This window comes from Bos taurus, chromosome 24, assembly GCF_002263795.3.
Source record: "Bos taurus isolate L1 Dominette 01449 registration number 42190680 breed Hereford chromosome 24, ARS-UCD2.0, whole genome shotgun sequence".
Classification (NCBI taxonomy): domain Eukaryota; kingdom Metazoa; phylum Chordata; class Mammalia; order Artiodactyla; family Bovidae; genus Bos; species Bos taurus.
The window spans coordinates 424,195-679,352 of record NC_037351.1 but is presented as its reverse complement, the minus strand read 5'-3'; the positions used below and the strand labels follow the sequence as shown (position 1 = coordinate 679,352).

The window sequence follows — 255,158 nt, the reverse complement described above, 5'->3', positions numbered from 1 at the left end:
GGGTGGAGGAAGGGGCACATGGCGGGGAGCGATCTGAAGGGCACTAGAAACACCTGAACCAGCTCGAGGAGCGTCCCCTCACCCCTGTCAGCATCGCCCTTCACTGTGCACCTGCTTCACCGTGAGGTCACGTGGGTGATGATGTCACACTTGCAATGACATCTCTGGAGGACGTCCCACTGGATGGGACCCATTACCTGCCCCTGAGACCCCAGTCCAGCCTCCCCCAGGGGGAGATGTGGCCTCAGCGTCTGAGTCATCAGGTCCCATTCCCATGAAGATCCCAGAGTCACCCCACCTCTCTGTCCTGCAGTCATGGCCTCCTCCCCTCTGGACATGGCAACCCAGGTGCCCAGGGCCCACCACTCTGGCCTGTTTCATTGAGAAATGACTCTTCTCTCCTTTTGTCCAAATGCGGAGCCTGCCCCTGGGTCTGCCCTGTAGATGTCCCTACAGGAGGGGCTGGGGCGATTACATGTCCCGGGGTCTGCAGCTGGCACACCAGCCCATCAGAGAACCCTCTCTGCATCCGACAGATCCCAGCTGGGTGCTCAGGGAGAAGGATGCATCCACAGAAGGACCCCCACCTCAGACTGGATGTGAACACACAGGAAGCTGTCACTCTCAGGGCTGTGCTTTATCCCAGAGAAAAGACACAGATGGCAGCCGGGGGAGCCCGTGGCAGAACTGGGGCCCCAACCTCAGGGACCCCGTGGTCCTGAGCACTTGGAGGGGCAGCCACACAGGGCATGTCCCAGGACATGCCCCGAGCCGACGCCTACATTCACCCGTGACTTGGGCACTGGGCATTCCTCTCAGGCTGGGTTCTTTTCTGTGGGTACACTGACTGTCCCCCAGCGGAGGGACCAGCCCAGACTGGGGGGCAGGGCCTCCACTGCACCCCAACACCATGGCCATGAGCATCACGCCCAGTGGTGTCCCTGCTGCAGCCCAGCACCAGTGGGCCTGGGTCCAGTGTGTCCACCGCCAGCTGAGGACATGCTCACTGCCTGTAAAGAAAACCATGCTTTGGTTTGGTTTTCCGTGGACTTTGCGTTTCCAGACCACAATTGCTCCCCTGAGACAGCAGGCCGGGTCGGGCCCCAGTCCTGCAGGAACCTGAACGTTTGCTCCACTGCTGAGCAGACTGGACACAGCCTCCCAAGGAGGGCGTCACAGTGCAGCCTTTCCGCTGTCTTCACCGAGCTTGCAGTTGCAGAGCAGGGTCACAGGTCACTGGGGCTTCTCCTGGGCCCTTGAGGGAAAAGGACCCTAGGTCAGGGGACCCACAGGAAGTGTGGCCCCTCAGGCGGCCTGGGGACCGGTGGGATGGCTGCGCGCAGCGGCCGGAACGCAGAGGCCTCATGCCCACTGCCAGCCTCGTAGGAGCCCTGGAAACACAGGGACAGTGGAGCAAGGCCGGGCCACCTGGTCCCTCCCGAGGCCCAGCCACGTCCAAGGAGCGTTTGAAGGACAGTGACGCATCCAACCCTGAATTTCCCGTCACCTTGGACACAGAGGAGCCTCCCTCGCATGTCTTGCTCCTCAGGGAGCTGTCGCCTTGTAACTGGGGCAGAGGCTGGGGGAGGCCGTGAACCTCGGCAGGAGCACAGGGCCGTCAGGAGGCATCAGGGAGCCTCGGAGCGATGCGGACGTGCGGAGCGAGGTGTGTGCGGAAAGTAGGCCAGAGCAATTCAGCAAAGCCGGGGCAAGAGTGGCCTGAGGGCAGGTGGAGGAGGCCTGCGGGGGCCTCGGCCTCTCACCCCTGCCCCCACCCAGTGAAAGGGAAGCCGGCCCTGCTTCCGCAGCCCTCCCGCCTTCCTGCAGGGGCTTGTGGCCTGGCCAGGTACCAGCTCACCAGGGGTCGGGGGCAGTGGCTGGCTTTCCCCACCTTGGAGGAGACACGCTGAGCCAAGACCAAGGAAGTGTGTGCCCGTGGCACACACCAAGGAAGTGTGTGCCAGTGACCTGAATGCCTGCACAGCCACACCTGTCTGCTCACACAGTCACACCTGTCTACTCACACAGCCACACCTGTCTACCTGCACAGCCACACCTGTTTACTCACACAGCCACACGTGTCTACTCGCACAGTCACACCTGTCTACTCACACAGTCATACCTGTCTACTCGCACAGCCGCACCTGTCTACTTGCGTCTACTCACACAGCCACACCTGTCTACTTGCGTCTACTCACACAGTCACACCTGTCTACTATCTGTCTACCTGCACAGCCACACCTGTCTACTCACACAGTCACACTTGTCTACTTACACAGCCACACCTGTCTACCTGAACAGCCACACCTTTTCACTCACACAGCCACATCTGTCTACTCACACAGTCATACCTGTCTACCTGCACAGTCACACCTGTCTACTCACACAGTCATAGTCACACCTGTCTACCTGCACAGCCACACTTGTCTACTCACACAGTCACACCTGTCTACCTGCACAGCCACACCTATCTACCTGAATAGCCACATCTGTTTACCTGCACAGCCACACCTGTCCACCTGCATAGCCACACCTGTCTACTCACACAGTCACACCTCTCTACCTGCATAGTCACACCTGTCTACTCACACAGTCACAACTGTCTACTCACACAGTCACACCTGTCTACTTACACAGTCACACCTGTCCACCTGCACAGCCACACCTGTCTACTCACACAGTCACACCTGTCTACTTACACAGTCACACCTGTCTACCTGCATAGTCATACCTGTCTACTCACATAGTCACACCTGTCTACTTACACAGTCACACCTGTCTACCTGCACAGCCACACCTGTCTACTCACACAGCCACACCTGTCTACTCACACAATCACACCTGTCTACTCACACAGTCACACCTGTCTACTCACATAGTCACACCTGTCTACCTGCACACCCACACATGTCTACTCACACAGCCACACCTGTCTACTCACATAGTCACATCTGTCTACCCGCACAGTCACACCTGTCTACCTGCACACCCACACCTGTCTACTCACACAGTCACACCTGTCTACCTGCAAAGCCACACCTGTCTACCTGCACAGTCACATCTGTTTACCTGTACAGTCACACACCTGTCTACTCACACAGCCTCGTCTGCCTACCTGCAATGTCACACCTATCTACTCACACAGTCATGCCTGTCTACCTGCACAGTCACACCTGTGTAATCACACAGCCACACCTGTCTACCTGCAATGTCATACCTCTCTACCTGCACATCACACCTATCTAGAGGTCCCCCAAGACACTGCCTGGTGGCGAGTTTCCCCCAAGAGGCCCAGTCGTAGCTCCTGGATGTGGCAGGTTCCCTGTGCCTCCCAGGCCTCAAGCTGACGCTCCCCACTTCACGTGCTGTCTCAGCCCTGGGCCCCACAGGGACTGAGAGTGGGGGCTTGGGGCGATTCATCCGCAGACACGCAGACGGGTATAGTGCTGGCCGCTACGGCTTATGAAAGATCTTAACGGAGCTGGAAATATTCAAGTTGGAGAAGGAAGAAGACGGCTGCCTTTGTCACCCAGAACACATCTATTTTTAGCTCCTGCAGTTCCCGTTCTTGAGGTTGGGGGCTTTGGAGGACCGCTGGGGGCCGTGGGCAGCTGGGCAAGTTCCCAGGGCGGCCCCTGATGTGGCGACACATCCTGCCCTGTTTTCTCCCGTGTCCGTCTTCGTTCCTCTCAGTCAGCCCTGAAACTAGGAAAACAAACCAAGCTTTGCGGTTCCTACTGCTCTAAGCTGTGTGAGACTTCAGTAACTTTTCCTCTCCTGTGGATGAAATGGGACCAGACAAGCTCTGAGATGAAATCCACGCGACTCACAGCCCATTCCGGCCCTGAACGCCATTTCCTTTCTTGGTTTAATGGAGAATTTGGGGTGTGGACACTGTTCACCACGACGTTGCTCACCTGGGGACACTTGGCCTTGGTTAAACCACTGGGGGGCCCTGGGATCTCGGGGGGGAGGAATGTGCTGAGCACTCTTGGGCACAGAGCCCCATGGAGAGCCTCCACAGACACTGAGGGAGCATGGCCTGGACTGCCTTCCCGTGATCCCAGCCTGATGTCCCAAGAGCATGTGCCTCTGGACACAGCAACCCATTTCAGGGCAGACACAGGGCCGGACCCCCCTGGGAGTGTTGCCAGGACCTTCTCTCCCCTCGGAGCCCTGAGTGGCCTCAGTCCAGGTGTAGTCCTGCCAAGAACAAGCGGAGGGGTGGGCCAGGGACGCAGGGCCCGACCGCACTGCACACAGCCTCAGCTCAGGCCCCTGGCTGTGAGAAGCAAGGTGTGGGTCTATGCCGGCCCACCTGCTAATGCAACAGCTGTGTCTGGGGAAGGGGCTGCCTGAGTAAATGAAACGTCAAGGCCTCAGTGTTTAACAGCGCTCTTCGGTCCAAGCCCATATTCTCTGATCAGATCTGAAGCTGGAAACGTGATCATAACTCCCCCAAAGGATTTGAGGTTGGAAATGCGACTTTCTAGAAATTCACACTGAAGGCCTGTCTGCTTCGAGAGGTAAGGAATGTAGCCTTTGTGATGAGCAGAGAGCTGGTTGACCACTTTTGAGTGGGAAACTGTGGCTGAAGAGCACCCAGCTCGACTCTCAGATGGGAAACTGGGAGCCAGGGCCTCCAGCCCCAGGGCCACAGCGGGAGCCAGTCCAGCCCGAGGGCATGCGGCCCTGCCTGTCCTTCACACGGGGCACGGGGGCTCCCCGACAGCAGGACTGTCCCTCAGGGAGGCAGGCAGGTCCTCCCCACAGAGCCCCCACTCCATGGAGAGAGGAAACCTGGAGGCTGAGCCCCTCACCAGCCCTTCAGCCACGGCCCTGCAGCCTCCACCCCTGTCCCCGCTCCCCCACCATGAGGCCCCCGGGCCCTGAGCCGGCCAGGCAGACACAGATTCTCCCCAGAAGCTGGGGAAACACATTGCCCATCAGCCTGGCCCTTCTCTGCTTTGGGGCTCACTGGGACCACCCTTCTGGAGGGTTCCTCCCATCCCAGCCGCTCCCAGACAGGCTGTCTGCCAGGCGCTCGCCCCCAGGGGCCGGCCCCAACCCACCCGCAACGGTGCACATCTCTGAATCTGGGAGGGGCCTCCCCTGGGACAGCAGAGTGGGGCAAGGAGGTGTGGGAGAGGGGGCAGCGGCCAGCTCAGGACGGAGGAGCCCCAGCCGTTCCCGCGGGAAGTGCTGTGTCTGTTCTCTGAATGCACATGCCAGTGCCTGCCACTCGAGGCGCACACACACACTCACATACCCACCTCACCCGTGCACAGGCACATGGATTGTCCCCAGGGCTCTGGGCCTGTCCTTGACACTCCTAGGAAGCTGGCCGGACTCCTGGCCCCCAGGAAGCATGGACTGTGCTTCCTGCTAGATGACTCGGTGCGTTTCGTCCCCAGGGAAGGCGCTGCGCCCCGGCCGTGTAACCACCGTGGGCGGCCTGTTCCCTGGTGGCAGATGCGAGCAGGACAGCCACAGATGGAAGTGTTGTCAGAACTGTGGGAACTCCTTGTAATTAGTATTGGGCCTTGTTATTCCTCAGCAAAGAAAAAGCCCAAAGCCAGCACGGAGCACAAACCTCGCATCCCCACCGGGGTCTTTGTGGAGGCCAGGAGCCACATCGCTGGTCGATAATTAAAGACCAGACAGGCTGAGGCACCCACCTCAGAGGCTGTGAGGATAAATGTATGCAAGGGAACCGACAGCAAGGGTGCGAAGCTGAACACTCATCCAGGGAAAAGTCCAACGGACAGGCACTTTTGCCTGAAATACAGCACCTCCTTACAAGCCATGATCATGCTGAGTGTTGGGGGCAATGGAGCAGAGATTTAAGAGGAAAATACAGGAAAACGGCCCACATGCAAGATGAATGGCAGTCAGTCCTCTGAAGGCAGGAGTGAGAGTCCAGGTGAGGCCACAGGCAGGTCTGATCTCAGCAGAAACAGCATCTGGGTGCCTGGCACCTGGGCACGTGGGTGGACTTGAGGAGACCAGCTTAGGCAGAGGTACTGTTAGCAGCAGCATTTATGCACAGACAAGGGTCACAGCACTGAAGGTGGCTGCACTTTCTGTATTTGCTTGCCTGGCTTTCAGTTCCGAAGCTCTAAGCACCATCCCGGTGAGGAGGCGGCCGGAGCAGCTGCGGAGGGTGTGGGGGCGGTTGCAGCCTGGGCTGATGGTGGCGGCCGCTGCCCTCCGAGGGTGAGGAAAGCACGGTCAAAGGCGGCTGGGAGGTCACTGCTCTGGCAACCATGTTTAGTTTTTTCTCATCCACCCTGCTGACCCTTCTCTGTGCCACTCCCATTACTTGCTGGAAATCTCTGTCTCTCCTGGCCGTTCTTGATTCATTCACTGTTATTTGGGAAGGAGGCCACTTTCACCCCAGGCTGAGGGCCACCTGCTGCCTGTTGCTAGTCCATCCAGAACAGCTCTTTGTTCTGATGTGTGTGCACGTATGTGTGTGCGTGTGTGTGCAAGCACATGTGGTGGGGCTCAGGGCAGACTGCAGCCTCCCTCTGTGTCTCTCTTTTCCTCACTGCTGTTCTATGACCTCAGCCACCACTGTTCTGTAGAGACTGGTGTGTGTGGTGGAGGGTGAGGGGGCCACAATGGTTTGTTTGTGTTTTGAGAGGAAGAATTTAAAGCTCATTTAAAAGCTGAGTCAAGACAGAAAAGCCCCAAGTGTCAATATTCAGGCTCTTCCCATCTCGGGCTCTGCTCTCTGAGACACCCCCAGCAGTGGCTACCGCAGAACGGGGTGTCCAGCCCGGCCGCAGGGCACAGGTGTGAACAAGGACTTGGAACTCGGGTGAGTGTGAGTGGCATGTCCATGCACAGGACTAGCCCAGGTCTTTGCCCTGTTCACTAAGGCGAGAGTCACTCATGCTCAATGGCTCAGGAGAAAGGCAAGTCCCATTCGGTCAGACCCTCACTCAGCATTCTGTACAGGGTTAAGCAATTCAAACCATTTAAAATGTTACTACATCCAATCTGAGGCTGCTTCCAAGAAGCATGACCTGGGTGAAATTAAATATTAAATTCACAAGCACAAAACTGACAGAGGCAGAAAGACGCCGGCACCATCATAGGTTTAAATTAAACGACGAGGGGCTCCTGAGGAGACCCCAAGGTGTCCTGGGGTCACAAGCTCTCATAGCGAGAGAATGCTGAGGAGTGTCATGAGAATCGCCCACTGAGAGCAGATTCAGAAGTTTACACACAAAACGCAGCCAAGCAGGGCCCACAGCCTGGACGACACACAGGTCAGGAGAGGAGGACCCAGGCCTCCAAGTGCCTGGCTCCTCAGATGCATGGAGTTAAGAGAATTCAAATATGTGGGCCCTACCCCCTAACCGATGTCCGATTCTTTGCGACCCCATGGACTGCAGCACGCCAGGGTTCCCTGTCCATCTCCAACTCCTGGAGCTTGCTCAAACTCATGTCCATCAAGTCAGTGATGCCATCCAACCATCTCATCCTCTGTCGTCCCCTTCTCCTCCTGCCCTCAATCTTTCCCAGCATCAGGGTCTTTTCCAATGACTCAGTTCTTCACATCAGGTGGCCAAAGTATCGGAGTTTCAGCTTCAGCATCAGTCTTTCCAATGAATATTCAGGACTGATTTCTTTTAGGATGGACTGGTTGGATCTCCTTGCAGTCCAAGGAACTCTCAAGAGTCTTCTCCAATACCACAGTTCAAAGGTATCAATTCTTCAACGCTCAGCCTTCTTTATAGTCCAACTCTCACATCCATACATGACTACTGGAAAAACCATAGCTTTGACTAGACAGACTTTTGTCGGCAAAGTAATGTCTCTACTTTTTAATATGCTGTCTAGGTTAGTTATACCTTTTCTTCCAAGGAGCAAATGTCTTTTAATTTCATGACTGCAGTCACCATCTGCAGTGATTTTGGAGCCCAAGAAAATAAAATCTTTCACGGTTTCCATTGTTTCCCCATCTATTTGTCCTGAAGTGATGGGACCAGATGCCATGATCTTTTTTTTTGAATGTTGAGTTTTAAACCAACTTTTTCACTCTCCTCTTTCACTTTCACCCAGAGGCTCTTTAATTCTTCTTCTCTTTCTGCCATAAGGGTGGTGTCATCTGCAGATCTGAAGTTATTGATATTTCTCCTGGCAATCTTGATTCCAACTTGTGCTTCATCAAGCCTGGCATTTCACATGATGTACTCTGCATATAAGTTAAATAAGCAGGGTGACAATACACAGCCTTGACGTACTCCTTTCCCAATTTGGAACCAGTTCGTTGTTCCATGTCTGGTTCTAATTGTTGCTTCTTGACCTGCATACAGATTTCTCAGGAGGCAGGTCAGGTGGTCTGGTATCCCCATCTCTTTAAGAGTTTTTCAGTTTATTGTGATCCACATTGGCAAAGGCTTCAATGTAGTCAATAAAGCAGAAGTAAATGTTTTTCTCGAACTCTCTTGCTTTTTCGATGATCCAGCAGATGTTGGCAATTTGATCTCTGGTTCCTCTGCCTTTTCTAAATCCAGCTTGAACATCTGGAAGTTCTCAGTTTAGGTACTATTGAAGCCTGGCTTGGAGAATTTTGAGCATTATTTTGCTAGCATGTGAGATGAGTGCAGTTGTACGGTGGTTTGAACATTCTTTGACATTGTCTTTCTTTATGATTGCAATGGAAACGGATCTTTCCCAGTCCTGTGACCACGGCTGAGTTTTCCAAATTTATTGGCAGATTGAGTGAAGCACTTTAACAGCATCATCTTTTAGGACTTGAAATAGCTCAGCTGGAATTCCATCACCTCCACTAGCTTTGTTCATAGTAATGCTTCCTAAGGCCCACCTGACTTTGCATTCCAGGTTGTCTGGCTCTAGGTGAGTGATCACACCAGTGCGGTTATCTGGTTCATGAAAATCTTTTTTGTATAGCTCTTCTGTGTATTCTTGCCACCTCTTCTTAATATCTTCTGCTTTTTTTAGGTCCATACTGCTTTGTCCTTTATTGTGCCCATCTTTGCATGAAATGTTCCCTTGGTATCTCTAATTTTCGAGCTGATTGACAAAACTGTATGGTGCACATGTTTCAGAAGGACCTCTGTTTCCTGGGTGAACCCCACCCTGTTTGTGAACAAGGTTCAAGGAGATTCAGGCCTTCCTGGATGAAGGGCTGAAGCAGACGGCGTCCCTTCGGCAGATGGAGCCCCTGCATGGAGCTCAAAGTGAGATGAGGAAACGGAAGAAGAGAAGCACAGAGCAGGGGCGGCAGGCGGGGGATGAGAGGGGTGAACAAGGGAGGAAGGCTGAGGCGGCTCAGAGGCCCGTCCTCCTGTGGTGGCGGCATCTGATCATCAAAGCGGAGACGAGCGGACACAGGAGCCAGACGGCCACCCGCAGCTGGGGGTGGGGAGGGGGAGCACAGATCAGGGCTGTCTGTGGGAACTGCAAAGTGAAGAGAACACATGCATTGCAGCAAGTGCTCTGGAGAAAGAGAAATCAGAGGCGAGAGAGGCGGGAAGAGAATGGCTTCCAAGTAACAGCCGAGTGAACCAGGGAAAGGCGACTCAGGCTGGGGAACCATGACGGCTAGAAGGCTGGCTCCCCTCCACGCTCAGGCGGGGAGCTGACACAGGCCAGAGATGGACATGGACAGGAAGAGAAAGTGAAAAAGAAAGCCAAGAACAGGAAGACAGAGAGTCAAGTGTCTGGAAGGCTGACAGGGTCCAGGAGCTCTGCTGAAGGCAGAGGGTACACGTGAACAGGTGGACAGATGGACACATGGACAGATGAACTGAAAGGGGGTCCATGTCACTAGGGGCCGGGATTCTTTAGGCGAAGATAGTCATGTTCTACCATCGGTTGTGACGTCTATATAATTCTGTGAACAACCTAAAGCCCACTGGATCACACACTTTACAGGGATAAATTGTGTGGTGTCTGAATTCTTCTCAATAAAGCTGTTACCAAAAAAAGCAGACTGATTGTGTCATCTTGTTTTGAAAAGGAGCCAATAAATGAAAATTCATGAAAGTTAAATATAAATAGCTAGAAGAAAATAACTAATTTGGAAAATATTGGTAAAGAAGGGAATTAGAGGTCTACGTTTTAACAGCTTTCATTCCCCTCGTCACTTCCACCCTCACAGGAAACACTTTCCAAACATATGTGGGTGCCAGGCCCCACCTGTGTGGAGGACAAGGAAGCAAGGATAAAAAGGCCCTGTGCAAGGGCCTTACTGCCTGCTGAGACAGAGACAAGGAAATGCATGTCAACTTTCTATTTCTTCAAAGAAACGATTTCAATTACATTCACACCAAGGGTTTTCCACTAATAACATACCAGTCAGTATTTACTAATATGCAGCTATAGTCAAAAAAGTGGGTTAAAATATATATGAAAGCCCTTTTGGCCAAAGTATTTTGTAACAGTAGAAAACTGGAGAAAACACAGAAATCACACAATAGAGTTTGAGTTACAGTATGGTACCAGCCACATGATAATCATTTAAAATTATGTTGGATCCTGAAAAACATTGAAGACGCTAATATCCTGTTAAATACAGTGAAAATCCAGGAGCTGTTATGATGCTATTTTTGTATAGAAACAAACAAAAACATTCTTACATTTAAAGGGTACAAAATGTTTTGGTACCAAAATAGGTCCTAAATAGTAACAGTGATTAAGCGTGGGTGATGGAGCTGAGAGGTGTAGAGATTTCTCGTTTTCTCTTTTGTGTTTTTCACAGAAGGTTACTCATTTTCTGCAACGGGCATGTATTACATTCCAAAAACATTTTGTAAATGTTTGCTCCTTTCCTAAAACAGAAGCCACACAAAAATGCAAATGCATCAACCAGCAATGAATTTAATATTATTTAAGAAAAGCAACGATGCACCATGTTCCGCAAGGAGGACATGGCAATCCACTCCAGTATTCTTACCTGGACAATCCCCATGGCCAGAGGAGCCTGACGGGCAACAGTCCATAGCGTCGCACAGCGGCAGACATGACTGAACAAACATGCAGGAAAGGTAATGCCGCACCATGTTTTTCAGCTTTGTCTCTGGTCCCGTCCTGGGGACCAGCAGGCACTTTATAAAACACCAGCAGAGCTGGATCCCCAGACACATGGCCGCTGGAGGGTCAAACACCCGTATCCTGCCCTGGGTTCACTGATCAGTGAGACACAGCAAGACAGTGTCCCAGAGAAAATAGAAAATGTGTGCTGCCGGAGCAGCCAGGGTTGGGTAGAGCGTCTCTGGCACTGTGATCAGGCAAGGTCATTGTGGGTGACACCAAACAGAGACAGGGTTCAGTAGAGCTTGCCTTCGAGCTCGCCTCTTTGGACAATGTTGAGTTACCTCTTTTCCACGAACTCAAGGTGCTGTTTAGTCACTAAGTCATGACCGGCTCTTTGCTGACCCCATAGACTGTAGGCTGCCGGTCTCCTCTGTCCATGGGATTTCCCAGGCAAGAATGCTGGAGTGGGTTGCCATGCCCTCCTCCAGGGGATCTTCCCGACCCAGGGATTGAACCTGCATCTCCTGTCTCGCAGACGGGTTTTTACCACTGAGCCACCAGGGAAGCTCAAGGTGAGGAAATAGCGAATGTGCTGTATGACGGGATGAAGCTTCTAAAACACCTGACAGGCTCACCAAAGAGGTTAGTAAAAGCTGACAAACAATTTAAAAGAAACAAATATACTGAACTTAGATTTTAAAGAACTGTGTAACTGAAAACATAGGTCAGAAACCAAGAACATCGGCACCAACAGACACTGGGGAGATGGAGATTTTCATGGACTAAAAACCCAGTGTTGGCTGAGAATATGACATGGTGCCAAGACAGGCTAGCTGGTGCTTAGGCTAGATGAACAGAGGCATGGTGTCTGAGGAGGGAGGGAACAGTTCATTTGACTCTGCTCCTCACAGCTACCCAGGGCCGGAAAAAGGCACAGGGTCTGAAGGGGCAGCCATGGGTCTGGAAATTTCCCCCCATGAAGGGCAAGGGTCTTAGAAATCATACATACCCACCCACACACACCTATATAACCCAGCTGCAGGGCACTCGCTGTGGCCGGACACGGCCCGAGACTTCCATGAGCTATCTTGTTTATTTACTTTTTAGTGTCCCGCAGGGTTGGAGGGGTCTCTGTTACAGGGATCCTCCATGGAGTTCTGCCTCAGCAGCTACAACATCCATTCCTGGTGGACAAATGCTGCCCCCTCCCCCAACAGATTCTGCTCAGCTGGGCAGACTCTGCTAACAGATGGAGCTGCCCCAAACATGGGACAGTCAGCCACCACTTCCTGCAGGAGAGGTGGCCTTTTGGGGTAGAGAGGTGGCCAGCCCTCTCTGGCTCTAAGAGGAGCCTGGCAGGCTACAGTCCACAGGGTCTCAAAGAGTCAGACACGACTGAAGGAGCTTAGCATGCAAGCACATGAAGAAAAAAATCCGTCCAAGGTCTCAGTGTCCAGGCTCAAGCCCGAGAGGAACACCCCCGTGTCCATGGTGAGAGCCCCTCACAGAGGCCGCGTCAGGATCAGGGTAACGCCGGCCCGGAGAGGAGGCTCTTCCAGTGACCGACCAAGAGTCTCCAGACCCCACAAGCGGCCTTTCTCCGGGCTCTGGCGACCACACCCACGTGGAGAGTCTGTCTCTTTACCCCAAGGGCCACTTCGGCGTGTGGTTACAGGGGGCGCCGTCTGTGCCTCTGGAGCCGCCACCGTGCTTGAGGGTGGGCGCGTGTGCCTATCGCGTCGGTGGGCGCAGTGCGCAGAGAGGGGTCCGCGCCTTCTATGCCCCCGAGAGTTCCTCCTGGGGGAACACGGCCCTGGGCTCCTGGCTCCCGGCCGGACAGACCGGGGGTCCGCTCGCCTTGGGGACCCGCGGCCGGGCGCGAGGGGGCGCCACGCCACCGCAGCCGGCGGATCGCCAGGGCCGGGCCGGGCCGGGGGCGGCGCGCGGGGCGGTGCCGGACTCCGCGGGCAGCGGGCTCTAGAGACGCCGCGCTCCGCCCGGAGGAGGCCGCCGGCCGGGCGAGCGGAGCGGTAGCCAGCCGAGTCGGGCCCCGAGGTGAAGTTGCGTGCGCGGTGGGGCCCTGAATCCGCACCCGAGGGTCCCGGGGCCGGGTTGGGGACGAGGGTGCAGGGTCCACACAGAGGATCCGATGCAAGAGCGGGGGCGGGAGGGCTCGGGGCTTCTACACGGGGTTCCGGGGCAGAGACCGGGACGCAGAGGGTCTACAGAGGAGGGTCCCGAGGGGAGAGGAGACAGGAGGCTGACGCGGCGGGAGAGAGAGGTCTACACTGGAGTCTCTCGGGGCCGCAGCGGGGACAAGGGGTCTACACCGTAAGATCCCGATGCAGGAGCTGGGGCTGGAGGAGCGCGGGCGTCTACCTTCGAGCGTCCGGGCCGGAGCAGGGCAAGGGGGCCACAGTCCGGCGCGCGGAGTCTCCACTCGGCTGCGCAGACGGGTGGGGGCAAAGAAGAGTCCGGGAGGGACATGTAAGCTCCCCTCCCCCTACCCGCGGCCCCCGGAGCCGAGGGTGGTGCCGGACTGGGTGCCGCCCCCAGCCCCCTGCTCGGCTCCGAGTCCCCAGCCGGGCTGGCGTCCGGCCCCAGGCGCGCACGGGCTCGGGCAGCTTAGTGCGCTTCCATGGAGGTCCGGGCGGCCGTGGCCGGGGTCTGGTTGCAGCTGCCGCCCCGTCTGTCCGTGTAGGATCTGCAAGAGCTCAGGTGAGAGGAGGGATGGGCGACAAAGCGAGCGAGATGACCGGGGATCCCCCAGGCGCCCGTGCTGGCTGGTTGTGGGCGCACCCGGTTCCGCGCAGAGGGCGCGGGATGCAGCCCTTGGCGCGTGGGTGCTCTTTCCTCGCCCCTTCCTGCCGCCCCTGCCCTGCAGAGGGGAACGTCGCCCCCGTATACACAGCGATGCGCGCAGATGTAGTCTTACACACACACACGTACACACACACACTCATGGCCTTGCCTTCTCCTGCCCGGCCAGGAGCCGGAGCCGGAGCCGGACGCAGACCTGAATCCCAGAGAGGGAGCCCCTCTCCGGCAGCCCTGAATTCTTTAATTAGGAGCCCAAGCGCCCCTGAGCCCTCCGGAGCCGAGCCAGGGAGCTCCCACACTCCCCCGCTGAGCCCAGGTTGGCGCCGGGGCTGGGAGCGCAGGGAGGCCCGGGTCCGCATAGAGGCGGTTGCCCAGGGGTCCTGGGCTTCAGCAGGGATGACGGTGGAGGGGGGCGGGGTGCGTCTAGAAGAGCGAGCCAGGGTTCTCTCAGTGCCTCGAATGCTCTCCCTAGCCTCCAGTCTCCCGGGACCCTGCAGTGTCCCGGGGCCTGGGGGGATTTGCCCTCACAAGGTTTCAGGTGACCCAGGGAGTCCCCTCCCAAGCCCCCCTTGCTCCAGTAGATTCAGTTTCAGGATAAGACTCTAATAATGGGTTTCTGGCTCTCAGGATAAGACTCTGATTGGGTTGTGGCCCCTCCTGTCACCTTTGTCCCCTCGTCCGAGATTCCAGCCCCGAGCTGAGTTTGTGCCCGGGGCAGACTCTCCTCACCTTTGGCTTTCCCTGTGGGCTGCCCCTTCTCCTTCTCTTCCTGGCCTGCAAAGACCTGGTTTCCTCAGCCCTGCACTCAAAGCCAAGGTTTGGAGCCCCTGGCTGTTGGAAGTGGGTTTTGACCCTGTTGGTGCGTGTGGCAGTGACCCCTCTGGGAGGTGGCCTCCAGGGGCGGCAGTGGCAGCTGGTTCACCCCTCTGCTCTGGGGCAGCTGCTAAGGGGGTCGGTTACGAGAACCCCCAAGGTCTTCCTCTCTTTCCTTGCTGAGAAATCCACGGTGGACCCCACAAGCCCAGATGGGTTCAAGCAGAAGAGGGTGTGCTCCTTGCCCCACCCCCACCTCTAGGTTTGTGCGGTGCACGCGACCTCCAAAGGCTCCCCTACACCTGTAGTCCCCAGGCAGTCAGCGGATAGACTTGCTCTGGGCTCTCTTACACTGGCCCGGGGGAGCGCTGTGGCCCACTGGGGGCTGGAGTCCACTTGCTCTGGATCCCTGTTGCTGACCAGCCACACATTCACCAAAGGTTACGCCGCCAATGGAGGTTGGGTGCACCTGTACTTCCCTGGGCACAGGCTGGGAGAACGACCCTTCCCAAGGCCAGCGCCCAGGTGTTCCGACCCTTTTAGACTTATAATTTGTGTACTTCCACTGTGCAAAAGTCTTTTTTTTTTTTAATACCTTGAGATTTCCATAATCTAAGAAAAAAAAAACATTGGATGTTTTTGTAGGCAGGGGGAAAAAGGAGGGAAGCAAGTTCTTGGCTGGCACCGAGGCCTGCGCAGGCCAGATGCTTAGAAAATATGTGCGGGTTGATTCATTGTTTGAGTTTAATTAAGAGTTTCTACCCAGGGTATGGCTGGGAGCTGCATTATCATAATTACAGGTGTATGTGCCATGATTAATAGGTCGTGCGGAACACATGGGTTGGGAGGAAGTGGTAAAATGCTGGGGTTTGCCCTGGCAAAAGCAGGCCCGGTCTGTGTCCCTGGAGGGTTTCGCATCTGGGGTGTGGGCAGCCCCCCTTCTGCCCCCTGCTCTTCCATCCAGGCACCAGGAGGGGGTTGGGCAGTTGGATTCTCAGCCTCTCCCTCAGCGGGGATGTGCGGGCGGGGGTGAAGGGGAGCAAGCGAGGCAGCTCAAGATGTGTGCGCACGGTGCCGGGGGGTGGGGGGGGTCACATGAGCCGGGAGGGACACTGGGGAGCCTGGCAGATGGGCTGGTGGGCTCTGTGGGGGTTCAAGGAGAGCGGTCACGTGTGCCTGATCATCTAAGCACCGTGTCCTCGTGGGCCATTCATGAGGAATAGGGACGTCTTAGGACAGAGCCACAGAGTCCCCACTGCCTGCAGGGTCCCTCAGGGTCAGGCTGAACGGGGTGTCCCCAGCTCAGGGCTGAGTGGAGGCGCCCCACGCCCACGGCTCCACGGAGGGCCCTGGCCCTGGGACCTGCATCCTCACTGTCGAGCTGGTCAGGGCACAGGCTCCAGTCCCGCCTGGCCCGGCAGTGGGTGACCGGTGTGCCCTTCACAGTGGAAAGGGGTCCTGCATGGGCATCGAAGAAACAGCTGTGTCTGTTTCACCACCCAGCAACTCTTCTGAGAGCTTCAGCCCTTGTCAGCTGAAGCAGACAAGACAGAGGCCGGCTCCCCACTCTGCGAGGCACCTGCGGGCACCTGCGAGGTATAGCCAGTACTTGGCGCCTCATGCCATTGATGCATGCAGGGAGGCGTGGGTGTGTGTGGCTGGGAGGGCAGGCGCGGGCGGACTGGGCCTCCTTGGCTCTGAGACGTGGGCAAATAGTTCAGCTGCTGCTGTTTTATATTTTCTGATTCCTCCCGTGTCAGACCAGAAGGCTGCTCTGAACTGTGCCAGCTCTCTGATTTTCAGAGGAGGAACCTGTGTCGTAAAGCAGAGTCAGTAATGCATTCACTCAAAATGAAACTCCCAATATTTTAATTTGATTGTCTGTTTAGAAAGAAGGCAAATTGAAATGTCATGTATAAATAGTACAGAAGACCTTTACGTTGCTTTTTAAATCCATGGAGCTAAGACAGTAAGAGCAAACTGGACATGGAGGGGCAGATGGTCCCCTGGCCCCAGATACCCACACCGCCCCCAAGGGGGCGGGGCCAGGTTGGGCCACTGCTCTGTGCCCCGCGCACTGGCCCTCGGCCTCTCGATGTAGCAGTCGGCCCCTCACTCCCCTCTGCACCTGCCCTCCCAGGCACACCCGCCCTGTCCCTGGCCCTGTCCTCAGCTCTGTGCCGCCTCCCTGGACAAGTCGGCTCAGGGAGGAAGCAGACAAGCTCCGGTGGCCAGAGCCCTGGGCTGCAGTTCCCGGAATTTAATGACCTTCCTGGATATTTTTAACCTTGTCAGATATTTAAACAATGAAGTTTAAATCTTAGATTAGACTCAGAGAGTGCTGGGCACATGAAAGCCGAGGCTGGGGTTCTGGGGCCCAGAGACCCTCAGGCTGCTCTGAGTGGCGCAGTGCTTCTGACTAAATTCTAGCTTGAAGAGGCAAATTTATTTTTGTAAAGGAATAGCCTTTTTCCGGTGGGCGAGGCTCTGATCTCCATGTTCCTGACTCAGTTCTCACGGACCTGGCCACCTAGCCCCAGCAGGACTTGGGGAGGGTATGTGGATGGAGGGCCTGCCTCTGGGTGGCGTGGCTTCCAGGGGCCTCCATGCCCCAGCCAGGGGTCTCCATGTGCCTTCACCCCTCCCACACCAGCAGGTGTCTGGGGGTTGGGGAGGTGCCTATCACTGGGACAGCGGAACTGCTGTGTGGACTGTGCTGGTGTGTTTGTAGCAGGAGGACAGAAAGTACCAGCTTCGCACATATTCCAGGTGCAGTTCTCTGTATTCTGGGTCATGATGCTAAACAGGTTCAAAATCATGGAAAGTCCTGCCCGTCCTGTGCGTCTGGAGGCCAGACCTCCTCCTATCTGAGCTCAGACAGGAGTGGCGGCTGGAGCCAGGCTCCCAGTGGAGCACCAGACTGTCTGCCGGGTGCAGAGGGCCTGGCCCGGCACAGGGGCTACACCGGCTCAGACCCTCCTGCTTGCTAAGTGCAGGCCTGCCAGCCTCACCCACCCCAGAGCCCCCCAGCTCTGTCGGGGCTCAGGGCAGAGTCACCGTGTGCCCGCAGGACAAGCAGATACACGTCATCTCCCTGAACAGGGTCAAACCTGGTTCTGGTGACAGCCAGGAAGAGGGTTCCCTTCCTTCTGGGGGGTCGAGGAGGCACGTAGCTTAACACGGGGAAAAGTGCATGACAAGTTTTAAACCCAAATGTTTTATTTAACATCACAGCAATTAATGCAATGGAGTGAAATGCTTTGGTAAAATAAAATGCATTAAAAATTTATGCACATTATGTAGATTAGCTATTTAGTCATTAGAAGGAATGGCCTTTCTCCGTAGCCTCTGATATTCGATTGTGAAGCGTTAAGGCCCCTTTCTGGAGCTGGTTCACAGTTACTTCAAGAAAATGACATTTCTGACTGTGAACAAATTTCCTTGATTTTTTTTCCCACCAAAAGAAGGAAAAAAAGACATTTTTCCATGAGGAAATTTAGGAAATATGTATCATTGTCTTCTTTAATACTTAACCAATTAGAAATAGAGGCTTCCCAGGTGACTCAGTGGTAAAGAATCTGCCTGCAATGCAAGAGACCCGTATTTGATCTCTGGGTGGGGAAGATCCCCTGGAGAAAGGAATGGCAACCTACTTCAGTATTCTTGCCTGGAGAATTGCATGGGCAGAGGAGCCTGGTGGGCTACAGTCCGTGGGGCCACAAAGAGTCAGGCACAACTGTCTCAAAATGCAGAGGTGAGCTGGGCAGCACACACAATGAACAAGGTGAATTTTTGTCTCTGGGAATTGTGATGTGTTGCTTTAACAAGAAACTTACATCTGGCGGGGGTGCTTGTCAAGTAAGAGGCTCTGAGGGGCTCCTCACTCCAGGAAACACCTGCCTGCCTGCCAGTGGCTGAGCCCAGGCCTGGTCCCGGGCGTAGAGGCGCCTGGTGTGTGCTCTGAGCAGGGCTGCCTGCAGACAGGCGGTCAGGAGGCGAGGGGCCCACTGTGCCCACCGGGTCAGTGTCCTTTCCTGGGAGATTATTTCGCACCAAAGGGAACATGACCAAAAAGAAGCCCTCTCTGCCCCGGAGGAACAGGTGGAAAGGTGAGGCCTCGTGTTTCCAGATACAGCAAACACATACAGATCAATGGGATAGAGTTGGGGAGAGATGAATCTCCAAATCTGGGGGAGATTGATTGTCAACAGCAGAGCCGAGGCCATTCAGTGGGGAAAGAATCAGTTCAGTTCAGTCGCTCAGTCGCGTCAGACTCTTTGCGACCCCCTGGACTGCAACACTTCAGGTCTCCCTCTCCATCACCAACTCTCGGAGTTTACTCAAACTTATGTCCATAGAGTCGGTGATACTATCCAACCATCTCATCCTCTGTCACCCCCTTCTCCTCCTGCCTTCAATCTTTCCCAGCATCAGGGGCTTTTCCAATGAGTCAGTTCTTCACATCAGGTGGCCAAAGTATTGGAGTTTCAGCTTCAGCACCAGTCCTTCCAATGAATATCCAGGACGGATTTCCTTTAGGATGGGCTGGTTGCGTCTCCTTGCAGTCCAAGGGACTCTCAAGAGTCTTCTCCAACACCGCAGTTCAAAACCATCAGTTCTTCGGTGCTCAGCTTTCTTTATAGTCCAACTCTCACATCCATACATAACTACTGTAAAAACCATAGCCTTGACTAGACGGACCTTTGTTGGCAAAGTAATGTCTCTACTTTTTAATATGCTGTCTAGTTTGGTCATAACTTTTCTTCCAAGGAGCAAGCATCTTTTAATTTAATAGCTGCAGTCACCATCTGCAGTGATTTTGGAGCCCCCCAAAATAAAGTCTGTCACTGTTTCCATTGTTTCCCCATCTATTTGCCATGAAGTGATGGGACCAGATGCCATGATCTTAGGGGAAAGAATAGTCTTTTCAACAAATGGAGCTGGAACAACTGGATTCAAGTTGCAAAAGTGTCTGATACCAAAAAAAAAAAAAAAAATCACTCATCATACCAAGAACAAGAAATATCAAAACCTGACTGAGAAAGACCATCAGTAAATGCTGAGATGATAATTATCTGACCAGTCTTTTAAAGCTGGCTTTGTAAAAATGCTTCACCAAGCAATTATGGGTTTTCCTGAAACAAACAACAACAAAAAAAGAAAATTTCAGCAAAGAAATTCAAGTTATAAAAAACACACAAATGAAGTTATGGAACTGGACAATGCATTGATTGAATGGAAAAAACCTTGCATCCCTGGTGGTATGTCTCCCAGTGCAGGGGGCTGGGTGTGACCCCTGGTCAGATAGCTGAGACCCCACGGCCACGCAGCCAAAGAAAACCCAACTAACCGAACAGAGCACGTGCTGCCCGGGGTCAATAACAGAGGGTAAAACCGGTGAATCTGAGATTAATCAGAACTGCCCAGTCTCAACAACAGAGAGAAAAGAAAGACTGGAAAAAAGAAAAGGAACAGATTCGTAGGCACCTGTGTGAAAAGAGCAGAAATGCCAACATTTGTACTATCAGGTCTCAGAGGAGAGAAAAAAGGGGGTGAGGCTGAGAAGATTTGAATAAAGAATGCCTGAAAACCTCTCGAAACAGCAAAAAATACAAACCTACAGATTCAAGGAGCAGAGCATAAAAGCAATTGTAAGTGCTTGGCAATTAAATAACACACATAGAAAATTAATATGTCAAAGAAGTCTCAAAGGAAATGTTAAAATATAGAGAACTGAAAGGAAAAGAAAAGAAAAGAAGTGGAATGAAGCCAAAGCAGTGTTGAGGAAAGTTCATGGCCCTGAAATGCTTACATGAGAAAAAAGGAAAGCTGTCTACATATGATATTATATCAGTAATATAACTTTGTAAATTGTATTAATTCTTTAAGAACTCCTTAAAAAAGAAATCTCCAGGTCCTGGGGGTTTCACTAGAAAATTCTACCAGACATTCCAAATCACTTTGAGATTAATATTACCTGAAGACTGCATTAGAAGAAAACTACAGATCCATATCATTCATGAACTTAGACAGAAAATCCTAAACAAAATATTAGCACATTGAATCTAGTGATGCATGAAGTTACTGGGCCAAGTGAGATCTAATCCGGGTATGCAAGTGTGGTTTAAAATTAAAAAATCAGTCAGTATAATTCACTGTATCAACAGACCAGATATAAAATCACAGCTTATTCCAGAATTCATATAGGAAGGCACAGGCTCTAACATAGCTGGAACAGTCGAGAAGGGCAGAGTGGATGAGGACTCTGCCCAGCTTTAATGCTGTCTGTGTGGCTGCAGTGATGAGACCCTGTGATGCGGGCAGAGGGCAGAAGATGGAGCTCAGAACCCAGTGGTGCCCTCGTGGGCACACCTAATTGCCTGTCAACAAAGATACAAAACCAGTTTACTGGAGGAAGCGTAGCCTTTTCAACAAGTGGCTGTTTAATCGCTCATCCTAGGAGAAAAGAAGAATTCATCTGTAACCTCACACCTTATATACAAATTAACTCAAACACATTGTAAATAGCTATACTTTTAATGAAATAAATGTTCAAAAAATTAACTCAGAAATGGACTACAGACTTTAATGTAAAACTGTAAGACTTTTAGAAAAAAAAAAAAAAACAGAATCATCTGGGTTTGGGATCCCCTAGAGTAGGATATGGAATCCACTCCAGTATTTTTGCCTGGAGAACTCCATGGACAGAGGAGCCTGGTGGGCTGCAGTCCAAGAGTTCACAAAGAGTAGGACATGACTGAGTGACTGAGCATACACATGCAAAGAGTTCATAGACTTGATGCCAAAAGCATGTTCCATAAAAGGTACACTTGATAGACTGAATCTCATCAGAATGAAAAATCGCTTTTTCAGAAACCCTTTTCAGAGCATTAAAGGAAAAGCTACAGAGTGGGACACAATATTTGCAAACCACACATCCAGTAAAGAACCCAAATCTGTAATATATGAAGAATTCTCAAAACTCAATTGCCAAAAACAACAACAGCAGCAACAGCAATAAAACCAAAAATATGCAATTAAAAATGAGCAAAATATATGAACAGATATTTCACCAAAGAGGATATACAGATGGTAAATAAGCACATGAAAAGATGTTCAACATCGTTAGCCATCAGAGAAATGCAAATCAAAAGCACAAAAAGATATCACTACACACTTATCAAAGTGATGAAAATAAAAAAGAGACACCAAGCGCCGACAGGGATGTGGAGAAGTGCTCTTATGTGCCGCTGATGGGGATGTAAAATGGAACAATCACTATGGAAATTAGTTTGGCAGTTTCTTATGAAATGAGCGATGCAATTGCAGTGTGACCCAATGCTTGTACTCCTGGGCATTTATCCCAGAGAAATGACAGTTTATGCTCACATAAAAACCTGTACATGACTGTTTATAGCAGTTCTGTTTACAACAGTCAAAAACTGGACACAACCCAGATTCTTTCTGTGGGTAAGTGGTTAACTGTGGTCCATCCATGCCATGAAGTACTACTTGCAATAAAAGAGGAGTGAGCTTTTGGTACACCCAGAACTTTGAATGGATCTCCAGGGCATTTGCTGAGTAAAAACACTTTTTACAATGAAAATTTATCTTTATGTTAGTAATATACTGTAAAATATATTTACATTGGGGGTAGGGAAGGCTTTCCAGAGAAAGTGACTTTAAAATGCAAAAGGGTGTTCTCTGCAGCATTCGTGCAAGTGTCTAACTGAATTAATGTTAGAATAGTGTCCGGTTGTGGGGAAGTGCTGAGGGATGCTCTTACGGGCAGCTCCACTGGCACCTAAGAGTAGCCAAGGTCATATTTCCACTGGATTCCCAGCACCAGCGAGAAAACCAGGATTTAGCGAAAACATGGGCATTTCCTTAAGGCCTTGGGGCCCAGTGACCCCACACAGCCAGCCGGACCTCTTTGTGTGAGACTTCTCAGACTTCTGTCGAATTCGCAGAGATGGAGAAGAGGGAACTAAGGAGACTCAGGACCCCTGAACTCGAGGGCTGCCCTGGGGACCTCCTTGCCCCCTGCTGTGGACGTTCGTCCTGCAGGTGTCCATCTGTCCTTCGCCCTCCCCACCCACCCCCTGGTGCCCCAGCTGGAGTATGAATTCAGCCAACCTGTTAGAATATGTAAAGGGGTGGGAAGCCCCCAGTCTGTGATGGTCGTCAGTGGTTGGTTGCATTAAAGGTTCTTCTATTCTATTATACTGTCAGATTTTCCACTTTTCCCATGGCTTAGTTTTAGAATCGGAACATTATTTTTCATGAAGATGAACCTCCAAGACTCATTTATGCAAATTGATGTAGAGAAGAATGAGAAACATCAACACATATCCTCTTATGACTCAGAGGGAAGTGTTGCGTCCATGTGGGAAGCCTCCTCCCACACCTTCACAACCACCTCCTCCGCATCGGCAGCTGGCCAGGGACACCTAGGCACTAGCAGAATGGACAGGGCACAGTGCTGGGAGCTGGACCTTAGCGGGATAACAGAGGGCCCTTTGGGGCTAAGTTGATCCTCTAGTCGCGTCAAAGCAGCTTGACCGCATGAGTGGGAGGAGTGAGAGAGCTGAGTGCGGACCATCGGGCGGAGCCAGGGCTTGGGGCGTGTCCTCTGGTGACCCAGGCTGCTGGCAACCACGTGCACTTACATCTTCCCGTGAAAACCTCCTTAGGACCCTGGGACACTCAGGGGGTCATGTACCCCAGGTGGGGTCTGGCACCATGAGTGCCCCTGGGGGTGGCTGAGGGCGCTCCCTGACCCCTGCCCTGCCTGCCCCCTCCTGCCACCCACAGCAGGCTGCTTGCCCCTTCTCGCCCCCGGGAAGACTTGGCCCTACTTGGCTGCCGGTCCAGGCAGGAACGTGAGTGGGTCCTCGTTCTCTTTCCCGCCCCGGGGCGCTTGGACCGCCCTCTGAAGGCACCGACAGAACCCGCGGGGCGGAACCTGCAGGAGAGGCCCCCAGGGGCACGGCTTCCCCGCCCTGGGCCTGGCCAACCCTCTCTGCTCCTCATCACACCCGGCCAGCTCTCCCACCCTCTGACAGCACGTTGTGCATTCGTAAGTTAGGAAACTATTTGACCTGAAGAGAAGTGTTCCTGAAGTAAGTGGCACAACTGTTTATTTTTGGAACTCTCACTGTTAACGTCAAGGTGTAGATAAATTAAATGACACCAATTCATCCCAACTCGATAGCCATGGCAGGCCCTCCCGGTCCACCGAGCCCCACACGAGCCCCGTGGACCTGGACCGGCTCGGATGCCTGTGCACCTCGGGCCCTGGCCCTGCCTCCAGCCCCGCGGCACGCACGTGTGTATTGTCATCATAGAAATGGTCACGTCTGGCCTGCACTCAGGTGACAGCCGTGCTCCACCCGCCACTGCACCAGCTCCTCTCCGTGATCCCATCTCTTTGGCCGTCTTGGCAGAGAAATGGGGAGGCGGCCAGCAGGCCGACGGGCGAACGTCACACGGCTCTTGGGGGCAGGCCTGGCCCTGGGCCACCGGCTTGAGGAGAAGCCCACAAGCCCCTCCTGGCGGGGTTTCTGGGCTGGGCAGCAGGTGCTAACGATGTGCGGGGCCCTGGGTACGGTCCCTGCAGAGCTGGAAAAACCCGGCTCAGGGAGCGGACAAGAGGCCTCCGGTTTCTGTGGTTCCTTTATTGTTTATCCTGAATAATTTCAAAAGAGTAGGGCATGTGTGGTCTTGTCACTGCTTAGATGTCAGGGACCGTGGAGAAGTGGCTGACGTGTCCATCGGTGGCTGATCCAGCAGGCTAAAGCTTGGTCCTGGGCAGGGGCCTGAGCCTGCCCGCCCACCATGCACCCCTGAGCTGGCCTCTCTGGGGCAGGACTGTGACCTGCGGAGGGGACGCAGCCGGGAGTGGAAGGAGGGGGTCACAGGGGCATGCCGAGGAGGGGGCCCGGGGCTGGAGCTGAGACCCTTGCAGGCCGGTCCTTGCAGAATCGCCTCCGTGACGCTCAGTCTGGGTCAGACTGCAGCCTGTCCTGCCTCCTCTGGGGAGAACCCAGAGCCGCCAGCCATGGCCTGAGGGAGCATCCCCGTGCCCCGGAGGCCGCACACTTGTGATGCCCCAGGAGGGCAGGCAGGGGGTGTGCAGCTGTCAGTTTCTGAGAAGCCACAGAGTCTCTGCTTCTGAACTCACAACACAAAACACAGCGGGTGTTTCCAGCAAGCCTAGTGCATGTCTAGTCTAGTGCGAGCTCTGCACGGTCTGCTCTGTACCCTCTCAATGGCTTTCTGAGAGGGACATTGTAGCCGAGAGGAAAGAACAGAAATGGGAGCCCTGAGGAGCCACTGCGTGTGCCGGGAGGAAAGTGCACCAGGCAGAGGCCGAGTTCCTTAAGGGACCCAAGTTTCCTGTTTCAGACATAAAAACAGTGCTTTCTTCGCGATCCCTGTAATCTGAAAATTGATCAGCAATAAGGTCTAAGCAGCTGCGTGGTTTTGGAGAGTTGTTGTTTTCTTTAATTGCAATAAACTATGCATAATATGTGGCTTCCCTAGTGGCTCAGTAGTAAAGAGCATGCCTGCCAACGCAGGAGACATTAAGAGGTGCAGGTTCGATCCTTGGGTCGGGAAGATCCCCCGGACAAGGGCAGGGCAACCCACTTCTGCATTCTTGCCTAGAGAACCCACAGACACAGGAGCCTGGTGGGCTACAGTCCATAGGGTCACAAAGAGTCGGACACGACTTAGCAAGTAAATCGACAATACATAACATAGAAGTTACCATTTTAACCATTTTTAAGTGTGCAGCTTAGTGGCATCAGAAGCATCTGAGTTCCTACCCACACCCCCATCCTCCGTCTCCAGAACTTTCTCATTTTCCTGCTGAAACTCTGTCCTGATGAGGCCCTCGCTCCCCTCCCCAACCCCGCCCACCCTGCTTCCTGTCTGTGAACTTGACTCCTCCAGGGACTTCACACGGCATGTGCCCTTTTGTGGCTGGCTTCTCTCACTCAGCTCGGTGTTCTCAAGGCGGACCCACGCTGCGGCGTGTGTCGGAACTTCTTCCCTTTCTATGACACATAACGTTCCCCGTGTCTTTCACACGTGTCGCTGACCCGCCCACTCTTCGGGGACACTCGGGTCGCTCCCACTTTCACTGGTGTGAGCGCGGGTGCTTTCAGTTCTGGGTGAACACACAGGCTGGAATCACTGGACCACACGGTGATTCTGTCCTTAATTTTTTGCGGGACCACCATACTGTTCTCCATAGTGACCGTACCATTCTATATTCCCACCTCCAAGGGAACAGAGGACGAGATGGTTGGATGGCATCACTGACTCATGGACGTGAGTTTGAGCAAACTCAGGGAGATGGTGAAGGACAGGGAAGCCTGGTGGGCTGCAGTCCATGGGGTCACAAAGAGTCGGGCACAACTTAGCGACTGAACAACAGCAACCACTGCCCAAGTGTTCAAATTTCTCTACATCTTCACCAATCCTCTTTTTCTGTTTGTTTTTCTTTATAATAGCCACCCTAATGGATGTGAAGTGGTATCTTATTGTGGTTTTGATTTTCATTTCTCTAATGACCAGTGTTATTAGAGCATCATTTCACGTGCTTAGATTTTTTTTTTTTTGAGAAATATCTATTCAAGCCCTTTGTCCATTTTTAAAATCGTTTTGTTGTTGTTGTTGTTTTTGAGTTTCAGGACTTCTCCATGTGTTCTAGATACCAATCCTTGATATGACTTGAAAATATTTTCTCCTTATATTCTGATCTGTGGGCTATCTTTCCACTCTGTGGATAGTGTTCTTTCATGAACACAATTATTTAATGTTGATAAAATCCAGTTAATCTACTTTTCCTTATTTTACTTCTGCTTTTGTAGCTCAGCTGGTTACGAATCCGCCTGCAGTGCAGGAGACCCCAGTTCGATTTCTGGGCCAGGAAGATCCCCTGGAGAAGGGATAGGCTACTCACTCCAGTATTCTTGGACTTCCCGAGTGGCTCAGATGGTAAAGAATCCGCCTGTAATATGGGAGGCCTGGGTTCAATACTTAGATTGGGAAAATCCCCTTGAGGTTACCACCCTGTGTGGTAACCCACTCCAGTATTCTTGCCTGGAGAATCCTCATGGACAGAGGATCCTGGTGGGCTACAGTCCATGGGGTTGCAAAGAGTCGGACATGACTGAGGGACTCAGCACATACTTGGTGTCATATCCAAGAAATCACTACCAAATCCAGTGTCATGAAACTTTGGTCCTATTTTTTCTTCTAAGAGTTTTGTGGCTTTAGCTCGTATGTTTAAGTCTTTGATCTGTTTTGAGTTAATTTTTTTTATATAGTGTAAGATATAGGATCTAAGCTTGTATCCTGTATCCTATGTAAGGGTAGAAGGATCCCGCTTCCTTTTTTGCATACAGATACGCAGTTTTCCCAACACCATCTGTTGAAAAGATGGTTTTCCACCTTGAATGGTCTTGGCACCATTTACCCATGTATTTGAGGGTTTATTTCCTGGCTCTCAGTTCCATTCCATTGGTCATAAAGCCATCTTTATGCCAGTGACACTTTTGTTTGCTACAGTTTTGTCTTCTTATTTCATTTTATTTTTCTGGCTGTGCTGTGTGGCTTGTGCAATCTCAGGTCCCCAACCAGGGATTGAACTGGGCCACAGCCTTGAGAGCGCCGAGTCCAAACCAGTAACTACGAGACGCCCACGGGACTCCCGTGGTGAGTGATGAAATCGGGAAGCGAGACACCTTGTCTGTGGGATCGTCTTTCATCAGCCCAGCTGGGCAGCAGGGACGACACCAGCAGCCCTTGCAGGCTCTGCCCCGCCACCGACCCCCCAGCTTCCCACCCGGGGCCTGCTGCCAAACCTCCCACTGCTTCTGCCTGGAGTCCTCCCGGCTTCACGGATGGAGCCCCTCCACTGCTGGTCCAGCCCTGCCCCAGCGAGCCTGTCCAGCGAGGCAGGACCGTGGCTGAGACACACCCTGCCTCTGAGGGACCAGCCTCCCGGAGGAGAGTGTAGCTGACACGGGTGCTTCCCAGGAAGGGTCTCCCGTCACTGACTCACGCCTGGTCCCTGCAGGAGCCGCACAGCTGTGCCCCTTTGAAGGGGGCCTCGGGGACTCACATGGCAGGGGGCCCTGAGACTCTGCAGGAGCAGGATGTGTTTTTACTTATTTTGACCTGTGGATAAAAGGAGAAGGGGAGAAGGCTTCCCGCCGACCAACAGGAAGCAGCATTGCTTCTAAAAATGCTGTTTGCTGAAGTCACAGCGCCCCCCCATCACTTAGGGGCTGCCAAGGCGTCTCCTCAGAGGTCGTAATTACGGAGCCTGTGGAGCTGCTGTCAGAGCAACTGCGGCGTCGCCCTGGAGACCTGCGGTGCTGGCCCAGCCCAGACCTGCAGGGGCCCCAGTGCCCCAGGCAGAACCTCGTCCTGGAGCCAGGGTGACCTGCCCCGGGTGGCAGAGCTGGGTGTCCGGCAGCCCGAGGTCTGACCAGGCTGCCAGGATCCCGGTGACCCTCAGTCCAGCCCCTCAGAGCCCAGGGTCTAGCCTGTTGCCTGGCTGGGCTAGCAGCTCGGTGAACACGTGTGTTGAATGAGAAATTGTTGGGTTTTCATTTGTTGTTTAGTTGCTTAGCCTCTTTGCTACCCCATGAACCATAACCCGCCAGGCTCCTCTGTCCATGGGATTCTCCAGGCAAGAATATTGGAGTGGGTTGCCATTTCCTTCTCTAGGGAATCTTCTTGACCCAAGGATCGAACCCAAGGTTCCTGCCGTGTCTCCTGCATTGCACGTGGATTCTTTTACTGCTGAGCCACTGGGGAAGCCAGAATGAAACTTGTTGTTCAGTTGCTAAGTTGTGTTCGACTCTTTGCCACCCCATGGTCTGTAGCCTGCCAGGCTCCTCTGTCCATGGGATTTCTCAGGCAAGAATACTGGACTGGGTTGCCATTTCCTCCTCCAGGGGATCTTCCCGACCCAGGGATAGAACCTGTGTCTCCTGCACTGGCAGACAGATGCTTTACCACTGAGTCACCAGGGAAGTCCAATGAAAAACTGAGGCGTCTGCAAATCAAGAGATGAGAGGAGAAAAATAAGAAGAGCCCAGAAGTCACAGTGCTGGCAGAGGAGAGGCATGGCTGGACCCCCTTGACTCCGAGGCCGGTGAGGGGGTGCGGCCACATGAGGAGGCCAGCAGAGAAGGCTGAATGCCCACAGGACAGCAAGCATCGGAGAAGCCTCTGGAGGGATGCTGGGCAGGACTGTGGTTTGATTGTGTTTCCCGAGACACCAGTGCTGTGGGGCATCTTTTCAGGTGCTTGTTGGCTGTTTGTCTTCTTTGGAGAAATGTCTATTCAAGTCTTTATCCCATTTTTAAGCTGAGTTGTTTCTCTTTTTATTTAGCTGTAGGAGGTCTTTGTATCTTCTTGATACTAAATTCTGATCAGGTATATGATTTGCAAATATTTCTTCCTGTTCTGTGGATTGTCTTTTCTATCTGTTGATAGTTTTTCAATGCACAGAAGTCTAATTTTAATCAAGTCCAATTGATCTATTTTTAAATTTTGTTGTGTATGTTTTTTGTGTCATACTGGTGGTTCAAACGGAGAAGGCAATGGTAAAGAATCTGCTTGCAATGCAGGAGATATGGGTTCGATCCCTGAGTCAGGAAGATCCCCTGGAGAAGGGAATGGCAACCCACTCTGGTATTCTTGCCTGGAGAATTGCATGGACAGAGGAACCTGGCAGGCTACAGTCCATAAAGTTGCAGAGTCAGACACGACTAAGCGATTAACACACACAGAGATAGAAGTGGTCTGAGCATGCCAGCAGCTTTTGCCTTTGACAAAATCCTAGAGCTAATATTTGGGGAGAGGGGTGTGAAGGCGTCACTGAAACTCATCAGATTCAGATCCAAGGTGTTTTTCGTTCCAGTGCCTCAGGGTTGAAATGGAAAAAGTTAAATATAAAGAAACTTTTTATTTGAACTATTTTAAACTTACGGAAAAGCTGCAAAATTAGCACAGACTTTTCCTGTATCTGCCCCCAGCTTCCCCTCATGTTAAGATCTTAACAGAAAGCTCCGTGAAATGAACCCTGTCCTGCAGGGGGACCAAGCTGCAGCCAGTCCAGCGGCTCCCCACCCCCAACCCCCTGACGCCCAGCCTCTCAGGCCCACGTCTGGGTCGTGTTTCTCCTCTGTCTCTGAGGTGGCACGTCTCTCCAGGCTTGCTTTGCCTCTCGAGTTGCTGACACTTCAGAAGGATGTTTTCAGCCTGTGAGAATTTGCCGACTTAACAGACTCCGCTCATATTTCAGTCAGTCAGTCAGTCAGTCAATCTGTCGCCCCACAGCCGTCAGAGCTGCTTCCCACGGCTTCTCAGGCTGGTTTGTCCTCTTCCAGCCCTTCCTGCTTTCCCTCCGACCTGGGTCTGGCCGTTGGCAGAGCTCGGGCAGGTCTCCTCCTCGTCCCTGGAGCCAGGGTCCCCCTAGTCCCTGTGTCCCCGTGGCAACAGCCGGCTGGGACCCGCAGTGCCACGGGGGTCGCATGGAAGCGGCTTATGTACATCACATTCTGCAGCAGACCGTGTGGGAATGATTCATCACTTGCTTAATAAAATTGATTTCAGAAAGAAATTACCAATTAAGAACTGTCCTGACTGTAAAGTAAAAATTCAGTGATCTGGAAACTGTCCGTTTCCTGCTCAGGGAGCTAAAGGAGTCCAGGCCACGAGGAGGCTGCTGCCCTCCCCAGGTCACGGGGGTCTCTTGGTCTTCACAGGGAGGCAGGGGGGCCTCAGGCCTCCTGGGGCCCAGCCCAGGGACCCGCACTTCAGGCCCCGGAGCACAGAGGGTCTGCGGGCGGGTCTCGGCCAGCCCTGTGCCCTCAGGCTGCAGCCCTTTGTCTCAGGAGGGGACACGCTGGTCCACACAACACCCGCCCCCACCGCCCCACCAGAGACGGCAGAGGGCGGGAGAGGTGGTGGCCGTGACTCCTTCCCCTTTCCGTTCGCTGAAGTGTCTGTCGCTCCGTCCCGTACCAAGGTCTGCTCCAAGGTCAGCATCCAGGGCCAGGCTGGACCAGAGCCTCGGCCTCTTAGCTCAGGAAGCCCCACGGGGCCCTGTCCAGAGGGGCGGGGGATGAGCTCTGGACGGTGGCTCTGTAACTTCTCCGTCTTTCTTAGGCATCAGAGAGCTTCTATTATGTAGGCTTAGAAGCTGACTGGGGGGACAAGATGACTGGGGGCCCAAGTGTGGGGCCCCTGACACATTGAGGGTCTGTCCCCTGTCCCCAAGAGACGCTCTGGGGGGATTTGCAAGATGCTGCAGAGGGACACACTCCAGTGGAAGCCCCCCAGTGATGCCTGTCCACACTGTTGGACAACAGTCCAACTGTCGGCCGTGAGCCGCCCCCAGCGGCGGGGTGGCCGCCCCCCAGGCCCTGGCAGCTCCGAAGCCTCTTGCAGAGCCCAGGCTCTGGGGCAGCCTCGCTCCTCTGGGTGCAGGAGCAGAAGCACCATGTGAACAGAGATTTCAGAGAAAACTGATGCAGCAGACGTTTGCATACAGATGTGCTAATTATAGTCCTCAACCTGTACATTGAAACAGACTTAGCAGTTAGGATCGTTCTGGAACATAATTGCTTTTTCTAACCCGTAGGTGCTCAGTCACCGGGAGACGTCCTTAAATCCAAGAGGAGGTTCATGCTCCAAGTCTAGGGACGCGAACTCGGCCGAGGGTGAGGGGGCTCAAGCCGCCTCGGAGACAATTGTTCTTGGAGGGGCTGCGGGGCTCACATGGCGTCAGCAGGGCCCTGAGCTGGGTGGGCAGTGGCCTAAGCCCCAGTAACTCCCGGGCTCTGGGGCAGCTCAGAGACATCCAGGAGTGGATCAGGCCTTTAGGGGAGCTGGTGGGGGAGCAGAGGAGCCCCAGGTGGGCCAGAGAGGGGAGGGCTCTGGAGGGACGTGCTATTGGTCCCCTGAGAGCCCCGTGAAGTGGATGGGGGATGGAGCACCGTGGAGACCTCGTCCAGGAGGGCGCCCTGTGAGGGGGCTGCGGGCACTGTGAAGACCCTCGTCCAGGAGGGCGCCCTGTGCGGGGTGGGGTGAGGGGGGGATGGAGCACCGTGGAGACCCTCGTTCAGGAGGGCGCCCTGTGCGGGGTGGGGTGAGGGGGGGATGGAGCACCGTGGAGACCCTCGTTCAGGAGGGCGCCCTGTGCGGGGTGGGGTGAGGGGGGATGGAGCACCGTGGAGACCCTCGTCCAGGAGGGCGCCCTGTGAGGGGGCCGCAGGCACTGTGAAGACCCTCGTCCCGGAGGGCGCCCTGTGCAGGGAGGTGGGGGGGACAATGGAGCACCGTGGAGACCCTTGTCCAGGAGGGAGGGCGAGGAGTGGGCTGTGCTGGGGGCTGCCTGGGGCTGGAGGGCGCGTCCATCCCTGACTTGCTCATTTGCTAATTACGAAGAACCCCCACAGCTGGGGCTGGGGGCTGGAATAGGGAATACTCTGGGAGGTGGGGTGAGGACACGGGACACAGATTGGCCTCCATGAAGAAAGAAATCTCCCCTGAAGCAGGGGAGATGTGGTCAGGGCCTCGCATTTGAGCCTAACGGTGACAGTTGTACGTTTATCGTGTGACACCATGGCTGTCTGTCTAGTTCACTGATGGAGACAGAGGAGCTGAGGCAAGGAGCAGGTTCCGAGAAGCTATTACGTTTCCACTCAAAACCCTGTCCTCAGAGCGTCCAGCACCGTGTAGACTGGAGTGAGAACAGTGTTTGAGGAAAATACAATGACCAAGTGGGTGCTTGGAGTAAACATAAACGTCCCCTGAAATACAGCTTCTTCCCAGGGGTCCTGTGACCACAGCCAACCTCAGAGTACTCAGGACCCCAGACCCACCATGTGTCTGTGAGGCGATGAGTCACGTGTCCTGGACTCTCCAAGAAGCCTGTGGCTGACCAGGGTCTAGACGCAGTGCCTGCAGGAGGGAGACTTGTCATCTCAGGGCCAGAGGAGCCCCAACATAGGCGGGGGACCCCCCCCACCAAGGATGAGCCCGACGCGGGGAAGCCAGCCGGAGGTGAGGGGTCCTGCATGCGGCCCCGCCTCCCACGGGGAAAACAGAGTTGTTGAATTAAACCATGGCCCAGGAAATCTCAACATGAGGGGGCCTGAGAAAACAACGATTTCCTCAGAGGTTCATGCCCAACGAGAGGCGGAGAGAGCTTTGGGGCAAGAACCGGCCAGATGGACTGGCCACTTGGACGCCTGTCCCCACAGGACAGCCCCCCTGGAGCGTGAGGCCTCGCTGGGGAGGAGGGCAGGAGAGACTGAGACAGACAGAGTGTGGGGAGAGAGAGAGACGGCCGTGAGGAGCTCTGGGGTGGGAGGGGACTTCTGGCAAGACGGTGAGCTTGGGCCCTGCAGAGCCTGTGGCGCTGTGCCCTCCCGTCCTGTGCCCTGGGTGTCAGGGTCCAGCCTCATCCTCCTCGGGACGTCTCACCCCAGGAGCACCAGGGTCACTGAGGAAACCTCAGGGAGGCCTTTATTCTTAAAGGCTGTGTCCCAGGACCCAGAATGAAGGGTCAGCCGGTGATCGAGAGTGCTAATTTTCCTAGCGGAACTGCGTCCACCTGCCCCTGGGTTTCCTGCCTGCCCCCAGGTGACCCCACCTGACCCGGGTGTCCCCCCCGCACCCAGGTGAACCCCCCTTTCCCTGGGTGTCCTCTCCTGACCCCGGGTGTCCCCTCCTTCCCCCGGGTGTCCCCCCATCCCCAACTGTGCCCCTATCCCCAGCTGTCCCCTCTGCCCAGGTCTCTTTTCTCTTCAGCTCTTGCTGCTTATTTCCTCCTCCATCCTCCTGCTCTCTCTGGCTTTTTTCCAAGAGACCAGGCCTTCTGTATTCTCCACTCTTACCTGCTATTTATGAACCTTGAGTCTGGAGGAGGCCTTAGGATCATCTTATCCACTCCCTTGATTCACCAGCTGGACCCTGAGATCTGGAGAGGTTTCAGCAGCTTTCAAGGAGCTGGCCGGAGCAGCAGTACCAAGGTTCCCAGCTTTGGCTCCATCCGAGACTTTCACACCTACATGTGGGAACCCAACCTCCACAGCGCCTGGCACAAGTCACGCACTGTTTTCAGAGAAACAGCGTCTTGGCCTCGTCCCCTCAGCACCACACATGCTGACCTGCCAAGATCTGGGACGTCCCCCTCACCTGCCTGCCTGCCGCCAGCCAGCACCTGCTGTCGGCGGGCAAGACAGAGGCCTCACTCCCCCTGCAGCGGCCGGGATGGGCTGTTCTGTGTCTCAGCCTCGCAGTGAACGGAGGCCCCCTTGCCGCTGGGCCTAAGTCTCTCCTGTGCAGCTGGATGTGATGTTACGGTCGCTAGGAACTTCCGTTGTGACTCTAGTTGTTTTCCTTTCGACGCCCACGTGTGAGTGATGTTTGCAAAGTGAGAAATTAGTAACTATAAGTTTTTAGAAGAAAAACCCAAATCTGGGACTGGTTCTTTAAAAGAAACAAACTTTCGCAGAACTCCCCACAGACGGCCCATTGCCAAGGGGGTCAAGGCACGCTGTGTACGTGCACAGACGGACCATTGCCAAGGGGGTCAAGGCATGCTGTGTACGTGAACGAACGACGTGCGTCACGTCGTGTGGTCCACGTGGTCACGACCAGTGTGCTGGGTCCGAGTGACCTCGTGACCAGGAAAAGCACAAAGGCAGATCAGAGTCCTCGGCCTGGGCTCCAGGGCCCGAGGCTGGGCCAGGCTCTGTCCTAGAGCCCAGGAAGGGAAGGTGGGGTGACCCTCTGCCCAGTCAGGATGTGAGCGACCTGCACAGAAACGCCAGGAGCAGCAGCACCAAGAAGCTAGCGTGGGCAGTGGGGGGCACCTTGTGTGGCCGAGGAGGCTAAGGGGGCGGCCGGGCTTGGCTGCCTAGTGGGCTTTTATCTTGACCACCTTCACGTACGACACCCACGTCTGGGGCTTTTATCTCAAAAAACCTTCATATACGACACCCATGTCTGGGAGGGCAGTTGGCTTCACTCTACAGATTAAATGTTAATCCCATTCAAAAACACCTTACTGGTAACACCCAGAAACATATTTGACAAATATCTGCGGCACCCATGACCCAGGCAAGTTGACACATAAAATTACCTGTCACACAACATAATCATTATTAGTAGGTCCATAAATAAAAACGGACGTCGTACATTATTTTACATCTTACTACGTAGGGAGGAAAGGAACATCACCAGAATTGTGTTTTGTTGGGTTGGGTGGTGGGGGCGCTGCTTCTTTGTCGCTCTTTTCAAGTAAAAATTTTCAAACATACATTAAAGTCCAAAGAGTAGTACAGTGAAAACCTAGCCATCTGTGTGGAAGTGTATATATAATATATATATGAGATTTTGTGTATATGTGTGTGTATCCATATATATGTGAGATGAATGAACCATGTGGAAGTAGTTTACAGAAGCCAAGACAGTTATCCCTGAGTAGTTGAGTGTGCATCTCCTAAAAATAAGGCCATTCTCTTCCATAACCAATTCCATTATAACACCTAAGAAAATTAGCAATAACGAATATTTCAGGTTTTCCCAGCTGTCCCCAAGCTGTGTTTTGCAGGCTTTCTGGTAGACTCTAACCAAGGTCTATGCATTTCGTGTGGTTACGTCTCGCAGCCTCTCACTCCACCTCCTGTGACGTCCCTCCCACCTGTTCCTTTCCTTGTCCTTGACTCTGAAGACCCCAGGCCTCCTGTTTTCTCTGGACGCAGGGACCTGGGTCTGGGCATCTGACTGGAGCTCGTCTTGCCCAGGGCAGAGCCAGATGCTGCTGAGACTGACCACTGCCCTCCATTGCCACCCGGGTGCCAGGTGTGACCACAGGGTCAAAGGCTGGACATGGTCCGCACCCGCTCACCGGACCCTGCGGACGTCTTGTTTCCCCGTGGTGGTGCGTGGTCTTTCTCTCCTCCCTCCTCTGTTGCCGTGTAGAGTGTATGCACCACAGACTCAGGGCTTGACTTAGGTTTCCAGTCCAGTCACTATGTACTCACACTTTCCAAGTCTGCCCGGGGGAGCCCGTCTTTGATGACCACCGACACATGTGCTCTCACACGGGAGCTCTGCTTTCTCTTGTCTGCTCACCTGGGGCCTGTCCTGCTTCCCATCAGAAGTGAGCTGCTCTGGGGAGAAGCGGTCCTGGGGGATGAGGTGCGATCACGTAGGAAGAGAGCTCGTCTGGCCTCAGGAACCTACGAGCTGCCCTGAGTGCTCACGTCCACTCTCTGAGCAGATCAGGCGTTTCTTTCCTCTTTATTCAGTACCACTATCGGAGCTTCACAAACGCTTACAGGTGGATTCGCTGCCATCGAGGCTTGTTGAATTCAAACTCCCGAAGGGCAGAGGTTGAACAGAGGGCTCCAGGTACCCACACCGGGTGTGCAGCAGCCTCTCAGCTGTGAGTATAGTACATCCCCAGGCTGCTGGACTCCCAGCTGGATGTGCCTACCATGGGTAGAATGTATGAAAATTCTGAGTCATCCTGGAGAGACTAGAAGCATTTTCAGTGGCTGCTATTCTAAGAATAATTTTAGAAACAGCATTTGTTTAGAAATCAGAGTCAATGGGTACCCAAAACATCTGACTGTTTACATGTTTATACTTGTACACAGTTTACAAAAAATGTGGAAGATACAGAGTATTGAGAACGTGAAGACGCATTAGACACTCAATATGTAAAAGGGGTAACATTTCTAGAGGAAAAAATTACATTGGTTTTATTTTGCTGTAGCTTGTTTCCAGAGCAAGCGGAATTTATCTAAAATGACTCTATTATAAATCACAAGATTAACAAACATTTTATGGCTTGCTTTCAAAATCTTTGCGGATGCCCACCTCCAAGAATGGGGTTGACATGCATTTCCTGTGAGGGTCACACCTTGTACAAAAATTATGTCAAAGTGCATCACAGACTTAAGTGTAAAATGTAAACTATTAACTTTGGGAAAACAACACTGGAATATCTTTGGGATGCTGGATCAAGCACATTATTCTTGATACCAAAAGCACAGTCAGGAAAAAAATGTAAATTAGACTTTATCAAAAAGTAAAAACTTTTGCTCCACTGGGCTTTTAACCACATGATGGGGAGACGTTTATGGAAATGTTTGTAACAGCTTTGCTCTTAATAGCCAAATCCTGGAAATGAGCCAGCTGCACCAGCCACAATCTGGCGAATCTTCAGAGTTACGCTGAGCGAAAAGACCCGGTCCTCACAGGCTACCTGCCAGCGTGGGTCCTCTCGTACACCCTGCTTGGGATGACGGGAGCACTGGGACATAGCACGGACCGCTGGGGCCACGTTAGGCCGGGGTGGGGCTGGGAGGGATGGAGGTGCTGGGGGCCTGGTGTGATGGACGCTCCGTGTCTGGACTGCGTCCGAGGTGGCACCCTGTAGGTTTGCGAGATGCCACCACTGCATGATTTGGGTAAAAGGATCTCTACAGTCTCAAAATTGAAAGTTTAATTTTTAAAAAACGTTGGGGCAATGATATGCAGTTCTGCTATATGCATCATGCTTTGTGGATAAGAGTTATTAGTTATCAAATTTCTATATGCCTTATAGATTTGGAGACCATATGAAGTTATCATAAATCATAACTGAAAAATAATCATCAATCTTTCTGTCAACAGCATGGCTAAAAATAGATCTAATTAGCGTGTTTTTGGTTCTGTTCATATATACACTTTAGAAGTGTAATTTGCAATTTGTGTAACTTTGACATATAGAAGAGAAATACATTCCAGGAAAAAAATGGTTGAACACATTGGAGGTTAACAATTGGACAGAAATTATAGGAATGATTCTAATAGTACTTTAAGACTGAAATTTCCTAACAATCATGTTTTATTTAAAATTAGTTCTTTACCTTTGGGTCTTTGTACTTAACACATGGATGATTTTTATCCTAATTCATGTGATGTTTGTCTCGATAGGACAATAAGAATTGAAAAACAATGCAGTGTCTCACCAAATATTAACCTGTGTCCTCCTTATTGTCAGGAGGTTGGACGCATTTTTAGTTTAAACTAGCTCAGCCACAGTCATGTGCTAGTTGATTGATTGGAGAAAAGCATTTCTCATTTAGATCACGTTTTTCGATTGTCACGTGGCTGGTCTCATGTGTTCGTTCTTGTTAACCGGTGTCAACTCAGAGGTGAAGCATTTCGGCTGTAATGAAAGTGAGCATCTGGAGGGGCACCAGGCCAGTTGAGGACCAGAGTGGCCTCGGTGGGGGGGTGAGCACGGCCCCCTCCCCGCAGACCTGGGGGCTGACAGCAGAAGCAGTGTGGGAAGGGGCTCTGCACTTCATCTCCTGAGTGCCCCCTGCTATGCTTCCCTGACTGAGCTTGACTCTCAAGCGAGGAGACAAAGCCCTCTCCAAGCCCACAGCGGTGGGCGGGCTGGAGGCGCTCTGCAGTGGCCCGTCTCTGGGGCGTGCTGTCCCCACTGAGAGCTCCCCTCTACCCTGTCCTGCTCTTCCTAGGGCAGGAGCCTCCCTCACCATTCACTCCTGCTTGGCCTGTGCTGGGCAGGCAGGTGGACCCCGGAGCCCGAGAACATCCCCACGAAAGGCGCAGGTGCTAACACCTGGGAGTCCATCAGTACATGCACCCACGGGAGGATGTGGGGCCCTGGGGGCTCAGCAGCGTGGCTCCCCGCCCAGGTACATTTCAGTTCAGTTCAGTCGCTCAGTCGTGTCTGACTCTTTGCGACCCCATGAATTGCAGCAGGCCAGGCCTCCCTGTCCATCACCAACTCCCGGAGTTCACTCAAACTCATGTCCATTAACTCGGTGATGCCATCCAGCCATCTCATCCTCTGTCGTCCCCATCTCCTCCTGCCCTCAATCCCTCCCAGCATCAGAGTCTTTCCCAATGAGTCAACTCATCGCATGAGGTGGCCAAAGTACTGGACTTTCAGCTTTAGCATCATTCCTTCCAAAGAACACCCAGGACTGATCTCCTTTACAATAGACTGGTTGGATCTCCTTGCAGTCCAAGGGACTCTCAAGAGTCTTCTCCAACACCACAGTTCAAAAGCATCAATTCTTCGGCGCTCAGCTTTCTTCACAGTCCAACTCTCACAGCCATACATGATCACTGGAAAAACCATAACCTTGACTAGATGGACCTTTGTTGGCAAAGTAATGTCTCTGCTTTTCAATATGCTATCTAGGTTGGTCATAACTTTCCTTCCAAGGAGTAAGCGTCTTTTAATTTCATGGTTGCAGTCACCATCTGCAGTGATTTTGGAGCCCAAAAAAATAAAGTCTGACACTGTTTCCACTGTTTCCCCATCTATTTCCCATGAATTGATGGGACCAGGTGCCATGATCTTCGTTTTCTGAATGTTGAGCTTTAAGCCAACTTTTTCACTCTCCTCTTTCACTTTCACCCAGAGGCTTTTGAGTTCCTCTTCACTTTCTGCCATAAAGGTGGTGTCATCTGCATATCTAAGGTTATTGATATTTCTCCCGGCAATCTTGATTCCAGCTTATGCTTCCTCCAGCCCAGCACTTCTCATGATGTACTCTGCATATAAGTTAAATAAGCACGGTGACAATATACAGCCTTCATGTACTCCTTTTCCTATTTAGAACCAGTCTGTTGTTCCATGTCCAGTTCTAACTGTTGCTTCCTGACTTGCATACAGATTTCTCAAGAGGCATGTTAGGTGGTCTGGTATTCTCATCTCTTTCAGAATTTTCCACAGTTTATTGTGATCCACACAGTCAAAGGCATTGGCATAGTCAATAAAGCAGAAATAGATGTTTTTCTGGAACTCTCTTGCTTTTTCCATGATCCAGCGGATGTTGGCAATTTGATCTCTGGTTCTTCTGCCTTTTCTAAAACCACCTTGAACATCTGGAAGTTCACAGTTCATGTATTGTTGAAGCCTGGCTTGGAGAATCTTGAGCATTACTTTGCTAGTGTGTGAGATGAGTGCAATTGTGTGGTAGTTTGAGCATTCTTTGGCATTGCCTTTCTTAGGGATTGGAATGAAAACTGACCTTTTCTAGTCCTGTGGCCACTGCTGAGTTTTCCAAATTTGCTCATTTTAAAGGTCACCTCCTCCAAATAGGAAGTTATCTGTTTTGCACAAGGAAAGACATTTTTCCTAGAGAGGAATACTTCAGTTCTCTTGTGAGATCCAAAGGTTTACCTCCACTAAACAGGTTTTAATCTGTTTCAGTTCATGTTTCTAAGCCTAAATAGAAATTGGTAAATTCAGCTACAGAATAAATATTTCTTCAACTGTGGGTTGGTCTTCTGGTATTTGAGACCCCTGTCTAATCTTGTGTGTTTTTCCCCTTTTTCATTTTCACACACACACACCCCTCTGATGCCCCCCTCACAGACCCCCCAGAGGCAGCATCCCTAACTGGCACCACCCCACCTGCAGCTCCCAGGATCCAGGAATGGGGTGACGTCTCACCCGAAGTACCGCAAAGTCAGGTCCTCTCGACTGAGGTCCCCAGGTCTCCCCGAAAAGTGCCCAGTGGGGGTGTTCGCCATCCTGTGGTCACTCCAAGCTGCGGCCGGATGCCACCTATCTTCCGTTGCCTTCCCTTGGGATTCCTACTAAACAGTATTGATAACTTCACTTTATCTTCCATATGTGTTCTTGTCTGTGCTGTCTGTCTTCTGTTGACTCCTTTTGGAGGGTTCCTGGGAGAGAACTTGACCCAGCCGACCTCAACCTGACCCCTACCTGACCCAACCTGACCTCAACCAGACCCAGCGTGCCTGACCTCAACCAGACCCAAGATGACCTCAACCTGACCAAACCTGACCCCAACCTGACCTCAACCAGACCCAAGCTGCCCTCAACCTGACCCCAGTGTGACCCCCCAACCTGGCCTCACCTGACTCAGCCTGAGCTCAACCTGACCCAGCCTGACCCCAAACTGACCATCTCTATTTTCAGTCTTATCTATTCACTTCTGGAAACTGGGTTTCATTATGAGATTCTCCTAGTCTTTTTAATAATGTCTTTCATCCTCTGGGGTTAATTCCTTCTTTGATGCATTGAATTATTTTTGATAATTTTACCACCGGAGCCCGACCCTATTACTCCTGTGCCTGCCGGTGTTTGCTTAGGTGGGATTCTGCCCTGTGTATTTTATAATTTCAGTTTGTAAGTCCATCTGTGAGGGCTTCCCCAGTGGGAGCCTCTAAGGCTTCAGTGGCAAGCCCGTCCCTGCAGACCCGCGGTGCTGTCGGCGTTGGGCTGGGTATCGTGCGCGTGCACTGTGTGGTCTCATGGCACGCTCGCCTTCTTCCCACCGGACGCCAGCGGGGAACTGTCGTATCTGGTCATGACACCCAAAATCATCCCAGGCCTCCCTGATGCCCCTGGGGGCAGAGTTGCCTCAGGTGATTCTGTGTGTGGTCTAACCAGAGTCTCTGGATGTGGTCAACATGAGACCTCCTCTCACAGGTGATCATTTCTTAGGTTTCTGTCATTGAGACAGAAGTTTCAACCTCATACCTACTGTGCAGGTAGGATTTTTAGACATGCATTCTCAAAGAACCAGGCAGAGAAATCTTTTAATCCTCTCCCCAGGGCAGATTTCTTTCACTAGGGTATAGGGACCCTTTCCCTAGTGTGGAGGGACAAACATCCCTGCTTCCTACAGGGTGAGTTCACACCTTCCACCTCCTGTCATGAGGGCTTACCAGTTACCACCTGTCAGAAGCGGATGCAATAAACTGTGTCCTCAACCTCTCCCACCCTACAACGCAATACCCGTGGCAACTTGAGATGTTTAATTTTGCTGTTAGGAATGAACTGGAACGTCTTTTCGTATATTTAAAGTCTATTTTTTCCACTTTACTATAAACTCGGTGATAGTTTGCCCATTTTTTTCTATTAAGTCATTTAAAAAAAAAAAAATCTACAGTGCTTAAATGCCTCCTATAACCCACACGGTGGATGGGGAAGCATTTCAGGGCTCTTGTTTCCTGAATAAATTATGCAAAGTCTGTATTTTTTGTCTTTGTCTTGCAGATGTCTCTGTTGCATTAGCTTAATGGTCAGAAAGTGATTGGACAGAGCATCTCAAATGCCTGGAACAGAAACAAAAACCAGTTTCTGCAGATTAGTTGTGTGTGTCCGGGCACTTCAACACCAGCAGGCTGTCCCTCACCGCACGCCCCCCACCTTCACGTCTTGCTGGTGCAGAGCCTGCAGGGGGGTACAGGGGAAGGTGGCGGCTTCTCAGGTCTTTCCAGAGCATGCCCACGGCCCCAGGCATGTGAGCCGCATTCTAGGTTTCCAGGAATTCCTCAGAGCTTTTCAAAGCATCTCGTTCCCCAGCCTCTTCTCCCTAGCCTTCTGGTTAGCCTGTTGTTTGCCGTGACACAAAGTTCATCCCTTGTCTCGGCAAACGTTTTCATGTAAGTGATTTCCACAAGCTGCTCGGGTGGCCACCTCTGCCCTGGGAGAGCCCTGAATCGGGGGAGGTACAGGCAGGCCCTCTGATGGGTCTTTCAGGGGCGCCACCAGAAAGGTCCCAACAGTTACGGTTCCCCCTGAATGGGGTGCACTCTCCCCCTCCCAGTGCCAGTCGTGGTGCCAGGAACGCAGGGTGTCACCTTCAAGGCTATCACGAAGCTAGGGGCAGGTTAAAATGCTGAGTTAACATTGTTACCGAGATTCAGGGGTTCTTTCTCAAGTGTTCCCCCGGCTGCTGCTACCCTTTGGTTAGTGTCTGGAGTTCCAAAAAAGTCAATTCTGATGGGGTTTTTTCCCCATCTTTGCTTTAACGGGAGGATATTTGGAGGTCCTTGCTATGCAGTTTTCCAGTCACTCTGAATTTTAAGTGGAGAGCCAGGAATATATATATTTTGCAGGTTCTCCTGATAATTTCAGTGCTGTCAGCCCTCAGTCCACACTCTGAGAACCATCCCTCTCCCCTCCAGAGGACTGCCCGGCCCATGTCCTCGCTCATACTCCCGGGTAAAGAGGCTCCGGGCTGGTACTTGCTTGTTTCCTGTGTTCCGTCCCTGTGGCCACAGTGCAGGGAAGCGCCTGGTGCCCGAGCGCCGCCCCATCATGTTAACAAGCACTGAGGGAGACCATCCTGGCAGGATTCGGGGAGGACTGGAACCTCCCTTCAGTAGTGTGGAAAAGAACCCACAGGAGTCCATGCAACTTCTGTGATGTGGTTCCTGACTCAGGGACTCTGTTTCCAAACAGATACGCAGATGTAAAGGGGGGGCCTCAGGTATGCAGCGCCGGAGCCGGGGGAGCCCTGGGTTCCGTTTGGTCCCAGGCCCCTGGGTCGCGCGCAGGCAGGGTGCCCCCAGCTCCATCCTGCCTGCGGCCTAACATGCTCTCCGTTCCTTTGCAGGCCCAGCCTCCCGACCCCGGCGCGGCGCATGGGGCCATGGCCCTGCTGCCCGGGCCCGCGGAGCGGCGGGGCGGTGGCGGCGGGGCCCGCGCCCGGCACGTCATCATCAACGTGGGCGGCTGCCGCGTGCGCCTGGCCTGGGCCGCGCTGGCTCGCTGTCCCCTCGCGCGCCTCGAGCGCCTGCGCACCTGCCGCGGCCACGACGAGCTGCTGCGCGTGTGCGACGACTACGACGTGAGCCGCGACGAGTTCTTCTTCGACCGCAGCCCCTGCGCCTTCCGCGCCATCGTGGCGCTGCTGCGCGCCGGGAAGCTGCGGCTGCTGCGCGGCCCGTGCGCCCTGGCCTTCCGCGACGAGCTGGCCTACTGGGGCATTGACGAGGCGCGCCTGGAGCGTTGCTGCCTGCGCCGCCTGCGCCGCCGCGAGGAGGAGGCGGCCGAGGCGCGCGCGGGGCCGGCGGAGCGCGGGGCACCAGGGAGCCCGGCCTGCACCCCGCGACCTGGCGGGCGGCTGGCGCGCGGCCGGCGGCGCCTGCGCGACGTGGTGGACGACCCGCGCTCGGGCCCGGCCGGCAAGCTCTTCGCCTGCGTGTCCGTGGCCTTCGTGGCCGTCACGGCGGTCGGCCTCTGCCTCAGCACCATGCCGGACATCCGCGCCGAAGAGGAGCGGGTAAGCGCGGGCCAGGGCAGCTGGCAGGGCACCCGGGTTGGACTGGGGCTGGGACAGGCGGCCGGGCTGGGCAGGGCTGGAGGTGGCGGAGACGGAACCGGCCGGGGTGGTGCGGGTCAGCGGGGACCTAGGGCTGGACTCGAGTTGCGGCCTGGAGGCAGCTGGGCCAGGGGATGGAGGGGCGCCCACGGCCTGGTGGCCTTAGGCACCCCTGCCCCGTTGGTTGAAACCATGGGCCCTGGAACCACCGCACCAGCTCCGGTTCGGGGGAGAGAGCCGCTGGCACCGCGGGGGCACCAGGCTGTCCACTGCTGGCAGAGGCTCCAAATTTCTGCCAGTTCTGAGAACTCAGTGAGTCCGCTGGTCCGCGGCCTTCTCACCCATCCTGTCTGCCGGCCGGGCCCAGAAGCTTGGACAATTCGGAGCTAAAATGCCTGCTCTAGAGAGTGCTGTGCTGTAAACTCAAGTCCCGTCATCCTGGACCAGAAGAAGGGGACCTGGGAATTCTTCCAGGCGCCCAGCTCCCGCACTGGCTCTGTGGAGGTGCTGGGGCTGGTGTCTGAGCAGTTGGTGGACTTCCTGCTCCCTTGTTGACCTGAGAGGTACAGGTGGAAGTGTCCCCACGGGTTAAGGTGTCACCCAGAGCTCACAGGTGTTTGTGTGCTGCACGCGCCCCGGAAGGTCTCAGGCACATTCTGGGAGGCCAGAGTGGATGGCGTCGGGGCTGGGGTCAGGAGGGAGGAGCTGCTGCGTGTCTGATGATGTGACTGTGTCACCCTGCACAGTGCCACCTGCGTTTCCTCATGGAGCGGCAGGGGGTTCGCTGCCTGCCTGCTCACCAGCTCCAGCTTCCAGGGGTGGGCATTGGACTTGAACACCCCCACCCCCGTCCAGGTGGAGCAGGTCAGAGCTCCCATAGCCCCTCCCCGAGAGCCCCTCGCTGTCCGGGGTCATGTCCAAGTTCACCTGATGTGGTCAGCTCATTATTCAGAGATGCAGAGTCTGGTCCTCTGGTAACAGCTGTGAGTGGGCTCCAATGGGAGCCTGGTGACCCTGACTGCAGATCAAATTTAAATGTAAATTTTAGGAAATTGGTTTCGCTTCCTTCATTGTTTGGGTGTCTGATTCCTGGGCTGTCATTTCCAGTTGTCTTAACTAGACCCAGGTTTTGGATTCTGCTTCTAAAGACGTGTTTGGACTTTCTAAGCAGCAATAACTCCATACAATCCGAGGAGGAAACCATTTACGCAAGAATCAGGGAACAGAAGTCAGGGCTGTGTCACCAGAGACTGAGCTGGCTTTGAGTCTCCTTGCTGGTCCCCATGTCAGCCACCATTCATATCCATCACCCACCTCTTCCTCATTTCCAGAAACATCACTTCCTGCCACCCGACACTGTCTCACCAAATGAGTCCTCAGGTTAGGAAGTAAGGACCCCAGTGGGGTGAGCACGTGCTGTGTCCATGTGTTGGTGAATCCATGGACTTACCTGTGTGCTGTGCCGGACTCCCGGCACACTGCACACAGTAGGTGCCAAGTCACAGTAGGTGGTGTCACTGCCACAGGAAGGAAAAGGTTTTATGTTTCATCAACACTGAGTGTGTGAGGCAAAATACACATGAAATTCACCAGCTGAGCTGTTTTTATGCGCAGTTCAGTGGCATTAACTACAGTCACACGTGCACCATCCGTTGCTAGAAATCTCTCATCTTCCCAGACTGAAACTCTTCCCATTAAACACTGACTCTGCAGCCCCCAGAACCTGCCTTGGACCTTCTGCCTCTGTGGATCTGACAACTTTAGGGACTCATTTAAGAGGAATCAGGCAGGCACTGCGTTCTTCAGGTTCACGGCGTTGTGGCAGGTGTCACACTCCTTCCTTCTTAGGGCTGAGTAGCGTCCCCTGGCATGTGTCTCCTCTCCTTACTCGCCCGATGTCCATCCGTGGCCCCTGGGCTGCTTCCCTCTCTTGCTGTTGTGACACGCGTTGCTGTGGACACATGTGCGTGTGTCTGGTGAGTCCTGCCCTCGGGTCTGGGGCTTGTCCCAGCAGTGGGCCAGCTGGCGTCTGTGATGATTCTGTGTTTATGTTTCTGGGGAGCTTCTGCTGTCTCCCCTGCTGCTGCAGCCTTGACTTACCAGGGAAGTTTCCAGGCACAAGGTGTTAGAGATGTAGGGCAGAGAAGAACATGAAACCCTTCATTATTTTCTTGATTGTTGGGTTTTTTCCCCAGTAGAATTTAGCCTGGGCTAAAATATTATCTGTATGTGATCTCTGATTTTAATTAAGTAGCTAAGTAATTTCTTTTTAAAATTTCAAGTCTTCTCTTGAAGGCTCCAGAAAGCATCCTCTGAGGGGCTCAGCACCGACTGTCCCTTGAGCCTGAGGTCCTGTCTTGCACTAGCAAGGATGCTTCCGCGGGGCACCCACACTCTAGTGGATGGTCCAGATCAATGCACTCAACTTCCTCCTGGAAAAGGATCTTGGGGAGCAGGAAGAGTCCTCAGGAATCAGACGTGGCTGGTGCGGCTCCGTTATCATCAGTCTGGGGATGTCGCTCGTCATCTCTGGCAGTGTTAGTGTTTGGTGGTTATTTTTATGTGTTGGTAAAGAAAAGCATGGAGGGAGAGGAAAGATTAGTATCCTCCATTATTCAGGGAATCATAGGAAAACAGTTCCGTGGTTCCTGCTGCAAGCCCATGAAATGCCCCCTTGAGTGAGTGAGACCCCCATGGGGCTGAAGGAAGCCCCCAGTGCACAGAGACCCCGGCTTTGGGGCAGCTGGGGCGTGGCTTTTGGGCACAGGGATGTCTTCTTCTGCCTTGGCCCTGGGCGGGTCTCACTGTTGGAGTCTCTCGTGTTGCTTCAGGGTGCCTTCCCTGCCCCAGGGAGGACTCTGCAGCCAGACTGCTCAGGGCGGCTGAGAGCAGTGGGCAGAGGCCCTGGTGCTGCCTGAGGCTGTGCAGGGCCTGTGTGCTTGTTGGGGGCTTCTGGGCAGTCTGCCCCACCAGAGTCCAGGCTGTGGTCATCCCCGAGTCTCCTCGATGCCCGGGAAGCCCCTGTGGCCAGTGGTGGCTCTGTCAGGAATCTGCTTTCACATGTCGTAACTGAATGAGAGCTGGTCTCTGCTTTTCGTTGTTTATAGGATGGATGATGGGAAAAGCATACTTGTGGGACGAACCTTGAGGACGCTGTGCTAAGGGAAACAAGCCAACTGTCAGGACAGAGCCTGTGTGACTCCACCCACCTGAGGCTTTTGGAGTCAGCAGACTCCTGGAGACAGAGGTGGACGGGCTGGGCGGGGCGGGCGGGGCGCAGACCACCAGGGGGAAGCAGCCAGGGTTCCACTGCATCCGGCGCCTCACAAGGTACCAAGGACCCTCAGCCCTCACGCTCAGCGAGAGAGCAGTGGGCCCCGGGCCGAGGGGGGCCCCAGGCTTAGAGGGGCACCAGGCCGAGGGGGGCCCCGGGCCGAGGGGCACGCAGCCCCAGCCCTTGCTGCTTCCTGCTCCGCCCATTGAGATGCAGGGGGTGGGGGGTCCCCAACTCCATGGTCCTCACCTCGTGGTCCAAGTCAGAGCAGGCGAAGGCCACGGGGCAGCTGAGGGCTGGGCTCCGCCTGGGTGCCCGCCCTGCGCGACCCCCAGACCCCTTCTCTGGCCCCCGCCATCTGAAGCTGGCTCAGCAAGCACTGAGGCCTGCTTCTTGGGGACTCGTTTGGGGTCGGGCCTTGATTCCAGCTCTGTCGTAGACCTGCGTGTGTCCCTGCTGCTGCGAAAGAAACCACCACCAATGGCCTCCTCAAACTGCCAGTCTGTGCCTCGTGGTCCTGCTGGGACCGGGCCTCCTGCAGAGCTGGTTCCTCCAGGGGACTCCCTCCCTCATTCTGGGGCCCCTCAGCTGGTTCTCCTCTCCTGCTGCGGTCCCCTCCCTGCGGCCAGGAGGCTCCAGCTCCAGGGCTGACCCCTGACCTCCTTCCTGCATGTCACCATAAGAGCCCCAAGCCAGAGGGAGGCGAGCCCCCCATTCTGCTGCCTTGGGGTCTACAGCGCCTCTGGCCTCACTCCTAGGGTGTTGGGGTCTCAGTGAAGGAGACAGAGCATGTTTCTAGCCACTCCCCCAACACCTTGCTGTCGGGTAACATGCAGACATCAGGTGCGCCCAGAGCACCCCGTCCCTGCTGGATACTCGGTTCTGTGAGAGGTGTGTTCAGCGTGGTTAGGCGACCCCGGGAACGGGCGTACACACTGGCGCCCACCCCGCTGGATGTCGCAGCGATCAGATGCTAAGGACAGGCCTTCGGAACCAGAGAGGCCTTTGTTCTGGCAGTTGGCTCTTGGATTCCTCCCTGTGGGGTGTTGCCTGGAGACGGTGCCGGGCCTGTGAGTAGTGAGGCCCGGGTGCACACGCCGGCCTGGGGAACAGCGCGTCCTCAGAGGCTGTGCTCAACCCATCACTTCCTTTTCACGGAGGCTGGTGTTTGGCTTGCAAGTCGATTTTTAACTCTAAGCTCATATGATTAAATCAAGACCCACATAATTAGTTATGGATTTCATGAGTGCGACTTCGAGCACCAAATTCACAAAGACACTTGGCAACGGCATCGGAAGCTGGCGACAGAGCTGCTGCTGTGTGTGGGCACAGACACGCTCGTCGAGCTTAACAGCCTGAGCCGGGCTGAGGGCTTCACTGCTCCAAGCTGTCAGTCAGGGCTCCCCAGCGCACAGACAGAACCGGTGCAGCGGGCTTGCAGCCTGCTCCGTGGGGCACAGGGCACGGCCTGCTGCGGTGTGAGAAAGCACGTCACCGTCTGTGCACAGGCTCAGGGGCTTTGCCTCTGATGACTCGACCTGGAGTCCTCCCAACCCCCGACTTGGACGACGTCAGGCCTTAGAGTTGATAGCGAAGTTTCTTAGACTTGGGGGGCTGCAGGATGGAATATAGGCGAGAAGGACATGAATTTGGGGTGCTGGGGGAAGAATGCTGCCATCTGAATGTCACGTTCCCAGAATTCGCAGGCTGAATCCCAAGCTCAGTATGTCAGGAGGGGGCTTCTGGGGGTGACAGAGTCATAAAAGTCGAGCCTCGTGATGGGATTAGTCTCCTACAACAGTGCCCACCCAGAGCTGCCCACCCATTCGTCTGGAGCGGACACAGTGAGAAGCAGGAGGCAGGGACCCACTAGACACCAAGTGTGTCAGTGCCCGGACCGCGGACGTCCAACTTGAGAGCCGCGAGCAATGAGCTGCTCTTTCAGCGCCGACAGCAGCAGGGCTCGAGCCAGTGGCCAAGGAGCCCCTGAGCACAGGGACCTGGGCTTCAGTCCAGCCCCTGATGGCTCGTTTCCTGTCCACGAGGGCTAAGAATGCTGTACTGGAGCCGCTGCAGCAGGACAGGACCTCAGGGCCCTCCCACGCGCGTCAGCCGGACTCCGGGCCCCGCATCCAGGAGGCTCCAGTCCCACCCAGCAGGGGCCGTCTGCGTCCCGTCATCACACCGTGCCAACGGGCTACGGTGCTCCCTGACGCGGTCAGGCCCAAGAAGCTGAAAGGAGGAAGGGAGGATGGACCCCAGCCAGCTGCCGGCGCAGCCACCAACTCCAGAGAGGGCCCTGCCCCCAAGTCCCAGGACCGAGCTGGGGACAGAGGCTCCCAGGGCCCTGGGCTGGACCATGGGTCTGGCTGGTTGGGTTTCTTATTTGCAAAGGTCTGATCCAGGAACCGACACGACCTGCTGGCAGATACTCCGCTGCAGGCGAAGCTGGGTCTGGTACAGGTCCAGCCCTGATCATCGTGCTCTTCTGTGAAATGACGGGGGGCCCCAGGATTTCGAGGAAGGTGAAGCGGCAGCCCCTCCCCATAGGGAGTCTCGTCTGCAGCCCACATTCTGGCCTGGAGCCCCTGCCAGCCCCCAAAACTGCAGGCCAAGCCCCAGCAGTCATCGGCCACTGCGTTGGAGGGAACACTGGCTGTTTTCACGGGGGACCCTCCTGCCAGACTCTGAAAGGCTCTGGAAACAGAGCCACACATGCCAGGGGATAAACATGGAGCTCGGGGCATTTTCCTCCACTTTCCACATAAATTTGGCAGAAAAAATAGGGGATTTCTGTTTTGGATTTGTGCTTTAGTCTGAGGGGAAAAAAAACTTATGCTCAAATGCCTAGAATAGAAACTACAAGGTTCTTTTTTTTTTTTTTAAGACAAGTTTTTCGAGCAGTTTTAAATTCACAGCAAAATTGAGAGGAAGGTGCAGAGAGTTCCTGTGCGCCCCCGCCCCACCCTTACACAGCATCGCCCATCATCAGCCTCCCTGAGAGTGACGAACCTCCGTTGGCAACTGCCCAAAGCCTACGGTTTACATTAGGGCTCCACCCCATTCTGTGGGTTTGGACACAAGTACGATGACCTGTATCCACCATAACAGTGTCGCTCAGAACCATTCTCCTGCCCTGAAAACCCTCTGTGCCTCCCCTGACCCCCTCCCCTTCCCCAGGCCCTGGCACCGCTGATCCTTTCACTTTATCTGTAGTTTTGCCTTTTTCAGAATGTCCTATAGTTGAAATCCTTTGCAGATTAACCTCTTTCAGTTAGTAATATGCATTTAAGTTTTATCCATTTTTTCATGACTTGATAGCTTGTTTCTTTTTGGCCTTTAATAATACCCCATTGTTTGGACGTTCTGGGGTTGGTTTACCCACCACTGACTGAAGGACCTCTTGGCTGCTTCAGGTTTGACAGTTATGAACAGAGCTGCTATAAGCACCTCTGTGCAGGTTTTCATGTGAACATGTTTTTTATTCCTTTGGGTAAATACCAAGGAGTGTGGCTGCTATATCACTAGGTAAAATATACTCAGTTTTTTACAAAAGCACCAAACTGCCTCCCAAAGTGCCTGCCCCGCCTTGCCTCCCCAGCGACACTGACTGAGAGCCCCGCTGCTCCCCTGCCGCCAGCATCTGTGCTGCTGGCGCTCTGGACGTGGGCCTTTCTGACAGGCGTGGCGTCTCCGTGTTGTTTTCCCTTGCATCTCCCTGATGACATATGAGTGGGGCGTCTTTTCATGTGCTGGTTGCCATCTGTGTATCTTCTTTTCTCCCATATTTACTGAGAACCTTGGCGGGCCCTGGCAGCAAATCTCCTAGTAAATCTCAACAGGTACCCTGGAGCTTACGACTCTCAGACTTATTCATTATTCACACTGAGCCTCCAGCAACTGAAAACCACAGTTCAGGTTTTCCTACCAGCGCTGGTTCCAGGCGGCTGTGAGTCTTGCCCCTGGAAGCCTGGCTCCCTGCGTTCACCCGTCTGTCACTCCAGTCTTGGGGGTAGTGGTTTGCCCTGTGCCCTCCCTTCTCTTACAGACGTGAGAAGAGTGTGTTTTTCAGTCTGTTCAGATTTTTAGTTGTTGTTCGGAGGGAGTGGCAGCTGCCAAGCCCCTGACGTGCAGAACTGGAGACCGGTCCCAAGACTCTGCCATGACCTAGCCAAGGCTGTGGGTTCACCTTCTCTGTCACACAAGAGGCAAACAGGTGCTGGTTAAGTTCTCAGACTTAAACGCAGACCAGGGCTCCCACCCCAGCCCCTGTACAGACTGTTGAAGACCCAAAAACACGTGGTCTCCTTTCTGAGCCTGTTTTCTCATCTATAAAATGAGGATACTTCAGAGTTGTTGAGATTAAATTGAATAATGCTTGTGAAACGGCTTTTGACAGTGCTTTGCACAGACAATTACCCTTTTGCACACAAGGTGCTGCAGCACACATGGGCCACAGGGCAGGTGGAGGTGAGGAGGCCGTGTCCAGGCGCCGGCTTCTGTGGGGGACACAGTGGGAGCTGCTGGTCCGCGGAGGGCAGGAGTCGGATGGGGGAAGCGTCCACAGGCGCAGCTGGAGAGGCAGCCGACCCGTGCTGCGTGGCTGTCCGCAGGCACCTCGCCGCACCCAGGGTACGAGCGGAGCCTGTGGCGAAGCCTCTGCCTCCCTGGTGGTGGAGGTGGCTGGCGGGGTGGCTGGGAGGCAGGGGCGGGGCAACCCCCTGGCCACCTCCCGCCCGCCCTCCTGCAGCCACGAGGAGTCCCCGCGGGGTTCCCTGCATCCAAGTCTGCGCTGACCCCCTCTGGCCACTGCCCTCGGCTTCAAGAACCTTCCCGTCTCAGCTGCCTCACTGGGGAGGCTAGGGTCCTGTTCTCCGTACAACTGCCTAAATCAGGAGGGACGGTCACTTGCTCCAGATTCAGGAGGGCGGGCAGGCGGGTGGACGCGGCCTGAGGAGGAGGCGGTGGGGCCTATGGGTCCCTGCAGCCGGCACCCACCCGGCCGGCCCCCAGGGTCCCCCAGGCAGCTGCACCCCGCCTCCTGGGTGGCCCTGATGTGTGGTGACGAGGACGTGCTGGGCAGCTGGGGCCTGAGGGGGAGGGCCAGGAGTCACCTTGTGTTGCAGGAGGACCTGGGGTCCCCTGCCCTGTGCTGGCAGCACGGGAGCCGCTGTGAGAACGCTGAGCGTGGAGCGGATGTGGCTGGGGTTCCCAGGGCCTCTCAGGTGCACCCGAGCCCTGACCTCCACTCTTCCCTCCCAGGCCTGCAGCGTTTTCTTTAAAAGCCACGCATTTAAGGCAGGGAGATTATATGGCGCCAGGCAGTGGCGGGAACAGACCTGAGCATTCAGGTGATGCTAGGCTCCACTGAAGCCCTAGATGGGGCTGCCCTGGTGACTCAGCTGGTAAAGGATCCACCTGCAATGCTGGAGACCTGGGTTCAATCCCCAGGTCGGGAAGATCACCTGGAGAAGGGAACGGCTACCCACTCCAGTATTCTGGCCTGGAAAATCCCTTGGACAGAGGAGCCTGGCAGGCTTCAGTCCATGGGATCACAGACTCAGACATGATCGAGTGACTTTTCAAGCCCTAGATGTTAATTATAACATGACTGTACATTTTTAATGAGAAGACACTGCCTGCTGTAATTCAGCAAATTGGCTGTTCCCAAACGAAGAGCTCGTGCTGTTTATTTTACCACAAATAGTAACTCACTGACACCCGTCAGAAGTTTGGTGAGGGTCAGGGTCTGGGTATGCGTGGGACACCCCCGCATTGGAAGTTCCTGGGGAGGGGGCGGCGCTCTGAGGAGCACGGTGAGGGGCGCCTGGAAGACTGGCTCTTCCTGATACAACCTAGAAGTGAGCATCTAGAGAAGTAAACCCAGCACGCCCGCGGGAACCACCCTTTGGGCACAGCTGGGTGCAGAGCGGGGAGAAACCAGCCACCAAAGCTCAGATCCTGCCTGGATGGTCAGCCAGGCCCCCCACCTGCCCGGATGGCCTGTCCCTCTGCTCCCCCAGCGGCCCAAAGAACATACCCCTCAGAGAGTGTCCTGGTTGTAAACACGATGCTTGCTCTTCGCGGAGGCTGGGCAGGTACAAAGCCATATGGAGAACAAAGTGAAAATAAACTGCGAGGTAATTACTGAAGCCTGAGTGCGCCTCACTGCCTCTGCTCCGGAGCCTCTCGTGAGACTGGAGGAGAAGTGCGCAGGCAGCGTCTTGGAGCCACTTGGTCCCCTAACAGTAGCAGCCAGGCAGTCCTGTTCTGTAGTTTTACGCGTCCCCTCCTGCTTCCAGCCCTTCCTGTCACCAGCCCTGCTGGGATGAACACTTTGCTCACCCAGCTTCCACCACTCAAACGCTCACCTGATTGGGTCCTCAGCTGTGCCCATCTCGGGGGCTGTACCCATCTGGGGCCTGCAAACCCACGCCCCACATGCTGCCCCGAGGAGGCCTTGCCATGCCTTTGTGAGCTCGAGTCCCCGGACCCTGGCCTACCAGTGCTGGGTGGCCTGGTAACAGTTTGCCTAGTTCTTTAAAAAAAAATTTACCTTCTGCTTTTTAAAATTCTGTTTGCTCACCCCTGGAAGCCGACACCTCACGTCTTCACCTCCATTTATACTTCCCACAGTCCCATCGTCTTCGTCTACCTGCCTGTGTGGTCTGTTCTCAGTTCCCTGTGAGCATCTCGGGATTTCTCAGTGGGAGACAAGCAGGCGGCCTCAGGGGGCCCCTCACCACATCCTCCCCATGCAGCCTTCCCTGCCCGCCTGTCCCTCCGTCCTTCGCCCCCAGGATGTCCGTTCAGTGCTGGCCACGGCCCCGGTCCCACCCGTGAGGAGCTGTGCCCTGCCCACGTGTCTCTACTCTTGGCCGCGGGGTGGATGTGCAGACACAGTCAGCGGGGAGGGCCGCCTTCCTGGAAAATATCGCCTCCCGATGAACCCAGTCGGCACTGGGCGCAGGAGCTGGGGCCCCTCCTGCCTGGGTCGTGGGAGCTGGGAAGCGTCGCAGGACCAACTGTCCAGCTTGGGCGTCTCTGCCCTCGTGGAGGAGCCATGTCTGAACCCAGGCAGCCAGGAAGGTGCGGTTAAGTCGATGCTACCAAAGGTTCTCAGGGAAACTCGTGCAGCTGTGCGTCGGGGGCGTGTGCACGGACGGGTGGGGCCAAACCCAGCACAGAAGAGAGGAGAAAGCGCATCTGTGCCCTTGGCAAGAGCACAGCCACTGCTGTGGATGCACCCCAGGACCAGGGACTAAGATTGGGGAACAAATGAGGAGCAGTGGCTTCAGATTTGTGTCCTTGTCTGTGACGCAGGAAGCATTCAGACTAGTGGTGGGGAACCGTTCTCCCCCGAGATGGACGCCCCGCTTGCTGATCCGTGGGCGGCGCTGCTGTCTGTCACCAGCTTGCTGTCTGTGTCCATCTCGGCTCACGCTGGTCACTTCCGCGGGGATGTTGGGGCCCTGGGGGTCTGCTCCTCAGGGCACCAAAGTGTGAGATGCTGGTGACTGCAGTTCTGTCTGATTCCAGAACCCCCGCTGGGTTCAGGCCGGCACATCACGCTCAGGAGGGTCCATGGAGGTCGAGAGGGCCAATTGGAAGATAAGCTCCTTCCATCCAGGGCAGGCAGAGGGTGGAGGACTTCACAGCAAGGTATCTTCCTTTCTTTCTGTGTTAGCCCATAAAACTAGTCCACAGGATGTTGATGTGAAAGTGAACTGACAGCTCTGCTTCAGTGCAGGTAATTTCAAGTGAGCGCATTCATGACTTATATGTAAATGACTGCTTGATCTTTTTATACAATTTGTTCTCCTAAGTGGATTTAATATTCCTTCTCCTGATTATCTATTTGTACTATGAGAGTCTTTTATCACAGATAATTGGAAAAAAATAAACTTCAACTAAGTTCAAAGGCAAGTTATTATGAATGTTAGTAAATTGAGTTAATAAATATTTTCCTTTAAGTGCTCATAGGAGGCAGAGAGAAAATCTCACACAAAGCTGTTATGAGTGGATAAATTAGTAAGGACAGAGCATTCACCCTTCTCAACATCCTGCCACACGCCGGCCTGTTCCCAGCTGCAGACAATAGCTCAGACCGGCTCCTCTGCTGGACACAGGGTCCACGCTGGATCAACAGAGGGGCGCGAATTGGTGTCCAGAACACACGCGGGCAGCAAGGGGACACGTGTTTTCAGAGTCTGATTACCCTGGATAAACACAGGCAGAGTCTGCCTGCCTCGGAGTCTGCGATGAAGTGCTCCTGGCATTGGGGGCCTCAGGCTGGGCGGCAGGCGTTGGCCGAGCTCGGTGCTGTCCTTGTGGTGAGCAGTCCACCCTGACCTCCTGACCGTCTCGTCACCCTCACACCTGGGTTTATCCTCAAGGGGCAATGGTACTCGGGCGTCAGCAGGCTCCTTAGCAGAACAGACAGCACAATTTTCGATGCTCTGAAAAGAGAACAAAGCCGGGATTGGGAGCGCGGCCAGGCCAGGCCTCTCCTGACTGCACCCAGGATGCTGGCTGCCCCATGGCCCGCGTTACTGAGGAAGCTAGTCGGGGTGCCTGCTTATTCTGCTAGAAAACTGAGGCAGCGTTGGTGCCATGGGAGTGCCGGGCCGTGGAGGCTGCAGTTTGCGAAAACGGTTCAAAAGCCACTTTATTAGCTAGGACATGGAAGCAACCTAGATGTGCATCAGCAGATGAATGTATAAGAAAGCTGTGGTACATATGCACAATGGAATATTACTAAGCTATTAAAAAGAATGCATTTGAATCAGTTCTAATGAGGTGGATGAACCTGGAGCCTATTACACAGAGTGAAGTAAGTCAGAAAGAAAAACACCAATACAGTAAATTAACACACGTATATAGAGTTTAGAAAGATGGTAACAATGACCCTATATGCGAGAGAGCAGAAGAGACACAGATGTAAAGAACAGTCTGTTGGACTCTGTGGGAGAGGGCGAGGGTGGGATGATTTGGGAGAATGGCATTAAAACATGTATATTATCATATGTGAAATAGATCGCCAGTCCAGGTTCAATGCATGAGACAGGGCACTCAGGCCCAGTGCACTGGGATGACCCTGAGGGATGGAATGGTGAGAGAGGTGGGAGGGGGTTCAGGGTGGGGGATACATGTACACCCGTGGCTGATTCATGTCAGTGTTTGGCAAAACCACTACAATATTGTAATTAGCCTCCAATTAAAATAAAGTAATTAATTCAAAATAAAAAAACCACTTTATTTGCAGAGGGGCCTGGTGGGGACCGCCCTGGCCTGTCCCCTGGGCTCCACCCCACCCATGGTGACACTTCTGGCCACCTGCCCTCCCCCGCAGGAGCCCCGAGCCTGGGAGTGGGTTTGGGGTGCAGCCACAGAAGGTGTGGGAGAACCGGCCGTGGGCTGAGCCAGCCCCCATGCACCCGCGGGCACCCGGACGGGGAGACTGCCGCCTGCTGGTGAGGGGACCCCACCTAGGCCCCACCTGACCTTCTCACCTGCGAAGCCCAGGGGCTCGGCCACTGAGGGGGAGGCCTGTCAGGAAAGGGTGAAAGCGGAGCCTGAAGGAGCCAGGAGCCCCAGGGCCCGCAGGGCAGGCCCATGAGTGCGCGGCTGGGTGGGGCAGGCTGGCGCTGCTCTGGGGGCGCTTGGAGATGATGGAGACGTAGGGGAGGGAAGGACCTTGGGTGTGTAGATTTACTGCTGACCCGATTTTGGCCAAATAGGCCAGATGTGTCAAATTATGATGAATTAGGGTCATTTTCTAAAAGTTCCCAAAATAGTTCCCTCCACTTATCCTCCTGAATTTAAGAGAGTGGTGGGGCGCAGGGGTTCGCAGGCCGAATCCACTGGATTGACCTGCCTCTGGGCAGGTGTGGGGGCCAAGGGGCTGCCTCCCGCCCGCCCCAGGGGGGCCCAGGGTCTTCGTCCCTCGTCCTCCTGCACTCAGGGTCACCGCCTACCCGATGGGGGCTTGCGGCTGGACTTGGCCAAGAGATGATGGGGGGGCCAGGAGCCCAAGTTCAGCCCGGACGAGGGGACGTCATACGCGGGTGTTCTTGGGGTGTGGGTCATGGGACCCCCAAGCACTTTGTGGGCTGAGGTCATCAGACTCCAGGTGAGGATGGCGAGTCCCCCTTCCCGCTGCCAGGGCTTCTGCCCCGTCAGCCCCACGGCCCCTTCCCGCCTAACTCCCTCTGTGTCCTGAGGCCCCCAGGCCTGGCAAGGAGGGCAGAGGCCCGGGGTGTCAGGGCTGCCCGGAGGAGCTTTGGCCTCTCAGAGCCTGGCCCCAGCGATGCCCAGGCTGCCCAGAAGAGCTGAGGCAGAACGAGGCCGCAGGGGCCATGGGGCTGCCAGGGTAGAAGCCTTTCATATCATTTTGTGTATTTATCTGTGGCTGTGCTGGGTCTTGGTTGCTGGACCGGCTTTTCTCTAGTTGTGTGCTCGGGCTTCTCATCGAGGTGGCTGCTCTCGTGGAGCAGGGCTCCAGGCACTCAGGCTTCAGAGGCTGTGGCGTGTGGGCTCAAGAGCGCAGGCTCAGCAGTTTGGCTCCGTTGCTCCACCACATGTGGGATCTTCCTGGACCAGGGATGGAACCCGCGTCTCCTGCGTTGCCAGGCAGATTCTAGATTCCCTGAGCCACCAGGGAAGCCCTAATAGTTATTTCTTAGCAACAGCTCTGCTGCTATTTGACTCATACTGTACAGTTCGCCCCTCTTGAGTGTATGATTCCGCTGTTTCTGGAGTGTGCACAAATTCTGGAGCCACCACTTCCGTCTGATTTTAGAGAATCTCCATCTCCCAGAAGACCCTGGTGGCTGGTTCACACACTCCTCAGCCCCTCCCTGCTCCTGCCAGCCCTGAGCTACCAAGGCTGTGTCTTAAATATTTCCTTGTTCTGGATTCTGAGAACAGAACCACCCAGCATGTCTGGCATGACTGGACCCTCTCACCCTGAGCTGTCTTCAAGGTTCATCCATGTTGTAGCAGGAGTCAGCGCTTCATTTCTTCCATAGCCCAATAGTATCCCAGTGTGTGTGCGGCTTCCAGATTTTTAGTCCATCCGACAGCAGGTGGACATCGGGGTTGTGTCCAGCTCTTGGCTGTTGTGACTTACTTGACCATGAACATCCATGTATAGGTTTCTGTGTGCACGTGTGTGTTGACTTCTCCAGGCACACACCTAGGAGTGGGATGGTTGGGCTGTGTGGCTACTCCATGAGGAAGGTTTGGGGGCACAGCCAGGCTCTTTCCAAGGTGACTAGACTGTGGCACGCTCCCATCAGCAATGCACGAGGCCTGGTTTCTCCTGCACTTATTGTCGGCTCTTGGACTCTGGCTGCCCCGGTGGGGGTAAAGTGGGAGCTGAGGGTGGGTTTGCCCAACATTTCCCTGGTGATGAATGGTGTTGAGCCCCTTTTCATGTGCTTCTCAGTCACTTGTGTATCTTCTTTGGACAAAGGTCTATTTAGATTCCTTGCCTATGTTTTAAATTGGGTTGTCTTTTTTTTAATCATTGAATTGGAGGAATTCTGTGTTCTCGATGCAAGTCCCTTATCCCATATGACGTGTACATATGTCCTTCCATTCTGCGGCTCGTCTTATACTTCCCAGACACTCTGTGTTAGTGTCTGTATTAGTCTGCTCAGTTCAGTTCAGTCGCCCAGTCCTGTCCGACTCTTTATGACCCCATGAACCGCAGCACGCCGAGCCTCCCTGTCCATCACCAACTCCCGGAGTCCACCCAAACCCGTGTCCATTGAGTCGGTGATGCCATCCAACCATCTTATCCTCTGTCGTCACTCTCTCCTCCTGCCCTCAATCTTTCCCAGCATCAGGATCTTTTCAAATGAGTCAGCTCTTCACATCAGTATTGGAGTTTCAGCTTCAACATCAGTCCTTCCAATGAACACTCAGGACTGATCTCCTTTAGGATAGACTGGTTGGATCTCCTTGCTATCCAAGGGACTCTCAAGAGTCTTCTCCAACACCACAGTTCAAAAGCATCAATTCTTCGGTGCTCAGCTTTCTTTATAGTCCTACTCTCACATCCATACATGACCACTGGAGAACTATCACCTTGACTAGACAGACCTTTGTTGACAAAGTAATGTCTCTGCTTTTAAATATGCTATCTAGGTTGGTCATAACTTTCCTTCCAAGGAGTAAGCGTCTTTTAATTTCATGGCTGCAGTCACCATCTGCAGTGATTTTGGAGCCCAGAAAAATAAGTCAGCCACTGTTCCCACTGTTTCCCCATCTATTGCCCATGAAGTGATGGGACCGGATGCCATGATCTTAGTTTTCTGAATGTTGAGCTTTAAGCCAACTTTTCCACTGCTCTCTTTCATTTTCATCAAGAAGCTCTTTAGTTCTTCACTTTGTGCCACAAGGGTGGTGTCATCTGCATATCTGAGGTTATTGATATTTCTCCCAGCAATCTTGATTCCAGCTTGTACTTCATCCAGTCCAGTGTTTCTCATTATGTACTCTGCATATAAGTTAAATAAGGAGGGTAACAATATACAGCCTTGATGTACTCTTTTTCTTATTTGGAACCAGTCTGTTGTTCCATGTCCAGTTCTAACTGTTGCTTCCTGACCTGCATATAGGTTTCTCAAGAGGCAGGTCAGGTGGTCTGCTCTTCCAATCTCTTTCAGAATTTTCCACAGTTTATTGTGATCCACACAGTCAAATGCTTTGGCATAATCAATAAAGCAGAAATAGATATTTTTCTGGAACCCTCTTGCTTTTTTGATGATCCAGTGGATGTTGGCAATTTGATCTCTGGTTCCTCTGCCTTTTGTAAAACCAGCTTGAACATCTGGAAGTTCATGGTTCACACATTGCTAAAGCCTGGCTTGGAGAATTTTGAGCATTACTTTACTAGCATGTGAGTGAGAGAGAACTTGCTCAGTCGTGTCCGACTCTTTGCGACCCCGTGGACTGTAGCCTACCAGGCTTCTCCGTCCACGGGATTTTCCAGGCAAGAATACTGGAGTGGGTTACCATTTCCTTCTCCAGGGGATCTTCCTGGCCCAAGGATTGAACCCGGGTCTCCCGCATTGGAGGCAGACGCTTTAACCTCTGAGCCACCAGGGAGCCACTAGCATGTGAGATGAATGCAATTGTGCAGTAGTTTGAGCATTCTTTGGCATTGCCTTTCTTTGGGATTGACATGAAAACTGACCTTTTCCAGTCCTGTGGCCACTGCTGAGTTTTCCAAATTTGCTGGCATATTGAGTGCAGCACTTTCACAGCATCATCTTTCAGGATTTGAAATAGCTCAACTGGAATTCCATCACCTCCACGAGCTTTGTTCATAGTGATGCTTTCTAAGGCCCACTTGACTTCACATTCCAGGATGTCTGGCTCTAGGTGAGTGATCACACCATCGTGATTATCTGGGTCGTGAAGATCTTTTTTGTACAGTTCTTCTGTGTATTCTTGCCACCTCTTCTTAATATCTTCTGCTTCTGTTAGGTCCATACCATTTCTGTCCTTTATTGAGCTCATCTTTGCATGAAATGTTCCCTTGGTATCTCTAATTTTCTTGAAGAGATCTCTAGTCTTTCCCATTCTATTGTTTTCCTCTATTTCTTTGCATTGATTGCTGAGGAAGGCTTTCTTATCTCTCCTTGCTATTCTTTGGAACTCTGCATTCAAATGGGTATATCTTTCCTTTTTTCCTTTGCTTTTCGCTTCTCTTCTTTTCACAGCTATTTGTAAGGCCTCCCCAGACAGCCATTTTGCTTTTTTGCATTTCTTTTCCATGGGGATGGTCTTGATCCCTGTCTCCTGTACAATGTCACGAACCTCCGTCCATAGTTCATCAGGCACTCCGTCTATCAGGTCTAGTCCCTTAAATCTATTTCTCACTTCCACTGTATAATCATAAGGGATTTGATTTAGGTCATACCTGAATTGTCTAATGGTTTCCCCCACTTTCTTCAATTTAAGTCTGAATTTGGCAATAAGCAGCTCGTGATCTGAGCCACAGACAGCTCCCAGCCTTGTATTTGCTGACTCTATAGAGCTTCTCCATCTTTGGCTGCAAAGAATATAATCAGTCTGATTTCGGTGTTGACCATCTGGTGATGTCCATGTGCAGAGTCTTCACTTGTGTTGTTGGAAGAGGGTGTTTGCTATGACCAATGCGTTCTCTTGGCAAAACTCTATTAGTCTTTGCCCTGCTTCATTCTGTACACCAAGGCCAAATTTGCCTGTTGCTCCAGGTGTTTCTTGACTTCCTACTTTTGCATTCCGGTGCCCTATAATGAAAAGGACATCTTTTTGGGGTGTTAGTTCTAAAAGGTCTTGTAGGTCTTTATAGAACCGTTCAACTTCAGCTTCTTCAGCATTACTGCTCGGGGCATAGGCTTGTATTACCGTGATATTGAATGGTTTGCCTTGGAAACGAACAGAGATGATTCTGTCGTTTTCGAGATTGCATCCAAGTACTGCATTTCGGACTCTTTTTGTTGACCATGATGGCTACTCCATTTTTTCTAAGGGATTCCTGCCCACAGTAGTAGGTATAATGGTCATCTGAGTTAAATTCACCCATTCCAGTCCGTCTTAGTCTGCTGATTCCTAGAATGTTGACATTCACTCTTGCCATCTCCTGTTTCACCACTTCCAATTTGCCTTGATTCATGGACCTGACATTCCAGGTTCCTATGCAATACTGCTCTTTACAGCATTGGACCTTGCTTCTTTCACCAGTCACATCCACAGCTGGATGTGGTTTTTGCTTTGGCTCCATCCCTTCATTCTTTCTGGAGTTATTTCTCCACTGATCTCCAGTAGCATATTGTGCACTTACCGACCTGGGGACTTCATCTTTCAATGTCCTATCTTTTTGCCTTTTCATACTGTTCCTGGGGTTCTCAAGGCAAGAATACTGAAGTGGTTTGCCATTCCCTTCTCCAGTGGACCACATTCTGTCAGACCTGTCCACCATGACCTGTCCGTCTTGGGTGACCCCACACTGCATGGCTTAGTTTCATTGAGTTAGACAAGCATGTCTATGTGGATCACAAGTCCATGTGATCAGATTGGCTAGTTGTCTGTGATTATGGTTTCAGTCTGTCTGCCCTCTGATGCCCTCTCTCAGCGCCTACCGTCTTACTTGGGTTTCTCTTACCTTGGACGTGGGGTATCTCTTCATGGCTGTAGGTGCAGCTGCTCCTCCTTACCTTGGACGTGGGGTAGCTCCTCTTGGCTACTAGTCTTCTAGGGCTGCTGTAATTAAGTATCACTGACCATGTTACTGAACAGAAACCTGTTTTCTCATAATCTCAGAGGCTGAAGTCTGAGATCCTGGTGTTGACAGGTTGCTTTCTCCTGAGACCTCTCCCCTTGGCAAGTGGACGATGGTCTTCTGTATCCTCACGTGGTCCTGCCTCTGCATGTGTGTGTGTCTCCTTACCTCCTCTTCTCAAAAGGACACCAGTCCTGTTGCTGGACCAGGGCCCACACACAACCTCATTGTAGCCTTGTTGCTCAGTTGCTAAGTCATGTCGGACTCTTTGCAACTCCACGGACTGCAGCACACCAGGCCAAAATATTGGCGCTTCAGCTTAAGCATCAGTCCTTCCAATGAATAATCAGGGTTGATTTCCTTTAGGATTGACTGGTTTGATCTCCTTGCTATCCAAGGGTTCTCAAGAGTCTTCTCCAGCATCACAGTTCGAAAGCATCAATTCTTCAGCACTCAGCCTTCTTTTTGGTCCAACTCTCACATAGGTACATGACTACTGGAAAAACCATAGCTTTGACTAGACAGACTTTGGTTGGCAAGTTTAATCTATCTGTTTTATCTTGTTTGCTCCTGATTTTGGTATCACATCTGAGAAGAGGCTGGAACCACTGGTTTTCAGTCTGAAGACCTTCCTTTAGAGTTCCGTAAGGTAGTTCTCAGTGTCTGTTCTTCTGGGCTAGTCTTCATTTCACCTTCATGCTTTGATGACAGAGTTGCTGGATATAGGAGCCTCAGGTAGGCAGGTGTTTTCTGAGTGATGTGAACACAGTTATCCACAGCTTCCTGCTGAGATGTTAGGTTGTTAATCTCACCTGAGTGACCTCTCAGGTGATCGTCGCCGTCTCTGCTCTTCTCAAGATTTTCTCCTTATCTGTGGCCTTCAGTATCTTTCCTGTGATGTCTCTTCCCTGGCAGAACTCAGCAAGCCTCCTGGGTGTGTGGGTCATTGCTTTTCAGCAGATCTGGGGGGTTTGCAGCCACTGTTTCTCAAACACTCTCCTCCTTGCTCTTCCCCCTCCCGCTGGTACCTGATGCCACGGTGCTGGCCCAACCCGCGTGTCCCAGGTGCTCGCTGTTCTCAGCCTGCGTAATCGCCACCGGCAGCCTCCTAGTTCTCCAACCCTTTCTTCTGACAGTTTACATCCACTGCTGAGCTCCCGTAGTGAATTTTCTGTTACTGTATGCTTCAACTTCAAATTTTCCATTTGACTCTTTAAACATTTTTCTTTATTGATATTCTCCATCTGATGCTATGAACCGGCAATCAAATTTTCTTTAGTTTTGTGACCATATTTATAATGGCAGTTTTGAAGCTTTTTGTTAATCTGACATTTGGTCATTCTCATAGGCAGTTTCTGTTGCCTGATTTTTTTCTTTTTTCTGATTGTATGGGTCATACTTTACTGTTTCTTTGCCTGCCCTATGATTTTTTATTGAAAACTGGGCATTTTAGGTGATAAAATATCCAGGAACACTGGATATCGCCCTCCCCACTTCATGTTACTGTTCTCTGCTGAGTGTTTAATGATTGGTTGGATTATTTTAGTGAACTATTTTATTTTCTTTTTGGTATCTCCCTGAGCAGCCTCCTCCATGATCTGGGACTTTTTTTGGGGGGGGGGGGTCTTGATTCAAATACCAAAGGCTCTTTTTAAAATGAATTTCCATAGATTTTCCTGAACAAATGTTTCATTTGCTGTTGTCCTTGGAATGGCTTCCGGAGCTTTAAGTGTTTTTTTTTTTTTTTTGTAAACAAATTCCCCTACTTTGCTGGGGAGCTGGTCACCTGAGCTCTGCTCACTCTCTCGCAGGAAGCCCACCTCCTAGTACTTCTTTTTTTAAAAAAACAGTAATTGGTTTTTTGTCCACAACCCTTGCCCTGCAGTGCAGTCATCTGGAGGAAGGGCAGCCCAGGAGGGATAGGCCTCCGTGCCCTCAACAGGAGTCCCCCTCTCCCTGCAGGGCGAGTGCTCCCCTAAGTGTCGCAACCTGTTCGTGCTGGAGACGGTGTGCGTGGCCTGGTTCTCCTTCGAGTTCCTGCTGCGCTCGCTGCAGGCCGAGAGCAAGTGCGCCTTCCTGCGGACCCCGCTCAACATCATCGACATCCTGGCCATCCTGCCCTTCTACGTGTCGCTGCTCGTGGGCCTCGCGGCCCGGCCCGGCGCGGGAGGCAACAAGCTGCTGGAGCGCGCGGGGCTGGTGCTGCGGCTTCTGCGGGCGCTGCGCGTGCTCTACGTGATGCGCCTGGCGCGCCACTCGCTGGGGCTGCGCTCGCTCGGCCTGACCGTGCGGCGCTGCGCGCGCGAGTTCGGGCTGCTGCTGCTCTTCCTCTGCGTGGCCATGGCCCTCTTTGCGCCGCTCGTGCACCTGGCCGAGCGCGAGCTGGGCGCGCGCCGCGACTTCTCCAGCGTGCCGGCCAGCTACTGGTGGGCCGTCATCTCCATGACCACCGTGGGCTACGGCGACATGGTGCCGCGCAGCCTGCCCGGGCAGGTGGTGGCGCTGAGCAGCATCCTCAGCGGTATCCTGCTCATGGCCTTCCCGGTCACCTCCATCTTCCACACCTTCTCGCGCTCCTACTCGGAGCTCAAGGAGCAGCAGCAGCGCGCCGCCAGCCCCGAACCCGCCCTGCGCGAGGACAGCACGCGCTCCGCCTCCGCCTCCGCCACCGCCACAGAGGACGACGGCTCGCAGAGCCCGGACGGCGCCGGCTCGGCCGGGGCCTCCGCGGAGGGGCCGTGGGCACCAGCGGGGCCGACCTGACCTGCGGGGGCAGTCGGGGGCCTGGGGGCGGCACCGCGTCCTCGCCCCGCTCCGCTCGGAGGGGCGGGACGGCTTTGGGGCCCGGCTCCTGTCGTCAGCCTGCATGTTGCTCGACGCGCGCACACCGGAGCTTGGCCCGGGCCTGACCAGGCCTGACTCGGGGGTCAAAGCCATCCTGTGCTTGGAGTAAAGAGTTTCACCCTAGGAGCACCACCAGCCTGTTCTGCGCTTTCCTTTTTTGTCTCCAGAGTTTTGACTCCATGGCCAACTAAAAATAAATTCCACAATCCCAGAAGTTCCAAGCCTGTAGCAAATGCCAGAAGGCCACACTTGTCCTTCAGCCTCACCCTGACCTTGCCCCGCTGGTCACTGTGGGGCTCAGTGGGGTTGGGGGGCAGCCTTGGGGAGCTGTGGGGAAGGGGCAGTGCCTTCCTGCTCCTGCCGTCACCCCCCGGGGGTATGCCCCCTCAGAGGGGGGCATTCCCGTCGCCTCTGTAGAAGCCACATACCCACCAAGTGACAGGGGCGCTTACAGACCCAGTTCCTTTGGGGGGGGCATGTGCCAGCCCTGACCTCTGACCTCCCTTCCCTACCCCTCACCTGCTCTCCCCTCGGAATGCCCAGCAACGCTGCAGGCCTGCATGTCAGCCGGGGGCCCCACGGCCTCCCCGGGCGCCTGGCCCCCTCCCCGGGCGTGCAGCTGCTGGAAGCTGGTCATGACTGAGCTGCTGCTTCTCTGGGGAGGGGAGGGTCTGTGCCGATGCGGCTCTTCAGTCAAATGCCTGCTCCTCTGGAGGAAAAGATTCCTCCTGGGCAGGGGGGGCTCACTGACTGTCCCTCTGAGGGTCGTGGGACACCCACTCTTCGCTGCAGTGGCCCTGAGGGCCCCCAGGAGCCCTGCAGAACCGAAGCCACCGTGGGTCACAGGACGGGTGCTGTGGGCCGTCCTGCAGAGAACCGTGTGGGAACGGGGGCACGCTGCTCCCCTGCACCCGGGCGAGCCGCCCACCCTGGCTTTCCTGCTCCTCCCCGCATCCCCGCTGTGACCCTCCCACACGGCCCCTCGGGCTGGGGGCCAGTGGGCCTCTGCTGGCCGTGGCCTCTATTGCCCACCTAGGCTGGGGGCAGGAATGGGCCGGGTCCCTGCCAGCCTGTGGCCCCACACCCACCCAGGAAGCCCACACGGAGACGCTCCTTGGGACAGTCTCCGTGAGTCCTACAAGACACAGTGCGCCACAGCTGCTTCCTGCCAGAGCTCTCTGGTTCATCCGAACACACCTGTACATGTTTAAAGGGGGTGGTCTGTGTCGGTGACGTTCCAGGGACCTTCAGCAAACAGCCCCCTACCCTCAGGCTGCTCCTGCACATGCTGTAACCTCCCTGGGCCCCAACTGGCCCCCCCACTGTCCCAGCTGACCCCTGGGGGCTCGGGGATCTACTCAGATCCACAGGGCCACTCCAGGGCTGAACGTGCTCCACCGTCAGTGATGCGGGTCTGAAACCCCCATGTCTGCTGCCAAAATAGGCCCAACTCTGGTGCCTCTTATTTCAGAGGAAAATGCCCACTGCCCCCCCCCGCCACCCAGTTTCCTCCCAGCCAGCTAGAATCCAGGACGGGCAGCGCGCGGGCTGTGGGCGGGCGGGCGGCTCTCTGAGCCGTTCACCTGCTCTCACTCTGAGTGGACGCGGCCACTCACCCAGGAGCCGGGGCAGCAGCACCGTCCTGTTCCCATTTCCAAAGTGTCCCCCTTGTTGAGAAGAAGAGCTATGAAAGTGACCCTCATATATTTTTCTCACTGGAAAATATAACTCCAAGTGGAGTTACTATTAAAAATACCTGCCTTGTCCTAGTGGATGGCTTGTCCAGGGCCCGGACACAGAGCCCTCTTGGCCAGTGTGGCACCAGGCCTGGGAAGCTGCCCACTCTGCTCAGTCTCGGAAGGACAGCTCCTCAGAGGAACATGGGAGCTGCTTCCAAGCTGGTTCTCTGCTCATCGGTCAAATCACAGAGGAGGCTACAGGTAAGTTCTCAGGAACAAAGATGGGTTTCCCAAAAAGGCACCCCATATGTTTTTTTGCTCTTTTTTTAAAGTATTTAAACTTTTACTGAATAATTTTTAATTAAAAGTTATTCTGAATTAACACATTATCAGATGGAAAATAAACATCCATGCCAGAGCAGCACCCCTGCCCTGCACCACTCAGTACAGGGAATCCGGGGTCCACACTGAGGCTCTGTGCTGCCCGGGGTGGCCGTGTCGACTGTCACCAGCTCGGGTCAGCTCCAGTGGCCGACCTCACCCTCCAGGGCTGGCGTGACTCATCGAAAAAACTTAATTCCCTTTCATGTATCTTGACTTGGTGGATTTTTTTGGCCTTGCCCCCACTGTAAATGCTCTAAAACAAGCTGCTTAGTAGAAACAGCTCCAACTCAACTTTCTATACAGAACTGTGCGTTTTCCTTGAAATACCTCTTCTGGCCTTTATAGGAGACACTCCCCAACCTCTTGAGACATTCCGTTCTCAAGGGAACTGTGTGAACTGGTGGAGACCAGGGGGCTGCCTCCTTCAGCCTGGTCCCGCTGGCACAGGGCGGTCACTGTCTGAGGGACCTGAGGGGCGACCCCAGTGTCACAGGTAAGCGCTGTCCCCCAAGGACCTGAGGGGTGACCCGAGTCACAGGCAGCGCTGTCCCCAGGGATCTGAGGGGCGACCCCGGTGTCACAGGCAGCGCTGTCCCCAGGGATCTGAGGGGCGACCCCGGTGTCACAGGCAGCGCTGTCCCCCAGGGATCTGAGGGGCGACCCCGGTGTCACAGGCAGCGCTGTCCCCAGGGATCTGAGGGGCGACCCCGGTGTCACAGGCAGCGCTGTCCCCCAGGGATCTGAGGGGCGACCCCGGTGTCACAGGCAGCGCTGTCCCCAGGGATCTGAGGGGCGACCCCGGTGTCACAGGCAGCGCTGTCCCCAGGGATCTGAGGGGCGACCCCGGTGTCACAAGCAGCGCTGTCCCCAGGGATCTGAGGGGTGACCCCTGTGTCACAGGGCAGCGCTGTCCCCAGGGATCTGAGGGGCGACCCTGGTGTCACAGGCAGTGCTGTCCCCCAGGGATCTGAGGGCCGACCCTGGTGTCACAGGCAGCGCTGTCCCCAGGGATCTGAGGGGCGACCGCGGTGTCACAGGCAGCGCTGTCCCCCAGGGATCTGAGGGGCGACCCTGGTGTCACAGGCAGCGCTGTCCCCCAGGGCGGGGCGCTGGCCCAGCACTTCCCTGGGATCCCCTGAGGTGAAGGACAGACGGGCCCTTGAATTTGCCCTGGGCCGTGCTCCGATTCCACTCACGAGGCCACACTGGATCCGCAGCAGTTTATTGAATTAAAGTCACCCTGACAGGACCGCGGGGCTCCCACAAGGGGCACGCAGGGCACCGCTGCACCCAGAGACAAACATCTCCCTTCATTTTAAAAAATAAACATTTTCAGAGCATCTTGCAGGCCAGAGAGCTGCATGGGATCCTCAAACATTCAGGAGCTTTTGAGGAAAAGTCAGGAGGAGGAGACGGCTTCGCACGCCCTCCACCGACCACACGAACGCGAGTACTCTGGCAGCGGCCCGGGGAATGTGGACGCCACAGGCCCTCCGCCCAGCAGGAGGGGAAGTGCCTGCGGGAAGCCTGCAGAAGCGTCTAGAACACTCGCCTGGGAGGCTGAGATGCCCGTGTAGACTGAAGAGGGCCAACGTCAGACACAGCGGACGCGGAGGGTCATGCACAATGTGGGACAGCAGCGGGGCCTCTGCACAGCGTTGGGAAGCCTGCCCCGCCACCCCCCTGCCCTGACCTGCAGGTGCCTCCAGGCCTGGAAGACGGACGCCTCGGACTGTGTCTGCAAGGGCACAATTCCCAGAGGGAAGGGATGCCTGTGGCAACCCAGACCCAGACCCGGGCCCCCACCCATCCTGGGTGCGCCCTGGGCCCACCAGCACCCAGGCCCCCTCCCAACACCCCGGCCACACCCCGTCACCACAGCCTGGCCGGACGCGATTGAGTCCACAGCAGCCTCACCAGGAGGGCCTGGTGCAGCGGTGAGGCCACCAGGGTGCCAACCCGGAGTGAGGAAGCCGGAGCCCTGCATCCCACGTGGCCCAGCCCGACCCTGCAGTGCATCACCCCGGCCGGCCTGAGACTGCGGGCCCCTCGGGCAGGGACCCAGGCTCCCTGGTGCTGTTTCTCACTCCCGCCCCGTCTCGCCCATCCTGAGACCCCCTGGCCTGGCTGCAGGCCCCCCCACCCGCCACATCAGGGCCCCGGGGCCCGAGACACGGAGGTTCCTGGAGGTCCCGGGTCCCGCGGGGCGCAGGACTGCACCCTGGGGCTGCGAGCTTGCCCCAGGTTCCCCAGTGGTATCCTGAGCTGAAGTGGAAAAGAGGCCTGCTTTCCATCAGCTTGAGAGTGCGGCAGCCCCGCCTGGGGAGACCTGCTCACGGAGTCCTGGGCAGCAGAGCGCAGCGTTGGCCCCTGGGCCCCACCATGCCCAAGAGCCAGAGGCTGGGCGAGGCCCCCACGGCCAGGCCCGTCTTGGGGCTGTGGTGCCCACTGCCCACGTGGGGCACAGGTAGCCAGGCCGGAAGCCCTGGTCCCGCGTCCTCATCCTCTGGCTGCCTCAGAGGGCCTTGGCGCTGGCGGGGTGGGCCGCGTGGGGGGCTGGCTTCAGAGGGTAGCGGGTGAACACGTAGGCCTGCCCCAGAATGGCCAGGTCCACCAGCACCTGCAGCAGCCCGCACACCGAGAACTGCAGGGGCGCCCCATTCAGCAGGAAGTAGGCCGTCTTGAAGGTGTCGCCACTCGTCCACATGAGGACCATCTTGATGCTGCAGAGACATAGAAGCAGTCAGGGGTCACAGACCGGGGTCAGGGGTCACAGGTCAGGGTCAGGGGACTTAACCCAGGGGTCAGTCAGGGGACGTGCCAGACCCCGGCCCACCCTCCTGTCCTGGCTGTGAAGCCACCACATGCATGGCCGCAGGGATAGGAAGGCCCTTGGGCAGGAGAAGCCTCAGGTCTGTGGGGCAGAGAAGGGCGCCTCAGGGTCAAGCCCACGTGGGCTCACAAATGTCCCGTCCTGGCTGCAGGCACAGCAGGTGTGTGGCCCTCAGGTGACATCCTATGGCCTCAGGCGGGAGAGGCCCATCACACCATGTCCCACGAGCCAAGCTCGCAGCACGAGAACTGGCCTGGGAGGCAGCCCTCTGCCCCCGACACCTGCACCCAGGGCACTGAGCAGGAAACCAGGAGCCTCTCTTGGGAACTCCCGGCTCAGCCAGGCTCGCTCCAAGGACAGCCTGAGGGTAACCCCCTTCTAGTCATCGACGTCACGCCCAGAGTCTCAGACCAGTCCTTGGAGCAGAGAAGGGTCCCGCGTCACAGACCGCTCACGTCTGCACACACCTCTCCACGTCTAACGCCTGGCTGGCCAGGTAACACGCACCAGCACATTGTTTTCCTGCATAAAATGTTTAAATCAGACCCATTTCCACAGCAGGCGAACCTTACGTGGCTGATTAAGCCAGGCCACAGTTTGTGGGGGCAGCTGCCTGTCGGCTGGGAGGACCCCAGGGACAGTATGAAGGTCTGAGCCATCTGTGCCAAGGGCAGGCAAGGCACTCTGCGCTCCTGAGGTGGCCCCATCCACCTGGGGCTGGGAGGCCTCTGACTCCAGGCCGGTTCTCACCAGTAAAGCCAGGCAAGGGGCTGTGACCCGTGTCCAGGGCAGTGATCCCCACATCCCCAGCTCTGTCCACTGGAGCATCAGACGGACCACACAGAAGCAGGGCAGGAAGTGGACAGTTCCCCCAACCTGCACTCTCGAAAGCTGGAGCTTCTAGGACCCTTACTCAGGAGAATGGTTCAGGCTCCTAGCCGGCCCCCACCCACCCTGCGGCCCGGCGTCTGCGTCCAAACAGCCCTGCGACGCTTGCTGGTTTATCGTGTGGGCTCACACGGAGTTTAAAGACTTTGGTTCTTAGTTAGCGGATATAACTCTGCATTTAAACAGCAGGATCACTATACATCATCAGTCCTTTTTTTCTGGCTGCTTTTGCCATTTGACTTTGGTTTCACAGTCTGTGACAGAATGTACATTTGGGACTTGCTGAGTATCTTAAAATCTGTACATGGATCTTGCACCAAATTTGGGAAGTTTTCAGACATCATTTCTTTAATTCTTCTGTACCACTCTCGCCTCTCCTGGGTCTCAGGTGACACTAACGTTAGACATCTTGCTGCTGTCCCTGAGTCTGTTCTTTTTTTTTCCCCCATTTTTTTTTTCCTGTTCAAAATAGATGATTTGTATCAATCTTCAAGTTCATTGATTTGTCCTCTGTCGTCTCCATTCTACTAATGAACTAATGAAGTATGTTTTCTGTTCAGCTACTATATTTTTCAATTTTAAAATTTCTAGTTATTTCTCTCATAGCTTTTATTTCTCCCCTGTGATGGTCTATCTTGCGTTGCTTTCAGGAGTATCTGCTATTGTTCCTTAGAGAACAGTTACAGCAGTGCCTTTAAAATCTGGTAATTCCAGTCTCTGTGTCGATTCTTTGTTGTCTGTTGTCTTTTCTTTTGAGAGTTGTTGAGATTTTCCTAGTCTTCGTGGTGAGTAATTTTGGTTTATGTCCTGGAGATCTTTAACACTACGTAAGGAGACTCTGTCTTGCTGAAATCCTGTGGAGAATGTTGGGTTTTTTTTGTTGTTGTTCCAGCAGGAAACTGACATGGTTAAGTTCAAGCTGCAAGCTGTGGCTCCTATTTGGGGACTATGGCTGAATTCAGTTCAGTTTTCAAAACCACTCAGATCTGCAGAGCACGGCCAGCAGTCAGTGGCCAGGATGGGACTTGGGTGGCGGTCTGCCCCAAAGGTCCCGGGGGAACACCTTTCCATGCCCTAGACAGAAAGCTTTCTGCCCTGTGCACCTTTCTGGGCTTGGGGCTGTGCAGGAGTCCAGAATGACAGATGTGGGGAAACAAGACGCGTCCTGTCGTCCATGCAATACGTCCTCCCACAGTCCACCCGCTCCTGTGCCCAGGGCTGCTCCGTCCATCCAGTCCTGTCTGTAGGTGCACCCAAGGCAGACATGGGCCCGGCATGAAAAGACCTGAGACTGGTAGTCTGGGGAGCATCCATCCTGAATGTACTGGCCTCTGCTGACTGGTCCCTATGGATGAGACCTACTGGGCCCTGGCCAGAGGCTGAGGACCGGGAGGGAAGGTGTTTTGTTGCTGTCCTCTCTTCTATGTGGCATCTTCCCCCACAAACTTGTGCCCCTCTCTCCATCTGAATTCTGTCCTGCTCTGGAGCACCAACTCAGAATTTGAGAGTGAAGTAGTAGCGTGCCAGGTGACTACATCATGGACACGGAGGGGAATGGATGGGACCACCCACAGCGGTGTTTGGAAGGAACAGCAGGTGGAGGCACAGGGGCTGCCTGGCAGCGGCTGGGGTCAGCCTGCACACGTCGAACCCTGGGGGGAGCGCAGAGGCAGAGGGACGAATACAACGTGGTGGGCGAACGCACCAGAGTGACCGCTGGGATGAGACCACGTCCACAGCAGCAGCGGGAGCATCAAGTACAAGGGACTAGGCACTGGTATGGCCGGGTGGCCCCAGGAGGCTGCGGGCATCGCGGCAGACCAGAGCTGCAGAGATGCCGGCCTGCCAATGAGGCTGCTCCCAGCTCTCCAGCTCAGAGCACTTCCATTTCAAAGGAAACCCACCCCCACAGAGCAAGCATTTCCAGGAGAAGCTCTGACAAGCAACCACAATTTCTGCAAACAGCTGTGAAGATGGGAAGAGAACTAATGTCATAAATGAGTCTAGTTCCATTCTATGAAATTAAGAGCTAAGGCACGGTCTCCCCCATAGACAGCAGAACGTAGCAGGAGACCCAAGGACCCTCCCTCCAAAAACAGACACCACATGGTGGCCTGTGCAGTGCCCCTTTTAGAGAGGAGATGCTGAGGCACAGAGAGGTTGGGTGACTCACCCAAGGACACATGCAAATGCCTCGCAGGGCAGGAAGGGCTGCAGAGGGGTGGCAGAAGGCACAGCTGAGCCCGTCCCAGCTGGTGTCCCTCTGGGCCTGAAGGCACAGGTGCACCTTCACCCTAGCAAGTGGAGACGTGCAGCCAACGCCGAGAGCTGGGCTCTGCCTGACACACACAGACATTTTTAGCTGCCCAGACGCCTCTCCTGGCCTTGGCCCTCAGTTGGCTCTGGCCCCAGAAGCAGGAATCCGACAGCCTTCCGAGGCCCCACGACCAGCCCCACGTGTTGAGGGCTCAGGGCAAATGTTTAATCAAACTGTTCCTGCCAGTCCAAGCGCCACCCTGAGCCGCGGGAGCCCGTGTGCCAGGTGTGAACACTCTTGACACACAAGCTCATGTTCCGAACCCCCTGGTCACCCTAGACCCTGCACGCTGTGGGCATGTGCACAGGCCCAGACCCCATCTCCCCCACGGGGTCAGGTCACCCGTTACCCTCAACAGCTATCAGGTGGGCGAGCCCTGAGGCCCAGTTACCACCGTCCAGCAGGCCAGGGATGTCCTCGTGTGTACCAAGGCCGGAGCGTGCCCGCTGCACATGGCGGGGTCTCTAGGAAGACCCCTCCTTGACTGAGGGCCGCCAGCCCGGGGTTCGGACAGCACAGGGAGCTCAGGGCACGGAGAAGCTGTGGGAGCTGGTCTGGGCAGGCAGGGACTGTCCCCAGGCTGCATTCTTCAGCTGGGGGTGGGCAGGGTGGGTGGCCTGGGAGCTGATTCCTTTCTCTAGGTTCCTCCTCACCCTGGCCCCAACTCCAGCTGCTGTGTCCTGTGCCTGATCCTCCCCATGAGTTTAATCCAGGCTCCCGTTACTTCATTCTTGGCGCCAGCATTTTTCCTCCCAAACCGAGCAGCCCGACGACTATTCCTAAAATACTTCTCACCTACCCTTGCCCCATCCAGCCATGCAGAATGCCTCTCCCCAGCAAGCGCCCACACAGCAGGAGCCTCACCCCTGCACCGGCCTCGCTGAGCCCACACACGTCCCTGCCGCCCCTCACTCCCACCTCCGAGCCCGCGCCCACACCTCCCCTCCTTCCCGCCCATCCAAAGCTCTCCCAAAATTCAAAACCTACCCAGAACACAGGAGTAGGTCTTTGTGACCATGGGTCACAAGATTTCTTGGATGTGACACCAAAAGCATAGCAATTTTTTTTTTAAAAAAGATACACTTCACCAAAATTCAAATCTTTTGTGCTGCAGTGTGAAAAGATGGCCTGCAACGGAGATGTATGCAAACCAATAAGAATATTTAAAGATCTCTACAAGTCAATAAGAAAAGACAAGCAATCAAATTTTTACATGGGCAAAAATCTGAACAGACATTTCTCTAAAGAAGATACACAAATGGCCAATAATCACAGGAAAAGGTGTTTGACGTCATCAGTCATCAGGAAAATGCAAATCAAAGCCACAGGAGACCCGACTTCACACCCACACGGACGGCTATGATGAGAAGGTAACAAGTGCTGGTGAGGCTGTGCAAAGGCCAGAATCCCGCACCTCCAGCGGGAACGTAAAATGGTGCGGCCGCGACTCACCAGCTCCACTCCTAAGTGTGTCCAAAACAGAGGAACACACATCCGCGCAGAAACTGGCACACAGACAACACTGCTGTTCACAGCAACACCACTTATGGTCGCCAAGAAGATGCCAAACTGCCCAGATGTCCACCAACTGAAGAGGAGACCAGCAGAGCTTGACCTGTGAGCACAGTGACTGTCACTCAGGAAGGATAGATGCTGGCCGCTCACTGTGTTTGGCCTTGGGAGCATGACGGAGAGAGAAAGCAGCAGAGAGGACCATGTGCCATGTCATTCCAGTTCTCTAACGCGTCCAGAACAGACAGAGCCGTGGAGACAGAGAGCAGATCAGTGGTTCTGAGGCCTGGCCGAGGTGGGGGCAGTGGAGAGTGATCACCAGCGGGCACGAGACTGCTTTTCAGGTGATGAAACGTCCTAAAATTAGACTGGTGATGGCTGCACAGCTCTGTGAATGCACTAAAATCCACTGCATGGGGTACTTTAAATGGGTGATGGTGTGACAAGCTACCGCTCCATGAAGTTATCTTTGTAAGTTCCAGGGCTTTGGTTGAACTCTAATTCCAGCCCTCCTTGTCTCCTGACTGGCCCCTGGGTGTGCAAGTGTGGTGTGTGCTGTGGTGGAGGTGTGCCTGCGTGTGCACACCCACACGTGCACTCTAATGGGCACTGTGCACGGCACCTCCACTCACGATGGCAGGCTCACCATGGGTCAAGGACGACACAGAGGACGATGGGTGGGGGGCTGGGAGTGACGCGCATGTGGCCCCGGGGAGACGCCGCCCCTGATTCCCAAGCAGCTGAGGCCCCAGGCTCGAGGGCAGGTCTGGAGCTGGACCGGGTGAGCACTTCCCAGATGCTGGACACTGCTGTCAAAGCCAGGAGTGTCCCGGCTGGGACGAGCCAGCAGCCGGCCAGAACTGCTGCGCCCAGAAGCGTCCCTGCCTCGCAATACCACACACATGACCTCCTCCTGGGGCCCCCACGGCCAGGGCCAGCGTTGTCTCTGAACACCCCTCCATCCGCCGGCCTCCTGCCTGCCCCTCCCTCTCCTCGGTCATAACTGGATCCACCACTGGTTTTCCCCACGTTGGCCCCCTCCACCCGCCCCCAGGCTCTCCAGTAATTACTTGTTGGGGAACATCTTCTAATGCAGCAAAACGCGGAGGAAGGAGGAGGGAACTTGGCTCACAAGTTGCCTTTCAGGGCTGCAGTGCTAATTAGTGACCTTATTTCAAAGCTGCATGACTTTCTATTACTGGTTCAGAAGCACCATTCCAACAATCGCTTAACATTCTGTAAAGGGAAATCATTCAAAAGTACCTCCTGCATTTCCTCCAAGGCAGAGGCAGCAAAAGCATGCATGTGAGTGTGTGTGTATGAATATGTGTGCACATGTGTGAATGTGTCTGTGTGCATGAGTGTGTGTGCACACCTGTGTGTGGGGGCGCACACCCTCTGAGCAGGTCCCCTGGGAGATGGGTGAAGCTGGTCTTTGAGCAGGACCTCACAGCCCGTCCTGCCTCGCACCTCCTGATGGTCTGAGGCTGTGTCCCGCAGCAGATCTGAGCTGGCCCTGACCGCAGGGCTTCGAGAGTCCCGAGTCCCAGCAGGTCCAGGACTGCTCCGTCTTGGGGGTGAAACAGAAACCTCCCTGGGGGACACCTGAGGATGCTCAGGTCAGCCCATGCGGTGCAGCTGCTGGGCACTGGGGATGGGGGCCAGGGGCCAGGGGCAGCCCTGAGCCCTAGTCCTGAGTCCAGGCGTGGACACTGGAGCGGGCGGGAGGGCTCTAGTCCTGACTCTGGATGGGAGGAGCCAACCTCAGGGGGCTCCTGTGTCCTCGCCAGTGGGGCTGTCCACCGGCCAGGGTGTCACAGGCTGGGGCAGGTTCTGGTTTCAGGCTGAACTGGGCCACCACATGCATACCTGGCACGCCACCTTCTCTCCTCCAGGCTGGGGTGTGGACAGGCAAGGGGCATTTCCCTCACGACCCCACCCTCCTTGCTTCTACCTGGGAGCCAGCCATCTGCCCCCCGGGAATCCGGCTGCAACGTGTCGGGCTGGACACTCAGGGCACCCCGGCCGCCACGGCTCAGGCTCCCTGAACCCACAGGCAGAGGGCGCTGGCCCCAGGGGCACAGGTCAGACCAGCCCCAGCTGCACAGGGACACCTGGCGTCTCCTTCTCAGGATCATGGAGTCGGACTCACTGACCTTTGACAGCCAGGCCATTCTAGGTACTGTGGACACTGCAAGGAAAGAAGGCCCCTGCCCTGGGGACAGTGCGACAACCAGACTGACGGACTTTATCAGGGACAGAGCAGAGACCGGGCTGGGGCGGAGGGAAGACCCCTGAGAGGACATGCAGAGCCCGGGTGCCCGTGAGCTGGGCTGAGAGAAGGAGAGGCTGGGGCGGCCTGTTTACACAGCGGATTTAGATTTAATCCACTGTCGTGTGAACATCCCTTCATCTTAGAGGTTCTCTTACACAGACTTCTGTGAAGAAGAACTAATTTTACAGGAAACAAAACTGCATGAGGCTCCACGCCTGCACTTTCTCTCCAAGCACTCAGCTTGCTCACTCACTAAGAAAGACAGTTGTTGTTCAGTTGTCATTTCTGACTCTCTTGTGACCCTGTGGACTGTAGCCCGCCAGGCTCCTCTGTCCCCGGGTGCTGGGCCTTTAAAAGCACACAGAGCAAGGTCACCCTGCACAGACCCCAGCTCGATGCCCAGGAGCAAGGAGCACAGCCCTGCTCTGAGCCTGAGGCCCCGTTGCCACCCGTTGCTGGCACAGCCCTGCGTCGCCTGCACCATCAGCTGGCAGGGGGCGCGGGCAGCAGCGCAGGATTGCCCCAGGACTGGCCCTGCAGACCCCCCAGAGCCCGGCTGTCCTGGGCTCGCAGAACCATCCATCCTCACCACGCTGGCCCCAGAGCCTGCTCTTGGGCCGGCAGCTGCCTGTAATCAGGTCAGTCTCCTTAACGAGGACGAGCGCAGTCTGGAGAGGACCCTGCACACGCAGCCAACTGCAGCAGCGACGCCGGCCTCCTCCGCGGGCTCGGGGCCTGCTCAGGATCTGCTGGCTGATGGCCGGGCCTCTATCCCACGCGGGGCTGGCGCTGCAGCACCTCCAGGCCTTCTCCTACCCGCTCAGCCAGAGTGCGGGCTCCTGCTGCCTGCCGCCCGGGGAAACCCTCTGCCTCTGCACCCTCACACCCACACCCCAACCCCTCACCCCAGCACCCCGACCCCTCACCCCACCAACCCGACCCATTACACCCACACCGACCCCTCACACCTGCATCCTGACATCTCACCCCAGCACCCTGACACCTCATCCCAGCACCCCGACCCCTCATACCCCAGCACCCCGATCCCTCACACCCACACCCCGACCCCTCATATCCCACACCCCGACCGCTCACCCCAGCACCCTGACCCCTCACACCAGAACCCCGACCCCTCACACCAGCACCCCGACCCCTCACATCCCACACACTGACCCCTCACACCCCAGCACCCCACCCCTCACACTCCAGCACCCTGCCCCTCACACTCCAGCACCCTGACCCCTCACATCCCACACCCCGACCCCTCACACCCCACACCCTGATCCCTTCACACCAGTACCCTGGCCCTTCACATCAGCACCCCAACCCCCTCACACCAGCACCCTGACCCCTCCTTACACCAACACCCCGACCCCTCACAACCTGCACCCCAACCCCCTCACACCAGCACCCCTCCCCTCACACCAGCACCCCAACCCCCCTCACACCAGCACCCCAACCCCCTCACACCAGCACCCCCTCCCCTCACACCAGCACCCAACCCCCTCACACCAGCACCCTGACCCCTCACACCAGCACCCCTCCCCTCACACCAGCACCCCTCCTCTCACACCAGCACCCCAACCCCCTCACACCAGCACCCCCTCCCCTCACACCAGCACCCGGACCCGTCACACCAGCACCCCGACCCCTCACACCAGCACCCTCAGGAGGTAGGTGGGCGGAGTCAAATGAGCGGGCACCAGGGGAGAGGGGCTTGAGGTCACAGAGTACAAGACCACATGCATCCCTCACGTCCTAAGGTCAAGACCTCCTCAGACAGCACTGCCTGCCCCCACACAGCTCCCCAGGCTCCCCTCCAAGTGCCAGGAACTTCTGCTTGTCCTGTCACTCCCGTGGTCGCCCCCCACCCCACTGAGGCCAGAAGTGGGATGGCCACGCCTGCAGCTGCACTTCCGCAGAGCAGCCCCAACCTCCGAGGTCCGGCCAGGCAACTTTCCAACATCACCTTAGCTGGATGAGTCACTGCAGCCCCACCAGGGACGTGGTACCCACCAGGAATGTGGTACCCATTGGGGCCTTCTGCAACTTTCGCCACTGTGTACAAATTCTCTAAGAATTAGCCCAATTGGCTAGGTACCCACAGTGGTAAATTTTCCATGTTCATAAATGCATCCCCAAGGGTTCTCCTATTTCCCAAGAGTGACTTAGAGAATCAACTATTTTAATCCTTCATTAGTTCATTCAACAAATATTTACTGAACTGCTGTAATTTTCCAAACACTGTGTCAGATGTTGGGGAAAGAAATCAATGGGATGCAGTCCATGTCCTCAGGGTCATCAGTCAAGCGGATGAGCTGGCAAGTTGAAACATGGTTAAGCTGTGGTTTTCCAGTAGTCATGTACAGATGTGAGAGGTGGACCATACAGAAGACTGAGCACCAAAGAATTGATGCTTTTGAACTGTGGTGTTGGAGGAGACTCTTGAGAGTCCCTTGGACTGCAAGGAGAACCAACCAGTCAATCCTAAAGGAAATCAACCCTGAATATTCACTTAAAGGACTGATGCTGAAGCTGAAGTTCCAATACTTTGGACACCTGATGTGAAGAGCTGACTCACTGGAAAAGACCCTGATCCTGGGAAAGAGTGAAGACAGGAGGAGAAGGGGACGACAGAGGATGAGATGGTTGGATGGTATCACTGATTCGATGGACGTGACTTTGAGCAAAGTCCAGGAGACAATGAAGAGCAGGGAAGCCTGGCGTGCTGCAGTCCATGGGGTCGCAGAGTTGGACCCGACTTAGTGACTAAACAACAATAGGGAAAAACAATAAAACGACAATGGCTTTCTCATCAGAAGCCATGGAGACCAGAAGGAAATGGCACATTTTTCAAGGTCTAAAAGAAAAGAACTATCAAACCAGATCCTACATCAGCAGAAACATCCTTCAGATGAAAGGGTATCGAGACATTCTCAGGTGAGGGAAAAGTGAAAAAAACGGCCACCACCTGATACCCTTAAAGGCTGGTTTCAGAAATTTCTCAAAACAAGGGGGAAAAAAAAACAAGAAAAGGAATATTGGAGTAGGAAGGAAGACAGAATATCATAAGCAAAAATAAAGGTAAATACAATACACTTTCCTATTCCTCTTCAATTTTGTGCATTATGCTGATTGAAGCAAAAATTATAACATTATCTGATGTTCTAAATATGAATAGAGAAATAGTTAAGAAAATCATAAGTGGAGAGGAACATTTTATGTATATAATATATAATGTATTAAATATATCATCAAGGGAGGTAAAGTTTCTACCCTGCATCCAAAGTGCTAAAATGATGACACAATTATGTGATAAGTTCTATACGCATAATATACTACTTAGACAAGTCACTAAAAAATCTGTACAGAGAGACACTCACTCAAAAGCACTATAGATAAATAACCACTAAATATTAACTCCCCCTTCTCCCCTCCTCCAGCCCCTGGCAACCACCATGGTTCAGTTCAGTTCAGTCGCTCAGTCGTGTCAGACTCTTTGCAACCCCACGAATCACAGCATGCCAAGCCTCCCTGTCCATCACCAACTCCCGGAGTTCACTCAAACTCACGTCCATTGAGTTGGTGATGCCATCCAGCCATCTCATCCTCTGTCGTCCTCTTCTCCTGCCCCCAATCCCTCCCAGCATCAGAGTCTTTTCCAATGAGTCAACTCTTCGCATGAGGTGGCCAAAGTACTGGAGTTTCAGCTTTAGCATCATTCCTTCCAAAGAAATCCCAGGGCTGATCTCCTTCAGAATGGACTGGTTGGATCTCCTTGCTATCCAAGGGATTCTCAAGAGTTTTCTCCAACACCACAGTTCAAAAGCATCAATTCTTCAGTGCTCAGCCTTCTTCACAGTCCAACTCTCACATCCATACCTAACTACTGGAAAAACCATAGCCTTGATTAGACGGACCTTTGTTGGCAAAGTAATGTCTCTGCTTTTGAATATGCCATCTAGGTTGGTCATAACTTTTCTCCCAAGGAGTAAGCGTCTTTTAATTTCATGGCTGCAGTCACCATCTGCAGTGATTTTGGAGCCCCCCAAAATAAAGTCTGACACTGTTTCCACTGTTTCCCCATCTAGTTCCCATGAAGTGATGGGACCAGATGCCATGATCTTCGTTTTCTGAATGTTGAGCTTTAAGCCAACTTTTTCACTCTCCTCTTTCACTTTCATCATCAAGAGGCTTTTGAGTTCCTCTTCACTTTCTGCCATAGTATCTTCTATGAACCTAACGACTCTAAGCTCATATAAGTGGAATCACATAGTATTTGTCTTTTGTGATTGGCTTATTCCACTGAGCATCATGTCCTCAAATTTCCCTACTGGAACCCGTGTCAGAATGTCCTTCCTGTTAAGACTGATTACTTTTCCACTGTACGGACGGACCACGTTTTGCTTATCCATTCAACCACTGATGGACACTTGGGTTGTTGCTCTGTTATGAACATGGGCTTACAATATCTGTTTAAGACCATGCTTTCAATTCTCTTGGTTATACAGCCAGAAGCAGAATTGCTGGGTCACATGCAGGAGACATAAGAAACTCCAGTTCAATTCCTGGTCGGGAAGATCCCCTGGAGGAGGGCATAGCAACCCACTCCAGTATTCTTGCCTTGAGAATCCCATGGACAGAGGAGCCTGGTGGGCTACTGTCCATGGGGTCACAAAGAGTCAGACATGACTGAAACGACTTAGCACATAGTAGTTCTATTTTTAATATTTTGAGGAAATTCTACACTGTTTGCCACGGAAGCTGCACCATTTTGCTTTCCATGAACAGAACACAAGAATTCCAATTTTTGCACATCCTCACCAACGCTTGCTGTTCTTCTGACGGTCACCATTTGAATGAGTGAGAGGCAGTGTCTCTGCAGTTTTCACTGTATGGGTCTTTCTCCTCCTTGGTTAAGTTAATTCCTAAGCACTTTACACTTTCTGATGTTATTGCAAATAAACTGTTTTTGCTTCACCGGGGAGTGCCTGGACCTGTTCCTGGTGGTGCCAAGTGGAAGGAGCTGCTGTGTTATCTCCTGCATCAAAGGGCTTGAACCTTCCGCCTTCTGGAAACATCCGTGGACCCCCACCCCATCCATGGCTCGCGGTGAGCTGCTTCACAGGAGGCTCTTGGCCTCCCCTCACCTGCTGAACACAAACTCACCTGCTTGCACACCAAGAGATCAGGAGACCATTGAGCAAACCGAAACTGCTCATGAACTGGCAGCTTTCCTAGCAGAACTGACCACCAAGCAGCCATACCTGAACATCTGATTTCTGCCCCTACCTCATGCCCTCCGTGGACTGGTGGCGGTGGTTGCGGTAGAGCTGCGGCACACCCAGCATAGCCTCGGTCAGCACGGCCAGGAAGCCCAGGGTCTCCACAAAGAGGGCCGAGTCAATGGACAGGTAGGTGATGTAGCCCGCCACGCCAGTGAAGGCCAGGACACACTGCACGTAGTCCGCAAAGCTGCTCCAGTGCCAGAAGTGGTGGGGGTCGAAGTCTAGGGCAAAAGAAACAGACGTGAACCGGGGGCGGGGTCGAGGGCGAGGCCAGCTTGAGGAGGATGCGAGTGAGGAGGGCGAGGTCAGCATGAGGAGGATGCGAGTGAGGAGGGCGAGGCCAGCGTGAGGAGGATGTGACTGAGACTACTCAGGTACTTGAACAAATATCTGCCCCCAGTCCAGGACGTCGGCGCAAGCCTGGACGGTGAACGGTGCCCAGAGAAGAGCCTCACGTCACACATGTCCGCCCGCCCTCCAGGGAGGGCCCCGGGGCTTCACCGCAGCTCCGGCAGGCTGCGGGGCCCACGTGACCACGTCCCCTCTCTTGCTGGTTCCCTTCAGGCCGTCACTGTCTCCAGTCTGCTGGTCCCTGTCCCACTGTGTCACAGGCAGGTTCAGCAAAGCTGTTTTAGCCAAAAAATTCATCCACACAAATGCCAGAAACGGGCCCAGCAAAGGTCAGAGGTCACCCCGTGGTGCTCAGCGGCACCAGAACCCTGTCGAGCCCCTCCCCTCAATGAACACTGAGGACAGGACCCCTCCCTGAGTCCACCGTGACAGACACGCAGGGGAACACGGAAACCAAATAGTGGGGTTAAGACGGGGGAGTGGGGAGAGGGCGTCCCTGGGAGCGCGAGGTGCCCAGACCTTGGCCGCCACCTGCCAAAGAGCTCAGTTACATGGCTGCCATTTGCCAAGTGTGCAAAAAGATCTATGTTTACACAAAGAAGATACAAAATTGTGTTTTATGTAACTAAACTCATTTGTGACAAAAAACACAGCCTCAGATAAATTTAAAGAATTCCTCCTGAAACATATAGTCAGATGAACCCTCACCCACTTTCTGCCCCCAGCACGACAGACGGAGCAGCCTCCTTCCATCAGCCTGGCACCCGCGAGGGCCCTGAGCGGGCAAGCCAGGCCACGCAGGAGGAACCTAGTGCTGGCAGGATGCACTGCATGTGCCAGCCTCCCAGGACTCAATGCTCAGGGACCTGCCTCCTCCAAAAGATTAGAGCCAAATAATTCACTTCAAGAGGGGCAACCCCAGTGGCTCAGTGGTAAAGAAGCTGCCTACAATGCAGGAGACTCGGGTTCGATGGGACGATCCCCTGGAGAAGGGCATGGCAACCCACTCCAGTGTTCTTGCCTGGAGAATCCCATGGACAGAGGAGCCTGGTGGGCTACAGTCCATGGGGTGGCAAAGAGTTAGACATGAGTAAATAGGCACACACAATGCAAGAACCTAAGCGACAAGAACATGGATCTTTTTACGGTGACTAATTGTGATGAGCTGCAGTAATGAGCCTAATTCCTGCCGTTCAGGTTTATAGACCTTCAACTATGTGGGTCAGAATCCACACTCCAGACGATACTCAGGCATCACAGCTCTCAGATGATCACCCAACAGTCTGACCACCTGAGCACCCACTGCTGCAGCTGTGACGACGGTGTGGTCACCTCAACCACCAGCAGTAAACCCGACTCCAACGCGGAACCATCATTCGCCTTCTGCAGCTTAAGCACAGGCCTGCTGGAGGACCACACCCAGGAACCAGCTGGCAGCCCAGGCGAGAGGGCAGGAGGAGCAGGGGGAGGCAGGAGGGGCCAGGAGGGGACATGGGTGTGGTCCCACAGCATCACCAGGCCCCGCCTCTGAGTGGGGGCAGGGGGCCTAGAAACAGTTATGCAACCTGCCTACAGGTCTACGGTTAGGTCACAAGGGACCAAATAGACACGGTTTGAATGAATAACTCAAGGGTATTTTCTCAAAGGGTCCTAATGATTGTAATGAGACATCATCATCAATAAGCATCGCATGAATTCCAGTAAAGGAGTAAACCTGCCCAATTCAACACTCGTTTGACAAACAGCACTCAAAAAACAAGATTCAGGAGGCCGGTTTGTGCCTCCAAGGCCAGCATCACTTGGTGACCGCTGCGTGCCCTCCAGAGGTGCAGACAGAGCTCCCTGAGGGCAGGAAAGGGCATGAGGAGGCGGGATCAGAGTTGGTCAGGGGGAAAGAGGACAAGTCACAGTCGACTCCCACTTTCCAAAGCCTATCCCTGCCGTATCTCAGGCAGAGAAACGTCTCTTTCAGGAGCTCCACTGTGGACCACTGTTTCTGACGTTCCAGAAAAACATACCAGCACCTGGGAGCGTCTGGCCCCTTCCAAAAGGATACATCAGTGAAACATGGGAGGAAGGAGAAAGAACCTTCACATGCATTTTAACAATATTTATCACATATCCGAGACAAGAGAGGATGGCAAAGTGTGATGAGATCAAGAAGACCAAGAGCCCCACAGATGACCAGCTGCATTTCCCAGAACTAATCTCAAGAAGGTCTAAAGCCCACAAAAATATCCAGTAAACTAAATTCACAATGTCTGACATCTGATCAAAACTGACCATTGTAAATGGTAACTAAGTGGGTGAATATATGTGACTTTTTTCTTATCATTTAAATCTTATTAATAGATAAGGCTCCCCTGGTGGCTCAGGTGGTAAAGAATCCTCCTGCAATACAGGAGACCTGGGTTTGATCCCTGCATAGAGAAGATCCCCTGCATAGAGAAGAAGGGAATGGCAACCCACTCCAGTATTCTGGCCTGGGAAATCCCATGAGAGAGGAGCCTGGTGGGCTACAGTCAATGGGGTTGCAAAAAGTCGAACATGACTGAGCAACTAGCACACATACACACCACACACACACAAGACCAGGGACTACTTAAACAAAGAAGGACAATGTAGCAGGGGTTTTAGCACATGTAAGTTAACCGTCTAACAATTACTCTAAGGTGGGCAGGGTATAAACAGACATATGCGTTTCGCTAAGATCAGGACCAAATCAAGCAAGTTTGCTCTCATCACTTTTAATCAACACTGTGCTAGAGGCGCCATCCAGAGCAATCAGGCAAGAAAAGGGGGGAGAGGAAGAAGTAAAACAATCCGTATTCACAGATGACATGATCTTCTTATCAAATATATAAGGGACCCAGTAAAGCCAACGAGAACGAACAAATGAGCATGGCAAGATTGCAGGCTGTCAGAGCAACTTATAAAAGTAAATTGCATTCTGCATACTAGCAGTGAACAATCAGAAACTAAGTTTAAAAAGCAATACCTTACACGATACCATAAAAAATACGAAATACTTAGGGACAAATCTGACAACGTGCAAGATGGGTACACTGAAAACTACAAAACACTGCTGAGGGAAACCAAAGAAGACACAAGTAAGAGGAGAGCCTATGGAGCTCCTATGCTGGAAGTCTCAACGCTGTCATCTCGGAGCCTCCAAGACCAGCCCCCGGTCCGGTGATCTTCAGGGGGACTCACCCAGCGTGCCAGCGTAGTCCCAGCTGTGACACACGGCCACAGGACACATAGCCAAGCCAAAGAACGGAAAGGCAGGTGGGCAGCGCCCAGAGGACTCCAGCTGTGGCTTCCAGGAGCCTCTCCCTCGGATGAGCTTGATCCTCCAGCAACGGACAGCGACCAGGGGAGCTCATCAAGGCCTCAGTGCCCAGAGTTTTTACCGGGGGCTGGTCACGTGACACCCTCTGCTTAACACAGTGAAATTCCAGAGTTCCAGAAGGACAGCAGGTGTCCAGACAACTGAAGCACAGACAGCACCTCTTGCCAATTCTGGGAACAATGGGAAGTCTCCCAAAATCCGAGTTCCCGGACATCACTCAGGGGCCTGCTGGGGAAGCAGGCCTTTCTAAGGACAGCAGCCCCAGGGTGGCTGTGGTAACACCCTCTGCACAAGCATAATGATGACTAGTCTCCCCAGATTATAGATACAAGATAACTCCAACCAAAGTCCTAGCATGCTTAATGTAGAAAGTGACAAATTGACCCTAAGATCCACATGGAAAGGCAAAGCACACAGAACAGAGAACAAAGCTGGAGGACTAACACTACCTGATCCCAGCCTCAGTACCAAGCCAGTAATTAGGACAGTGTGGTGCTGGCACAGGAACCAAGAAATAAATCAATTCATCAGAACAGAGTCCAGAAACGGACCCACACAGAGAGAGCCGACTTCTGACAGAGATGCATAGGTGATTTAGTGGGGAAAAAAGACAGTCTTTGGACATCCATACACAAAAGCAGTAAAGCTGAATCCATACCTCACACCAGAAACAAAAGTAACTCACAGGTAATCAGATCACAGATCTAAATGTAAAACCTAAAACTACCAGGAAAAAAACAGGGAGAAACCTTTGTGGCCTTGCGTTTGACAAAGATGCCTCAGATCTGACACCAAAAGCACAATCAACAACAGAACAAACTAATAAGCTGGGCTTCATAAAGAATTAAAAACTTTGGCTTGTCAGAAGAAATTACTAAAAGAATGAAAAGACAAAGCACAGACAGGGAGAAGATACTGCAAACCATGTATCTGATGAAAGGACCTGTATCCAAAACATTAAAAACTCACAACTCAATAAGAACAACTTTTAAAGGGACAGAAGACCTGGATACTTCACCAATGAAGATTCTAAGGATGACAAACAAGCACGTGAAAAGATGTGACGTCATTCGTGAAACGCAAAGTAAGACAACGATGAAATGCTACCACACGCCTATTTGAATGGAAAAAAAAATTTTTTTAAAAAGGTCTATACAAAGTATTGATGAGGATGCAAAGCAACTGGAATTCACACACTGCTGGTGGGAATGCAAAATGGTACAGCACTTGGGAAGACAGTGCAACAATTTCGTTAAAAATTAAATATACACTTACCATACGATCCAGCCAGTCCACTGCTAGGTATATACCCAAGAGAAAAGAAAGCACATGTTCATGTAAGACCTGAACGCGAGAGTTCATTCACAGTTTCATTTGTAACAGTCACAAACTGGAAATGATCCAAATATCCATCAACCAGTTAATAAACAGAAAACTTGTAATATAACCACATAACTCAACAATAAAAAGGAACAAACTGTTGATACACTCTACACCTTGGACAAATTTCAAAATAATTATGCTCAGTGAAAGAAACCAGGCAAAACAGTATATACTGGATGGTTCCAAATTCTGGTAAAATTCCAGTAAATGTGTCAAATTCTAGTAAATGCAAATGAATGGTGACGGAAAGCAGATTAGTATTTGGGGGAGGCGGGGAGTCACAAAGAGGAAAACTGTGGGATGACCAGCATGTTCACTGTCTTGGTCTGGGCGAAGGTTGTACACAGGCCCAATCTGACCAGAGCTTCACACTTTGATGCACTCACTGCATGCTGATCAGACCTCAGTAAAGCTGCTAAAAGGAAACAGAGCTGCTTGAGTGGACAGGGAGTTCAGAGGGGCCTGAGGAGCAAGGGCAGGGGGACAGGCCCTCTGTCTTTGGGAAGCCCACCTCATGGCTAAGTCTCGAGAGCTGCACGTGGGCTGGATGAGACCTGGCGCGGCTTTATCTGCCAGTTCTCTGGGGCAAAGAAGGGGCCAGCTTCCTGGTTAAGGCCCTCCCGGGTCTCCCTGACCATCTCTGCCACTCGGGCTCCCTCAGGTGCAAGGACGGGCCCTGTGTCCTCACACGAGGGAACTGCCAGCATCCCAACCCTGCCCCGTCACAGCCCGGGGCAGTGGCCACCACCAGCATCCTTGAGGGCCTCCACACCCCGCGACAGAGCCCCCACTGCCTCCGGACGGGCTTCTTCCAGGTCACAGAGCCGGGAGGGAACACTGCTGGAGACCGTCCACCTCTCTGCCTCCTGGACTTGCAGGTAGCTAAGGACACCCCCAAGGGACATGCTCTCAACACATCCTCAGTGCACGGGCCAAGGACCAGGCAACCCTGGGGGGCCGCACCCACGGGCTCCTGAGGACCTGAGTCATCCAACCACGGCCGGTACAGAGAGGCTGGGAGAGGAAGCATGAGCGCTGCTACGGGGAAGACACACAGGTCCCGGTCCCTCGGAGAGGACAGGGCCAAGAGAGGCTCCGCAGGACACCGAAGCCCGACAGTCTACAAAACGAGCACCACTTACAACTCCCGGGGGAGAAGAAGTACACATTCCTTTTGAATATATATGATTCACAACAATAAGACAAACAACACAATTAAAAAATGATAAGGACCCAGATAAATATTTCTCTAAAGACACACAAATAGCCAACAAGCACATGAAAAGATGCTCAACATCACGAGTTGTAAGGAACTCAAGTCAAAACCATAATGAGATATCACTTCACAGTTACTACGATGGCAAAAGTGAAAAGGAAAATAGAAAGTCTTGATGAGGATGTGGAGAAACTGGGAACTTCACACACAGCTGATAGGAATTTAAAATGGTGCAGCCACTTTAAAAGGCAGTCCCGCAGTTCCTCAAATGATGAAACGTGGAGTTAGCACACAGCCCAGCAACTCTATTCCTATGTAAATATCCCAGAGAACTGAAAACCTTCTTGTTCACGTGAAAACTTCCCATGATTATTCACAGCAGGACTATTCAAAACAAGAAACAACCCAAATGTCCATCACTGGACACATGGATAAACAAAATGTGGTCCAGCCACACAGTGGAATATTACTCAGCCTTAAAAAGGAATTAAGTACTAACACAGGCTACCACCTGGATGAATCTTGAAAATACATGCTCAATGAAAGAATTCAGACACAAAAGTCTGTATTATTCCCTCACATGACGTGTCCAGAATAAGCAAAACAGAGACAGAAAGCAGATCAGTGGTTACCAGGGCTTGGGGTAAGGCAACTGGGCAGTGTGGGGTCTGTTTTGGGCTGATGGAAATATTCTGTAATGAGATGGTGGTGGTCACCGCACAACACCGTGAAAGTACTAAAAACCAATGAACTGTGCACTTTCAAATTGTATACAGACATACATATTCACTTTAGAGAATATATTCTCTAATACTGAAGATAAAAAAAGTTCTTTCAAACTTTAAGTTTGAGGTGCTGTCATTTGAATCCTGGACAATTTAAAAGACATTTAATGACCCTTCTACCCATTAACTGTAACTGATGTGGTGAGTTAAAACAAGCAGCAGGGAGAAAAAAGCAGGAAATTACATAAAGAAAAATGTCGGCTGAGGATAACACTGGGTAGATACAGAAAGCATGAAGTGAGACTTGCAGAGTTTAGTCAGAAAAAGTTAGAAGAACACAGAAGATGCTTAATAAAATGTATAGATCGCTGATCTGTAATCAGAAGAATCAAGAATTTCTTATACTTCTTTAGGGATTCCTACGTCAAAGATTTTTTTGTTAATAATTTTTAAAATAAGCTAAGAAAGAATGGTCTGGACCCCCTCTCAAAACTGATTCTAGACCAGGCACAGGGGCGGGCTGGCACCCTACTCCTGAAACAGAGCCACTCAGGTGACACCTTCCTCCTGGGCCGCTGCATCCCACTCTGTGCGTGAGCGGATGGTGCTTGGAGAACAGGGACGCAGGCAGAACGCCGACAGGAGGATGCCCACGAGAGCTGAGGTGTTAATACAAATCACCTCCCCTCACTCCCCTGGCAAGCCCCCAGCTCAAGCGGGATGTGCTTTCTCCCCGGATGTGGTTTCCAGTCAGTGGCCCCAAAGGGCAAGTCTGGATGGCAAGGCACTCAGAGCTGAAAGAAGGTCCCAGGCCCACATGGGGGCCAGTCAATCAGCACAGGGCCTCCAATCCACCCAGCTCGCCTGCCCCTGAGCTGCCGCTAAAGATGCCTGGTGGTGACCAACACATCCCTGAAGCTTCCCAATTATGTAAACGTGGAGAAATCCCCACCTGGCTGGCGGAAGGTCTGAGGCTCCCTGGATCCACAAAGCCATTCCTTCCCTGCTCAGTCCAATCACTTCTGAGTTAAGAAGCCATTTGCTATCTGAAGAATCTGCACCAGGAGCTTGTGTCCTAGTGGCAAGAAGGACTTGATTTCCTATCGAATTGTATTTTTATTCTCCAAACGACTATGTAAGAGATTTGGTCTCAAAGGGTATAGATCGGCCATCGATGATGCCGGAGAGAGCAGCGGCCTCAAGAGAGGGTGACTGCCCTTCCTGCCCTGGATCAGAGCAATTCCAGCAGCAGCTCCAGCCGCCGCCACCTGGGGATGCTGCGCTCGGCCTGCCGCTTTCCTCGCCAGAGAAAACCAGGACCAGCGAATGAGTGGGCACCCCGGGTCAGCGACGGTGACCTGCCCCAGGCCCAGGGTCCAGTGAGGATGCGCGCGGCTGGCCTGGGCCCCTGTGCCCCCAGGGACGGCCCGGAGGGCTCCCCTACGTGGGCTCTGCTGCAGGAAAGCGCAGCTCCGCGGAGCCAACTTTTAAAAACTCACAACCCCTTGGCCAGTCTCAGTGGACAGCTTCAGCTCTCAGATCGTGAGGACACATCACAAAGAGAAAGGGTCTGGGGTCGGCGTGGGCCGGCCGGAGGCGGGGCGGATGCGGAGGCCTGGTTGCTGTCGCCGGGCAGGCTGTAGGTCAGACCCGCACGCCTCCCGCCTCCGGGGGGTGGGGTACGGCCGCCCCGGCCGGGCCGCAGCCGCCGCCTATCCTCGCGCCCGCCCCGCCCATCAGGCCGAGACCCAGTTAACTGCGGACACCCGGGTCCGCGCAAGGGGCCCTAGATCCAGGCCACGTGGCCCGCGCGCCCCCGTGTGGCCGGCCCGCCCTGCCGCTTCCGGGAACGCGCGAGCGACCGCGGACACAGTGGCACGAGCCCGGGGGCAGGAACTCCAGCAGCGGGGATGGGATGGGTCCCCACGTGCCTGAGGCTGTTGTCAAAATCAACACAGCAAGCAGCTACTGATCAGAGTGTCAGACCCCACCCCTCCCCAGAAGCTTAACAGGGGGACAAAGGAGAGTCAAGGTCAGCTCCTGGTACCCTTAGGCCAGGTCACTAAACACAGAGACTAGTAAAACAAACCCCTAAGCACAGTGGGGCCGGTATCTGGAGTTGCTACAGTATTTTATCTAAAATAGCCAGTTTTCAACAAAGTATGGCAAGTGGCCCATACAGAGAAGGAAAAAAAGGAAACAAATTACTTTTTAAGAGACAGAAGAACCATTAGATTTGGCAGAAAAGACTTCAAAGCAGTCTGAAACTTCTGAAGTTTCGGTCTGAAGAAAAAACTTCAAAACGTTTGATTTTTAAAAAAATTAAAGGAAACCACACATAAAGAATGGAAGGAAAGGCTTCCCTGGTGGTTCAGTGAATAAGAACTGGCCTGCCAATGCACAGGACACGGGTTCAATCCCTGATCAGGGAAGATCCCACGTGCCACAAAGCAACTAAGCCCATGCACAACTGCTGAGTCTGCACTTCAGAACTAGACAAGCCACCGCAGTGTGAAGCCCGCACACAGCAACGAAGAGCCTGTGCAGCCACAAATAAATAAATGTTTTGTAAATCAGAATTAAAGGAAGTATACTGACAATGTCTCATCAAACAGAGAATATCAATAAAGAGGCAGAAATTACTAAAAAGAACCAAATGAAAATTCTGGAATTGCAAAGTCCAGAAACTGAGGTCAAAAGACACAATCTTGGTGCACAACAGCAGAACTGAGCTGGCAGAAGAATCAGCAAACTTGAGGGCAGATTGATAAAGATCATGCAATCAGAACGAGAAAACAGAATTCCGAAAACTGAACAAGACCTCAGAGACACATGGGACAGCAGTCAGTGCACAAGTATGTGACATGTACATAGGAGGAGAGGAGGGGAGAAGGAGAGGAAGACAGCCAAAGACATGATGACTGAAAACCCCAGATATGATGAAAATATCAATCTGCACACCCAAGCAGCTTAACAAATTCCAAAAAGGAGAACGCAAAGGGATCCACACCCTCACATATCATAGTCAACCTGCTGAATGCCAAAGGAGAAACTCTTGAAATCAGCAAGAGAAGGACTTCCCTGGCAGTCCAGTGGTAGTCCAGTAGGACTCCACACTCTCACTGCCGAGGGCTCAGGTTTAATCCCTGATTAGGGAACCAAGATCCTGTTAAGTCACGTGGCATGGCTGAAAGAGAAATTAGCAAGAGAAAATGAAAAACACATTTGAAATGCAGCCAAAAAAAAAAGCCCTGTCAACCAAAATTCTTACATTCAGCAAAACTTTTTTTTTCCTGGCCATACAGCTTATGAGATCTTAGCTCCTTGATTAAGAACTGAACCCAGGTTCCAGACCCTAGGCAGTGAGAGCAGAGTCCTAACCACTGGACCACCAGGGAATTCCCGCAAAACATTTTTTAAAAAAGGGCAAAACAAAGACATTTCCATATAAAAAAGATCTGGGAGAATTTCTTGTTAGCAGACCCATCTTATAGGGAATACTAAAAATAAATTATTCATTCTGAAAGAAAGGGACCTCAGGCAGTAATTATAATCCACTTGAGAAAAACAAAAAGTATAGGTAATGGTGATCATGTAGGTAAAAGGCAGTAAAAGTGCATATTTCTTCTCTTTTTCTCTTTTAATTGATTAAAAATCAAGTTAGTATAAATTTAAAGTAGATTTTGGTAAGATGCATATCATAAACTTTGATGTTCGAGTCAAACACCAAGCAAATAACATAACGTGATACAATGTAGTATACTATTATATACACATATGTGTGTATATATATATTTAAGGCTTACAAAAGGAATTAAAATATTACCCTAAAAGTGTTTACTTAATACAAAAGAAAGTAATAAAGAAGGAACAGGGGGAGGTTAGGGCAGATGGGAGGACAGAGAGCAGAAAGTGAAGTGGCGAGGGTAAATCCAGACATAGTGACATGAAATGTGAGTGAAGTGAATATCTAATCAAAGGCCAGAGCCGCAAGATGAAGTTTTTTAAAGATCCACTATATGCTTTCTACGAAGGCAATGGCAACCCACTCCAGTGTTCTTGCCTGGAGAATCCCAAGGACGGGGGAGCCTGGTGGGCTGCCGTCTATGGGGTCGCACAGAGTCGGACACGACTGAAGCGACTTAGCAGCAGCAGCATATGCTTTCTACAGGAGACATACTTTAGATTCAAAGATATAAAAAAGAAGTCAAAAGCACAACGGAAAAAGATATACCATACAAACAGCAATCACAGGAGATCTACAGTGGCTATACTACTATCAGAAAAAAACAGACTTTAAAACAAAACGATTACTAGACATAAAGGAAAATTTTATGATGATAAAAGGGCCAATCTATCAGTAAGATAAAACTATAAACATACACACCTAACAACAGTGCTCCAAAATATAAAGAGCAAAAACTGACAGAAGTGAAAAGAGACACAAATAAGGCAGTCGGAGATTTCAATACACATTTTTAGTAACTGACGTAACAACCAGACAGAGGAATAAGGAAAGAGAAGAGCTGACAACACTACAAAACCTAGCCAGACGCTCCTCTACCCCACCTGAAGGGTAGGACATACATCATTCACAAGTGCACATGGAGCGTTCTCCAGGAGAGACCATTGGCCAAGCCATCAAACAAGCCTCAATTTAAAATGACTGGAATGATACAAAATATTTTCTCCAACTACAATGGAATTAAATTAGAAATCAAGGCATGTGTGCTATGCATGCAGGCTACATCGTTTCAGTGGTGTCCAGCTCTTTGCGACTCTATGGACTACAGCCCTCCAGGCTCCTCTGTCCATGGGAGTCTCCAGGCAAGAATACTGGAGTGGGCTGCCACGCTCTCCTCCAGGGGATCCTCCTGACCCAGGGACCAAACTGGCATCTCTTAGGTCTCCTTCATTGGCAGGTGTGTTCTTTATTACTAGTGCCACCTGGGAAACCCCTAGAAATCAATAACAGAAGGAAACTTGGGGATTCATTAATATATGTGGAAATTAAACAACACACTCATAAGTAACAAAGGAATCAAAGAAGAAATCCTGAAGGAAATTTAAAAATATTTTAAGGCCAATGAAAACATACCAAAACTTACAGGATGCAGTGAATACATTACTTACAAAGAAATTATGGCTAAAAGTTATATTAAAAAAGATGATCAACTATATGTCAATAAAAAAAGAAGGAATATCTCAAATCCATAAATTAACCTTATAGCTTAACAAGTAAAAAAAAAAAAAAAGAACTAAACCCAAAACAAGCAGAAGGAAAGAGATTATAAACACTAAAGTGGAAATAAACTAGGGACTAGAAAAACAATAGAGAAATATCAACAAAACCAAAAGTTGGCTCTTTGAAAAAAATCAATTAAATGCATGAATCTTTAGCTGCAAGAAACAAAACAAGATGGAGAGAGAGAGAGGAGACTCAAATTACTGATGTCAAGGATTAAAGAGAGATCATTACCACTAACTTTACAGAAATCAAAAAGATTATAAGAACAATATATGCCAACAAATAACAGATTAACTGGACAAATTCCAAGAAAGAATTTCTCTTGAAACTAACTCAGAAAGAAATAGAAAGTAAGAATAGATTTACAAGTAAAAGACTGAATTAGTCCTTTTAAACTTTCCATAGAAAGCACAAGCCCAGATTGGTTTCACTGTCTGATCCTACCAAACACTCAGAAGAACCAATAAACCTGAAGCAAGTGCTGAAGAAGCCCCTGGATCTGACGCACTGCACAGTGAGTACAGTCGTAACCATCAGACTTTCCAGGAGACTAAAAGTGATCATCCAACCATCAGACTTGCCAGGAGACTAAAAGTGATCATCCAACCATCAGACTTGCCAGGAGACTAAAAGTGATCATCCAACCATCAGACTTGCCAGAAGACTAAAAGTGATCATCCAACCATCAGACTTGCCAGGAGATGAAAAGTGATTGTTCCAACCATCAAACTTGCTAGGAGACTAAACGTGATCATCCAACCATTAAAAAAAATGGTAAATATGTAATGTGATATAGGTACTCATTACCACTACTTGGCTATTATATCACAGTATATAAATGTGTCAACACGTACCTTTAATTTACCTGTCAAATATATTTCAATTAAAACACTTTTAATTAATAAAGAATTAATAGCAATTCTTCACAAATTCTTTTTAAAAATAGAAGAGGAAGGAATGCTTCCCATTTCCAATTTATTTCATAAGACCAGTTCTATCCTGATATTAAAATCAGTTATCATATGAAGAAGGGAAAAAAAAAAAGGAACCTAAGCAACCTAACAGTAGCAAACAAAATCTAGTAACTTATAAAAAGGATTATAAATCATGATCAGATGAGATTCATCCCAAGAATGCAAGGTTGGTTCAACATACAAAACTCCATGAACATAATGTACTATAATGAGTAGAATAAATGACAAAAACCACATAATCACCTTAACAGACACAAAAAGCATTTGACAAACTCAAATATCTTTTCATGATGAAAACAAACTCAGAACAGAAGGGCACTTGCTTAACCTAATATAAGCATCTCTGTAAAATCCGTAGCCAACACCATACTCAATATCAAGAAGGAAATGCTCTCTCACTATGACCAGTAACCAGACAAGCACATCTACATCTACTCTCCCACTTCTGGCCACAGTAATTAGTCAAGAAAAGAAATAAAAAGTTTCCAGATTGGAGAAGAAGGAGTAAAACTCTCTATCTGTGGATGACATAATCTTGCATATAGAAAATCCTCAACTATCCATTAAAAAGCTATTAGAATGAACGAGTTCAGCAAAGCTGCAGGTCCCAAGATCGATATGTGAGAATCAATTCTATTTCTACAAAGTAACAATGAACAATCCAAAGCGAAAATTAAGAAAACAATTCCATTTACCACAGAATCAAAAAGAATAAAATACTTTGGGATAAGCTTAACAAACAGAATTCATGTCTTTCTTTTTACCTCTCTGCATCCCTCCCCCTTAACACACACAGAAAATGGGTAGGTTTCTAGTGGTTACTTCATGCTTGAAAACAGCAGGCTGTGTTGGTTAGCTGGCTGGAGATGCAGCCACGCGGGGTGGGTGATGCCCATGCAAGGAGAGGATGCGGCACAGGTGTGAGTGGAGACAAGAGATGGACAGAGCTGCAGAGCAGGAAACGGACCCGGTGCTCCAGGGGTGGCACATGCAGCGTGGTACATACCCAGAAAGGACCGCCCAAGGGGGACTCTGACTTCTCCATCTTTATTATCTGCAGCTACATTTAAAAAGAGAAAGAGAGAGAAAACAGAAAGGAAGAAGAGACAAAAACAGACCGATTTTAACACTGGTAAGTCCTTGTTGCATTTCTTTAAAAAAAAAAAATGGAACAGAAAGACAAGCTTTTGGTTTCTGTGCATTAGGAAATCCACTTTGTGAACCATTGTTCTCCAAACCTGTCCTCTTTCAAAATAAGTCCCTGGGACAGAGGAAAAAAATGAAACGTCACCAAATCTCACTTAATTTCTGAAGTCGGAGGTGCTGACGAGATACAGCAGACCCTACCTTCCACTTTCCCCCGGACACTCACCTGGACACAAACCCTGGCTACAAGACAGCTGTCCCAGGGTCCAGACTCTTCAGAACAAAGCTGTTTCCCGAGGGCACTCAACACAACACTCACCGTGAGCAGACAGCGAGTTCAGCATGTGAACCTGCCCGCCCTTGGACATCACATCAAGTCAGGGAGCAGGGCTGGCAGCTGCCCCCAGCGGTGGCCCAGGAAGGACCCAGTGTGAGATTCCACTGCCAGCCACCTTGCCTTCCCACTCGCCCCCGCCCCACCTGAGGCTTCCCTAGACTGGGCCACCCCAGGAAAACAACAGACTGACCAGAGGCCCTGAAGACCACCAGAGCTCCTCCAGGGGGTTTCCACCTGCAAGTGGAGCTGGGGACGGAGGTCAGTCACTGAGGTCAGAAGCAAAGGCAGGAGCAAAGGTCATGGGTCTGCACCAGGCAACGGAAACTACCCCAAACTGGAGATTTTTCAAGTAATCAGCTAAAAGCAAATACCAGCCTTTCTGCCTAGACCCGGGGACAGCTGATACTGCTCAGGGAAGAGCTGGGGGGATGGAGGGGGTGGTTCATAAACCAACAGGAACCACTGTCTCCTCTCCTTACCCTGCCTCCCTTCCAACACCCCCTTCTGGACCTTCTGGGTTCTGAGTCCCCAGAGCTGGTCAGATTCTCCCAGCTTTTTGGTTCTGTCTTTGATTTAGATCAGGTTCACCATTAATGGGCACCTCCTCTAAAGATCAAAGTACCAAAAGAGGGAAGAGGGTAGGCTACAGGACAGGGCGTTCCACTCAGCCACTTATGGGCTTGGACACAAAGCTGCCCTTCTCTCTCCCGGCCTGATCCCGCTGAGCTGACAAGCAGAGCTTCACACCTGCCCTGCAGAACCACCGGGCGTGGCCAGGTGCAGGGCTTGGGGTCAGCCAGACACACACCCTGGTCAGGGCGGCCAGCAGCAAGCTGGGTGGGAAGGTCACATCCTGTGCACAGCATCCAGCTACCTGAGGTTTTTCGGCTGGAAAGCAACATGATCAGATCTACGTTTTAGAAAAACACCTTCATGTAGGACAGATGGAGAAAGGGCGCTCTGAAGCCGAGAGACACTGGCAATGTTTTGTGATCACGTGCCGCCACAGATCTGTACTGAAGACACACCAGGCACCAAGCTGCAGAAACGACTGCAACACTTCCAGACCACACTGCCCTCAGAGCCTGCACCCCCCACTAGGAGGAGGGCCCCTGTCCCCTTGACTCAGGGTGGGCCTGAGGTGCAGGTCGGCAGAAGCAATGCTGTGTGATTTCCAAGACCAGATCTTTAAAAAGATGCAATGTCCACCCAGTTCTTCCCAGACACTCCCGTTGAACCATGGCTCCACAGTGTGAGGAAGGCCAGTTCTCATGAGGAGCCCACGTGGGAGCGTTCCAGCAGAGCCCAGCTGAGGTCCAACCGACGGCCAGCACCACGTAGACACAAGAGTGAGGAGTAAAGAGAGAAACAGAGAGGGGGAGAGAGGGTGGGAGAGGCAAAGAGAGACAGAGAGATCCAAAAACAGAGGAAGACACGGGGAGGACAAGCAGGGGCAAGAGACAGTGAGAGAGCAAACAGCCCAAACTGCAGAGTCTGGGGTGAAAATGTCCTTTCCTGCCCCCAAATTTGGGGCCCACCTGTTGAGCAGCCACAGAGACAGGAGCCAGAGACGACTAAGCCGAAGTTTCAGCAGGGCTGAGACAGGACAGTCAGCCCTGGGGCGGCCAGAGGACAGGACGGTGCTTGACAGACAAGAGGCAGATCTGCAAATGCCCCGGGCACTCTGGTCCTCATCACGGTTTGAGACTCACTGCTGGGGGCGCCTGGGAGAGAGCACATGGGGGCTACGTGTGGGAGGGGGCGGAGGTGGACAACGGCTGCAGCGGAGAGGTAGGGGGCCCAGGGCCCACGAGGAGGTGTGTTCACGGTGGCCCAGCAACACAGGAACAGAAGGCCCTAGGTCAGCACCGGGCAGTGGGCTGGACCGAGGCAGGACCGTGCCCTGAGGTCCAAGGACACAAAGGAGCCCCTGCAAACGCAGAGCAGTCTGTGCATAAGCATCCTCCTGGGAAGGGGATCCTCAGCTTTCATTCTCGGGATAGTATGCGACTCTCCCCACCCAACATTTTCTTCCAGCTGCACTAAGCTATAACTACATACCATAAAAAATTCACACTTCGAGTGTGTTTAGTACATTCCCAGAGTCCTGCCACCACCACTACTACAGAACTCTAGGGCTTTCATCAGCTCACAAGGACCCCTGTCCTCTTCTGCAGTCAGCCCATCCCCGTCTACCTCCCAGCCAATTCCACCAGAGTGCTGAGACTTGGGGCAAATCTCAACACAATTCACTCGGGTATCTGGCTGGTGGCCCACTCACTGGGAGGCACTCGCTGTTTCTAGTGACTGCACGACACAGGCATCTGGCAGGAGGGACGTGTGACCCTGAGGACAGCATTTAAACAACTTAGCAGCCTCACTGTTGGCACAACCTCAAGACGGCACCCGTTGGGAGCTGAGAGGGAAGCGAGCTGGGAACGGCACTCTGCCTGCTGGAAACCTCCCTGCCCCACCCACTGGGGCCCCGAAGAACCCCGATCCAACAGCCGTCCCAGGGGCCCGGACTGGGGCCTCCAAGGCCATGTCCAGACCAGGTCTGGGGCAGGAGACTGGACAGCGAGCTCAGAGCATCTTGTCACAGCAAGGTCCGCACTCCAGGGGACCACCATGCCAGAGGCAAGAGCCAGCAGCGGAGGGTCGGAGGCGGGCAGCTGGCCACAGGGAGCAATGGGACTTCTGTCACGTGAATCATGGGGTAAAGTAAAACAAACACACTCATCACTGCAAGGTACTGGGAACTGATTTTGAAAAGTAAATAAAGATAAATATGGAAATCACCCCTGAATACTCATTGAAAGGACTGATGCTGAAGCTCCAATACTTGGCCACCTGATGCGAAGAGCCAATTTGTTAGAAAAGACCTTGATGCTGAGAAAGACTGAGGGCAGGAGAAGGGGATGACAGAGATGGTTGGATGGCATCACCGACTCAATGGACATGACTTTGAGCAAACTCTGGGAGGTAGTGAAGGACAGGAGAGCCTGTTGTGCTGCGGTCCATGGGGTCGCAGAGTCGGACCTGACTTAGTGACTGAACAACAAGTGAGCATTCACCTGCCTCTCCTTTATAAATCAAACTGTTGAAAGGCTGAGTAGCATTCACGGGGAAGTACCTCTAGAGGGGCAGGGACAGTAGAGTGGGGTGCTGGGCGGCCGGGACACACTGTCGGGTCTGGGCCCTGGGCCCCCTGGCTGCCACCCTCCAGAGAGGCCAGCTGCCAGGCGTGCCTCCTGGAGGAAACGCACAACAGTCCTGCAGAATCTAAAGGGCGGACCTGGATCGAATCACCTTGCAGAATGTTCTTCACAGGGCAGTCCACACAGCCCTGGTTCAGCAGCCTGATTCTGTGCAGATTCTGCAGCCCTGTCGCTCCAGTGCTGCTGCCGGTCCACTGACCCCATGCTGGGCACAAAGCGCACAACGTAGAACAAACAACAGATAAGTTCAAAGGACAAAGGGGATTTAGGGAGAACTACAGATCATCACTTCATGGGAAATAGATGGGGAAACAGTGGAAACAGTGTCAGACTTTATTTTTTTGGGCTCCAAAATCACTGCAGATGGTGACTGCAGCCATGAAATTAAAAGACGCTTACTCCTTGGAAGGAAAGTTATGACCAACCTAGATAGCATATTCAAAAGCAGAGACAGTACTTTGCCACAAAGGTCCGTCTAGTCAAGCTATGGTTTTTCCGGTGGTCATGTATGGATGTGAGAATTAGACTGTGAAGAAAGCTGAGCACCAAAGAATTGATGCTTTTGAACTGTGGTGTTGGAGAAGACTCTTGAGAGTCCCTTGGACTGCAAGGAGATCCAACCAGTCCATTCTGAAGGAGGTCAGCCCTGGGATTTCTTTGGAAGGAATGATGCTAAAGCTGAAACTCCAGTACTTTGGCCACCTCATGTGAAGAGTTGACTCATTGGAAAAAACTCTGATGCTGGGAGGGATTGGGGGCAGGAGGAGAAGGGGACTACAGAGGATGAGATGGCTGGATGGCATCACTGACTCGATGGACGTGAGTGTGAGTGAACTCCGGGAGTTGGTGATGGACAGGGAGGCCTGGCATGCTGCAATTCATGGGGTCGCAAAGAGTCGGACACGACTGAGCGACTGATCTGAACCGAACTGAACAGATTAAAAGGGCTTCCCAGGTGGCACTAGTCGTAAAGAACCCACCTGCCAATGCAGGAGACGTAAGAGACAGAGGTTAGATCCCTGGGTCAGGAAGATCCCCTGGAGGAGGGCATGGCAACCCACTCCAGTATCCTGGCCTGGAGAATCCCATGGACAGGAGCCTGGTGGGTTACCATCCATGAGGTCACAAAGAGTCAGACATGACTGAGGGGAATTAGCATGCACCCCCATATAGATTAAGAAGACAAACTGCAACAACAAAAAGACACCGACCAATCACAGTTTGTGGCCCATAACTGGATCTTGATCTAAGGAAACAAACTGGCCAAACACTTAGGAAACACAAGAGACAGTTGGAACTCACACAGATGGTGGTTTGATAATAAGAAGAATGGGCTTCTTATGGAATGATGATATTGTGTCATGCTTTCTTAAAGTCTTATCTTTTAAAGACATGTTACAGACCATCTACAAATGGCCTATATCGAGTATTTGCTTCAGCAACTGCAGGAAGAGGATGTGCACGGGCTCTGGAAAACGGTCGGAGGCTGTCAGGGCCCCACACAGAGCACCATATGCTGCTCTCCCACTTCTACATGTTTGAAATTCTCCACAATAAAAAGTGAAAAAGGAAAACACAGCACTGTCAAGACAGACACCACACTCCACTCCTGGTTCACAGTTAAATAGCAGGTTTATGTTAGCATCTCCAGCCAATTTCTCCCTGAAACACGTGGCCTCCGTGAATGCCGCCCCATCTTGGACATTCTGAAAGGGGAACCCACCCCTCTGGGTCCTGCCTCCACTGCACACAAGGGCACTGAAAAGCTTCTGTGGAATGAGAGCTTTTAAAACATTTGATCCTAATTTTGAAAATGATCCCAATCTTGTGATAGGAGACTGAAAAAGAAAAACTTGGGGAAAAACGCCACAAGGTTCCAAGCAGTCACCTCTGGGCAGTGGGGTGGAGAGTGTTTGACTTTTGTGTTGTGTCCTGTCTCCCTCAAAATGTCTACTGAGCAGGTGTCACTCATCAGATAACAAATTAGATATTTTTCTAAGTAACCTGCTTTTTCTCCCTAATACCACTGATGTTTCTTTAATTTTAACTTTCAAGTTGAATGGGTGACCTTCAGAACTGAAAACTTTTATAAAAGATGGCTGGAAAACATTCAAGCTTTTTTTCAGGCTGCCTGACTGTCCTATAGCTGAAGTTGGGCTCCTCAGACTCTCCTCCTGAGTTATTTTAATGTGCATGGTCAGTTCCCCCGGAAGTCTGCCTCCCGGGGCCGGAGGCACCCTCACAGCCCTGGCTGACACATTCCGGAAGCAGAAGCTGGCCACCTGCCAGGTGGAGGGGGCCACGGGGTGGGGAAAGCACAGGACAGAGGCCCATGGGCTGCAGAGCTTCCCAACCCAAACCACTTGGCGTTTTCACAGCCTGCTTCTGGCAGATTAGAGGAAATAAACCCACATACTCATTAAAGGCTTCCCTAGGAGGACGCGGAGACTTAAGTATCTCTTAAACAGTGGACACAAAAATATGTAAATCACCCTGGATTCGAGTACTGAATTCTCAAACTCTTAGCTGGTGTGGGCAAAGGTTAGGAGACAACCCTCCCTGAGTCTGCGCTGGGCCCAGGGGTCAGGAGCCACAGCCCTCCACTCCCCCAGAGCCGAGGACGCCCACTAGCACACTGGCCAATGCCCGTGAGCTGCCATTAAGTGTTAAATTCTGAGTTCACTGCGTGACGCAGGGGCCCCAGTGCCTGCTGTGTCTGTGTCATCATGGCCCACACACGGCTTCTAACAAGGTCACTGCTGCAGAGCCCGAGGCTCAGTGCGCTAAGCCACCAGGGCACCGATGTCTCCCCAGGCCTTCCCCCACCTGGTGAGGACGATCGCGCTAACCACCCACACGGCCCAGTCTGTGGTCGGCTGTGAGATCCTGCACCCCTTACAGGCGAGGTTCAAGGGGCACATATCACAGACGCCCTTGTCTCAGAGGAAACTAAGCTGCAGCTCTTCCCTGGTAAGGGATCCGCGATACAGGAGCCCTGCTTCCTGGGCACCGGCAGCAGCACGGTCAGCACCACCTCAGGTAAGTGTTCCCAAGTCACAGTGGGGAGGACGGTGCTGATGGGGAGAAGCAGCAGAAACAGGCAGTGCTGATCACCTTTACAGCCTAAGTGACACTCAGCAGTCTAGGCTACTCACTGGAGCTGGAGGCCGACCCATTTTCTACATACACTCACACTAAAAGCAGAAGCTACACAAGAGGAAATGATTCACTCAAAGTGAAAGAAAATAACCATCAGGAAAAAGAAAAAGAGTGGGGCAGGAGCACAGTCCACAGGAGTCCCAGAACTAAACAAACTCTGGAGAATACGCTTCTCTAAGCAGCAATTGAGACTGAGCACACACAGTCTCAGATGAAAGCAAAGCGAGAACTGTCTTAGATTCAGTCATTAGACAAAAGAAGTGCAGCACCGAACCCCCTGCAGAGAGAAGCCCACCAGCCCACTTGGTCAAACACAGAACATCAGCTTGGAACGAACACTGTCAAAGGAAAAGGCAAAATCAGGAGCAGTATCTTCTATTTTCTAAGCTGCCAAAAAATGCAGTGTGTTGAGCGTGGGATTCGCCAACCTGAGCTCATGGACCCTGTGTGCCCATCCAAAGCCCACAAAGCATGACGCCAGGTGAATGTTTAATAAGGTACATAACTGATCCCAGTTGACTCAGGAGGAAGACAAAAACGGAGAGGCTGTGCGAAGAGCACAAGCCACACACACAAGGTCAGAGATAAACACGCCTCCGCAGGGACGTCTGTTTCTGGCCTGATTAAGCCAGAAACAGACCAGCAGTACCACCCCCTGCCCGATGAGGGTCCAGTGTGACCACGGCCACAGCCAAGGGCGTGTTAAGAGAGCTGATCACTCGCTCAAGTCCCAGCTTCATGGATATGCTGTCGAGTCAGTCACTGATGGAGAACACGGCTGCCATGACAGACGCCAGCACCACTTGGTAAGACCGTGACTGCCTGGAGGCCACTGGGCGAGGGCAGCCCAGCCTCTCCCCGGGAGCTCGGCTGATGCCACTCCTGGAGTTACCGGGCTTTCTCCCCGAAGCTGCCGGTCACCCACCTGAAAAGACCCGGCGTTTCAGGTTCAGCTCATTGGCCACGCGGACCTCGGTGCAGAGCTTCAGCATGAGCAGCATGGTCAGGATCATGACGACACTCTGCCAGAGCAGTGGCGACTCGAAGTGCCTCCCAAACCTGCGGGGGAACACGCCGTGGCATCAGGGAGGCAGCAGGCAGAGCCCAGTGTGCTGGTCAGACAGCGCCGGGATGGGAGGGCCTGGACCAGTCCTGGACAGCCAGGCCCAGGTCTCCACAAACGCCTGAGATGATGTGCAGGAGTGAGACATGCCGCACACCCCTCCCCAGGAATCGCTGGGAGCCTCCCAAGGCCTTGGACTGACTGAGTGGGCCTCCTGCACACCGCCCACCCCCCAAAAGCCCAGCCAGGGATCCATCACCCTCCTGCAGAGACGCTGCTGCCACCAGGTGAGACGCCCAGGCTCCAGACCACCCGCCTCCCCAGGAAGATGCATCCCAGACTTGGGACCAAGAGCATCTCCACCCTCTGCCTAAAGAGCAGGGGTCTCCAGGCCAGCACAGTCTGAAGTGTGAGCAGAGCAGGGCACCAGGCCCCCACCCCTCACGAGGGAAGAGGTGAAGTCAGCGAGGGTATGGGTGTAGGCCTGGCAGACCCCCACTGAAGCCCCATGTCCCCCTCTTCTCCCAGCCCCAGCCCTGCCCAGCTATAGGACCCCAGGCCTTCCTGCTGACTTTTGTGTTGAGCATTTTACCACCTCAGCCAAAAATTCCTGAAGGCCAGAGCCACAGTCCAGTGACCGGCACCAGTGGGCCCATTAGAAGACCTCAGTCCCCAAGGGGTGATCACAGCACTGCCCTCCCCATACCAGCTGGGGGTCTCAAACGTGGCCACCAGAACCACGAGGGCTGGGACATTCAACCCAGCCCACTGCAAGCCTGCAAACCCGTCACCCCAAGGTGAGGCCTGGGCACAGCGCCCTGCAAGCCCAGGCCCCAGTCCTTACTTGGCTGTTCTGGGGCAGAGAATCCACTGCGAGCAGTTTCCCAAACCTGAGCTGGTACCAACTGTCAAAGTCGGGAGAAACCAGGCGACAGGCAGATAGTGGCCCACCTCCCCGCCCCCTCCCTCACACCCATCCCTTCAAGGAGACGGTCACGAGAGCTGCTGCTGCTGGGCCACACACGTGCTTCTGCACAGGCTGGCTCCGGCCACCATGCTGCCCCAGCCCTCATGCTGTGACCCACCACCTCTGGGCTTCGTCTCTTCTGTAAAGTGCAGACCCTCAAGCCCTATGGCTGTTTGAGGACATTTCTAGCCAATTCTAGGAACTAGCCCCCACTGGTTACCTAGCTGACCCCAGGGGCTGACAGACCCATAGATAATCCAGAAGAGGAGACATAGAAGGGTCTGTATCAGGCTGGGGGCACTGGGGCAGGTGGGCCTCACAGTGAACACTTCGGTCTAGTGTTTCACTTCTAGTTAGTTACAAGACTGAAGACATGGGATTTGGGCCATTGTGTAATAAATGCCACTTCCATTTTTTTAAATTGTTCAACAGAAACAATGAGTGACTAGGAAAACTGGGGAAGAAATGAAGGTTGGTGCTTCACCTTATACCACACACCAAAAAATCAAATCTAGGTGAATTCAATATTTACAGTAAAGAGAGAGATATTTATAGTGAAGTAAGGGTGGTGGCAGAGGTGAATATTTAACTGCTTTTAGGGTGAAGACAAGCTAAACAAGACACAAAATTTCAAAAAGCTCAACTTCCCACAAAAGATATACAAGCGACAAAACAAATAAACAAAGTGCAACATCATTAGTAATTTTTAAAAGCTCATTAAAATAGACCCTATGTTGTACTCATCGGGTGGGTTAAACTTCTCCCGTTAACCCTTACAGTCTGTGCTGGCACGTTGTCAGAGAGCCCTTTCTCCTCTCCTGCCTTGACAGTGAAGTTGGCACAGCCTCTCATGCAGATGATGGGAGAGCCCGGCTCAGGGGGAGCTGGTCCAAGCACATCCTCCCAGGGTGCAGCACACACCTGTCGCTCCCCGGGAGACACACATTGCAGAAAACGTGCAAAGTTTCACAGAGCTTGAGAAAAGTTTCCACCAGAACACCTCTGATGTGCCTTCAAAGCCCCAAAAAAGCTCAAGTGGAAGAGAAGCTGGGTATCTATTTTCTGCTCCCACCAGGACACCTTCTGCCCAAGTAGCAGCTTGCCACTACCCCTGTGATACAGTGTCCCAGAGTCTCGGATACAATTTTACTACATCTCCAATACAATGTCACCACACCTCTGGTACAGTGTTACAACCTCTCTGATCAGACAGGGGTGTGGCTGGAGAACTAGCTCCCAGATGAATCAGGCCCTGGGTCAGAGGCCCTGCAGCATCATCCCTGCGCCCTGGGCCTCTCCCTCCCTTCTCTGCAAAAATCACTCAGTCCTTCTGGCTTCTGACAACACAAATGCCAAGTCCTGTCCATCAGCACTGTGCATGATCTGCTGAATGCTGGTTCTGCAAAAGGATGGGAAGAATCATAGGAATGAAAGCATCAGAGTCTCGTGACTTTCAGAAACCTGGGGTTTATGTGGCTTGGTCAGCCTCCAACAGGCCTGCAGAGCCACTCACATGCCTCATGCTAGAAATTTCCCAGGGGCTTCCCAGGCAGACAAGAGTTTCTAGGACCACCTTCCTGGCAACCTCTAGGGAACTATACTCTTCACTTCCTCTATGTCCACCACTGTTCTTACACAGACCCAGCTCCATGCCCACCCGGAGCCCCCGGCCTGAGCTCTGTCCCTCCCCACCACCCAGAACCCATGTATGTGTGTCTGTACGTCCCATATAGCATTGCTGCTAAAGTTTTAACCCTACAGCATCCGCCCAGGGTCTGGCTCATGGGAAACCCTCAGAAACCTGTTAAATGAAATGGGCTGCTAACCCATGAAGCCTGGAGGGGACTCTGTTAACCTATGAAGCCTGGAGAGGACCCAGGAGTAGGTGCTTTGGAGGCTCCAGAGAAAGGAAGGAAATGGGAGACAGGCATTGCCCTCAGAGCAGAGGGACCTTGGGACCAGGTGGGCAGAGACGTGCCCACTCATTACAAGTTGTAGGCGAAGCCTGGCCTGTCTGCTGGGCTTAACCACATGAACTACAAAGTACTGCCAGGTGTGAAGTACAGGGAAAGCACATTCCCAGGTGAAAGGGACGCTGGAGCAGAGACCAGCACCCCTTGCCAGCCCTCCCTTCTTCCCATAGGATCTCACAGACTTCTGGGATCCCGGCTGAAGGCAATCCTGTGTGTTCACAGGGCAGCCATTGAACCCCTGAAGCGACACAGGCCAGTTGAGGCAGCTCAATCCTCCTCTGTTGGAAGGAGATCTGCCCCTGCCTAAAGGAAGTGCGGCTCCCAACCTGGGGGACCTTGGCTGGCCTGAGCCTGGGCTGGAGCGCTGGCGAGACAGCAGTCCGGGGCCCTGCTTCTGTGTCCCTCAGACCCAGCGGCAAGCAGCCGAGAGAGGGAAGGGGGGCATCTTACTGCAGTGAGAGAGTGCTGCCCTCAGCCAAGCAGAAAGGAAGAGTCTTCAAAATGCAGTTTTTCAACTGGTGCTAAACAAGTTAAAAGATAAGTGACCTCTGACCCCTCCTTCAGAAGTAGATGGCCCAAAGGCAGGGCTCAAGGTCTGACAAATTCTCCTGGAAGAAGGGGTCACTCACTGTCTCACATTTTAAAACCCCATACTGAGCAAAAACACAGTGAGAGTGCCCAAGGGCTGCCTGGGGCCAGGCGGTCAGAAGGTGAAGGAGCTGAGAATTTCTGGACTCCGTGGACTCACACCCTGATGACCAAGGAGGGGACATCGGCCAAAACTCATCAAACTACACAAGTGAGATTGCGCTTTTCTTTAATGTAAATCCTACCCCAGTAAGGCTGACTTAAAATTAACTAGAAAGAAAGCTCGATTTCTCCAACAGTGACCCAAAAGTCAACAGGAGCCAGAAGCAGCACTCAGACGCCAGCTTGGTACTAGCTGCCCTTACCGTCTGTGCTGACCGAGGGCCTGGGACCCTCCTGAAGGAAGGACAGTCCCAGGTTTTACTGAAATCAGGAGGCTGCGAGACCTCTTCTCATTTCCTCTGAAAATACACCTTCCCAGTTACATCTGGCTTCAACAGCTGTTAAAATAACATCTCACTCCTTACCAGAATGCAAATGTCAGTAAGAGGAAGCTGGCTGGGAGGAGCAAGAAAAGACAGTCCCTTAAGTACTAGCCAGAAAGTGGACTTACTATTAAAAAATAATAATAATAACATAAAACCCCACACACAACAGAGAAGGCAGGAAAAGCGGCCCTTCAAGGCAGACGCCGGGAGCACTGTTTCCTGTCCGGCTCAGACGCCCCTCCTGACAGCTTTCAGTGGCCAATGCTTTGTCCTTCCTGCTGACCGCCTTCGGTCACTGGTATTCATGAACTCCCTTCCTTTTCTCTCCACTGCCCCCAAATGGCACGCAAATGCCTGAAGGCAGGGACCCAGTCCTAGACCAGCCCTACAGAGAAGGCCCTGGGTGTCTTGTGAAGGTAGGAGCCACACGAAATGAAAACGCAGATCTGAGACTATGCGAGATTCTCTCCATTCCTACCATTTTCCCTGGGAAATAGTCTCATCGTTTCACAGCTCCTTCTCAGGAAGTACAGACACTTCCACCCACTGGCCTCACGCAGACAAGAGAAGGCCATCTGCGCGGAGCACCCCACCTACCAGAAGAGTATCCGTAAGATATTGGCCACCAGGAGCACCAGACACACGTAGGTGGAGAAGCCCTCGGCGTTCTGAGTCCGCCGGATGTCCCGGTACTGCGGGATGTATGGCACCACGCCTCCGAAGACCATGGCACCGGCTGCACCCCAGGAAACCAGCTGGTGCAGCGGGACCAGAAGCCAACCCAAGCCTTCCGCTTCCATTCCGCTCGCCCGGCGGCCAGCCGGCCGACTGACGTCCACCCGGCCCGCGCGCCCTCCGCGCTCCCGGGCTCCCGGCGCGCGCTGTCACCCCCACGTGCCGCCGCCGCCCGGGACCATCCTCCGCCGCGGGCCTGGAGAGAGGAAAAGAAGTAAGGACTCAGCCGGGCCGCCTCGCCCGGAGGAGCCGCGCCCCGCGCATGGCCCGAGGCCCAGGACGCGCGCCCAGGGCGCACCGCCGGCTCGCGCGCGGGGCACGACCCCTCCTCGGGCGCGCACCCCGGGCTCCGCGGGAGAAGCTAGGGGCGGGCCGCCAGCCTGGGGCCGGCAGGGGGACCTGCCGTCCGGGGTCGGGGCTCGGTTCCCGGGGTGGGGGTCGCACAGCCTGGGGATCAGAGGGCCAGGAGAGGGGGGCCCGGCCCAGGTGGACGCGCCGCCGGGGCCGCCACTCACCCCCGCCGCAGGCCGGGCAGACTCGGCGCGGCACCCGCGTCCACGTGCTCCGCGGACCCCTCCCGGCTCACCCCTGCGGGCGGATCCTCGCAGTCTGTCCTCTGGTCAGTCAGTCTGTCCGCGCATCGAGCCCCGCCTCTGAGTGACGTCACAATACGTGGCCCCGCCCACACCCGGCGGCGGGACAGTTTCCGCGGAGTCCTAGTGCGAGCCATTAAGGTGGGGCGGGACCCGGGCGAAGTCAGGGGTCGGCCAGGTTAGGAAACAGTTGCCTGGCAAAGCCACTTCTGGGCCACGGGCTCACGTGGCCCGGCTCCGCCTGTTCTGCAGGGGGTGGCCGCGTAGACCGGGTCCTGTCGCCGCCCCAAGGGTCAGCGCGAGGCCTGGGGGAGAAATCAAAGTCCGTTTTGAGCAGGCAAAAGAAAGAATCTTTCAAAAATCTATCTTGTTTCAAGTTCTAAACAACTGGCAGTAGGACATTGATCTTGGTCCAAGTTTGAGAAAATGAAGACCCTTTCTACCTGTGGGAGGCTTAAGCCACTTCCCCCTTTTCTGTTTTCTTAAGTCTTCTCATTCTGCAGGTTTGACCACTTGTTCGCACAAAGAAACCCCTGGAAAGCTTTTTTTTTTTTTTTCAGGTTGCTGACCGATGTTACAGGGCTGAGTCTAGGCAGCCTCCTGGAGTGGCTCGTTCGTACAGTCAGCTCTGAGAACCACTGTTTCAAAATTCACAACGTACACAGGAAGTCCTCATGATTCAGGTTAATTGCTTCTGGGAAAGTCACTTACTATAAATGGGGCCAGAATTTCATAATAAATAATAAGTGGGTTAAAAAATAGGTGCTTATGTTGCATTAAAAATAGAAGTTAAGGGACTTCCATGGTGGTCCAGTGGCTAAGACTGCACTCCCAGTGCATAAGGCCTGGGTTCAATCCTTGGTCAGGGAACTAGATCCCACATGGTGCAACTAAGACCTGGCACAGCCTAATAAATAAATAAAGGAAATATTTTTAAAAAAATAAGTTAAAATTGTGAGATATTGCAACAACCAACAAAAGGAAGCAAAAAAAATTCTATGCCTAAAATCTGTGTATCCTCTGATATATTTAAAATGGATATCCAACAAGGACCTTCTATATGGCATAAGGAACTCTGCTTGATGTTATGTGGCAGCCTGGATGGGAGGGGAGTTTGGGGGAGAACAGGTATATGTATAGCTGAGTCTCTTCACTGTTCACCTGAAACCGTCACATTGTTAATCACTATATGCCAGTATAAAATAGAAAGTTTTAAAAAATCTATATATTCAAATAAGTACCCTGAAAGAACTCTTCTTTTCTTACAGAATTTTTAAGTGAGAATTTCAAACATACACAAAAGTAGAGATCGTAGCACAGTAAACTCCATGTATCCATCACCCAGCATCAATAACTATAAAAGAACTCTTTTAATGAATATAACATAAAAAACAGCACAGCTAATTGGCAGCATTTTTCCCTTTCTGGCAATAATGGTGCATCTTAAAATCAGCAGCATCTTAGATTGAAGGCCTTAGAAATTAAGCCATTCACATGGACTCAGAGGGGCATCTGGCCACTTCCGCTGGATTTCATGCTTCAGAGGATAGAACTTCCTCTTACATTCAGTTCAGTTCGTTCAGTCGCTCAGTCGTGTCTGACTCTTTTCAACCCAATGGACTGCAGCATGCCAGGCTTCCCTGTCCATCACCAACTCCCTGAGCTTGATCAAACTCATGTCCATCGAGTTGGTGATGCCATCCAATCATCTCATCCTCTGTCATCCCCCTCTTCTGCCTTCAGTGTTTTCCAGCATCAGCATCTTTTCCAGTGAGTCAGTTCTTTGCATCACATGGCCAAAGTACTGGAGCTTCAGCTTCAACATCAGTCCTTCCAATGAATATTCAAGATTGATTTCCTTTAGGATTGACTGGCTTGATCTCCTTGCAGTCCAAGGGACTCTCAAGAGTCTTCCCCAACACCATAGTTCAAAAGCATCAATTCTTCAGCGCTCAGCTTTCTTTGTGGTCCAATGCTCACATCCATACATGACTAATGGAAAAACCATAGTTTTGACTCTATGGACCTTTGTCGGCAAAGTAATGTCTCTGCTTTTTAATATGAGGTCTAGGTTGGTCATAACTTTTCTTCCAAGGAGTAAGCGTCTTTTAATTTCATGACTGCAGTCACCATCTGCAGTGATTTTGGAGCCCAAGAAAATAAAGTTTGTCACTGTTTCCTTTGTTTCCCCATCTATTTGCCATGAAGTGATGGGACCAGCTGCCATGATCTTCTTTTTTTGAATGTTGAGTTTTAAGCCAGCTTTTTCACTCTCCTCTTTCACTTTCATCAAGAGGTTCTTTAGTTCCTCTTTGCTTTCTGCCATAAGGGTGGTGTCATCTGCATATCTGAGGTTATTGATATTTCTCCTGGCAATCTTGATTCCAGCTTGTGCTTCATCCAGTCTGGCATTTTGCATGATGTACTCTGCATATAAGTTAAATAAGCAGGGTGACAATATACAGCCTTGATGTATTCCTTTCCAAATTTGGAACCAGTCTGTTGTTCCATGTCTAGTTCTAATTGTTGCTTCTTGACCTGCATACAGATTTCTCAGGAGGCAGGTCAGGTGGTCTGGTATTCCCATCTCTTGAAGACTTTTCCAGTTTTTTGTGATCCACACAGTCAAAGGCTTTAGTGTAATCAATGAAGCAGAAGTAGATGTTTTCCTGAAAATTTCTTGCTTTTTCTATGATCCAGAGGATGTTGGCAATTTGATCTCTGGTTCCCTCCCTTTTCTAAATTCAGCTTGAACATCTGGAAGTTCTTGATGCACATACTGTTGAAGCCTGGCTTGGAGAATTTTGAACATGACTTTACTAGTGTGTGAGATGAGTACAATTGTGTCGTAGTTTGAACATTCTTTGGCATTGCCTTTCTTTGGGATTGGAATGAAAACTGACCTTTTCCAGTCCTGTGGCCACTGCTGAATTTTCCAAATTTCCTGATTTGAGTGCAGCACTTTCACAGCATCATCTTTTAGGATTTGAAATAGCTTAGCTGGAATTCCATCCCCTCCACTAGCTTTGTTCATAGTGATGCTTCCTAATGCCCACTTGACTTCACACTTTAGAACGTCTGGCTCTAGTTAAGTGATCACACCATTGTGGTTATCTGGGTCATTAAGATCTTTTTTGTATAGTTCTTCTGTGTATTCTTGCCACCGCTTCTTAGTATCTTCTGCTTCTGTTAGGTCCATACCATTTCTGTCCTTTATTGTGCCCATCTTTGCATGAACTATTCCCTTGGAATCTCTAATTTTCTTGAAGAGATCTCTAATCCTTCTATTCTATTCTTTTCCTCTATTTCTTTGCATTGATCACTTAGGAAGGCTTTCTTATCTCTCCTTGCTATTCTTTGGAACTCTGCATTCAGATGGATATATCTTTCCCTTTCTCCTTTGCCTTTTGCTTGTCTTCTTTTCTCAGCTATTTGTAAGGCCTCCTCAGACAACCATTTTGCCTTTTTGCATTTCTTCTTCTTAGGGATGATTTTGATCACCGCCTTCTGTACAATGTTATGAACCTCCGTCCATAGTTCTTCAGGCACTAATCCCTCAAGATCTAATCCCTTGAATCTATTTGTCATTTCCACTGTATAACTGTAAGGGATTTGATTTAGATCATATCTGAATGGCCTAGTGGTTTTCCCTACTTTCTTCAATTTAAGTCTGAATTTGGCAACAAGGAGTTCATGATCTAAGCCACAGTCAGCTCCTGGTCTTGTTTTTGCTGACTGTATAGACTTCTCCATCTTTGGCTGCAAAGAATATAATCAATCTCATTTCAGTATTGGCCAACAGGTGATGTCCATGTGTAGAGTCATCTCTTGTGTTGTTGGAAGAGGGTGTTTGCTATGACCAGTGAGTTGTCTTGGCAAAACTTTACTAGCCTTAGACCTGCTTCATTTTGTACTCCAAGGCCAAACTTGCCTGTTACTCCAGGTATCTCTTGATTTCCTACTTTTGCATTCCAGTCCCCTATGATAAAAAGGACATCTTTTTTTGGTGTTAGTTCTAGAAGGTCTTTTGTAGGTCTTCATAGAACCGTTAACTTTAGCTTCTTCAGCCTTAGTGGTTGGGTCACATAGGTCACACCAATGTTCTCATCTGTCAGAGTTAACATTCTAGATTTCTGATTTAAAGTTTTGTTTTATATTTAGCTGCTGCTCTTGTGGTCTGTGTCTTTGATTCCATTGTGTACTTCTTGTGAGTGAGAGTGAAACTGTTAATCGCTCAGTCATCCAACTCTTTGTGACCCCATGGATTGTAGCCCACCAGGCTCCTCTGTCAATGGAATTGTCTAGGCAAGAATACTGGAGTGGGTAGCCATTTCCTTCTCCAGTGGATCTCCCTGACCCAGGGATCGAACCTAGGTCTCCCGCATTGCAGGTAGATTCTTTACCACTGATCAACCAGGGAAGCCCTGTGTACTTCTTACCCAGACTGTTTTCTTCCCCAGCCTGTCTTTGCACCAGTGAAGCATCGTCTAGTTTCTGCTGCTTCACAGCACAATTGAATACTCTCCTGTTGTAGATTTGCAAGATCAGCTTCATTAGAAAATTTTCCCCTGAACCTAGTTCCTGGGATTTAATATATTTAACAAAATGAGTTTTTGTTGAGTGATTCTCATTTCCATATTAATAAATTTGCGTTCCACAAAGGCAGAACTAAGAATTTGACCCCTTCTTAAAGAGTGTAGGTGCTAGATAGAGAATGAGAGATCCCATTTCTCCAGTAGAGATTGGGTTCTCAGGGTTATCAGAGAGTTTCTGAGTAGGTTTCCACTGAACCACAGAGATTACAGTTGAAGAAAGAAAGAAACCCCTTAACTATGATGCAGTCTCTCCCCTTCCCCCTCCACTTCCTGTCTTTATGGATCTGCCAGTCTGGACGTGTCCTGTGAGTGGAGTCTAACCACTCATCCTCCGGTGACTGGCTTCTCACTGAGCATCATGCTCCCCAGGTTCATCCACGCTGTGTCATGGGTCAGGGCTTTATTCCTTCTTATGCCTGAATTGTACTCCATCCTGAGGAGGGACCACATTTTGTTTATCTATTCGTCTGTTGGTGGACATCTGGCTATTTCCACCTGTTGACTATCATTAATAGTCAATAATGCTGCTATAAACTTTTCTGTACACGTTTTTGTGTGGATATATGCTGTCTTTTCCCTCGGGCACATACCCAGAGACAGAACTGAGGTTGTCTGGTAACTTTATGTTCAACTTTTTATGGACCTGCCAGACTGGCTGCACCACGCACCTTCCCGCCTGGGTGTGACACTCAGACTCTGCCACTCCTTGCCCACACCTGTCATTATCCCTCTGATTCGGGCCATTACAATGGGTGTGAAGTGGCTCCCCTGGTGGTTTTGATTTGCATTCTCCTGAAGAAAGAGGATGTTGGGTTTCTTTGCATGCAAGGCTGTGCTTCAACACACATCCAGCAGCCAGATGTCCCTGTGTGGTCACTCAGCCAAGACCCCTGGGGTGCTGGGGCACCCATACAGACACAGCCCTGCCTGCAGAGAGGTGCAGATGTGTAAACAAAGCAGGTACTTGCCAAACACAGGGTCCTGGGCCATCACCCATGAAGTAACCCAGAGCCACGTTCCAGACAGGCTTGCAGGACACAGAGGGAGAGAAAGCGGCAGTGATGTCTTCCTTCCAGATCCTCAAAAAATCAGAGCAGAAACTCAAGTGTTGGCCATTCTGCGTTGGTCACAGGACAGGACTAATCTTTCTTTCTTCTTCTTATTTTTTTGGCCGCCCTAGGAGGCTTGTGGGATCTTAGTTCCTTGACCAGTGATTGAACCTGGGCCCTTGGCAGTGAGAGCTTGGAGTCCTGATCACTGGACCACCAGGGAATTCCCAGAACAAAACTATTCTTAATCTTAAAGTTGGGGGCAGAAATGGCAGAGGTTCAGGGAGAGGAGAGTCTCCTGGGTGGAAGATCACAAGAACCAGGACCTCAATGCGAACGTGGGCTGTGGCTAGACTCCATCCCCGCCCCCGCATCCCCACCCCGCCTCCAGGACCCCCCAGTGGACAGGTGACCACACTGCTTGGTGGCAGGGTGAGTGCCAGGGGCTGGGGAGCTGGGGAGGTGTTGTCCCCGGCGCAGAGCCGGGGTTTGGGGCGAGGAGAAAGCTCAGGGAGTGGATGGCGGTCTTGGTCACACAGCAACGCGGTGGTACCTGATGCCACTGCACCGTGCCTTAGAAACGTGTAAAACAGCAATTTCTATGCTGTGCATTCTCTGCCAGGATGATCATTAAAAGATCGTGCTCACTCTGGGCTCTGAAGCAATGAAAATAAACAGTGGCGCTGGGATAGGCCTGTCCGCCGAGGTCCCGCCCCGCCCAGGCCGCCACCCGCGCGCCGCTCGGGTCTTGCTCCGCGCGTCCCCGGCCATCGCCGCCGGCCCTGGAGCGGACCCCGCGGAGCGGCCGGCCGGGGACCAGCCGGCCTGCCTGCAGCCCAGGCCTGCCGGCCGCAGACATGGACGCACGGAGCCCCGAAGCACCCGGCGGACGCGCGCTGCGGGACGTGGTGAGTGGGGACCCTCCCGCGCCGAGCGCCGCTCCCGGACGGATGCCCCGCGCCCGAGGCTGGACACCCTCGCCCCCCACCCAGCCCGCGAGGGGCCACCACCCCCACCCACCCCCAGCTGCTTCCCATTTGCAAAGGAGCTGCAGTGCCAGAGATGAGACGGCCCAGGGCTGGTAGTCTCATTAAGACGTGGTTAGGTGTACACAATTGAATACACATTTTTCTGACCAAAAAAATCCAAACCTGATTGCCCGCCGGAAGCGCTCCAGACAGAGGACCTGCCTCCACACAGGAAAGCAGAGTCCAGGGGAGACCCACCTCGGTGTTCTCGGCTCTAAAGCGGAGATAACACTGTGCGGGGAGGGAGTGTGTCCTGGACGGGGTGAGACTTCCACCTGGAAATTCAGGGCAGCCTGAGTATGCCCGCCGTCAGTCACAGGGATGGTGTTCCGGTTTGGCCCTTTAACAGGTTTCTGCAAACCCTTTCCCGGGCGAACAAGCACCCAAGAGTGTAGGGGCAGCGTGCACCCACGCGGTGTGCTCTGGGGACCCTAGCAAAACTCCTTAAGAATTCTTTGAGAAGCCGAGGTTAGAGATTTTCTCCTATGCTATCTTCTGGACGTCTGATAGTTTGTTGCTTGTATTTAAATGTCTGATGGCTTTGAGTTAATTGTTGTGGACGGTGTGCGTTAAGGGTCAGGCCTGCTTGTTTAGTTGGTTACCCTTTGGCTGTCACTGTTCCAGCTGTTGGTTGAAGCTGTTGGTTGATTTTCTTTACTCTTTGAGTGGGAAAGCCATTTCACTATGTGAAAAATCAACTAATGGTAGGGTGCAGCCTCTGTGAAAAACAGACACGATTGAAGTGACTTAGCAGCAGCAGGCACATGCTGCTGCTGCTGCTGCTGCTGCTAAGTCGCTTCAGTCGTGTCCAACTCTGTGCGACCCCATAGATGGCAACCCACCAGGCTCCCCCGTCCCTGGGGTTCTCCAGGCAAGAACACTGGAGCGGGTTGCCATTTCCTTCTCCAATGCATGAAAGTGAAAAGTGAAAGTGAAGTCACTCAGTCGTGTCGGACCCTCAGCGACCCCATGGACTGCAGTCCATCAGGCTCCTCTGTCCGTGGGATTTTCCAGGCAAGAGTACTGGAGTGGGGTGCCATTGCCTTCTCCGCAGGTACATGTATGTATGGAATAGAACACTACTCAACCATAAAAAAGAATGAAGTAATGCCATTTGCAGCAACACGGTTGGACCTAGAGATGATCATACCATGTGAAGTCAGACAGACAAGCATCATATGATATCCCTTATATGTAGAATCTAAAATATGACACAGATGAACCTATCTACAAAACAGTCTCATAGACACAGAGAACAGGCTTGTGGTTGCCAAGGGTAGGGGGAGGGAATGGGATGGGAGTCTGGGGTTGGTAGATGCAAACTATGACATTTAGAATGGATCAACAAGGTCCTAATATACAGCACAGGGAACTATATTCAATATCCTGTGACAAAGCATAATGGAAAATAATATGAAAAAAGAATGTATGTATAACTGAGTCCCTTTGCTGTATAGCAGAGATTGGCATGACATTGTAAATCAACCGTACTTCAATTTAAAAAAAAAAATTAGCATCAAACAAGAAATCAACTAACTGTTTATAGGGATGGTTCCCCTTCCACGGTTCTTAGAATGCTCTGCATCACACGTAAATATATATTCACTTGTCTTGTTCAATTTTTCAGGCAGAAAATCTATTTCAGGAACTTCAAGAACATTTTCAAGCTCTGACGGCAACATTAAACCTCAGAAATATCCTTTTCTATTTCATAACAAACACTGCAATGCTTTTGGACTGTTGAACTGTCGTGGACTATCTTCTTGTTTTCTGCTGTTGGTGGATAATTGCTGACCCGGAGCTTCCTGGTGTTTCCATCTGTGCTTTTACAAAGGATCCTGATGTATTAATTACCACCCGAAGGTAATACTTCCTGCTTGACCAGCAATGCAGGGCATTTATGTAAGGCAGGGATAAAGCACAGGACATACATACAGTACATACTATCCAATGGGCTTTTCCAGCAGGCTTAAATAAATCTAGATGGTCTGCTCAGTAGCGTTTGTACTCCCTCAGTCTGACCCTGAACATGCACTGGGAAGGTCTCCAACCTAGGGATCTTTATAATGGCTCTCCTGGCCTTGTTTTGCTTTGTGACTTCAGCAGCTGACTATCTGGTTAGACGTGAATTCAAAGTTAGGTAGAATGTTTGTTTCTGGTTTATGAAAACCCAGAAAAAGGGACACTTGCCCTAAGTCTTCCCCAAGTGAAGTCACGTCACACAATTAAACTCCTGCCTTAAAACGCATGGGCATCATTTGCTGAGGGAACCCTTTACTTGCAACTTTTGATCCTGCAAATGGGGCCCAACAGGGAAAAGAAGATTCTTGAACATGATAAAAATAAACAGTAGGAAATTGTTTTAAACAGAGGTAATTTTCATCGTATTTACATGCTGATTAGAGTTTGGTTAAAACAGTTAAACATACCAGACAAGCTCACATCCTAGAATGCATGTGCAAAGAAAGGGAGCCAAGTTTTCAGAGCTGGGCGCACAGTGCCAGGATTAACAGCAGCTCCAAGCCCGTGTGGGACGCGGTTAGCGAGCACTGCCCTGAGGTGCTCGTGCCTTGGCTCCCTCCTCTCATGCGCACCGCAGGGCGTTTCCATCAGCCTTTGAGGGACCCAGCTAGGTGCCCGTGTCCCATGTTCTGCTCTCCTTGACCTTGTACTGGAAGAAATGGGGGGTCGCATTGAAGACCTGCAGAAGAACGTGAATGACTTGATGGCCCAAGCTGGGATTGACAGTCCTGCTCAGAAACACAGGTGAGGCCTTCTTAGGGCACTAATGTCTGCCTGTCACATGTCCTCTGCTTCCCTCTTGAACCTGTGCCCCGTATTTGCTCACTAAGGGAACTGCTGCTTCTGCACTGCATGAAAAACCTCCAGGAGTGATTTTAAAAATTCACAAATGCTCTTTTCTAAGTAGAACAGAAACACTATCTCGTTGTTCCTTAAGTGCACTTTAAAGGAAAAACCACTATTTAAATGTGGATTTTATTAAAGTACTTCTCACCCTCAAACAAATCGCAATGAGAGATTGGGAATGATGACTAGTGGCTTCTGTTTGAGACAGTACGTTTGTGGAACCATTTAAAAAGACACAGATGCATTAGGCTCTCCCCCTGGTTCATGAGCGCTTCCTGAGGGTCCCACTCCACCCCCCAGAATGCAGGCATTTCTTTTCTGGTGGAATTTTGCACATCTTTTTTTTTTTTTTTTTTACTATTTTATCTTTCACTTTCATTTTATTAAGTTTTTATTGTATTTGATGTACAATATTATATGTACAGGGGTGCATGTAATGTGTACAATGTAGTGATTCACAATTTTTAAAGGTTAAACTCCATTTATAGTTATTATAAAATATTGGCTATACTTCCCAAGCTACAATGTATCTTTGTAGCTTATGTTATATAATAATTTGTACCTCTGAATCCCCTAACCCTAACTGCCTCTCCCCTGCTCCCCTCTCCCCACTCGTTTGTTCTCTGTATCTGTGAGTCTGTATATTCACTAGTTTGTTATATTTTTTAGATTTCACACATACAAATGATGACATATAGTATTTGTCTTTCTCTGTCTGACTTGTTTCACTTAGCATAATGCCCTTCAATTCTATCCACGTTGCTGCCAATGGCAAATCTTCATTCTTTTTTATGACTGAGTAATAGTCCATGGTGTATATATACCATATCTTCTTTATCCAGTCATCTGTTGGACACTTGGGTTGCTTGCTTCCCTATCTTGGCAACTGTAAATAATGCTGCAATGATCATTTGGGTGCATGTATCTTTTCCAATTAGTGTCTTTGTTTTTTCTGCACTGCATCTTGAAGGTGTAGATAAATGCTTGGCCTCAGGTCTTAGACTGAATGTGTTGTCTGTGTAACATACCTGGAGACACAAGCCTTATTTTATTAAGATACTCAAGCATGTTTCACTGACGTAATATTCTGCTTCTGTGAGCACGCTCTAATTTTAGCTGAACAGGTAGATGTGGTTGTTTTCCGTGCTTTCATTTCTCTGTCAGTTGTTATCCCAAGTCAGCTGGCAGATCATCTGTGCTTACCCTGCTGAATCAGAGCAAGTTCACCTGTCAGTGACTTATTTATAAATTTGCACATCTGCTGTTCTGGTGGAAAAGATCGGTGGAATCTGTCCTGGACACACGAGCTGTGGTCCCTTCCTGTCACCACCCAGACACCAGCAGGCTGTTTTAAGTTTGGTCAGAACCCATCATAGGTTAGGCATCAAGTTAAATGGATAAGTAGGTATCAGAACTTCACCTTTTCAATGCACATACAGCCATTATGAGCTGCAGGTCTGGGGGCGGGCGCTCCAGCTGTGTCTGCAGGATACTTGGCTTTACCCAGGTGGGGGGCTGCCTCAGACGGACCCACCTGCCCTGGAATGCTGTCCTCCCTGCGGTTGCCGAGCACCATGTTCTCAGGGCGCGCTGCCCTGAGGGGGCCGGCGGCCAGGAACGTGGTCCTTTCCTGTCACCACCCAGATGCCAGCGGGCTGTTTTAAGTTTGGTCAGAACCCATCATAGGTTAGGCATCAAGTTAAATGGATAAGAGGTGACAAAACTTCACCTTTTCAATGCACATACAGCCATTATCTAAAGCAGCATGAGAGGTCAGTTAATGCCTTTTAAATCAAAGGAAGTACCTGAATAGGTCTAAATCTGTTTGGCTAAATCTGTGCTTGTTGCTTCTGCTGGGTCAGGGGTTCCTAATACAGGGCTCTTGCTGTGGATTTCAGGGGATTTGGTAAGCACCTTAAACTTGTGTTCCTGCTTTGAGTAGGGGAGTCAATGACCCCCAAAACTACTGTCCCACGCTCTCCTGGCCCCCTCTCGGGTGCAGCATCTGAACACCTGTCCTGCTGCAGGGAAGCAGGCAGGCAGTTGTTCCAGGAGAACGTCTTCACGCTGTTGATGCAAAGTAGTATTCTGCCATTGGAAGAGCAGGCACTGTTTATTCGCCTTAAATTGTGCATCCACACAAGCGTCTGACTCAAATGAGAATCGTTTAATGTTCAGGTTTTCTATATACTGAATTTTTCCTGTAGAAAAGTGTTCTAGTAATTACAGGAAAGTAAGGTACATTTTTTTGTTGATAGTGTTGGATTCAAATTTATTTAACTGCACATTAACTGATATTTAAATCAACCATTACTTCTTTCAATTTTTTTCTTACAGACTTGAAGACAGAACAGTCATTTGAAAATATGAAAAAGTGAAAACTGTACTTTTTGAGTAATATCTATATAACACAAGTTCTTGTTTTTAGTATTTAAGAATTCATTTTAGTAAAATAAAAGATTAAAAGAACAAAGGCAGGGCAATAAGAATGTAATTAGGCAAGAGATCGACCACTTAACCAAGATGGTTGTAAAATGACAGGACACTTTTCAATACACACCTAACATTTGTGGATCATGGGGGAAAAGAATAACAGGTCAGTTTCCCCCCAGAATTAAGCTCTATATAGAACTTTCTTAAGAATATCATAAGCAGTTTTCTATAGAAGTTGCTTCTTCAACATCTGCATTCCAGTTCAATAATTCCAGTCACATGATTCTGGGGAAGACTCAGTTCACCTGTCCAGTCCAAGCAGACCCTGATGGTATGTTGTCCAAACCAAAGGAAAACCAGAGAAGAGGTTGATGCAGGAGCTCTGGACTGCTTCCTAGGACACCCTTACCTGCCCCACGCCTGAGTAGAGGTCGTGACCAAGGAGGTGCACAAAGATTGCACCCATCTTTATCTTGTCAGTTAGAGATGCTTTCAAATAATTGTCAATTCACCTATCTCTGAGCCAAGTTAAAAAAAAAAGCTATGATCACCTAAAACAGGGTCCATTGTAGGCTCTCATTATAAAAAAGTAACATTATCCCTGCATATAAAGAAATCATACTCTTTATACGACTGAGCGACTTCACTTTGACTTTTCACTTTCATGCATTGGAGAAGGAAATGGCAACCCACTCCAGTGTTCTTGCCTGGAGAATCCCAGGGACGGGGGAGCCTGGTGGGCTGCTGTCTATGGGGTCGCACAGAGTTGGACACGACTGAAGTGACTTAGCAGCAGCAGCAGCAGTATATAAAAGTGAAAAGCACTCCTACAATTCAGGATTACACACTATCAATACTTTTTTCTATGCAAGAAATTTTATATAGTTCATCATATTCCTTGTAATTTAATATCCTGTTCTCAAAAAAAAAAATAATATCCTGTTCTCATATCATAAACACTTTTTCCCTTGTGAAAGTTTCATATACACTTTTGTATGGTTACTAATACTCTATCATGTGGCTGAAATAATTTAATCATCCCCTTAACCATTCCTTGGGGTTGAGGTTATTTCTTACTTTCTGGCTAGTATAAATGAGTTTCTTTAATGAGCACTGGCTATCCTTGAATTCTCTGCACATTTCTCTAGGGCCAGAAGTATGACCACAGGCCAAGTACCCTGAGCAGAATGCATGTAAGAAAGGAAAGTCATTTTATAGCCTCAACAGTAATGCAAACCCAAAGTTTAAACCCAAAGTTTTTAAATTGCATCATTTAAATTCAGTATTCTTGGTGGCTTAAAATCATATTTCCATTTGATTATATGAAAGATTTCAAAGCATCTTAGCTGTAATTTTAATTTTAGCAGAAACTAGAGAAAATTACTTGAATTAAACCAAACAGATTTGCATCTCTATGAATAATACAGGACACAATTTAAAGTCCAGGATTTTTAATAAATTAAGTAGGAAAGAAAGCTTCTGTTTAGTTATTAACTAAAATAAAAACATAGACATTGTCAAAAATTTATTAACTTTGCAAAGAAAGTTCTCAGCTGATCCCCTTTTATTGGCTCATTTGGCCATTTAACATCTCAATTATTTGCTCAAACCACAGATATCTATCTTTAAAGAGATTACTTGGCATTTTTCAATATCATATCTGTTTCAGTATCTTCCTAATACTTTTACAAAGAATTGCTATTTTCCAGCACCCTGTTACATATATTTAGAAAAAATCAGAATGTTTTCATAAGAAAAAGAGGGAAAATAGTAGACAGATTTACATGTACTTAAATACTCTTATTCTAATCTAAATGGGATTAACACAACTTTAGTAGAAAGCAGTTTATTCATTGAATACCTAAGTAAAATGGAGTTACTTCAATATCAAATCCTATATTGATGAATCTGTAATTTAAAATTCACTTAACACAAAGTTATGAAACTTATGAAAATATAAAGCTTAATAATAGAGTTGAATCCATAAGGCAGAAGTGCTAAAAGTTTTAAATTCTCACATTTCATTTCCTTTTTTACAATTGCTTTTATCTATCTCCATAGATTTTTAACTCTCTCCCCAAATCTCCTTTCAGCACCCCCCACCCAAGCTTTTTGGAAGTAAATTCCATCACCTCACACCTCCTTCCCTAGCAGAGCCTCTCTGCAACCGCTAGCTCCCCTCAACCACACCACATTTTCCAGCCCCAGGCCCTCGTCCCACCACAGGGCCTGGTTCCGAGGTTCCTTCTGGACTGGAGTTACACACACACACACACACACACACACACACCACACCACACACACACACCACACACACACCACACACACACACACACCACACACACACACACACACACACACACACACCACACCACACACACACCACACACACACCACACACACACACACACACACACACACCACACACACACACCACACACACACCACACACACACACACACACCAGTTAGCACTTTTTGTATCTAATCTCAGCTTGAACATGATCTCCTGAGAGGTCCTTTCCCTGAATGCCTGTCTGGGTCTGATGTCCTTCATGTCCTTCATGTGGTCTCTGGCTGTCACAGTTGTCTTTTCACTTCTTTGTAATCATTTGAGTCTCCTCCACAAGGCAGCAACCGGTTTGATTTTGTTCACCTCAGCTGCTCAGGGCTGGCACCAGCCCTGGGACCCCCGAGCTACTCAAACATTTAAACTAATGAATGAATTTTGAGACTTTCTAAATACTTTGCAATCTTTTCTATGATGCTTTTTTGCCCACGGAGATGTGTGAGAGCTTGATCACTTTTTGACAAGAAAACCAGAGGCCAGAGGGAAGACTGGGGACAACAGCAGTGACTGTAGACTGGGGTGGTGTGGGAGGCAGCGCTGAGCTCCTGAGGGCGCTGCGAGTGTTCTTTGTAAAACCTTGACAAAAAATGTAAAAATGCCAAAAAGAATGCTAGGATCAGTTGCATTTAAAAACCATGTAGGAAAACTCTTCAAAATGATACCCACCTAAAGCAAGTCAAGGTCCCAGTCTGATCTTCAAGACCTCATATAGTCACAAGAAGTCTGAGGAGGTCTCGAATATACACCCTGAGTTTTAACTAAGCAACCCAAGAAACCAAACTTTGAGTGTGGTTTTCGGAAACATCAGCAGTGCGATTTTCTAGGAGAGTTGTAGACAGTAGATGCTTTGATTCTGTCGGTGCCCGAGCTCCTCATCTCTTACCTGCTCGGCGCAGACAGAACTGGGCAGTCTAGCCTATGGACACTTGGATGCCTACGTAACAGCCTGTTGCAAACAGAGGGCTGCTGTTTGTTGTACTGTTTTAAATCTTTGTTGTGAATGTCTTAAAACTATGTAAATAGCATTATAACCCAGTATCCTTCTGTACCTAGTTTTCCATTCAGTGGTTTGAGATCTGCCTGTGTTAATATGTGTAGGTCTAGATCAATGTAACTAACTGCAATATAATAGTCCTTTGACTATTTGTTGTTTGTTTCCAAATGATGCTGCAATAACTCACTCTGCAGAGACATCACTTTGCCAACAAAGGTCTGTCTAGTCAAAGCTATGGTTTTTCAGTAGTCATGTATGGATGTGAGAGTTGGGCAATAAAGAAAGCTAAGTGCCGAAGAATTGATGCTTTTGAACTGTGGCGTTGGAGAAGACTCTTGAGAGTCCCTTGGACTGCAAGATCAAACCAGTCAATCCTAAAGGAAATCAGTCTTGAATATTCATTGGAAGGACTGATGCTGAAGCTGAAACTTCAATACTTTGACCACCTGATGTGAAGAATTGACTCAGGGAAAAGACAGCTGATGCTGGGAAAGATTGAAGGCAGGAGGAGAAGGGGACGACAGAGGATGAGATGGCTGGATGGCATCACTGACTTGATGCACATGAGTTTGAGCAAGCTCCGGGAGTTGGTGATGGACAGGGAAGACTGGAGTGTTGCAGTCCGTGGGGTCACAAAGAGTTGGACAGGACTGAGCGACTGAACTGAATGCTGCAATACTCTTTCATGTCTCCTGTGTGTGTGCTTGTCTCTCTAGTTTACTTGACTGCTTATTCTATTACTGAATATATTCTGTACCTCCTAGGTTGGTTGCCTCTGTGTCAGCTGCCTTGTCTAGTCCCTGGACTTTCCAATAAAACTCATCATGGGAAGAATGGGAAACAGAAGTCTCTTTGTGCCCAGAGAACCCATCATCACCTTTCTCTACTAGTTCATTTCAACTTGAAAAAAGCAACATGTACAGCAATGAGGCAAGGTTTGATAGCCCTACAGATCTAGGTTTCAAATTCACGTCCTCTGCAATTAATTGTGGTGGTGGTTTAGGCACTAAGTTGTGTTCGACTCTTGGGACCCCATGTACTGTAGCCCACCAGGCTCCTCTGTCCATAGAATTTTCCAGGCAAGAATACTGGAGTGGGTGAAAATGAAAGTCACTCAGTCGTGTCCGACTCTTTGGGACCCCATGGACTATACAGTCCATGGAATTCTCCAGGCCAGAACACTGGAGTGGGTAGCCTTTCCCTTCTCCAGGGGATCTTCCTGACCTAGGAATTGACCCTGGGTCTCCTGCGTTGCAGGAGGATTCTTTACCAACTGAACTGGGGTGGGTAGGTAGCCATTTCCTTCTCCAAGGGATCTTCCAACTCAGGTATTGACCCTGGGCCTCCTGCACTGCAGGCAGCTTCTTAACTGGCTGAACCACCAGGCCAGCCCAGTTAGTTGTAAGTCTGGGCAACTATGGTTCAGTTCCCCTCTCTGTAAACTATCTACCTGGCAGGTGCCTGTAAGGATTTGAGAAATGACTTATAAGTTACTTGGTTAAGGGTGAGGTGGATGGTAATAAGATATAAGCTTTTTACAATAAGACATAAACATAGAATAGAGACCAAATCATAATTCAGTGATATTATACTTACAAAGCACCAGTGAAAAGATAATTTTTAAAGTCAAATGCGAATGAAGTTATTACAACTTGTAAATAAAACAAATTTATAATAAATTTACAAACGTGAAGTACGGTTTTTTGTTTTTCTGTTAATAAAGCTTTATCAATGAGAGAATTCATATGCCATGCAATTCATCCAACTAAAGCATACAATTCAGTGATTTTTCATATATTCACAGACATGTATAAACACAATTCTGCAAGATTTCCATCATCTTAAGAAGAAATCCTGTACCCATCAGCTGTCACTGCCATTTCCACATCCTCCAGTCTTACGCAAACACTAATCAGCTGTCTCTAGACATTGCCCATTCTAGACATCTCCTATAAATGGGATCACACACGACATAACAACTAGTTTCTTCTACTTACGTTAATGTTTTCAAGTTTGGAGCCTACATCAGTACTTCATTCCCTCTTATGACCAAGTGATAGTCTACTGCATGGATACAGCACACTGTTCGATCCACTGGGGAGCTGATGGACGTCTGAGATGCCTGTCTTTGGCTCTCATGAAAAATGCTGCTATAAAAATTCGTGTCCAACTTTCTGTGTGGACATACATGTTTTATCTCTGAGATATACCTAGGAGTGCCTCTGATGGGTCAGATGGTAATTCCACGCCGTATTTTTGAGGAACTGCCACACTGGTTTCCACAGTGACTGCACCACTGTCCCTTCCCACCAGAGTGCATGGCAGCCCGTTTCTCACATCCTTGTCAGCACTTGTAGTAATGGACCCTTGAATCTGTTCACACCCATTCTCATGGGTGTCAAGTGTCATCTCCTGGTTTTGATATGCATTCCCTTGGTGACTGATGATGGTGAGCATCTTTTCAGGTAATTACTGGCTAATGGTCTTGCTTGAATAAATGTCAGAAGTATACTATCAAATGTCTTTCATATGCCAGGTACTTAGGATCACATTTTTTTTCTTTAGCACCTCATATGACACAGTATTATACTATTTTCGGGAAAATTAAAACTGGAGACATTAAACTGCATATTTGCATTTGAGTTTTATATCCATTAAAAAAAAATATTTATTTGGTTGTACTGGGATCTTTAGTTATAGCATGCAAATTCTTAGATGCAGCATGTGGGATCTAGTTCCTTGACCAGGGATCAAACCTGAGCCCCCTGCATTGGGAGTGCAGCGTCTTAACCTCCAGACCAGCAGGGAAGTCCCTATCAATTCAGTTCAGTTACTCAGTCGTGTCCAACTCTTTGTGACCAGGCCTCCTTGTCCATCACCAACTCCTGGAGTTTACTTAAACTCATGTCCATTGAGTTGGTGATGCCATCCAACCATCTCATCCTCTGTTGTTCCCTTCTCCTCCACCTTCAATCTTTCCCAGCATCAGAGTCTTTTCCAGTGAGTCAGTTCTTCACATCAGGTGGCCAAAGTATTGAAGTTTCAGCTTCAGCATCAGTCCTTCCAATGAATATTCAGGATAGATTTCCTTTAGGATGTACTGGTTGGATCTCTTTGCAGTCCAAGGGACTCTCAAGAGTCTTCTCCAACACCACAGTTCAAAAGCATCAATTCTTCTGCACTCAGCTTTCTTTATAGTCCAACTCTCACATCCATAGATGACTATTGGAAAAACCATAGCCTTGACTAGACGGACCTTTATTGGCAAAGAAGTCCCTATGTCCGTTTCTAAAAGCACATACTTGTGTGTGTGTGGCTTTTTAAAAATTTCATTCTTTGGTAAGTACACTCATGTTTCAACAATGAGTCAATCTGATGAGGCAGTGAGCCTTTTCACAGCAGAGGGCCCCCAGGGAATGCTGTGACTGATCTGAGTACAGCAGGTGTCAGACAGCAGACGCTACCATCCTCTTCACGTGGGAGAGCACTTGCCCAAGGGCTGTGAAGCCAGGTGTGGGCTCCAGGTGTGCTCCCCAGAGTTCCCTGTGCTCCTCCACGCCAGGCGTCCACTCTTGACTGCGTAGTCTGTGTGCACTGAGATGTGCCCAGGAAGATCCCAACTAACAAATGCTGCTGGGGTAAGCAAGATAGGAGAGGAACTTGAGATTATGAGGAGGAAAGTAGCTACATGGATTGAAGGGTCTGGTTTCCACATAAAATACAGTACGCACATCAGATTTGATCTTAAGAAGTGTAAGAATCAGCTCTTAGTCTTTAAAGGGAAGCCTGCAAAAATCATTATTTTATCGTACTGTTTTTATAACCAGAATAAAATGTAACTTTTCGTTAAGTGTGTATTCTTCCTGAACTCAAGCCTTTGGTTCTATTGAGGGATCAGCTGTGTCCCTGACAATTCCTGTGCCGGAAGTCCTCACCCCTGGACCTCAGAATGCATCCTGTGGAGATGGGGCTGTTGCAGACGTCATGAGTGGAGATGGTCGTGCTGGAGCAGGGCAGCCCTTGCCCAGTGGAACATCTGAACAGACACACGCACAGGGAGAACAATGTGTAGGATGAAGGCTGGGACTGTGGTGAAGCATCACCAGCCAAGGGACGCCAGAAACCACCAGAGCCAGGAGAGGGGTGGGAACAGACTCCCTGTCAGGCCCCGGAGGACCAGCCTGACAGCTGGATCTGACTCCAGCCTCCGGAACCATGAGACACACTGAGCCTCACTCAATGGTAGAGAGTCCATTCTTGACTACCAAAATCATTAATCTGTACACTAAGTTTCTTAGTAAATAAACAATTTTGACCATCCCCATCACTGTGTATTTATTTCAGTTAGATATTTACAGATATTTACTGATACAAAAATACAGTGACCAGGCAGACTGAAAGGCGAGGCAATGCCACCCACACTGCAAAACCCTCCAGCTCCTTAAGCTCCGCGTACTTTGCCAAACGCTTTCTCAAAGGCTTTAAATAGTTGAAAATACTTCAACATGAGAACGACCCCAGGGCACCACGTGCACCGGGTGGGCCGCGCTCAGTATCTGTACTTGGTGGAGTAGTCCTTCGGAGACACGACCAGCCCTCGGCCCTTGCGGGCCCCCCGGTACACCGTCTCGATGATGTCGATCATCTCCTGCTTGTCCTCCATGGCCCAGTTGATCTTGTTGTTGTTGCCGGTGCCCAGGTCGATCATGATGTGCTTGTTCCTGTAAGAGGGAAGGGGTCAGTGCTCTGAATCCCTCTGAAAAAGAACCGCATGGAAACATGCCTTACATCCCCACCTCCATTACAGGCTCTTATCAAACATCAGCACGATCAAGAGGATCCACTACGGTTTAGAAGAAAACTAGAAACCATCTAAATACTGTTAAGAAAGACACACATGTTCCTTCTGTGTGCTCTGTAATTCCTTAGGACAAATCACCTACAGGGCAATCAAGGGTCGAAGGACACAGCCTCAGTCACCTGGTAAGCCAAACAGTTTTCCAGGGTGTTGTAGTAACTTACCTGAAAAAGCAATGTGTGAGTTTCTCATGGTGTTCTTGTGAGCACTTAGTGTAAATGTTACTGAAAGTCCTATTGACTGTGAAGTGAATGATATTTTGCATTTCTCGATTCTCCATAGATGGATCTTTCAAGAAGCTACTTTTTAAAATGAATTTATATGTGCACTTCATAAAATAAAGATATTAACCCTTGTTGTACCAGCTGCACTAATGGCTATCGATTTAACTTTCTGTTTCTGACAGGCTATGCGTCTGGCTGCCAGCTGTGGTTTCCTGTTGCAGGCTTCACCTGGGGCTGCAGTGAGGTCTCCTTCTAGTCAGAGTGAGCTTCCAGGAGGCAAACTGGATGTCACTCTCCTGCTGCAAAAACTCGCTTCCAGGAGTCACACCGGCCCAGGAATCCGGGCATCTGGGCCTGGCCCTGCCCTCCCTTCCACACCTGCCACTCCCCACCCCCACCTGTGTCACCCACATCCTTGCAGGTCCCCAGATGTGCAGGCCATTCTGCCCTGTGCCCCTGCTGGGCTCACGCCAAACTTACTCAGCAGCCTCTACACACTCCCCGCCACCTGATGACAATCAGTATTTGTGCCTCTGCAAATACTTGCTGCAATACTGTGACTTATAAGAAAAATATATATGTGGTCACTCAAAAGATATAGTCTCCTATGTATTTGGTTTTATCCACAGTTCCTGGCTCAATACTGCCCAAACCTTTGGAACTGTCTGCAGTAAGAGTGATGGGATATTTGGACTCGGGTCCTCAGTTCCTGAAGACACTTCATGGCCATAAAGCGGAAATGGGTGCCTTGCTATTCCTAGGCACCTCTTCTGTTACAAGGGAGTTCATGTTAACAAAGGCCACTTCTAGATCCTACGATTGCTTGTGGGTGAGGGGAAGCCCCTCCCACCGGCACGCACACATGCTGTCACCTGTCACTTCTCCCTGGTTTCCGGTGCTATCTGCTCTGCTTTGCCATCAGAGGATGTTCTGTGACAGCAGGCACCCTGTCTGATCTGATTCATGTCCCAGCATAGACATAAAACTGAGCAGGACTGTATGTGTATACATATTTGGTGAATAAATTAACCAAAATATTGTTACTACTTGTCTTAGAATTCTGGGTTGCAGGAACAGCAGAAGGCTTTGTCTCCTTTTCTGAGTGCAGCATCAGTTCTAAAATATCAAAATACACACCCAGCCCCAGCACCACTCAACCTCTTTCCCCAGAAAGGCATCTCCTGTCCCTCAAGCCTGGTCACATGCAGTGGAAGGCAGGATCCAAGATGGGAGGACTCTGGGAGAATTCTGAGGGGCACACAGAAAAGACCCAGACTGCCTTCAACAGCCTGACAGTAGGAACATGGACTGGGAGGGGGTGGGGATGCATTACAGGGAGTGGAGGATGTCTGCAACACTCCAAAGTGATGGACGTAGATACCAGCTGAAGACACCTAAGTGTCTAGAAGGCGCTGCCGAGTTTCATGCTGCTTACAGTAAAACGAGAAGAGAGATAAACTGGTGTAAGATCTGTTAACCAGAAAAATTTCTTGGCCTCTCCAGATGGCAGAAGGTGCTGAAATCCAGAAACGGCTGCTCTACTCTGGACAAAGAGGCCACACAATCTTCTAAGGAAACCCAGGAAAGACCTAAAGTCAGAATGTCGAGTCACAGGATGGGCTCTTCCCCAAGGAAACAGCTGTTGGGCAGAGGGCACCCCAGAGCCCAGGACAGGAACCCTACTTGCTCAGACTGAAAGGGAAGACCATGCAGTGAGAAGAGCTGACACAACCCCAAAATGCTGCTGGCAGGAAGCAGTTGAAAAATAAACCGGCTGCAAATGCCCTTCATGAAAAGGCAAAAAATAAAAACCTGCATTGGGCCAGAAGGACGACCCAGTGCTGCATCAGAGCTCCTCCTCCCCAGGCCCCTCCTCCCCATCTTCCCTCCTTGTGAGCCCAGAAGACTGTTTCTCAGGACTGTCCACACTGCGTCCTGGAGGAGGGGCCACAGATAAGGAGCAGCCTCCAAAGCTGGCCAGAGAAGCCTCATCCACACCCGATACTGCAATGGGAGCTGATGGTGGGAGCCGCAGCGGGGGCAGGACATGACTCTCTGCAGCCGGGGGTGGGGGTGGGCCTGGCCTGGCACGCTGCAGTGCACAGAACCCTGTAAGACCCCTATCTCCCACCTGAACCCCCGGAACTGGGCTGCAACGCGACCATGCCCATCATTAGGTACATGATACCGCACAGGGGGGTCTGCAGCTGTTCCCATGGTTACTCATCGGTTGATTTTAAAATAAGGGGATTCTCCTGGATTAAGGGGTTTGTCTAATCCAATCACACGTGCCCTCTGAAAGCAGAACAGGATGCTGGAACAGCTTATGAAAAGAACTCAACTCACTGCTCAGGGTTTCAAAGACAGAAGAGCCTCTAGGAGCAGAGAAGGGCCCAGCAGAAACAGACCTCCGACCTGTGACCACCAGAAACTGGATCCAACCAAAAGCGCCCCTGAGCCAAGTGGATTCTTCCCTGACCGACGGCCTAGACGGGAGCCTAGCCCGTGACTCTGGCCTTCGGAGACCCCACATCAGAACCCTGAGCCTGCCTGGACTCTGACCTACAGACTACCAAGTTTGTTACACAGAACAGAGAGTGAGTACACACCCTGCACACCCCACCCAGACCTCCTCACCCACTAGGGAGCTCTGCTGCTAGAGCTGGCCTAGTGTTTATATTGCTACTTACTAACTTCTGGAGTAACATAAGAAATTCTGATAGACAAGTAAAAACAGTGTCATATGGTGATTTCTTTCCAAATTAAACCTTCACAACAGAAATTTTTTTTTTCACTCATGCTGTTACTTAACTTTATTACAGAAATAGCAAAAACCGTGTTTATATCTGCATCAGACTCCTATGTCTAACCAGTAGCTACTCTGCATTCTCCATTCATGCAAAGTTTGTAAATCATAGGTGTAAATTCATTCAAAGTCATCAAGGAGATTCTATTACTTGAGCCAATGATTGATTGACTAGGGTCCACAAAAGAATTTTTCAGCTGATGAAAGATCTTTTTATAAGATTTTGTATTTATAAGCAAACTAACGAAGTACAGGTTTCCCTCTTGGATATCACAAAAGGATGCTAATCAGTAATATATTTAAAAACTGAGTTACTGTAAACACATTTTTCATCAACAGATTAAATTTAAAGGTATCTTAAATGTCAATAAGAATGTCCTCCATTTAATTACACTTCACCTAGGTCCCTGGGTAGTTATTTCAAAAGGGTAATTTGTTACTGAGTAAATGGTAAAACTGGAATTGTTACTTTGAAAATTATTTAAAAGATCACATTAATTGCCTGGTGATACAAACTGTATTATGATATGACCACATTACAACTTCCTTCTAAAGATATCTTGATTGCATTAAACGCCCAGACCATCTTTTCAATTTAAATAACAACTTTAAGATAAGTGAACATACCTGAAGAAAAACATGACAGTACACGGATCATATAACTCATACATTTTGTTGAAGTCAGGTACTTCTGTAATATCCACAAGATAAATAACTGCAAAATTTTTAACCTAAAAGTAAAGGAGATGGGAGGGGGGGGAGAACTGAAATAACACATCAACTTTTTTTCTGTAAAAGCACAATAAAAAACAAAAACAAAAGAATCTGTGTATAACAGGACAATTTTCAAACTAGCTCTGCAACAGGTTTTCCCAGGCGAGTTGCCATGTGGGACATCACTTCACTAGCATCACAGTCCTGAGCAACTGTCCATTAGCATGCTTAACATCTTCCAGCCAGCAAGCTATGAGAATCCTGCAGGAAAAGTCCGCAGACACATCACTCATGCTGGTCCAGTAAAATGCTACATGAACTTTTACGAACATTTAACTGTATGTAGCAAACAAATGCTTTAAAATATGCCCCTGGAATCCAGCCACACACTCCCCTCTAACTTAGGTCTGGACACCTGCACACACTAAGGGCCTAACAACTCAAATCATATTGTAGGTAACAAATGTTCTTTAATTTCTCCCTTAATTGCAAGTCCATCACAGAACATTTAGAAAACCCAGAAAACCATAAATAAAATTACGTCCAATCCCAACACCCAGAGATAACTGCTGAGAAGATATTTTTACTATATTCTTTCCCACTTTTTCTGGTCTATATGTTTATGCTGTTCTAATAAAATGTGATCATACGGTGATCATACTACAATATTTTGTATCTCACTTTAATTATGAGTGTCCTCATATAAACTGTATACTGTATATAAGAAAACAATCAAAACAAAACATTATGGCTACTTAACAGTTCATCAAATGGCTATGCCATTATTTTACCATTCTTCTGTTATTTTTTTTTCATGAATATAAATAAAATTTCATTAATATCATTATTCACATATGAACATTATTACCCTTACATTTATATACATATTTCATTATTTCTTAAGGATAAACACCTAAAATAGAATCTTCAGAACAAAGGACATGACATTTTAAACGCTCCTTATAATTTCTGTCTCAGTGCCTTTTAGAAAGCTTATACCAACTTAAAATACTGTGGGTTGAATTATGTCCTTTTACCCCAACAAGAAAACAAACTGAACCCCTGACCCCTCGTTCTCAGAAGGTGGCCTGACCTGGGAACAGGGTGCCTGCAGAGCTCATCAGCGAAGGTCAAAAGAGGTCATACTGGAGTCTGAGCCATGATCCAACCTGGCTGGTTGAAACAAGCCAAGGGAGAACACAAACACGCCAACTGAACCCAGAGGGCTAGGGAAGGCACCCAGAAGGCAGGGAGCACCCCAGGAGGGGAGACACCAGGATGGGGAGAACAGCAGGGACTTTCCCGAGGGAGCATGTTCTGCTGACACCCCAGTCTCGGACTTCTGACCCTCAAGCTGTGAGGCAACACATTTCTCTTGTTTTAATCTGCCCAATTTGTGATGCTTTGTTATGGCAGCCCCAGGAACAGCACAGAAAATGCATATTTCTTCCTCCAAACTAACTCTAAAAACCTGACTGTAATTTACCAGTGAAATAGCATGCTGCTGCTACTGCTGCTGCTGCTAAGTCACTTCAGTCGTGTCTGACTCTGTGTGACCCCATAGACGGCAGCCCACCAGGCTCCACTGTCCCTGGGATTCTCTAAGTAAGAACACTGGAGTGGGTTGCCATTTCCTTCTCCGATGCGTGAAAGTGAAAAGTGAAAGCGAAGTTGCTCAGTCGTGTCAGACTCTTCGCAACCCCATGGACTGCAGCCTACCAGGCTCCTCCATCCATGCGATTATATGGTTTAATACTACAGTACAAAAACTGAGGGATTAAATGGTACAAGACTGACAGAATACTGGTAACTGCAACAAGTATTAAGTATTAGGTATTAAGTCTACTATACTCTGCTCTCTATTTTTGGGAATATTAAGAAATATTGACTATGGACATTAAACCACCACCTTCCACAAAAAGGAGAGAAGGAAGTTTACATTTCACGAGCACGCCTTTTGCTGACAGGCGTCAGTGCCGAGGTAAGGGAAGAAAAGGAGTCTCTCTGAGCCTCTCCCACATCCCCTCTTCCTGGTGTGCACACAGAGACGGAGGACTGCTGAGAGCAGCCACTTGCTCCGCTGCACAACTGCCTCCTGGCAAAAGTTACCCTGCTGGTTTATAAGTTCTGGTGGTTGTGGTTTAGTTGCTAAGTCGTGTCAGACCCTTGGAACCCATGGACCGTAGCCTGCCAGGCTCCTCTGTCCATGGGATTCTCCAGGCAAGAATACTGGAGTGGGTGGCCACTTCCTTCTCCAGGGAATAAACCTAGGTCTCCTGCCTTTCATAAGTCCTGCCTGCATCTAGTTTTACTAAGCAGAGATATGTTACTTCTCTCATTTAAAAAAAAAAAAAGATACTACAATGTAAAAGTTAGGTATTAACATCACAGTATAACCAAACACACACACACACACACGCATAGCTTCCTAAAGCATAAAATGACAACTCAACGATGTACAACTTTCACACTGTGAATGTTGGTTTTACATGAGACACTTAAAAAAGGTCTCATTTTCTTTTGCCTCCAGTGATGAGTAAGAAAACCGTAGCTCATTCAGAAGTCAAAAAACAAATGACACTACAGTCCTTCATCATCTATTCCTTCCACATAAATCCCATCAAGATAGACGTGAAGCCTCACAAGGTCAGGGACCACACCTGCTGTCTTTTCTGGTGGTCCTCAAGTCAATCAGGACCTGACATACCTGGGGCACCAGTAAATATCACTAGTTGAATGAATGAACTTCAGAAATACACATATATTTCAAAACTCAGAAAATGTTTTATTGTCACTATGGACTTAATTACATAACCCTGAGTTCAAACAGACCTGCCTTAAAAGACAGTCTGTTCTTCCTAGAGGTGACCTGACAGGTCCTCTAGCCCTGCAGCACCAGCTGGCCTCTCTCTCAGTGACAACACAGCTCCACAGTCCTGCACGCCACTCAATGCCACTCACGCATGTCACTAAGACCGAAGGCTGTCAGTGTCGCCTTCCACCTTCTCTATGAAGCTCCTCCATTAGCTAAGAACCCACCTAAAATTCTGGACAAATGTTCTTGACTGTCAATCGGTACTATGTATTTTTGAAGTATCGATTTTTACATTTTTAGATAGTTCCTTTCAAAGCCATCAAAAAACTGCATAACTTCCTTTTCTCAAACTATTATTTGCCCTGATTGGTTACTGGTTCCTACGAGATTTCTCAATTGAGCATAAGTTTCTGCAGATTCAACCTACTTTATGACATGTTTAAGAAAGAGCCCCAGAAGTCATTCCTAAATAATTCCATGAATACATTTACCTTATATACAAATTAGAAGGTCTGACTATGAGATAGTATCACTGAGGTTTTGCATATTTTAAATTCTACTGGTATGAACTCTTTAAACATACAAGAATTAAACATCCCATTTATTCTTACACATAATGGGACTTGGTCACAGTGCTGCCAAAGTACACTCCTCCAAAATGGCAAGACAAAATAGTCTTACCTTGAAGCTGTGCATAAAATCACCCACTAATCAGAAAACTTTATTTTTTTTAATATTTATTTCTATTTATTTATTTTGCTGCCCCAGGTCTTAGTTGTGGCACCTGGGAGCTAGTTCCCTGACCAGGGATTGAACCTGGGCCCCCTGCTTTGGGAGCCTGGAGTCAGGGCCACTGGACCACAGGGAAGTCCTGGAAACTTTATTTTGATAATAATTCTACCAAACTCCAGACATCTGTAAGATCTTTCAACGTATCTCTATGTTTTCAGTACAGGTCAAAACCAATCCAGCATGAGGTGGGGTTGGAGCTGCTGAAGCAGTGAGTCAATAAAACACATTCCAGGAGAATAGTATAATCAAGTCCAGCCTCAATGTTGGAATTTTACTCACTTTAAAACAGCTGGGGTATCCAAACAGAGCTCGTAACAAGATGAGGAAGATCTCCCATTATCTGCCATTTCTGCAGAGGGAGATAGACAGTTAAATTGTTCTTTATACTAAAACCTTAAATTTCAAAAATTCCTGTTGAACGTCCCCAAAAAGGGCTTCCAGAATTATAAATTCATATTCTGCCCTTATACTAAGCAGAAAATAAAACATTAACAGTTTTGTAATGCATTTCAAGTTTGCATTTTTAATGACTATAATATTACATAGTATTAGAAGTTTATTAAAATAGAAATCCAAGTTCTGGATGAATGAAAAAGAATAACTTAAAAGACCAAAGAAAAATACTCCAAGTGAGCCCAATTAAACTGTTCTTACCAACAGTTCTAGTCCAAAAAGAGCATACCTACTAGCACTACAGCAATTTGGTCTCTGACTGCTACACAGGGATTACAAAAGAACAGTTCTGATGAAAGTCCCTAAAAACTTACATTGACACAAAATCTGTCTCCTAGCTAAGAGTATCTTGCTGAGTTTTGCTCAGATATGAACAGCAAACAACCCTCACGCCTCTGCCATCCTAGCCTCGTGCTGAGGGCAACCGGGTCTGGACATCCCCTGGTGCTTACACTCCACCTGCAAGGCAGAACCCAGAACACACACCTAAGTTACGTCAGCGTCCACATAGCAGTGATTCGATTACTGGAACAGGGTCTTCATCCGTCATCACTGACTTCTGCAGTCTCTGCCCTTGACCACTGCGGCTCAAGTCATGGGGAAATGACTTCTGGGCACCACTTCACTCCTGACCTCTGACCTGACGGGGAGGACCCGACTGGCAGAACCCTGCTCTCCTGAGTTCCCCAGGCATCTCTTCAAGCTCCCTCAACGCCTTGGCGTCCAAGAGGAAGAGGAGGGTAAGGTTATCACCACAGACTCCTGCTCTGACTCGGATCTCACTGAAGGGATTCGGAATTCCTGGGGGAGCTTCTGGACCTCATCTCAGATCTGCAGAATCAGACTCTCTGAGATGCACTTTCGGTGACAGACACAGAAGGATGGTCCCTAATGTTCACAGTGCCACTACCCCGACCTCACTCTGCCTGTCCTACCAAAGAGGAGACAGTGAAAACTACTGACGGCAGGTCAGACTACTTTTCGATTCCTAAATACAAACTATATCCTTACACCTGTTACTCTTTACTCAAAGGAGTTATTTTAACCCAGCCCATATTAGCATATCTTATTCCTGTGAAATAAATGATGACTTCAATGTTTCCCTTATTTTTATACTCTTTAATAAAATGAATAACCTCTCAAATTAACATTGAATATTAAATTTTTTATTATACCCTAATATTTTTGCCTCTTGCCCTATTACTACAATTGCAAAATTCTAAATCAAATTTACCTTAAAATACCCATGAGACAATTACAGAAAGAGAATTAAGCCCTAGTTACTCAACAGCGCCCTACAATTGCTCTTTATTGTCAGCAAACGGCCACAGACAACCCCGTGTACTAAATTTAAGGATTAGGAAAACTAGTTCTAACATTACAGTTCTACTTTTTCCCAATGTTTCCTACATTGGAATCACTCTAAGCTATAAATCAAGTCACTTACAAAGAGCGCCCTGGAGAAAAGAAGGGACTCAAAGAAAAAGAAGGGAATTTACTATGTTGTTACCATAGATGTTCTGCTCAATACATACAACAAATAAACACGGTTCCAAAAAAAATGACAAGTTTTTAAAACTAAGCCATTCAAAGTAAGCTCCTACACTCAGCCAAATTCTGCAAACATGTTTTGCTCTTGGCACTATAGATGTAAATTTTTGAAAACACCTTATGAGTTAAAATCCCTATAAATTAATAAGAATCTTTCACTTCTTCAGGGAGAGACATCATGAACCTCTTAAAAATGTGAAAATCTATGGAAACTTCTGCCAGTAAGGATATAAGTTATTCTGACAAATTTCAGGGAGCCCATCCTCATACCCCAAGGTACTTCTGTGAATCCTACTGCTTCTCTGTAACCGGTAAACTGGCTGTACTTTTCATTCTTACCGGCAAAACAACAGCAATCCAACAGGATGCAAACACCAAACCGGGCGGCAGGACGCGACGGGAGGTGTGGCTGCTTTACCTTTTCAGCAATGCTGTACAGAACCTCATCCATCTTCATGCAAGTAGGGTCCCAGTCGTGCCCAAACCGAATGACGACCACGCGGTCTTCTTCCGAAAGGATGGCCTGATCCACCTGCCAGCCATTGTGCAGGTGCGGGAGCATGTACGACATCTTGAGCCGACAGGTCTGCGGGGGAGTAGGGGGAAATCACCGGCCAGCTCCTCCCAGCCCCCCCATGGCACACCCAAGGAACCCCCCGCCCCAAGGAGCCTCACCACGGAGCCCCTCACGGGGTGTCACCCTGCGGGGCCCCCACCCCACGGAGCCTCACCACGGAGCCCCCGGCCTACGGGGACTCACCCCGAGGGGCAGTCGATGCGCTGCCGGCAGGGCCAGGCCCGCGTCTACCAAGTTCCGACCCCGATTCCGCCACAGGAACGCCTCTGCCCCCCGGCCAAGATCCCAAGGGAGGGGCCCCCTGGAATCACACACCCGCGCATCACTCGCCGACCCCTTCCCACCGTCTCCAGCCGCGCACGCACCTCTCCCACACCGGGCCCTCCCGCTCAGCGGTCCTTCCGGGCGCGTAGGTCTCCCAGACGGTGTGAGCGCCGGCCACTGAGCCCGCGCGCCCACAAGGCGTGAGCTCCGGAGAGTGCGTGCGCGCGCCCGCAGAGCGTGAGCGCCGGGCAGTGCGTGCGCGCGCCCGGGCCGGGCAGGGGCGTGGACTCCACTCTGAGAGACTGGAGGCTGATGGTGGGTGGAGTTAGTGTTATGAGCGTCTTGGAGGCGGTGGCTGCTTCAGACCTACTGTGTCTCCAGTGAGTCGGCGTCCGAGCTTCCGCGGTGCGACCGGGACCCAGGAGTGAATGAAGAGGATAACCTCTCTGAGGAAGGGCTCGTCGCCGTTCACTCCCACACAGAGCCCCCCTAATTACTTTGGAGGCCCTGCTTTCCAGACGCAAACACAGTTGCTTTACTTGTGAAAAGCTGTTCATTAACAGAAAAGTACTCGTAAGACGCAAATCCCTCCCCCCCCCCCCGCGCCCAAATAACTTATTGAAATTAGTTTTTCTAAACATTTTTTTTGTTGTTCAGTTCAGTTCAGTTGCTCAGTCGTGTCCGACTCTTTGCGACCCCATGAACCGCAGTATGCCAGGCCTCCCTGTCCATCACCAAATCCCGGAGTCCACCCAAACCCATGACTATTGTGTCGGTGATGCCATCCAACCATCTCATCCTCTGTCTTCCCCTTCTCCTCCCACCCTCAATCTTTCCCAGCATCAGGGTCTTTTCAAATGAGTCAGCTCTCTGCATCAGGTGGCCAAAGTATTGGAGTTTCAGCTTCAGGATCAGTCCTTCCAATGAACACCCAGGACTGATCTCCTTTAGGATGGACTGGTTGGATCTCTTTGCAGTCCAAGGGACTCTCAAGAGTCTTCTCCAACACCACAGTTCAAAAGCATCAGTTCTTCTGCACTCAGCTTTCTTTATAGCCCAACTCTCACATCCATACATGACTATTGGGAAAATCATAGCCTTGACTAGACGGACCTTTGTTGGCAAAGTAATGTCTCTGCTTTTTAATATGCTGTCTAGGTTGGTCATATTGTTATTGTAAAATTTAAATAATATAAAAGTTAACATTTTAGCTATATAGTTCAGTGGCATTTAGTATGTTCACATCATTTTGCAACATTACCACTCCAGATACTTACTTTGTTTAAAAGCTTTGTTGAGATATTATTCACATACCATTTGTGGCTCAGCTGGTAAAGAATCCGTCTGCAATGTGGGATCCCTGGGTTGGGAAGATCCCCTGGAGAAGGGAAAGGCTACCCACTCCAGTATTATGGCCGAGAGGATTCCATGCGCCGTTCCATGCGCATTCCATGCGACATGGGTCGCACCGAGTCGGACATGAATGAGCGACTTTCACTATGTTGTACTACAACCATCAAGTGATGCACCCATTTAAAATAAGATGGTTTTTCACAGAGTTATGGAACTCGGTGATCCAGTTATGGGCGGGCATGGCAGTCCACTCCAGTATTCTTGCCTGGAGGATCCCCATGGACAGAGGAGCCTGGTGGCCTGCAGTCTATGGTGTCTCAAAGTGTTGAACACTTCTGAGAGACTAAGCAGAGCAGACACAGCAGTTAGTCCCACATCCTTCTCATCCCTTTTGCTTTTGGCAACTTTTAATCTATCCTAGGGCCTTCCCTGGTGGTTCTAGTGGTAAAGAACCTGCCTACCAACGCAGAAGACAAAAGACAGTTGTGTTCCATGCCTGGGTGGGGAAGATCCCCTGGAGGAGGGCATGGCAACCCACTCCAGTATTCTTGCCTGGAGAATCCCATGGACAGAGGAGCCTGGCAGGCTGCAGTCCATGGGGTCGCTAAGAGTCAGACACAACTGAGCGACTTCACTTTTCACTTTTCATTTTCATGCATTGGAGAAGGAAATGGCAACCCACTCCAGTGTTCTTGCCTGGAGAATCCCAGGGACAGGGGAGCCTGGTGGGCTGCAGTACATAGGGTTGCACAGAGTCAGACATGACTCAAGCGACTTAGCATGCATGCAGGCAACCTATCCTAGATGTTTTGTGTAAATGTAAACATAAATATGTAGTCTTTTGACTTCCTTCACTTAGCATAATGTTCCCAGGGTTCACCCACATTGTATAAACATAATAGCAGGCATCAGCACAGTTGACCCTTGAACAACACGGATTTGAACTTACACATGTACTGTGTGTACTACATGGCCTGCAGTTGGGTAAATCTGGGGAACTAGGGATATAAGGGGCCAACTGTATAGTTATGCAAAGATTTTTGACTTCACAGAGGGACATCACTGAAGGATCAACTGTACTTAGTTCCTTTTTGTTGTTTGTTGTTTAGATATACTGCATTTTATCTATCCATCAATTAATTGACATTAGAGTTGTTTACACTTTTTGGCTGTTATGAGTAATGCTGCTATGAACACTCATATACAAGTTTTTGTATAGATTTAAGTCTTCATTTTTCTTAGTTATATACAGGTGGGGTAGCTGAATCATATTATAATTACATATAATGTTTTGAGAAATTGCCAACTGTTTTCAGACCAGCTATACCATTTTACATTTCCAACAGCAAATGATGGTATTGGATTTCTCCATGTCTTTGTCTCTTGTTATTTGTGTGTTTTTGTAGCTGTTTTTTTGGAATGATATCCTGCTAGTTGTGATGTTTTATTACATCAAAACTTTCCCTGATGGTTAGTGCTATAGAGCATCTTTTAATATACTTGTTGGCCATTTGGAGAAATGTCTGTTTATATCCTTTGGTCACTAAAAATGGATTAGTTGTCTTTTTACTATTGAGTTACAGGAGTTCTTTGTACATTCTGGATAGAAATCTCTCATCAGATATATGATGTGAAAATATTACCTCCCACTTTGTAGATTGAATTTTCACTTTTTATTGGTATTGGTTGCAGCATAAAACTTGAAAATTTTGAAGAAGTCCAATGTATCTTCTTTTCACTCTGTTGCTTGTGCTTTGAGTGTCATATCTAAGAAACCATTGCCTAACTCAAGACCAGGAATATGTACTACTCTTTCTCCATAAGTTTTACAGTTTTAACTTTTCCTTTTAGGTTTGTGGTCATTTTGAATAAGTTTTTGTGTATGGTGTTAGGTAGGTATCCAAATCCACTCTTTTGATTTTTTGTTTTGTTTTTGCCATTCCATGTGGCTTGTGGGATCTTAGTTCACCAACCTGGGATTGACAACTCCGTTCTTTTGTATGTGGATATCCAGGTGTCACAGAACCATCTATTGGAAAGATTTTTTTTTCACCATCAAGTTGCCTTGACACTCTTGTTGAAAATCAGTTGACTTTAAATATAAGGATTTATTTCTGTAGTCTCAAGTCTATTCCAATGATGTGTATGTCTAGCCTTATGTCGTACCAGACTGTCTTGATTAGCATAGCTTTGTAATAAGCTGTGAAATCAGGAAGTGTTAGTCCTTCTATTCTGTTCCTTGTTAAGACTGGCTTGGCCATTCTGGGTCCCTTGCATTTCCATATAATCTTTAGGATTAGTTTATCAATTTCTGCAAAAACAAAAAGAAACACACACACTCCTGGGATTTTGATAGGAATTTTGTTGAATTTGTACACCTATTTAGGGAATATTGCCATCTTAATAGTATTAAGTCTTCCAATCCATGAATATGGGATATCTTTCCATTATATAGGCCTTCTTTAATTTCTATGATTTTTATAGTTACCACTATTCATGTCTTGCACTGTTTATTAATTTTGTTCCTAAATATTTTATTCCTTTTGATGCTATTTAAATGGAATTGTTATTTTAAATATTTTCAGGTTATTCATAATCAATGTATAGAAATAAATTTTATCATTTGGTTTTATTTGTTATTCCAGTTTTATTGAGCTGTAACTGACATACAGCATTGTATAAGTTTAAAGTGTACAGCATAATGATTTGACTTGTGTACATCATGAAATGATTATCACAGTAAGGTTGGTGACAATCCATTATCTTATATAGATAAAAAAGAAAAGAAAGAAAAAATATTTTCCCCTGATGAGACCTCTTAGTATTTACACTCTTAACAACCTTCATATATAATTTATAGCTGTGTTTATTATATTAATCATATTGTACATCTGTAGTACTTTTTAATCCTTGTTATGCAGTTTTATTTATTTATTTGGCTATGCTAGATCCTTGTTGCTGCATAGGCTTTTCTTCAGTTGTGGCAAGCAGGGGCCACTCTAGTTGTGGCGTATGGGCTTCGCATTGCAGCACCTTCTCCTGTTGTGGAGCACAGGCTCTGGAGCGTTTGGGCTTCAGTAGACACAGCTCCAGGACTCCAGAACACAGTCTCAGTGGTTTGGGATGGAGTGGGTGTGGCTCCAGGACTCCAGAACACAAGCTCAGTAGTTGTGGCATATGGGCTTAGTTGTCCCAGGCATGACGGATCTTCCTGGACCAGGGAACGAGCTTGTGTCTCCAGCATTGGCAGGTGGATTCTTTACCACTGAACCACCAGGGAAGCCTCACTTACTTCAGTTCAGTTCAGTTCAGTCACTCAGTTTTGTCTGACTCTTTGCAACCCCGTGGACTGCAGCACGCCAGGCCTCCCTGTCCATCACCAACTCCCGGAGTTTACTCAAACTCAAATCTGTTGAGTTGGTGATGCCATCCAACCATCTCATTCTCTGTCGTCCCCTTCTCCAGCCTTCAATATTTCCCAGCATCAGGTCTTTTCCAATGAATCAGTTCTTCGCATCAGGTAGCCAAAGTATTGGAGCTTCAGCTTCAGCATCAGTCCTTCCAATGAATATTCAGGATTTATTTCCTTTAGGATTGACTGGTTTGATCTCCTTGCAGTCCAAGGGACTCTCAAGAGTCTCCTCCAACACCACAGGTCAAAAGCATCAATTCTTCAGTGCTCAGCAAAGCTCAGCCCACTTACTTAAAACAGAAAATGTGTACCTTTTGACCACCTTCTTATAGTTCTCCTTCCCTCATCCCCCCACCTATAGTAAAGCACAAATCTTCTCTTTTTCTGTGAATTTTTTGTTTTTTGAAGCATAATTGACCCACAACACTATGTTGGTTCCTGGTGCATAACATAGTGGTTTGATATTTCTATACATTACAAATTACAGTTGATTTTTGTATAGTGATCTTGTACTCTTTGGGCTTCCCAGGTGGTGCTTGTGGTAAAGTACCTGCCTACCAATGCAGGAGACATAAGAGATGTGGATCTGATCCTTGGGTCGGAAGATCCCCTGGAGGAGGGCATGGCAACCCACTCCAGTATTCTTATCTTGAGAATCCCATGGACAGAGAAGCTTGGTGGGCTACAGTCCGTAGGGTTGCAAAGAGTCAGAGATGTGTGAAGTGACTTAACACATACTCTGCAACCTTGCTAAATCATTTATTATTTTGAATGGTTTTTTTAGTGGATTCCTTGAGATATTCTGCATATAAGATCATGTCATCTGCAAACAGGGACAGTTTATTTATTCCCTTCCAATCTAGATGCTTTTTATTTCTTCGTTGTCTAACTGCCCTGGCTAAAACATCTAGTACAGTGTAAAATAGAAGTGGCAGGAGTAGACATTTTGTCTTGTTCCTTATCCTAGGAGGTAAGAATTCAGACTTTCACTATTCAATATCATGTTTACTGTGGGTTTTTCACAGATGCCCTTTATGAGGTTAAGGAAATTCATTTCTATTCCTACTTTGTTGCGTGGTTGTTTATTTTTTAGTATTTATTCATTTTGGATGCATTGCATCATTGTTGCCATGCACAGGCTTTCTGTAGTTGTGGTGCATAGGCCTCTAGTTGTTATAGCTTCTCGCGTTGTGGAGCATGGACTCTAGGGTTCGCAGGCTTCAGTAGTTGCAGCACACGGGCCCTGTTGCCCTGTGGCAGGTGGGATCTTCCCAGAGCAGGGCTCTAAGTGGTGTCCCTTATATTGCAAGGTAAATTCTTAACCACTGGACCAGCAGGGAAGCCCTGTTTGTTTTAATCATGAAATGCTGTTTGGTTTTTCCAAGTGCTTTTTCTATTGAGATGATCATATGGGTTTTGTACTTTATTCTGCTAATATGGTGTACTACACTGATTTTTGTATGTTAAACCAATCTTATCTGCATCCTGAGAAATCTGTATGCAGGTCAAGAAGCAACAATTAGAAATGGACATGGAACAACAGACTGGTTCCAAATCAGGAAAGGAGTACGTCAAGGCTGTATATTGTCACCCTGCTTATTTAACTTATATGCAGAGTACATCACGTGCTATGCTGGGCTAGATGAACCGCAAGCTGGAATCAAGATTGCTGGGAGAAATATCAATAACCTCAGGTATCCCGATGACACCACCCTTATGGCAGAAAGTGAAGAAGAACTAAAGAGCCTCTTGATAAAAGTGAAAGAATAGACTGAAAAAGTTGGCTAAAAACTCAACATTCAGAAAAGTAAGATCATGGCATCTGGTCCCATCACTTCATGGCAAATAGATGGGGAAACAATGGAAACATTGACAGACTATTTTTTTCGGCTCCAATATCACTGCAGATGGTGACTGCAGCCATGAAATTAAAAGACGCTTACTCCTTGAAAGAAAAGTTATGACCAACCTAGATAGCATATTAAAAAGCAGAGACATTACTTTGCTGACAAAGGTCCATGTAGTCAAAGCTATGGTTTTTCCGGTAGTCATGTATGGATGTGAGAGTTGGACTGTAAAGAAAGCTGAGTGCTGAAAAATTGATGCTTTTGACCTGTCGTGTTGGAGGAGACTCTTGAGAGTCCCTTGGACTGCAAGGAGATCCAACCAGTCCATCCTAAAGGAAATCAGTCCTGAGTATTCATTGGAAGGACTGATGCTGAAGGTGAAACTCCAATACTTTGGCCACCTGATATGAATAACGGACTCATTGGAAAAGACCCTAACTCTGGGAAAGATTGAAGGCTGGAGGAGAAGGGGATGATAGAGGATGAGAAGATTGGATGGCATCACTGACTCAACGGACATGAGTTTGAGCAAGCTCCAGGAGTTGGTGATGGACAGGGAGGCCTGGGAGGTGTGCTGCAGTCTTTGGGTTCGCAAAGAGTCACACGTGACTGAGCAACTGAACTGAAAACAACCTTGCATTCCTAGAATAAATCTTATTTAAGTACTAGTATTAGTCTCTCAGTCATGTCTGACTCTTTGCAACCCCATGCACTGTAGCCCGCCAGGCTTCTCTGTCTATAGGATTGTTTAACCTATATGCTGAGCACATCATGAGAAATGCCTGGGCTGGATGAGTTACAAGCTGGAATCAAGATAAGCAGGAGAAACATCAACAACCTCAGATATGCAGATGTTGCCACTCTAACGGCAGAAAGCAAAGAGGAACTAAAGAGCTTCTTGATTAGGGTGAAGGAGGAGAGTGAAAGAGCCGGCTTCAGACTGAAAAAACTAAACTGAAAAAAGCTAAACTAAGCTAGACTAAAAAAGCTGGCTTAGTTAAAAAAACTAAGATCATGGCATCTGGCCCCATTACTCCATGGCAAATAGAGGGGGGGAAAAGGTGGAAGTAGTGACAGATTTCCTCTTCTGGGGCTCCAAAGTCACTGTGGATGGTGACTGAAGCCATGAAATCAGAAGACAATTGCTTCTTGGCAGGAAAGCAATGAGAAAGCTAGACAATGTGTTGAAGAGCAGAGACACTACTCTGCTGGCAAAGGTCCGTATAGTCAAGGCTATGGTCTTCCCATGTGAGAAGACCTGTGAGACCTGGACTGTAAAGAAAGCAGAACACCAAAGAATTGATGCTTTTGAACTATGGTGCTTGAGAAGATTCCTGAAAGTCCCTTGGACAGCATGGAGATCAAACCAGGCAATCTTAAGGGAGACAAACCCTGAATATTCACTGGAAGGACTGATGCTGCAGCTGATGCTCCAGTATTTTGGTCACCTGATATGAACAGGAAACTATTGGAAAAGTCCCTGATGCTGGGAAAGATTGAGGGCAGAAGAAGAGGGTGTCAGAGAATGAGATTGCTGGATGGCATCACCAGTGCAGTGAACATCAACTTGGGCAAACTCTGGGAGATGGTGAGGGACAGGGAGGCCTGGCATCTGCAGTCCATGGGGTCATGAAGAGTCAGACATGAATGGGCAACTGAACAACTCAGTCGTGTCCAACACTTTGCGACCCATGTACTGTAGCCCTCCAGGCTCCTCTGTCTGTGGGATTTCCCAGGCAAGAATAGTGGACTGGGTTGCCATTTCCTTCTCCAGGGGATCTTTCTGACCCAGGGATTGAACATAGGTCTCCTGCATTGCAGGCAGATTCTTTTATCTTCTGAGCCACCAGGGAAGCTAAGTCCTATTTGGTCTCAGTAGTTTTTCAAAATATGTTGCTGAATTTGGTTTGCTAGTATTTTATTGAAGGTTTTGTGTCTATAACTCACAAAGGATATTGGTCTGTAGTTTTCTTGCAGTATCTTTGTCTGATTTCGGTATAGGGGTGAAAGGTTGTTGCTGAATCACACAAAGACGCTGGGATTCTTGGCCCCTGGAGGAGAAGAATTCAATCCGGGGCCAGAGACGAGGCTTGATCACTCAGAGCTTTTGTGTAATAAAGTTTTATTAAAGTATAAAGGAGATAGACAAAGCTTCTGACATAGGCATCAGAAGGGGGCAGAAAGAGTACCCCCCTGCTAGTCTTCAGCTGGATGTTATATAGTCACTAGCAGTCTGTTAATGAAAGAAAGGAATGTCTTAAAACTCAGAATGGCACCAGGCCCCTCACCCATAACATGCATTTTGGGATAATCTTGGCACCAACTGGTTCATCCTGGGCCATAGAATGATTAACTTGAATCTTGAAGAAGGGCCGATCACCATACAAATAGTTTTGTTTACATAGATTAGGGGAACAGTATCTGAGTATAACATACTAGTTTGTCAAGTAGGTTCTGAGCCAAGAGGCTGAACCGACTTGAAGACAGAGTTTGGGGTAAATGCATAGTACATTAGCATAGCTTAAGACAAACATTTCCATAAGGAAAAGGCATTGGTTAACTTCAGGTGAAACCAGGTGTCATTATGGCAACACAGTATTTTAAGAGAAACCTCTTTTTAAATTTGAATAGAGAAGGAAAAAATAATCGCTAGTTTGTTTCCTCCTGCTGCTTAAGAGAGAGAAAAATGTCTGACACTTGCAGGCTATTGTCTCCATTTGGAGACCCCTGGCCTTCCTGCCTGTTACCCTCTCATTCCCCCCTTTTCTTTTAGGAGAATTATGTTGCCTAGGGAAAAGGGGCGTTGTTCTCGTTCATAACTGCTTCCGAGCTGACAAGGAGCGTCGTCCCTAAATTGGTGAGGCAACATATTCTCCTAATTCTCATATTGAGGATATCTGATCCAGGGGCCCCAAATAGTAGTTGGAGGAAGGTGCAGCAGTAGCAGGATTTTGAGCAACCATTTGTAACTTAAAAGCTTTTATGTGGCTAGAAACAAATCTAGTTACACAGTTACAGATGTAAGGTAACATAGTCATTAAAACAAGTTAAAATCAAAATTAAAAGTCACATTATGTCCATAGTTAAAGTGCAACGTGTTGCACCAGTCCATTTTAGGGTTGGTAGATGTCATCAGATGAAGAGGCATCACATGTGATTGTTGTCGAAGGTATTCACAGACTTATTCACAGACTTGGAGAAAGTCTTTTCCTTAAAGTGGAGATGTCCACCATGGGAAGCCTTCCACTGATGAAGAGGGGAGTGTTCCACAGACCCAGCAGTTAGACCGATTGTGGAATGCAGCATAGGAGTGAACCCAGGACAGGAAGGCATTGTCTTGAGGATCAAACGGCACACTCAGGATTTTTGGAGTCAGCAGAAGTAGGCTCACGTAGATTTTCAGGCCTATCTGAAAAGTACAAAGTCAGAGCATAGAAAGTCAAGACATAAAATGAAGTCACTTAGTTTTGGTCAGGGTGCCACCTCTTAACTCGAGTGTGATGTACCCACGAATCAATTCCTGGCACTTTGACAACTGTGGGAAAAGAAAGAATAACCTGGTAAGGGCCTTCCCAGAGGGGCTCGAGGGATGGGCCCTCAGATCCCAATGTTTTTATGAGGACCTCGGTTCCTGGCTCAAATAGAGGCTTGCTTGACTCAGAGGCTGGGTCAGGAGTCGTCTCCCGGAGTTCTGTTAATGCCTGTTGAAAAGCTGAGAGCTGAGTTACATAACTAGTTAATTCCAAGGCTTTGGGGTCTATAAGAATGTCTGTGCGTAAAGGCCTTCCATAAATGCATTTAAAGGGGGACGGTCCCTCCTTTTTTGGGGCAGTTCAAGCCCTCATTAAAGCTATGGGTAGGACTTTAATCCAATTGTCCTGCGTCTCTTGAGTTAATTTTCGCAGATGTCTTTTGATAATGTCATTACCTTTTTCAACCTTTCCTGAGGATTGGGGTCTCCAGGAACAGTGTAAGTGATATTCTATTCCTAGAGTTTTAGACACCCCCCTGAGTTACAGCAGCTTTAAAGGTGGAGCCACTGTCACTCTGAAGGCTCTGTGGCAGCCCAAACCTGGGGATAACTTCATGGATTAAAATCTTTATAACCTCCTTATCCTGTTCACTATGACAGGGAAAAGCCTCAATCCATCCAGTAAAAGTATCTACCCAAACTTGTAAGCAAGAATATCCATTGGCTTTTGGCATATGAGTAAAATCAATTTCCCAGTCCTCTCCAGGATACTTCCCACTTCGTTGTAATCCAGATTTTGCTAGCTTTTCAGTCTTTGGGTTATTTTTCTGACAAACCTCACACCTTTTGATAATATTTTTTTAAGTTTTTATTACATTTTTACCTTCAAACAAATGAGAAGCCATTTAGTAAGTACTCTCTGCAACCCAAATGAAAACTCTGATGTGAATCCTTAAGAATTTTCTACTGAGCATTTTCAGGAATTATTAATCGTCCATCCTCGGACTGTAACCATCCTTTATCAGTAATCTTTGTTCCTCTTTTTTCGTATCTTTCTAATTCTTCCTCAGTATGTTGTGGTTTTTTCTGTTCTACAGGACCTGTCCGGATCAAAGGTGTCTGCAGTGAAGGGGTTTCATAAAGTGTCGCTTTTCTGGCTTGACCGTCAGCCAACTGATTACCTTTGGCTACTTTACTCCCATCCCTGTTGTGCCCTTTTCAATGCATAACAGCTACTTCTTTAGGACAATATATAGCAGTTAAAAGTCTCTTGATCTCTCTGAAATGCTTAATAGGTTTTCCTGTTGCTGTTTTAAACTTTCTTTCCATATTGCAGCATGAACATGTAAAGTCAAATAAGCATACTTAGAATCTGTGTAGATTTTACCCGCTGCCCTTTGCTTAACTCTAGAGCTCGGGTGAGAGCCACAAGCTCTGCTAACTGAGCACTGGTTCCCTGGGGGAGAGATTTTTCTTCCAAAACCTGTTCAGCAGTCACCATGGCGTAACCTGCTTTACGCTTTCCATCCCGAACAAAAGAACTGCCGTCTGTAAATATTTCCATGTCAGGATTTTCTAATGGGGTATCCATTAGATCCTCCCGAGCTGCATAGTTAGGAATTGGGAACAATTGTGATCGGGTGTTTCATTTTCCTTTTCAGGAAGGAAAGTGGCAGGCTTTAAATTTCCACAAACTCTGAGCTTAGTTACAGGTCTTTCTAACAACAATGACTGATATTTAGGAAGCCTACTGTCTGTCATCCAAATATTAACCTTAGAATTTAAGATTCCACTCACATCATGAGAAGTCAGTACAGTAAGTTTTCGTCCATTAATTATTTTTAAAGCTTCAGGTGTTAATAAAGCTGCTGCCACAATTACTCTTAGGCAGTGGGGCCACCCACGTGAAATTACATCTAATTCTCTGCTTAGATAAGCAATAGGTTGCTGGTGAGGCCCTCGGGTTTGTGTCAAAACTCCCAAGGTCATACCTTTTCTTTCAGTGACAAACAAATTAAATTCTGACCCTGTGGGCAAGCTCAGAGCTGGAGCTTGCAGGAAAGCAGTCTGAAGAACCTTAAAAGCCTTTAGAGTTTCTGGAGACCAAACCAATTTGTCAGTTTGGGCCTGTTGAGTTTCAGCTATAAGTTTATATAAAGACCAGGCAAGTTCTCCATAACCCGGAATCCAAATGCAACAGTAACCTGTGATTCCCCAAAATCCTCTCAATTGTCTTAAAGTCATAGGTAGGGGGTGATTTAGTATAGGTTTAATTCTCTCAGGGCCTATGGCCCTAGTCCCTTCTGATAAGGTTAGGCCGGGCTATCAAACCGATTGTTGACACAGCTGAGCCTTTTCTCTTGATGCCTTGTAACCACAGCCTGCCAGAAAGTTTAAGAAATCTTCTGAGGCTCCCAAACAAGCTTCCTCTGTCTCAGCACAGAGCAAAATATCATCTACATATTTTAACACCACCGCTTTAGAGCTATTAAAGTTTTGTAGATCCAGTGACAAACTTTGTCCAAATAAGTGAGGACAGTCACGAAATCCCTGGGGCAAAACTGTCCAGATTAACTGAGAAGCTGGATGCGTAGGGTCTTCAAAGGCAAATAGAAATTGACTTTCTTTCACCAAAGGCACTGAATAGAAGGCATCTTTCAAATCAATTACTGAGAAATATTTGGCTCCTTCAGGAATTTCAGACCATAGAGTATAAGGATTAGGCACCACAGGGTGTAAAGGAACTACAGCCTCGTTTATTATACGTAAATCTTGAACTAGTCTCCATTTACCATTTGATTTCTTTATACCCTAAATAGGAGTGTTGCAAGGACTGTTACAGGGAATTAGTAGTCCCTGCTCCTTTAAATTTTTGATGATGGATTTTAACCCTTCCTTAACCTCAGGTTTCAGTGGATACTGCTTCTTATGTGGAAATAAGTGAGGGTCTTTGAGTTTGACAACTACAGGAATAGCATTTTGTGCTTGACCCACAGATTTTCCATCAGCCCATATTCTAGGATTTATATTTTGTTCAGCTAAAGGGAGAGAAACGGAGGGCTCCATATTCATGAAAACAGAGACATAGACCCTGCTCAGTGTATCCCTCCCCAAAAGGGTGAGGGAGATTCTGGCACGATCAGAAACTCGTGTGAAAATAGCACAGAATCCCAGTTGCAAGATAAAGAATAACTGAAATAATACCTTTTGGCTCGTCCAGATAGTCCCATTACGGAAGCGGATCGGGAAGAAAGTGGGCCAGGGGCTTCAGTAAGCACACAGTAAGTTGCCCCAATATCTAAAAGGAAATCGACGGATTGGACCCCCACAATTAGTAATACCTGGGGTTCCTCAGGTGTAATTAGGACAGGAGCTTGTGTGGGGACCCCAGGGCACCTTCAGTCCTGATTGTCTTGAGAGTCCGACTCTGGAGACCTATGCCTCTGGGGGCAGTCTCTCTTCCAGTGTGGTCCTTTGCAGACCAGACATGGAGCCGGGGGCGGCTTAGATGCCTGAGGGCAATCCCTCTTGAGGTGCCTCTCCTTTCCACAGTAATAGCAAGCCCATCCCTTTTCACCTAGGTCCCTCTGGGCATCTTTCTCAGGCTGTTTAAGAAAGTTTTTCTTAGCCATTGCAAAGGCTTCCACCTTTTCCATTGTCTTTTTTTGCCTTTCTTTCTTTTCCTCATATTCCCTACCATGATAGACTGTCTGAGCCAGTTGTAACAGAGTATCTAAAGACTGATTTGGTCCATACGCCCATTTTAATAGCTTACGGCGGATATCTGGAGCCGACTGAGTGAGAAATCTTTTAAGATCACTTTTTCTTGTTCTTTACAGAACCAGTCTAATTGTAAAACAGTATTATACTTAAGAGACCCTCCAACTGGCCACCATTCGTCGTCCTCCAATGGATACCGTGGCCATGCAGTATCACATTGGAAGACCAGGTGTGTCTTCTTTAAGCCTTGGGGATCAAATCTATCCCAGTTTTTCAGGATACAGTTCAAAGGAGTGGGGCCAGAATTGTTAGCTCCCATCTGTAAGAGAGAAAAAAAGCGATCAGCACCATTTTTCTACCAGAGGCGTCCCTCCCTGCTCTAGATGGGGGTGTAGACAGACTTTACACCAAAAGCTTTTCCTTCCTGGTTGGACTTAGTCTGTCCCTTACCGACGCAGGCGCCGTCCTCGTCCCTCCTGGTTCTACCACCGAGATGGGGTGAGGATGTACCAGGGGTAGACCTGATAGCATCTCTACCTGACGTCCAGCTCTTCACCATTAACCTTGCTTGCCTCTGATGTTACCCGGGGTGAATCAGAGTAACCTTCTGGAATGCCTCCCAAGCTAAGACTGCTGGGGGAAACAGTCATCACCTGAGTGCCTATGCACAACCCTGAGTATATTCCTGACCACAATAAGACCGATATGAACATAAAGCTGAGATGTTCTTTCCAAGCATCACCACACCAGTATAAGAGCCTCCTCTGGTCCACTAAGAGCCAGTGTTACCAAAGGAAAAAAACCCATTGTAGTCCCAATCTGAGTAACCTTTAACCTCTGAGATGTTTTTGGAGCTAGAGATCCATCTAGTTTCTGAACTTCCAATTCTTAGTGAGGCTAGGCACTTTCTTGATTACCAATCCAAGTTTGGGACCTAAGCCACAGTACACAGTAACGGTATAGATCACAAGTCCCTTGAAAGTCTATGATCCGATAGATTAGGTTAGTACTGCTAATTCCCAAGGAGTTATGAAATGGTCAAAGAGACCAAAAAGATTGACCGAGAAAGGAGAGTTCGGTCCACACGCTTTGCCCATTTCTGGTCGGTTCCCGAAGGAGACATTGGGTGCCTCTTGGGATTGGCAGGTTGGTATAAACCCCTGACAGGTTTCTGCCATAAGCCGTATGAGATCACGGTGGAACCGCAGAGCAGGGCTCCTCACTTGCTTCACGCAGGGCATGTCATTCATTCTCACAAGCACATGGTAGCGTTAGTAAAGCACAGCAGGTGTTCGCTAAGAGAACAAAGAACTAAAGCTCCAAGCATCCTTACCTTGTCCTGAAGGATCCCGGATGAGCCCCCAAGATGAAAGGTTGTTGTTGAATCACGCAAAGACGCCGGGATTCTTGGTCCCTGGAGGAGAAGAATTCAATCCGGGGCCAGAGACGAGGCTTGATCACTCAGAGCTTTTGTGTAATAAAGTTTTATTAAAGTATAAAGGAGATAGACAAAGCTTCTGACATAGGCATCAGAAGGGGGCAGAAAGAGTACCCCCCTGCTAGTCTTCAGCTGGATGTTATATAGTCACTAGCAGTCTGTTAATGAAAGAAAGGAATGTCTTAAAACTCAGAATGGCACCAGGCCCCTCACCCATAACATGCATTTTGGGATAATCTTGGCACCAACTGGTTCATCCTGGGCCATAGAATGATTAACTTGAATCTTGAAGAAGGGCCGATCACCATACAAATAGTTTTGTTTACATAGATTAGGGGAACAATATCTGAGTATAACATACTAGTTTGTCAAGTAGGTTCTGAGCCAAGAGGCTGAACCGACTTGAAGACAGAGTTTGGGGTAAATGCATAGTACATTAGCATAGCTTAAGACAAACATTTCCATAAGGAAAAGGCATTGGTTAACTTCAGGTGAAACCAGGTGTCATTATGGCAACACAGTATTTTAAGAGAAACCTCTTTTTAAATTTGAATAGAGAAGGAAAAAATAATCGCTAGTTTGTTTCCTCCTGCTGCTTAAGAGAGAGAAAAATGTCTGACACTTGCAGGCTATTTTCTCCGTTTGGAGACCCCTGGCCTTCCTGCCTGTTACCCTCTCAGGGGCCTCATGGAATGAGTTGATAAGTCACTAGTCCAGCCAAGAAAAATCGATTATTTGACCAAAGCTCTCCATTTCTCCTTTCATTTCCTCTAAAAATATCTAATCATTAAGAAGATGGAAATAAATAGGCTAAATCATCTCTGAGTTAATCAGACATCTTGAATTATATTTTATCTTTAGAAACTGAATTCTTCATTTTAAAAATGACTAAACATAAGCATTAAAAAACGCAGTCTGGAATTCTCAAGAAAGGGCAAGACAGATGTTTAGTGGGAAAAGATGTTCCTATGTCTCCTAATTGGGAAAGGATACACATGGCCAAACAGAGCCCTCATTCCTGTGGAGCAACTGTCTTGAGTTGAAAAGAAGGCAGTTTGACAGAACTAATTGTTACTAATAAAAAATTATTGAAGAGCCTTATTACTCTTCTAGAAGGATTTGCATTTTTAAAAGAAGAAATGTTTTAAATCAAGTGTAAGACAATGTTAAAGTGAGACTTTCTCTCAAATTTCAGCAGAGGCCCCAAGTTGAAGATAAATGTACACTAGACTAATAGCAAGAATAAATAACAGCTAAGGTAGGAAACTTCTTAGAACTGCCTGAAACTGAAAGAGGAGAGTAGAGTTTTAGTAGAGTAGAATAGAGTGGAGACTGAAAGAGGACGTAATGTTTTACTATTCTATCTCTAGGTCATAAAAAGGCTCTTGAGAAAGCATTGCCTTGCAAAATGGGTTTATTCAGGAATAGCAAAATCTGCGATTTAAAACAGGCAATCAATGGCAAAAGACAAGTCCACAGAACAAAAGAGAAGAATCTCTTTTATAGAGGAGAAGGGAGAGATAAAGGTGAAAGAGGAATGAAGAAGCTGGCTTAATACTCAGAACATTCAAGAAACTAAGATCATGGCATTCAGTCCCGTCACTTCATGGCAAATAGATGGGGAAACAATGGAAACTATGACAGACATTATTTCCTTGAGCTCCAAAATCACTGCGGACAGCAACTGCAGCCATGAAATTAAAAGACACTTGCTCCTTGGAAGAAAAGCTATGACAAACCTAGGCAGCGTTATTAAAAAGCAGAGACATTACTTTGTTGACAAAGGTCCCTATAGTCAAAGATACGGTTTTTCCAGCAGTCGTGTACTGATGTGAGAGTTAAGACCATAAAGAAGGTTGAGTGCTGAAGAATTGATGCTTTTGAACTGTGGTGTTGGAGAAGACTCTTGAGAGTCCCTTAGACTGCAAGGAGATCAAATTCTAAAGGAAATCAATTCTAAAGGAAATCAACCCTGAATATTCATTGGAAGGACTGATGCTGAAGCTCCTATACTTTGACCACCTGATGAGAAGAGCAGGTTCATTGGAAAAGACTCTCTTGCTGGGAAAGATTGAAGGCTGGAGGAGCAGGGGAGGACAGAGGTCAAGATGGTTGGATGGCATCACCGACTCAATGGACATGAGTTTGAGCAAACCCTGGGAGATGGTGAAGGACGGTGCAGCCTGACATGCTGCAGTCCGTGAGGCCGCAGAGTCAGACACGACTGAGCAACTGAACAACAAAGGGGGAGCTGGGCATGGCTTGTAATAAAGAGTCCATTGGAGGGAACCTGGATTTGGAAGTAGAGGCTTCCTATTAGCTGGGTTGCTTCCAGACTGGGAGGACGGTTTCCTTCCTTGTAGGCAGTGAGGTTGTGCCCTTCTTCCTGCTGGGTCTCCAATCAAGGGAGAGTGGTGCCCAGCACTATCCCTTCTGGCTTCCCAAGTCTATCTTAAGTGAGGTTTCTGCGTGTTGATTTTCACACTTCTCACGCTGAGACTGGCCTGCAACCTCCCGCACCGGACAGGCCCCACACTCTATCATCTAGACTCTGCTCCTGCAGGAGGCGCCATTTGCCCTTCAGGCGGCTTCTCCCAGAGTTCTCGGCCTCTGGACCTAATGCTGGAAGTGCGGGCTCGGCCTAGTTGGATGGGGCAGGGCTCGCAGAGGAGCTGGTTGTGGGCTTTGGGGTGGGGTGGGGCGGGGCGCCGGGACGGGGGCGGGGCGGGGCAAGGCTGGGGCTGGCTCCGGAGGGGAGGGGCGGGGCTTTGCGCTCTTTGACCTGAGTCTTCACTGACCAGGTTTTGCCTGGGAGGTTGGGTTGGCTGGAGCGTCCCTTAAATCTGGAGTCTTTTTAAAAGGTAAATGTACCCTTAGAATGTTGCGATGTTGGGGGAGACTGGATCGAGCTCTGCCGCATAGACATGACTGACCTTGGACTTCACATGGGGCAGGTGGGCAGCATTAGTCTCCTAAGACCCTTCTGGGCCCCCAGGGCACAATCCTGAAGAATTTATTAAGGAAACTCCAGTGCTGTTATTTTTACCTCCCTTGTTCCAGAGAAGACTTAAGGTGGCTTCAGAGATTCTCAAGGTCATTTTGGACAGGTATGTACTTTTTTTCTAAACTCTAGGCAGTTGGCAGATTAAGCTTTAAATGAATAAGATTCAGGTACCCACATCAGATTTTACAGTTTATTCCCTACATTAGTCAAATTTTAATTTTTTAATCTTGCCTTTCTTTTCTCTGATATTTAGCAAGCCCTGACAAACCATTTCTTAGGAGGGAAGCAACCGTTTTTTGCTGAGACACATTGTGACAGTGTTGGTTTTAAGTTGCATTCGATTTGTTGATAACCTGGTGACTGGAGAAACCTCACACCAAGGGTGTAAACAGTGCAGTTTTCATTAAGCGAAATGAAATGGCAAACACACACTCAAGGATATGCCTTTTGGTATATCCTAATCTTCAGGTCCCTTTATCTAATCATGCATGAATAGATGATTTGCAGCAAATCTAGAATATCAGCATAAGGATGATTTTAAAAAGCAGAGGGGCTAAACATGGCATCCCCTACTCTTCGTTACAGAGATCTTTTTTTTTCCCCCCAGTCTGTTTTTCTGAGCTTCTTTGGAGCAGAATCAGGGCTCTGTAGAGGACAGAGAACAAACAATTGTGATTTCATCCCCATGGAAAAGGCAGAGAGCTGCTCCATAGGTGAGACTGTGGTAGCCACGCGTTCCGGGAAACAAACTCAGAAGGACAATGCAGATAGTGGTGTGCAGTTTATTACACTGGCAGGCCCAAGGCAGAGTCTCCTCTTAACCAACGACCCTGGCCAGTTTTTGTGAAAACCTTATATACCCTAAGTGTATTTGATCAAACCCACCTCCCCAAATTCCTTGAAACTAGTCTGGACAAGGTAAAAGAGAGAGATGATCAAAGTTAACCCATGATTCTTGTGTCATAAGTCTAGGTAGTTAAACAGTGGACATTTATCAATAGGCCTGTGGTCATATCCCGATAAACATAATGGAATTTACGACTTTGTTCTGTTACAGAGATAATTAGCATATTCTTTTATGCAACAGAGAGTCCAAGTCCAAGTCCTGAGGCTCTTTTATCTGAGGGGATCTGGTTTTCCATTGGTATTCCATTTCTATAGACACCGGGCACAAAGTTCAGAGTCCATTGGGAGGGTGACCATGTGTGTAGCCTAATGTTTGCAGTGTGGCGTAAGATGGAGTCCAGCTCTGTCTGTTTCCTCCTTCAAGATGAGAATAGACTTTGAAAGGAACTAGAGAGAGGATCCGGAGAAGGCAATGGCACCCCACTCCAGTACTCTTGCCTGGAAAATCCCATGGACGGTGGAGCCTGGTAGGCTGCAGTCCATGGGGTCGCTAAGAGTCGGACACGACTGAAGTGACTTAGCAGCAGCAGCAGAGAGATGATCAGAGGACAGAGTGGCAGGGAGAGAAGACAAGTCAGTGGGTGCCAGTTTGAAGCAAGTCTTGGCATGTTGGAGATGTGAGGATGATGGGAGGGTATTGGACTCGTCTTTCAAATACTGCAAGGAAGCTTCGTGAGGAAATAGAGTTTTAAGAACATTTTTAAAAATTTTACTGTGCTATATGAATTCAGTCTCTCTTTTTGGTGTAAGTTTGTTTCTAAACACTTAGCTAGATGTCTAAATTGTTCTTCAGATTTGAACATTAGTAACCCCCTTCACTGAAGGCTTGCCCTCGGTCCTGCAGGCTCTGAATGCTCTCTTTCATTATCTGGGCCAGATAATGTTTGCAGAATACCAGGTGCAAGGCTGTGTGTTCCCCTCACTCTGCGTTGGAGGAGAGCAAGTTTTAGAGAGAATCACAGTTAGGCGAGTGGCCTGAACCAGCACCTGTGGTCCACTTTTTGTCCTCCTTCCTGCCCGCACCCCATCTTTGTTTCTTTCTCTCTGTTCCCAAAACTAAAAATATTTTTTTGGTTGCAGTTGGTTTTTATTTTCATTTTTGGTTTTAAGTTTTAAAGCTCTCTCTTACTCCCCTCCCCCTTCCTGGCCCCACCCTTGCCCCTTCTGTGACCTGAAGTCCTCTCACCTGGGTCACCTGGTGCTCCCTGCCCTGCCCTGCTTTGGGCTCAGAGTTCAGCTGGGCAGCCACTGGCTGGCCAGGGATCTACATGCCTTTCTCTGCACCTCCCTCATGAGTGCCATGCACGTGTCCATCTTACTTTTCCTTGAAAGAAGAGGTTGGAAGCTCATTCTACTTTATTTTTCTTTCTGGATCTCAGTTTTAAAGAGGCTTTAAAAGAAGAAAATCCTGAGTTTAAAGCCTTGGGTCTGTGGAAGGCAATTTCAGCAAAGTTAATACAAAGTCTTTTATTTTTTAATTGAGCAATCATTTTGCAAGGAGAAAACTAATTTTAAATCCGTGTTAGCAGTTCAAATTAAACAGTGCAAGGAGCATGCACATAGCAGTTAGAAAATATACATGTCTGAACTATCATTCTCTTAAAACAAAGCTGTAAAATTTTTTATTTTTCCAAATTTCACCCATGGGTTTATCTTTTGACTTGGATAAAATGTGGGTGCCTAACAATACACCTTCTTTGTGGTGAGTTCCTTTATTGTCAGAATGTCCTAACCAACCATCATGTCAATACTGGGCATCCAAGGATGCCTGCTAGAGGCAAGTCCACTTACCTCTCTGTGTGCAGAAATTAGCGGAGGAGAATGAGATGTGATCTCAGGGCGCAGCTGTAAAACACACCTGCTGATATCATGTCAGTTTCACCAAGAACCCAGGAAGCCTGGGAGCCCTTCGATCAGCCGCAGAGCGGTGCTGGAGCCAATGTTCTCTCTTTCAATCCTGCCCGCCCCTCTGAGCACCAGGGTCAGCAGCAGGTAGGATCCATGCTCCCTTCTAGGAAAGCAGTTAATGGGGATCCCACTTCCTCTCTCATGCTCCTTGGCTAGATGCCTGACTGTGAGTGGAGATGGTTAGAGGCTGGTGCTGGTGAAAGGAGTTATGGAGCAAGGGACAGAGCCCAGGGACAGGGTGAGCTCCTGAATCCGCCCAACGCTTCCACCCCCCACTACTGCCATCTCCCCCCACTTCGACTCTCATCTCCTCTTCACCTTTGGAGAGGCTATAAGTCACGTGGATGGTCTTGGATTTTCACTATGTACACCCACTGACAGTAATGGCATGATGGATGTGTGTCATTGCTCCATAACCAACTTGAAGCAGGCAGGAATTGAGCCTGCTCTCTGTAAAACTAAAGTCTTATCCTGAATGAAGCTCTTTTAATCTTTTACTCAAAGTCCAAGAAGTAACACAAGTTTTTTTTTTACTCTTTCGCTGTTTGTTTATTTTGCTTTTTATTTTGTTCTGAAATACATAATGGAAAAGAAGAAGGCAAAACTACACAGACATGCTACTGGCATACTGCAATGAACCACAGGTTAAAATGAAACTCTTACACATTTCTTAGACACAGCTTGACTTGTATATTTTAAGACTCCTTCAGTTGGAGAAAGAAATTCTATCATTGGAGTTGACAGAGACATTTGTAGAACAGCAGTGAGAAACAGTTGTTTCTAGGCAATTATTTTATGAAGGGAAAAAAGAAATAATTAAGTCCAAGTTGGAACCTACTTATTTGGTTTAGCATTTCATAGCCATATCTAACGGAGAAGGCCCCCAAGAAGTTGTTTTTTTAGCCAACTATGCTCTGAACTTTGAACACATTTTAAACATTTTTAGCCAAGTTTGTGACCCGAAGATAAAATGCACTCATTAGCCTCAACTCTTGAAAGCAGCTGGTTTTCTTTTTGGAAGAAAGCTATAAAATGTTTCAAAAAAAATCTTATTTTAAATTAGGAACAAGGAACATAAAAAATTATTTAATTCGTTTGACAGACAATAACAAATATCGTCTACTTTCACAGTAAAAAAAAAATCAGTTACTGCAGCTGCTACGGCCAAAGGGCAGAAATAAAGACCCATGTCCAATAGGAGGAACGTGGGTCTGATGGGGTGTTGGTACCTTCAGAGTCCTGGTCTGTTCTGGTTCAGACTTTACAGGAATTCATCCAGGAAATAATTCCAGTCTTATAGTTCAGAAAATCTAAAGAATAGTAGAAGAGCATAGAGGTTGTTCTCTTGAAAACTCTCTGCTCTGACAGCAGAAATTATATCTGTCTTTCTGCAGGCCATGGGTGATCAGGACCTACCTGGAGTTCTGGTGTCTGATCTTGAAGGACCACATGGTATATGTGAAGATCATGCTGAAGACCTGAAGAGACACTTTAATCTCATTACCATGCAAGACTTTTTGGAAAATAAAGCACAGCTGGGTCCCCAGATTCAAGCTGTGTACATCTGGTGTGGAAGGCCGGCTGTCAGCCAGGAGCTCCTGCACAGCCTGCCCTCCTTGAAGATCGTGGCCAGCGCAGGGGCAGGGCTGGACCACCTGGACCTGGGGCTCGTGGCCAGCTTTGGTGTGAAGGTGGCCAACACACCACATGCTGTCTCCAGCCCCACAGCAGACCTGGGGATGGCCTTGCTGCTTGCTGCAGCTCGGAGAGTTGTGGAAGGTAAACAGCCAGGAGATGTTGGTTTTCCAGATTAGATGACAGATGTTTAATATCACACCTGATAAGGCCCTGGTCTCTTCACACTGTGTCCAGGACTTTGTGGCCCTGGGGCGGGAGCCAGTCTTGGTTGCTACAGCCTAGTCAGGGCCGGGCTCAGCACCTGCACACATGCAGTCCACATGGTCTGTCTGAACACTGTCTTTTCCTCCACCACCTTCTACTCACTGTGCCATGGGGGTACCTGTACATGTGAGGTAATTTCAGCACCACTAGGGAAATGCCCTGGGGTGGTCCATTGGCCAGTCAGCCTGCTACCCTGGGGTGAAGGCCCACACATGAATAGGTGAGACGCCACCTCTCCACACACTGGACATCACTGGGAGTGTTCTGGGAAGGACAGCGCAGCATTCAGCACTTGGCCGTCATCCTGGTGAAGCTCTGGGGTGAAGCGGCTTGAGGAGAGGAGGCAAGAACCAGGCTGGTTCTCTTCTGATTGCTGGTTCACACGTGCACACTCACACATACATACACACTTGCATATGCACATAAGCCATATATAAACACACATGCCGTCACATACACATACATGTAGTCACAAACGTACAGACACAAACACCAGAACCAACAAATTTTAACCACAAGTCCTCCCTTAATGTGAAAGAAGTTGCTCGTTTAAAGCATTAGGCCAGGAGGCTCAGGTTTGTGATGAGGAAACTGCTGTCCGATCCATCCTTCTTCCTGCAGAAACATTTTGCTGTTGTATAGACATGCCTGAGCACCCAGGGTCCACCTCGGGCTTCCTTCAACCTCATCTTTCAGTCAGGAGGTCCCGTGAGGGTTGTGGGGATTCTGTGTGTGGTGCTGTCCACACTGCCCACTCTGCACCTTGTTTATTTCAGGTCATCAGTTGGCTGTTTCACCACATACAGAGAACTTTCCTACAGACTATATGGGTCAACAGGTGACTGGGGCCACTCTGGGAATTATCGGCATGGGCAGCATTGGCTATAAGATTGCTCAAAGGGCCAGAGCATTTGAAATGAAGATTGTCTATCACAATAGGAAACGCAGGTAAAATTCAGAAAATGGACTTGAAATTAACTGAGCAGAACTTACATCATCACTGACTTCAGTATGGCTTCAATATATTATTTCTTCACTTTTTATTAGATTCCCTTATTCTGTCTCCAAAAATCAGGGTTGATGATCAAAGAATGGATTGTAGCATTTTTATGATTCCCTAAAAATGTGGCAGGTAAGCTTCTCTTCATGGAAGAAATTTCACCAGAGGAAAGAGATTTTGGCTCACCTACAGTTACGTGCTTTTTTCATTTGTAAACTGATTCTTTCTGACCATGGGAGATGCTGCCCACACTTTAGTACACATAACCCAAGGGCACAGGGCTTCCCCCAGCAGTGCTCGGTCTGAAACCATCCTCCTCAAACTCCACGAGCAGCATCTGGCCCAGCGCCCGGTCTTTTGATTCTGTCTCAGACCTGCCTGTTTGCTCTCACTTCACTGATGCCTCCTGCCTACGCCCTGGCTTTTCTCACCGGCATTCCACTCCCCCAAGGGGCTGCGCTCTGTTCTTGAACGTCAGCCCATTTGCAGACCAGCCGGAGAAGGGCGCTGTTCAGAGCCTTTCAGTGGCTTCTGTTCCCTGGAATAGCTTTCTACTCACAGAGGCAGGGTGACCTGGGAGACCTTCCATTAGGACCGCCCTCTTCAGTCGATGTGGACACAGTGGACAGTGGTGAGGCTTCAGTAGCTGTCACAGCTCCCAGTGTGGTAAGGGCTGATGCAGAGACCAGGGCTCTTCGGGACAGGCATGTGATATGAGCAGGGCCTTCATAGTGGCTGGGCATGCTGGCTGTTCCTTTCCTCCAGGCAGTCCCCTGGCCAAGATGTGTAGAAAGAATCCATACAGCTTTGTATTGCTTATTTGTAGGGCAGGAGTGGCTACCAAGGATGCTGAGACCTTCTGGAGCTTGGCATTTTTGTTGAGTAATCAGCTGCCTGGGGTGGGCCAAGCAGGAGCTAGGATTGAACCCCAAACAGCACATAAGCTGCCTGCACCAGAACCTTGGGTCCGTGCTCTCTGTTGAACACATGGCACTCCCGACCCTCTCCCATTTTGTTGTTTTTTTCTGGAGTTTCTGATGTGTTTGCCCATATCCAGCAGTGTCTCATGTCACTGAAAGCATGTCTGACACCATCGGCTGTGCCAGCCTCTGGGGGCTCAGGGCTGAGTGAGAGGAAGTTCCTGTCCACAAGAGGCTTGCAGTCTGGTGTGAAATGCCACAGACACAGGGCTCAGAGCACCCAGAGGCACAGGTTTCCACGGGTAAGCCCTGAGCTCAGGGTCTAGCCACCTCTGAACCCACATGGGGTCTGGCCCCATGGGGGACATACTGAGTCTGCAGCCCTCTCAGAAACTCCTTCCTGGGGCAAATGGATGAATTTCTAAGCAGAGAACATGGTCTTCTCCCTTGTTCCCTTCATAGAAAATTGGAGGAGGAGGAAGCTGTTGGGGCCATTTACTGTGAGAGGCTGGATGACCTCCTTCAGTGGTCAGACTTTGTGATGTTGGCTGTGAGCCTGACGCCACAGACCCAGGGCCTGATCGGGAAGCGGGAGCTGAGGTTAATGAAGCCCACCGCCATCCTCATCAACATTGGCAGAGGTACCCACTCCAGCTGTATGTGGGCTGGAGGGCTGTGCAGAAGGATCCCCAGCCCTGGCCACTCTTTCAGCATTTCCAGTCAACCTTTTCCCTGAATGGTTTGAAAAATCCACTAGACTTGTGGGTGGTGCGTTAAAGGGATTATACTTTATATTTAGAGGTATTTCTGATTTTTATCTTCACATCATTTTGAGCCTCAAATTAGTAACATAAAGAATGAGAATGCTGAACCTCTGTGGGAATTTCATATCGCAGTGTGGGCATCTCCTTGGGAGGGCCATCACAATTTGACTTTCCACGTGTTATCAAGCAAAAGTGAGGGGCATGAATTTTCTGAGCCTCACTTAGTTTGGTTATTTGACATTTGCGTAGAGCTTTGTGTGTCTGTGTACAGGGAGCCATAGGTCCTGTGTTGTAACTAAGTTCTCTGGAGCATTTGTAAAGGAGAAAACTGGGTCCTCAATGCTGGGGACGTGAGCACGTGTGAGGATTGGTGCTGGCATCACACTTGCCGGCGACTTGCCTTTGGGGTTGGGGGCCAGAGGACGTGTGAGACCTGGCACTACCAGCAGCTACCTGGATCTCTCATCTTTAAACCCAGATAATAGTGCTTGCCATGAAATCCCACAGGGCCAAGCTAGTGTGCTTGAAGGTCTCGAAAATTCATATCCTGTCGACAAGCAGGAACGACCAGTGCATTATGTGCTTTTGGTGATGTCAGAGGTTGGAGACAAAGATTCTAGAAAACCAAACACCCCAGGAAGGGCCTGGAGCTAGGTGTCTCCACCAGCAGCATGTGCAGGCTGGGTGCTGTCTTGACCAGTGGGGCAGCTCAGCCCACCAGTGGGAAGGGGACTTCTCTGCTTGAGGGAAAGGGCCTTCTCAGCTGCTGTTCAAGCAGGCCCTGCTATTTCATGTTTGAAATGCAGTTATGGTTCATGTTTGTGGCTGCTTGGTTTTTTAGCATGTATATAAAACTATTATCCGGGGGCTGCTTCCTGGAATCCTCTGGTGGTTGGGAGGTGGTGTGGTGAAGTGGAGGGCCCAGGCTCAGGGCCGGACAGACCTGGGCTCAGATCTGGGTGGATGTGTTAGAAGTATATGACTTTGGCTGAGTATGTCACCTATAAAATGAGTATTGTCTTCTGCTGGGTAAGCAGAGTCAGTAAGACAGCGTCTGTGAAGGGCTTAGTGCACTGCCTGGCACATGGCAGGCTCTCAGTGTCTGAGAATAGATTGGCAGAATGAAGTTCACATGCTTTTTGTCAAACTTCTGACAAGATCAAGATGTGTTTCAGTGTAACCAGAGAGCACTGCCTAACTTGGGCCTACAGAGGAGGGATCTCATCCACCCAGGTCTGCTAGTTGATCAAGAAGCCCTGGTGGAAGCCCTTCAGACCGGGCTCATTAAGGCGGCAGCACTGGATGTGACGTACCCAGAGCCCCTGCCCAGGTAAGGAAGCCAGACAGGATCTACAGTTCTCTCCCTCTGGGTGGGCGAGGCCTCAGACAGCTGTTGCTTTTGGCTTCTGCGGCCACGTTGAGCTGCCTGTTGCAATCACATAGGGTCTTGGCCTTGGAGCATGCCCCTGGTGACCTGTCCATTTCTGCAGTGGGTCAGGCCTCTGCTTCAGCACCTCCACAGACAGGGCAATCAGGGCACTGGGGCCCCAGACCCCATAGATGGAGAACGCACAGAATAGTCTTTCTCAGGTTGAGCCAAATAGTCCTTCCTTTACCCGTTATTCTTCTCTTTACAAACCTTCAGATAACCACCACGTTCTACCATAGTCTTTTTCTTTTTTTTTTTTGAGGCTAAATATCTTCATATCCTTTACTTGTAGCCTAAATGATGTCATTTCCAGACACGTTGTCCTTATTATTGCCTTCCAGCCCTTTGAAAATACACTGCTGAGGACTGTACATAGTATTCAGGTTGTGGTCTGACCACTGCAGCGAAGTTATACAGAGGTTGTGTTAGCAGCATGTTTCCTCACAGCCTTACTGCACCTTAACTCATTAAGTGTTTTAGTTAGTTAAAGTTAAAATTGTTATTCCCTCATTATTTTTTTTTAAGTTTGTGTGTGTGGAATTTTACATTTATTTGCATTTACTTTCATTTGCTTGTATGTTTTGACCGTGTGATCCAGCCTAGTGGGACTGGCGTCTTGATTATCTTATTTATTTTGAATCTTGATGCTGTCATTTGTTAAACCAACTATTCCTAACTTTGATTTCCATCCAGTAAGCAAATTGCTGTCAGATGAATGTTTTGACCAAATTTGATATCTAAGTTTATCAAGATTGGCCTTAGAAATTAGACATTTCTGAGAAAAACAATTTATTGAGAATAGTTTCTCAAAATGTGGTCTGGAGATCATTTTAAGGGGTCTGTGAAGTCAAAACCATTTTTCTTTTTAAAAGTCTAATTGGCTTCATTTAATAATTCATAATCAGCATTCTGTCTAAAAGGAGACAGAAGTTTCCACATCAGAACTGTTTTCCTGATGCATAAGCAGTTGTTCATTTCCACTCATGTTTTCTCACAAGAACACAGCAGGGTTTCCTCAGAATGTGATGACATCATCACTCAGACAGTTAATGAAGTGTATGACTGTATTACATTGTTTTCGGTTTTAATTTCTAATACAATAAATGTTGATAGACATAATCCTCATAAACACATGTTCTTTGGGGTTCTCAATTTTTAAGAGTGTAAAGGCCAAGTAAGCAAGCCACTCAGTTCAGTCACTCAGTCATGTCTGATTCTTTCCAACCCCCATTGACTGCAGCATGCCAAGCTTCCCTGTCCACCACCAGCTACTTGAGCTTACTCAAACATCAAGTTGGTGATGCCATCCAACCATCTCATCCTCTGTTGTCCCCTTCTCCCACCTTCAGTCTTTCCCAGCATCAGGGTCTTTTCAAATGAGTCAGTTCTTTGCATCAGGTGGCCAAAGTATTGGAGTTTCAGCTTCAGCATCAGTCCTTCCAGTGAATATTCAGGACTGTTTTCCTTTAGGATGGACTGGTTTAATCTCCTTGCAGTCCAAAGGACTCTCAAGAGTCTTCCCCAACACCATAGTTCAAAAGCATCAATTCTTTGGCACTTAGCTTTCTTTATGGTCCAGCTCTCACATCCATACACGACTACTGGAAAAACCATAGCTTTGACTGCTGCTGCTAAGTCACTTCAGTCGTGTCCGACTCTGTGCAACCCCATAGACGGCAGCTCACCAGGCTCCCCCATCCCTGGGATTCTCCAGGCAAGAACACTGGAGTGGGGTGCCATTGCCTGCTCCGATAGCTTTGACTAGACAGACCTTTATTGGCAAAGTAATGTCTCTGCTTTTTAATGTGCTGTCTAGGTTAGTCATAGCTTTTCTTTCAAGGAGCAAGTGTCTTTTAGTTTCATGGCTGCAGTCACATCTGCATTGATTTTGGAGCCCAAGAAAATAAAGTCTGTTGCTGTTTCCATTGTTTCCCCACCTGTTTGCCATGAAGTTGTGGGACTGGATGTCATGAGCTTAGTTTTTTGAATGTTGAGCTTTAAGCCAACTTTTTCACTCTTCTCTTTCACTTTCATCAAGAGGCTCTTTAGAAGAGAGCCACTAATCTAGAACAAAAAATAATTTCAATATAAATAAAGAAGCATGAATATTTTAGACAGTGGCCAACTTACTCAAAACTGAGATGTCATGCAATCACCCCTGTTGACTAACCTGCTAAAAAGAGCTTTTTCTCACAAGTCACAGGGCAAATACCAGTGTTATATCCCAAAGCTAAGTTTATCCTAATAGGTGATGTACTTCCAGTGTCCCATGTGAAATCATTTTTGTTAAAGCTCTTTTGCCAAGATATTTATCAGATATGTTTGAGTTTTCATCTTTGTTTTTCAGGGAGACATTTTGATTCTGCTCACTGTGAAAAAAAGTAGGAAATTCGGGGTTATTTAGTCATACTACATAAGTATTCTTTATTTTACAAAAGGATTTACTACAAATTATTTTAAGAGGTTTCATTTGCCAGTAGGGCCAGGGGTCCCCAAGACTACCTTCAGCTTTAATGATTGGCTGGAAAGACCTGCAGAACGCAGAAAAGCTTTTATACTCACAGTTAACAGTTTATTACAGTGAAAAGACATAAGTTTAAAATCAGCAAAGGCAGAAAACTTCTAGAGTGGAGTCCAGGAGACCCAGGCTTATCTTCCCAGCAGAGTTGTGTGGACAGTGCTTATACCTCCAGGAGTGATGCATGACAACACACATTAAGTGTTTCCATCCAGGGAAGCTCACTGAGCCTTGTATCTGGGCTCAGTCATGTAGGCATGGAGAACCCACTTGTCTTGACACTGACTTCTTAGACTCCAGCTCCTACAGAGGTCAACCTGACACAGACTGGCCAAGAGCTCTAGGCAAACAAAAACGGGCATTCATCACAAATTAAACCACTAGCAACAACTCTCTGACTTTGTCCAAGACCCCAAGTATCAGACACTCTTACCAGGCAGTAGGCTGAAGGGCTCATAGGTTATCTCCCAGAGGCCAGTCAGAGGCCAGCCTTGTCTTTGGGATGTGCAGGATTCAAGAACTCCAAGCCTGCCTGCTGAGTTAATTCTTTATTACACGGGCCACCCCTGTGGCCTTTCAGTTCAGTTCACTCAGTCGTGTCTGACTCTTTGAGACCCCATGGACTGCAAGGCCCTTGGCCTAGGCTGTCTCACAGCAAAATGATAATTTATTGGAGTATCTACATTTAGTACAGTATTTATATGACAGGTTCAGCAATAGTATTGGTATGACTGCCTAACATTTGAAGGAGTCACTGTGGGACAGGGATAAGATTTAAAGAAACAACTAATCCATTGTTTTTTTGTAATTTTTGATTACTTGTTGCCCTCAACCTCTTCATCCACCACTATTTGTATGTTATGATGAACGCATGTAGCACTATTTAGTATATAAAGTTAGGTGATATTTAGCAAAATCCAGTAATTCCTCAGGCCGGTCATTTCCCATTGATCATCAATGTCAGTATTATCATCTGACTTACTTTCATGAGGTAGTTAATCTTGTCAACAGTGCCAGTGTTACAGCATATTGCTATACACTCATGGTACAATGCAGTTTAATTACATAAGTCAATTGCAGAGATATTTGCTATGCCTTCTCAACACAAATGTTTCTTGCCTATACATTCAGATATTCTTATGGGCAGGTGTTGGGTTCCAAGTCATTTGGGACAGAGTGTCACCCTGTCTCACACCCTTGTACCTAGACTGTTTTCCATTGTGTGCAGTAGGGCCCACCTGCTTCATAGGGGGAAGACAAGTGTTTTTCAGAATAGTCCTATCCCTGCTAACTGTACCACACAATACAACTTACTTCAATCAGTCTTGGAGGTGAGGGTGGTTGCACTGCATTGGCATAAATTACAGGTGCCCGTAGAGAACTTCCATAGGTTTGGGGGTCCTTAAGATTCCCAAGGGCATGCCCCTTGAGCCTCAGTAGCTATTGGGCCAGGGTCGGGGGGTCGGGGGTTGGAATCACTGCCACGTGGCTACTTTGGCCTCTGTCTGTATTAAAATAAAGAGGCTCTGTTGGGCTAGGTGACAGCACTTTTCCAGTCCTGAGTTCTAATATTATCCATCATTATGCTTGAGTCTGCCTGACCCAGTTCACTAAAACCTTATCTTTCCAGGCTGTCTCCCATTCTTTGCCTTCTTCCTGGAAGAGAGCTCCCTCTAACCTGCTAATCCTAGTTAAGAAATCTTTCCCCTCTGAATGCCATTCCCATTAAAGGTGCACTCATCTTGTCCCATCATGCCTGAATCAGCATGTCTCCCCAAGGCCCTTTCTTATCTTGCGGGTCACAGTCATTTAATCCATCACGCATGTTCTGCAGTTGTGAACTAATGGCGTAGGATATGTTACTTTACATCCAGAAACGTTGGGTTACCCAAACCAGGGTTAGATGAGCGGTGATCATCTAGAGTACATCTAGGTATCATCTCAGTACACCATGAGGCCTCCCACAGCCTTCCTCATCTCAGAGTGGGGATGTGAGACCAGAATATGAAGTTAAAGAAACCAAATGACTCTGTTTTCCTCCATTAATCTGTATTTCAGAGATCATCCTTTATTGGAGTTGAAGAACGTCATTCTGACACCTCACATTGGAAGTGCAACTCATCAAGCAAGACGACAGATGATGGAAAATTTGGTTGAAAGCATCCTGGCTTCTCTCAGTGGCCTTCCTATTCCTAACGAAGTGCTGCTTAAATGATTTATGTGAGTTAAGAGTTCAGTGGGATGGAAACAGCAGATTAAATGGGAAAGAAACACTTTTGTATACTTTATATTTGAGTCCATTATATAGACTGCATTAATACTTAGATGAAACACTTAAGGACTAGTCATAATACTTATCACCTGTTCAAAGTTTGCTAAATGCTTTCCTCACATGCCCACCTCATCCTCAAGGCAGCTGTAAGAGGGAAGTTCTGTTACCATTCATGATGAAACTGAGCACAGGTAATTACTTGTCCACAGTCCAAAAGTCTGCACTCGGTCTATGGGTTTCCCCGTGAGTTGTGCTGCTTTCAATCTTGATAAATTCTGGTAAATTGATTGGATTACATAGTCTTCCCTGACAGTCTAATCACTATTGCTTTAATCATTTAAAAAAAAGGATAATTGGGCACCTTCTATGTGCCAAGTTCCCACTCAAGGGTTTACTTACTAGTGGGGGAGAAAACCAAGCAGTGCCAGGAAGTCTGTGCTGAGCGGGAGCAAAGGAGTGGGAAGAGAGTGCCTAGAGCGGAATTACCAGGGGTGACCTTGAAGAGGGGTCTGGGGTGAGGATGCCTCCTTTCTGCAGCAGTTTGGAAGCTGTTTTTCTCCTCCACATGGACTGTCGAGCAGGTGTCACGGAAGTGAGCAAACGAATTAGCATAGAGAGGAAGGAACTTGATCCTTCCTAGTTGTGCCAGCAGCGGGAGCTCTGCTCCAGGACGCCGGCTTTTCATTTAAACCACCGAGTGAGGACGGACCTTACTTCCCTGCTCCACATTTGATGTTCTGTAGCAAGGGAGTTGCAACGCCCCCATCTCTGTTAGCTCCGTGCGCGTGCATAAAGTATTCCTTGCTCTGCAGTCTCCTCCTCCGGGTGTTTTGCGCGCTTCTCCAGCAGCAAAGCCCAGCTAACGCGGCACTCGTTGGAAGAGCGGCGGCTCCGTGGCTCGCCCTCAACCAGCACATCCTGAAGTCCCGCCCCGCTCCTCAGGTTGCGTCGTGGCGCTCCGCTCCGCACCTTGATATCTGGCCCCACCCACGGGCGCCCCGCCCAGCCTACGGTGCACGGTCCCCTATCAGTCCCGGCCCGACCCACTCCGCTGACTCGTGTCCACACACCCCTGCTCACTCGCAGTCCCGCCCCTCCCGGCACATGCTTCCGCTCGGCCTCCTAAGGGCCCGTCTACTCATCCCGAGACACCGCCGCGCCCTTTCGCCCTGCCCACAGTCTCCCGGCGACTCCCAGCATTCCCAGCACTTGGCCCAGAGCCGCTTCACCGGTTCCCCTAACGCGTCTGCCAGCCTCACGTCGCCTCAAGGCCTCAAGGCCTCAAGGCCATCGCTCCGCCCTGAGTGGCAACGCTCCACGTCTTCCTTGGCAACGTCGGCCAGCCACGCCCTAGTCTACATCAGTTCAGTTCAGTCGCTCAGTCTTGTCCGATTCTTCGCGACCCCATGAATTGCAGCACCCCAGGCCTCCTTGTCCATCACCAACTCCCCGAGTTCACTCAAACTCACGTCCATCGAGTCAGTGATGCCAGCCAGCCATCTCATCCCTTCTCCTCCTGCCCCCAATCCCTCCCAGCATCAGAGTCTTTTCCAATGAGTCAGATCTTCGCATGAGGTGGCCAAAGTTTCAGCTTTAGCATCATTCCCTCCAAAGCAATCCCAGGGCTGATCTCCTTCAGAATGGACTGGTTGGATCTCCTTGCAGTCCAAGGGACTCTCAAGAGTCTTCTCCAACACCACAGTTTAAAAGCATCAATTCTTCGGCGCTCAGCTTTCTTCACAGTCCAACTCTCACATCCATACCTGACTACTGGAAAAACCATAGCCTTGACTAGACGGACCTTTGTTGGCAAAGTAATGTCTCTGCTTTTGAATATGCTATCTACATAGCCCCGTCCTATACATCGCCCCGTCTCGCTTCGCCCCGCCCCACGTCTCCCCGTCAATTTCGCTCCACGACACGTCACAGTTAACGTCACTGCGTCCAGCGTCTCTCGCCAGAGTGTCTCCTTGGTAATGTTGCCCGCCCATACACACGTCTGTCAACGTATCCCATCCCACATGTCGCCCTGCCCCGCGTCGCTCGCCTGAGTGTCTCCTTGGCAACGTCACCCCGTCCATGCCAAACACGTCAGCGTAGCACCGCCCCACACGTTGCACCGCGTCTCCTTGGCAACGACGTTCCGCCCACGCGCCGTTAAAGTAGTTCCGTCCCCACGTCGCCCCGTCCCGTGTCGCTCCGCCCCACGCCTCCTTGGCAACGACGCCCCGCCGACTCCTCGTCAATATAGCCCCGCCTACATTTTTCTCCGCCCCGAGTGCTCCTCTCCCCGTCTCCTTGGCAACGTTACCCCGCCCACACCCACGCCCCTGTCAAAGTATCCTACCCCGCACACCGCACCATTTAGCGTCGCTCCGGTTTACGTCTCCCTAGTAACGTCACCCTGCCTATGCCACGCAAGCGTAGCCCTGCCCCACACGTCGCCCCGCCCCGCTTCCCTCCGCTCTACGTCTCCTTGGTAACGTTGCCCCGCCCACGCCTTGGTCTCAGCCCCGCCGCGTTTGTCTTCCTGCCCACCTCTCCCCGCAAAGGTCGCCCAGTCTGTCTTTGCCCCTCCCCACGTCTCCTCGTCACCGTCGCCCTGCCTTGCGTCGCCATTTGTCCGCAGTCGCTGAGCAAACATGTGGGCCGCTCTCAGGGGGCGGCCGGGGCTCCACTTGGGGCTCCTGAGCGGTGCCCGAGGTCTGCACAGCTCGCCTGTGTCCTGTGGCAAGAACCTGCTCAAGAAATTTGCTTCGAAAACCAAGTAATGTTCCCGAGTGGGGTGGAGGTTGTTGGGGCGGTGGCCCGGCGTTGGGGTCCTCAAGGGTGAGGGCTCCGCCTGGGCGCTAGCTGGCGCCCGAGCGCGCAGCCAAGTCTGAGCGCAGTCTCCGCGTGTGAAAGCCCACCCGTCACAGCTACCGTTTGCGGTTTTTCCTCCCTGCCTTTTTTCTGTACTTTCATACAGTTGTGATGATTTTAAGTCTGCTATAAGGAAAGTGAACTTTTAAAGCAAAGTGATGTTTACATTCCACCGTGGGTCCGAGGTTCCAAATCCCCGGATTCAACCAACCTTGGATTGAAAATATTCAGAAGAAATTCCACGAAGTTTTAAAAAACACAACCTGAGCTTTCCTTGCTGGCAACTGTTTTGGTAGCATTTACATGATATTAGGTATGGTAAGTTGGAGAAGGCAATGGCACCCCACTCCAGTACTCTTGCCTGGAAAGTCCCATGGACGGAGGAGCCTGGTAGGCGGCAGTCCATGGGGTCGCTAAGAGTCGGACACGACTGAGCGACTTCACTTTCACTTTCCACTTTCATGCATTGGAGAAGGAAATGGCAGCCCACTCCAGTGTTCTTGCCTGGAGAGTCCCAGGGACGGGGGAGCCTGGTGGGCTGCCGTCTCGGGGGTCGCACAGGGTCGGACATGACTGAAGCGACTAAGCAGCAGCAGCAGGTTACTTACCATACCTCTCCAACTGTTGGTGCTTGATGACCTCCACAGTTTGAGGAGCACTGGTTAGATATTTGTAGAATGCCTCTCTGTTGGTCCTGGTGTGATGTTTTTCTCTTGATTATACTGGGGTTTTGGTTTGGGGGGAAGACGATACATGTGAAGTGACGTTTTCATCACATCATCACACCATATGAACACATACATGGTATCAACATGGTTTATCCCTGTTGATGTTGGTCTTGATCACTGACTGGGGTCCTTTGTGTCTGTCAGGTTTATCCACTGTAAAGTTACCTCCCCCGCTCTGATTCCATACAGTCATCTTTTCGGGGAAGTCACTGTATGCCGCTCACACCTAAGGAGTAGTGTGAGTTAGGTTCATGAATTATTGAGACTCTTGATAGAACATGTGTCTCTTTTTCTCCATTTCTTAATTCCTGTCAGTATGCACCCATAGGTTAGAACCCATTACTACTTACTTTTGCTCCAGTTGCTCCAGCTTTGGACCATTGGTAGCTCTTCAGGTGGCTCCTATGTTCCTTTGACATGCCTCATTGTTAGGGGTTTTGAAGTAGTTTTTATTTTATTTATTTATTGGTTGTACTGGGTCTTTGTTGCTGCCTGCAGGCTTTCTCTAGCTGTGGGGAGAGGGGGCTACTCTCTAGCTGTGGTGAGCAGATTCTCATTGCAGGCTCTAGGACGTGTGGGCTCAGTAGCTTAGTTGCTTTGTGGCATGTGGGATCTTCCAGGATCAGGGATCAAACACGTGTCCCTTGTGTTGGCAGGCGGCTTCTTAACCAGTAGACCACCAGGGAAACCCTTGAAGAAGTTTTTACATTTAAAGAAATTTATTAGCTCTTCTTCACTTTATGGCGCTACAGAATGCCTCAGTGCTAGAACCAGCCACTTGCTCCGAGGAGCTCTGTCTGGTTCCTTCACTGGACACTGGCATCAGAACCATGATCTGGAGCTGAGTATGTCATTGCTCCTGGGGTATTTGTCTTTTATACCCTTTCAGCTGACAAAGTGAAAACAATACATGTTCAGGTTAAGCCAAGGGTATATGCTTATCTATAAATGTTTCTCCATGTCACCACCTGTAGCTGTAAAAAGTGGAACTTGAGTTCCTGCTGACCTCCATCTCTTATCTGCTGGTGCCCGGATGGTCCTCACCCCCCTCCCTTGATTGTCTGCAGCAGTCAGGAGCCTGGCTCTCCCATCTGCCTTCTGCTGACCTAGCTGTTGATGTGTGACCGTGTCAGTTGTTAACCAGATCCCAGGCAGCAGCTTTGTTGAGTAGGACAGTGCTGTCATGCATGTGGTAGGTGTGTTTTTAAGATCCCCTTTCTCCATCTTTGGGACTAGAAGCAGACTTTAGGTAAAACCTTGAGCTGAATTAAAACTGCCTCCTGTCTCTCCCCGAAAACCCATGCTGCTGTCAGGTGGATAACTAAATCTTTTAGAACCTCAGGAACTTAATCTGTATGTTCAGGCTTAGCCCTTTAGAAACAGCTATGATATCATAACCTGCGGTTAGCATTTGTAACTGTTTCTTACCCAATTTGCCATTGTATCCAGCAGAGTTCTCACTTTCTCCCACAGGAAGAAGTTCTGGTATGAAGGTCCTTCCTTGGGCTCTCACTTGGTAAGTAGGAGGAGCAGTGACAAGCACTTTGGGATCTCGGAGGGCAGGAGGCCCTGCCCTGGGCAGCACTCCAGCCTGTGGTCTGTCCGCATCAGTACTGGAGGGGTGAGCCTGCATACACTGCTAACGTGGGGATTTGACCTTTAAAAAAATGACACCACAGTTTTCCAGAATGTCGTATCTGTTATCAGATTCTAACATGGTGACGTCCGTTCAGGTTGTGTGTGTGTAACACAGATATGTATAGGTATGCAAGCACTCCTTGTGTTGTGTTTCCCACATACTGTGATTTTTAGGGATTGAGGTCTGTAGTAGCCCTGCTTTGGCAAGTCAGTGTCAGCGTGTTTTAGCAATAAAGTGTTTTCGGTTAAGGCATGTATGTTGTCTTTAGATATACTGTTACTGCACACTTAATAGACTACACTGTAGTGCAGACATAACTTATATGCATCAGGAATCCATAGAATTTGTGTGACTCACTGTATTGTGATATCTGCTTTATTGTAATAGTCTGGAAGGAACCTGCAGTATCTCTGAAATACATTGTATGTGTATCATGGAAGTGTATGTAATGAATGGTTCCTTTTAGAAAAAAATACACTCTGTATACTAAAAACCCCTGGTGGCTCAGATGGTAAAGCGTCTGTCTACGATGCGGGATACCTGGGTTCGATCCCTGGGTTGGGAAGATCCCTTGGAGAAGGAAATGGCAATCCACTCCAGTACTATTGCCTGGAAAATCCCATGGACACAGGAGCCTGGTAGGCTACAGTCCATGGGGTCGCAAAGAGTTGGACACGACTGAGCGACTTCACGCTCACATTCACATTCACTGAGTACACTAAAGCCTTAGGCTGTGTGGATCACAACAAACTGAAAAATTCTTAAAGAGATGGGACCACCTTACCTGCCTCCTGAGAAATCTGCATGCACATCAAGAAGCACCAGTTAGAACCGGACATGGAATAACAAACTCGTTCCAAATTGGGAAAGGAGTACATCAAGGCTGTATTTTGTCATCTTGCTTATTTACCTTATATGCAGAGTACATCGTGTGAAATGCCAGGCTGGATGAAGCACAAGCTGGAATCAAGATTTCTAGGAGAAATATCAATAACCTCAGATATGCAGATGACACCACCCTTATGGCAGAAAGCAAAGAGGAACTAAAGAGCCTCTTGATGAAAGTGAAAGAAGAGAGTGAAAAAGCTGGCTTAAAGCTCAACATTCAAAAAAAGATCACGGCAGCTGGTTCCATCACTTCATGGCAAATAGATGGGGAAACAAAGGAAACAGTGGCAGACTTTATTTTCTTGGGCTCCAAAATCACTGCAGATGGTGACTGCAGCCATGAAATTAAAAGACACTTACTCCTTGGAAGAAAAGCTATGACAAACCTAGATAGCATATTAAAAAGCATAGACATTACTTTGCCAACAAAGGTTGGTCTAGTCAAAGCTATGGTTTTTCCCGTAGTCGTGTATGGATGTGAGAGTTGGACTATAAAGATAGCTGAGGGGCAAAGAATTGATGCTTTTGAACTGTGGTGTTGGAGAAGACTCTTGAGTCCCTTGGACTGCAAGGAGATTAAACCAGTCCATCCTAAAGGAAATCAGTCCTAAGTATTAATTGAAAGGACTGAAGCTGATGCTCCAGTACTTTAGCCACGTGATGTGAAGAACTGACTCATTGGAAAAGATCCTGATCCTCGGAAAGACTGAAGGCAGGAGGAAAAGGGGACGAGAGGATGAGGTGGTTGGATGGCATCACTGACTCGATGTTTGAGTAAGCTTGAGGAGTTGGTAGTGGACAGGGAAGCTTGGCATGCTGCAGTCCATGGGGGTTGCAGAGTCGGACACAACTGAGCACTGAACTGATACTGGAAACCACTGAATTGTACTTTTTAAGAAGGAGAATTTTATGGTATGTGGATTACATTTCACTAAGATTTTTTTTGAAAAATATATGTACTTGGCCATACTTTTAATTTTGAAGGGATGCTAGGTAAAATCTAGATGGGTCCAGGTCTGTAAAATGAGTATATCCTCATGAAAGCCAAGGAGACTGAGGGTGACCCTTGTTGTCAGTAAGGTTCGCATGTAGGTGTCATGTTGGCCTTTGTGTAATGTTGGCCTTTCTTCTTGATGGAGACCCACAAGTCATCCCAGTTGGAGTTCCTGACGAAGAGCACCTCTCGGAGAACCCGGAAGGAAGACCAGGTACGCCTGAGGGCCCTGAACGGTCTCCTCTATAAAGCGCTCACAGACTTGCTGTGCACCCCTGAAGTGAGCCAGGAGTTGTGCGACTTGAACGTGGAGCTCTGCAAGGTAACCATGGGACCTCGCACCCCATCAGGCGCCTCGCGCTTGGGAGAGGCAGGAGGGAGGCTCGGTGTGTGCCTTGAGGTGTCGGGAGGAAGACGTGGGGGACAGGCACAGATAGTGCCTGGCGTTCTGCCTGGGGTGAGGCGGGCCATCAGAGGAAGACCTGGGTCAGGTGAGTGGTGGCCCGTGTGCCTTCCTCTCAGGGTAAGGACGGGGAGCTGGCTCCTGCCATCTTCACCCTCAAGGTGGAGTGGGTTCACCCAGGGAAGGCAGAGGGCACTGAGGCATTTCTGGGGTGGGGCAGGGGCTGGAGTCAGGTCAGGGCATGGGGGTGGCGAGGGCCTGGGGCCCTGGCACTGGTGCTGGTGCTGGGGGCGAAGCCAGGACTGCCCCTGGGTTAGTGCCTATCTCCTGACACCCTCTGTCCACGAGAGCCCAGGTGAACTGACAGTGATCTGGGGCGGGGGTCGGGGGCTCAGGTCTCTCTGACTTCAGATTTCTCTGCCTGCCGTGTCTTCTGGAGGGCGACCCTCTCCGAAGCTCAGAACGCACACACAGAGGCCGTCCTGCGGAGGAGCGCTGCGCACATGAGGTGAGCCTTCTGCCTGACCCTGCCTGCCGGCCGGTGTGTTCACCACTTTTGCTTTTAAGGAAAATTTTGTAAGTGTTTTCTTGAATTTCAGAGCAGAATTCACATCTTCATATAAGCCACGGGCCAGGTCAGTGGTTCTCTAAGTGCGTCCTGGTTCCCCAGGGACCCCTGAGGTCCTTTGTGGGAGGACGTTCATGAGTTTAGAGCTGTTTTCATGGTGAGGTGTGGTTTTTCTTTCTTGCTGTGTGGACGTTTGCCCTGAGGATGTCCTGGTCGTCACTGTGGCGTCAGCATGTACTCACGGTAATAAACTGCCAGCTTCATTAAGAATGCTGCTGCTGCTGCTAAGTCGCTTCAGTCGTGTCCGACTCTGTGCGACCCCTGAGATGGCAGCCTTGGTGAATAAGCAGAAGTTACTCCCTTTATTAAATCTACCCTTGGGCACATCTTTTTGGTGTCTGTGGTGGAAAGTGTGGATGAAGCCCTGGTGGTTGTCTTGGAAAAATATTGTGGTTGCTGATTGTGACCTGGAATACACATTTTTCACTTGGAAGAACAAGTGAACCAACTATGGTTATTAAGATGTAGGTATTTGATAGACATTTTCTCCAAAGTGAGTAAAGTAAACCTGTCACTTCAAGAAAACAACTGACCATGTTTGACCAGTGATAAAATGCAAGCTTTCAGTGAAAATGAGAATTTTAGAAAGCCTGTACCCACATCCGTGAGTTTGACAGCTTTGCAGTTCATAAGACCCTTTTGATGAGATTGGAGACGATATATTCTAAAGTGCATCATCATTCTGAAAATCTGTGTAACTTGGTAAATCAGTATTTTTGGAAATATACCAATGTATGATGTTACAAAATCACCAATGGGGAAAGGTCAATTCAGAGGGCAGGAGGATCACAGGATTTTAATGTACAGAGAGTGACCTGTCCATCCATCTGGTTTCAGATTCCATATTGCAGCCTTAAATAAACTACTTTTGTTGAGATTCTGTGTAGCATCAGAGAACGTCGACACCTTTCTGAAGGGCTGTTCACATACTCTTCCTTTTTCAGTTTCTGATCCGTGAGCTTAAATTTCCCTCTTCTTTTTTAAGCAAAATAGTAGGACAGATTGAATGCAGATACAGAGGTGAGGATCTAGCTGACTTGCATTACGCTGGGTTTTAAAGAAATCTGGAGCCAGGCAAGCAGTGTCACTTTTCTTAACCGCATTTAAAATACAGCTGTTACTTTAAATGAATTAGTGAAGACATATTTTTACATTTTTCAGCTTCACTTTCTAATGTGTTTAGTATTGATTTATGTAACCCACATGAACAAAAGGTCTTTGGTGTCCTCAGTAATTGTTAAGAGTATAAAGGGGGTTCTGAGACCAAAAATTGTGAGAACCATTGAGCTGGGTGGTAGGAAAAAAGTTACTCAGTTTTCTCCTCAGTCTTTAAAACGTGGAAAACCTCAGAACTGGGCTTTCTCCTCCCTTCTTCTCTCCTTTCTCCCTAGGCCTCCTGCCTCCACTGTACTTTCATTTTGCTTCTTAAAGTTTTTATTTATTTTTGGCTGCTCTGGGTCTTCGATGCTGCACACTGGCTTTCTGCAGTCGTGGGGAGTGGGGCCGACTCTCTCGTCGCAGAGCACGGGCTCCGGAGCACAGGCTCCGTAGTTGGGGCTCAGTTGCCCCATGGGGTGTGGGCTCTTCCTGGACCAGGGATTGAACCTGCGTCCCCGGGTTCTTGACCCCTGGACCCCAGGGAAGCCCCATGCTTCCTTTTTAGAAGATGAGGGGGTAGATGCTGAGAGCAGGGTCCTGCGGGTCTGGTGTTCTCCTGTGTGCTTGCTTCAGCCACTGTGCATCCCTCACAGTGCCATGGTCTCTGAAGCCGGACATCATCAAAGAGTGGTCAGTTACTCTCAGTTTTTACATTTCACAGAAAGAAGAAAACAAGAGATTTCCAACAAGTGTTGAGATAACAGCATCGTTTTCTGATTAGCTTTTAGGTAATCAGAAAAGTGGGGCTTCCCTGGTGGCTCAGTGGTAAAGAATCACCTGCAATGCAGGAGACACGGGGTCGATCCCTGAGTCGGGAAGATCCCCTGGAGGAGGGCATGGCAACCCACTCCAGTGTTCTTGCCTGGAGAATCCCATGGACACAGGAGCCTGGTGGGCTACAGTCCATGGGGTCGCACAGAGTCGGACACGACTGAAGCGCCTAAGCAGCAGCAGCAATCAGAAAAGTCAGTTGAACAGAACGTTTCCCACCTCTTTGGATCGCCAGGCTTTAGTGTGAAGGTCTCCGCGTGACTGTACCAGCTCTGTCGCTGAGCAGCTGTGCCTGCGTGTCCCAGAGTGTTTTCTGTGTCTGGCGTCTGGTGGTGGTGGGCTGGCGGCCACCCTTCTGTGGCGCTGCTGCTGGTGCCCATGAATGGAGGGACGGGACGCTGGCGGTGATGCCCAGAAGGCCATTCCAAGTTCACGTCAGACTTGATCTCAAAAGTTGCATTTAGAGAATTAAAAACAGTTGTGATGATGCATTTTATACCCCTGTTGAGACGTGGCCATTGGCTAAGGAAGACTTTTCATCTTTGAATACTGTGATGAACAAAACTCAGGTCTCACCTCTTTGTGAGATGACATATCTGTTTCTGGCACCCCTCCACCAGATGTCACCTCAACTGCTCCAACCTTATTTTCTCTCCAGGCATCTTCTGATGTCGCAGCAGACCCTGAGGAACGTGCCTCCCATAGTGTTTGTTCAGGACAAAAAATACGCAGCTGTGATGGAGGTAAGGCTTTGGCATAATTGCCTCTTTACTGTGTCAACTTCTGTATGCGTAAGGCTTTACGCATTGTTTCCTAGTTGTTTTCCTTGCTTTAAGTACAGGTTTTAAAGGTTAAAAACCTGTTAACATACATGCATTTTTCATCTGGTGGTAGTTCCTTGGTCATTAAGGTGTCTTACACCTTCACAGGTTCACTGAGGAAGCCAGCAGCACTGCAGGAGGATTCGGCGGCGTGTTCACTGTGAGACTAGGTAGTGCGTAGGTCCACAGGAAAAAAGACCCAGTTGTACATGTTGTCTCTCATTATTCATCATACAACCTATACTGGAAACACTATTTGGATAATAGCCTCGTGGGTGTGTGGTTTCCTCGCTAGAAGGGGAGCAGGAGTGAAGGTGCAGAGCCACTTGTCAGCCCAGGTGGGGTTTGGGCTGTGGTGTGCAGACCCCAGCAGGAGTCCCCGTGCAGGGCTGCGGGAGCCCAGCCTGTCCCGGAGGGTGGGCTCCCTGTTCTCACTGAACTGTTACTCGTCCCACTCTCTGTGGAGGAACATTTCATGGCTGCAAGGTGCTCCCTGGCTATGTGGGTTCATTTTCAGAAAAGTCACTGGAGGGGAGGGTATATGCTCCCACCTGTATGCTTGTGTGTCTCTAGGGGGGCCTTTGTGCACTTCAGGCCTGTCTGTCCTACCACACGCGCCCAAGGGAAGTGCTAAAGGGTCGGACACGAGCCATATGGTGATGGTGGGTCCTGCACATGGACCCACCAAGGGAAGGTCAGGCCATGGCTGGCCGCATTGTCCCGCACTCTGTCTCACTGTAGTTAGGAGTAAAGGCTGGACCAGAGTGGGTTTCTGATTTGGGTAGGTGATCGTCAAGGGCATGGTCACTGCTTCCCCTGGCTAAGTCAGAGCAGAGTTTTTCAGACTCTGTACATTTTTAAGATTTAAAATCATCCATTGGTAAGCAGCTTGGATAGGCACAGAAATTTGAAATTAGTTCTGGATGAAACTTGGAGTCTTCTGTCTGTCTAATATTGGTTGCAACAAAAGTCGCAAGTAGTTGCTACTGCTCCAGTTTGAACAGCTTACTTTGCGTTCTCAGGATAGAATGCAGTCTTCAGGTCACAGGTCTGGATGTTTGAAAGAGGCTGAGTAATCAGCTGTGTCCAAACTGAAACCTAGGTAGTTCAGCAAAACTACTGGTACTGCCAGTGCTCACACTCAGGGGTGCCCAGCACTGGTGGTTCTGCCAGTGCTCACACTCAGGGGTGCTCAGCACCAGTGGTCCTACCAGTGCTAACTCTCAGGGGTGCTCTCCATGGGATTCTCCAGGCAAGAACACTGGAGTGGGTTGCCATGCTCTCCTCCAGGGGATCTTCCCAACCCAGGGATCCACTCGGTGTCTCCTGCATTGCAGGTGATTCTTTACCACTGAGCCACCAAGGAAGCCCCACTTTGCTGATTACCTAAAAGCTAATGATGGTCCTGCCAGTGCTCACACTCAGGGGTGCTAATTGCTGGTGGTAGTACCAGTGTGCACACTCAGGTGCTCAGCACATTGGCCATCAGGAATGTGAGTTAACTCCCAGTTTTAACTCGAGGAGGCCCGTTTGTCCTCTATGTAATATCATCCTGTTCCTGGGTTTTCTGTGGACTGACTCGTGTCTGGTTCTGCCTCTTCTCACCTTGTGGTTTTAACAGCGTCACTTGTTGGTGATGACTTCATGTGGATGTCGGGACCTGGTTGTGGGTCCGGCTGGCTGGGCTTGCACTGAGGTGGGAGGTCAGGCCTCAGTGCCCAGCCTGGGTGGGAGCATCTGGCAGCATCAGAGCAGGCAGGCGAAGGTGGGGGGCCTCGCTGGGCCCTGCTGAGCAGCAGAGTACATCTCCAGCCTTCGCCCCTCCCACCCCACAGAGCTGGAGTCAAATGCTGGGCTTTGTGACTCCCACATAGCCACGCTGGGGGCTTCTTTCCCTCAGGCAAATTCTGTGGCAAAATTGAAGCATTTTACAGAACCTCATTAGAAACCAGTAAGTGTCAGGAATTCAACTAATATTTAACTGGTTCCTTTGTAAATTTGACTAACATTTACACGCTTTAAGTACAGTCTTTTGAGAAGACTCGGTTCATTATCAGAACAAGTGTAACTAAGATCGTGGGCATGGGCAACATCAGGGAGGGAGCCCTGTCACGCAGCCGGGCCCTGAGGTGGCCGTGGCTCTGGGCAGCCTGACACTTGCAGTCCGTGGGCGCCCCGCTCCGCAGGCAGTGGAGAAGCACAGTTCTCCAGTAACCCACTGTCTGTTCTGTTTCAGGTTGATCGGCTGCTGGCAATTGCTGATTTTGGACCCCGGGGTGAAAAAGAAGACTTTGTGCAAAGTGACTTCAGGTGGTAACATGTGGACGTGTGTTTCTGATGTGGGCACACACAGCTATGGATGTACTGGGTTCCACAACTGCTGTATAGTGCTGCCCACCCCCAGCCCAGTGTAGGGGGGTGGGCCCTGGTTTATGCCTTAGGGTCTTGGCCTGAGGCCCAACCCAGGGTTGGCCCATGGCAGGCCACAGTGGCAGCCTGGCCCATTACCCAGCAACTCAGGGAGACTGTCAGGAGGGCCTCCGGGCCCACTGGAAGTGCTGGGGCCTGGACTCTGAGTGCTAGTGGTTGCAGCTCATCCTCTCTGTTCCCTCGTGCATTTATGTCGAGTGCCTGCTCCCAGTAGGCCTGTTCTAACGCTTAGGGAATGCTGTGAACGAATGGCAGTGTCTTTGGAGCCTGCGTTTTGCTAGGAAGCAGTGAACATCAGGGTAGGCCTCTGAGAAGGTGACGTGAGGATTCCAGGTGGAACAGCTCCACCTGGTGTCTAGCCTGTGTCCTTAGATCATCTATGTGAGCATCACTTGGGCACTGTCAGGGCCTCAGGGGCCAGGGCCTACAGGAGCCAGCCTGCCAGGGGTTGGGGGGGCAACACTTAGACCCCTGAGCTAGGGCAGAAGCCCTGAGTGGCAGTGAGTCCCCAGTTCCAGCTCAGTGAGGAGCAGACCTGGGCGAGGCAGGTGGAGTGCCTGTGGGTTTGGAGCCCTTCCAGGTCTGAGAGTGAGGGGCGTGCTGTGGCCAGATTGGGGTTTTGAGAGGATTGCTCTGGTTTTGCCCTCAGAATGGACTTGTCTTCTCTTTTGGTTCATCAGGTAACTAAAGACCAGCTCCCCATGATTCTGTTTAACTAGCCTAGTGCACTAGCCATGTTTAAGTGGGGAAGCAATGAAAATACACTTGATGTCAGCCCAGAATGTCTGCCTCAGGAGCTTGGTGGCCTGAGCCACATACAGGCTCCGGGAGTGCTGGTCAAGAAGTGCTGGACTGGAGGCCGCTGGACCAAAGCCTGCTTTGTGCTGGCTCCACAGCTCCACTGCAGACGTGGCAGCGCGGTGTGTGGGCAGGGGCTGATGGAGTATTTGTATGCCATGTGGTATTTGTGCCTGGTGTGACAACTCCCCTTCTCCCCCAGTGACCCCGAGGCCCTGGACGCGGCTTCGCCAAGTGATACCCTGGGCCCTGCAGCACACTTGAACCTGTGTGGGATTGACCATGAGGCACTCAACAAGCAGATCCTGGAGTACAAGAGGAGGAGAGAGCAAGGGCATGGGAGCGCCAGCCCCCTGTGGCCAGAGCACGTGGCTGACCTGAGGAAGCAGATGAGGAGGAGGAAGGCCAAGCCCCACGTGGACGATGACCTCTCTCCCAAGAACTATCTGCAGGGTGGGGAGTGACAAGCCCCTGGACAATCAAGGGGCCTCCTGAGGAGCGCGCCCCAGGGTACGAGTGGGGCTCCGAGAAGCAGAGCAGGAACTGAGGTGGAGAGAAAGGACCAGAAGGCAGTGGATCGTGACCGGCTCCGGGCACATGCGCACTGCCGATGCCATCTGCACCCCTTGTACGGTGTTGCAGAGGAGGCCTGTGGGAAGGGTGTAAAACCCTCTTGGTGGATGGCAAGCGGTCAGGCCTCCTTATTTGGGATCCACGTGTGCACGTTTGCTCACGCACTGGTCTCTCCACAGCCCCCAGATCCGTGGCTGCCGTGCTCCCCTGGTCTTCCTGGACGTGCAGACTCGTGGACACTTGAGTCCTGGGAGGCACCGGTGGCCTCTGTTCACAGAGGCACTGCTTTGCCTGCTTCGTTCGCCTCCTACTGTAAACGGCTGTCCTCTCCGCAGTCGGGTTAGCGTCACATTAGTGCCTTTTGATGGAGATGTCAGTCCTGGCCCTGAGTTGCTGATGAGTTGTTCTGAGTGTGAGATTCTGTGCTGTGACTTCCAAAGAGAGTGCGTGTGTTAGATGAGCCTCGTTAGGAAATAACCATCTGAGTCTGACGCAGAGAAAGTGTCCTAAACTTGGGGCGTCTTGACTCACCAGGTGTCAGCCTTGAAGTACTGGAAGTGCTACCAACCCAGTTCAGACGATCGGAGAAGGGTTCCTGTTGAGATACAGCAGAGACGTTTGTAGCGCTGCTTTCAGGGTGTGTGATCCCCCTTCTCATAACATCTCTTGGGAAGGTTGCCCGTATCCCAGCAGCAGTGGCATGGCCTGGATGCTCCGTTCCCTGTCTGCACCTGGGACGAGGGGCAGTGCCCGGCAGGGATGCGGCCCCCACTGGAGGGCCAGCAAGGGTTCTGGGACACCAGCCAGCCACGTGGGTACCCGCTCTGGGCACATGGCTGTGGGCTGGTGCGTGTGGTGCCCTGGAGGGGTGCGGGTACCTGTGTGGTTGTTTCCTTAGGAAGGTGGGTGCTCACACAGACTCTTGTCCAGACCAGAGATGTCCGGAGAGAGGACTGGCCAGTGTGAGGACGTGCACGGGCCCTGCGCTGACGGGCGGTGAGGTGCACGTGGGAGCACCTGCCTTGAAGGACTGTGGGTGCCTCCAGGGTGTTTCTGGTGCTCCCATCTTGCCAGGCTGGAACCAGAGCTCACACACGTGCCGTCGGAGGCTGGAGAAATGCCGTCTCAGTTCTACCTGAAAGTTCATGGTGCTGCTGTAGCCTTCGTGTTGAAGGAAAGCTGTGTCTTCTGCTGTAGCTTCCGTTGGGAGGAAGCCCTGCCCTGCAGCAGAGACAGCCCCAAACTGGCCACGACCAGCGGGATGGCAGCAAGCTTCCCTAGACCTCAGGGCACCTTCCCTTTGTAGTCCTCCCATCTTTCACACTCACACACATTCAGACACACACTCAGCACAGTGTCTCAGTGTGAGAACGTGCATATGCACACACACCTCTACACCTTCCCTTTGTAGTCCTCCCAACTCTCATACAGACTCATACACTCAGACACAGACACAGCACAGTGTCTCAGAGTGAGAGCACACGCATGCGCACACACACCCCTTCCCTTCGTAGCCCACCCAACTGACACTCAGTGCAGTGTCTCAGAGTGAGGGCACACGCATGCGCACACACACCCCTTCCCTTCGTAGCCCACCCAACTGACACTCAGTGCAGTGTCTCAGAGTGAGGGCACATGCACGCGCACACACACCCCTTCCCTTTGTAGCCCACCCAACTGACACTCAGTGCAGTGTCTCAGTGCAAGGCTCTTGGTAGCCTTCCTGCCTCTGGGCCCTGCTTCTTGAAGCTCTGAGTCTTGGTGAGAGGAATCTTGCTGTTTTCCCTCCTAGAACAGCCGTGTATAGTGTCAGGACTGATTCTGTGCCCCAGGTGCAGAGGGCAGAAGGGAGGTGCTGTCACGTTCCCTGGGGATGGCAGCTCTGGGTGCCCACGGGCTCTCCTCTAGTAGCATCCCAGCAGCAGCTCCACTTCCCTCCCTAGAAAACCAGCTCTGTCTAACCAGGAGCTTCGCTGAATATGCTGTGTGAGCAGCAGCTCTGAGTCAGCCGTTCAGTGTCTCACTTTACCCTCTGAAGTGAATGCAGGTAGTCTCACCAGTGTTTGAAGGCCTCAGAGTTTTCAGTAGCTGAAGGAAAAACTTGCACCCTACACTGTTTCATTTAGCTCTGCATATCGGTCCCCAGTTTTATAGAATGCAGGTCCCTGCTCCATTGTCTTCATTTTCAAACTGACTTATGCATAGCACCTCTCAACATGAACTGTGACATTATTAGATCCAGCTTATTAAAGTAAGCTGCTCTGCGAAGAATATGTATGGAAGGAACTCTGAAATGTTCAATAAAGTCTCTTCACTCAGCCCCAAACATAAAATCCCCTCTGTCTCCACTCTGCAGACGGCCCATACACTGGCTTTGGAGAAGCACTTGATGCGGGTTCTGCAGACATGAGTCAGTGAAGTGCAGTGGAGAGAGGCCCCTGTAGGTGACGTGTGTTCTGGGTGGGTTGGGAGCTGCATAAAGAGCAACCAAACGTCATCACGGTTGGCGTGGTGTTGGCGTTCGTGTTGTGTAGACTGGCGTCTCCATTTCCAGAAGCTGAGCTCCTAATGTCAGTCTCTGCTCAGGCCCACGACTTGCAAACTGGCTTGCGGGCTGGATGCCTGCGTCACACGTTATTGGGACCAAGGAGGCTCGGGAGGAGTCACTGGCCCCATCTGTCTCCCATGCTCAACTACTGGGTCTTCAAAGCAGATTACATCAGATACACGTGAATCTTGGTCACAAAGCCACCAGCAGTGGGGTGTGGGTGTTTTAGTGACCAGAAAAGCAAAAGTGGAGGAAGAACCACTGAGAAGTGAGGAAAATCATTGTGAAATCCTGCCTGAATTCTAGACGTAACTGTCAAAGCCTGGCAGGGCTGTCCATGTAACAGAGCTCATAATAGTATGCTAACTATTCTCCCCCCAAAATGAGAGAACACTTACCAAATTATTCTAGAAGGCCAGTATAACTCCAACACCAAAGCCACACACACTACAAATAAAAGTGAAATCCAGTATCCTTTATGAACATTGATGTGAAAATCATCAACAGAATACTAACAAACAGGATTCAGCAGCACATCAAGAGGATTAAACACCATGACCAAGTGGGATATATCCCTGAAATGCAGAAGTTCCAACACACGAAAGTCATCAGTGTTACATGCCACATCAACAAAGTGACAGGAAAAACCACATGATCTCAAATGATGCAAAAAAAAAAAAAAAATTCAACACCTCTCATGAAAAAACACTCAACAAAATAGGAATGGAAAGAGACTGCCTTAGTATAAAATCTATATCAGAAAATCCATAGCAAACAATACCCAGTGGTGAAAGATCGAAAGCTTTTCATCTAAGGTCAGCAGCAAGACAAAGATGCCTGCCTGTTTAAATCGTTTCTTTTCAACATAGTCCTGAAAGTTCAGCCAGAGCAATTAAGCAGGGAAAAGAAAAGACCTACAAGTTAGAGAAAAGTAAATTGTTTGCAGATGATATCGTGTTATACATAGACTATCTTAAAGAAAAGAAAAGCTGTTAGATCTAATAAATGAGCCCTGCAAAGTAGCAAGATTAAAAGTCAGCACACAAAAAGCTGTCACATTTCTATACACGAGCAATGAGTGACCTGAAAGTGATTACAGGGTATTCCCTGACAGTCTAGCGGTTAGGACTCTGCACTTTTGCTGCTGGGGCCTAGGTTCAATCCATGGTTGGAGAACTAAGATCTCACAAGCCATACGGTATGGCAAAAAAAAAAAAAAACAACCCAAGACCTGATATTACAATAATATTTACAATACTGCCAAAAAAGAAATACTTAGGAGTTAAGCACAAATGAGAAAGACCTGTACAATGAAAACTACAAAACATGTTGAAAGAAGTTAACTGATTGGAAGACTTATGAAAACATCAGTATTACTCAAAGCACTCTACAGATCAGTGCAGTCACTGTCAAAATCTTGATTTTTTTTTTTTCTCTAGAAATTGTCAAGCTCATACTAAATTTCATAAGGAATCTCAAGGGATTCTGAGCAGCCAGCACAATCCTGGAAAAGGAATTAAACTGGATGACTTTCATTTTCCAGTTAGAAAATTTACTTCAAAAACAACAGTAATCAAAACTGTGTATTGGCTTTAAGACAGACATATAGACTAATGGAATAGAATAGCCCAGAAATGAACCATCACATAAATAGCCAGATGATTTTTGACAAAGGTGCCAAGATCGTTTAGTGGACAAAGGAAACAATGGGAAAAGGGTAGTCTCTGTAAATGATGCCGGGAAAGCTAGATACCACATACAAAAGTGTGAAAGTAGGGGACTTCTCTGGCAGTCCTATGGTTAAGACTCCATACTTCCAATGTGGGGAGCAAGGGTTCAATCCCTGGTCAGGGAACTAAGATCCTGCATACCAAGTGCCATGACCAAAACAGAAAAAAAAGTATGAAGTTAGACATTTTGTTGTTCAGTCGCTAAGTCATGTCCAGCTCTTGCAACCCCATGGATTGCAGCACACTAGTCTCCTCTGTCCTCCACTGTTTCCGGAGTTTGCTCAAATTCATATCGAGTCAGTGATGCTATCTAACCATCTCAACCTCTGCCGCTCTTTTCTCCTCCTGCCCTCATTCTTTCCCAGCATCAGGGTCTTTTCTAATGAGTCAGCTCTTTGCATCTGGTACCCAAAGTACTGAGGGTTCAGCATCAGTCCTGGTGAACATTCAGGGTTGATTTCCTTTAGGATCAACTGGTTTGAGCTCCTTGCTGTCCAAGGGACTTTCAAGAATCTAGCACCACAATTTGAAAGCGTCAGTTCTTCAGCTCTCAGGCTTCTTTATGGTCCAACTCTCACATCCTTATTTGACTACTGGAAAAACCGTAGCTTTGACTCTGAACCCTTGTTGGCAAAGTGATGTCTCTGCTCTTTATTATGCTGTCTAGGTTTGTCATAGCTTTCCTTTCAAGGAGCAAATGTCTTAATTTCATGGCTGCAATCACCACAATGATTTTGGAGGCCAAGAAAATAACATCTCTCACTTTTTCCCCTTCTATTTGCCATGAAGTGATGGGACTGGCTGCCATGGTCTTTTTTTTTTTTTTTTTTTTTAATGTTGAGTTTTAAGCCAGCCTTTTCACTGTCTTTTTTTTACCCTCATCAAGAGGCTCTTAGTTGCTCTTCACTTGCTGCCAGTAGAGTGTTATCTGCATATCTGAAATTGGTATTTCTCCTGGCAATATTGATTCCAGCTTGTGATTCATCCAGCCTGGCATTTCTCTTGATGTACTCTATGTGTAAGTTAAATAAGCAGGGTAACAATATACAGTCTTGTTGTACCCCTTTCCCAATTTTGAGCTGGTCTATTGTTCCCTGTCCGGTTCTAACTTAATTCTTGACCAGCATATATTTCTCAGGACACAGGTCAGGTGTATCGAAGACCTAAATGTAAGACTTAACAATATAGAGAATTATCTGGCAGTCCAGTGATTGGGACTCCGTGCTTCCACTGTCAAAGGCATGGGTTCAGTCCCTGGTTGAGGAACTAAGATCCCACAAGCCACATAAAGACTTAACACTAAAACTTTTAAAAGAGAACATAGGACTAGAGCTTCAAAACACTCAATTTGGCATTGATTTCTTGGATATGACACAAAAGGCATAGGCAACAAAAGGAAACAGACAAGTTGGACTTTGTGAGAATCTTTTGTGCCAAGACACTATCAATGAAATAAAAAGGCAATCCACAGAATGGGAGAGAATACTTGCAAATCATATGTCTGATGAGGAATTAAAATCTAGAATAGATAATGCTTACAACACAAGTGACAAAACAATTCAAAAACAGGCGAAGGAACTTACGTAGAATTCTCTCCAGAGATGTACAAATGACCAGTAACCATATGAAAAGAATGCTCAACAGCACTAATCATTAGGGACAATGGAAAAACAGGACATGAGGAACAATAAATCAGAACTACAAGATACCAACTCATCCATTAGGATGGCTAGTATTAAAAAAAATTACAAGTGTTGGCGAGGATGTGGAGAAATGTGAACACTTGCGCACTGTTGATGAGAAGGTAAATGGTACAGCCAAAGGCAGCCCGCGGTCCTAACCTCTGCTGCATCCTGCTTATCTGCGGGGCGGAGCCCATCATGGGAAGAGGGAGCCTTCAGCTGGGAACTGCACATCCTATTACATACCTGACCTACAGATGCCCCGGTGGGCAGGCTATTTTCTGGCTACCTATGGGGTTGTTGCCTTCCTTTTGTCTCTGGGGTCCTTTCCAGCATGCGACAGGAGCGTGTGTCCCGGGGCAGTGAGGCGGGCGCAGTGGAGCAGCAATCCAGGGATGGAAAAAGGCAGGGGGGTGAGAGGGGAGCGGAGGGGCGCAGAAAGGCGCAGGCTTGAAAGCTCAGTCCTCATGTTACAAACAAGGAAACAGGCCGACCCGGCTTCTGCCGGCCGGTGCTTAGTGCCCCGAGAAGGCAGCAGGCAGCGGCCCCCGCCCCCACACGCCGAAGCCCGCTTGGGTTCTGCGGGACAGTCCGCCCCTGGAGGCTGCCGGAGCCCCCGGAAGACGCCTGGCGTCCAAGCTAATCACGAAAGTTGGCAAGAGCTGACCTAGTGAAACCCTCGAACCAGCCTCGTGAGCACGTCGGTGAACTCTTTCTCTGCGAAACTGCTGCGGAAACGGGGACTGAGTCCAGGCGTCTCAAGCTAAGGAACTCCATCAGCGTCTGTTACTTTGTCAGGTAGGTCAGCCGTTCCCAAGCTTCAGTGTACCCCCCGGGGTCCGGTAACACCGTACGCGGCCGTCCACCTCTCCGGGGTCGCAGGCCTGAGACCGGAGCATCTGCGTTTCTACGGAGCTCCCTGGAGACACGGCGCTGCCGGCCCGGGTGCCCGCGCTGTGGCCCACCGAGCATCTCCGGGGGGATCTCCCAGGGGAGCGCCCTTCGCCCTTCCTCGCTGCTCCCCGGGGGTCGCGCGCCGACCCGCTGCACACGTGGAGCGGAGCCCCGTGGGCGCCACAGGCAGGCTTGGGGCGGCGCGGGTCGCCGTGGAGTGACCGAGGCATACCTGCGTCGCGACCCCCGGGCTCGGGGCCTGGAGACGAGCGCGGACTTCCGTGTCGCGTCTGGGTCGGGGGACAGCCCCGGCCGCCCTGCCGCCGGGCGCCCAGGCAGCACCGGGTCTTGCGCGAGGAGGCGCTCCCGGCCCGGTGCCCCCGCCCCGCTGCTCGCGCCCCGCTCGGCTCTCAGGAACGGGGTCTGCCCGCTGCCTGGCGGCCGTCCATACTCTCCCACGCCCCGGGCGGGGGTCGGAGTGCAACTGGATTGAAGGGCGGGAACCCTGAAGCCTCGTCGGCTCCGAGGTCTGAGGAGGAAACCACTCCAGCCTCCGAGCCAAGGGGGAGAGCTTCGCCCCAGCCCCTCATCCCGCTCTTTCCACCTGCAGCGCCGGCCTGGAGCTCGCGCGGGCGCGGGGGTTGTGTGCAGGCTCCCCGGGCCGAGTGCGAGACGCTGCCGGCCCAGCCCGGTGCTCTGGACACACGGCGCGGACGACCCCGGCTTCCTCCTCCCCAGGCCCTCCTCCGAGGGCCCTGCGCAGACCCGGCGGTGTCGGCGGGGACGCGGGTCTCCAGGTCTCGGGAAACACCTCCAGATGCTTTGAGCCGGCAGCAGAGCTTCCCTTTAGCCTGGAGAGGGTTGGGGAGCGGGAAGCGGCGGCGTCGGGAAGAGGCGGCTCTGACCCGGGACCGGGGGCGGCGAGCAGCCGGCGGGGAACCTCCCGGTTTCCCGCCCGCCAGGTCGCAGTTCCCGCCAGGCCGGGTCCCGCTCGCTCCACCGCTCAACGTTCTTCTGCAAGCTTGTAAAGCAGAACGTGGAAGCAAGGTTCCTTGTTTAAAAGAAAATCTAAAAAGTGGTTTCCTGCGTTGCGGGACCGGACTGCCTGCTAGAACCCGGCAGGTGTGAACCTAGTCTCTGGTGCTCGGGCCAGACTCCTGAGTGACGTTGAAGGGACTGGATCTTTCGCCCTTGGAGGGAACGCGCCGAAGGACCGGGTGGTGTCGTCTCTTCTGAACTGACGATTGCAAACAAAACACCTATTTGCCTTCTCTCGGTCTGAGAACCACAAGACAGGAGCCCTCCACTCAACTCGCCTGAATTCCACCAGAGAGACTGCTGGATCTTATGGTGGTTATGTTTTCAATTTTAGAAAGAATTTCCATATAGGCTGCACGAATTTACATTCCGACCAGCAGTCCATGAGAGTTCCCTTTTCTTCACATCCTCACCAACAGTTGTTACTGTCTTTTTGACAGTAGCCATTCTGACAGGTGCTGAGGTGACCTCTCGGTTTAGTTTGCATTTCTCTCATGACTAGTGACACTGAGCATCTTCTCAGGTGCCTGTTGGTTATGTGTGTGTCTTCTCTGGAAAAATGTCTGTTGAAGTCCTCTGCCTATTTTTAAACTGGGTTGCTTGTTATTTTAATGGGGGAGAACAGGGAGGGGCCCTGGTAGGCGTCTGTCTGGGCTTGGAGGGAGGGGCAGGGGAACCAGGGACTGCTGTTGACAGTGGCTATGACTCCTGGGCACGGAGAACCCTCTGAAAGCTGGAGGTCAGTATTATCAGAACATCAAAAAGGGTTCCGTTGGTAGCTAATCCTCACCTCCTGCAGCTACCACTGGGGGTGCAGCTGTACCCCAGGATGGCCAAGAGTTAGTTCAAACGTAGACCATCCACTGGGCAGAGAGTATTGGTTCCCATTTATGATTTCTGAGCATTAGCAATGTAGGAGGGCAAGGCCAGACAAAAATTTTACTTCTGACTTTACAATTTGGGTTAGATAAAGGACAGTAAAACCCAAAAGAGAAGGATAGGAGGAAAGCACTAAGGAAGCAAAAAGAAATGAATAGAGAGCACATGTAAACATCATACTGCATTGTGCAGACAAGCTTGTGTGTGACACACTTAATGTTGGAGATAGATATGAGGAAATTGCTTTTATCTTAAAGGCTGCTGCTGCTGCTGCTAAGTTGCTTCAGTCATGTCCGACTCTGTGCGACCCCATAGACAGCAGCCCACCAGGCTCCTCTGTCCCTGGGATTCTCCAGGCAAGAACACTGGAGTGGGTTGCCATTTCCTTCTCCAATGCATGAAAGTGAAAAGTGAAAGTGAAGTCGCTCAGTCATGTCTGACTCTTAGCGACCCATGGACTGTAGCCTACCAGGCTCCTCCATCCATGGGATTTTCCAGGCAAGAGCACTGGAGTGGGGTGCCATTGCCTTCTCCGATCTTAAAGGCTAAGTTTATCTAAAGGCTAAGGCCTATTAGAAGAATTATGAGCATCCTGCCTTTACAGGAAAAGAGTGAAATTTATTAATTGACAATTTTGATTAAGGAGAAATTCTGAATTTGTTATTATACTGTTTTGTTTTCTATATAAAATATATAGTTTGAATTTTTATAAATGTCTGCTTTCAAAGGGTTCTTCAGTTCAGTTCAGTCGCTCAGTCGTGTCCGACTCTTTGCGACCCTATGAATCGCAGCACGACAGGCCTCCCTGTCCATCACCAACTCCCGGAGTTCACCCAGACTCACGTCCATCGAGTCAGTGATGCCATCCAGCCGTCTCATCCTCTGTCGTCCCCTTCTCCTCCTGCCCCCAATCCCTCCCAGCATCAGAGTCTTTTCCAATGAGTCAACTCTTCTCATGAGGTGGCCAAAGTACTGGAGTTTCAGTTTCAGCATCATTCCTTTCGAAGAAATCCCAGGGCTGATCTTCAGAATGAACTGGTTGGATCTCCTTGCAGCCCAAGGGACTCTCAAGAATCTTCTCCAACACCACAGTTCAAAAGCATCAATTCTTCGGTGCTCAGCCTTCTCACATCCATACATGATCACAGGAAAAACCATAGCCTTGACTAGGATGGACATTTGTTGGCAAAGTAACGTCTCTGCTTTTGAATATGCTCTCTAGGTTGGTCATAACTTTCCTTCCAAGGAGTAAGCGTCTTTTAATTTCATGGCTGCAGTCACCATCTGCAGTGATTTTGGAGCCCCCCAAAATAAAGTCTAACACTGTTTCCACTGTTTCCCCATCTATTTCCCATGAAGTGATGGGACCGGATGCCATGATCTTCATTTTCTGAATGTTGAGCTTTAAGCCAACTTTTTCACTCTCCACTTTCACTTTCATCAAGAGGCTTTTTAGTTCCTCTTCACTTTCTGCCATAAGGGTGGTGCCATCTGCATATCTGAGGTTATTGATATTTCTCCCAGCAATCTTGATTCCAGCTTGTGTTTCTTCCAGCCCAGCATTTCTCATGGTGTACTCTGTATAGAAGTTAAATAAGCAGGGTGACAATATACGGCCTTGATGAACTCCTTTTCCTATTTGGAACCAGTCTGTTGTTCCATGTCCAGGTCTAACTGTTGCTTCCTGACCTGCATACAAATTTCTCAAGAGGCAGATCAAGTGGTCTGGTGTTCCCATCTCTTTCAGAATTCTCCACAGTTTATTGTGATCCACACAGTCAAAGGCTTTGGCATAGTCAACAAAGCAGAAATAGATGTTTTTCTGGAACTCTCTTGCTTTTTCCATGATCCAGCGGATGTTGGCAATTTGATCTCTGGTTCCTCTGCCTTTTCGAAAACCAGCTTGAACATCAGGAAGTTCACGGTTCACATATTGCTGAAGCCTGGCTTGGAGAATTTTGAGCATTACTTTACTAGCGTGTGAGATGAGTGCAGTTGTGCGGTAGTTTGAGCATTCTTTGGCATTGCCTTTCTTTGGGATTGGAATGAAAACTGACCTTTTCCAGTCCTGTGGCCACTGCTGAGTTTTCCAAATTTGCTGGCATATTGAGTGCAGCACTTTCACAGCATCATCTTTTAGGATTTGGAAGAGCTCAACTGGAATTCCATCACCTCCACTAGCTTTGTTCATAGTGATGCTTTCTAAGGCCCACTTGACTTCACATTCCAGGATGTCTGGCTCTAGGTCAGTGATCATACCATCGTGATTATCTGGGTCGTGAAGATCTTTTTTGTACAGTTCTTCTGTGTATTCTTGCCATCTCTTCTTAATATCTTCTGCTTCTGTTAGGTCCATGCCATTTTTGTCCTTTATCGAGCTCATCTTTGCATGAAATGGTCCCTTGGTATCTCTAATTTTCTTGAAGAGATCTCTAGTCTTTCCCATTCTGTTGTTTTCCTCTATTTCTTTGCATTGATCACTGAAGAAGGCTTTCTTATCTCTTCTTGCTATTCTTAACTACCTGCTATTTCATTTGCACCTGTCAGGGTGCTCTGCAGAGCACTTGAGAACCTGAGTATGTTCCCTGGAGAGCCATCTGCTTTGTTGGGGTTCAGAGTGAGCTCTCAAAGTGAGCTTCACTGGGGTTTTATTTTAAAATGTAAACATAAACTTTTCCTCTAAACAATTCGGAAATCATTTTTTCCCATGGCACTTTAAAAGAAACTCAGAGCATATCCTGATATGTAAATGAACAAAAATCACCTCCATTTTCAGCTGTTTGGAACCAGCACTTCATGAAAGAAAAGACAGTGACAAAGGCAGGAGTGGAGAGGCATGTCCAGCCATAAAAGCTGTTTCAATCACAGTGGGGAGAACACGGAGAAATGGCTTGGTAGATGAAGTCCCAGTGTTGTCTCTTGATGGCTCTGAACTTGTGCAAAACCTAGAAAGTGAAGCTAAGTTAGATATGGAGGAAGAAGATGACCAGAAAAGAGGTTTAGAAGCCTTCAGTGCAAACTTGCTGGCTCAGGTGGGAGGGGTTGAGGCTATACTGTGTTTGCTTCGTGGGTTCAGATATTCATGGGTGATTATCGATACCTGTGGGCACTTGTGCAGAAAAATGGGAAGACCAAGAATGAAGAGTTGGAAGGCCTGTCTCTGCATGCAGTTGGGGGTGTGAATTCAGATACCTACTTAATTTCTCTGAGCTGCTGTTTCCTCATCTGTGAGATGAGACAGTAACATCTCTATGCTTCTTGAAAATTATATATTAATTCTTCTTCCCCTTCACCACCTTTTATGATGATTTATTTTTCAGTTTGGGAATAAGTATGTGTAAACCAATTTTTAGATGATGACTTTTTTCCCCTAAAAATACTTATATCTCTCTTCTAATAAAAAACTTAAAAATACCACTGGACGATCAGAAATTCCCAATGTTTTGCTATTTCTCCATTAAGGCAGGATTAATTTGATTAAAACAGCTTGTGAGACATAATTCTGGGGAACCTGAGAAGCAGAAAGAAATGGTTGGAGGACAGACTGGAAGTACAGTAAAGGGAAGGACTTCGCAAGGCTGTTCCCACTGCCTGCAGTCGTCTCCCCTCACGACCACTTGCTGCCTTGACCCACTCATGCCGACTTGTCCTTCTGACTTCAGGTTGCCACTCTGTCAAGAATGCACCTCCAGATCAGGTCTCTGGGATGTGGATGCTTGGAGAGTCTACCTTCTTCAGGAGTGTTTGCTCAGGTTATAATTAAACTTTCACTGTGTTCTTATTTCACTAATGATGATCTCCCTCACGGTTCTCTAAGCTCTATGAAAGCAGGGATTGAATTTCTTCTGTTTTCTGCTCATTGCTGTCTTCTTGGTGTCTGCTAAGTCGCTTCAGTCGTGTCTGACTCTGTGCGACCCCATGGACGGCAGCCCACCAGGCTCCCCCGTCCCTGGGATTCTCCAGGCAAGAACACTGGAGTGGGTTGCCCTTTCCTTCTCCAATGCATGAAAGTGAAAAGTGAAAGTGAAGTCGCTCAGTCATGTCTGACTCTTAGCGACCCATGGACTGTAGCCTACCAGGCTCCTCATCCATGGGATTTTCCAGGCAAGAGCACTGGAGTGGGGTGCCATTGCCTTCTCCGATCTTAAAGGCTAAGTTTATCTAAAGGCTAAGGCCTATTAGAAGAATTATGAGCATCCTGCCTTTACAGGAAAAGAGTGAAATTTATTAATTGACAATTTTGATTAAGGAGAAATTCTGAATTTGTTATTATACTGTTTTGTTTTCTATATAAAATATATAGTTTGAATTTTTGTAAATGTCTGCTTTCAAAGGGTTCTTCAGTTTAGTTCAGTCGCTCAGTCGTGTCCGACTCTTTGCGACCCTATGAATCGCAGCACGACAGGCCTCCCTGTCCATCACCAACTCCCGGAGTTCACCCAGACTCACGTCCATCGAGTCAGTGATGCCATCCAGCCGTCTCATCCTCTGTCGTCCCCTTCTCCTCCTGCCCCCAATCCCTCCCAGCATCAGAGTCTTTTCCAATGAGTCAACTCTTCTCATGAGGTGGCCAAAGTACTGGAGTTTCAGTTTCAGCATCATTCCTTTCGAAGAAATCCCAGGGCTGATCTTCAGAATGAACTGGTTGGATCTCCTTGCAGCCCAAGGGACTCTCAAGAATCTTCTCCAACACCACAGTTCAAAAGCATCAATTCTTCGGTGCTCAGCCTTCTCACATCCATACATGATCACAGGAAAAACCATAGCCTTGACTAGGATGGACATTTGTTGGCAAAGTAACGTCTCTGCTTTTGAATATGCTCTCTAGGTTGGTCATAACTTTCCTTCCAAGGAGTAAGCGTCTTTTAATTTCATGGCTGCAGTCACCATCTGCAGTGATTTTGGAGCCCCCCAAAATAAAGTCTAACACTGTTTCCACTGTTTCCCCATCTATTTCCCATGAAGTGATGGGACCGGATGCCATGATCTTCATTTTCTGAATGTTGAGCTTTAAGCCAACTTTTTCACTCTCCACTTTCACTTTCATCAAGAGGCTTTTTAGTTCCTCTTCACTTTCTGCCATAAGGGTGGTGCCATCTGCATATCTGAGGTTATTGATATTTCTCCCAGCAATCTTGATTCCAGCTTGTGTTTCTTCCAGCCCAGCATTTCTCATGGTGTACTCTGTATAGAAGTTAAATAAGCAGGGTGACAATATACGGCCTTGATGAACTCCTTTTCCTATTTGGAACCAGTCTGTTGTTCCATGTCCAGGTCTAACTGTTGCTTCCTGACCTGCATACAAATTTCTCAAGAGGCAGATCAAGTGGTCTGGTGTTCCCATCTCTTTCAGAATTCTCCACAGTTTATTGTGATCCACACAGTCAAAGGCTTTGGCATAGTCAACAAAGCAGAAATAGATGTTTTTCTGGAACTCTCTTGCTTTTTCCATGATCCAGCGGATGTTGGCAATTTGATCTCTGGTTCCTCTGCCTTTTCGAAAACCAGCTTGAACATCAGGAAGTTCACGGTTCACATATTGCTGAAGCCTGGCTTGGAGAATTTTGAGCATTACTTTACTAGCGTGTGAGATGAGTGCAGTTGTGCGGTAGTTTGAGCATTCTTTGGCATTGCCTTTCTTTGGGATTGGAATGAAAACTGACCTTTTCCAGTCCTGTGGCCACTGCTGAGTTTTCCAAATTTGCTGGCATATTGAGTGCAGCACTTTCACAGCATCATCTTTTAGGATTTGGAAGAGCTCAACTGGAATTCCATCACCTCCACTAGCTTTGTTCATAGTGATGCTTTCTAAGGCCCACTTGACTTCACATTCCAGGATGTCTGGCTCTAGGTCAGTGATCATACCATCGTGATTATCTGGGTCGTGAAGATCTTTTTTGTACAGTTCTTCTGTGTATTCTTGCCATCTCTTCTTAATATCTTCTGCTTCTGTTAGGTCCATGCCATTTTTGTCCTTTATCGAGCTCATCTTTGCATGAAATGGTCCCTTGGTATCTCTAATTTTCTTGAAGAGATCTCTAGTCTTTCCCATTCTGTTGTTTTCCTCTATTTCTTTGCATTGATCACTGAAGAAGGCTTTCTTATCTCTTCTTGCTATTCTTAACTACCTGCTATTTCATTTGCACCTGTCAGGGTGCTCTGCAGAGCACTTGAGAACCTGAGTATGTTCCCTGGAGAGCCATCTGCTTTGTTGGGGTTCAGAGTGAGCTCTCAAAGTGAGCTTCACTGGGGTTTTATTTTAAAATGTAAACATAAACTTTTCCTCTAAACAATTCGGAAATCATTTTTTCCCATGGCACTTTAAAAGAAACTCAGAGCATATCCTGATATGTAAATGAACAAAAATCACCTCCATTTTCAGCTGTTTGGAACCAGCACTTCATGAAAGAAAAGACAGTGACAAAGGCAGGAGTGGAGAGGCATGTCCAGCCATAAAAGCTGTTTCAATCACAGTGGGGAGAACACGGAGAAATGGCTTGGTAGATGAAGTCCCAGTGTTGTCTCTTGATGGCTCTGAACTTGTGCAAAACCTAGAAAGTGAAGCTAAGTTAGATATGGAGGAAGAAGATGACCAGAAAAGAGGTTTAGAAGCCTTCAGTGCAAACTTGCTGGCTCAGGTGGGAGGGGTTGAGGCTATACTGTGTTTGCTTCGCGGGTTCAGATATTCATGGGTGATTATCGATACCTGTGGGCACTTGTGCAGAAAAATGGGAAGACCAAGAATGAAGAGTTGGAAGGCCTGTCTCTGCATGCAGTTGGGGGTGTGAATTCAGATACCTACTTAATTTCTCTGAGCTGCTGTTTCCTCATCTGTGAGATGAGACAGTAACATCTCTATGCTTCTTGAAAATTATATATTAATTCTTCTTCCCCTTCACCACCTTTTATGATGATTTATTTTTCAGTTTGGGAATAAGTATGTGTAAACCAATTTTTAGATGATGACTTTTTTCCCCTAAAAATACTTATATCTCTCTTCTAATAAAAAACTTAAAAATACCACTGGACGATCAGAAATTCCCAATGTTTTGCTATTTCTCCATTAAGGCAGGATTAATTTGATTAAAACAGCTTGTGAGACATAATTCTGGGGAACCTGAGAAGCAGAAAGAAATGGTTGGAGGACAGACTGGAAGTACAGTAAAGGGAAGGACTTCGCAAGGCTGTTCCCACTGCCTGCAGTCGTCTCCCCTCACGACCACTTGCTGCCTTGACCCACTCATGCCGACTTGTCCTTCTGACTTCAGGTTGCCACTCTGTCAAGAATGCACCTCCAGATCAGGTCTCTGGGATGTGGATGCTTGGAGAGTCTACCTTCTTCAGGAGTGTTTGCTCAGGTTATAATTAAACTTTCACTGTGTTCTTATTTCACTAATGATGATCTCCCTCACGGTTCTCTAAGCTCTATGAAAGCAGGGATTGAATTTCTTCTGTTTTCTGCTCATTGCTGTCTTCTTGGTGTCTGCTAAGTCGCTTCAGTCGTGTCTGACTCTGTGCGACCCCATGGACGGCAGCCCACCAGGCTCCCCCGTCCCTGGGATTCTCCAGGCAAGAACACTGGAGTGGGTTGCCCTTTCCTTCTCCAATGCATGAAAGTGAAAAGTGAAAGTGAAGTCGCTCAGTCATGTCTGACTCTTAGCGACCCATGGACTGCAGCCCACCAGGCTCCTCTGTCCATGGGATTTTCCAGGCAAGAGCACTGGAGTGGGGTGCCATTGCCTCCTCCACTCCTTGGTGTGTAGCAGACACAAATAAATGTAAAACAAAGGTGAGAAAGGCAAGATCACATCTAAGTTGTTCACAAAGAATATCTTTCCATAGAAATGTCAGTGAATTTGGATGAACCTTAGAGATGTATTTTATTTAGATGGGCATATGTACAGTTGTCTGTTTGTGTGTTGCCAGGTACAGTTGCCTATGTGACTTGGAAATCCAGACCACTCTGCTTGCAAAGATGTGTCCCCTGATGTGGGGCTGGGTCTGCCCAGAGGAAAACACACACACACACACACACACACACACACACACACACACATATATATGATGTGTCACTTTTATCTGGAAGCTGGGACCCTCAAGGCAGTACCCTCCCAAAGAGCTCCCCCTGTGGGCTGATATGTCAGGCTCTGGGGCTATGTAGTCACCCAGATTGCTTTTTTTGTGGTGGTCAATTATTTTTACAAAAGCTGATGCTAATTATAGAAGGAACCAAATGAGAGTGTAGAAAAAGTCCAGCACAGGCTATTTAGACCCAACTGAAGTTGACTCATTGGAAAAAACTCTGATGCTGGGAGGGATTGGGGGCAGGAGGAGAAGGGGACGACAGAGGATGAGATGGCTGGATGGCATCACTGACTCGATGGACGTGAGTCTGGGTGAACTCCGGGAGTTGGTGATGGACAGGGAGGCCTGTCGTGCTGCGATTCATGGGGTCGCAGAGTTGGACACGACTGAGCAACTGATCTGATCTGATCTGATCTGAACAGCTAAAAGCAAAGCATCTGGTAATTGTACTGAAACCAAGTAGGTTGAGAAGAAGCAGAACAAACTTGCTTGTGCTGCGACATGTCCAGCATATATGCCCTCAGGTCTAACTTCTGATTTTGAATGATTTGATGACTGAGTCCCTCTGGGTCATATTGCTCATTCCTCTGTCATGGAGAGGGACAGTCCTTTCAACATAAAAGCTGTTGATTGTAGTTTTAAATGTCATTTGTAACATATCCATGCATGCTGAAGTGTTTAGGGACACAGTAGACCAATATCTGCAATTTCGAGTGCATAAAAAAAAAGATGGTACAAGAGATGAAAAGTTGATTCACAATAGTGTGTAAATGAATAGTATGGAAACAACATAAATGTCCATCGACTGATGAATGGATAAAGAAAATGTGGTACGTATATGAAATGGAAAACTACTTAGCCATAAAAAAGAACGAAATAATGCCATTTGCAGCAACATGGATACAACTAGAGGTTATATAAAATGAAGTAAGTCAGAAAGAGACAAATACCATGTGTTATCACGTATATGTGGAATCTAAAATACGGCACAAATGAACTTATCTACAAAACAGAAACAAACTCGCAGATAGAGAACAGAATTGTGTCTGTCCAGGGGGTGGGGGGTGGGAGGGAGGGACTGGGGGTTTGGAAGTAGCAGATATAAACTATTACATATAGGATGAATAAACAACAAGGTCCTACTGTATAGCACAGAGAACTATATTCAATACCCTAGATAAACCATAATGGAAAAGTACATAAAAAAGAATGTCTATATGTGTTTAACACTTTGCTGTAAAGCAGCGATTCCTTGTAAATTTTGTAACATTGTAAATTGTAAATCAACTTTGCTTTACAAACATTGTAAATCAACTATGCTTCAATAAAAAACTGAATGAAAAAGATGAATAGCTGGATAGCTGGGTGATATAGCAAATACAGCAAAATTGTTAATTGTAAGATCTAGGTAATGGTGTTCACTGTACATTTATTTCAACTTTTCAGTATGTTCAAAAGTTTTTATAAGGTGTTGGGAGAAAAATGAATTCTTTCAGCATTTATTAAAGATTTATTATGTTTATCAAAATATTATTACAAATTGTATTAAAGTAACCTAGGCATCAGGGATACAGTGATGACCAGGAGACATGGCCCCTGTTGGTACAGCACTCCTTGAGAGAGACAGATACATTAGCAAATGAGGATCACACAGTTAGTGCAGTGTTCTGTGAATATCAAGAGGAACCCATCACATCTTGCCACAGGTACGTGTGCGGTGCTGGTGGTCAGGGAGCTCTTGGGAGAGAAGTCAGCAGAACTCAGCCTTGAATGGCAATGGAACAGAAATCAGTTCAGGTTGTGGAAAAGGAAGGAATCCCATGAACAAATACTGTGCAGTGTTTGTGCGAGCGGGAGATGGGCTGGGGATGGTCAGCACTGGAGAGCTTGTGTTTAAGCTGAGCAACTGTCGGAATGGCTGAAGGGAAGAAGGGAAGCAACAGGGTCAGACTTGCTTTGGCTAGATCTCTAGGATGGCTGACTGGAAGGCTTCCCAGAGTTGCCTGAGCTGACCTGACCTGTGCAGGTGTTCCCACCAGGAGAGGCACACGTGGTAGGAGGGCTACAGGAGAGGAGCATCAGGACGTAAAGTTAGAGAACTGGAGACGGGAAAAATGAAGGCCAGGTAAGCACATTGCTTACTGTTGGAGGGACTGTAGAGGAGGGGTGATCGCTCGGCCTTGAGCACTTGGACTGTGTGGTGTGGGTGGGACCCCCAGGTGGAGCTGCCCCGTTGGCAGCCAGAACTCAGGACAGAGGTGGATACACTGGAATCAAAATAATGAAGTTTGAATCTGCCGTTGAGATTAACAAGGGAGAGGATGGAGAGTGATGACTGAAAGGGATGGGGGTTCCAGTACCTGGAATAATGCCTGGCACACAGGACGTGGTGATGAACGTGGACGAAAATGGGAGGAATTATGGGGCAAATGTTCAAGGATGTGCTGAGAAGGGGAAGCTAGTAAAGGTGTGAGGACTAATCAGCTAGGGTGGAGAAGATTAGAGGTCATGTTGTGAGGGAAGGGCTTCAGGAAAGGGAAGATGAGGACTAAAATCTGTTCTTGGCTTTAACAATTAGGAGGTCACTGGTGGCTAAGTAAAGTCACTCAGTCAAGTCTGACTCTTTGTGACCCCATGGAATATACAGTCCATGGAATTCTCCAGACCAGAATACTGGAGTGGATAGCCTTTCCCTTCTCCAGAGGATCTTCCCAACCCAGGGATTGAACCCAGGTCTCCCACATTGCAGGCGGATTCTTTACCAGCTGAACCACCAGGGAAGCCCTGGTGGTCAAGGGATACCTGTAATTTCCCACTCTTAGATGCAGGTGAGGGTGGTGCAAGAGAGCACATGATGAGGAGTGGAAGCAAGACATTTGGAGAAATGTGATACTATGCTCCCACTGGAGCTGCGTGGTCTGGGTCAAGGGTAACCGGAAGGCTGTAACTTTTCATCCCACCCATTTCTTCAAGAAAGATGTATAGGGACATATACCCATTTACTGCTGTGATTTATTATCAAGTTAAATCATAATTCATAAATAAAGAGTAAATTCTCCTTCAATTATGGCTTGGATTCTTGTAGAGAAAAAAACAAATTGTGGTTGAGTAATATCAACCCAGCATTCAGGAACATTTTAAAATTAATTCATACATTTACTCCAGTGCCTCTTATGTTTTTAGTCATTGGGTTAAACTGAGCAGAAGTTACCCATAGAAAGAGAGAAGCTGAAATTAGGGGAGAGGAATGCCAACAAAGGTCTGTCTAGTCAAGGCTATGGTTTTTCCAGTAGTCATGCATGGATGTGAGAGTTGGACTATAAAGAATGCTGAGCACTGAAGAATTGATGCTTTTGAACTGTAGTGTTGGAGAAGACACTTGAGAGTCCTTTGGACTGCAAGGAGATCCAACCAGTCCATCCTAAAGGATGGAATCAGTCCTGAATACTCATTGGAAGGACTGTTGAAGCTTAAACTCCAATACTTTGGTCACCTGATGTGAAGAACTGACTCATTTCAAAAGACCCTGATCTTGGGAAAGATTGAAGGTGGGAGGAAAAGGGGACGACAGAGGATGAGAAGGTTGGATGGCATCACTGACTCAATGGATATGAGTTTGAATAGGCTCCGGGAGCTGGTGATGGACAGGGAGGGCTTGCGTGCTGCGGTTAATGGGGTCGCAAAGAGTCGGACACGGCTGAGCGACTGAACCAAACTGAACTGAATGGTTGGGCAATGAGGTGCCGGGCAGGGCAAACAAGGCCCAGGAATGAAGGGACTGGTCCTGAGCGTGAACCTACACATACTCTGATCAGGATGGTGCTGAGGAAAAGGTGTGCACGTGGGGCCGGAGGAGATAGATGGAGACCATTTCTGATGGTCTTGGTGTTCTGGAAGAAGTAGACATGGTCTTGTGCTGAAAAGTAAGTCGAGGAGGGGCAAGTAATGGCTCGGCAGCTTCAAAGAAGGGAGAAAAAGGCTGGAGTAGTCACTGAGGAGGGATAAATTAAAATAGTTGTTTGTCTACACAGCAGGCCTCCCCGTTAAACTGCAAGTTCCCTGAGGGCAATGCGGTTCTATTCTTACCCCTTGGGCACTTTACTCAACAGTTGAAGACCCATAGGCATTTTGAAAGCTCCATTCACCCTATGGTACATTCATTTTGAGAAATATATTATCCCTTCACATTTTTTTTTACAAAGCTGGGCAAAAGTGAACTTTTAAGCCATTTAAGAATTTTTATAAATGTATACAATTAACTTTTTTCCTACACGGCACGTAGTAGCTCTAACTTAAAAATCCGAATTCTCAAGAAAAAGTGTGAAATTAATTTTCTCAGGATATAATTACGAAGTCAGGAGACCCTATCCAGTCAGTTCACCAAGATATATCAAGAGCATCCTTGTCAAAGTTCTGATAGTTCAAGTTCTATCCTCCAATGATAGGGCAGGATTCCCCTCACAGCTGGTTTCCCATTGGCTCTGAGATGTGGGCGGGGCCACCTATTCCTGCTACTGCCTCTAGCTCCACCCCACCTCATGCAAATGAAGCCAAAGCTCTAGGGAACCCACGTGATTGGTCACGTGATGAACGACGCACAGGCCCCGCCCCCTCTAGTGACGCCATCACCTCAAACTCTCACGAGAGTTTGTAGATGTGAAAAGCTAGCAGGCCAGTTCACTGTGGCAAGAGTGGGGTCAGGGGAGGGGGCTTCAACACAAAACCCCATTCCCACTGCTGAGCCTCCAGTTCAGCTTAAGGCAGGGGCCCAAAGGGGCCTGTGGGTCAGTGCCCAGTAGGGGGTCCCATGCATGCTCTTCTCCCATTGGTTGACTGCATCGGCATGCAAATGAGGGTGCGCGTCACTTCCGGAGGCCAATCGAGCGCCATTTTCTCTTTCTGGCCGAGCTGGGAGGAGGGGACGGGGTCGCGCGGGGTGGCGCGCGCCGAGCGGGGGTCCCGCCGCGCGGGGCGGAGGCGGGCGGGCGCGGGGCCCCAGCGGGCGCGGCCAGACGTGCGAGGGACGCGGCGGCGCTGCGGGCGCCCAGCGGTAGGTAACCCCGGCCCTGCCCGCGGCGACGCCCCTGGCCCGGCCTGCGAAGTCCCGGCGGCGGCCCCGCCCCACCCCGCCCACACCCGGCGGCCCGTGGCCGCCTCCCGAATCCCGCGACGTTCTGCCAGCGCGGGGCTCGTGGCCCGAAGGGCGCCCGTCGTCCCTCCGCGTCACGTGGGCCGGGGTCGAGGGGGGCGGGGATGGGGCCCGGGAGGCGGGGCGGGGGACGGCATCAGGGCGAGGGGAACGCGGGGACAGGGCGGCGGCCGGGGAGGGCCGGGGAAGGGGGCGGGCTGGGAGCCGGAGGGCCGCCCGGAGCGAGCGCGGACGCGGGCCGGACAGAGCAGAGGCGGGCTCGGCTGCCTGCGTTGTGGCGGGTTTTTTCTTGACCGCACAGCTGAGAGGAGCCCCAATTCCTTCACCCTGGAGTTCTCGGTGTGAATACTGACGACGTGCAGATGTTGACATTACAGTTGAACTTTTCACATGCCGCCGCTCACCGCGCTTACGTAGAGCGCGCAGAATTTCTCCTGACTCTTGGCTTGGGAAGGTCGAAAATAGTAGCTGCCAGTTTTAACTGAACAGTAGCTAAATAATTAAATGTTTTAAGTATTTTCTTTGAATTTGAATGGGAGGCTTGCCGGAATGCTCTTAAAACTTTATAATTGAATGGAATGGGGTAATGGCAGCCTCTTGAGACTTGGAGGACTCTTGTGTGTGGTGATTTATGATGCAAATGGGCAAGTGCTTGAGGGCACCAGCCAGCCCCACAGGGCTTAGCACGCACGTGGGACCGGGAGTCGGGAGGAGCGCTCTGGAGGAGAGGACCACGTAAAAAGTGCGAGTTGAGGAAAGCGCGTGTTCGGCTTTGGTTGGAAGTCAAGTAATGTATGTGTAACTTGTTTAGACATACATGTTTACAAATACGTGTAACTTGTTATTGGGGATGTAGCCATGTTATGAACGAACTTTGATATTCTAGTTGTAATTGGGAGTTTGTTGAGACAGTGGTATTTAGACATGGAAGTGACCGATCAGTGTGTCCTAAGGGTACAGATGCTAGTCTGGAGGGGACTGGAGTTGGGAGGAGATAGGCTCACTCGTCTGACTGAGCAGTGGTAAGGATGTGAGAGCTGGTTTTAGGTTAGGAATTGAAGATTGGTGTCGGAAGAGGATGGGGAAGGAAATGGCAACTTACTCCCGTATTGCCTGAGGAATTCCATGGACAGAGAAGCCTGGTGGGCTGTAGTCCGTGGGGTTGCAAAGAGGCAGACACGACTGAGCAACTCACACACACACACACAGAATTCTTGTAACCACTCTGCCTTACTCTCCCGTAATGAGTGAGTGAAAGTCGTGTCCGACTCTGTAACGCCATGGACTCTAGCCCGCCAGGCTCCTCTGTCCATGGAATTCTCCAGGCAAGAATACTGCAGTGGGTAGCCATTCCCTTCTCTCGGGTATCTTCCTGACCCGGGGATGGAACCCAGATTCTTTACCATGTGAGCTACCAGGGAAGATATCTATCTATCTGAAGATATCTGGGACACCTTTTTAATTTGATCCAAGTTTGCAATATGTTCCTGGTGAATTTATGGTCGTAGTCACTTTGAGTGGTCACACCCCAATATTCTGCTGTGGCTGCCACACCGGTTATCACAGACCTGTTGGCAGTGTGTTACAAGGAGGTCATTGAATCATGAGGACTTGCTGAAGGAGCCTGTCTGAGAAGGGATCTTCTGTGTTTGAACCCAGACCTTTGATTCTTGCTTTCATGTATAGATATCATGTGTTTTTAAAGTTACTTAAAAAGAAACAACTAAACCCTGTATTTGAGTAGTTTCAGCATTTCATTTATATTTTTTGGAGCTTGTTGTTCAGTCATTAAGTCATGTCTGACTCTGCCAACACCGCGCCCCCACCCCAGCACCAGGACTGCAGGATTCCAGTCTCCTCTGTCCTCCACTGTCTCCAAGAGATTGCTCAGATTCAGTCCATTGAGTCAGTGATGCTATCTATAACCATCTCATTCTCTGTCACCCTCTTCTTTTGCATTCAGTCTTTCTGTAGCATCAGTGTTTTATCCAGTGAGTCAGCTCTTAACATCAGGTGGCCAAAGTATTGGAGCTTCAGCATCAGTCCTTCTGGTGCATATTCAGGGTTGATTTCCTTTAGGATGGACCGGTTTGATCTCTCAGTCCAAGGGACTCTCTTCTCCAGCACCACAATTCAAAAGCATCAATTTTTTGGTGCTCAGCTTTCTTTGTGGTCCAGCTCTCACATCTGTACATGACTACTGGAAAAACAGTAGCTTTGACTATACAGACCTTTGTCGGCAAAGTGATGTCTTTACTTTTTAATACTGTCTAGGTTTGTCATAGGTTTCCTTCCAAGGAGCAAGCGTCTTTTAATTTCATGGCTGCAGTCACTGTCAACAGTGATTTTGGAGCTGAAGAAAATAAAATCTATGACTGCTTCCACTGGATGCCATGATCCTAGTGTTTTGGATGTTGCATTTTAAGTTTTTGGAGTTAGATAATAGCAAACTCACAGTCTTATGTTCTAAGTGCTTTTCTTACATTAAATGAATTTTCTTCCTCAAAACTACTTCTCAGAGTCGGTTGTGCAGTCCCTGTTGTACAGAAAAAACAGGCCCTTGGATTAAGTAACTTGCTAAAGATCACACAACTAGGAGTTAACTGTGGAGTTTACTTGAACTCAGGCAGTGTAGCTCCAGAGTCTTGCTTGTGAGATCATTGTTCTGGATTGTTTTGCAAGTGAAATCATTACAGAACTTAGATTTCACAGGAACTTACAAGAAAGTTCTATGACTTAAAAAATTACTGTTTATTACCAGAATGACATTTTTTTACAGTGTATTTTTTGATAATGGGGTATTCTTATATGATCGTGATACTAAAAAGCAACAAAAACCCTTTAAGTGCCTCTTTGGAAAATAGTATTTTCTTTTGCTGCTGCTGCTAAGTCACTTCAGTCGTGTCCTACTCTGTGCGACCCCATAGACGGCAGCCCACCAGGCTCCCCCGTCCCTGGGATTCTCCAGGCAAGAACACTGGAGTGGGTTGCCATTTCCTTCTCCAATGCATGAAAGTGAAAAGTGAAAGTGAAGTCGCTCAGTCGTGTCCAACTTTTAGTGACCCCATGGACTGCAGCCTACCAGGCTCCACCATCCATGGGATTTTCCAGGCAAGAGTACTGGAGTGGGGTGCAATTGCCTTCTCCGATTTTCTTTTGCACTTTAATGCGATTTTTGGTAAATTCATGTCTACCACACACTGTGAAATTAAAGGTAATTTACTGTGGGACTTTCCTGATGATAGAGTAGATAAGAATCTGCCTCCCAGTGCAGGGAACACAGGTTCGATCCCTGATCCAGGAAGATTCCAGAAGCTGCTGTGCGGCTAATATGCCCATGAGCCACAGCTGCTGAACCTGCATGGTGCAGCTGCATGCTGCAGCTACTGAAGCCTGTGCACCTAGAGCCCGTGCTCTGCAACAAGAGAAACCCCGCTCCTTGCAACTAGAGAAAGCATGTGTGCAGCAGCAAGCACTGAACACAGCTGAAAATAATAGTAAAATACAAAAGAAAAGAATAATTTACTGTAAACTAAACGTGGTAGATAGTACAGCTGCATTAGCCTGCTGTTTCCTAATGGTGAAAATACAGATTTAATTGAGTACTAAGAATATATAGAGAATAGCATCAGTAAAGGATCTATAGATATGGAAGCATTAAGCAACTTCTTTTCCAGTTAATTAATTAATCTACTCAGCCTTTTGTGTAGAATCTTGCATCTCTTAGAGAATGGATAAAATATGGTAGAAGTCAGCTTTTCCCCCCAAAGTGATTAGCAACAGTAGACCAAGGATCTTGACAGAACTTCTGTGATTTACCTGTCTTTTATTTTATTATGTTTACTTGGTTTCCCTAAAACAGTAAATGCTATAAACAGGAAACTTTTTCTTTAAATTAAGAATGGACCTGTGTACTTGTTTTGAGGGAGGGAACCACAGTAACAATGATGAGGGAATGGGAGCGTGTACAGTTGAGAATAAAAAGCTCCTATTCTGCAGGTTCACGAAGACTTTGGCCCTTCTCCCAAGCCTTGAACAAGTACCTGCAGAGCCCTTTAAAACTTGCCTGATCACTGGAAACCTCTTCAGCACCTTCCTCCTGAGAGTTGGCCTGTCAGGAGCAGCTTGGGAACCATCCTGTGAAATGTGGCCAATCCCTGTACTACTGTTTCTCAACTGTGATAAGATCAGCACTTGCTATGTAAGGCCAGATTTCTTTGCAAGCAATACATTTAGCTTCTTTGTTTTAGATATAGGTGGATGATGGTCTTAACCTTGGGCAGTCCTATTTATCAGCCAGCTTTTGGGAAAGAAGTGCTCCAGGAACTCTAAGGAGGACAGACCAGCACATCTGGTGGAGTGAGTGGAAAAGGTGAAGGGAAGTTTCTGTTGAGGCTGCTCTGGCCAGAGAAGCCAGTCTGGGCTTGAAAGTGACGCTGTGCTTAATTTTTAAGAATGCTCCCACAAGGTTCTTGACAACTTGCCTTTTAAATTATGCTTTTGAAGCCTAGAACCCAGTTTTGTGCATTTTATTGTTAATGATTTTTATTATTTTAAAACTTGACTTGCTATGATTTTTTGTATCTTCTGGTTCTAAAATACTAAATGATCCTTCAAACTCGCTTTTTACTGAACCTGAAATATAATTTTTACATAGGTAACTTGTCTGAAAAATTTACCCATTCCAAATTGGCTTCTCGATACTTCATATTTTCTTATTACCCGGGAAAAAATTCTTTCCACTGTTAGCTCTAATGCCCCTTTCATGTCTCGTTTTATTCCAGTCCATATTTTCAGTTTTACTTACCTTTTGCCAAATACATTCAGATACTCCTTTACCTCAGTGATTTTTTGATGCTGATTTATTTACTTAGAATGTCTTGAACTCCAACTCAATAATCCTCTACAGCCTGTCCATTTTGAACCTCTGTGATAGGCCCAGATGTTCAGAGAAACATGATTCCTGCCCTGAAGATGTTTAGTTCAAAAGGGAAAATAGGTATATAAGGAAATAATTACAACGTAGTGAGGTGAGTGCAATGAAATAAGTATAAACTGGCCATTCTGGGAGTTCTTAGAAGGGGTTCCAAGCTTATCCTTGAGGGAGGAGGAGTTGTAAAGGGTTTAGAAGTGGAATTTCCAACTCAGAGAAATTGTTTAAAAATCTTGGGAGATACTGCCAGTCGATGTGTAAACATGGAGAAATTAATGTTTTTCTACTTAACCTCACTACCAGTCAGTTCATTTCAGTTCAGTTCAGTCGCTCAGTCATGTCTGACATTTTGTACCCCGGTGGACTGTAGCACACCAAGCTTCCCTGTCCATCGCCAACTCCCGGAGCTTGCTCAAACTCATGTCCATCGAGTCGGTGATGCCACTACCAGTGGATATTATCAGTCTTTAAATTATTGTTTTGATAATTTGAAAATTGGCATTATTTTACCTGACATTTCTTTAACTCAAATTTAACTGATTTTGTTTGTAGTTTTTATAGTTTGTGCATTAAAACCTTTTTTGAAATAGTTTCAGATTTATAGAAAGTTGCCGGTGTACAAAGAACTTCCCCTGAATCATTTGAAGCTAGGTTGCCAGAAAAGATGCCAGATGACTCCAGTATTGTCCATTTCCTACAATAAGGACATTCTACATACCCGGAACCATCAAAATCCATTCTACATACCCACAACCATCAAAATCAGAAAATCAATGCATTGTTAGCATCTGATTCTCAGCCCACATTGAAGTTTTGCCAGTTGTTCCAGAAACATTATTTATAGTAAAGAATCTAGTTAGAATTACACATTGTATTTAATTTTCTTTAGTCTCTCACAATCTGAAACAGTTCCTTAGTTTTTCCTTGCACCTTCTTTGTCTAAGTATTGTTATTGTTCATTTACTAAGTAGTGGCCAACTCTTTTCGACCTCATGGTCTGCAGCACACCAGGCTTCCCTGTCCTACACTATGTCCCAGAGTTTGCTCAAACTCATGTCCATTGAGTCAGTGATGCCATCCCACCATCTCAGCCTCTGTCGTCTCTTTCTCCTCCTGCCTTCAGTCTTTCCCAGCATCAGGGTCTTTTCCAGTGAGTCAGCTCTTCACATCAGGTGGCCAAAGTATTGGAGTTTCAGCTTCAACATCAGTCCTTCCAATTCGGTGTTGATTTCCTTCAAGATTGACTGGTTTGATCTCCTTGCTGTCGAAGGGATTCTCAACAGTCTTTTCCTGTAGTTGAAAAGCATCAGTTCTTCGGTGCTCAGCTGTTTTTCTGGCCCAAGTCTCGTATCCATACATGACTACTGGAAAAACCATATCTTTGACTATGGACCTTTGTCGTCAAGTGATGTCTCTGCTTTTTAATGTGCTGTCTAGGTTTGTCATAGCTTTCCTTCCAAGGAGCAAGTGTCTTAATTTCGTGGCTGCAGTCACTGTCCACGGTGATTTTGGAGCCCAAGAAAATAAAATCTGCAGCTATTTCCACTTTTCCCCCATCTATTTACCATGAAGTGATGGGACCAGATGCCATGGTCTTAGTTTTTTGAACATTGAGTTTTAAGCCAGCTTTTTCACTTTTCCGCTTTCACTCTCAACAAGAGGCTCTTTAGTTGCTCTTCCCTTTCTGTCATTAGAGTGGTATCATCTGCATATCTGAAGTTATGATATTTCTCCCTGCAATCTGGATTCCGGCTTGTGAGTCATCCAGCCTGGCATTTCCCATGATGTACTCTGTTCGTTGGAAGGATTGCTGCTGAAAGCTGAAGCTCAAATACTTTGGCCTCCTCCTTTGAAGAGCCGACTCATTGGAAACAACCCTGATGCTGGGTTGTTTGATTGAGATTGAGGGCAAGAGGAGAAGGGGATGACAGAGGATGAGATGGTTGGATGGCATCACTGACTCAGTGGACATGAGTTTGAGTAAACTCTGTGAGATAGTGAAAGACAGGGAATCCTGGTGTGCTGCAGACAGTGGGGTCGCAAAGAGTCAGACATGACTTAGGGACTGAACAACAACTCTGCATATAAGTTATATAAGCAGGGTGATGATACACGGCCTTGTTGTGCTCCTTTCCCAAGAACCAGTACATTTTTCCATGTCCAGTTCTAACTGTTGCTTCTTGTCCTGCATACAGACTTCTCAGCAGACAGGTAAAGTAGTCTGGTGTTCCCATGTCTTTAAGAAGTATAATTAGTTGATTTTTAGTAAATTTATAGAATTGTGCAACCAACAACACAATCTAGTATTAGAACATTTCCAGCACTTTCCCCAAAAACCTATCCATGTGCGGTTACCCACAGCTGACCACTAATCTACCTTCTATATCTGTAGATTTCTCCTGGGCGTTTCATATAAATGGAGTCAGACAATATGAGGACTTTGCATCTGTGTTCTTTGACTTAGCATCATGTTTTTGAGATACTGATTCTTGCTGTTGTGTGCGTCAGTGCCTAGTTATATTTATTGTAGTGTTTTGTGGTATGAATATGTCATGTTTTGCTCATGTGTTCACCATTTGATGGACACTTGGATTGTTTCCACAGTTTGGCTATTATGAATGGTGCTCTTGTATCATCTGGATACTTCTGAAGTTTACAGGGAATTTTGTCTCTTAATTGGATGTCTTCCAGACTTCTGTGAATTACTGTTTTCCCCTTGGTTATTAATGAGTATTTTGTGGGGAGGTGCTTGGAAATGATATAAAATACGCTGTTCTTGACTAAACTTTAAATTTAATTATTTTTGTTATCATGAACTTGAGTTTATGTTCTAGTGGGTTATATTTTGATAACTGTTTCTGAATACCCAACCACCCTAAAACTTCGTGGAGTGAAACATTTTATATAAAAATTCAGTAATTCTTCAGGTGGGAGCAAGGGGAGATGGCTCGTTTATGTTCTGCAATGTCTGGGGCCTCACCTGAGAAAACTCAAAAGACTTGGGGTGAGTGGACAGCTGCAGGCTGTAAGAGCATCTTCACTCTCATGTTCAGTGGTTGATGTGGAGCCTTTCCATGTGGGCTAGTTGAGCTTCTTGCAATAAGGAGTCTAGAGTCCAAGAGTAATGGTACCCTCAGGGCAAGGAAGTGTGTGGCGTTTTGTGGTCTAGCCTGGGCATTCACATAGCCATGCTTTATTGGTCGAGGGAGCTGCCGAGTTCTTTCCAGGTTCAAGGAGTGGGAGCGTAGATGCCTCTCCTGCTTGGGAGTGTCACTGACATGTTGTGAGGAAAGCATGTGGGATGGGCGATACGGTGACATTATCTTTGGAAACTTCAAGGCCGCAGGTTATAATCTGTTACTGTCATTTATTTGGTACCCACATTGTCCCATACTTGGCTTGTGGAAACTTCTTCAAGCTGACTTGAGTACTTTTGACACGTCTCCCCGTTTTCTGAGCAACTCCTTTATTTTCTGGCAGAAGACATTCTAGGATCATTTTGTCTCTTCCGTGCTCCAGCCCTGAAATCAGCCATTTTTGCAAGGAGCCCTGCTTCCTTTTAAGGGAAAGTGATATTTAGAAAGGATGATTTGAGCCCAAGGCGTGGTCTGCTACTGGTGTGTAACTACTTCCAGGCTCTTGCAGTGGCCTGAGCTGTACAATATACACATACACATTAACAAATATATATTTTTAGAATCCGTATTTATTACAGATAATAAGGTCACAGCTGTACCTTTTATCCTGGTCAGCTACCACAGGATTTGTTTTAATTTTATGCCTTTTCAGATATTTTAAAAGCAGAGTTGGTGGTGGTTTAGTTGCTAAGATGTGTCCAACTCTTGCGACCCTATGGATTGTAGCCCACCAGACCCCTCTGTCCATGGGATTCTCCAGGCAAGAATACTGGAGTGGGGTGCCATTTCCTTCTCCAGGGGATCTTCCCAACTCAGGAATCAAACCTGGGTCTCCTGCATTGTAGGCAAGTTCTTTACCAACTGATCTACTAGAAAAGCCCAAAAGCAGCATTACTGAGATGTAATTTACATTCCGTACAGTTCATTTGCTTAAAGTGTACGGTCAGTGGTTTTTATTTAGCACATTCACAGAGTTGTGCATAACATCACCACAGTCGATTTAGGACATTGTCACTGTTCCAGAAAGAAACTTAGCCATCACCTTCCATTCTCCTCAGCCCCTAAGCAACCAATGTTCTCCTTTTTGTCTCTGTAAATTTTGTCTATTCTGGACATTTCCTATCAATTGAATCATATAATATGTGGTCCTTTGTGTCTGATGCCTTTCACTTAGAATAATATTTCCCAAGGGTTATCAGTGTAACATGCATCAGTACTTCACTTTTTATGGCCAAATAATATTCCATTCTTCCGATACACACATTTTATGTATCTATCAGTTGATGGACATTTGCGCTTTTTAGTTTTTGACTGTTACAAGTAATGGTGCTGTGAACGTTCTTGTTCAGGCTTTTGTTTGGATGCAGGTTTTTTATTTCTCTCAAGTGGTATTGCTGGTTCATATGGTACTTACATGTTTAATCCTTGAGGACCTGCTGGACTTTCCCAGACCGGCTGCACCATTTTTCTGCCATTACTGCCAGCAGTGTATGGGGGATCTACTTTCTTCACATCTGTGCCAGCACTGTTACTGCTACTTCTTTTAAGATTGACAGCCATTCTAGTTGGTGTGACGAGTTATCTCATGATGGTTTCTATTTGCTTTTCCCCATAGCTAATGTTGCCTAGCATATTCTTAAGTTCTTAATAGCCATTTGTATATTGTCTTTGTAGAAATATCCAGATCCTTTTCCTGTTTTTAAGTTGGCATATTTGTTCTTTAATTATTGTCATCGGAGATTTTTTTATATATTCTAGATATAAGTTCCTTATCAGAAATAAGATTTACAAATGTTTTCTCCCATGTTGTGGATTCTCTTTTCATTTTTTTGATGGTTTTCTTTGAAGCATGTACGTTTTTCATTTTGATGAAGTCCAACTTAGCTACTTTTTCTCTTGTTCCTAGTGTTTTATGATATCATATCTGAGAACCTGTTGCCAAGTCCAATGTCATGAAAATTTATGCCTGTGTTATCTTCTGAGAGTTTTGAAGTTTTCACTTGTGCATGGATGTATAGGACTCATTTTGAATTAATTTTTGTGTATACTAATAGGAAAGAATCCAACTTATTCTTTGATTGTGGAAATCTAATTGTCCCAGAATAATTTGTTGAAAATTACTCTGCTTTCTTTACCTACCCTGTTTTTAAAAATTTTATGCACATACATGTATGTGTGTATATATGGATGCGTGCTAAGTTGCTTCAGTTGTGTCCGGCTCTTTTTGACCCTATGGACTATAGCCCACCAGGCTCCTCTGTCCATGGGATTCTCCAGACAAGAATACTGGAGTGGGCTGCCATGCCCTCCTTCAGGGGATCTTCCTGACCCAGGGAACGAACCCATGTCTCTTATGTCTCCTGCATTGGCAGGCGGGTTCTTTACCACTAGCGCCTTGTGTGTGTGTGTGTGTGTGTGTGTGTGTGTGTCTGTGTGTGTATACACTTATTATAATTTTGTTTTCTTTCCTTTAAAGGAAAATTTCAAAAATGTTTCAAATTCCCGTGGAGAATCTTGACAACATCAGGAAGGTACGGAAAAAGGTGAAAAGCATTCTTGTGGACATTGGGCTTGACAGCTGCAAGGAGCTGCTGAAGGTAAGAGGACACGTGTAATGGTTGAAGAGAAGACAGTAACCCCGGAAGCCCTGGGCTGAGGGGGACTCTTTGAGTGGGACTCTGAACGGGACTTCGAACAGGTCAGATGCTTCAAGGTGGAAAGTTCTGCCTCTTAAAATGAGGCCCAGGAACAGCATTCCTTTTTATTTATGTCTTTATGGTTTAAAGTGACTGCTTTAGGCTCCAGTTTTTAGTTACTTTAAGAGGGTCATTCAGTTCAGTTGCTCAGTCATGTCCGACTCTTTGCGACCCCATGAACCGCAGCACACCAGGCCTCCCTGTCCATCACCAACTCCCGGAGTCCACCCAAACCCATGTCCATTGAGTCGGTGATGCCATCCAGCCATCTCATCCTCTGTCGTCCCCTTCTCCTCCTGCCCTCAATCTTCCCCAGCATCAGGGTCTTTTCAAATGAGACAGCTGTCTGCATCAGGTGGCCAAAGTATTGGACTTTCAGCTTTAGCATCAGTCCTTCCAATGAACACCCAGGGCTGATCTCCTTTAGGATGGGCTGGTTGGATCTCCTTGCAGTCCAAGGGACTCTTCGAGAGTCTTCTCCAACACCACAGTTCAAAAGCATCAATTCTTCGGCACTCAGCTTTCTTCACAGTCCAACTCTCATATCCATACATGACCACTGGAAAAACCATAGCCTTGACTAGATGGACCTTTGTTGACAAAGTAATGTCTCTGCTTTTGAATATGCTATCTAGGTTGGTCATAACTTTCCTTCCAAGGAGTAAGCGTCTTTTAATTTCATTGCTGCAATCACCATCTGCAGTGATTTTGGAGCCCCCAAAAATAAAGTCTGACACTGTTTCCACTGTCTCCCCATCTATTTCCCATGAAGTGATGGGACCAGATGCCATGATCTTAGTTTTCTGAATGTTGAGCTTTAAGCCAACTTTTTCACTCTCCTCTTTCACTTTCATCAAGAGGCTTTTGAGTTCCTCTTCACTTTCTGCCATAAGGGTGGTGTCATCTGCATATCTGAGGTTATTGATACTTCTCCCGGCAATCTTGATTCCAGCTTGTGCTTCCTCCAGCCCAGCGTTTCTCATGATGTACTCTGCATAGAAGTTCAATAAGCAGGGTGACAATATACAGCCGTTAGTTGCAGCATATATTTGTTTTTGATCTTTGAGGGTAATATGTTGAATTACTTAAATTTTTTTAACAGAAAAAGACTAAATCAGTTTTTCAGTATTAGAGTAATCCCAAACGGGGATGCATACTTGTACAGTAGGGTTGTTTGTTTTCTTTTGTCTTTTTTGATTTGTTAATTTAATACATGCAGTCTTACAAAAGTTGAAAAAATTAAAGTCACAGTCACATTCTTTATGATGAACTCTGTTCTCATATAATATTATAACTTGAGAATATATGGCTGGCATAAAGAAATAAAAATTGTTAAATAAAGCTTGCTATGTAGCTTTATAGCCATTCTGTGCATGTTTAATTCATAACTACTGAAAATAGGGACTGTGTCTGCTTTGAATTTTTCAGAGTTGTGAATAATTTGATTCAAGATATTACTGGCCCAGGAAGAGATCAGTTTCTTAATTTTTAAATCTCAGACTTTGAACCAGATTGATTTTATTTATAAAAAAGGGCTGAAAGACTAATAATTACCAGGATTCTCATTAATGGTCAGAATTGATTTTTGCTTTAAAGTAAACTTTCTGAAGAAAAGATCTCAAGTAGTTTGCTTGTCAAACGTTGCTGCCCCAGAAAAATCTTCCCCCTAAAATTCTGCTCTTTCCACTTCATTATCTTACCTGCTCTGTTTTTCTTCCAAACCTCTCATAATACCTGATGCTGTTTGTTTATGTGTCCCTGAGGTCAGGTATTGCCTTTGGTTGTCATCTCTCTTTAGTCTCCTTTAATGTGAATTCACTTTTAAAATAGAATTCTGTTATAAACTTAGTGTTTTATTTAGATAAAATGTCAGTAACAACTACAGTTTTTCATCCTGGAGTCCTTTGATTTTGACATTGCATAAAACTGGACATTCCTCACTAACTTGCTTCCTTAGTCAGTCTAAGATTGTTTACTCATCTCAATTTGTTCAAGACTGTTAACTTTTTCTTTCCAAGACTATGCTGACACAGATGTATGTATATTTCACAAAAGAAAAGTAAGACATTTGAATGGCATACCAGTATTTTTAGTTAATTAACTATTGGGTTAAATTTTACTAATTCTTTTGGGGGGAAATTTTGTTTTTATTAATTTGTAGTTGGTCTTATATTCTGCAGACTTTCTGAAAACTCAAGCAATATAAAAGTTCATTATAGAAAAATTAGAAAATATACATAGAAACATAGAGAAAAAAATGACTCGCTTGTACGCTGTTACCCTAGAATCTCCATGGTAAACATTGTTATATTAATATCTTTTCAGATTTTTAGAGACAGAACATGCTCTAACCATGTGTTGGCTTTGTGTTTTCTTTTCACTGAATCCCACATTAAGAACTTTTTAATGTCAAATGTACTTACTCTTAATCCATTGTAGTAATTAGAGTTCTTGGTTAAAAGTGATGAAAACCAACACTGACCAAATGAAACAGGAGGACGTTTATCTGACACCTGTCAGGGTCCTTTCTGTTTCCTTATCCAGCATTTCAGACTTCATAGTGAGAATTCACTCTGCCTTCTTGGAGTTCCAAAGTGTATATGACTCCATTCATCCTAAGAGTTAGGACCTCAAATCATAGGCTGTACAGTTCTTGTCAGAAACCTGGCTGAAAGTAAACCTGAGGGAAAATAAGCTCTTCCACGAACCTTATCTCCTTTTCTAAAAGTAGATCTAAACCCTGCAACTCCTTAAAGTATCTTGAAGAGGTTCTTTTTTTTTTTTTTCCCCTAGGGAGATGAAGTAATTTTTTATTTTTTTTTTTATTTTTTTTAAATTCTATTTTATTTTTAAACTTTACATAATTGTATTAGTTTTGCCAAATATCAAAATGAATCCATCACAGGTATACATGTGCAAGTTAACAACATTTGATCCGTTATAGTAAAGGCTGCTGCTGCTGCTAAGTCACTTCAGTCGTGTCCAACTCTGTGCGACCCCATAGACGGCAGCCCACCAGGCTCCCCCGTCCCTGGGGTTCTCCAGGCAAGAACACTGGAGTGGGTTGTCATTTCCTTCTCCAGTGCATGAAAGGGAAAAGTGAAAGTGAAGTCGCTCAGTCGTTTCTGCCTCTTAGCGACTCCATGGACTGCAGCCTACCAGGCTCCTCCGTCCATGGGATTTTCCAGGCAAGAGTACTGGAGTGGGGTACCATTGCCTTCTCTGTATTAAAGGCTAGCTAGATACTTTGAAGGGCCCTGTGCAAAACGAAAATGTGGGGAAGTGTGCTGTCCCAGGCAGATGATAGCTCCCACGTGATTTCAGCTTCTGAGCCAGGATGCTTCTGGTACTTGGATTCAGAGTGGGCTCTAGGTGCCAAGTTATCTGCCAAACACCGTGGTGCTGCCAGCCCAGGGTGAGGCTGGTGACCACCTTGCCTCCTCCTCTCCCCAAGTCTGAACCTGGCTTTTAGAAGGGTGACTGTGGAATGTGGACCTCCTGATAGCTCAGCTCTTGCCCCAGGTGGTGGGCGAGAGTCTCAGAGTGGTTGTGGGAGAGGGGAGCATGGAGGGTATGGGGACCGAGAGCAGGGACAGGCTCTGTCCCAGAAACAGTGGTGGTGGGACCGTGTGTGAGCTGAAGCTTCAAGCCCCTGTTGTGCGCTTCGTTGTCCTGTCAGACTTCACGTCATAAAACAAATTCAGAGTTAACTTATCAACATTTTAAAAATGGTGATAGCAGGGACTCACCCTGCACTGACCTGTCTGAACACAGGACCCTGTGCACCTGCAGTGGTTGCAGCGCCTCTTTGGTGTTGGCAAAGACTTTTCCAGTTCTTTATTTTTTTAATTTAATAATTTAGTTTATTTAGCCTCATATGTTACAAATATTATTTCAATATGTAATCAGTATAAGATAAGTAATGAACTATTTTAATCTCTTTTCCCCTTAAATCTTCCAAGTGTACTTAGAAATTTTTTATAAAAGTAAGATATAACATGAAATTGCCATTGCTGTGTGACTTGTGGGATCTTATTTCTCTGACCAGGGACTGAACCCTGGCTGTAGTGTTGAAATCTCCGAGTTATAATCACTGGACCACCAGGGGAATTGCCCATTTAGCCATTTTTAAGTGTACAATTCAGTACCATTAATTACATTCACACTGTTTTGCAACTAGATTCCACCATCTAGTTGTTATCATCTCAAACAGAAACTCTTAAGTAATAAATCCCTATGCTCCCACCACAGCCCCTGATAACCTGTAATCTACTATATGTCTCCATAGATTTGTCTGTTAAAGATATTTCATGTGAGTGGAGCGTGCAATATTGGATCTTTTGTGACTTGCTTATTTTACTTAATGTTTTTGAGGTTCATGTTGTGGCACGTGTCAATATGTTAGTCCTTCTATGGCCAAGCGAGGAGAAGGCAATGGCACCCCGCTCCAGTACTCTTGCCTGGAAGATCCCATGGACGGAGGAGCCTGGAAGGCTGCAGTCCATGGGAACGCTGAGGGTCGGACACGACTGAGTGACATCACTTTCACTTTTCACTTTCATGCATTGGAGAAGGAAATGGCAACCCACTCCAGTTTTCTTGCCTGGAGAATCCCAGGGATGGGGGAGCCTGGTGGGCTGCCATCTATGGGGTTGCACAGAGTCGGACACAACTGAAGCGACCTAGCAGCAGCAGCAGCAGCAGCAGCAGCAGCAGTCCGTTATATAACCACATATTGCATTTTATCAGTTTATCTGTTGATAGACACTAGGGTTGATTTTGTCTTTTGGCTATTGTGAATAATGCTGTAGTGAACTTTGGCTCATATGTGTCTGTTTGAGGCCCTATTTTCATTTTTTTGCTGGATCATGTAATAATTGTTTAGCTTTTATGAGGACCCACCTAACTTTCCAAAGTGGCTGTACCCTTTTCAGTTCCCACCAGCCATGCATGAGGGGTCCAGTTTAGCCACAGCCTTGCTGTTTGTTCTTTTTCTCTCGTCCTCTTTCTCTCCCTCCCTCCCTCGCCACTGTGGCCACTAATGATGTTGAGCATTTTTTCATGTACTTATTGGCCATTTGGATATCTTTGGAGATTTGCTTTCAAGTCTTGTTCATTTTTAAATCAGATTGTTTGTCCTTTTGTTGCTGAGATGTAGTTTTTTATGTACTCTGGATATTAAACCCTTATTAGGTATGATTTGTAGATGTTTTTTCCCATTTGTAGATGTTTTCTCCCATTCTCTTTTTACTTTCTTAATATCTTTTGATGCACTAAAGTTTTATATTTTGATGGAGTCCTGTTTGTGTGTTTGCAGTGCTTTCTATGTTGTATCTAAGAAGCCATTGCCAGATTCAAGTTAAAATTTTTCTGTGTTTTCTTCTAAGAGTATTACGGTTGTAGTTCTTTTTGTTTAGATTGTTGATCTGTATTAATTTTGTATATGGTGTGTTGCAAGGGTCCAACTTCATTCTTTTGCATGTGGAAATCCAGTTGTTCCAGAGCCATTTGTTTCACTAATTTTCCCCCATTGAATGGAATTGGTAGCTTTGTAGAAAATGATTTGGCCATAGCTACATGGATTTATTTATGAACTCTCAGTTCTCTTTCATTAATCTGTATGTTTTTCCTTACAATAGTATTACAGTGTTTTGATTACCATAGTTTTGTGTTAAGTTTTGAAGTTGGAAAGTGTGAGTTCTTCAACTTCTTTGTTTTTTCTTTCCCCCAATATTGTTTAGGCTGTTAGGGGCCCCTTTCACTTCCATATGAACTTAAGGATTGGAGTTTCTGTTTCTGCCAGACTATTGGAATTTTGATTGGGATTATATTGTAGATCATGCTGGATAGTATTGACATCTTGGCAGTATTCCTACCCATGAATAAAGGATGTGTTTCTATTTATTTAGGTCTTTAATGTCTTTCAATAATGTTTGTAGTTTTCAGTCTACAAGGCTTTCACCTATCTCCTTGGTTATATTTATACCTAGGCATTTTATTATTTTAGATGGTATTGTAAATGAAATTGTTATCTTAATTCATTTTCAGATTTTTCATTACAGGTGTATAAAAAACAACTAACTTATGTATGTTCATTTTGTACCCGGCATTTTTACTGAATTTATTATTACCTCTGGTAGCTTCTTTTGGATTCTTTTTTTTGGCTGTGCTGGGTCTTCACTGTTGCACACGGATTTTCTCCAGTTTCAGAGAGTGGGGACTGCTCTCTAGTTGTGGTGCACGGGCTTCTCATTGTGGCGTCTGATCTTGTTGGAGAGCATGGGCTCCCAGGTGCTGGGGCTTCAGTAGCTGTAGCACATGGCTCAGTATTTGCGGCTCTCGGGCTCTGGAGCACAGGCTCGGTAGTTGTGGCACACGAGCTTATTTGCTCCTTGGCATGTGGGATCTTCCTGGATCAGGGATTGAACCCATGTCTCTTACATTGGCAGCCACAAGGGAAGCCCCACTTTGGATTCTTAATAGGATCGTATCACCTGTGAATAGAAAGTTATACTTCTTCCCTTTCAATGTAGATACCTTTTATTTGTTTTTCTTGTCTAAGAGCTCTGGCTAGGACTCCAGGACAATACTGAATAGCAGTGGTGAAAGCAGGCGTCCTTGTCTTGTTCGCAGTGTTGGGGGAACGCTTTCCGTCTCTCACTGTTGAGTGTCATGGTGTCCATCAGTGCCTTTGTCATGCTGAGAAAGTTCTGTTCTAGTTTTCTGAGTGTTTTCTTAATCATGAAATGATGTTGGATTTTATCAGATGCTTTCTCTGCCACTTGAAGTAGTTGTGTGGGGTTTTCTCCCCTTTGTTCTGTTATCTTTGGTATATTACACTGGTAGATTTTCTTATGCTGCCTCTGCTGGCATTCCTGATATAAATCCCACTTGGTCATAGTGTATAATCTGTAATCACTCTAGGGTTTTGTTCCTTAGTATCCGTTATGTAGTTTTCATTTTTATTCATAAAGAATATTTGTAATTTTCTCTTCTTGTGATGTCTCTAGCTCTGTTATTAGGATAATGCTGGCCATGTAAAATGAATTAGGAAGTGTTACCTCCTCTTCTGTTGTGGGAAGAAGAGTTTGAGAAGAACTGGTGTTAATTCTTCTTTAAATATTTGGTAGAATTAATCAGTGAAGCCATCTGGCCCTGGACTTTTCTTTGTTTTGATATTTTTGATTATGCCTTTTGATTCAATCTCTACTTGTTATAGGTCTGTTGAAATTTTCTATTTCTTGAATAAGTTTGGATAATTAGTGTGTTTTTAGGAGTTTGTCTATTTCATTTAGTTTATCTATTTTGTTTGTATACAGTTGTTGCTAGTATTTTCATCTAATCCTTTGATTTCTGTAAGGTCAGTTGTAAAACACCCACTTTCATTTCTGGTTTTACTTATTTTTATCTTCTCTCTTTTTTCTGTCAGTCTAGCTAAACATTTGTAAATTTTGTTGATCTTTTCAAAGAAACAACTTTTGGTTTCTTTGATTATCTCTTTTTGTATCTTTGTTCAGTTCTCAGGTTGTTTTAATTTTGGTGTGCAGCCAGCAAACTGTTCAGTTGTGAACACCAGGTATCTTAATCTACAAGAAATATTGAAATAGTTAATCTGTTTATTTCCTAATAATTGGGTTTTCTTGTTCTTTAGTCACAAGTTGAATCTGACTCCTTTCTGACCCATGGACTGTCGCCCACCAGGCTCCTTTGTCTAGGGATTTCCTAGGAATTTCCTAGGCAAGAACACTGGAATGGGTTGCCATTTCCTCCTCCAGGGGATATTCCTGACCCAGGGATTGAACCTATGTCTCTTGCTTGGCAGGTGGATTCTTTACCACTGAGCCACCAGGGAAGCCCATACTAGCTCTTTTTTCCCTGCATCTGACAGTGGAAAGCACTTCTTCCCTTAAACCCTTCTCATCTCCTGCTATAGAACATTACTGCTTACTTCTTCCTTTTCCAGTATTTTCTTATGAAAAATTGAAGCCTATAGAAGTACTGAAAGGATTGTACCATGAAAACCCATGTACCTCCCACCTAAATTCTATAAATTTTTTTTAATTTTAATTTTTATTTTTTTTTAAATTCTATAAAATTAACACACGTATGTATATACACCCATCATTCAACCTTATTTAAACAAAAAATTATCTGTTCGGCTGCACTGGGTTTTAGTTGCAACATGTGGGATCTTTAGTGTCAGCATGTGGGATCTAGTTCCCTGACCAGGAATTGAACCCAGGCCCCATGCACTGGGAGTGCAGAGTATTAGCCATTGGACCACCAGGGAACATCTTCTATCTTATACTTGGATGCATTTCTAAGTTTCAGGCATTGATAAATTTGCCCTTAAACTCTTACAGCATAGGTGTATCGTTAACACAAGTTTAGTATTTCTTTACAGCTTTTAGTGGGAGGGGAATTTATATGTTTGTGAGATGCACCGTAGCCGTCTCCAGTTGATGGGTTTGGAAATGCACTGATTCATGCAGTACAAGCCCCTGTCAGGGCACAGGGCCTGGTGTGGCAGTCAGACCCCACCCCACCCTACCGGTTACCATCATGCTGAAGATTTTCGCTGTGGATGAGATTTGCCTGGCTGATGTGTTATATGAGTGAAATAATAGGTGCTCCTGGGGAAGATTCTTCTGTGTTGTTTCTCTGTAGCTGCTCGTTTTTGTTGCTGAGGAGAATCCCATTCTGTGAGTAGTTTGTTATTGATTCTTCTAATGTGAACACCTAGGCCGTTTCTGGTTTGGGGTTATTATGAGTAAGGTTCTTATAAATATTCTTATAGGGCTTCCCTGGTGGCTCAGACAGTAAAGAATCTGCCTGCAGGTGATGTGGTTTTGATCCTGGGTTGGGAAGGTCCCCTGGAGAAGGGAATGGCTGCCCACTCCAGTATCGCCTGAAGAATCCCATGGACAGAGGAGCCTGGTGGGGTTGCAAAGAGCCGGCACAGCTAAGCAACTAGCACTTTTTTTTTCAAATATTCTTATAAAAGTGTTTTTTTGTGGACAGCTGTTTTGGTATTTCTTGGATGAGTATCTAGATTTGGTATTATCCAAAGTAGTAGTGTGATTTCACACTCCTGACAGCAGTGGGGAGGGTTTCCCTTGCTCCACATCCTCACTACCTTTCGATAGTGTTGGTTTTCAAAAAATTTTTGAAATGAAGCCTAAAATAGATGTAAGAATGTTCTTTATGTTACCCTGCAGCATAGTTGTTAGCTACATGTTTTTGGGAGATCCCCTTTTCAGGTTGAGAAAGATCCTTATTCTTACTTTGCTGAGAGCAGAAATTATTGACTGATGGTTGAATTTTGTCAGATGACTTCTCTATATTAATATAATTTTCTTTTTTTAGTCTAGTGAATTACATGACTTTTATTTTTGTTTTTTTTAAGAAAAAAAAATTGTTAAACCAACCTCTATCCCTGGGATAAATTCCACTTGGTCCTTTTTAGTATGTGGATTGATTTGCAAATATTTTGTTAAGGATTTTTCATCTATGTTCTTGAAGGGTATGGTCTGTAGTTTTCACTTTCTGTTACATCTTTGTCAAGTCTTGGCCAGCCTTGTGAAATGAATTGGGAGTTGTTTCTTTCTTTTTATTTTCTGGAAGAGTCTATGTAGAATTGATAATACCATGTTTAGTAGAACTCCCAGTGAAGCTGTCTGGAATTGGAGCTTCCTTTGTGGGAAGGGCTTTAATTATGAAGTCAGTTTCTACACTAGACATCAGGCTATCGGGTTACCTGATTTTCCTGAGTGAGCTTTTTCTCATACTCTTTTAAGAGATTTGTCCTTGTCAGTTTAATTTGTTGAGTTTATTGGCATTATGGTGTTCATATTATTTTCTCATCTGTAGGAACCATAGTGGTATCTCTGTTTATTCTTTGGCTGCTCTGGGTTTTCGTTGCTTTGCACAGGTTTTCTCTAGCTGTGGCGAGTGGGGGCTTCTTCGTCACGGGGCGCTGATTTCTCACTGTGGTGGCTTCCCTTGCTGCAGAGCACGGGCTCCAGGTGCAAGGGCTTCAGCAGCTGCAGGTTGCGGGCTTAGCTGCACCCTGGCGTGTGGAATCTTCCTGGACCAGGGATTGGACTGCTGTCCTTGCATTGGCAGGTGGATTCTTATCCGATTGCCACCAGAAAAAGTCCTCCCCTCTCTTTTTGGCATTGGTGATTTATATCAGCTTTTTTTTGACCAGTGGTCACATGATATTGATTTCCTTCTTTTTATCTTTGACCTCTCTGTGATTTTGTATTTGAAGTGAAATTTTTATAGACAGCATACAATTGTTGCTGTTGTTCAGTCTCTTAAGTTGTATTTCACTCTTTGTGACCTCATGGACTGTAACATGCCAGGCTCCTCTGTCCGCCACTGTTTCTTGGAGTTTGCTCAAATTCTTGCTGGTGCAAATTCTTGCTGGTGATGCTATCTAACCATCTCATCCTCTGCCAGCCCCTTCCCCTTTTGCCTCAGTCTTTCCTAGCATCAGGGTCTTTTCCAGTGCGTCTGCCCTTTGTATCACTTGGCCAAAGTATTGGAGCTTCAGCAACAGTCCTTCCATATTCAGGGTTGATTTCCTTTAGGAAATGGTTTCCTTTAGGACTGGTTTGATCTCCTTGCTGTCCAAGGGACTCTCAATAGTCTTCTCCAATACCACAATTTGAAAGCAGTTCTTTGGTGCTCAGCCTTTTTTATGGTCCAACTCTCACATCCGTACATGACTGCTGGAAAAACCATAGCTTTCACTAAATGGACCTTTGCTGGCAAGATGATGCCTGCTTTTTAATATGTTGTCTAGGTTTGTGGTAGATTTTCTTCCAGGGAGCAGGCGTCTTTTTAATTTCATGGCTGTGGTCATCGTCTGCAGGGATTTTGGAACCAAAGAAAGTAAAATCTGTCACTGCTTCCACTTTTTCACCTTCTAGTTGCCATGAAGCGATGGGACTGGATATCATGATCTTAGTTTTTTGAATGTTTAGTGTTAAGCCAGCTTTTTCACCCTCCTTTTTCACCCTCATCAAAAGGCTCTTTAGTTCTTCTTCACTTTCTGCCACTAGAGTGGTATCATCTACATATCTGAGGTTGATGAATCCCAGCAGTCTTGATTCCAGTTTGTGAATTCATCTAGGCCGGCATTTTGGATGGTGTACTCTGCAAAGAAGTTAAATAAGCAGGGTGACAGTATGCAGCCTTGGACTCCTTTCCTGATTTTGAACCAGTCAGTCAACATATAATTGGATTGTGGTTTTTAACTCAGTCTGACATTCTATACTTCTTATTTGAGTGTTTAGACCAGAGGTAGGCAAACTGGGCCAAATCTGGCTTGCTGTCCATTTTGTAAATAAACTTCTTGAAATATAGCTTTGCTTGTCTGTGTTTACATACTGTCTGTGGCTGCTTTTGTGCACAGTGGTAAGCTTGAGGAGTTGTTTCAGACAGACTGCATGCTGGCGAAGCCTTACATATTCACTGTCTGACTTCTTACCAACACTTGGAGTGCCCACATCATCCCACCCCAGACACGCTTCTCCATGGGGCTCACACTGGGAAGACAGTGTTTGCTCATGTGGGTTTTCTCTTTCAGAAATTATTTGTGGGAAATCTGATCTGTTTATTTCTTATAAGATGGTATTTTTAAAACTACATATATATATATATATTTATGTATGTTTTTGAATTTATGGAAGACTAAAGACATGGAAAGAATCCAGCACCCCAGCAAGTGTGGCCAGGAAGGAAATCAGCTCTGTAATAGGACAGTTTAATGAAGCGCAAACAAGAAGTGTGGGAAAGGAAGAAAAAAATGTATTGAATTTAAGACTCTGTGAAACTCAGAAGATACGTTTACTAAGTATAAACTCTGTAAGGACTTGACATAAATTGAAAGGCAGCTGCTGAAGTACAGAAGCTGTAGTATTAACTTGGATTATTTCAGCATTTTCCCCAGGTCTCCAGCTTGATGGGAACTCTGTCAGCGTTTGCCATGGGGTATATTTTCATTTCAGTTTTCCCATGTAGATTTCCCTTTCTTTCTTTCTTTATCTCCTTCCCTCCCTTTCTACGCACTGTGCAGCATAGGGTGTCTCATTTCCCTGACCAGGGATTGAACCTGTGCTCCCTGCGGTGGGAGTGCTGGGACTTGCGACCACTGGTCCACCAGGGAAGCCCCTTGCATGTCGATTTCTTCAGGGCCAAAGAATCCCACTGGGTTCCTTCTTCTTTATCTTATGAAATTACATAATAATCTCTGTTTTTCTCCCTTTCTAAAAGGACCTTAAAGGCTTTGACCCAGGAGAGAAGTACTTTTATAACACATCATGGGGAGATATTTCTCTGTGGGAACCTTCTGGAAAGAAAGTGGTATGTATTTTTATTTCCAATTTTCATGTTTCCTCAGAACGTGGGGTAAGTGTTGGTTTAGTTCTGAGGAACATCATGTGTTTCTGGGTTGCAGATGAATGAAAGGGATGAGGAGGGGTATAATGTAAACATTTAGGGAAGTAGAAAAAGTTAAATGTTTTATAATACAGGATTGTTGATGCTGTGAGAGTTCTCTGCATATAAAGTTGATGAAGTGATACAGTGAAATTATTATATTATTATTATGTGCCTCTGATATAAGAAGGGCTTTTGAGTTATGTAACTATTCTGAGTAAAAAGAAATGACTTCAAGTATGAGCATACATTCTGGTTTCAAAAATTAAAAATATGGAGTTTGAATCGGGGAACACAATTTATAATAAATTTGAAACCTCAATGTTAAGCAGATTCCCACTAAACTATGTGACATACTGCTGAGTTCTCCGTTGTAAAGTGTTTCCTCTGGAAAACCTTCCTGCCGCCCAGCCGCTGGGTTAGCACCTCTTCGGCTCCAGGCAGCTTGCCCCAAGGGGACCAGCCTCTGCTCATTGCCTCCCCCTCCCATTTGTCCAAATAGCGTAGCCCTTGAGAATTCTGGCTTAAAAAAGCTTTCTGTAACTCGTCAGTCGTTTTTCTGTCAGAATTTTATTTGTAAACATTTCTGTTGTCACCTTGTCCTCTTGAGTCCTGCTTTCTGCCTGTTCTGTGTCTCTTCCCTTCCTTGACCCGACATTCCCCTCTGTACCAACAGACACAAGATTCCTTGAAACCGCTCTGATTTGGCTATTCTGCTCAGAACAGCTCATGGCTTTTCAAATATGCCTTATTTTGAATACCTTGGCTTCGTGAATATTTTCTTAGGCCTGTCTGATTTTTCTCATCTGAATTCCTAAAAGATTGTATGTAATATGCAGTATAATGTATAATTATATGCTCTTCATCAAGAAACATTTTTTGAATTCCTGCTACAACTTTCTGAGTGCTTGATGCAAAAGGTGAAAGTTAAGGTTCTTTTCCTTAGGGAGTTTATGTTTTTTTGTGTGTGAATGGGCACAAAAAGTTAAATAACAATGTGAAATAGTGGAAATTGAATATGTTAAATAGGTACCATATTCAGAAAAAATAAACCACTGTTACCTGGCATGGTAGAGGCTGTGTTACGTGCTAGTTTTAGTACCTTGCTCTGTATTTGTAGAGAACCTTCTTTAATTTGTGTCTGGGAAATAGGATTTTTGAACAAAGACAGTTTTTCGGCCACTGCAGCAGGAAAGTGCTACTCGGCTGGATTATGTGGCTCATGCTGCAGAGAAATGAGATGTGCTGGATATCTGGGTTTGGGATGGAGATGCTTGTGTTATGTTGGAAATGAAGCCCAGCTGTTATGGGACCTGAAGATGTGGCCTTAGGCAGAAGGGAGACAGGGATGATCTCGGAGACAAGGCATCCTGCAGTGCCCGTGATGCCTGACTCCACTTCTTTCTGCTTCTCTCCTTAGTTATTTTTCTGTTACAGTGAACCAAGGTCTCACCCTCCAGTTACTTCTGATTGATCACTTTCCTAGAACTTTGACTTACAGGTTTTTCTCTAAACATTTGCTTTCACGTCTCTTGGGTAATTGCCAGGTGTGAGATTGCTGGGTTGTACAATATATGGTCCATCTCTGTAACAAACTGTCGGACTGTTTTCCAAAGTGGCTGTACCATGTTGCTTTCCCACCAGTGGTGTGTGTCCCGGCTGCTCTGCGTCCTCACTGGACTCAATCAGGGTATTTGTGCTTTTGGATTTAACTGCTTATTTTCCATTTTAATAGGCTTGTAGTGGTGTCTTCTCTGGTTTTAATTTGCATCTCCCTAGTGACTGACAGTGTTGAGCATCTTTACGTGTGTTTCCGTGGCATCTGGATACCCTCTTTAGTTTAAAGTATTCTACTCTTAAATGTTTTGCCAGTTTTCTAAAAATTGGGTCATATGTTTCCTTACTGAGACTTGAACATGTCCACAGTGTGTTTTATGGACACAAGTCCTTTATTAGGTACGTGGTTTGTAAATATTATCTTCTAGCTTGTGGTTTGTCTTTTTGTCTTTTAAAGTATCTTTCAAAGAGAAGATTTCTTACTTTGATAAAATCCTGTTTATAATTTTTTTCTACTGTTGTTCAGTCACTCAATCATGTCTGACTCTTTGCAACCCCATGGACTGCAGCACACCAGGATTCCCTATCCTTCCACTATCTCCCAAAGTTTGCTCAAACTCATGTCCATTGAGTTGATGATGCCATCCAACAATCTCATCCTCTGTCATCCCCTTCTCCTCCTGCCCTCAATCTTTCCGAGCATCGGGGTCTTTTCCAGTGAGTCGGCTCTTTGCATCAGGTGGCCAAAGTTTTGGAGCTTCAGCTTCAGTATCGATCCTTCTAGTGAATATTCAGGGTTGATTTCCTTTAGGATTGACTGGTTTGATTTCCTTGCAGTCCAGGGGACTCTGAACAGTCTTCTCCTGCATTACAGTTGAAAGCATCAATTCTTTGATGCTCAGCCTTCTTTATGGTCCAACTCTCACAGCCATCCGTGGCTACTGGAAAAACCATAGCTTTAACTAGACGGACCTTTGTTGGCAAAGTTATGTCTCTGCTTTTTAATATGATGTCTAGGTTTGTTGTAGATTTTCTTCCAAGGAGCAAGTGTTTTTAATTTCATGGCTGCAGTCACCGTCAGCAGTGATTTTGGAGCCCAAGAAAATAAAAGTCTGTCACTGTTCCCTTTTTTCCCCACATCTATTTGCCATGAAGTGATGGGACCAGATGCCATAATCTTCGTTTTTTGAATGTTAAGTTTTAAGGCAGCTTTTACACTCCTCTTTGACCTTCATCAAGAGGCTGTTTAGTTCCTGTTTGCTTTCTGCCATTAGGGTGTGTCACCTGCATATCTGAGGTTATTGATGTTTCTCCTGGCAACCTTGATTACAGCTTGTGCTTCATCGAGTCTGGTATTTTGCATGATGTACTACTCTGCATCGAAGTTAAAGAAGGAGGGTGACAATATACAGTCTTGATGTACTCCTTTCCCAATTTTGAACCAGTCTGTTGTTTTGTGTCCAGTTCTAACTGTTGCTTTTTGATCAGCATACAGATTTCTCAGGAGGCATGTATTTTCTATTATGGATTGTATTTATGGTGTCTTATTTAAGAAATCTTTCCTTGATCCAAAGATCTGTTCAGTACTAACAGATAGTAACAAGTTGTTAGTTCTATTGACTCTTTAACTGGGTGTAATTTTCATTAAGTATCTGGTTTTTCAATACAGTATTTTTGGAGTATAAGATGCTCCATTTTAAATGAACCACAAATGAAACTAAAGTACAGCATAAGGTGCTTCCAGATTTCAGAGATATTAAAATAGAAAAAAGTGTGTCCAAATTGGTGAAACATATTTTTTAAAATGTGATGTGTGGTTGGCTGTCCCCTAGGTTTTTTATAGATTCTCCTGGAAATGCCAGAACCTGGGATTTCTTAATTGCTGAAAAGGCAGTAGTGACATGTTGTTGAATGTGTTTGGGTGCTTTCTCTGATCAGTGACCCAAGAGGAAGACTGTGTGACTAGCAGAGAGAGTGACAAAACCCACAGGAGGGGAATTTGTATGTGTATGTGTGTGTGTGTGAGTGGTCTCCGAGCACTGGGAAGGACGGGGGTGGCCAGCGGCCACTGCATCAGCGGGAAACAGCTGCAGGGCGGGAGGACCTCTGCCCTCTTGTCTAACCTGTCCACACCCTGGCCTTCCTGCTTTGTGAAACTAGGCCCAGTGTTTTCTGGTGCTCCAGCTCTGGGATCTGGTGCCTGCCATGCTACTCTCACGTCAGACCAGCAAGGCTTCCTGGATGTTAGAACACATTGTGCTCCTCAGTTGGCCAGCTGTTGTACAAATGTCTGTTCTTATGCCCCAGGCTTGTTGAATTCCCCATATTTGCCTTACAGAGAGATACCATGTTGTCAGAGTGGCAGTCTGTGGCTTGAACTTACCTCAGGCTTATTCACAGTGAGTGAGCCACAGCCCCTCTGTCTTCAGTGGTTATCACTGTGCATTTGTCTTCTGGAATCTGGGAAATGAAAGGGGTGATCGGTTTAACAATTATCAAGTTTGGTTAAGTTATAACATTCCAGAAGTTTTAGAATTTGGAGTAAAAACAACTTGGAACTAAGAAAAGTGGAATAAAAAAGGGAGAAAGTAATTTTTTCTTGCTGAGAATTGAGTTCAATTGATGCAGTTGATTCAGAGTATAGGATTAAATAATGAGATTTGTGATTTTAATGGCTGGCTTTGGAAATGGGTTTCAGGTAGCTATGTTTTTGGGGCCAAACGCAGTTTGTATGTATGGCCTAAATGCTGAGAATAGTTGTTACATTTTTAAAGTGTTTTAGGAAGAAAATGAAAAGGGTTTTGTGATGTGTGTTGTCTGTAGCTGCTTTTCCTTACAACACAGCCCTAGATCCAGCAAGTTAGAAGAAAAAATATCGTTTACTTGTTAACTGTAGATTGTGTAGCATCTGATTTTTATTAAACTATGTAGTTTTATTAAACTGTGCTTGACTTTTTTTTTTAACAGAGATATCGAACAAAACCATACTGTTGTAGCCTCTGTAAATACTCCACAAAAGTGCTTACTTCATTCAAAAATCATTTACATCGCTACCATGAAGATGAAATTGACCAGGAGCTGGTGATCCCTTGCCCAAACTGCGTGTTTTCCTCTCAACCCAGAGTTGTGGGAAGGCACTTCAGAATGTTTCATGCACCTGCTCGGAAAGTCCAGAATTACACAGTGAATATTTTAGGTGAAACAAAATCATCTAGGAGTGATGTGATAAGTTTTACATGTTTAAAATGTAACTTTTCAAACACTCTGTACTACAGCATGAAGAAGCATGTGCTGGTAGCACATTTTCACTACTTAATTAACTCCTACTTTGGCCTGAGGACTGAGGAGATGGGTGAGCATCCAGGAGCTGACGACACTCTCTGTGCAGAGAAGTTGCCCCTGTCTGACAGGTATTACTGTAAAAAGTGCAACGCCAATGCCAGCAGCCAGGACGCTTTAATGTATCATATTTTGACATCCGATATACACCGGGATTTGGAAAACAAGCTTAGGTCTGTGATCTCAGAACATATTAAGAAGACTGGCCTTTTGAAGCAGATGCATATTGCTCCCAAACCAGCTGCACACGTGGCCATACCGCCGAATAGCAGTGCTCCAGGCATCCCAGCCTCCTCTCCGTGCTTCCACCTTGCCTTGCCGCAGAATGGCCAGAGCCAGACCGTGGTGCAGCCGGTTCAGGGTGCAGCCCCTCCGGCGACTGTGGGTGCGGGGGCTGTGGGCAGTGTCACCCACTCTCCGCCCGCAGTAGCCCAGCCTCACATGACTCTGGTCTCTAGTCCTCTGCCAGTGGGCCAGAGCAGCCTCACTCTGCCACCCTCAACGCCTCAGCCTGTCTTTCTGTCTCACGGAGTGCCACTTAATCAGGCAGCAAACCCTCCTGTGTTGCCTTTGAGTCAGCCGGTTGGACCTGTAAATAAGTCTGTTGGAACCAGTATCCTCCCCATAAACCAGACCATCCGCCCGGGGGTTTTGCCTCTCAACCAGCCTGTGGGGCCCATAAGCAGGCCAGTTGGACCTGGAGTTCTCTCGGTGAATAGACCTGTTGGGTCTGGGGTCCTCCCTGTCAACCCATCTGTCACCCCTGGAGTGCTTCAGGCAGTCTCACCAGGGGTGATTTCTGTGAGTCGGACAGTCCCGTCAGGGGTCCTTCCTGCAGGACAGGTGACCCCTGCTGGGGTCATCCCTTCAGGACAGACAGCGACTTCTGGGGTTCTCCCTGCTGGCCAGGTGGTTCAGTCAGGGGTGCTCCCCATTGGGCAGACGGCCCCCTCAGGAGCACTGCCCACAGGGCTGACGGTCCCGCTGCGGGTGCTCCCGCCTGGCCAGGTAGTCCCACCTGGGCTCCTTCCCCCCAACCAGACAGTCTCATCAGCCGTTCTTCCTGTGAACCAGGGCATTAACTCTGGTGTTCTTCAGCTCAGTCAGCCGGTCATGTCAGGAGTTCTTCCTGTGGGCCAGCCAGTGAGGCCTGGGGTCCTGCAGCTTAATCAGTCTGTGAATACCAACATTCTGCCTGCAAATCAGACCATTAGACCCGGTGCTTCGCCAAACACCACTTTCCTGACGTCGGGCTCTATTCTCCGACAACTCATACCCACAGGGAAACAAGTGAATGGCATTCCCACGTACACACTTGCCCCGGTGTCTGTCACTCTGCCCGTGCCCCCTGGAAGCGTCGCCACCGTTGCCCCTCCCCAGATGCCCATCCAGCTCCTGCAGTCGGGCCCAGCTGCCCAGATGGCCAGTTCCATGGCCGGCATGCCCTCCCCTCCCGTGGTGGTAAATGCCACTCAGAATATGTTTGTTCAGGCCTCTTCGTCTGTGGCAGAGGCGAATCAGGTGCTCAAACAGGCCAAGCAATGGAAAACCTGTCCCGTTTGCAATGAGCTCTTTCCTTCCAACGTGTACCAGGTCCATATGGAAGTGGCGCATAAGCACAGTGAATCCAAAGCTGCTGACAAACTGGAGCCAGAGAAACTGGCAGCATGTGCGCCGTTTTTAAAGTGGATGAGAGAGAAGACAGTGCGGTGTCTGTCTTGTAAGTGCTTAGTTTCGGAGGAGGAGCTTATCCATCACTTACTGATGCACGGGCTGGGGTGCTTGTTCTGCCCGTGCACCTTCCACGATATCAGAGGCCTCTCAGAGCACAGTCGGACCATGCACCTGGGGAAGAAGAAGCTGCCCATGGATTACAGTAACAAAGGTTTTCAACTGGATATCGACGCCAACGGCAACCTGCTGTTTCCCCACCTTGACTTTATTACCATATTGCCCAGGGAGGAGCTGGGCGAGCGGGAGGTCTACCTGGCCATCCTGGCGGGGATACACTCCAAGTCGCTGGTGCCCGTGTACATCAAGGTGAGGCCCCAGGCTGAGGGTGCGTCTGGGAGGCCCGGCAAGCAGGTGTTGACCTGCCCCTTTTGCTTTGGCACCTTTGTGACAACGGAGGCATACGAGCTGCATCTGAAGGAGAGGCACCACATCACGCCCACAGTCCACACGATTCTGAAGTCTCCGGCTTTCAAGTGCATCCACTGCTGCGGGGTCTACACCGGCAACATGACGCTGGCAGCCATTGCCATCCACCTGCTGCGCTGCCGCAGCGCCCCCAAGGACAGTAGCCCTGACCTGCAGGGCCAGCCCGGCCTCCTGGAGAACAGCGAGCTGCTTTTAGTCAACGGCGAGGTGATCCACGACCCCAGCTTCTCAGTGAAGAGAAAGCTGCCCGATGGCCACTCCGGGGCCGAAGACCAGAGGGATGGCACGGAGCGGCCCCTCATCATAGACGCGGACACAGACCCGGCCCCAGAAAAGGCAGCGAGCGCTGCACCTGTTAAACGGCAGCGGAGTGAGGGCAGGACGGAGGGACCGCCTGTTAGTGACGATGCTCTTCAGATTTTAGCATTAAATCCTAAAAAGTACGAAGACCGTTCTTACGAAGACAAAAAGCAGTTTCTTAGGGATTATTTCCACAAGAGACCATATCCCAGTAAAAAGGAAATAGAATTGTTATCCTCACTCTTATGGGTGTGGAAAATTGACGTGGCTTCATTTTTTGGAAAAAGAAGGTATATTTGCATGAAAGCAATAAAAAATCACAAGCCTTCTGTACTTTTAGGCTTTGACATGTGTGAACTTAAAAATGTTAAACACAGATTGAACTTTGAGCATGAACCACAAAACTTGTAAAAAAAAAAAAAGTTAGGAAATCTAAAGTATTAGATGAATAGCAGTTTTTTCAATTGAGATTTTAAAAAATGTTATTTTCTTCACTGTATGTTGAACTAATCAATTTCAGTGGTCTTTATGCTGCTCTTTAGATTTCTTTCAGGTGCTCAGAAAGACTTCTATATAAAGAAGTGAATAGTTCTTTCAAATTTGTTTCCTGCAGTTTGATTTTGTAACAATTATTTTTTGTTTTTTCCTGTCATGTAAATTAAATCTTTTGATAGTTCATGCACGCCTTGTTTTCCCAGTAGTGTCAGTATCGTATGATAAAAACTGAAATCTATATATGTTTATTTTTCATTTAAGGAAATTTCAGCTTGTTTCAGAACACTTGATTAACTGCAAATTAAAACTGCTCTCCCTCAGCTTCCCAAGTAGCAGCAGACGATACAGTAAATGTTTAGAGAAGTGAGTAGCAGCCTCCGTGACATGTCTGGTTCCTTAAGGATGCACTGCATTAACTTATGCTGATTTCTTCTTGTAAGGTATTTGCTTATTAGATTATAATTTTGATTTATGTTTTTTCAGTTGTTTACGTCCTAACAGTTGTTTTTGATTGTAACTCAGAAAACCAAATGTTTTCATTTGTTAAAAATATACTGAACCTGAAGTCTGGTATTTAAATCAAGAGTTATTTTACAAATAAAGTAATTCTGTAGGTACAAAATACTTCTTACTGTAGACTTTTCCCCTCTTTTTGATATGGTGATGTCTTCTCCATTCAAAGACAAGACAATAAATCTTTAGTGCCTTTAGAACAAACACTGAAAACACACACAAGCTCTCCTCCTAACCTAACTGTTCATAAACCAGCGAACGGGAAAGTCTGTGTTACTCAGGAATAAAATGTTGATCCCTGAGTGTGGCTACTAAGATTTAAACAGGTTTTCAGGGAACAGGTGAAATGTATGGACTGGAGCTAGTCTCCTAGTTGGTGTATTAAATCTGACAGTTTCCTGGAGGTAAATTTATTCATTCTGGGAAAATGGGCTTTCCCATAGCCTGGTGTCCAGGTTACTGGGATGGGCTATTGCTAAGGAATCAAGCGTGTTACTGTCCTTCGGCCAACTAGACCTCGTTTTTTCCACAAAATCTGAAATAACTTAAAGCACCAGAAGCAGTTATGGAGACCAGCCTGTTTGACCTTGAGCCGCAGTGTTGGTGATGCACGGCAGAGGCGCCTGTGCCGCGTGCTTGGAGGATGCGACAGTCTACCACGTGGATTTTTAATAATTCTTGCATGTCATTGCTGTAACGTACATTTTTGAGGCAATCGTGAAACTGATGTGTGTGTGATTGTTGGTGTGCTCTGTTGTAAATTCAAAGAGCTTGTTCAAGTTTTTTTTTTTACTTATTGTTTTCAGAGTGTCTATTTTGAATTAAAACTTGTTATACCACTGCAAGTAGAACTGTTTAATTCTTTTAAATGTTAAAACATCATGATGATTCAGAAACAATTTAAACATGAAAGTAGATACCATATTTGTTGTTGTGAAAATAAGCACACCCCCAAAAGGCTGACGAATTACAGGGTCATGAAGTAGCTGTGGCTGGAGATCCTTGCTTTGTGTGACAGTGGCCGGGAGTTGCCTTTCTCCAGGCTGAGCTCTGTGCCAACTGGCTCAGCTTGCCATGTGTGTGGCTTGGCCAGCGCTCCTTCAGTTGTGAGACTTCGGGGCTCTGTTTGCGTTTGGGGCCTGGTCAGTCTGTCGGGCTGACCGTCCTGTCCATTGCAGGATCAGAGCAGCATTGCCAGCCTCTTTCCTCCCAGCCGTGGCCCCTGCATCCTCTCCAGGCTGTGTCCCTCCGGCAGAGAGGAACAGCCCTGAGCAGAACCACTGTGACTAAGGAATTTTGGTTGCTGGCTGTAGTCCAGCTTTTGATGTGGAGTCTTTTTATATGCTAGTTACTGGTTTTTAAACACTTTTTTTAGGCTTACAGATAAAAATTTGATGTAAACTGATCTTCAAAAAGCATATGGGAGTTCTTGTAAATGTATAAAGGGAGTAAATTTATTATTATTAGCTATGCTGTGCAGTATGCGGGATCTTAGTTCCTCAACCAGGGACTGAACCCCTGCCCCGGCAGTGGAAGTGTGGGCCCTTATGGGAATTCCCTAAGTTTATTATTTGAAAATGAAAAACTAAACTTTAGATTAATAGTTTAGCGGTGGGGGATTTTTATGCTATCATTTAAAAGATTGGAAATTGAGAAGGAAAGAAAACAATTCTTTTTTTATTTTCATGGTTTCAAAAAGGTGTATATTTAAATTTTAATCTCTGCATGAACTTTAAAACTATTACATATTTGGAGACACTGCTTTGGGAAATATCCCCAGTGTTTTTGTTTCAAGTAATAAATCCTCCTTCCCTCTTCCCCCCAAATTACATACTTGAAGTCTATTCGGTCAAAGACAAATTAGAATGTAGCATATTAGTGTAATTTCTGAATTCTGTTACCATGGTTTTGGGATGTGTTATTTTTTAACAGCCAGAAACCTCATCACTTCATTTGTTACAGTGAATAGTAAATGAGAAGAACTCCGGAGGCCCCAGAAAGCCTTTCATCCACCTGGTAACAGGGCAGGCCCCTTGGCCACTGCTCCTGTGGTTGATCTTTCTTTTGGTGACTGCTCTCCCACCTCCCTGTCAGCGTGCTGCTTCCAGAATGGAGCTCTGCAAATCTTTGTCAGATTGCCTTGGTAACTCAGCTGAGGAACAGGTCGGCTTTGATGTCACCTCATCTGAAGGCCCTTGAATGTTTTCTTTAAGAAGCTGAAGGCGAGTGAGGTCGGACGGGCAGAGCGTGGCTCCTGCGGCTCTAGCGGGCAGCAAGGCCTCGCGGGGCTGACTGTGCCACAAGCCGCGAGACCCCAACAAAGAGGCGGGAGTCGAGTCTCCAGCTTCTGGGCTGTGGGCCACAGGCCGGTGCAAGGGCGCACGCTGCGGGACGCTGTGCCGAGGACAGCGCTGGTGCCAGGGCTGTGTCGGCACCACAGGAGCGTGGAGACAACCTGACACAGAGGGTCGCCCACTCCTGCCCCCTCACCTTCATCAGTGCGATCAAACAGGACACAGCCGGTCAGTGAAGAAGCCAGGCCGGTCCTGAAAGCCGATGGGACAGAAGACCCTCATCCACCTACCACCAGGTAACCACAAAAATGGCTGCTGTATCACCCCTGGACTGGCATCCTGGGCAGAGGTGCTCTTCCGGAAGCCCTGGTGCAGGTGCATCCCAGGGAAGGGCTGTTGCTCACACCAGCCCTGCAGTCGGCCTCCCGGCAGGGTGGACACATCCTCTCCCTCAGGCTCAGGCCAGGTCTGTCTCCCTGCAGAAGCCACATGGTTGTGGTTCTTCACTCAGTTTCGCAGTAAGGCCTCTGGGAATGCTGTGCTGTGGCTGCTTCTCAGCCACCTTCCTTTGCTCTCAGAGCAGCAGCTGTGCCAGGCCTGCGGGAGCTGGTGGTTCTGCCCCAAGTCCCCAGGGGTGTATTGGCTCCAGGGCTGGTCGTCACCCATCTCTGTTAGCCTTTCCAACAGCCTCACATCTGATGCTTACGTGCAGCTCTCTCTTTCTTACTAGAGGAAGCAACAGCCCTGACTAAGAAAAGGAAAAAGAGCCCCCAGACACTAACCGAGTTTATACGTTGTCTTTAAACTGCCTTGCTAGTGATAAACATTTATCAACAGTTTACCGTTGCTAGGAAATGGGCTGAGTATTCTAATGATGATGGTGATGATCTGCTTTCCTTACTCGGCTCTGTGTTGATGCAGCTGATGTGCATTTTAACTCTCAGCAGTCTTAACAGGTGAATGGTAGTATCCATGCATGAGGAAAATGTAAAATTCTTTTTCCTTTTTCCGTATAAAGGAAGCTGAGGTTAAGTAAGCTGCCCGAGGCAGGAGCTCGTCAGGTGGAAGGAGTAGGGAGGTGACCGGTAGTGCTGCTGTGCTCCATTCTTCTGTGCACGTATTAATAGGTCCCTATTTAAGCCTCAGTACTCTTGTGAGTAGGTATTATTTTGCCTCTGTTTTCAAGGTGAAGACGTGGATTCCAAGGTAATGTGGCCAACTGTTGCAGTCTGCTCACGACTGAGGGATTTTTATGAACTTTTAGTACCAACACTGGGAATATTCAGGCAGGTGGAGACAAGTTGGTCACTCTACCCAGAGGTCAGTTCACCTCCCCACAGTGACACATCACTTAAGGGATGTAGTTGTCCTGCTAATAAATGTCCGTTCTCTGGACGTGCACGTAGCCCTGTTGGTGTGGGGGCACAGGGCACCCTGCCCTGGATGGTTACAGCAGTGACGGCAGCAGTGCCCTGTGCGCCGGGTACTGTTCTGAATGCATGATGAACTCAGTGAGGTGACATTTTTTGAATAAAAAGTGAAAGGAGGGAAGTCTTTGATTAGAACGAAAAAAAGAAATACAAATTTGCTATTTCATTTAGTATTTTGGAATGTCTCCCCATGTTACTAAACAAAGCCCCTGCTGAACTATCAACCAAGGAATACAAATTCGAACTGCGAGGTACTGCCAGAAAACTTTAAGTTTTAAAAACTTAAATGTAATGTCATCTTTGTCCTGAAACCAATCGTTTTTTTGGTAGGTGGTGAGTAAACATATAAACACGCAGTCCGTAATACAAAGCCTTACCTTGTCGCGCTCCTGCTGATGCACACTTATGGAATCACACTTTTAATAATCATTACCTAGTTTTTAAAGTTTAAAAATTTAGAAATAATTTTAGCAATGAAAATTTTATACAGGGAAACTCTTTATATGAGTGAGCCCCGAGAACATGTTAGTTGTAACAGTGCCCAGTAGTTCTAGTTACTTTCAGATTCTAAACCCAGGAGTTTTAAAATTTGTGATCCATGAACCATCCGAGTAAAAAGTGTCAACACTGATGAAAGTTGAAGTCTAAATTACCAGATTTTTATAATACACAGTTAAGATGACAATTGATCGGCACTATCAACCTCAAAGACCTGTGATAATGACATATGAAAGCAGCCTGAAGTGTATGCTTATTTGGGATCAGATATCTAGGAGGGTCACTATGTTAAGTAGATTAAAATCAGAATAAAAGTCTGTTTTATGACTGGGATCTCTAAGGCCGCTATGTTGGCAGGTGGAAAACAAACGCCATTCACGGATGACTTAGCTCACCTTTCAAAAGGTAGAATATATATAATAACGCTGCTAAATAGTAGGTAACATTCGTTTCCTACACGCTATTAAAGAAAGTGCTTCCACAACCACTTTTTTTTATCCCACCCGTAAAATATGAGCAATGATTATTTACTTTTAAACAAAAATTACACAAATTCCTTTTCAGAGATAAAACTTTTGATAATAAAACATTTAAAATTTTATTAATCTTTATTAATGCTACTTCAGCCATATAGATGTGTTTGCTATGGATAAACTAAGATTGTGGTCATATTATCAAGTGCAAATTCAGAATTGTCATAAATGAATATTTTTTCAAAAATTAGTTATTTATGGTTTACAATGCATGATGTGGAAAGTTTAATATGATGTTAGATAATTTACTACTTGTCTAAGCTAGAGAAAATTGAATAATTAATAGTAATCTATAATGGTTCAATAGTTTTTCTTAAAACAATATTTCTCTATAGATCTATCTTGAGTGTTAAGTTGTAAAATCAATAAAAACAATAGTTTTGCTAGGGTTTTATAGATAAGTTGACTCGTTTTGCTTCCCCAATTCCTATGGAGCAGCTTTCAGAACTGTTTGAAGACCCAGAAAATCCTACATTGTCTATGAAATGACACTGACGCACACACGTTAGTATGATATCAAACAGACTACGCTCAGATTCTGGAAGGAGTTTCCATGCAGACAGATGTAAGGTCTCATTGCAAGGAAAGTATCTTTGGTCCTAAAAAGGACAGGAGATTTAGCCTTTGCCATTGTCTTGTGGAAGATGACTTAGGAAAACACCAGGGAGTTCACGAGATCATTATAAAGAAATGCATTTTGCAGGAAAGGTAATTTTTGGTTATTTTTAAAATTTAATTTTGTTTGGATTTTATACACGCTCTCAAATAACGAGTGATTACATCAATAAGACAACTGTAGACAAGGAAGGCACGGTAGCTGTGCAGGAGATTTTGGAATGTGCTGGGGAAGCCCAAGTCTAGCACATTGCTTGCAGCTCCAGTCACATGACGCCAAGGATGTTAGCAGAGGCCTTTTTAATTATATTCAGCTTTAAGGTGAGTGCTTTTCTAATAACTTATTAGAAAATCAATAACTTCGCATCAGAACTCATTGTTACCACAGTGGTTCCTTATCACCATATATTTCATTGCTGACCTTGTTTCTGTTCACAGGTGGTGGTGGTGACCATCTTGGTCCAATAAGTTGCTAATTTAGAAGTAAGCAGAATACACGTATATCAACACCCAGTACTAACCATATTTTCTAACTCTATTCTAGCTATTGGCATTGCCAACTTTTTAGCTTCTACATGACCTTCTGTGTTAAATGACTTGATGACTAAAGGGGAAGCTGGGATACTGAAAATAGATGTTACTGACAACATAGGATCAATTCAGAAACATGAAAATGGAAAACTTGGTAAATTCATGATGAGATTTATTCAGTAATCAATTTAGATTTTCTAGGAACTTGACCATGATTGCAAGTTCTTATATATTTGGGTCCCACTTAGAAATGAATCTTTAAATATACCCTTATAACTGCACACTGGTTTTTCTTTTCCTCTGTTTTGTTTGTTTTGGCTGTGCCACAAAGCTTGCAGGATTTTAGTTCCCTGACCAGGGATTGAACCCATGCCCTCTGCAGTGAAAGCATGGAGTTGTAATCATTGGACTGCCAGGGAATTCCCAGAATTGCACAGTGTTGTCCTAAAGAAACATCTTATTTCAAGGATCAAAATACCTGTAATGTCTGAGGATTGACATATAATTAAATGACATTCCCAATCTAATTTGCTAAGAAGTCCAGGGTATGAGCTATTATTTAACCTTATTCTGCCATCTGAGAATCTACACCAGGTTCTGACCACACTATGCCTGTTTTTCCATTTACAAAATGCATGTGTGGAGAGGTGATTGCTCTGTATTTCATTAAAAAAATGGCCTCAGTATAACCATGTTTTATTTTCAGTGCACTAGAAACAGAATAAGTCTTTGCCACTTCCTGAACACCAAATTAGCAAGCTGCTTCCATGGCAGTGACCTGTGTAAGGACAGTTTCATTGGTATCTACGCTTTCCTGTCCCACGGTGTTGACACAGTGGCTACAAAGAAACATTAGACACTCAATATCTTGTAATAACCTATAATGGAAGTTAGTCTAGGTTATAATGGAAAAAACCTAGTCACTGTGCTGTACACCTAAAACTAACACATGTAAATCAACTGTACTTCAATTTAAACTAGATGGATTCAAAGAGTTGAGAATACATTATATACTAGAGAGTAACCCTGGGTCTTTTGCCTTCTAATATAAGGTCCACCTCAGTCCAGATCATTTGGTTGTAACTCATACTGATCTGGGGTGGCCTCGGCCTGCCACAGGTTGGAGCGGGCCTTGGGTTTCTAGCCAGAAATTAAGGCCGGGTCACAGTGGTGAGAGCACCAGAGCCTATCCACTAGGCCAGTGGTCAGTGACCAGGCCACTGGCCCTTCGGCTTTGCAGAAGAGTTTCCATAGATGGAAAGTGGTGAAGCAAGTGAAGTTTTTATTAGGAGGAAGAGAATACAGTACATGTGGATAGACAAGGGGTGGACTCAAGAGTCCCTGAGTTGTACCCTGGTGGCAGTCTGAATTACTTCTGTGGGGCACTTCTGGGTTTCCTTTGGCCAATCATTTTAATTTGCCTGGTTCACAATCCATATTTGGTACTTTTCAGGATCAAGGCTGTATATTGAACTAACACCCAAAAAAGATGTCCTTTTCATTATAGGGGACTGGAATGCAAAAGTAGGAAGTCAAGAAACACCTGGAGTAACAGGCAAATTTGGCCTTGGAATACAGAATGAAGCAGGGCAAAGGCTAATAGAGTTCTGCCAAGAGAACGCACTGGTTATAGCAAACACCCTCTTCCAGCAACATAAGAGAAGACACTACACATGGATATCACCAGATGGTTGACACCGAAATCAGATTGATTATATTCTTTGCAGCCACAGATGGAGAAGCTCTACACAGTCAGCAAAAACAAGACCGGGAGCTGACTGTGGCTCAGATCATGAACTCCTTGTTGCCAAATTCAGACTTAAATTGAAGAAAGTGGGGAAAACCACCAGACCATTCAGGTATGACCTAAATCAAATCCCTTATGATTATACAGTGGAAGTGAGAAATAGATTTAAGGGACTAGATCTGATAGAGTGCCTGATGAACTATGGATGGAGGTTCATGACATTGTACAAGATACAGAAATCAAGACTCTCCCCAAGAAAAAGAAATGCAAAAAAGCAAAATGGCTGTCTGAGGAGGCCTTACAAATAGCTGTGAAAAGATGGGAAGCAAAGGAGAAAAGGAAAGATATACCCATTTGAATGCAGAGTTCCAAAGAATAGCAAGGAGAGATAAGAAAGCCTTCCTCAGCGATCAGTGCAAAGAAATAGAGGAAAACAATAGAATGGAAAAGACTAGAGATCTCTTCAAGAAAATTAGAGATACCAAGGGGACATTTCATGCAAAGATGGGCTCGATAAAGGACAGAAATGGTATGGACCTAACGGAAGCAGAAGATATTAAGAAGAGGTGGCAAGAATACACAGAAGAACTGTACAAAAAAGATCTTCACAACCCAGATCATCACAATGGTATGATCACTCACCTACAGCCAGACATCCTGGAATGTGAAGTCAAGTGGGCCTTAGGAAGTGTCACTACGAACAAAGCTAGTAGAGGTGATGGAATTCTAGTTGAGCTATTTCAAATCCTGAAAGATGATGCTGTGAAAGTGCTGTACTCAATATGCCAGCAAATATGAAAAACTCTGCAGTGGCCACAGGACTGGAAAAGGTCAGTTTTCATTCCAGTCCCAAAGAAAGGCAATGCCAAAGAATGCTCAAATTACCACACAATTGCACTCATCTCACACTAGTAAAGTAGTGCTTAAAATTCTCCAAGCCAGGCTTCAGCAATACATGAACTTCCAGATGTTCAAGCTGGTTTTCGAAAAGGCAGAGGAGCCAGAGATCAAATTGCCAACATCTGCTGGATCATGGAAAAAGCAAGAGAGTTCCAGAAAAATCTATTTCTGCTTTATTGACTATGCCAAAGCCTTTGATTGTGTGGATCACAATACACTATGGAAAATTCTGAAAGAGATGGGCATACCAGACCACCTGACCTGCCTCTTGAGAAACCTGTATGCAGGTCAGGAAGCAACAGTTAGAACTAGACATGGAACAACAGACTGGTTCCAAATAAGAAAAGGAGTACGTCAAGACTGTATATGTCACCGTGCTTATTTAACTTATATGCAGAGTACATCATGAGAGACACTGGGCTGGAGGAAGCACAAGCTGGAATCAAGATTGCTGGGAGAAATATCAATCACCTCAGATATGCAGATGACACTACCCTTATGGCAGAAAGTGAAGAAGAACTAAAGAGCCTCTTGATGAAAGTCAAAGAGGAGAATGAAAAAGTTGGCTAAAAGCTCAACATGCAGAAAACAAAGATCATGGCATCCGGTCCCATCACTTCATGGCAGATAGATGGGGAAACAGTGTTAGACTTTATTTTTGGGGGCTCCAAAATCACTGCAGATGGTGACTGCAGCCATGAAATTAAAAGATGCTTACTCCTTGGAAGGAAAGTTATGACCAACCTAGACAGCATATTGAAAAGCAGAGACAGTACTTTGCCAACAAAGGTCTGTCTAGTCAAGGCTATGGTTTTTCCAGTAGTCATGTATGGATGTGAGAGTCGGACTGTGAAGAAAGCTGAGCGCCAAAGAATTGATGCCTTTGAACTGTGGTGTTGGAGAAGACTCTTGAGAGTTCCTTGGACTGCAAGGAAATCCAACCAGTCCATCCTAAAGGAGATCAGCCCTGGGTGTTCATTGGAAGGACTGATGCTTAAGTTGAAACTCCAATATTTGGCCACCTTATGGGAAGAACTGACTCACTGGAGAAGACCCTGATGCTGGGAAAGATTGAAGGTGGGAGGAGAAGGGGACAACAGAGGGTGAGATCGTTGGGTGGCATCACCAACTCAATGGACATGAGTTTGAGTAAACTCCAGGAGTTGGTGATGGACAGGGAGGCCTGGCGTGCTGCAGTCCATGGGGTCGCAAAGAGTCGGACACAACTGAGCAATTGAACTGAACTGAGGATCCTCCCATGTGTTCACACGCATCTCTTAGCCAAGATGGATTCTACCGAAGAGGCCTATGGGTAGCCTGTCATTAGTTAGCATCACTCCCCTTTGACCTCCAGGGGGAGCCTTTTTGCGCATATGTGGTCACCGAGGTCTCCTGACTGAGAATGTGAAATATGTGGTCTGGTCAGGGATCAGTCTCCTCCCTTAATTGTCCTACTATTCTTGTCTTGGGAGTTTTGGTCCACAGGGAATGAATCTCCAATTGCTTTACCGAGTGTGTGTGTGTGTGTGTGTGTGTGTAACATCTACTTCTTGCCTCAAAACTATGTAGAATAGCATAAAAGTCTAGGAAATTGTCTTTTCTTATACATCTCCATGCACTCCTTATGGTCAGGATCTTCTCCCCATGAGGATAAGCGATGTGAAGGAAGACAGTGCCGGAATGATTAATTTTCTTTGACTTAAAATTTAATATATGTTTGAAAAATTAAGCTGCTACCTACGTTTGGTAATGTTACAATCTTCTAATAGTGGTTTATCATGGCTGAGATGCTATTTGTGTGCACACCTAAGAGCATCATAACATCCTTTTATAAAATTTCACTGTAGGGATGATGTTACAGACCTTTGTTCTTAAAGCAGTAAGTACCTTTGGTCCAGATTTCCCTGGTTATGTGCTGTGTACATCTGTCTGCCTATCAAAGCTTATCTTGACTGAGAGTGACATGTCGAGGAGTAGAAAGATGGTAATAAAGATGCAAAGGGCAACCTGAGTCCCAATAAAGCAAGGTGAAGTGCTTCAACTGTGGAGCTTGCTGACGCCAGTGCTTCAACTTGAGACCCTCTGAAGCTTTCAGAATGCTTTACACACATCAAGTGTGTGCAGGTCTGTGTCTGCCTCACTTCAGTGGGTTAGGGTGTGAGATGCACTTTCACTACAGTCATGTGGAGTTGTTGCAAACCTAAGCTGTAAAAGAAAAGGGTGAGCCTACAAGAAGTTACTCTGATGTTTTGTATAAATGTGGTCTTCATTACTGTATTACGTATTAGAGGTTTCTAAAAGTTATCAAAATCTTGGCCATTAATTAATGTTGGACCCTTTGAGTTCAGTAGCTCAGTGCCTCATCACTGGAGGATCGTGGAATTTGTACATGTGTGTGATGTGGGTCTGTGTTTACATTGCTTCTGGTCCTTGTATAGTTCACCTGAGCCCACCTGTGAGTTGGTGTTACACTGCCCCAGACTGAAAGCATGAACTGCCTTAGAGATTTAGATTCTAATGTTTATTCTTTGCCACGTGCTGGTTACAAAGTCATAACCTGAAATGAAAAGATAGTAAATAGATGAAATAGCTTTTTTTGCTATTGTTGCAAGTTCATTTGGCATCTGAACATTTGGATGCTGCTGCTGCTAAGTCGCTTCAGTTGTGTCCGACTCTGTGAGACCCCATAGACAGCAGCCCACCAGGCTCTGCCGTCCCTGGGATTCTCAAGGCAAGAACACTGGAATGGGTTGTCATTTCTTTCTCCAATGCATGAAAGTGAAAGGTGAAAGTTAAGTCACTCAGTCGTGTCTGACTTTTAGCGACCCCATGGACTACAGCCCACCAGGCTCCTCCATCCTTGGGATTTTCCAGTCAAGAGTACTGGAGTGGGGTGCCATCACCTTCTCCAAAACATTTGGATAGATTAATTAAAAATCCACATATCTTGGTAATTTGGACATATGACCATATCTTAGTGTTTAAATGACAGCAGTGTTTAAGATATAATCCAACATATCGACAAACTCATCAGCTCTCATTAGAAGGTCTTCAAGACTCTTATCTGAAGGTTTGTTCTGTAATAAGAAAATGTTAGTTTTCAGTTCAGTCGCTCAGTTCGAGTTAGTTTGTCAGTTCAGTTCAGTTGCTCAGTCATGTCCGACTTTGCGACCCCATGAATCACAGCATGCAAGGCCTCCCTGTCCATCATCAACTCCCGGAGTTCACTCAAACTCATGTCCATCGAGTTGGTGATGCCATCCAGCCATCTCATCCTCTGTCGTCCCCTTCTCCTCTTGCCCTCAATCCCTCCCAGCATCAGAGTCTTTTCCAGTGAGTCAACTCTTCGCATGAGGTGGCCAAAGTATTGGAGTTTCAGCTTCAGCATCAGTCCTTCCAGTGAACACCCAGGACTGATCTTTATGATTGACTTGTTGGATCTCCTTGCAGTCCAAGGGACTCTCAAGAGTCTTCTCCAACACCACAGTTCAGAAGCATCAATTCTTCAGCACTCAACTTTCTTCACAGTCCAACTCTCACATCCATACATGACCACTGGAAAAACCACAGCCTTGACTAGACGAACCTTTGTTGGCAAAGTAATGTCTCTGCTTTTGAATATGCTATCTAGGTTGGTCGTTACTTTCCTTCCAAGGAGTAAGCGTCTTTTAATTTCATTGCTGCAGTCACCATCTGCAGTGATTTTGGAGCCCCCCAAAATAAAGTCTGACACTGTTTCCACTGTTTAGGAGTAGCTAAATTTGTGCATTGAATTTATGAACAAAAAGTTTTTAAGTTTTTAACAAAAACTTAAAAGAGTAGTGTGCAAAGAGTAGTGTTGTTATTAGCTAGATAATTTGAATTGCAAAACTATTTTCACGTGGAATGTTTGTTTTTGAGTTGATAGGTTTGCTTAATAGAAGTGTTAATTTAACCTTTCTTGTTTCCATTATCGCAATTTGTAAAACCTGATAGGAATAGTGGAGCAGGGGCTGAGGTTCTTTCTACTCATATTAATTTTAAAGGATACCTATTCAATTCTTGATCACGTGCAGAGGTGCCTGCTATGTCTGCGACGCAGCACTGGTGTGGCCGTAGACAGCAAGCCTAGTAGCCGCCGGGGACATCACTCCTTCATCCATCATCCCCGCTCCGTTAAGTGGTGAAGGGGCAGAAAACAGACTCGCCTCGGGGTAACCCGAGCTCGAACCCAGCACCAAGTCCTGGCTTCCTGAGCAGCTTTCTTAACACGGGCTTATACTCCTTGTGCCTTCTCATTTGTTTGATGAGAAATGAGGCTTTCTATAAAGGCAAGTTCTGAGAGTCCCAATAAGAAACAGGTGTGAAGTTTTTGTTTTTTTATTTCAATAGAAATGGTTCCGGAGAGTATGTATTTGCATAATGCCTGCAGGCCGCTCACCTGAGCCCCTCGATCCTGTGGAAGACAGAGGTTAGGCTTTCCTACTTGCAGACAAGCCAGCTCTCCCGGAGGGATGCGTGCCTTTGCTCAGGCCGGGTGACACGGAGCGCCGGGGTGACTGCCTGCCTGCCAAGCAAGTGTGGCTCTGCCTTGCGGCGCGAATCAGGACGGCTGCTCCAAGAGCACCGCGAAGCCGCGCGGAGGGCGGGGGCGCGGGGGGCGTCAGGAACCGGGCCCGCAGGGCCCCCAGCCCTTGAACCCCGCGGAGGGAAGGGACTGGCCAACTGACTCAAGATGTATTGGCTTTCATATTCTCCAACTGCGCTTTTCAACCTGGGAAGGGCAGAAACACCCTGCAGAGATTGAGGAGGGTGAGAAGGAGCCGCTTTCCGAGCTGGACAGTGCAGCTGCCCAAGCGGATCACCGACGGGGCTGGGGTGTCTCCGCCCGCGGCCTGCCACCGGGCGGGCCCTGCTGCGGACGCCGGGGAGAGGGCTGCGCCTGAAGGGCCGGCGGTCAGGTCAGAGCGCTCACTGAGTGGTGCGCGCCCGCGGCCTGTAGCCGCCTACTCTCCTGCCTCGGCCTCACCCCCTCAGGTGCGGGGAGAATCCCAGTCTCCGGGAGACCCCACGGCCTGAGGCCTTGAGCCCCGCTCGCCCCGGGCGGCTGGACCACTTCCTCCCGGCTTGCCTGCTCTCCCAAGGTGGGTGTTGGCACTGCCCTAGTCGCCGTGCTGGCTGGCCTTGTGCCAAACACATGTGAAACGTCATTTATTTGTCTAGTGGCCGCACTGTGTCTCCCTTGCTGCACGCAGGCTTTTCTCTAGGTGCGGTGAGGGGGCTGCTCTCCCTTGCGGTCCCTGGCTTCTCTCTCATCGGGAGGCTTGTGGGGAGCCTGGGTTCTGGGGCGCTTGGGCTTCAGCAGTTGTGGTGCGTGGGCTCAGTTGTCCCTCAGCGTGTAGAACCGTCCGCGTCCCTTGAACTAGCAGGCGGATTCTTAACCTTTAACTACCAGGAAGTCCGAAAAGCACTTTTTTTTTTTTTTTTTAAACAGTTGGAATGTAAGTGGTGCATAAGTCCGTTTTTTGTTTTAGGGGTCTGGGGTTCATTCCGTGCTTTTCCTTTGGGTACTGAATTCTGCATTCAGTTAGGAAACATCCCATTCAAGTTACTTCTCGTCCCCCGACCTCGCTGCCCTTCTGTTTCCGCCTGGAATGCTTCAAGTGAAAGTGAAGTCGCTCAGTCGTGCCCGACTCTTTGCGACCCTATGGATAGTAGCCTGCACCGAGCTCCTCCGTCTATGGCATTTTCAAGGCAAGAGTACTGGAGTGGGTTGTTATTTCCTTCTCCAGGAAATCTTCCCAACCCAGGGAACGAACCCAGGTCTCTTATACTGTAGACAGACGCTTTACTGTCTGAGCCACCAGGGAAGTCAAATGACGCTTCAATCAGCTACTTCTTTGTTCCTTGATATTTAAGGACCAGCGCTAGCCTTAGATTTGTTGTTGGGAAATTAATGTACTCCAGGAAAGTGTCATGTAACCTTTAAGACCCATTCAAGCACAGACCCCAAAGTGATTCATGGTCCACATTTTGCTGGTTATCAGACCACAGGTCAACAGGGTAGGTTGTGTGCAAAAGGATGTTTGTACCCAGGCAGCCTGAAGAGACAGGGAAGAAGCCGAGTGAACAAATCAGCTCAGAGTCCAAAGCATATTCCTAGACAGCTTAGGACCAGAAGTTTTGGACTCCTTTCCTTCCCCCCACCCCCCCAGTTTTAAACATTGTG

The 255,158-nt window shown here is 48.5% G+C and overlaps 7 protein-coding genes across 24 annotated transcripts; 5 read left to right on the top strand and 2 right to left on the bottom strand.

Annotated features, from left to right (window-relative positions):
• Positions 1 to 43,113: 43,113 nt before the first annotated feature.
• KCNG2 (potassium voltage-gated channel modifier subfamily G member 2) lies at positions 43,114 to 65,210 on the top strand. The gene is made up of 2 exons (XM_024984498.2): positions 43,114 to 43,766; positions 64,319 to 65,210. Exons 1-2 carry the CDS (start codon positions 43,134 to 43,136, stop codon positions 65,117 to 65,119), a joined length of 1,434 nt encoding a protein of 477 aa, XP_024840266.2. The 5' UTR covers positions 43,114 to 43,133; the 3' UTR covers positions 65,120 to 65,210.
• A 3,259-nt stretch (positions 65,211 to 68,469) lies between these two features.
• On the bottom strand, positions 68,470 to 109,934 carry SLC66A2 (solute carrier family 66 member 2). Of its 4 annotated transcripts, none has more exons than XM_024984314.2 (6): positions 109,815 to 109,934; positions 109,162 to 109,495; positions 104,411 to 104,544; positions 96,632 to 96,685; positions 82,381 to 82,597; positions 68,470 to 69,986 (listed from the first exon to the last, which is right to left on the bottom strand). In XM_024984314.2, exons 2-6 carry the CDS (start codon positions 109,362 to 109,364, stop codon positions 69,779 to 69,781), a joined length of 816 nt encoding a protein of 271 aa, XP_024840082.1. In that variant the 5' UTR covers positions 109,365 to 109,495; positions 109,815 to 109,934; the 3' UTR covers positions 68,470 to 69,778.
• Positions 109,428 to 132,257, top strand: HSBP1L1 (heat shock factor binding protein 1 like 1). 7 transcript variants are annotated; one of them, XR_009492677.1, is made up of 5 exons: positions 109,428 to 109,513; positions 110,453 to 110,575; positions 116,159 to 116,444; positions 118,192 to 119,330; positions 130,473 to 132,257. XR_009492677.1 is itself a non-coding variant. In XM_059881002.1 (4 exons), exons 1-4 carry the CDS (start codon positions 116,394 to 116,396, stop codon positions 130,531 to 130,533), a joined length of 273 nt encoding a protein of 90 aa, XP_059736985.1. In that variant the 5' UTR covers positions 116,292 to 116,393; the 3' UTR covers positions 130,534 to 132,257. The 7 variants fall into 7 exon arrangements, 1 of the variants encoding a protein (XP_059736985.1); XR_009492676.1 differs by lacking the exon at positions 130,473 to 132,257 and adding an exon at positions 125,973 to 126,901; XR_009492672.1 differs by lacking the exon at positions 130,473 to 132,257 and adding an exon at positions 121,770 to 126,901.
• Positions 129,518 to 140,275, bottom strand: TXNL4A (thioredoxin like 4A; the record flags this gene model as incomplete). The annotated part of the gene is given in 4 exon segments (NM_001076060.1): positions 129,518 to 129,929; positions 133,724 to 133,827; positions 139,840 to 140,007; positions 140,182 to 140,275. Coding segments are annotated over 3 exon segments (429 nt in total). The 3' UTR covers positions 129,518 to 129,757.
• A 258-nt stretch (positions 140,276 to 140,533) lies between these two features.
• Positions 140,534 to 172,940, top strand: LOC515578 (uncharacterized). Of its 4 annotated transcripts, XM_005223929.5 has the most exons (7): positions 158,289 to 158,365; positions 158,565 to 158,611; positions 162,717 to 163,101; positions 164,001 to 164,172; positions 165,607 to 165,785; positions 167,142 to 167,238; positions 171,914 to 172,128. In XM_005223929.5, the coding sequence occupies exons 3-7, from the start codon at positions 162,720 to 162,722 to the stop codon at positions 172,068 to 172,070; spliced, it is 987 nt and encodes a 328-aa protein (XP_005223986.1). In that variant the 5' UTR covers positions 158,289 to 158,365; positions 158,565 to 158,611; positions 162,717 to 162,719; the 3' UTR covers positions 172,071 to 172,128. The 4 variants fall into 4 exon arrangements, with proteins under 4 accessions (XP_005223987.1, XP_005223986.1, XP_005223985.1 ...); XM_005223930.5 differs by lacking the exons at positions 158,289 to 158,365; positions 158,565 to 158,611 and adding an exon at positions 140,534 to 140,835; XM_005223928.5 differs by lacking the exon at positions 158,565 to 158,611.
• Positions 172,941 to 174,741: 1,801 nt separating this feature from the next.
• Positions 174,742 to 189,138, top strand: RBFA (ribosome binding factor A). 3 transcript variants are annotated; one of them, XM_059880796.1, is made up of 7 exons: positions 174,742 to 174,894; positions 177,191 to 177,233; positions 179,384 to 179,452; positions 180,037 to 180,149; positions 182,857 to 182,941; positions 185,256 to 185,329; positions 186,450 to 189,138. In XM_059880796.1, exons 1-7 carry the CDS (start codon positions 174,770 to 174,772, stop codon positions 186,709 to 186,711), a joined length of 771 nt encoding a protein of 256 aa, XP_059736779.1. In that variant the 5' UTR covers positions 174,742 to 174,769; the 3' UTR covers positions 186,712 to 189,138. The 3 variants fall into 3 exon arrangements, with proteins under 3 accessions (XP_059736779.1, XP_059736780.1, NP_001106721.1); XM_059880797.1 differs by having other exon boundaries at positions 174,742 to 176,909; positions 179,384 to 179,560; NM_001113250.1 differs by having other exon boundaries at positions 174,749 to 174,894; positions 179,384 to 179,560; positions 186,450 to 187,476.
• A 19,437-nt stretch (positions 189,139 to 208,575) lies between these two features.
• On the top strand, positions 208,576 to 241,247 carry ADNP2 (ADNP homeobox 2). Of its 4 annotated transcripts, XM_059880763.1 has the most exons (5): positions 208,576 to 208,726; positions 212,825 to 213,026; positions 219,372 to 219,492; positions 231,874 to 231,963; positions 236,563 to 241,247. In XM_059880763.1, coding segments are annotated over exons 2-5 (3,456 nt in total). In that variant the 5' UTR covers positions 208,576 to 208,726; positions 212,825 to 213,024; the 3' UTR covers positions 239,806 to 241,247. The 4 variants fall into 4 exon arrangements, with proteins under 4 accessions (XP_059736746.1, NP_001095310.1, XP_059736745.1 ...); NM_001101840.1 differs by lacking the exon at positions 212,825 to 213,026 and having other exon boundaries at positions 208,617 to 208,726; positions 236,563 to 240,513; XM_059880762.1 differs by lacking the exons at positions 208,576 to 208,726; positions 212,825 to 213,026 and adding an exon at positions 209,508 to 209,617.
• Positions 241,248 to 255,158: the final 13,911 nt, after the last annotated feature.

What these genes read in the sequence shown, in the direction of transcription:
- SLC66A2 (XM_024984314.2), bottom strand. Translation starts at nt 109,364, where the DNA reads ATGGAAGCGGAAGGCTTGGGTTGGCTTCTGGTCCCGCTGCACCAGCTG. An exon ending in ATCTTACGGATACTCTTCTG is followed by an intron (nt 104,545 to 109,161) that starts GTAGGTGGGGTG and finishes GTTCCCCCGCAG; the next exon opens with GTTTGGGAGGCACTTCGAGT. An exon ending in CCTTGGGCGGTCCTTTCTGG is followed by an intron (nt 82,598 to 96,631) that starts GTATGTACCACG and finishes CTTTTGCCCTAG; the next exon opens with ACTTCGACCCCCACCACTTC.
- ADNP2 (XM_059880763.1), top strand. An exon ending in GCTGCAAGGAGCTGCTGAAG is followed by an intron (nt 219,493 to 231,873) that starts GTAAGAGGACAC and finishes CCTTTCTAAAAG; the next exon opens with GACCTTAAAGGCTTTGACCC. An exon ending in AACCTTCTGGAAAGAAAGTG is followed by an intron (nt 231,964 to 236,562) that starts GTATGTATTTTT and finishes TTTTTTTAACAG; the next exon opens with AGATATCGAACAAAACCATA.
- LOC515578 (NM_001075719.2), top strand. Translation starts at nt 162,720, where the DNA reads ATGGGTGATCAGGACCTACCTGGAGTTCTGGTGTCTGATCTTGAAGGA. An exon ending in TATCACAATAGGAAACGCAG is followed by an intron (nt 164,173 to 165,606) that starts GTAAAATTCAGA and finishes TTCCCTTCATAG; the next exon opens with AAAATTGGAGGAGGAGGAAG. An exon ending in TACCCAGAGCCCCTGCCCAG is followed by an intron (nt 167,239 to 171,913) that starts GTAAGGAAGCCA and finishes TCTGTATTTCAG; the next exon opens with AGATCATCCTTTATTGGAGT.
- RBFA (NM_001113250.1), top strand. Translation starts at nt 174,770, where the DNA reads ATGTGGGCCGCTCTCAGGGGGCGGCCGGGGCTCCACTTGGGGCTCCTG. An exon ending in AAATTTGCTTCGAAAACCAA is followed by an intron (nt 174,895 to 177,190) that starts GTAATGTTCCCG and finishes TTTCTCCCACAG; the next exon opens with GAAGAAGTTCTGGTATGAAG. An exon ending in TTTGTGCAAAGTGACTTCAG is followed by an intron (nt 185,330 to 186,449) that starts GTGGTAACATGT and finishes CTTCTCCCCCAG; the next exon opens with TGACCCCGAGGCCCTGGACG.
- KCNG2 (XM_024984498.2), top strand. Translation starts at nt 43,134, where the DNA reads ATGGCCCTGCTGCCCGGGCCCGCGGAGCGGCGGGGCGGTGGCGGCGGG. An exon ending in TCCGCGCCGAAGAGGAGCGG is followed by an intron (nt 43,767 to 64,318) that starts GTAAGCGCGGGC and finishes CTCTCCCTGCAG; the next exon opens with GGCGAGTGCTCCCCTAAGTG.
- HSBP1L1 (XM_059881002.1), top strand. Translation starts at nt 116,394, where the DNA reads ATGGACGCACGGAGCCCCGAAGCACCCGGCGGACGCGCGCTGCGGGAC. An exon ending in GACGCGCGCTGCGGGACGTG is followed by an intron (nt 116,445 to 118,191) that starts GTGAGTGGGGAC and finishes TCAATTTTTCAG; the next exon opens with GCAGAAAATCTATTTCAGGA. An exon ending in AGTCCTGCTCAGAAACACAG is followed by an intron (nt 119,331 to 130,472) that starts GTGAGGCCTTCT and finishes TGTTTCTGACAG; the next exon opens with GCTATGCGTCTGGCTGCCAG.